The sequence below is a fragment of the Marmota monax genome, unplaced genomic scaffold (genome assembly GCF_021218885.2).
Source record: "Marmota monax isolate L192 unplaced genomic scaffold, Marmota_monax_Labrador192_F-V1.1 WCK01_AAM20220418_F8-fsc00121, whole genome shotgun sequence".
NCBI lineage: Eukaryota > Metazoa > Chordata > Mammalia > Rodentia > Sciuridae > Marmota > Marmota monax.
In genome coordinates this window covers 2,048,161-2,332,325 of record NW_026693351.1, presented here as the reverse complement: position 1 = coordinate 2,332,325, position 284,165 = coordinate 2,048,161, and the positions used below count along the sequence as shown (strand labels likewise).

Here is a 284,165-nt window from a genome sequence, read left to right as displayed (position 1 = left end):
AAAAAGGGATGAACAGATAATATCACAGGAGCTCCAGGAGATATCTTTTTTTGAGAGAGAGAGAATTTTTTAATATTTATTTTTTAGTTTTCGGTGGACACAACATCTTTGTTTGCACGTGGTGCTGAGGATCGAACCCGGGTCGCATGCATGCCAGGTGAGCGCGCTACCGCTTGAGCCACATCCCCAGCCCCAGGAGATATCTTAAGGATTCTGAAGAACTGAGTTATCCTTGGGTTGCTCACCTGATTTCTCTCTGTAAAAGAATAGAGCCTTGTGTGTTGAAACCACTTTTTTCCAGGGCACCATTACACACAGCTAAATACAATTCCTAGTGATAGCAGTACAGTGATTAGTCAGGACTGTGTCCATACAAGGTAAGTGTGACAAAATCCTCATGTATAGGACCTGGAATTATTAACAGAAACTACTGAATGTGCACATATCTGAGAATCTCCAAAATCTGATGCTCCAGGAATAGGAAAAGGGGGGAAAAAGGAACAAGAGACAAATATAAGGGATTCTTTTTGAGTAAGAAAGATATCTTAAATTCGGGTTATGAGTGAGTACATATTTTGTTATATTAGTCTCTGTCCTTCTGGTTTTTAGTTTTGGTTTGGTTTGGTTTGGGGTATTTTGGGTACCAGGGATTGAACTAAAGAGTGCTTAACCACTGAGCCACATCCCCAGCCCTTTTTATTTTTTACTTTGAAGCAGGGTCTCACTAAGTTGCTTAGAGCCTCAGCCTAAGTTGCTGAGGCTGGCTTTGAACTCGCGATCCTCCTGTCTCAGCCTCCCAAGCCACTGGGATTATAGGTGTGTACCACTGTACCCAGCTTGTTTTTAGTCTTTTTAAAAACAGTGGAAGTGAGAAGAAGAAAATCACCATAGCGTACTCCTCCAAGTCAAGTGGGAATAAGGAAGAATCCCTGCAAAACTCCCCCCACTGATGAGGGAAGTGGTTGGGCCCAGCCCACTGTATAAATGGGATGATTGGTCCCAACCCTTGCCATCCTCCCTGGAATGAGTCACACATCTGTGTCCTTCACTAGGCCACTCTGCAAACCTCCAGAAGAATGAGTGCTCATCTCCCCCCAGTCACTGCTGGGTCTGGTCATGTGACTCGTTTTGACCAATGAATGTGATCAGACATGATACCAGCAAAATTTTCAACTGTGCCTGTTTAGTTTGGCTGACCCTCTTATACTTCTGCCGTCTGCCATGAGAAGAATGTACCTGAGGTGCACCTGTTGCCAGATAGATGGGAGTCAAGAAGAACACAGCTGAACCTAACCCCAGCCTAGAGTCAAGTCCAACTGATCCCAGACAAGCCTGGCACAGCCACCAGCAGCGAAAGACCTGTGAGCTATAAAGAGGTATATCAGGGATGGGGATGTGGCTCAAGCGGTAGTGCGCTTGCCTGGCATGCGTGCCGCCCGGGTTCGATCCTCAGCACCACATACAAACAAAGATGTTGTGTCCGCCAAATACTAAAAAATAAATACTAAAATTCTCTCTCTCTCTACCTCTATCTCTCTCACTCTCTCTTTTTTTTTTTTTTTTTTTTTTTTGTGGTGCTGGGGATTGAACCCAGGGCCTTGTGCATGTGAGGCAAGCACTCTACCAACTGAGCTATATCCCCAGCCCCTCACTCTCTCTTTAAAAAAAAAAAAAAAGAGGTATATCAGTATTGTCAACTGATTGCCATCTGCAGCATGACTGCAGCAAATGCCTGGCTTATCTATCTGTCTGGCATTCCTTCTCCTACATTACTGATAACAGTTCCTCTTTCTTTAGGGAAACTGCCAAAAGATGATCCTGGCACGCTGCCCATCACAGTACCTCATTCCAGAAGTGTGCATACCACAGTAGCAGGGAAGAGGAAGAAATCACCAAAGGGTACTTAAAAAAAAAAAAAAGATCTGGGGGTGCAGAATTATGATCTCACCGAAGATGTTCACACCCTCCTCCCCAGAACCCGTGAATGAGTAAGATGGCATGGCAAAGAGAAAGTTAGGATTGGAGACAGACTGTTTGGTGATCTTTAGATAGGGAGGCTGTCGGGATTGTCCAGATGGGCCCCTGTAATCTCAAGGGTGCGTAGGTGTGGAAAAGGCAAGAAAAACAGTCTGTGCCTGGTCAGAGTGGTGAGACAGAGGAACAACTCTGGTGACCATCACTGGCTTTGAAGATAGAAGGGTCTGGAAGCCAAGCCATATGGAAGCATCTAGGAACTAGAAAAGTCAAGGAAACAGATTCTCCCCTAGGCCCTCCAAAAGGAAGACAGTTCTACAACACCCGGCCTTCAGCCTAGTGAGATCCATGTTACTCTCCCAACTCCAGAAGGGTAAGACCAAAAAAAAAAAAAATTGTGTTGTTTTAAGCTACTATATTGTAGTAATTTGTTGCAGCCACAATAGCAAACTAGTATAGGAGTATAGAATCCTTCCATGAAGGACCACACATACTTCTGTTTTTATCTCCTTGGCCAGAATTTAACCACAAAGCCATGCCTAGCTACAAGAGACACTGGCACATTGCCAATCCAAACAAAATTAGGATTTCATTACTAGGGTGTCAATCTATTTTTTGTTGCTAATTGCCAAACCACAATTTGGGAAAGTTAAAAAGAATTTTATTTTGACTTATGATATTATTTTCTCCAACCCTAGCCCCCCCACCCTTTTTTTTAGTTTTGGGACAGATTCTCACTAAGTTGCTGAGGTTGGCTTCAAACTTGCAATCCTCCTGCCTCAGTCTGCAGATAGCTGGAATTATACACATCTGCCACTGTGCCTAGCTAGACTCATATACCTTGTTCAAGGTTGAGGACCTGCAACTGGTGATAACTTTCTTATTGACAGTCTGGATATGAGGCACATGGTGAGAGAGTAGGAGCGTGTGAGAGATCTAACCAAAGAGGCTTTTATAGCAGACCCATTCCAGAGATGAACTCTTTAATCCATCAATCCATTAATCACATGAATGGCAGAGCCCTAATCATATCATTTGTATGTGTGTGTTGGGGGTGGGTAGTAACTGGAGATTGAACCCAAGGGTGCTTTACCACTGAGCTATGCTGGGAGCCATTAGCCAAGTAGGTATGACAATTTCCTTGCCAGCGTACCCCATGTTGCTGACATGTTGCAGTGACATTGAATGTAGGTGACCTTGCTCAAGGACCAAGGCAGATTAGGGTGTTCCCGGTTTTAAGATAATCGTGTTTAGGGCGTTCCCAGTTTAGGTTCCAGGTTTAAGGTTTAAGATTATTCCTGCTGGGAATAGGGCGTATCCTGCTGCCTGAGTTCCCCTTGAGTTCTCAGACAGTATATTTTGGAGATAGAAGCCCAGTGGGAGTGAATTTGGGAAGAGAACGTGGATTTGGGCAGAGAACGTGGATTTGGGCAGAGAACGTGGATTTCCCCAGAATAAAGAGTTGCTGTTTGAATCTACAAGCTGTGTGGTGGCTCGTGATTGTGTGCCCAGCCAGACTGCGGCATTTGTGCCCAGCCAGACTGCGGCAGAGCTATATTCCTAGTCTTTTTTATTTTTCATTTTGAGACAGGGCCTCACTAAGTTGCATAGGCTGACCTCAAAGTTGCAATCCTCCTGCCTCAGCCTCCTGAGTTGCTGGGATTATAGGCGTACACCGGTGCACCCAGCCCTAATAACATCTTATTTTCCCTTTCTTAATGTCTCCTAATGGGGATTAAATTTCAACATGGGTTTCCGAGGGAACAAACCATATTCAGGCTCAGGGGAAGAAGAATGAATTTGGGGTATACACATGGCAACCTGGGCACAGAATCCTGTTCCTGGGGCCACAATGATTTTCCTGAGGTAGACATATGACCCAACAGACTAGCTCTTACTTGAGATTTTACTTGTATATTAGGAAATGTGTGTGTGTGTGTGTGTGTGTGTGTTGCTGGGGATTGAACCCTGGGCCTTGTGCATACAAGGCAAGCACTCCACCTACTGAGCTATATCCCCAGCACTTATACATTAAAAGAAAAATATTTCCTAAGGAATTACTAGTGGGACTGATAGAAGCCTGGTTGTAGCAACTGTCTATGTTTTCTACCAGGGCAGAATGAATTCTACAACAAAGAGAAGAAGAGCTAAGAGATGGAGATTGTTCTCATTATTTACTCCTGTGTAACAAATCGCCCCCAAATTAATGCCTTAAAATAACAACAGTAATTTTATTGTCCACATGGTTCTGAGGTTGACTCAGCTCGGATGGGAGGTCTTGTTCAGAATGATCATGTGGCCACAAGATGATGGCCAAGGCTGCAGTCTGCTCAAAACTTCCTTACATGTGTCTAGTGGTTGATGCTGGCTGTGGCCAAGACTCTTATTCTTGGCTGTCTATGTGACTTGAGCTTCCTCACAGCATGGTGGCTGAGTTCCCAGGGTGAGTGACCCAGGAGATCCAGGCAGACTCTGCATCACCTTTTTTGATCTAGCCTTGCAAGTCACATAGGATCACTTTCACCATGGTGCTAAGTCCCCCAAATTCAAGGAGAAGGAACACAGACCCCTTAGTTCTTGGTGGGAGGAATGTTGAAGTCTCCTTGAAGGAGAGGCTTGTAGAATGGGAGATTCTGTTGCAGTCATTTTAAGAAAATATAAGCTGCCAGAGATTGTTATATGTTATATGAGGCTGTGATCAAGCTGTTCTTGCCAGATAGCTAAAGCAATGCATCTCCTTTTGCTTGTGTTAGTAGGAGGCAGGTTTCTATCACAGCCTGACTCCAATATTATGAGGCACAGCTAATGGGACTGTTCTAAGGATTAGGTGAGTGATAATGTTTGTAAAGTCTTTCATCACAGAGGTCAAAAGTGGGCTCTATAACTGGTAGTTCCCTTCCCCCATTCCCTCTCTTCCAGTGACCCTTCATTTTCCCATTTGGATGGTGGAAATTTGCCACCAATACCATCTATGTTGCAAGAAAGCAGCGGCAGCAACTTTTGCTGCTATGAGTGGTTCACAACCCTGCCTTGAAATTATACTCTCAGAAAGTTTTGTAATGCCTTTGCTCCAGCCTGATGCAGACAGAGCTCTGCTCTGGAGCAAGCATCTTGGTTCCTTCTACCCAACCACTGTATGATTCTAAATTGGGACTTGTGTGGTCATCATAGTATAAGCAAATTGTTTTACAAACTCTTAAGAATTTGTAAAGAAGACTTACAATAGTTTCATTAAAGACATTCCATCCTCAGTCTTGCAAACCCAGAAATCCTAAAAGAGGATAAAATAAAACAAGGACAGTTGTATTGGGGGTGCACAATAGATTTACAAATTAGAAAATAGACTTCTTTAAACAACAGGAAGGACCCCACCAAAGTTCAGCAGAACTAGGACTTCTGTAACACTAGGAGAATTATTTGGGGTAAGTACATAAGTACTGAGGTAAATTCAGTAAAACTGACACAAACTAATGTGGTCAAAAATTTGTAACATTAGAATGTCCAGGTCAAGAAGCAATCTAACTGGCCAATCTAGTCTTTCTCAAACTTTGCAATGTATTATTAGATTCTGGAAAATTTTTTTCTCTGGCAGATTCGGTTCCTGACATGATGACTTTGTGGCAATCCCCAGTCAGAAAAATCTCTAAGACTTAGGAAAGGAGTTCTGCACATTTTGACCATTCTATAATCATTTTAATTTTTATGATATCAATCTCCAGCATAAATCTCCTTTGCAGCACATTTTAAAAAGCTGCATTTAAAAGAAAGTTTTCCTAATATGAAAAATAATGTGTGTACACTGCAGAAAACTTAGGGAATACTGAAAACTGTGAAAAAGAAAACAAATAATCTCTCATATTTTCTTAGCATATAGTGAAAATCGCCTTGTATATAAATTTCTGTAACTTTATTTTTCTTCCCTAAAAGCTCATCATGAAAAATGTCTCCATGGTAGACACTTGCCTAGCATGTGTGAGGCCCTGCCTGGGTTCTGTCTTCAGCAACACACATATACACACACACACACACACAGAGAGAAAGTCTGCATAATATTTGCATCACTTTGTTAAACTACAAGTTAATTAATACCCTGAAAATTATATCCCATTCTTTCTATTATAATAACCTATTAAACATCTTTATATGGAGATGTTTGAAAACATCTTAATTGCTTGAACTTAGAGTAGATATATCCTTGGACATAATTGATTAATTCAAAATGACCTTTAAAACATATTATTAAATTACAGTATTCCATAAAAGCCTCAATAGTAATATTTAAAAGTGCCCTGTCATTGCTTATTAGCCCTAAATAATATCATTTAAAAATTTGTTTTGTTTTTACAACTTAACAAATGAAAAAGAATATCTTGCTTTCAGGCTCCCTTGGAAGTGAAGGTTTGATGGTTACCTTCTCCATGGTCACTCTCTTTCTCTCTGGGCCACCCTACATCATTTTTATCCTCCTTCCTATTGGGCTCTGTGTTGCTCTTCCTGGGGACTTCTCTCTTTTTCAATTCCGGCTCTGCTTTCCCAAGTCTAATTGCCAGGGAGCAGCAGGCCAGATGTTTTCCATTCACCAAGGGACTGTACGGTGTGTTAGTTAACTGGTTAACCTGAACCCCCTGGGGTCATCAGAAGGGTTGAGCGGGCATCTCTGTGGGGCAGAGTGGCACCACTTCTCAGCAGGGCAGCTGGATGCTGAGAAGTCAGGGGAGCCGCAAACCAACCTTTTCTGGCCTCAAGTACAGTGAGTACTTGAGGAAGCAAACCTCCTTAAAAATGCACGTGACCAGGACTAAAATGCTTAAAAACAAACTCGGAGATCTTGTGTGGGCAGAGATGGTGAGTCATCAAGATATGGTATTCAGGGCCCTGAAGGGAGGAAACCACTCTCTAAAGGAGAGATCCGTGGGGCAGACAGACACACACAGAGGGGGCTGGGGAACTGCAGAATCTGGGGAATTGAGCAGCAGTAATCTGTTCCAGATGGGCGTTGGTAGTGCACGCCTGTAATCACAGCTATGCAGGAAGATTGCAAGTTCCAGGTCAGCCTCAGCAACTTAGTGAGGACCTAAGCAACTTCCTGAGACCCTGTCTCAAAATGAAAAATAAAAGGGACTGGAAATGTGGCTCAGTGGTTATGTGCCCCTGGGGTCAATCCCTGATACACAAAAATAAAAATAAAATAAAATAAAATCTGGCCTGGGTCAGAGCAGAGAACAGTCTCTTAGCCATATTTAACTTTAAAGAAACTTTTATTTATTTTTTATTTATATCTTTATTTATTTATTTATGACCATTTTATTATGAAACTTTTCAAATACATAAGAAAGTAAAGAAAAAAATGTATAGCCAATACCTATGTGTCTACTACAGAGATTTTATCATAGACTTTTCTTTTGTTCTCCCATACTAGGGGTTGAACCCAGAGGCACTGGGTCACTGAGCTACATCCCCAGCCCTTTTTATTTTTTATTTTGAGAAAGTTGCCAAGGCTGGCCTTGAACATAGGATCCTCCTGGGATTATAGGCCTGAGCCACTGCACCCAGCTTACCATAATGTTTTACTCTGGTTACTTTATAATCAATCCAATTGTCTATTTTTTCTCTCTCTCCAGCAATCTGAATTATTTTTTGCTATATTTCAAAGTAAGCTACAGACTTCACTATACATCCCCCTAATATTAAAACATGTACATTATTAACTAGAGTTCAATATTTGCTTACAGGTCTATCATTTCTTTGGGGTCAAATTTATATACCACTGTTATGATTTGAATCTGAAATATCCCTCAAAGTCTCATGGATTGAAAACTGCCGCAGTCTGGCTGGGCACAAATCACGAGCCACTGAAGCAGGAACAAACTTTATTTTTAAACTGCAGGAAAACACTTCACACAGCTCCCGGGGAATCCTCCCGAACGCGCCAGGAGGCTTGTCCAGGAACCCCCAGCCGGAAATATCTCTCCCAGAAATCCCTCCTCCTGCACTTCCCCAACCAATGGGAACTCTCGGGGAATCCCCGGAAATCCCCATGAGAACTCCAAAATAGTGCGAGAACTCAAAAGTTGCGGCAGAGGCGGATAGTAATGCCTCGCCTGTCAATCAATACTGTTGGCAAAATGCCAGGGGCCATACAGACTCGGCCGTGGCTCTCAGCATCTCCCCCTTTTTGTTTAATTAAACAACAAGCAATGTGGCTTAGGGACCGTGCCTGTTAGGCAGTCCAATTCAACATATGGTCCTTACCCGTCATCGGATGAACTGACCTCTAGGCGTCAGCCTCCTGTCTTAGGTTGGTACCACCGCAATTGGATCATACCCGTCACTGACTACCGGTCCAGCATACAGCCATACTTGTGGATAGGCCTTTGCACCAGTGGGGGGGTGAGGTTCTTTGCCTCACCTCTGTTGGCCCCCAAATTTTAGACCATCACTAGTAGAAGGGAGGAGGATGCAAAATGCCATGACACTAAGCCAATTGAGGGCTCCTTTGAAAAATTGTACCACCGGTGACACCATCAACAAAAATACTCCAGCACTACCACAATTCGCTGTACCAACAGATAGTTCACAATGCATACAAATGATACATAGTCCAGGCAAGGTCTGCAAGCAATTCAAAGCAGAGGAATCTGTCAATATGTCCATTTCCTCCCAAAGTAAATCAACTCCTTAATTGAGCATTACTTGTTGAGTTATTATTCATTGATGCATCAGTTTTTACAGTTTGTTGTGATAACTATCGAAGAAGCTGTAGTTTGGTTTTATCTTTGTCTTCACCGGCACTGGGATGAAGATAGGAATTCTGGCAATGATGCTAAGAAAAAAATTATGTAACATTCCAACAGGCACTAAGAAAACAATTTTTTGAACAATTTACATTATCCTGAACAGAATTATTAAATATAATGAGAAGGAAAGGTGAAAGTAAACAAACAGATCTGTTAACCTCCTTATTTGTTCACATATTAAAACAATTTTCAACAGCTGTTTACCCAATCTAAATTAAACCATTAAAATCACGTGAATAAAAAAATTCGGATCCATTTATTCATGAGCGCTCCTCATATATGATATATGGACATACACACATACAGACATACAACACAAAACAGAAGTGTGCACACATAACATACAACACATAAGACAATAGTAAAGGCCTTGTAGCTTTACCTAGGTGAAATCTCCATTGCAATGCTTAAAAACTCCACAGTCAAAAAATAAAACTGATCAGAAAAACATTAACCTAGGTCTGTATGAGCTCAAAAATAAAATAGAACTTTATGATGTGGGAAAAGGCAAATAATAAAATAAATATTGAAAAAAGCATCCTGGTTAATCACCGTCGCAGATGTAAGAATAGCCAAACTGGAGTTCTGGATATCAGCTGTTATGGATTTGAGTCAAATCATCTTCCTTTTGGCCTGTAGAAATTATTTTAGTTAATCTCTCTGGAATCCAAATCGGCTGCTGTTCTCCCTGTGGAAAAACACAAACAGAACCCCGACTCCAGACAATCACTGGGTCAGGACCTTTCCATTGTCCTGTTAGAATATCCTTCCAAAGTACCTTAGGCTTATGTACATTTTTTGGACACATATGCCTTTCCGCAGCACTAAGCCCTGAGGAATCCAAATTTAAAAAGTTTAGAGTAAAAAGGGTTATTTTAAGTTTATCTTTGGGTGACATATACCCCTTTCCAATTCCCTCTTTTTGCTTTAGTAAGTACATTTTAATAGTTTGATGAGCTCTTTCAACTATGCCTTGTCCCTGTGGATTGTATGGAATTCCTGTTATATGAGTAATGCCAAATGATGAGCAAAATTGTTTAAAAGAGGTAGAAATATAACCAGGACCATTATCTGTTTTTAACTGTTTTGGAACGCCCACAGTGGCAAAATTTTGTAAGCAATGAGCTATAACATCTTTAGTTTTTTCTCCGGAATGAAGGGAGCCCATCAAAAATCCGGAAGAAGTATCAACTGTAACATGCAAATATTTTAATTTTCCAAATTGTGGCAAGTGTGTGACGTCCATCTGCCAAATATGGTTAGGTATCAGTCCTCTAGGATTGACTCCAAGATTAACTTGTGGTAAAAAGGTCACACAATTTTGACATTGTTTTATTATTTGTCTAGCTTGTTCCTTAGTTATTTTAAAACGCTTTTGTAAAGTATTAGCATTGACATGGAACCTTTTATGAAAATGTGTAGCTTCTTCTAGTGTAGAGAAAATATGTATGTCGTGTGTAGTTTTATCTGCTAAATCGTTGCCCAAACTAAGGGCTCCAGGCAATCCTGTATGTGCTCTGATATGTCCTATAAAGAATGGATCTTTTCTGTCCCAGATTAGACTTTGTATAGCAGAAAACAAAGAGAAAACAGTAGAGGAAGGGGAAATCCTGCCAGCATCTTCAAGGGATACTATAGCATTAACTACATACTGACTATCAGAGAATAAATTAAATACAGAATCTTTAAACATCACAAAAGCTTGTAAAACTGCATTAAGCTCTACCTTTTGAGCTGATTGTTTGGGTACTAAAAATGTAAAAGTTTGATCAGGGGTAACTACTGCTGCTGTACCATTATTTGACCCATCAGTGAATACATTTGGAGCATTCATGATAGGGGTTTTTCTTGTCATTTTTGGAAAAACTACAGGATGCGAAGACCAAAAAGACAACAAAGGATTAGATGGTAAGTGATTATCAAATGAAACATTAGATTTACACATGATTATTGCCCAAGTATTTAACTCATTAGCTAACTCATCAATTTGATCCATAGTATATGGAGTAATAATTTTATTGGGAGAAATTCCAAACACTCCCTTTGCTGCTTTTATTCCTTTGAGTATTAATTGTCCTACAGCCTCAGGATACCTAGTAAGAATAGTGTTAGGAGAATAAGATAAATGTATCCACAATAATGGACCTTCTTGCCAAAATACTCCTGTAGGAATATTTTTTGTTGGTATTACAATAAATAATAAAGGCAAAGTTATATCAATTCTATCCAAATGCATATTTTCCATATATGTTTCAATAATTTTTAATGCCTTTCTTGCTTCAGGCGTTAACATGCGGGGTGAATTTGGATCTGATGGACCTTTTAGGATATCAAATAAAGGTCCCAACTCTCCTGTTGGTATGCCTAGATAAGGCCTTATCCAATTTATGTCTCCTAATAACTTTTGAAAGTCGTTAAGTGATTTGAGTTGATCTACTCGTATTTGAATTTTTGGTGGACGGACCATGGTTGAGGATAATAGAACTCCTAAATAATTAATTGGAAAATTTAATTGTACTTTATCTATTGCTATCTCTAGATTATAATTTTTTAATAAATTTGTAAGTGTGGCATAACATTCTAGCAATGTGTTTTTATCTTTGTGTGCTAACAATACATCATCCATATAGTGAAATATTTGTAGTTTAGGATTTTGATTTCTAAGTGGCTGGATTGCTTTGTTAACATAAATTTGACACATAGTTGGGCTGTTAGCCATCCCTTGAGGGAGTACTTTCCATTCATATCTCTGATCAGGACCTTCATGATTCAGTGCAGGGATAGTAAATGCAAAATGTGGACTATCCTCAGGATGAATTGGAATTGAAAAAAAACAATCTTTAATATCTATAGCTAAAACGTACCAGGTTTTTGGCAAAGCAGACAATTGAGGAATCCCTGATTGAGCAGGTCCCATAATAACCATCTCATTATTAATGGCTCTTAAATCTTGCAATAATCTCCATTTACCAGATTTCTTTTTAATGACAAAAATGGGAGTATTGTAAGGAGATACGGAAGGTTGTATATGTCCCTCCGCTAATTGTTGTTTGACCAGGTCATGGGCTGCTTGTATCTTTTCTTTAGTCAGGGGCCACTGAGGAACCCATACTGGTCTATCTGATTTCCAAGTAATTTTTATTGCCTCAGTGACCCCTTCTGAAAACCCAGTCCATGTCTATTTATTCCCTGATCTATCTGAATTGGTGCTGCTATGCCTTGTTCTCCTAATCTTTTTTCTTTCCTGAAACCTTGTCTAGCCCTAATAGTGGGCGCATTTGGATTGATGTTATTTGTTAATGTCAAACCTAATTGATCTAGGACATCTCGTCCCCATAAATTTATAGGAAGATGATCCAATACATATGGCTGTATAGTTCCTTCACATCCTTCAGGATCCTTCCAATCTAATACCATTGCACTTCTATGGGGATTAGTCACCACTCCTAGGCCTCGAAGCGTTTGAGTGGCTTGTTGTAACGGCCAATGTTTTGGCCATTCTTGACGAGATATGATGCTAAGTTCTGCACCTGTATCCAGTAGTCCATTAAATTCATGTCCTTGAATATTTAGTTTTAGCATGGGACGAGAATCTAAATTTAAAGACAGCATAGCCCAATCTACACCTGTGGAGCCTAATCCCCTGGAACCTCTTTCTATAGTACTACTGGAAAATTTATCATGTAGGCTGGGTATTATTAATAACTGTGCTATTCTATCTCCTGGTGAAATTACTGATATACCCTTTGGAGAGCTAGCTATAATTTTTATTTCACCTTCATAATCGGGATCAATTACCCCGGGACTTATCATAAGTCCTTTTAGCGTAGAAGAACTGCGTCCTAACAATAAGCCTACTGTTCCTTGGGGAAGAGGTCCTTTTACTCCTGTGGGAATGATTTGAACTCCCATCTCTGGAGTTAGTACTGCTCTGGCGGAGGCGCAGATGTCCAACCCTGCGCTTCCTCTGGTTCGTCTGATGAGAGATCTGATGGATAATGTGTCCTGGGCACTACCCTGATGGTGTTGCTGGGTTCCTCCATGGTGTTTCTGGGTTCCTCCAGTGTCCCGTACATTTGTGGTCGTGGGCCCCGGAGCATTGGGCCCCCCTGTCTGTTTTTTGGCAATGGAGCTCGATGCCTTTCTCCACGATATCGTGGGTAAACACTTGGTCCTTGTCTGTTTTTTGATAACAGAATACCCTCTATGGTGGTTTGAGAACGGCATTCATTAGCCCAATGTTTCCCTCTACGGCATCGTGGGCAAATACCCGGTATTCTATTCGTTTGATATCTAGCTTTGTTAAACCCTCCTCCTATGGGGCAACTCCTTTTAAAATGTCCTGTTTGATCACAATTATAGCATGTTTTTGGCCTGGCATCTAAAGCCTGTTGTACTGCTGCTAAGACTTGCCCTTGTTCATTAATGTCTCTACATAATTTAATATATGTGTTTAAATCTTCATGTCTCCATGGTCTAATGACCTCTCTGCAACAACAATTTGCTTGGTCATAAGCCAGTTGTTTTATAAATGGCATTGCCTGTTCTGTATCCCCAAAAATTCTGGAAGCTGCTTGAATAAGCCTATCTACAAATTCAGCGTAAGGTTCATTAGTTCCTTGTATTACCTTAGATAATTGACCTTGTAAACCTCCATGCCCCTGTAAAGTTTTCCATGCCCTAACCGCATCTACAGTAATTTGTGCGTATACGCCAGGATCATATTCAATTTGTTGCCGTTGACCCTCATAAGGTCCTTTTCCTAACAACATATCTAGATTTCTTTGAGGGTAACCGGCTGCTGCATTTCGTCTAGCTGTCTCCCTGCAAAATTCCTCATTGGCAACCTTCCATAACAAATATTGTCCTCCATTTAGCACAGATTTACACATACTAGCCCAATCTGCTGGCGTCATGTCCAAGTTGGTAATGGATTCGACCATGCTTACAGTGAACGGTGCTTGAGGACCATAGGTTGTTACAGCCTCCTTTAACTGCTTCACTGTTTTGAAATCTAAAGCACGGTGAATTCACTGCCCTCCTGCCTGCTCAAGTACAGGGCATGCTAATCTTTGAGGTCCTGTCTCAGGATCCCATCTATCAACTACAGGGTTTGAGGGCCACTCAGCTATCTCCATAGGGGGAGCTGTTGGTTGAATTACGCCCTCTGGTGATAGAACGGTGTTAGTAGCAGCCTCCTGTTGTAGCTTTTTCCCTAATAGCTGTTTCTCCTCTAAGCTTTCTTCCTTTAAATTTTCTTCCTCTGTCTGACTAGCTTGAGAGACCTTCTCTTTTGCTTGATCTAAAATGTCTTTCTCCATGGTCTGAACCTCTAACAATTTACTTAACACTCTTTCAGTTTGTTTTTTACTAATTTCTAATCTGTTATAAAGATAACGCAACCCAGTAAGATAACACAAAACAAAACCGAAACAGAATGAAACAAAAACAGAACAAAAAATCGTTGTATCAATTTTCCTATTTTCTTGACATGTGCATTTGTGGTCTATTTCTATCTCTTCCTCAGGGGCGAACAACTTCAAACCTTGAGCCAACCATTTTTCCCAATCTGCCTGAGAAAATTCTAGGGATAGGCAGCTTGAAACAAACACAAAACAAATCAAACAAGAACACATTGTTTTTTAAAATGGTCGCCCATTCTCTCGCCTTCCCTTAGGGGCAAGCAATTTCACTTACCCCGAACCTTCAGACGTTCCCCGAACGGGCCGCCAAATGCTGCAGTCTGGCTGGGCACAAATCACGAGCCACTGAAGCAGGAACAAACTTTATTTTTAAACTGCAGGAAAACACTTCACACAGCTCCCGGGGAATCCTCCCAAACGCGCCAGGAGGCTTGTCCAGGAACCCCCAGCCGGAAATATCTCTCCCGGAAATCCCTCCTCCTGCACTTCCCCAACCAATGGGAACTCTCGGGGAATCCCCGGAAATCCCCATGAGAACTCCAAAATAGTGCGAGAACTCAAAAGTTGCGGCAGAGGCGGATAGTAATGCCTCGCCTGTCAATCAATACTGTTGGCAAAATGCCAGGGGCCATACAGACTCGGCCGTGGCTCTCAGCAGAAAACTTGTTTACCAGCCTGTGGCACTACTAGGGGTGGGGACCTTCAGAAGGTGGGGCTTGGTGGGAGGAAGTTAGGTCCCTGGGATGCTCTTGAAGAAGATGTTGGAACCCAAGCCCCTTTTTCTCTCTCTCTGCATCCAGGCCACCATGAAATGAGCTCTTTGTCCCATCCTGTGCTCCCTGCCATGATGTACTGCTTCTCAGCAGGCCCAGAGGCAACCAGACTGAGCAACCATGGACCGGAGCCTCTGAAACCACAAGCTAGAATAAACCTTTCCTTCTTGTGTTTATCCCAGGTATTTTGTCCCAGAGAAAGAAAGCTAACACAACAACAAAAGGCACAAACCCTAAATGGACAATCTCATGAATTTAAAAAAAAATACATATGCTTGTACGACACAGATCCCTATCAAAAGTGGAACATTGCTATCAATCCAGAAAGTTCCTTCATGACCCTCCCCAGTCAGTATCTGTCTTTATGATCCCAGAGGCAAACGCTACTCTGATTTTTATACCAGGTGTTAGTTTTGTCTGTTCTGCAACTTCCCATGGAAATTACACATGTGTGTGGCTTTTTTCACTGCATTTAAGGATACTTTATTAGGAAGAAACTGGCAAACTACAGGGCCTGCTAGGAACCCTGTTTTCATTTAGGGACAAGGGGAAAACTTTTCTCATTGAATAGAATTTAAAATGGTTGTGGGAAATGCCTTGGCTATTTCCTGGCTCATATATACAGCCAGCACCATCCCAAAGTCAAAACCAAAGACATTACAAGAACAAAAACTACAGACCAGTATCTCTCATGAGCCTAGATGCAAAAATCCTCAACAAAATATTAGCAAACTGAATACTATAGTATATAAAAGAATTACACACCATGACCAAGTGGAATTTGTGCCAAGTATGCAAGCCTGGGGCAACACTGAAAAATCAATTGCTATAATCTATTATATCAACTAGCTTAAAAAGAAAAATCACACAATACAGGGAAAAAAAGCATTTGTTAAAACCCACATCCATTTATAATAAAAAAAAATTCTCATTCAACTAAGAATAAAATGGAACTTCTATGACTTGATAAAGAATAGCTACACAGATACACAGTTAACATCATATGTAATGGTGAGAAACTCAAAGTTTCACTAAGGAAACAAGGAACAAGGTTCTTATCACTGCTTTCAACACTGTACTATAATTCCTAGCTAATGCAATAAGACAAGAAAAGGAAACTAAAAGAATACACATTGAGAAGAAAGAAATAAAACTATCTTTGTTCATAGATGATATGATTGTCTATGTAGAAAATCTTGGAAAATCATCAACAACAACAAAACGTCCTAGAATTCATAAGCAATTATAGAAGGTTGTAGAATATAAAATTTCAATACAAAAGCCCATTACTTCTCATATAAAAAGTGGAATTTGAACAAGCAAAATTTGAAGTTAAAAATGCAATACATTGGGCTGGGGATGTGGCTCAAGCGGTAGCGCGCTCGCCTGTCATGCGTGCGGCCCGGGTTCGATCCTCAGCACCACATACAAAGATGTTGTGTCCGCCGAAAACTAAAAAAATAAATAAATATTAAAAAATTCTCTCTTTCTCTCTCTCTCTCTCTCTCTCTCTCTCTCTCTCTAAAAAAAAAAAATACTAACAAAGGTTTTAAAAAAAAAAAAAAGCAATACATTTACATCAAACCGTCCCCCCCAACAAATCAATTTTTTAGGTACAAATTAACAAGATATGTACATGATCTACAAAACTACAAAATTTTGATGAATGAAATCAAAGAAGAACTAAATGAATGGAGGAGGCTACATGTTCATGGATAAGAAGACTCATATTGTCAAAATAAGAGTTTGTACTCAACCTGACTTATAGGTTGGGTCAGTAAGTCCCAAACCAAACCCCAGCAAGCAATGTTATAGACACTGACAAACTGATTGTAAAGTTCATATGGCCAGACAAAAGATCCAGAATAACCAACACGTTCTTTAAAAAGAACAAAGTCAGGGGACTAACATTACCTGATGTCCCAACCGGCAGGACACATCAACATGGGCAGCAAACCTAGGTGGGGAGGAATGAAGGGACAAGAGACACGAGAGATGACAGCAAGACAGGAGTTCTGATCAAGCTGCAAATTTTTATTATTCACACAGGGGTATTTATATGCTGGGGATAGGGAAGCTCTCTAATCAGCAATTGCTGGATGTGGGTGGTAAAACTGCCAGCTGCAAGATGTCTGATGATCCTGATAATTGCAGAATGTTCCAGGGAGATAGGTAGCTGCAGGATGTCTCCCAGGCAGGATGTCTCCCAGGGGGCTGTCAGGCTATTCTTTGAAGGAGAATTTCCTTCTAGCCCCTGACAACCTGACATCAACAATTAGTATACAATAATTAAGACAGTGTAGTATTAGGAAAAAAAGTGGACAAATAGAAGATTGCAGCAGAATAGACAGCCCAGAAATAGATCCACATAGATAAAGCCAACTGATCTTTGACAAAGGAGCCAAAGCATATTGGAGACAGAAGAGTCTTTTCAACAAATGGTGCTGGAACAACTGAACATCCACATGCAAACCAATGAATCTATAGACAGAACTTATATCTTTCACAAAAATGAATTCAAAATGAATTATAGATCCAAGTGGAACCTGCAGAACTACAAAACTCCTAGAAGATAACACAGGAGGAAACCTTGATGAACTTGGACACGGCAATGACTTTTTTTTTTTTAATTAGGTATATGACAGTAGAATGCATTTTGATTCGTTGTACACAATTGCAGCACAACTTTTCATTTCTCTGGTTGTATATGATGTAGCATCATATGTGCAGTCATACCTAGGGTCATGATTTCCATCTCATCCCACCATCTTTCCTGCCCCCATGCTCCTCCCCACCTCTCCCTCCCCTTTGCCCAAAGTTCCTCCATTTTTCTCATGCCCCCCCACAATGTGGCAATGATTCATGTACATTAAAGGCATGCTCTATAAAATACAGAATTGGTAAACTGAACTTCATTAGAATTTAAAACTTTTGGGGCTGGGGTTGTGGCTCAGGGGCAGAGTGCTTGCCTAGCATGCTTGAGGGACTGAGTTTGATCCGCAGCACCACATAAATGTAAAATAAAGATATTGTATCCACTTAAAACTAAAAACTAAATATTTTTTTAAAAGAATTCAAAACTTCTGCTCTGCAAAAGATAGTATCAAAGCTGGGTGTGGTGGTGCAGGTCTATAATCCTAACAACTCTGGAGGCTGAGGCAGGAGGATTCCAAGTTCAAGGTCAGCTTCAGCAACTTAGCAAGGCTCTGTGTCAAAGTTGAAAATATAAGAAAGGACTGAAGGGGCTGGGGATGTGGCTCAAGTGGTAGCGCGCTAGCCTGGCATGCGTACGGCCCGGGTTCGAGCCTCAGCACCATATACAAAGATGTTGTGTCTGCCAAGAACTAAAAAAAAAAAAAAAAAAAAAAAAATAAGAAAGGACTGAGTTACTAATATGGCATTATGTAAAAATGTGGATGTGTAACCGATGTGATTCTGCAATCTGTATTTGGGGTAAAAATGGGAGTTCATAACCCACTTGAATCTAATGTATGAAATATGATATGTCAAGAGTTTTGTAATGTTTTGAACAACCAATTAAAAAAAAAAAAAAAGAAAAAGAAAGGACTGAGGACGTAGCTCTGTGGCTTGCCTTGGCACTGTCTTTTGCAAATGTTTTCTCCCGTTCTGTGGATTGTCTTCTCATTCTCTTGACACTCTCTCCTACCCCAAGCCCTTCTCCTACCCTAATACCCAGTAGGTGTATTCTATACTCAGGTGTATTCTACCACTGAGCTACATCTCAGTTCTTTTTATTTTTTTATTTTTATTTTGAGCAAGGTCTCACTAAGTTATTCAGGTTGGCCTTGAACTTGTGATCCTCCTGCCTCAGCCTCCCGAGTAGCTGGGATTACAGGCTTTTGCCACCTGGAGTAAAACTGTCTTTACTCACAGATAAGATTGTAGAAAAACTGATATTTGAGTTTAACATTATCAGAGGATACAAGGTCAATATTTAAGGGCTGAGATATAGCTCAGTGGTAGAGCACTTGCCCTAGTATGCACAAATCCCTGGGTCTGATCCCCCGCACTGAATAAAAGAATGAATTCTACTTCTATATACTGGAGATAAGCAACTTAAAATTGAAACATAAACAAAGATTTTCCCAGGAAAGCTGCTCAGGGCAGATGGAGACTCATCTAGAGGTGTTCCACTTTGCTCTGCAACAGAAGGACTTGGAACATGGTGTGCTCTGGACTTTACAAAGGGGATACTGGGTCTCTGAGCTCCAAAGTGGCAGAACATCCTGATCTAGGAGGCACAAGGGCAAAGACTGGCCTCTTCCAGACAATTTCTCCTTATCTCAGGACATTGCAGTTTCATCATGTTGTACAGAAGTGCAAGCAAGAGGAGGAACACTAGGTCAGTTAAGGCCATTTGGGGACCTCCCCTGGAACTCCAATGGTCATCACAAGAGAATGGAAAAATAAATCGTGATGTCTTCATACATGGAGGTACCATTCAGCAGTAAGATGGAACTACTGACACAGATGAACATTCAAAGTGAAAGCAACCAGATACAAGAATGCCTACTTCATATTTCACCTGCATAAAACTCTAGAAAAGCCGAATTTTGTGGTGATTTTTAATTGAGTCAACATTGGGCCAAGATGAAGATGGGAAAAGGTGGGAAAGGACCACAAGGAATTCTTTGGGGTGTTAAAAAGGTTCTATCTTGATTATGGTGTTCTCTTATGGTTACATCAATTCGCCAAGACTCATCAAATGTACATTTAAAGTGGATTTGTTTTCCCCTGGGTTCAATCTCCAGCACCCCCTGCCCCCGCCACACACACATACAAAGCAGTTTGTTTATGGTATTAAATTATACCTCAGAAAAGTTGTTTTTTGAGCAAAAAAACAAAACAAGAAATGACTATTAGAGGCAAAACAAAGCTGACCTTTAATCACATCTTACATATTAAGCCTGTTGAACATTTTTTCACATTTTATTGGTACATTATAATTATACATAATGGGATTCATTGTTACATATTTGTATATATACACAACATAACAATATAATTTGGCCAGTATCTGAGGATGTGGGGGAAAAGTTTCACTCATACATTGCTGATAGGACTGCAAATTAGTGCAACCACTATGGAAAGCAGTATGGAGATTTCTCAGAAAATCTGGAATGGAACCACCATTTGACCTAGTTATCCCACTCTTCATCATATACCCAAAGGACTTAAAATCAGCATACTACAGTGACACAGCCACATCAATGTTTATAGCAGCTCAATTTATAACAGCTAAGCTATGGAACCAAATTAGGTGCCCTTTAAAAATGAATGGATAAAGAATATCCAATAATATATATTATTATTCATATATATATACGAATAATAATATAACATAATAATAGAATATTATTCAGCCATAAAGAAGAATAAAATTATGCATTTGCCAGTAAATGGATGGAACGGAGAATATCATGCTAAGTGAAATAAGCCAGTCCCCCAAAATCAAAGGGCAAATGTTCTCTGTTATGTGGGCCTAACTCACAACAAGGGAAGGTAGGGATGGGAAGAAGATAGAAGTTCATTGGATTATACAAGGGAATGAAGGGAAGGGAGGGGGATGGAATGGGAAAGACAGTAGAATGAATCAGACATAACTTTCCTGTGTTCATATATGAATGCACGACCAGTGTACAACCACAAGAATGGGAAGTTATACTCCATGTATGAATAATATGTCAAAATGCACTCCACTGGCATGTACAACTAAAAAGAACAAATAAAAAAATAATTTGGCTGATATCATTCTCCAGTATTTACCCTTTCCCTCTCATCCCCCCTCCCCCTATGACCCTTGGTCTTTTGAGTTTGACTTATTTCACAATTCAATGTTCACCGGTTCCATCCATCGTCCTACAAATGACATAATTTCATTCTTCTTTATGACTGAATAAAACTCCTTTGTATATTTATCACATTTTTTATCCGTTCATCCACTGATGAACACTTAGGCTGGTTCCATAGTTTGGCTCTTGTGAATTGCGCTGCTATCAACATGGGTGTGCTTGTATCTCTATAGTATGAAGACTTGCATTCTTTAGGATAAGCATTGAGGAATGGTGTAGCTAGGTCATATGGTAATTGCATTCCTAGTCTTTTGTGAGACCTTTTTGATTTCCATAGTGGTTTTACTAATTTGCAGTTTATTTGTCTCTATATCCCCTCCTCATCGAACATTTTGGACATACTTCCTTACTAGCTAAATAAGAAGGGCTGTCATATATAGGATAACTATACTAGAATAAAGTATGAGAGAGTTGTCTTGAGGCAATATATGATAATGCAATTAGTGTCCCAACAATGAAGATAAAACTAAGCCTTTAAAGCTGGTTATCATCCTGGAAATCAAAGAATTTGAGACGGAAGTTGGGTTGAGTAGAATTTATGTAGGCAGCATTGGACATGAAGAAACCTAAAGCTGCAGATGTGACAGGGGTCATGAAATTTCTGCAGATGGAGATGGCTCCGCTCTGACGAAGAGACCTGACTACCCAGCAGCCCAGAGAGGGAACATGGCAGATCTACCCACCTGCTTAGGAAAGATGGACTGAGTCAGGCTGGAGACCACAGAAGGAGCCTGCATCAAGGTCGTCAGAGGGACATGCAGAGAGGTGGTGCAAATGCTCCCTAGTGAGTGGGCCCAGGTCTGGAGAAAGTTGGGCCTTGGGGCCTGTGAGCCAAGTGAGCCCTGGGGCACAATGCTTAAAGCACAGGATTTGCTTCCACCCCATATGCTCAAATCTGGCCTCTGCTATGGCTCCTTAGCCTCTCTGAGACTCCAGGGTTGTTATGGGGATCGAATGATTTCAAATGTGTTCAGATATATAAAGTGCCTGGCACCCACTGTCTGCTCAATAAGTTGGGTGATTCATCATGTGGCGGGAACTAAGACTTGATGCACAAATTGCAGAATATGAGGACAAAGAAGTCCCCACCTATAGAGGACATATCAGACCCCAACTCTGAGTTCCTGAGATATCCAACATACAGCTCTCTCGATGGACTAACCACATGCATATAAGAGATCTGTTTATGTGTCTTTGTCCCTGCATGCACGCACACACACACGCACACACACACACACACACACACACACCCCTGCTTGCTGAACAGGGACTTGCACTATACCTGGCACACAACAAGCCTGCATTGAAAGGATGAACCTTTATAAGAAGCACTGGAGCTCCCTCTGGAGGTCAAATAAACAACTACAACTGAGCCAGCCATCCAGGCTGCGGTCCCATAAGGTTAGTCAAGTCCAGTGACTTGGGACTATGAAGTCTCCTTTGAAGGCTGAAAGCAGATTCCTACCAAATCCTGAACTTTCTAGGGAAAGCTTAGTCCTAGAATCCACTGCTTGCCTCTTGCCACCTGCATGATGTGACCTGCCAGGAATCTGCTTCTGATTTACCTCTAGGTATACCTGCCTCCAGGGCTGGGGTACCCTTGTATGACCAGCTGGTGACTCTCTGCTCTACCCCACTCATCCACGTGGACACGAGTCTATTGCAGACCTCTCAGTGCTTGTCAGCACAGCTGCCTGCTCCCTCCCAGTCTCTTGAAGGACATGGGACCTTGAGGTCCTTGAAGACAGGTGTGTGTTCTCCAGTTCTGTATCCTCAGACCTCAGCCATGTAAATCCTCAATAGATATTTGTTGATGGTGGATGGACTGATGTCAAATTTCTACCTCCTTCTGGCCTTCCTCAGCTCCAACCCCCTTCAAAGTACAAGCTATACCCCCATCCCACAAGGGCTCCTCAACTTCAAATGGGGTTTCATCCTGATAAACCCACTCTAAATGGAACATATCATGTCAAAAATGCATTGAGTACACCTAACTTCCAAACATCATGGCTTAGGAACACAGCATGCTGTGGAGTGCCGGTTATGTACAGTCGTGATTGCATGGCTGGCTGGGAGCGCGGCTCCCTGTGATGCCCAGAGTCCCCATCACTGTCAATCATTGCTACAATTAAGATAATGCTATTTGCTGTAACAGCTAAGTCAAAAATCTCAGCGGCTTGACTGAGAGATGTGGCTCAGTGATAGACTGCTTGCCTAGCATGCGAGGTTGGCCTCTGTCCCCAACACCAGAAAAAAAAAAAAAAAAAAATCCCAGTTGTTCTGTTATGGGCCAGACTATATAGGTAATGGCCAAACAGACTCCATCTTACCCTGAGACTTCATGTAGTATAAGAAATGCTTCTCCCCTGGGAATACCCTGCCTCTGTACCCATCAGCAGTTGCTTAGCATAGCATGTTTGGCAACACAAAATGGCAATTCTTATACAATGTAAATTTATTCTCTTTTTGGTTCCCATTTTTCTTGGACAGTGTACCCTGTCAGAGAATGATTGTCTAGACATTAGTAACCACTCTTTAATGGATAAGGTCTCAAATAGGTTCATTTTGACCCACTTCCCCTTCTGCTGATGATCTCATATTTGTTTATGGTTTTGAATCATAGCAACAGCTACCTAGGATCATTATGGTTTTGGATTATAATGTGTACTATAACCCTTGGAGGGGGTCGAAGAGTGTGGACTTGCAGTCTGCCTCTTGGCCCCCAGCTGGTAGATCCAGACTGCCAGACAGTGAATAAAGTTTCCATCTCCTGCTTTAAGATCTACTCGGTGATTTATTGCAATCTCAACATAACATTTTGGAGGCCCCATTGAGATGATCACTAGGGTTGAGGCTATGGCTCTTGGGTGCCTAGAAATCCTGGACCCTCTGAAGCAGAGAGAGGCACTCTCCCTCTCTATTTGTGGGAGTGCTCTGCTTTTCGAGGGTCTGGACCTCCTGTGGTGACTGATTTGAGCCTGCACACAAAAGCTCTGGTGTGGCTCACATCTGTAATTCCAGAGGCTTTGAAGGAGGACAGAACTGCATGTGTTGGGAGCTACCTCTCTGGTTCCTCCACTTTGACTTGATTGTAATTCCTTAGAGGTTCTGAGCATCTGGATGTAAATCTTTTGAAGTGCATCAGGGGTTCTCCTTGGGGGTGTATCAAGCACTAGATTGTGAATCTTTCAAAGTATATCAAGTACTTGATTGTAATTGCCCAAATGTCTATCAAGTGACCGGGGACCTGACAAGGCCCAGGTCAAGGACCAGTGAACTCCCATAAGTAGACCATGATGGAGGCCTGGAGACTGGGATCCAGTAGAGGAATGAGAGAGAGTCTGTCTTGTGTTTTTGTCTTGCCTTATTTGTTGTTATTGATTGTCCCCTATTTGTTTGTTGGTGTTGATTTCTACCTCGGTTTGTTTCTAACATTTTTTTCAACTGTTGGACCTAGTGAGACCCGTCAGTGTCTGGCCAACCCACCACCTTCAATATCCAGTCACACTTAGTGCTTTGTTAAATTCTTGCCTTTCACCTTCCTTTTATTTCTGCCTATTGTTTTATTTGTTAGCCTTGTCATGGGAAACCTAATCAATCCTGGCCTGATTACCTACCTGGAAAACAAATGGTTACAATTTTTTTCCTCTCTTTGTTTTTAATTTTAATAGTTTTAATTTTTTTAACTTTATTTTATTTATTTACAATTTTTTTAACTTTATTTATTTTATTGATTTACATGATGTAGAGTTACACCATTTGTGCATTCATACCCATACATAGGGGTAATAATGTCCATATCATTCTACCATCATGCTTTTTTAATTAATTTATTTATTTTAATTAGATATATATGACAGTAGAATGCATTTTTTGACCCATTTTACTCAATTGCAGCACAACTTTTCATTTCTATGGTTGTACACGATGTAGCGTCACACCATATGTGCAGTCATACATGTACCTAGAGTAATGATGTCCATCTCATTCCACCATTTTTCCTGCCCCGATACACCTTCCCTCCCCTCCCTCTCCTTTGCCCAATGAAAGATTTGGGGATTTAGATTCAGCTCTGTTATTAACATGTATAAGTCTTTCTTTCTTTCTTTCTTTTTTAGACAGGGTCTCACTAAGTTTTTGAGGCTAATCTTCAACTTCTGATCCTCCTTCCTCAGCATCCCAAGTGGCTGGGATTACAGGTGTGCCACCAAGCCTGGTAGTAGACTATTTTAATAGCAGAAAGGCTTTTGTAAGTAGACAGAACGCTTGCCAGGCTTAAACATTTGATCACCAATTACAACTTAATGCAATAAATATTCTAAATGATGTAATTAAAAGTAGAGTTTTATCATGACATTATTTGAAGCTTAAAATATTCTAGTCGAGGAGTCAGAAAACTATAATTCATTGTCTGCTTTCAGAAATAAAGTTTTATTGGCACATAGAAACACCCTCGCTTACTACTATCTGTGACTGCTTTGGTGCCGCAACAGCAGACTTGAGTAGTTGCAACAGAAACCATATGTCCTGCAGAGGCAAAACTATTGACTACATGGCCCTTTAAGAAAAAGACTAGGGATGTAACTCAGGGTTATAGAGCACTTGCCTAATACACATCAGACCCTATGTTCAACCCCCAGCACCACACACACACACACACACACACACACACACACCACTTGGACAGAAACAAAATATCCAAAAATGTAGCAAAACTAACTTCAGTGCTACATTTACATTTACAGTAGTTTCCCCATATCTGTGGTTTCTCCTTCAATGGTTTCAGTTACCTGGTATCAACTTCAGTCTGAAATATTAAATGGAAAATTTCTAGAAATAAATAATTCATAAGTTTTAAATTGTATACTATTCCAAATAGTGTGGTGAAATCTCATGCCACCTCACTCTGTCCTGTCTGGGATGTGACTCTCTCCCTTGTCCAGAGTATCCACACTGTATACACAGCCCACCCGTTAATCACTTAGTAACATCTTAGTTATCAGAACGACTATCTTGCTATCACAGTGTTTGTGTTTGAGCAGTTCTATTTTGCTTAACAATGACCCCAAAGCCCAAAGAGTAGATGATGGAGATTCAGATATGCCAAAGAAAAGCCACAAAGTGCTTTTTTTTAAGTGAAGAGGTAAAAAATACAATAAGATATTTTGAGAGTGCATTTACATAACTTTCATTACAGTTTATGGTTATAATGATTCTATTTCATTATTAGTTATTTTTGTTGTCAATTTCTTATTGTCTAATTTATAAATTAAATCTCATCATAGTGTGTGTAAAAAAAAAAAACAGTATATAGGGTTTGGTACTATTGATACTATTGATTTCAGTCATCAATTGGGCATCATGGGGATTACCCCATGAAATGGGAGGACTGCTATAAACCTATTTTTGTTTGTTTGTTAGTAGTTTGTGTTTTTTATTTGTTTGGTTGGTTTTTTTGCAGTGCTGGGAATTGAACCCAGGGCTTTGTGCATGCTAGGCAAGTGTTCCGCCATTGACCTACAATCCAGCCTAGGGTTAGTATTTCTTTACGAGGCTGGGGATGTAGCTCGGTGGTAGAGCCCTTACCTGCCTAAAGTGCAAAAGACTCTGGTTCAATTCCTAGCACTGAAAAATAAGTAAATAAATGTTTTCCTCGTGGAATTCATCTTATAGCCCCTATCCTTGTGCTTGTTTTTTAACCTTTTTAGGATAGGTAATGCTTATTTTATTACCTTAAAGGGATAAAGAAGAAAGACCCTGAAAACTGAGAAAGAGAGAAAAAGGAGAAGGAAGAGGAAAGATAAGAAGGGGAAACACGTTTGCTTTCTCAGGATTCATTTTGATTAATTACGACAACTAGAGATTTCAAACCCAGAGATTAAAGACAGAAGTCTAGGCAAGTAGCTCTGTGCCTTTGGAGACTCACCTGATCCCAGTGTCCTTCTGCATTCTCTTGGGCCTCTTTCCATGCTGTGACTTTGGTCCCTCCCTGCTTTCCTGCTCATCTCTCACTTGCTCACACTTTCGTGTTCATCCTTTCACACTTAGAAATGGAGACAGGCACATGCCTGTAATCCCAGAGGTTCAGGAGGCTGAGGCAGGAGGATCACAAGTTCAAAGCCAGCCTCAGCAATGGCAAAGTACTATGCAATTCAGTAAGACCCTGTCTCTAAATAAAACAAAAATAGGGCTGGGGATGTGGCTCAGTTGTCGAGTGCCCCCGAGTTCAATCCCCAGTATCCCCGCCCCCTGCCAAAAACATAGAAAAAAGAAAGAAATGGAGACTGTGTTGTATGCAGCTCTATAAACAGACATGGCCTAAGAAGCACTGTCCTTACTGAAAATAGTTAATTAAAAGGCTATTTTGTGATTTTATATAAACTTTTCCTTTCTAGATATCATAGTCTCATGTCCTTTAAGATTAAACCTGTTCTCAACCGCTGTAATTATGATTCAACTTCCATGGACAAATCATGATAAATCATTGCCAATTGTTACAGTTGGGTCAATTAACACCACACTTCTGAAACCTTCCACAGTTTGAGGCCAATAGCAGGATATTCTGGGCTCATCCTGATCTTTCCCACTTCCAGGACATGGACAGCATATCAGGACCACGGGCCTCATTCCTCTTGCTGTAGAATTATATCAGAGTCCAAAACCTAAGCACTTAGAATTATGCAAAATACTTCCACTGAGATATTCTGAAATGAAAGCCCTGGAAAAGAGATATCTTTTGAATGTGTCATTGCTCATCTTTCAAACTGATTTTTTTAAATCCCAGAAATGCAATAATCTTGAAAATTTGATTGAATGGAGACAGAAACGTTATCTAATTCTGAAAATCTCATTACTTATCAAAAGCAAAGCTTAGGACAGGCCAAAATTACACCTTTAATATAGGTTGAGTATAAAGAAGATACAGAATCTGTCTGCTACGGTTTAAAGATGGTTTGTTCCCTCTGTAACTCATGTTGAAATTCAGTCCCAAATATGAGACATGAAGAGGCGGGACCAGGTAGGACCTTTGGGTAGGACCAGGTAGGGCTCTGCCAGCATGAATGCATTAATTGGCTCATGTAATTAGTGGATTAATGGGATATCTCCAGAGTGGGTCTTTTGCTATAAAGCCAGTTTGGCTAGGTCTGCCATTGGATCCCTGAGTCTCTGAATGTGATGTCCTGTGTTGCCCCAGGACTCTGCCAGCATCACCAGATGCAGTCCCCCCACCTGGGGCCAGAGCCATAAACAAAAATAACTCTCTTTCCTTTATAATTTACCTAGTCTGTGGTATGGTGGTATTATTATTATTATTATTATTATTACCACCAGGGATTGAACTCAGGGGCACTCGATCACTGAGTCCCCTAGCAATATTTTTGTTTTATTTAGAGACAGGGTCTCACTGAGTTGCTTAGCATCTCCCTTTTGCTGAGGCTGGCTTTGAACTCCTGATCTCAGCCTCCTGAGCCACTGGGATTACAAATGTGCACCACCTTGCCTGGTTGTGGTATGGTATTATTAATAACAGAGAAAGGACCGGGAGACTCACCTAAAGGGAAGGGTGTTTGCACTCCATGGAACAAAGGAGATCGGTGAAGAGGTTTGGGGGAGGGGAGTTAGCTGGGGAGGAAGAGAAGGGCAGGAGGTGAGTCCCATGTGTTTTCTCTTCCTTCCTCCTGGACCTAATATGGAGGAGAGAGACTAAATCCAATTAGAACAAAATACTCAGGTGATTTGGGTGTGGGGTTAGGGGTTAGGGTGGGTATCGAGAGGGGGCAAAATTGCTACATCTGCAGTTGAGGGGAGAAATAAACAATGTCCACGCACTTCTGCCCCTTTCAATGCTTTATTCACTCAAATTACTCAATACAATTTCACTTTATAGGTTCTTGATCAAGAAAATGACAATCCTAAATGCTAGACACTGCAATAGACATAATCAATTCACAGCAAACAATTCTAGATTAATTCTAAGCACTGAAAACACACTTAATCACGACAGGCTAATGACAGATATTTCCTCTGCAGGCTAAGTTCAAAAGTCTCAAGCCTTAGGCTTTAAGTCCAGCAGATGCACACTCACTCAGACCACAGTGATCAGGTCTGGAACCAAGGCAGGCTTTTCCTGGGGTGGAGTGGAGGACCGGTTGAGAAGAGGGTCCTAGGGAGAAGTTGCGGCTCTTACCAAGGTCCAGACGAGGCGGTAGAGTTGAGAGTGGTGGGGATCACGCAGAGGCTCAGGAATGAGGACAAGTGATGGGGTGTCAGGTCCTCATCAGGCTCTCCAGGTCGAGTGCATCGTTTTCAGCTGCCTGAATCCCTGTTCTTTTGCTCTATTATTTATACTAAATTTGGTGTTTTTTTTTTTTTTTTTTTTGACCCGCCTTTCAATCCTTATCAGCTACCACCAGATTTCTCAGTGACATTATTTACCCTGGGGTCAGAAACATCTGGTCTGGTGGTCTCCACCCTGATCTTCTGCCTTTCTATCTTATCAGACAAGGACAGCCTACCAGGGGCTTCACTCTGTTTATCAGGGTGAGGGGAAATGTCTTGTCTGAGGCCCCACTGGAGGGCTCTATGGGTGTGCCTGGTGAGAGTGCAAGTTTCAAACCGGAGTTTTTAAAATGGAGTTGCTTAGGCTCAGGCCTAAGGCCATGGTAACACTGGGTCAAACATATAACTCTTCCGTTGGGAAGACTTGAGGGCCCCTGCCAAGGAGAAGAGGGTGCCAGTACGAGGAGGGCCATAATCCAGAGATGCCCACGACCCAAATACACCCAGGGATCTCCAGGCCACTCACATCAGCAAGGGATGGATCCAATGAGGACCCCAACCGCTAACCTCCCTTCTGAGAGGAGAGGGAGTGCTGAAGCGGAATTTCAATTCCCAGAGACTAAGTCTTTGGCTCTGTCAGCCCAGAAGAGGCTGCTCCGCAGGTCACCACCTCCCACCACTCACACCCTCCCTGGGCGCACCGGAAAGACCAGCTGGAGGAGCCAGGCGAGGCGGCTCCGGCTCTTGGCCTCTAGAGGGCGCGCGGTCGCCAGGACAAAGTGTTGGTCCGGCTTTCTCCCAGCCTGGGAAACCAGCGTAAGTGTCCCCCCCACTCTGCAGCGGGCTTCCCCTGCTTGAAAGCCTTTCACAGCTCCACCAGGGAGCCTTTGTCTCAAACTTTACTTTTGCATGTTCTAGGGTTGCAGTGCTCCAGGGTTTTTCCTTTTCCAAGTATAAATTCTAAGATTTGAATATAGATTCGAAATGCATTGGCCACCTCCACCCCAGCCCACCCTAGCTGTTTTCATCTCCTTACACGTGCACGCACACATACGCACACGTCTTTTTCGAGAATGGTTTTTGGAATATCTGTCCTCTGCGTGGCCATTCTCTGGAACAACCTGGGTCGGATCTCACCCAGTAGGAGCTGACATCTCCTCAGAGTCCCTCACCTGTGAACTGCTCCCCAAGGATGGGAGCTGAGCTGGCCTCCCAGATCCCCCTAGTAAGCCTCTACCTTCTGGATTTTCCCCTTCCTTTCACCCAGCCCCTCCTCTGAAATGCTCAGGATTTAATGCTGTCTAGGAATATTTGCTTTCCAAAAGGAGAATGGAAAAGAAGGCAATGTTTACCCCCAGAGCTGCAAGGGGTGAATGCTCAGGTGCCTGCTTAGGCATCACATTGACAGGGAAGCTGCACAGGCCACACCACCTTCCCAAGGCTGTTCCCTCTGGACCCAGCACTCACAATTAAACAGCTCACCATGAGAAGGAATACCAACCGGAGGAGCATTTGGAAGCAAGTCACCAAGATTATTCCAAACTGTTACATGGAGTAGTCTTATGGGGTTTTGTTTGTTTAGTTGGTGTTTTAGCTTTCTCCCTGCTGTGACTAGAGGACCCCACAAGAATAATTGTAGAGGAGGAAAAGTTTATTTGGGGGCTCATGATTTCAGAGGTCTCAGTACATAGAAGGTTGGCTCTATTCCTTGGGGCTCCCGGTAAGGCAGAACATCACCTCGAAAGAATGTGGCAGAGAAAGTGGCTCAGGACTTCACATGGAAGTAGAGAGACTCCACTCCCCAGAGACAAAATACATACCCCAAAGACACGACTACCCTCCTCCATCAGCCACACCCTACCAGTCAGTTAATCCTGTCAGGAGATTAATTCACTAATTGGGTTAAGGCTCTCAAAACCAATCATTTCACCTCTGAACCTTCTTGCATTGTCTCCCATGTGAGCTTTTGGGGGACACCTCACATCGAAACTACAACAGTTAGTTTTTCCTTTTTGATACTGGGGATTGAACCTGAGGATGGTCTACCACCGAGCTGCATCTCTGGTCATATATATGTGTGTGTATAAATATATTGACATATTTTTTATATATTTCATTTCCCTGTGTTCAGATTCATTTCCCTGTGTTCATCTGGGTGGGTGATCAGAGGCTGCTACAGCTGTGGTTCAAATGGGACCAGGTGTGGCTCCCTGTAGGCAGCAGACCCTGGCAGCATCCATGAGATGCTTGTTTTGCAGGTTTGCAGAATGTGAGAGTTGTGGGGACACGGAGGCTTCCACCCAGGTTTCCATTGAAAGTCTGAGAGGCCAGCAGTGTATGGCAGGATCAGAGTCCCAGAAAACATTCCCAGAGAGAGCAATGCATGAAGCTGTGAGCGGGGCCAAAGCTGCAGTAGAGACAACAAGAAGTGAGAGATGCCAGAAATGTGAATCCTTCTGGGTTTTGGTCTTGCTTTGTTCCTCTCTCTCCTTTATATACCCCCATTCTTTCCTTTTAGAATGGGGATGTTTGCCCTGTTTTATCTGTCCCACCATTATACGTTAGAGGTTTGTAACTCTTTTAACTTTTTTTTCTTTCTTTCTTTTTGGTACAGGGGACTGAACCCAGAGGCACTCAACCACTGAGCTACATCCCAGGCCTTTTTTATTTTTGTTTTGAGACAGGATCTAAGTTGCTGAGCTTGGCCATCCTCCTGCCTCCCAAGTTGCTGAGATTATAGGTGTGCCCTACTGTGTCCCGCAAATTAACTCATTTTTTTAAAAAGTGATCAGATCATTAGAAAAATTTGGATTCTATTGGGATGATTGATGATTTTAAGGAATCACTATTTATTTGGGAGAGCATGTTAATGATGTCAGATTATGTTTTTTAAAAAGAATTATTATATTTTATAGATATATACAGAAGTATTTATGGGTGAAATATGATATATTTGCTTAAAGATCATCCAATGGTTGGGTTGTAGGTGGTGGCATACAGATAAAAGAAGATGGATCATGACTTCATGCTTATTGAAGTGAGTGATGGGTAACATGGGGTTTATCTCTGCTTTTGTGTAGAAATTTTAATAATGAGCATGTCAAATAGAATTCACAGCCAAATAAAGACATAGGCATATTTAAATAATCAGTGATCCTATTTACAGGAGGAGCTGTCTCTAAATCCCTGTAGGAAGCTCCTATAGGAAGCCAGGAAGCATCTATATCTTCACACCCTTAATAGTCAGAACTCCATAAGTGACCCAGTCATTCCCTGACTGTGTTACACAGAACACAGATGATCCCTGAGCTTCATGGAGGCCACATTCTGGGACTGTCATCCTAGTTACTAACAGTGAGCATTTAGTAAATGTAATTTAGTAAATTTAGTCCACATCTTAGACTCTAGTCTACTGCCCGCCTGTCCTGTGCTTATTAATGCTCTCTTGGCTACAATAGATGAGGACATCAAGCATGCTTGGAGGATAGGGCCACCAGCCATCTGAATTTCTCAGGACTCACCTTGTGTTGGCACTGAAGTTACTTCATCTGGGCTACCTCTCCATCCTGGGCAAACCTGAGCCCACACCTGAGGGCCTTCTGTCTGTCGGCACAGATTCTTTCTCCCATGAATCCGTGGCTTTTCCAAGTTGGTGAGCAGAATAGTCTCAATTTTAAGTGCTTTTCCGATTAATTTGCCTTGGTAATAGCAGATTTAAAAATCAGTGAAGAGGGTGTTGGGGTTGTGACTGAGTGGTAGAGTGCCTGCCTAGCAATGGGAGAGACACTGGGCTCGATTCTCAGCACCACATATAAATAAATAAAGGTCTATCAACAACTAAAAATATATTTTTAAAAATTAATGAAGAAATTAATATTGATGAATACTGAGAAAATAATGATGACTCTTAGTTTGATAGCCTATTTTTCCACATGGGACTTATCCATATATTCATATCAGCCAGATTTCCTACTAGTTCTTCCTTCCTCTTTGACAGAAGGGCATTGAGTGCATCCGTGGTTCATGGTGCTTGTCATCATAAACATCATGGTTCCTCAGGGGGTTCCTTCCTGGTAATCCCTGGCAGGCACGCCTTTCTTCATGGAGGCCACACTGGATTTCTGCCCATCTGCTACCCCTCCCAGATAACTGGTATTCCCTCAGTTATAGAAGAGGCTCTGAAGCTCTGCTTTCTAGGCTTTTTGATCCCCACATGGAAGGAGAGAAAATCAGCCTTCATTTGAGTGCATAACCCAACTGATCCATCAGTACTGGCTGACTGGAGAACTGTGTTGAGAAGGATTCTAAAGCCACCTCCAAGACTTGGCAAGAGAGCTCTGGCTAGTGATGCTTACCCTAGAGAAGATTGTAGAATTGTGCACACATGCTATATACCTTACTAACCCAAGCTTAGAAATCACCCCTTATTTTGTAGATAATAATTACTAATATTTATTGAGCACTTACTATATTTCAACCACTATAGCAAGTGCTTTGCATGTATTATCACATTTAATTTTCACAACGACTCTGATTTAGGGATTATTATTATCACTTCACAGAAGAGAAAAACCAGGATGAAAGAGGGTGGCAGATGCCACAGGTCACACAGAGACTTTCCAAGAGAACATCAGTCTCCATGTTCTTGGTCCAGATTTCTATAACAGAACATTGGTATAAAGTGCACAAAGTGTGGCCCCTGAGCCAGCAGACTCAGTATCACCTGGTCACTTCACAGAAGGCAATTTCTCCAGCCCTATCTCAGGCCCATCTCAGGCAGACCCCATGATTCTGATTTAAAGTCAAGTTTGAGAACCTCTATCCTATACCCTACTGCCTCTGTCTGGCCCCGTCCTGCAAGTTACCACCCAGTGGGAAGAAACCAGGTGAACTGGGAGCTCAGATTCCTCAGTTGCAAGGGGAGAAGAGGGCAGCACCAAAGGCTGTCACCACATCTTGGACTCTAGGCAGCACCCACAGTGTAGGGCCAAAGGTTACTGGTTTATGAGCCCTCCTGTTAACACTCCACTCTCTACAGGGCCTCAGGGGAATTTCTGCTCAGTACTTGAAATGTAGAGTCAAACAGAAACTAAGCCCCAAGACATTTGCATATGTTCCAGGTATCATTGGAGTTTTCCATTGTTCATTCTTTGACTTAAGGAGCATCTTCTGAATACCACTGTGTGCCACTCATTGAAAATGCAAAGTTAACAATGAAATCCGGCTGCTTTAGGACAAGTAGGTCAATGGAAGCTTCTCCCATTCTCCTAAGGCCTCACCCCCTCAGCGCCTCAGGAGGAGCCAACCTCCAGTCACAAGTGTCAAGGCCAGCCCAGTAAGGAGTCCCTGGGCCCCTGCTCCAGGAGGCCTGGCTTGGCACAGTTGTGCCAGTTGTTGGACATGAGGGGCATGAGAAGGAGGGACATGTACCTCACAGTGCAGGGGTAGGGCTAGCCTCAGAGGAGGCCACCCAGGTGAGACTCAGAGTTTCAAAGTCCCATAGAATGTTCCTGGCGATCCAGGCTGTAGATGCTGCAGTGTGTCCCCAGGGGGAGGGAGTGAGGTGGACCCACACTTACTAAATCATTTCAAGGATGTGACTCAGTTTCCACCCCCTGCAGAGCCTCACAGTATTAGACCCCTTTTTCTGGTGAGGACATAGGAAGGCTGAGAGAGTTTTATCCAATGCAGCTGAGACTCAGATTCCAGTCTACCTGATGCCACCACCTCACTGTGTGCACAGCTCTCAGCTGCCCCTGCAAGAGGTGGACACCATGCTTTTGTTCCATGACATTCCCAGGAGTTGCTTCTGCACCAGGAGATTGGCATGGGAATGCATATTTTGTCCCTAAGCAGCAGTGTTGGTTCCCTTGGGTCTCTTCCCCTGGAGTCTCCACTTCCTTGTCTGCAACCTGGGAGGGTAACAAAGCTCAGCTGTGTGTCTTCTCCGTCGGCACACTCTTAGCTTCTCACCCCATCTGTCCTTACACCTATAACCTCCAGCCTTGAAGACAGGATCTGTGACATATGCTATGGGCCCAGAGAAATGAAAATGCAGGGCTCCTGGTATGAGAGCTATCATTTTGAGAGAGTGGCAGCAGAACATTAAAGCAAGCATGGACCCCCTCCCCTGCCCCCCTGCATCGGTCACATGCCCAGGAAGCCGGCCCAGGCTGGATGGAATCTGACAGAATTTGACAGCCCTGGTGAAAAGCCAGGGCCTTGTGCTAAGTACATGGCCTACCACTAAGCTACATATCACCTGCCCTGAGCTCCTGATCATTCAAAACCTCTCCATATCTATCTCTCTCTTAGATACACCACCCCCCATAAAAGCAAAACAAACAAACAAACAAACAAAAAACCCTCAACTATTTCTGCACTCTGGAGCCCAGGCCACAATGGAAGGTTCCATTCTAGCCCTTCACAGAATGTTAGGAAAAAGAAAAAGGTTCACAGCAGATTACAATGAGGAGAAACTCAGTGGCGTATCATTGTTCAACATCTACAGTCTTAAAAACTATTGTGTTTGGGGGTTTTCCTCAAGAATTTTCCCTTGGCATCCCCCCAAATCAGTCTCTCAAAAGAGCATTTTCCCACCATTCCTAGGATGCAGAAATGGCACAGGCTTTAAAATTGGCACTCTGGCTTTTTGTTTCCTTTTTCAGTCCTGGGGATCAAACCCAGGGCCTCATGCACGCTAGGCGAGGGCTCTACCCCTGAGCTACACCCCCAGCCCCAAATCTGCCCATTTAAATGGCCTTGCTGCATTTGGGACTCTTAGTTGTAGTGGAAATGATAACCAAACCATTGTCCTTTGTTTCCCATTAGGGACATATGGGATGTCCTGCTTCCATCGGTTCCAGGGTCACAGCAACCAGGAGCTGTGTGGGGCATGGGGCGGAGCCAGGTGGGCTCCTGCCACAGGAAAGGCTGCACGTGGATGGGTAAACTGCAGCTTGGCCTGATGTCCTTCCAGTCTAAAAACACAGGACCAGGATACCTGGATAAAATGAAATCTTCCAACTCTGCTTGAGAGAGAGTGGGAGTTTAGCAGTAGGGTTGGGGTGGACCCAAGGACATACGTAAGAGTGGACGAAGAGCATGAAGTCAACGAATGTGAATGCACACTGCAAGCGGACCCAGGGCATCCCCAGTTACAGGCTGCACATGTACAGTTATGTCTGCGTGATAGGGTGGGAAACTCCAGGGGGCCCCAGCTTGTCTTTGGGGGCTTTTCCTCCACTTAAGTTTCAACAAACTGGTCAGCCTGCTGGGACTGGACCTAGGAGCATACATGGTGCTCTTGGGCTTTCCCTCGGGGTCCTGGGTGCAAAGGTTTGTTCCCTCCTGCTGCAGAGGGATGCGCTTGGGGGAGGGCCATGGCCACACACAGCCCAGCTGATGGCCTCACCTAGGGGACCCCGGAGGATGCAGGGACTTTCACGGTATGTATATAACTCCAGGACGGTCCTGTATAGGGTAGCACCATCCTCAGACCTATCACTGGTACGACCCTGGGCCATATGTCAATGTCACAGATGGGATTCTGAGATTGTGGCTCCATTGGGATTAGGTGACCTGGCAGTGGGAAAAGGACAAGCTTCCCGTCCCCACCCCCAAGAATGGGGCAGTGCTACCAGAAGAGGAGGAGACATGATAATATGAGGGCACTTAAAATCGCACATGGCTTTAAAGTGTGTACTTGTGGGAGGCGGCCCCGGTGCCAGGCTTTGGCACCACTGATTCTATGATTGTAATCTCAGGCAGAGGCCAGCAGAGGGCGCTGCGGGGTTTGTTTCTGAGGCCAAAGGTACTTACAGCTGAGACCATTCATCCTGTAGGATTGGGTCTTTAGGGAGAGAGGAGTGGCCAATGCTTCCTCCCTGCCAGCACCACCCAACCCTGCCAGCCTGCCCAGGGTCGTGGGTGGACATGCCAAGAGCCCTGGATCACTCCAGGCCCAGTGGGGTTTTCCCCAGACAGCTGCCCTTCCGGGTCCTCTGCTCATCATCAAAGCAGCTGGGCATTCTGGAAAGTCTCTAGGAAACATCAACACAAACAGTCTTGGGGAGCACCTAGGGGGTGAACCCAGATGTGGGTGTCAGGCAGAGTGCTGGTCCTGCACAGGCCTGGGTCGAACTCCCTGACAGCCGAGACTGAGCATTGTGTGTCTGGGGCAGTTGCTTGGCCTCCCCATGCTTCTGCTGTCTCTCTCAAAAATGAAGATAGAGTAGCACCTGCCTACAAAGGCTGATGTGAGGAAGGAATGGAATTATACGTTCTAGCATGCTTGGCACAGTATCTAGTATATAATAAATGTTCAACAAATATTTTTATATTATTATGAGTCCTAACAAACCCCACACATTAAAACCTTATTTATCTGGTCGCACATAAATCTATCTTCCAAATTTTTGCAGGTGACCCTTTTGGGCACCCACACTCCGTAAGTAATAGAGTGAAAACTTTTTAAGTGTCCGTGGGCTCCCTGCTTTCCAAAGCAAGTGTGAGCCAGCCTTTCCTGTAGACATGAAGTCGCAGGAGCATCATTCAGGGCACTAAGTTAATGAATAATAACTTCAGTGGCTCAAATTTGACTGTGGAGAAACTTCAGGAGGGCTTATTTCTTTGTTCTTACTTGTGCTGGATGAATGCAAAATTGCCAAGAATGTGGCATGTAGATAAGCAAGGATAACTTCTCTCTCAAGATATATGTGTCAACAATGGAGTCACATGGGTCTCCAGCATGCACACACACACGGGCAGCCTCTGGCTGGCCCTTTTACCTACAGAAAGAGTCACCCCCAACCCTCTATTTCTGAGTCCACATTACTGTGCAGGCAATTGTAAACAAACAAAAGAACTAATAAAACTCTAAGATCAAGAATCCAGAAGAGGAGACAAGGGTAGAGGAAAAAAAAAAAAAAAAGCAGAAAATTTTAGAAGTAGAGGTTTTCAATCACAACTGTACATTAAAATCACTGGAGGAGTATGTTAGTCAGTTGGTTAGTTTGTGAATTAAACTGACCAAAGACAGTGTTACTGTAACAAAATGTCTGAGATAATAAACTTAAAAAGAAGAAAGGTTTATTTTGGCTTAGTTTTGGAGATTTCAGTCTATGGTCAGTCGGCCTGTTGCTTTTGGGTCTGTGACAAGTTAGAATATTATGGAAAGGAACACATAGTGGAGAAAGCTATTCATTTCATAGCAACCAGGATATAAAAAAGAAAGGAAGAGAAGGGTCAGGGTCCCAATATCCCCCCTTCAAGGGCATGCTCTGAATGACCTAACTTCCTTGCATTAGATCCTACCTCCTAAAGATCCATCACTTCCCAATAATGCCATGGACTGGGGACCAAGTCTTTGATGCACAGACCTTTTCATAGTAAGGAGCTTTAAAAAACAATCCCATGCCCTACCCCACAGAGATGTAGAGTTCATGAGGGAAGGGTTTTGCTTTCTAAGTTTCCCAGGTAATTTTTTTTTTTTTTTTTCGATTTTTACTATACTAGGGATGGAACCCAAGGGCACTCTACACTGAGCTACACTCCCATCCCTTTTTATTTTTTATTTTGAGGCAGGGTTTCACTAAGCTGCCCAGGCTGTCCTTGAATTTGCAAGCCTCCCTCCTCCAGAGGAGGCTTCCTGAGGAGCGGTGGTTAAGGAAAGTGCCATTGTGACATCTCCCCAGGATATGCTAATGTGCAATTGGAGCTGAGAGCCCTGGATTAGGGTTTGGCCTCTGACTATACTTTAGAGGGTTTTGTTTTGTTTTGTTTTACTTATTTATATTGCCAGATAGTTAATAGCAGCAGATCTCTACTGCTCAGACTAACTACTTTCTTCAAGTTAAAAGTTCAATGCCTGGAGAGGAGTAAATTGGACACTTACAGCTTAATGGTAATTAGTTCCTCCCACCAGTTGACTTCTAGGTCAATGAAGGAAGGAAAGTTAGAGAACAATGGGGTGGGTTCTGGTTGGGTTTCCCCAGCCACAAGTCAAGGGTCTAAGGCAGTGGTTGTCAACTGACTATCCCCAACCATTAAATCTCAGCCTCTGCAGCGGAACACAAGCCATGATATTTTTTAAAGCTTTCTAGGAAATTCCATGGCATAGTCAAGGCTTGGGACCACTGATCAAGGAAAAAAAAAACACTAAGAAACAGAACATTGGTACAGGAAAGAAGATAAGAAGATACTATTACTGGAGAGGAAAAACTTTTCTTCCCCGTCTTAGGTTGAGTGCTTAGGGGTTTGTGAATTAAACTGACCACAGACAGGTGAACAAGAGAAATGGCAGATTTTAATCACATACGTATTGGAATTCACACACACACAAAAAAAAACAAACAAAAAACAAAAACAAAAACTTAAGTAGATGGTTAAAATTTGGGGTTTATATACCATTTTACTAGGAGAAGGGGACAGAAAAGACCCACACGGGAAATTAAATGACTTTTTTGGAAAGAGGAATGGTAGATGGGGATGATGACAGTCTTCTAACAGCCTCTGTTTAGATGTGGTGCCAGCTTCTGGTCTTTGAGGATAAGAGTCCTTCTTCCCTTGTTGCTTTCAGAGAGGAAAAACTAATGACAATTGAGTTTGAAGAGTGGTAAAGTGTGTCACCCTAATATAAGCTACTTTGGCATAGGCACTATTTTGAGCTGAAAGCAATGGAGGAACAAGCAGGTGCAAGAAAAACCCTCTGCCCACCCCCACGCCCCACATGCTTAACAGCAGGACACGTATTAGTAAAGGGGTCCCACCTCTCTTCTCTAGCAAGGGAGATGGAGTTGAATGACCAGAGGCAATTCTAGATGCTTATTAGCCTGGAGATGCACCAGAGGGGTTTGTTATGTATAACAAACCTTGATAACCAGCCTTTTCCTCTTTCTCTCTCCCCTTCTCCCTCTGCTTTCTGGTCTCTATGAAGGCAGCAGCTTTGCTCCACTGTAGACTTCCATGATGATATGCTACCTCATCTCAGACCCCAAGGCAACAGGACCAAGGGACCAGGGACAAAAACCTCTGAAACCATGAGCCAAAATAAATTGTGGCTCCTTACAAGTTGATTTTCTCAGGTCTTTCTTCACAGCAATGGAAAGCAGACTAACCCCAGGCCTACTTGCCCTGACTCCCCAACAGAGCAAGAGGCTGTTTGCCCTGAGCACCCTGGTATATTAGGCTCCCTCGAACCTCACATGGAGCTCCTATCATTTACTCTCAGTACAGAAGGCTAGTGACAGAGACTGGGGAGAGGGGACAAGGTAAGACAGGGGCATTGCTTACCCAGCGTTCAGGTGGTGTGCACCCTCCGGTCCACTCACACCCTTCTAAGGTGTATAAACGTGTTCCACCTCTTCTTGTGTGTGTGTATTTTAATTGATCCAGGGCTGGGGTGTAGCTCACTGGGAGAGTGCTTGCTGAGCATGCACAAGGACTTGGGTTCAACCCCAGCATGGCAATCAATCAATCAATAGACCTAACAATTCCTGTGACTTATGCATCCCATTTTTTGTTGTGGAGTTTTGTTCTGTGGTGCTGACATGGAACCCAGGGTCTTGCATATGCTAAACATATGCCCTGTCACTGAGCTACAGCCCCAGCCCCAGCCATCCTAATTTGATCTGTGGGCCATTTTTTTTCTCTCAGTGACCTCTGGATCAACCTACCCAGTAGTGTACTTCCAAGTTTCCATAGCATAAAGATATTTCTCCACATGACAGAACATGAACAAAGATATTCATCAGTGTGGCTGGGGTGAGGGGCTGGGGACACTCAAGTGACCTAGTTGTTCATCACTAAGATGAACAAATAAAATGCAATGAATGAAGACAAGGTCAGCAGTGAGAAGCAACAGACTAGATCAAGGGCTTGCAAATGTTTCTTACTGTGACCCACAATATGGAGAGGAGATATTTTTTTACAATGCACCCCAAGGCTGATTCGATCTGTCTTTGAAAACATTATGAAAAATTATTTACTTATGTTTGAGGTACTCTGATATTTTCTATTTATTATATATATATACTTTTGTTTATTTTTATTTTTATTTATTTTTTTTTTTAAAGAGAGAGAGAGAATTTTAATGTTTTATTTTTTAGTTTTCGGCAGACACAACATCTTTGTTTGTATGCGGTGCTGAGGATCGAACCCAGGCCGCACGCATGCCAGGCGGGCTTGCTACCGCTTGAGCTACATCCCCAGCCCTTCTGTTTATTTTTAAATGGCACATAATAATTGTAGATATTTATGGGATACAGTGGAATATTTCAGTACTTGTATCCAATATGTAATGATCAGATTAGGATAACTGGCATATATCCGTTACCCCAAACATTTACAGCGTTTTTGGAGGTGGGTTATTATTTATTTTTATGAATGATGTCTCTGCCTTACCACACTGGTTTCACTAGTGGACCTAACTGGTCATTTAAAGCACTGAATTATGTCTATGTATATATTAATAGGTGCTTTAGTCAGCTTTTTCACCCATGTGACGAAAGGACCCAACCAGCACAATTGCAGAGGAGGAAAAGTTTATTTGAGGGCTCAGGGTTTCAGAGGTCTCAATCCATGGACAGCTAGCTCCATTCCTTGGGGCTCAAGGTAAGGCTAAACATCATGGCGGGAGAGTGGCTCAAATGTACATCAGGAAGCAGAGACAAAGACTCCACTTGCCAGATACAAATATATACTTCATAGCTGCTCCCATGCTCCCAGTGAGCCACTTCCTCCAGCCACACCCCTCCTGCCTCCACATACCACTCAGTTAAGCCCATCAGGGATTAATGCACTGATTAGGTTAAGGCTATGACCCAATCACTTCTCCTCCAAACCTTCTTGCATTGTCTCACACCTGAGCTTTTGGGGGACACCTCATATCCAAACCATAACAATAGGAATTGTCTGAAATCACACTGTTGGGAGAGAAACCTGGGAAACAGAACAAGAACTATAGAACAGTGTCACTTAGGAAAACAAAAACCACACACACACACACACACACACAGAGATATACACACAGATAAAGGTATACAGCATATTAAAGAACTATCAGGTGGAATTAAAAAGGAAAATAAATTCCAGAAGGATCTTGAATGCAAGGATCATGTCAATGCACCATGATCCGAGAAGAAGGATTAATCAACTTTGAATTAGCATCAAACCCAACAAAAACATGGGGACAATCTGTTCCTTTTTTGAGGGATCAGGCATACATCTAGAAAATATTAGGAGCTGCAGAATGGTGCACTTAAAATTCTTTACATGTATCAATAAAATCATGTCAGAGACAAAGTATTTTCTAGTGCAGGGGTGGGTGTACATCTCAGTGGTACAGTAGGTGCCTAGCATGTGTGAGGCCCTGGGTTCAAACCCCAGTTACACCCCCCCCACCACCACACACACACACACACTAAGGAAGAAAAGTACCTCCTAGCACCAAGATGGAAGAGAGGAGGAAGGGTCGCCTCACCATGGAGGCAGAAAAGGAAGTCATTGGCTTAGAAACTTGCAAGGAAGAGTGCCAGAGAGGCAGGGCTGGCCAGTGTGCCTCAGGGGAGGGGGCTTGGGCTTGGGGTTATCGGGCCAAGGAAGGCCAACCCCTTGGTGCCTACTACCTCAGAATCCATGCTTCTTGCAAATGACCCCCCACCCAGCCCTTGGTCACAGTTTTTTTTGGGTCAAGTTTGGCCCCTAACCCCACAGTAAGCAGGTCTCAGGCTCCTGGTTACCTTTACACCCAGCACCTGACTCTCCTGGGCTAAGGAGATTCTCCCAGGAATCTGAACCCGGAAGTGGACAGTGCTTCTGCCAGTGTGGGCGAGGGCTGCCCCAGCAAGGCCAGGGGGCGGGGCCTGAGCAGAAGAGGCTGGGGAGGCCAGCAGGCCAGGGCTACAAGGAACCGAAACCAAGGCTGCCCGGGAAAGCCGGTGGTGGAAGGGTGGAGAGAGGCAGCTGCAGGGCCGCCTCAGCAGCACCACACAGGGCTGTGCTCACAAAGGACACTCCTAGGGGACTGGACAGACAACCCAGAGGAGCAGACACAGCCAGGGGCAAGACTGGTGGGGCCCCTGAGGCCTGGCAGTCCAAAGGGCAGCCTACAGAGCTGTGGCCATTGTTACTTGGCAGAAAAATGACCCTCGGGGTTCCAAACGGTTGTTTTTTAAGAGAAAATGAAAATTCAGAGCTTAAGGTTCAACCCCAGTTTTTCAGTTGATTTTTTTTTTTTTCCCTGCTTTTAATAAAATTCACCATGTGTCAGGATATGGTGACAGGCTCTACAGTCCCTGTTACTTGGGAGGCTGAGGCAGGAGGATCACTTGAGCCCAGGGTGGGCAGGGGACCGTAGCTCAGTGGTAAAGTGCCCCTGATTTCAATCCCAGACCTGCCAGGAAAAAAAAAGAAAGTAAGTAATATAACATCCTGAACAACACTGTGAGACCCCAGGGTTTTAAAAAAAATAACTATAGACAAATAAAGACTACCACCACAATAGCTTTAAAAGAAGGATTAGGGGAAGTTAACACACAATAAGGGGAGAAGGGAAAGAATAGAAATTCAGTATATTAGCCAAAGGCGAATGAAGGGAAGGGAAGGGGGAAAGACAGTGGAATGAATCTGACATAACTTTCCTACGTGTATATGAATATACCACACTGAATCTCAACAGCATGTACATCCAGAAGCCTGGAGCCCTAATTAGAATTAGATATAGTCCATGTTTGTAAAATTATATCAAAATGGATTCTACTGTAATGTTTACTAAAACGGACCAATTAAAAAAAAAAAAAAAAGAATTAGGAGTGGGTGTGGCTCAGTGGTAGAGTGCTTGCCTAGCATGCACGGAGGCCCTGGGTTCCATCCCCAGCACCATAAAGAAATAAAATAAAATAAGAATAAATTACTTTGGCCTAACAGACTGGCAATTTAAGAAGAGGGGAATCTGACTTCACATAATACAATAAACAAATTCTAAATGTGGGCAAGGGGCTCAGTGGTAAAGCTACACGCTCGACATGTGTGAGGCCCCGGCTTGCATCTCCAACACCACAAAAATAAATAGGTAAGTGAAATAAAAATAAAAGGGCAGGGAGTGTAGCTCAGTAGTAGATCCCCAGTACCAGAAAACAAAAACACCACCAAAAAAAAAAAAAAAAATCACACCTAAGGGGACTGAGGCTGTAGCTCAGTGGCACAGTGCTTTCCTAGTATGTGTGAGGTACTGGGTTTGATCCTTAGCATCACATAAAAATAAACAATTAAAATAAAAGCACTGTGTCCATACAGAACTACAAAAAAAAAAAAAACCTAAAATCTGAAGTCAGTAGGTAACCAGCAGGAAGACTCCCAGGCTACTGGCTATGGCTAGAGGCCTGGAGTTTGCCTCCCACCCTCCAGGCAGGCCAGCTTTCCCCATGGAATTCCCTGGAAAGCCCAGTCCCCCTTGTCCTCCCTGCTGAACCCTCTGACCCAGACTGCTTTCCTTGTAAACATCAAATCTGACAAATTGAGTGGCGCAGCATTTCCTGGACTCCCTCAGAGCTTAGGCAAAGCCTCATCTAAACTATTTAACTCCCCCGCCATCACCCCATCACCGTGTGCTCGCCAACCAACTCCTGGAGCCTAATATTGCATCCTGGGCTCCTCCATCCATGCGGGGTTCCCTGAGGGAAGAACATGGACACATTCCTGGAAGTGAAGAGCTGGCAGTTCTCTATGCAATGACCCTGGGTGCATCTGTTTACTGTCCCCAGGAGACAGACTTCTCAGAGTTTGCTGACAAGTCCAGTGTCCAAGTTTGCAAAGAAAAAAGTGATAGAAGTCTTTTTCCAGGGGGTGCAAAGTCCGCCTAGAAACCTCCCAGGTACCTCGAGGACTCCCATCTTAAAGGAGGACTAGTGAAAGTGGGGGCCCCACAGAAAGATCCCCCTTAAAGTTCCCATCTACACCACTCTTCATTACCTTATTATTATTATTATTATTATTATTATTATTATTATTATTATTTGTGTGTTGCTATGGATTGAATCCAGGGGTGCTCTAACACTGACCTTCATATTCAACCCCTTTTATTTTATTTTTTATAACATTATTTATTTATTTATTTATATGTGATACTGAGGATCAAACCAGTGATTCATGTGTTTTTTTATTGAGATAGAGTCTCACTAAGTTGCTCAGGATATCCTCAAATTGCTATCTTCTTGCCTCAGCCTCCCAAGCTGCTGGGATTATAATACCCGGCTCCATCACCTCTTTTTTGGAGTCATCTTCCAAAACAACAACAACAATAATAACAGACAGTAGGGGGAAATTTCAATATGTAAAAATGCTTTGGAAAGATGTCTACTGTCTGGCTGGCTCCAGTGGTGGGTTCTCCAGCCTCAGCCTCCCTCATGGAAGCTGGGCATCAGGAGTGGGGCTGGCTGGCTGAGGCAGGCCCTTCCCTCAGACACAGGGTCCATGTCATACCTGTGACCCTGCTGAAGGAAAGCAAAGGGCAAGGCAGGGCAGGGCCTCCTGGGGACCCACCCGTAGCCCCCAGCTGTGCTAGTAGAATGCAGTAAACAAGGTCTCTGTCGCAATCTGGTGCCTGCAGGGAGGTGGAAGAGGACCTCAGGAATGCAGGTCTGGGGCTCAAGGTGGAGGAGAAAAGAGCAGGAGGCAAGGAAGCATCCTGTGGGGAGGAGGCTGGGAAAAGAGGAAACCAGGTGGGTGAAGGCAGGGGGTGGGGAGAAAGAAATAGCTGGCGTGTGGGGGGGGGGGGGCACAGCAGGTGCACTGCTCTCTCTCCAGGGCCAAACACAAAGGGACAGTCAGAGAGATCAGGAGAACAAGGGGTGGGAAGATTAGCCATCCTGGCACCAAACAGCTCAGCTCTAAAACTGCCCAGGGAACTGCTCCTGGTAGGCTCCCCTTATCACCTCTGGCCCTCTGAAGTGTGTCTGTCTCACTCTGACCTGAGACCAGGACCCCTTGTCCCATGGCACCCTCCCAACTCCTCAAAGGAGAAAGCTTCAGTGCCCAGATATCCTCCCAGACTAAAGTCCTATACAGGTGAGATAACCTCTCCTATCTAAGGTTCCCTGGGTTCAGAGAGCACCAGACTTGGGGCACCCTGGACAGTCAGAGCCACAAGTTATTGTGACCTATGTGTGCCGGACAGGACAGTCTGCAGGCACCTTTTACATGATGTGTCCGGGGATCCTCACAACACCAAGAGGAATATTTCCCCCAGTGGATGGAACACTGAGGCTTGTACGGGGAAGGATTTGCCCAGAGTGCATTTGACAACCAGCTCATCAGTGAGCAAGCCTTACTAGCCAGCCCCTATTGTACAGACCAGCCCACAACAATGAAAAAGAGACAAAGTCCCAGCTTTGGCGGAGCTCAGAGTATATATTTATTAAGAGAAAGAGAAAATCCAGGAAATAGTAGAAAAGTTTAATTAGTGATCAAGAACATACAAAGGTGAGCCGGGTGCAGTGGCACACGCCTATAATCCCAGTGCCTTGGGAGGCTGAGGCAGCAGGATCATGAGTTCAAGGCCAACCTCAGCAACTGCAAGACACTAAGCAACTCAGCAAGGCCCGGTCTTTAAATAAAAGACAAAATAGGCTGGGGATGTGAGTCAGTGGTTCAAGTGCCCCTGAGCTCAATCCCAGGAGAAGAAGAAGAAGAAGAAGAAGGAGGAGGAGGAGGAGGAGGAGGAGGAGGAGGAGGAGGAGGAGAATATACAAAGGTGTATAACAGTGATCCACTTTATGCTTTGAATGTAGCCCTTGCTGCTCTGCCCCTGCAACTTGTTTTTAAAATGGACATGTTTCTTCCTCTTCCTCTCTCCCTGCTCCTCCCTAATTTCTACCCCTCCTGAATCTCAGAGGAAACAGGATTAGCTTTCTTAGGTAATTACTCATTTTAGGCAGACTTATCTGTCCTTGAGCACACACCCACCACAGGAACAAGTCATCCAGACTTTGGGGATGGCACCAGAGGATCTCAGAAATGACTATCTCCCAAATTAACAAGCGCATTACAACTCCAACAGAGAACACTTGGAATGTAGCCTTTGAGTCAGCTCTCTAAAAGCCGCCCCCCCCCCCCCCCGCCGTTTCAGCGCATCCTCATTATTGGATTGGCATTGGGGACCCAAGAGCAGCCCCCTCTCCAGCTCTCTTGGGCAGGCCTGGCTCTCCATGGAACTCCACTTCCAGCTGAGGATGCGAGGTGGCTGGAGAACTTATTGAGAGCCAGCTGCTAGAGAGTTTGGAGATAGGAATAGAAGACCTATTCCCATGAGTGAAGGGAGGGACTGAGGGATCATCTCAGTAGCTGCCAAAGCTCTTTTTTGCTTCAGAGATCTCCTGCCTTCTCTCCCTGAATGGTACAGGTTGCTCCACCATGGTCCACTTTGAGAAAAAGGAAACTGAACTCAGAAAAGTCATGACATCCTTGGCCATTTGATAAGTCCCCAGTGTGCATGCCAAGACCCTTGAATCCACAGATCTGGTTCCTCTTTTGGGGAACATCTGGTTCCTCTTTGTGAGGACATCTGTGGCGCCACTGGTGCAGAGAACCTAGGGATATTTACTCCCTTTGTGATCTGTTCTAGGTTCTCATCTATTTGTTGGCCTTGGGTTTGGGAATGCCCTCTAGTTATGTGACTCTGTTTTTGTATTGTTTGTATCTGTTACTGCCTGTGCTCTTTAAGACACGGCCAATACTGCACTGATCCTATAGGTAGTCTCTGGGGAAAGATCTTGTCTGGTCAATTTATTTATTTTTATTTATTTATTTATTTATTTTTTATTGTTGGCTGTTCAAAACATTACATAGTTCTTGATATATCATATTTCACAATTTGATTCAAGTGGGTTATGAGCTCCCATTTTTACCCCATATACAGATTGCAGAATCACATCAGTTACACATCCATTGATTTACATATTGCCATACTAGTGTCTGTTGTATTCTGCTGTCTTTCCTATCCTCTACTATCCCCCTTCCCCTCCCCTCCCCTCCCCTCCCCTCTTCTCTCTCTGCTCCCTCTACTGACATTCGTTTGTCCCCCTTATATTATTTTTCCCCTTCCCCTCACTTCCTCTTGTATGTGCTTTTGTATAACTCTGAGGGTCTCCTTCCATTTCCATGCATTTTCCCTTCTCTCTCCCTTTCCCTCCCACCTCTCATCCCTGTTTAATGTTAATCTTCTTCTCATGGTCTTTGTCCCTACTCTGTTCTTAGTTACTCTCCTTATATCAAAGAAGACATTTGGCATTTGTTTTTTTAGGGATTGGCTAGCTTCACTTAGCATAATCTGCTCTAATGCCATCCATTTCCCTGTAAATTCTATGATTTTGTCATTTTTTAATGCAGAGTAATACTCCATTGTGTATAAATGCCACATTTTTTTTATCCATTCATCCATTGAAGGGCATCTAGGTTGGTTCCACAGTCTAGCTATTGTGAATTGTGCTGCTATGAACATCGATGTAGCAGTGTCCCTGTAGCATGCTCTTGTCTGGTCAATTTAAAGGTTTCTGCCTGTTGGCCATGGTTTGGGGGCTCCTCCCTGATTGTTTCTCTCTGGTTTTTTTTTTTTTTTTTTTTGTATAACTTTGCAGTTGGACTTGGTCTGTCGAAGGTAAATTAAGTAGAAGAATTTTGTATGGGCAGGTCTGTCTGTTTTAAAAGTTCCTGGTTTCAGTGCTCCTCTCTGGTGCTTTTTTTTTTTTTTTTTTTTTAATCTCTTACTGGCTCTTTGAGACATGGGTCCTGCTGCAGTGATCTTACTGGTAGTCTCTTGAGCAGAGAGAACTTGGCTGAATGGGCCATCTCTAGATATAAAAGAAATCAGACATGTGGATTCAAGGGTCTTGGAAGGCACACTGGGGGACTTATCAAATGTCCAAGGATGTTTCCACTTTACTGAGTTCAGCTTCCTTTTTCTCAAAGTGGACCATGGTGGAGCAACCTGTACCATTCAGGGAGAGAGGCAGGAGTTCTTTGAAGCAAAAAAAAAAAAAAAAAAAAAAAAAAGCTTTGGCAGCTGCTGGGATAGTCCCTCAGTCCCTCCCTTTACTCATGGATATATAGCTCTTCTAGTTGGACCCGAGGCAAACTCACCTGGTTTACTATAAGGCAATCTGGACTTTGAATGGTTTTCCTGGATTATTATGCAATCTTGACATTGAAGTTGGTCTCTTAGGAGTAAGGCATATGAAAGAGACTCTGCATGTACAGGCATTTATGCAATGGCATGATAAGGGGTCTGAACAGTGAGGAACTAAGTTGAAGGTGCCAACCTCTGGTGTGCAAGGGTAGCAGGACACTAGAAGAAAAGGGTAAAAATGATTTCAAGCTTTTAAACCCAGTGCTGGACTCCTGGTGCTATTTCTCAGCCTGGCCCCAGGCAGCCACGGATCCCTCTGTGGATCAAGAATACTAGCCCTAAGCAGGAAAAAAAAAAAAAAAACAAATCCCAGAAAAGAACCTGGCTTCTGCCCTGCCTTCCAGCCCCTTTTGCTCTCAGGGGTGGAGAGGTTGGGGGATGGGGGATGGAGAGTGTTGGCCACAAAGGCAGTAGGTTCCAGAACTATCAGTTTATAACCTGGGGAGAGGAATAGTCTTTCCTTTTCAGATCAGACAGGACACCCCATTTGGCCAGGGGATATTCATCACTGGGGCAAAGCAATTCTTGCTACAAGAGTATCCCATCAAACTAAATGCCTGGGGAGACTGGCAGAATAAATAGCTGCACCCAGAAAAGAAAAAGACAGAAACTAAGGTCACCTGTGTTTTGTAAACAGCCTCTGCAAAGGAACTTTCAAGGAAGCCTAAAGAAAAGGATGGGAAGGACCTCCTCCATTGCATATCAATATGCCTAGTATAAGAAAAAGGCCCAAAAGGAGCCTTGGGTACAATTGACAGCGGGGAACTCACTGAAAGTTAATGGCATTGTGATAGTCATAATGGAGACAGGCCAGGCTCAGAAATATCCTGTGTTCCAACCCCTTGAATGCAACCTGGGAGATAAAAGATTCAGGCAGTTTTGTATCTGCTGGATTGTCTAACCCTCTCCTGTGATGAAATTTGTTGTGTAAATTAAATGCACAGATAACATTCATAAATTCACATTCTGAAATAGTCCTTAAGAAAGGGTCCAAAACTAGAAAGATAAAAGAAAGTTATAGATATGGAAATATATTTTAGTAATGAAAATTAGAAGGTAAAAGAAATGTTTCTGGATGAGAAAGTATTTTTTTTTCTTTTTTGGTTTGGTAAAGTAATATTCTTGTTTTAAAATCCAAATGAAAGAGAGGACAAAATTAAGGATGGAAACAAGTTGTGAATATCTAAGTAAGTTGCCAAAGATTTGCAGAAAGTAAATCTCAAAAAGTTTGTTTGTGGTTAAATTTGCTACAACTAGCACAGTCCTTCAAAATTATTTAAACTTTAATGTTCTGATATGAAGCGAAGTCTGAAATATTGATCTGCTCTTATCTATCAAGATAATTTTCTTGTATTTGTTAGGTTTTATTACTTAGAGAAACCAAGTCTTAAAGGAATTAGGGTTTATACGTGTTTTAAAGTCTTTTAAATGGTTACTTTGTAACTGGTTAGATAAACAATTGTTATTGTAGGTTATAACAATATAGTTGACACTCTAAATATATGTGACTAGATATAAGTATACATCTGAATGATGAACTATATTTATCTGAGCCTCATCCAAGTATTATGTAAGTTTATAAAATGAAAGTTTATCTACCTTTGCTGGCAAGATAATCAATAATTGTTCTCCTTTTTTACATTGTATCTGGTATAGAAGGACAACGCTGTCATTTGAAGACCTGTCTATATTAGTTTGCTTTGATTAAGTCTTTTTCTGCTCATTAACACTATTTCATAAATGTATAAGAGATTTAAGACTATCCTTTGATTTTTGCTAGTACTGCTAACCCATGTAGACCTGTGATTATTGTGACCTTACACTATGGGTTCTAAATTGTACTTTAAAAGTTAATTTACTTTAAAAGTTAATTTACCAAGTTGATGTTCTTCAAACTAAAATTATCTGTAGCAATAATCTCAGATTTGTATAGAAATAACAAATTTGGTTGGTATTTAGTTATGTCATTTGATGGTTTATAGCTGGATAAACCATCATTAACAAGTTATAGATAAGTTTGTATCTTCACAACTGGAATATGAATTTAAATGTATTTTTGGAAGATAATAAGGAGAGCCTTTAACTGTTTAAAGGTAACATTGTAAAACATGGAAGCATTTTTGCTACTTTTTCCACAAAAAGAAAGTTAAAAGCTCTTTTAGCCTTTATTTGATACATGATTCAGATATAACATTGTATTGTGTTACTTGTCAAGAGTGCCCCCCCCTTACCCGAGATAAGGCTCTGCCCCTCACCTTACTCCATGTTAGAATGGCTCCAAAATAGGCTAGACGTGAGCTCATTTAAAGTTGTGTTCAAAAGATGGATTTTTGTTGTAAAGATTACTGTGTCCTCAAAATAAATAGGGGATATAATATATAACTAAGTAAAGGCTTAAGATTATAAAAATCATTGATTCATAGCTTGGTTCACAGCTATTATACAAACTGAATATTTTTTTGCTCTGTTAATTTTATTTTGTATTTTCCTTATAAACTTTGTAACTGTTGCCTGTTAGTGTTTAGCAACGGTACTGCTTCTAATAAAGCAACCTGGGTTAATTTGAGATAATAAGCCATATATCCTAGGACACATAGGATATAACGCTTACAGTACTAATACTGACCCTAATTAAATGAAAGGGATAACACTAAAATTATAGATACTTAAGTTATCTGTTATTCCCACTTTAAGACTGGTGCAGTGGCCAGCCAAATGTTTAAAGCCAAAAAACTTGGAGATCAAAGTCAGGGAAGTAAAAGGACCAAGGAAAAAGCAGTCAACATTTTGGCCCTTGCCCTCTAAGGTCAGCCAGGACCCTGAGAACAATGGGGCCCTGCAATTCTAGTGAGTCACCCTATCTGGTGAGTCTCCCCTATCATGAAGAATAAGAGGACCCTAGAGAACAGGAAGCCAACCATTGCACATTCTGCAAAGAGGAGGGCCACTGGAGAGGGAAATGTCCCTTATCCTTCCAAGAGAAGCCCCATGTGGTCAACCAGACTCTGACCCAACCAGATGACACCACTGGTAAAGCTAAAGCAGCCAAGAGACTTTGCCCCAAGAATGATCTCTGAGGAATCTCAGCTGACTATTAGTGTAGATAGGAACAAGATCAGTTTCGACCAACTTGGTCTTAAGCACCTGGCAGGAGAGCATAGCCTAAGCACAGTCCTATGTGGACATTTTAAAGGAAAGACAATTTTTTTTAATATTTATTTTTTTAGGTGTAGATGGACACAACACAATGCCTTTGTTTTTATGTGGTGCTGAGTATCAAACCCAGGTCCCACCCATGCTAGGTGAGTGCTCTACCGCTGAGCCACAATCCCAGCCCTGACATTTTTTTTTTTTTTTAATGCAACTTGAGATGTACACTTGTGTCAGCCCTACCAAAAGAAAGTAAAGCTGGAGGGTTCTTGTGTGGGAGTGCCTATAATAATGATCATGAAGTACTCGAGAGTCACAAGTTTGTCTTGAGTTAATTTGAGACAGATCTCATAGACCTACAAATCTTTCTAACCTCCTACATTGATAAACTTGATCTGTTTAGAGACTGGCTGAAATACTAATTGCTTTTGTGCTAATTGTTAAAAAAAAAAAAAAAAAAAAAAAGTAATGCTTTGCTGTCTTATTTATTGTTGTTGTATCATGATCCCTGCCCGATTTATGCCTTGTCCAGTCACCTGCCACTTGCCACTGTGGACCTCTGGACTGCTCTGATGTTGAATACCCTCAACTGTCCACACCCCACTTATATAGAACAAGGACTTTGGGTTACTTCCCCCAACATTGCCTTCTTTCAGCAGGAAGCAGATTGGAGATATTATCACCATTTTTCCATAGAAATGGAATGTAAAAATTGATAGTGGGGAAATGTAACAGTACCCCACTTAGGCTTTGAATGTAAACCTTGCTACTCTTCCACTGCAACTTATTTTTTTCTAAATGGACATGTGCTTTCTTTTTCTCTCTCCCTGCTCCTACCTAATCTCTAATCTCAGGGGGAAACAGGATTACTTTTCTTTTCCATCTGGGCAGGTTTATCAATCCTTGAGTACACACCCACCATAGGAACAAGTAATCCAGACTTTGGGGATGGTACCGGAAGATCTCAGAAATGACTCTCTCCCAAACTAACAAGTAGATTACAACTCCAACAGAGAACACTTGGAATGTACATAGTAATTGAGTCAGCTCTTTAAAAGCCCCCCCCGTTCCTACTGATGGGCAGAATCACAGCCCCTGAGAAAGGTGTCCTCTGTGTTTCTCCTTTGCTAGCAAAACAATAAATATTTTACCTTTTTCTTAAAAAACATTTCTTCATTATTGGATTGGCACTGGGGACAAGGACCCAGCTTTCAGCAACAGGTGGGCTGGGTGAGGGTGTAGTTCTGTGGTAGACTGTTTGCCCAGTATGTGCAAGGCACTGGGCTCAATCCTAGCATCACAAAAGTAATAGAGAGTGACAACTGTATCTGTGTGTGTGTGTGGGAGGGTGGGGTGCTGGGGCACCACTCTGGCTGGAGAAGTCAAGGAGGACCCTAAAGGGCCCTACAGACACCCAGGGAAAGCCTGGTACACAGAAGCTCTGAGACTGGCCAGAGAGTCTTTCCATGGCCTGAGCAAGCAGGCACAGCTGGAGACCAGTGGTGGGGATCTATGGACAGAGATGGGGAGGAGTCTGGGCAGAGGCCAGGTCCCTCCCTCCTCTTGGGTCTTGGGAAAGGGAGGAAGAGAAGACACTTGAAGGAATGGTGTTGGTGAGAGTAGACACCGTCACACAGGTACCAGGGTTAGAGACTATGGGGTCTGCAGTGGGCTGAAGCTGAACAGCTGAAGGGGCACAGAGCAGGATGGAGTAAAAGAGGACTGTGAGGAAGAGGGAGTTGGAAGATGTGGGGCCTGGACCGAAGTGGCCAGAAAGGGAGCAGAAATGGAGGCAGATTTTTACACTCAAACCCAAGCCCTCTATCATTGACAGAGATTTGGGCTTTTTCCTTTTTTGACCCTCATTGGCCAGGATGGTGGTGAGTCCATAGCAACTGATTAATCAATTCATCCCCTTGTTCAGCAAATATTTATTAACCACTTGTTGTATGTCTGGTTCTGTTGTAAGCACCATAGATATATCAGTGAACGTGGTAAAGTCCTTGGCCTCTTGGAGCTGTTAAATAAAAATTATAGTTGGGCTGGGGTTGTGGCTCAGCAGTAGAGCACTTGCCTAGCATGTGCAGGGCCCTGGGTTCGATCCTTAGCACTACATAAAAGTAAATAAATAAAGGTATTGTGTTCAATTAAAAACTAAAAAACAAATATTTAAAAAAATAAAAATTATAGAGCTGGGCATAGTGGCATATGCCTGTAGTCCCAGCTTTTGGAGGCTGTGGGGAGAGAATTTCTTGAGGCCATGAGTTGGATATCAGTCCAGGGAACATAGCAAGATCCCATCTCAAAAATAAATTAATTAGGAGCTGGAGTTGTGGCTCAGTGGTAGAGCACTTGCCTAGCACATGTGAAGCACTGGGTTTGATCCTCAACACCATATAAAAAATAAATAAATAAAATAAAGGTATTATGTTCACCTACAACAAAAATAATTTTTTAAAATCAATTAATTAATTAGGTAATTAATTGAAATTTACAGAGGGTCCCAATTTAGACTGAGCTCCTGTACTGGGCCCCAACAGACCAGGCTAAAAATCAAAATGGAGTCACTAATGCTAAAGTTCTGTCTCTCAGCCAAAACTGAGCCGTTTATCTGACTTTCCTAGAAATAGGATTGAGAGAAATGACAGTCAAATTTCCCAAAAAGGCCGATTTCAGTTGTTATCATAATGAAGTTCCCTCTATATAAAATGTAAGCTGATGTTAACCGACTACTTATTTTTCTATTGTTCCCTGTCTCTGTCCCCACCTGACAGGGAAAGAGCTTTGGACTAACAAATCTGCTTTTGGATTTTTGTTTTTGCTTTCTTCAAGCTGTCTTCTGTCTCTAAAACCAACCAACCTCCTCTGCCCAGTTCACTGGAATGCATGTTCCATTTTATGGAATGAAGTGTTGCCCAATTTTAGAATGGAAAATAAAGCCAACTGTTGTACATTTGTTCTCTTATAGAGCTTATGCTATGGAGGCATGGGGGTATGGAGGCCATAAAGGGGAAGGGAAGAGAAGGGAGGGAGCTGTTGCTTTGGTCTTTGGGGTTTTTCTGTCTGTTGTGGTACTGGCGATTGAACCTAGGATGCTTTACCACTGGGCTACACTCCCAACCCTTTTCAAAAATTTTTTTGAGATAGGGTGTCACTATATTGTTGAGACTGACCTTGGACCTGTGATCCTCCTTCTACAGACTCCCAGTAGCTGGGATTACAAGGGTGAGCCACTGCACCTGCCCAGGAGGTCATTTTAAAAGAGATGATCAAGATAGGTTTCCCTGAGAAGATGATATCTGAGCTCAGAACTTGGGAGATGAGTCTTAGAGTGAATATCTTATTTTCCTTTTTCTTCTAATGCTGCGGATTGAACCCAGGGCCTATGCATGCTAGGCAAGTGCTCTGCCACTGAGCTCCATACACCTCCAGTCCAGATGTGACTATCTTGAGGAAGAACTTTTTAGGCAGAAGGAGCATGTACAAAGGCCCCAAAGTAAGAGACTGCTTATTGACTGACCAATAGATCTAACACTTCTTGATCCACTGAGCAGAATGTATCCCTGCTCTTATCTTGGGAATTCCAAGGAACCTGCCTGGGTCCTTTTCAGACAAAGGTGATCAGAAGGTTGGGTGGAGTCATTTCCTGCCTTTCTGTCACTTCTCCTTCCCCAACCTTGGTCAGATAGGAGTCAGAGTAGGGTGCTTTGAATTTGTCACACAGTGTGGAGAAAAGGCAGAGAAAGTCAAAAAGTAGGCAGGTTCAATGCTGTCCCAGAGCCCACCATTCACACATTTGTTTTCTGGCTTTAACACTTGGGGACTCACCCTGTCATCCCACTCCAACCTGCCCCTGCCATGGACTGGCCCCCATCACACTGAGGCTCCTGCCTGTTGGACATTCCTGTGATGAGTTACATGCTTCTCTGTCTCACCAAGGAGTAGGGAGTCTGTGGATGCTGCCTCTCCTAGCTCCGCTGCAAGTACAAGGGTCTTCAGAGCTCAGTACAAACTCAGTCCCTAGCCTTCTTATGGACATAAAGTGATGTGCACTGAGTAGTTACTTCCTCCTTATTATTCCTAAGTCATTTCTGCTTCTCCAACCATCTTGCTGACAAGACAAGTTGCTCCACATTCTACTGATTCAAGATTTTTCTTACTAACAAAGCATAACATCAACTTGTCCCCAAACATGCTCGACCACACAAAAATCTTAGAAGGAATCCTTGGAGGTGAGGAGGGTGCAGATTGCCCAACCTGACAGCTTTTTCAAATTTTCATTCCAGGCACTGTCTTCCCAATCAGGTGAAGTACTGCAACCTGGAGATCTCTCTCACAGAGCATTCTAGGGTGTTTTAGTCAGCTTTTTCACTGCTGCGACTGAAAGACCCAACCAGAACAACTATAGAGGAGGAAAGGTTTATTTAGAGGCTCACAGTTTCAGAGGTCTCAGTCTGTAAGTGGTTGGCTCCATTCTTCAGGGCTCAAGTTGAAACAGGACATCATGGTGCAAGAGTGTGTCAGAGGGAAGCAGCTCACATGATGATGAGAAGCAGAGAAAATCCACTCTCCAGATACAAAATATATACCCCATAGTCACGCCCCCTATGACCCACTTCCTCCAGCCACATCCCACCTGCCTTGAGTTACCACTCAGTTAATTCCATCACTGATTAGGTTAATGATATAACCCAATCACTTCTTCTCCAAACCTTCTTGCACCATCTCACAAGTGCGCTTTAAAGGGGGACAACTCATATGCAAACCATAACAGGGTTTCATGAAGGTCCTCCTTTCCCACATGAGTCCTTCCTACAGAGCCCAGAGCTTTAGAGGTAGGAGCACCTGGATTCTGGGACCCTTGACTAGGGAGAAAGTAGGCAGGGGCCATGGAAAGAAGGCACCAGATCAGAGAAGGGCTGCTCTGCTTTGCCTTAGCTCTGTGGATCTCAAAGTCTGGCCCCCAAATCAGTAGCAACAGTGTTACCAGGAGTCTCACCCAGACTCAGGGTCAGAAACTCTGAGGGGCCCAGCAATCTGTTTAAACAAGCTCAGGGGGTGATTGCTGATGCAAAATGGTGATAAGAACACAGCTCTGAACTGGGAAGGCCATGGGCATCGCTCTCATGTGGCTGGACTCCATGGTTCTGTCTGTCAATCCCCAGGATTGGGTTACTTAATTTCACCAGTTCTCCGGGGCAGTGATATAATCAGATGAACATCTAAGTGAGAGATGCTCAACTGTAACTTCCCCCTTTCTCACATGGCTCTTTGGGGTGGGGCGTCGGGCAGATAGTGCAGTCACTTTAAATGTTTCTGGCTAAAGTCACTGAGGAACAGTCTGCCTGCCTGAATAATCCAGAAAATTTAACGTACTTCATTTGCTTGGGAGATCTTACTTTACCTTGAGCAGGAACCCCTCCCCCCCCCCATCACCACCTCATGCTTCCCTACAACTGCAGAAGGGGTGGGGGTGCCACTTGGAATTTGCTGCCCTGGGGGTGGGAATGTTTCTGCATATCTGCTTCCTCCTCCCCCTTCCTCTCCTCCTTTCCTTTTAAAATTTTCCAATGCAGGAGGTAGAACCCACGGCCTCACACCATGCTAGGCCAGTCTATCACTGGGTCACACCCCCATCGACAATCAGAATCACCCCAGAAGGTTCCACTCCATTCACACCAAGGCCTTGCAAAAGCCCACCCTATCTTATATTATCTTACTTATTAACCAAGGTTCCGTGAAGGCGGCCACCGCCCCCTGACTCTTCCCTCTAAATTCTACTTCCTTCCCTAGAAGCTGGATTGGGCCAGCTGGGGCCAGAACAAATTCCTCGGATCTTTCCGTTGCTGCCATCGAGGAAACTGCGCCCCAGGGGAAACCATTCTCCCAAGGTCGGGGGCGAAGGAGTGCCTCTGGGCTCTGAAGTCAGACGGCTGAGTCAGCCTCTCCCAGGTGCCCGAACCTCCTTCTAGGAACTCCGGGGATCGCCACCCTAGAGTCCAGGGTCCTCTCCTCCGCTCCCCGGGGGCTCCTCCGGGCCTCCCCAGCTGACTCAGCGTAACCTGAGCGGCTCAGGGAGGCGGAGCCCGCCCTGTTAATTACGACAGGCCCCGCCCCGCCCCCTGCCCCGCCTCGCCTCGCGCGGATAGAGCTCCGCTCCGCTGAGGCAGCAGGAGCCCAGCGGCTGGAAGGAGCGAAGTGACTGCGCGCGGCTGGAAGGAGCGAAGTGACTGCGCGCGGCTGGCTGCGCATCATGACTGCCATCGTCGTGCAGGTACCCGGAGCACCGCAAGCGGGGGGTGCTGCCCGCCGCGTGGGGGTGGGGGGAGGAAGGGAGTTTGCACCCACCGCGAGTTCCAGCCCGGCTCCGGGCACCCCCTGTTGCAGACCTAACAGGTCCCCAGGAGAGTCCCCGGGAAGCTTACCTGGGGCGTCTATCCCGCAACGGTGCTCTTGTGGAGCGGGCTCACCAGGCCTCTGCTCGCGGTCCTGCGGGTACCCGAGGCTCCCAAACTGGTCTAGGGAGGATTTTCCGCTTCTTTTCGGGGTCACCAGCGATCTGTCGGTTAGGTTCACCAGAGGGCTCTCTCCTTCTTAAAAAACGAGGCGAGGAGAATGGACAGAATCGAGTTGCAGAGTGGAGCTTGCCTTATGTAAGGGAGGGTAAGTTTCTTGGGAAGTTAGAACTTTCTGGAGCTAGAAAGACGGCCTTGGTCCCGCAGTGGGTGCTGGTGGCGAGGTGAACTCACTGGGGACCAGACACCTCCGAGAAAAGGCTCCAGCGAAGGGACGGGTCTACTTCTGAAGATTTGATTTCTCCGTGGAGTGGTGCAAGATGTTTATGTTGGCTGAGAACCTACATATTCCTACCCCCTCCAAAGGGAATTCTGCGAGCGGCGCCCTATAAAGCGAGCTTCCTTACATCCAACCCTGATGGTTAGAGCCCAATTAATTTACATGCTGAGATCCTCATAACACCGTTAATGTTACTCTTCCGTTTATTTAATTTATTTATTTAGAGTTGGAGGTCTCTCTATGTTGCCCAGGCGGATCTGGAACTTGTAGACTCAAGGGGTCCTGTCTTAGTACCTCCCCCTCCAATAGCTGGTTTGCAGGTGTGGTCCCAGGGGGCATTTGGCCCTCCTCGTTTTGTAGATGGGATAACCAAGGCTCAGAAGTAAATTGCCCAGAGTGGCTGGCCAGTTGACAGGATCAACATTCAAACTCAGGGCTTCCCGCTTCCAAATACTATTCCACCTCTCTGTCTTTCTCCAACAGGAGACTAATAACCCACAGGTCACCGCATAACCCCTGCTTCTGGAGTAGGGCAGGGAATCCACTGCTGTCAATTCCTCCTCTTGGTTTTGGTAAATGCCCTGAATTATCTCCAGTGATAGGCTTTGGGAGGAAGGGGACAGCTGGTGAGAAGGGTGGGACCAGGTGTGGTCTCTCCCCTCAAGGAGTTTATCATCCAGCTGAGGAGAGACACTTGTAAACAAGGAATCATACCGGGAAGTGAGAGCTAAATTGGGAGGTACACAAGCTTTGGGCAGGGTTAGTTGGCAGAGGAGGAGGAGGACTTTTTGTGGGGCTGAAGAGGGAAGAAAGACTGAGCCAGGTGAGGAAACAGAGCTAGTATGGAGAAGGAGGAGGAGGGAGATGTGGGGAGGAGGGGCAGGCAGGGCATGCAGTCTAGCCAAGGGGCCCTACTCTGAGCTGGGGGAGGCCACAGGCTCCCAGAGGGAAAGGAGTTCTAGGCTGACCTGGTAGTTGTCCCTGACACTTAGAGCACTTACTTGGCCCATAACGTATCTCCACAACCACTCTATGAGGTAGGAACTATTACCTTTGTTTATAGGTGAGAAAGAGAGAAAAAGAAAGGGGTTTTAAGTAACCTAGCTTAAAAATCAAGGCCTGGTCATACAGGCCCGGGGAACAGAGTGGGTGGCATGCTAGGGCTGAAAGGAATAGAGGCAGACTGACACATTAGCAGGTGTGCAAGAAATTTCAGGTTGTTGTTGTTGGTGGTGGTGGTGATGGCCTGAGTCAGGCCTGGGCACAGTGGGTGTTGAGGGGCAGCAGATATAGGAGTCGTGTTAGGGTGTGGGTAATATGTGGAAAGAGTCCAAGGTGTCTTTTGGAGGTGCTATTGGTTGAGGGAGGCCGGTAAGGCCTTGGGTTATAGAGGAGGGCATTGTACTCAGTCAAGAAGTCTTTATTCTACAGGTCACTAGAAATTATTCAAGGTCACAGATGAAAAAGGGAAACATGTTTTGTTTTGTTTTTAAGCAGAAGTCAAAAGCCCTGAGATTTAAGTGATTGCTGGAAGGCACAGAGCTGGGGCTGGCAGGTAGGGGGTAGGACTCTACTGCCCTCTTCCCCACTTTACTACCCCTCCATTGAGCTGCTGCTGCCAGCTTGCCCTTCAGGAAAGGATTTCAGGGCCTGGATCCTTGAAAACTGGCAGAGGTGACAGCAACACAGGGGTGAGGTGCCAAGTGTTTTGGAACAAAGACTCCAGTGTGCATTATTGTTAGGAATATTATGAATCACTCCCCAAAATGCAGAGCTGCCCATTTGCCATGCATCTTTATATACATGATCTCATTTTATCCTTGGGAGCCCCCACCCCAGGGATGCAGGGACTTGCACATGCCGTGCAAGTGTTCCACCACTGAGCTACAGCCCCAGCCCCATCCTTGGGATTTTTTTTCTTTTTTTTTTTAAAGAGAGAGAGAACTTTTTAATATTTATTTTTTAGTTTTTGGCGGACACAACATCTTTATGCGGTGCTGAGGATCAAGCCCAGCATCCTGTGCTTGCTAGGCGAGCGCGCTACCGCTTGAGCCACATCCCCAGCCCCATCCTTGGGATTTTAAATGGTCAGAGTTTAAATGAAGCCCTGCTTTGAGGCAGGAGGAAGGAAAGATGAAATGAGATCAGTTGTCCTCTCTCCAGATCCCAGTGTGATGACTTAGGGCCTGGAGATTAAAGTCCAGTCTAGGCCCAGGACAGGTGGGGCTGAGGAGGAGACAGGACGTGCCTGTTTTCCAGACCCATGTCTAGGGTCAAAGGCTTCTGGATCCTGTGGTCATATGACTTGTTCTGTGCATCCAGGGCTCTCCCATCCTCTGACTATATTAATCTTTAGGAATTTTGTAGTCTTGCCAAGTGGCTTCACAGCCACTGCTGACCTGCAGGTGTCACCAACTTCATTTAATAGATAAGAAAACAAGAGCCAGTGGAGGTTAAGAAACTGTCCAAGTACAAATGCCTCTACTGGTTTGTGGTATAGACATAAAGGCACAAATTTCAAAGTTTTCTTTGGTAAATTGTTTCTTACCAGTAGATCTTCTTTTATTCCCTAATAAAGTTCAGTGCAGATTCCTTGACTCTCAGTGTCTCAAGCAGATAGTTAAAGTGAGGAAGGGGACCCAGCACCCTGCTTCAGTGCCTGAAGCCCCTCAAGGCAGCCAGGGGACATGGATTGATAACCACAGTGCACATTCCTGCCTGGGTGCTCTCTGCAGCACCTTGGGATCTCAGTGGAGGTGCTGGTCCTAGTTCTGGTGTGGTCTTTTGAGTATCCTTCTGTACTTAAATCTTCTTCCTAACCAGTAATACCAAGGCTTCAGCATGAAGGCCCAAGTCAGTATCTATTGCTGAATGTATTCTACCTCCTGCCCACTGTACAACTGTCTGAGCAACTATAATTTGCATTATTGTGATGTGAGTGAGTGATGCTGGGCAAGTCACCTGCCTTCTGCGTGTAGCTTTCTATAGTACCATCCTCCCAGGTGTAAGAAGAAATAGGATGCTACTTAGGCAGAAGGGCTGAACGCACACTGCATCCCTATTCGTGTCACTGGAGTGGAAATGAGAGTTGCCTCCTGTGTCTGAATCACATTAACAGACAGCTTGGGAGGGTTTTGGCCAGTCTCCCAGGAGCAAGGCTTTGCATTATATACTACACAGAAAGGTTGGCCCGCACTTGCCGTACTTACCTCTACTTACCTCATGGTATTGGCCTAGGTCTCATTGCACATGGCATAAGGCACACCCATTGTCCCCTTTCTCCATTCTCCTGGTTTTCTAACTGTGACCATCATGTGTGAGCTATCTGTTTTGCTTACCTCCCAAACTGGGGTGTAGCCTGCTTCTAATATACACTATAAAGGGGGTGATTTACTGTGACTGGGCAGGTGAATCTTTTTAAAGGTGCTTTGGATAGAAGTGACAGTGGTTGCATACCCGACTCTTTATCCCACGGCTCTTCCTCAAGTACCTACTGAATACAGAGGTCAAACACTGTGTCAGGTACTGGGCACATGGCAGTATCTTGATGTAGGGACCCTGCCCTCCTGGAGGTCACAGTGTCCAATTGAGACAGACAGTAATGTGTAACTACAAACCACCATGGGAATGGGGAAGAAAACAAACAGGGTGCCTGGCAGAGAATGCCAGGAAACTTGGGGTTGGGTGGGGTGAAAGTCCTCCCTGGGGAGGTGACTTTAAATAGATCTGCAGCTCTATGGAGAAACAGTCATCCTGGAGGTGCAAGGGAGCTGCAGGGAGCCTGTTGGGCAGAAGGGGCAGGAGTTCCGAGATAAGAAAGTTCTAGGCATGGAAATAGCACTGCCATGGTGCCTGTGCAAGGCGGTAAGGGAGAGTCAACTGGGAAATGGAGTCAGAGAGGGAGGCAGGTACGTCTTGCAAGGCTGGGTGGCTATGCTAAGGAGTTTTACTCTCTGTAATAGTTCTGTCTTTTGCCTTGTGGGTCAGTGGTTGGGAGTGGTGGCTCTGGTGGCAACTCAGGACTATGAGACACCTCACTGGACACCTAGCTCACTTGCCAGGAGGCTGAGGAGGTGAGGCATGCACTTTTCCAAGGCCGAGACCAGCAGACAAGAGCTGCAGTGGCCACCCCATGCCTAAAAGCTGCTAGAACAGACGCTGGCCCCCTCTGGGTAGAGTACAGGCTGAGCAAGGTTAAAGGGCAAGGTGCAAACATCTCTTGCAGTAGTCAGGATAGCAAGATAATAACATGCAGGCTGGACCAAACATCGAAAGTGCAGAACCTGGTGGGTAGGGGGCGGCGTGGAATAAAACTGGATGGATAGTGGGGGGAGAAACCGTCCTACATAATTATGTGCTAATGTCTCTAAGCTTCTCATAACCCTGTAGCCATGAAAAGCAGGGCTCTTGTTTTGTGTAAAGATTGGAGCAGACTGCATGCTCAAGGTCCTAGGAGCCAGGCAAGACAGGTTTTTGGAGTTCAGATCCCAGTAGGGATTGCCAGCCATTTTGGATTCATTGTAGAGATGGTGAAAGTCGGGAAGGGACCCATCTGTGCCTAGTGAGGCTGGACAGGCAATGCTTACAGGTGTAGAATGGAGGACAGGCTAAAAGGGGTCCGTGCTGTGGAAGCTGAGTCGGGAAAATTCCAGGCTTTCCATGAGACCAGAGGAGAAAACAGGTGCTGTGGGAAGTGGGTAGCCTGGGTATTCCCTGGAGAATTTAGAGAGGGTGTAGCATGGGGTGTCACTGACTTGCTGCTTCTTGTGTTGTATTCCAGGCCCAGAGGCCGTTGGGCCAAAGGAGGCCCCACCGGTCCTTCTTCGAGACCTTCATCCGGACTCTCATCATCACCTGTACCGCTCTGGCTGTGGTCCTCTCTTCGGTCTCCATCTGTGATGGGTACTGGCTTCTGGCTGAGGACCGCCTCTTTGGACTGTGGCGGTTCTGCACCATTACCAACCAGAGCGAGCCACACTGCCTCCGAGACCTGAGTCAGGCCCACGTGCCTGGGCTGGCTGTGGGCATGGGCCTGGCTCGCTGCGCAAGCGCCATGGCTGTGGTAGCTGCCATCTTTGGCCTTGAGCTCCTCATGGTGTCCCAGGTGTGTGAGGACGTCCATTCGCGGTGCAAGTGGACTTTTGGTTCCTTCCTTCTCCTGGCCTCTTTCATCCTGTCCTCTGGGGGGCTCCTGAGTTTTGTGATCCTCCTCAGGAATCAGGTCACGTTCATCGGCTTCACCCTGATGTTTTGGTGTGAATTCACTGCCTCGTTCCTCTTCTTCCTGAACGCCATCAGCGGCCTTCACATTAACAGCATCACCCAGACCGGAACCAACCAAAGAAATTCTAGCACCCGCTCCAGGGATCTTGGATTCCACAAGAAGGTGATCAAGGTGGAACTTTTCTGACTTGTGACCTCTGGTGGAGATGGGGTGGGACAATGATCTTGAAACTGCTGCCTCTTTTGCAACTGGTTGCGAGGGTCAGAGGCTGGGAGCCTGCCTCAGTGCCATCAGACGCACAGGTTTTGTCAAGTTATTCAGATATTGATTTTAAAAGAAGAATATTTTAAAACTCATTTCATGGGTTTTCTTCCTTGGACTGGAGTAGATTTTGAAGCAACTCCGGAAATGGTGTCCAGGCTAACTGCTCAGCCAAGTGGGGTTTACACCTATTTTATTGACTCTATGCTAGGGTATTGGCTGTGGGGGCCTGGGACTCTTGGTTGCTAAGAATGTGATATTCTTCCAGCAAAGGGACCAATTAGTGCCTAGGACTCTTTCACCAGCACAGTGGGTCGTCATGTGTGTCTTCCCTTATAATGTCTTGCAAATAATGGGTTTTCAAACCATTTGACTTGATTTCTCTCCTACTCTTTTGGGGACCACACAAGCCTTGGATGACCCCAGCTTCTAGCAATTAGCTATTCCTTCTAGGGGCCCTTCCTGTTAGAATCCTTTTCCTTAAGCGAGCCCTCCCGCAAGGCCCAGCTGACGGGGAGCACACTGTTTTTCCCAAGGCCTGTGTGTGTGCTCTTATGCACACTTGCACTTCTACAGCCTTGGGGTACCATTTTTGAACATGAATACATTTCAAAGAGCACGTATCTGGGCCTGCTGGGCTCCACCGGGGGTGAAGGGAACAGCCAGACCTTGGGTAATGATTAACAACCATCCTGGGGATGAGGAGAAGAGAAGGGGTCAAGAAGCAATGGAGATTTCCATCCTTGGTAGAAGGAAAATCTGTCTGTACTTTTTTCACCACGGTGAAAAAAAATCCTTTCCAGTTCCTTTTTCTGCCCTGAAAAAGTGGACTATTGGATCATTTAATTCTAGGCTGATTTCTTCCCCCTCCCACCTAGTGAAATCTGGTTGCTACCGATTGCATGGGTTTTTGGCATCTTCCTGGGCTGGTCATGTATCCTACCTCCCTGTGGTGATTTTTTTTTTGAGCCAGTGTCTCACTATGTTGCCAAGGCTGGTCTTGAACTTATGGGCTCAAGTGATCCTCCTGCCTCGGCCTTCCCAAGTAGCTGGGACTTTGGAGGAGCACCATTAGCCTGACCCTTCTATGTTTTTTTGTTTGTTTGTTTTTTCAAATCTGTATTCCAAGATGCACAGAGTCAGAGGCTATAGATACTAAGTTTGAACTATCAAGATGCAGGGAGTCCATGGCGATCACCTGAGAGGATTTTCGTGGTGCTAAGATGGAACCCAGGGCCTTGTGCATGCTAGACAAGTGCTCTAACATGGAGAGATACCCAGCCCCTTCTGAGGGTGTTGGTTTTTCAGAGAGCAGAGCTTGTCAATCACACAGGCTGGATCTTATCCTGGAAAGTGGGACCCTGCAGTGGTCTGTAAGGTGCAAAGAGGTGACTTGCTTGTCTTCAGGGAGAGGACAGGAGAGCCACCCAAAGCCAGGACTAGAGCTGGTTGCCCCTCAGCAAGATGCTTTTTTCTTTATACTAAGTAGTTTCCACTTCCCTCCAGAATGCTTCCTGTGAGGTTTTGTTTTGTAAAAGGATTCCAGTATATTGTCTTCTTTCATCCTTATGTGGGCAGACAGTACAGATATATTCACAGGAAACTAGAGCCAGAATGAAGGGTAAGACAACCACCCCAGGAGCTTAGTGGGGCTGGGAGAAAGACCCTGCCCAACCCTGCCTGGGAGTGGGCAGAGTTTAGACACAGCCTTGAGCATGCACATTTGAAGTAAAGGGCCTTGGGCCAAACTGCCACCTCCTTGCTGAGTAGCTTGAGCAGGGCCCAGGGCTTTGGTAAACCTGTTTATCATCTATAGTGGGATCATGCTGATCTTGCTACTGCACCTCCCCCCCCTACCCACATGAATCCATACTGGTAAGCCTCACACCATGTCAGGGTACTAAAAGGGTCAAGGGTCCTGAGGCTTCCCTGTGACTTTATCAGATTAATTATCTATTGTCTAAAGGCGGTGGTGAGAGCTACTAGCCAGGTTAGTTGCAAAGGGAGATGGACAGAATCTGCCTTGGGCCAAGGACCTAGACTGTCCTTTCTTTCTGAGCCTCTAAGCTTGTCCCTGAAAATGCCCTCTTCCTGCAGCAGGTGGCCAGGGAACGAGCCAGGGCATATTCCCTTCTCTTTGTTGGCAGGGCAAAAAGACTGACAAATAGAGCAAACCTTTTCCCAGGTACCATTTATTTCCCCGCCCCCTTTCTTGGGCCCCTGAACTGCTCTTCCCAGAAGAGCAACACAGACCAAGTCCTAGGCCTTCATCCTGTCTCACGGTGCCCTTGTCACTTCAGTTCTGAGGCATCCCAGGCCTGGAGGAGGGACATTTACAGCCACAAGGAGAGCACAGGATGTCTGCTGGGGAGACAGGTCTGTTCCAAGGCAGTGTTCAGCCTCCCAGGACCTGCTTTAACCTCTGTCCACGGTCGGCATTGTTCCGTCCTCTCAGATGATGCTGGCCCTGCAGATGCCCCGGCTCTGCTCTGAAGGGCTGCCCTTGGTGCCATGAGTGGGGCCACTGGTGCCATTGCTGAAGGACAAACTGAGGGCCACAGGGCGCAACGGGAAGCCTTGGAGATTCCACTGCCGCCACTTCTTCTGAACTTCTAGCTGTACCTGCCAGAGACCAGCCGTCAGCCGAGGAGGGAGGGGCAGCTGGTGCCTCGAGCCTGGCTCACTCCCAAGGGTCTCCACACAGTGGTGCCACTTGTGCCCCACTGGTCCTACTGTCTCTCACCTGCCAGCCAGTTAGACTACCTGCCAGCCCTGTGTCCCATAGGTACTGAGGGCTCCCTCTATCTTGGGCACTTGGACCTGCCTCTTGATGACACTATGTCCCAAAGAAAGAACTTGCGGTTTGTTTCCCAAACTGCAGAACTCAAACATTCAGAACCCCACTGACACAACTGTCTGCTTAATCTCATGAAGCCACCCGGCTCTGAATTTACCTGGGAGCCGGGAACTGCTCCACAGACACTCCCCTCCTAATCCCTGACTGGAGCAGTCCGACCTTTGAGGCCAGGCTTGATGCTTAACTTTTGGAAAACATCAGAGGTCATTTCCATTCAAGTCTGGTGAACCTGAACAGGCTGTGTTTGGGTGCCAGATCCTATTCAACCCATGTTGATTTCATGGCTTTTGTGTGTCTGGGGCCTCTTGTCCTGACCCAAATGCTCTGCAAGGCCAGAGTCCTCCCCGGGGAGTCCATACCCATTTTGAGGCCTTGGAGGATTGGAAGGCTGAGGCCGGAGAGGGACAGTGACCCAGATCAGCCATGGAACAAGCAGCTGAGCAGACCAGAGCCTGGTCTCACTGGGTGCCTAACTATACTCCCCCAAGTTTTTAAAACTTACCCGATAAGAATCTTCTGGAGTGTTTGTTAAGGAACACTTTGTCTCAGGACCCAACCTGGACCCACAGAATCCATTTTTGCTGAACCAGAATTTGGGGGCAGGGCCTGGGAAGTATTTTAACATGCCCAGCAGGTAAATCGGCTGCTCTTAGCAAGACTAGACTCCTAAAACACTGGTCAAGCCCCTTGGCCATGCGGACCACATGCCCACCCTCCACAAATAGCCCTTTCTTCCCCCTTTGGATCTAGGTAGCTCCTGCCCTGGAATCCAGTGGCAGCCCAAGAAGACTCACCTCTCCGTTGAGGAAGCAGTAGAGGATGGCCACCACCAGCCCCTGCCAGAGAGCAGGCGTTAGTACAGGGCCTCAGCATCTGCCTGGGGCAGCGGGGCCTGGACAGTTCCTCTGACCTCCAGTCTGAGTCCTGTGATCCCCAACTCCAGGCTCACTTCCCCATCTCCCTTGATTTAGTGGTATCACCTCTTTTGGGCCCACACAGTGTGCCTGCCTGGGCCTGCACCATCCAGCACAGACTGTGAATGCCTTTCATCCTGTTGTCCCTGACATCTAGTGCCTCAAACACACTCAGTGACTGTAATTTAGGGGATTAACTTGAACCCAGCCAGCAGGGACCAGGAAGCTCACCTGAATCAAGTGAACCATCTAAGAGCAGCAGGATGTATGCTGCTACCCCACTGTGAAGGGGCAGGGCCAGTCCAGTGGGAGACCCTGGGCCTAGAGTGGTCTCATTTCTGAGCTAAGCTAGGAATTTGGAGACACTGAGACTTGGAGGACTAATTCATGTTGAAGAACAAATATGTGTTTGGAATAAACCACGTACAGGCCCAGGCCAGCCAACAGCAGGACTTGGCCTCTTGCCTAGGAGACAGGTGGGTGCATCTCCTTAGTCAGCGTTTCATGTTCCCTGGCCTGGGAGGTCTGGGCCTATCTGGACCCTCCTGCCCTGGAAGGAGCTGGATTTGGAGCTGGATTTTCCTGATGGTGTCCTTGGAGCTCTGCCAGAGTAGGGGCTCCAGTCTGGGGTGCCTGAGTCAAGTCAAAGAGGCCTGCAGATCCATAAGTGGGGAGAGTACACCTTGGTCAGCCTGCCTTTCCTTAGAGGACTTGCCATACTGCCCCGACTAGTGCTCTTCCTCGTCCCTCATGAGAAGCCTAGGCGCTCATCTTCAGTCCTCTTCCCACGCAGGCTTGCCCTTAGCTACTTACCACATGGGAAATGACCCCAAAAGTGATGACACAGCTCCTCTGTGATGGGCTTGGTATACATATGACTCCTCAGTCATATACATATGTATATAGGCTTTTGTGTGTGTGTGTGTGCTGGGGATTGAATCCACATGCATGCTAAGTGTATGTTCTACCACTGAGCTACATGCGCAGTCCTGAGATAATGGCATTTTAATGAGTCAGTGACAAAACTACATGGGTTTGCTTTAGAATGTCAGGCATCAATGACTGCTGCAGTGACAGCAAGACTGGAACTGTGTGTGCTTGGCCCAGAGCTGCTGCCCACCTCATGGAATGGCAGGAATGCTTACTCAGGGCTTCTAAATTTGGGGGCACATTAGCAAGACCCTGTCTCGGATGTAGCTCATGGTAGAGTATCCTGGGGTTCAATCCCTAGTCCCCCAAAAAACAAGATTGCCAGACACTGGAACTGGCTGAAGCACACTGTTAGAGGACGGAAAGGCATGTGAAGGCAGGCTGTGTAATTTTAACATGCCCGGCAGGTAAATCGGCTGTGATGGGCTTGGTATATATGGACCTGGATTTGCAGCACAGCTTGCCCTGAGTAACTGTGGAATTCTGGGTTCTTCGGTGCTTCATTCAATCTTCACTAAACCCTGGGTGGGGGGTATGAGGACCGCCACTTTACGGGTGAGGGGTCTTCCAGCAAGAACTGTGCGTGCGTGGCCCAGAGCTGGTGGTCTAGCTGAAGCTGCTGCCCATCTCATAGACCCAGGTCACCCAGACCTCACCTGCCCTGGGTCCAAAGATACCTTTTCACTGTTAAAGGGAGGGCAGGAGTTCTGGGTGAAGAAAAGTTAGATGCACTCAACTGTAGATAGAGCAGGCCTCACACATGGCCAGCAAGTTTACTAAATTTTAGTTATTATGCAGTCATTAACAATGAAGATTAGCCAAATTTTAATGACATGAAGAAGTGGTCTTTTCCTTTTTTTTTTTTGGCAGTACTGGAGATAGAGCTCAGGGTCTAGCTATATCCACAGCCCTTTTTCTTCTTCATTTTAACTTTTCTTTGTTTTCCAAATTATCTATAATAAGCAAGTATTATTTATACAATCAGAAAGAGGTAATGCATTTAGTTTTAATAAGTCTGTGAGAGGGATAATGGTGTTGGGTTGTGTGTGTTCTTTAAACCCTTGTCTTTCAGAGCTCCCCTGTCAGGAGCCATCCATGAAGTGTGCATGGACCAAACTGGCATCATAGCCAATGAATAGGAAAAGCTGGTATCCGGGCACTTGCAGCAGCAATCTAGCTGGTAAGACCATATGAGTTCCTATTCAGATCTGCTGGGCTCCACACAGCTCCGAAGATGGGGTGACCTGCTGCAGCCACATAGCCACACAGTCTCTCAGAGAGAGGTGTGGCCTATCAACCTGTTGACTGTAAGACACCTAAGCAAGGCTCCACCCCTGAAACCTTATCCTTGCCTTATCCTTGATGTACCCGCTTAAATAAAGGAGCCATTTTCTAGCTGTTCTATTCCAGTTCCTAATCAGGACTGGAAGAATCTTTCAGGTGCTCTGCTTTTAAAACTAATTCTGACTTTGTCTTTTATTTCTTCACTAATTACTTCAGACTATATTTTTCTCAGGTGGCTTATCCCCTCCTGAGCAGGAAAAATTACCCTATGAGGTGCTAGCCACCTCACAATACTCCCCTGGGTTCAATTCCCAGTACCACAGAAAAAGAAAATGATGTCTTGGATTTACTTAAAAAGATAAGGGCACAGCCAGGCACGGTGATGCACACTTGTAATGCCAGTAACTCGAGGGGCTGAGGGAGGAGGACCCCAAGAATGAGGCCAGCCTGGGCAGCTTGGCAAGATCTCATCTCAAAAGAAAAAAAAGATGGGGGGTTATCTGTAAAAATAGACATGAAGTAAAAAAGGCCATGAATAGATATTGCTGAGCTGCAGGACTCAATCTGTTCTCTTCACTTTTATATATGAAAGAAATTTTCACATATGCATACATATATGTATTTTGTTTACCTACCTGCATACATATAAGGCTGTATACACTATACTTACAAATATACAATTTTTTTTTTCTTTTTTGGTGGTGCTGGGAATTGAACCCAGGGCCTTGTGCATGCTAGGCCAGCACTCTACCAACTGAGCCATATCCCAGCCCTATACAATTTTAATAATCCTTTTCTTCATAAGAATTTCTGTGGGAACATCAGGAAAGTGCTTTTGGATTTCTCTTGGACATTTTCCCATAGAGAAGCTGAATGGCTTTTGCTTAGGTAGTCTATAGCCCCAACTCTGAGGGACAGGAAGTCCCCATCAGTGTGGTAAAGCAGATCTGGTCTTCCAGCTTTCCACATGGTCACTACCACTTTCATGAGCCAGGTCAAGTCCTTCTACACAAGCGGCTCTTATGTCAGTCAGCTGCTGAATTGGGGCCCAGGAGCCAGCAGGGGTGAAAACTCCCAGGAGGAAGAGAACCGTGGGTCATATACACCAGAAGCTTGGTCCTCTGCAGATCTGGGACATTGGCAGGGGCCCTAGGCAGAGTTGCTGCTCAGAGGAGGCAGAAGGGACACGCTGGGGTAGGGTCTGAAGGCACAGGGAAGGCAATGATGTGCTCCCAATTGTGTGTCCTCCCTGGAACCTATGAGTGGTAAGGGACCACTGTTCTTCTCAAAAGTGACATCACCTTGTTTTTTTTTAAGGAAATTTCTGAGTAAATAAATAAATATCATTGTAAAGTTTGGGATTTGCATTAAGACTCCCTTCTACCTGAACCTGTTTCCTTTTCTAACTTCACAACATCATATAGAATTCCTAGGTAGGTGATTTTCCCTCCCTCCCTCCCTTCCCCTCCCCCCCCTCTCTCTCTCCCTCCCTCCCTCTCTTCATTTTCTTTTCTTTTTTTTCTTGCCAGATTTTGTTTTTAATAAGTTGCACATGCACATTGCTTTTAAAAGTCAAATAATTCTTATTTTGTAAAAAATCAAAAGTCTCCTAACACCCCTGCCCCCATTTCCTGTTGCTCCAAGGCAACTTGAACTCTCTTAACTGATTCTAAATAAATATGCTGATGCTGCTACTTGTGGATTTCTCAGTTTGGGGATTTTCTATGTTCTTCCCAGTATGGAAACTGTTGTCTTTCAAACGCACTCCCACCGGGCTCATCCTCCTGTAGGGTGTCTGCCTTAATGAGACTGCAGATGGTATGGAGAGTTGAACTCTCCATACCTGATACTCCATACCAGACACCTGAGTGCTGGGTGGCTTTTCCTTTTTGTGGTCCCTGCAGTCAGTCTCTGTCTCTCTTAGTTTCATCTCCCACCCTCATTTGACTGGTGGGGACTTTGAGTCCCACTCAGGGTCACAAAGCACAGGCAGTCCTATGGGTCTCCACCAAATGAGGTCTCTTCCCAGGTCTCCACTGACCATCAGCACTGGCTGACTTGCTGTCACGGACCCCTCTGCTTCTCTCAGAGGAAATAGAAAACTTGCCCTTTTCACCAGCAGCCACAGACCCCAAAGCTCACCTGGAATGAGCCAAGGGCCAATTCAAAAAACAGCTGGACCTCCATGGCATCCTCGGGGGAGAAGGCGAAGACGATGTAGTGGATACCGAAGAGGGGAATCAGCAGGAGGGTGGACTTGGCCAGGCGCCTGGGGACACAGGGACACACTGTCACTCCTGTGCTGCCTCCCTCCGGCCCCCCTCCTGTCAGCAAGGGCATATCTCATCTAGTGCCCATTTGCATAAAGCTTGGCCCCAGTGTCCCCAAACTATTTTGTTTTTCTGCATTTTTTTTTCATTTGTTTTTGTTTGGTTGTGTCGTGCTGTGGATCAAACCTCGCATGCCAGGCAAGCGTTCTCCCACTGAGCCAGGCCCCCAGCTCCTGTTTTCATCATTTTGGAAAATTCCTAACTCCCACGCACCCCGCACTCAGACACAACACTCGCCAACACGTGATCTACCCCAGGACTTTCTGATCATGGGTCTCATCAGTAAATACATAAACAGCCCCTCAAATAACTTTTGTTTATAAATTATATATGTGTGTTACAGTCACTCTGTGTCTAACTTAAGCTGAGCACACCCAGCTTTGTTTTCTTAGGTAATAAATACCTATGAGGAGAAGTTCTTGTGTTTTCTTCCAAGATCAGTGTCGCCAACTTTAGCAAATAAAAATACAAGATACCCAGTCGAATTTGAATTTCATATACACAATGGAAAAGTTAGAGGGAATAAGTCCTTAAAAAAAAACAAACTATTTGTTGTTTATCCAAAATGCAAATGTGACTGGGCATCCTGTATTTTATCTGGTAACTTTACCCTGACCTCCAGCTCTACCTGACTTCAGAGCCTGTCGCTCCAGGGATGTTGTGGGGAGTCTGACAGGATCCTGGCTACTGAGAGACTCTCAGAACTCAACAGTCATGGAGAAAGACTCCATTAAATGCTAACTTGTCCTTACCATATCATATCTTGGAGGCTGCTGCCTCCTCACTCATATGTTGAAGCTAAAACTACCAGGATGCAATCGTATTTTGGCACAGGGTCTTTAAAGAGGTGATTAAGTTAAAAGGAGGCCATTAGGATTGACCACTGTACAATTCAACTGTGTCCTTATGAGAAAAGGAAGTTTGGGCCACAGAGTTGGATGCCTGTGCACAGAGAGGAGACCACGTGAGGACACAGGGCAAAGGTGACCATCTACAAGCCACAGAGAGACACCTCAGAAGACATTTAGCCTTGATCTTGGACTTCCAGGCTCCAGAACTGTGGGAAAGTACATTTCTGTTGTTTAAGCCCCTAGTTTGTGGTTATTTTCTTATGGCAGCCCTGGCAGACTAACACATCTTCTTTAACATCTTAAAAGGTTTTAAGTATTTTTGATATACCTGAAAAATGTGATGAGAGCTAAGGTTATTCTCTCCTGAACAACATGCACAGCTACACAGATTGTCTGAATCTGGGTCCCTCGCCTGGCCTTAAGGGTCACATCTCTGCTTCCAGACTTCCTGGCTGAGATTTCTTGATTTTCCCACACCACAGTGTCTGAGGCTTCATAATCAGGCCCAATCCCCACCATTTCACTGGAACTCAGTCTATCACTTTTCTTTCTTTTTCTGGAAACAGTTGAGTAAACAGTAGGTACTCTGTAAATGCTTGCTGACAGTCAGAACATGCCTGGGTCTTTGCTTTCCACTTACTTATATTGGTTCACTTCGTTTCCTCCTGTTTCTTGAGTCCTAAGTTTTCTCATCAGGATTCTTAAAATGTTTATAAATAAGATGAAATTGATCTGCAAAACACAAGGCAGAAGGTGGGCTGAAGGTGTCTGGCTTTCCCAGATACTTCTCCTGGCCCTGTCCCCTAGTCCTGAGGGTGGAGAAGACACTGCAGACAACACTGGGATGGCCCACCCTGCTGTTCACTCCTACCCCCCAGAATCCTTTCTAGAGGCAAAGGCTGGAGGAAACACCCCCTTCCACCCCAGCCTGCAGGGCTCTAGACTTGCTCAGCCTCTGGGCAGATCATGCATATTCTCAGTGCTTTGGAATCCCCCTGGGGTATTGAAAAAGGCAGGTGGCAGGCTGGGCCTGAGAGTCTGCATTTCTAATAAGCTCCCAGGGAGTGTCAAAGCTAACTTTCTTTCTCTCCATCTTCCTTTCTCCCTCCCTCCCTCCCTTCTTTCCTTCCTTCCTTCCTCCCTTCCTTCCTTCCTTCCTGTGTATGGTACTTGGAATTAAACCCAGGCATGCTCTAAATTCAGTTCTGAGAATTTAGGGTACATCCCCAAAGGTTATGGTTCAATAAGTCTGGTGTGGATCCAAGAATTTGCATTTTTAACAAGCTCCCAGCTAGAGCTGCAGTTGCTGGTCTAGAACCACACTTTAAAAACGGCTGTTTCACAGCCTCTGGTCAGTTTGCAGCTCAATCACCACCTCCAGGAAGCTACCCTTGATTGCCACTCATTCCTTATTATTGTATGTTACTTTGCCAGAGCACTTAAAATATCTTAAAAGGGATCTAAGAATGGAGCTCAGTGGCAGTGCCATTGCTAAGCATGCTTGAGGCCCTGGGTAGAATAAAAGGCCAAATGCTTGCATCTGTTAAGCCTTCTACCAACTTGACCATAACTTCCTGAAGGGCAGGAATGGAGTTTGGACTTTCTTTCTCTGTGTGTGTGTGGGGGGGAGGGTGGGGGGGGTACTTGGGATTGAACCCAGGGGTGCTCTACCACTGAGCTACATCCTCAACCCTTTTTGATTTTTTATTTTGAGAAAGGGTCTGGCTAAATTGCAGAGGCTGCCTTGGCCTTCAGATTCTCTGGGATTATAGGCATGGGTCCTAGAGTCTCTTCATTTCTTTGGCGCCCTCTCTTCCCACCCTTGTGGCCCATGCTGGGAGGTTATTTGCTCATGTGGAAGCTCCTCTCCTTCCCTCCTCCCCCACCTACTCCAGCCCCATTTTACAGAAGGACAGTGAATCACCCAGCCCCTCACCCTCATTGTCCTCAGGAATTGCCAAGGGCTGGGAAAACACTTGCCACAAAACATAGGATTAGAGGCAACTAGGACTCATAGCCCAGCACTATTCCTTGGGGAACACTGGCATCTAGAGGAATCCCAGCCTCCAAGTCCTCTACCCCCATGGGCCAGTCACTGTTTCCATCAGTCCCACTGGGCCCCAGCTCAGGGGAAGACAGCCACTCACCAGGATGGACAGAATCACAGGCCCTCGAATGACCCACCAGATGGAAGCATTGGCATTGATGTCCCAACACCTATGGGACGGACGGAGGGAGGGAGGGACAAGGAGCACTGTCAGGAGGGGGAAGATGGACTAACCAGCCAATGCCGTTCCCCAGGCAACCTCGGACATAAAAGCCTCAGGTTTGTGGCCCGAGCCCTGCAGCTGTGTGCCCAGCACTGTTAGAACCTGCCCCTCTCCTGTAGCTATGAACACTGCTGGCGCACAGGGAGCAGCCACCTATCTCCATGGAATCTGCTGGAACCTAAGAGACCGGGGACCCCAGGATCCCAAAGTAGCTTGTCAGAATTCACTGGGGCTCACAGTGGCACACTCAGCTGTCAAAAGGGGCCAGGCAGAGAGCATTGGTGAGTGAGGTGGCATGGGTGACTGGCTTGGGACCTCAGGATCCCAGGACATCAGGCATGAGGGGAACCTGATCATCCAGAGATGCGCCTAGTCCAAGGCAACTGGAACCCGGTTTAATTGGTTGGGTTTTTTGTTTTTGTTTTTTTCCACAAAGGAAATGAGAAGTGCTAATAGAACTTTCCATTTTTTTCTAGAGAGGTGGAAATTTTTTTCCCACAAAGAAAATGAGAAATTCTAATAGAACTTTTCATTTGTTCTAGAAAGGTGGGAGGTTTTTTTTTTGTTTTTTTTTTTTTAAAGCAGGAGGCCACCTACTTCATTGCCCAGGGGGCCTCCAAACCCTGGGCTCAATCAAGCAATGCTGACATGCTGACTCCCTCTCCTGAGTTGCTGAAACTGCAGGTGTGCAACCTGTAATCAGCCAGATTTCTCATTATTTGGGGCAGAGTTTGAACTATAAGACACATACAAGCCTCTTCCACCAGCCCACTTCTTGACCTGGTGGCATCCTACCTACCATGCTGCCTCAAAATCATTTCCCCGTGCTCACCCTCAGGTGGGCCCCCTGGGCTTATTCCGCCTGCACTTCACTCCTTTATAGATCAAGACCAGAGCTCTGGTTTGTCCAGGTCACTGCCACACCCTGGAGGTGAGAATGGTGCTACCCTCAGGGCTCTTAAACATGCAGGGGAGGGAGGTGTCCTCCACTGAGCAGCAGCTGCCTGGAGTACAGCAGTCTGGCCCCTGATCTAAGCATAGAGCTGACCCTGCAGGCACAAAGACAGGGCGGCCAGGAGACTGCAGGTGTGGCCCATCTGGAAACACACCTGGAGAGTGAGAAGCACAGCTCCAGAGACCTCGCCTGTGGCCTCTCATCTGAAAACAGCAGGCCTTTCCTAGATAGCTCCTAGATAGCTCCAAGGGCTGGACCCCTGGGCAGAATCATGGAGCCTGTGGAGACAGTTGGTGGGTCCCCGCTCCTGAACTGGAATTGATTTGTATTAAAATATTAGTTTGTTAGAAGCTCAACCGTGCTGTTTGAAGAAAGGGACAATGTCAAGTATACCTCTCAGCATCCACAGGAGATGAGTTCCAGGATGCTCCACGGTACTGAAACCCACAGATGCTCAAGTCCCTTTAATAAGATCATATAGTATTTGCATATAATTCTACACATATTTTCCTGTACACTTTATATGACTTAGAATACCTAATACAATGTAAATAGCTATCCTACTATATTGCTTAGGGAATAATGACAAGGACTAAAAGTCTGTACATCTTCAGTGCAGACAAATTTTTCATTTTTCAATTCAAGTTTGGCTGAATTGGTGGGGGGCGGAATTCTGTCTACAAATTCTTGGTAACTCTCCTTCCAACCGCTTACCCGATGTCTTCCAGAAAGTGCCTGGTGATAGCCCACGAAGCAACGAAAACAGCTGGAGAACCTGAGGGTTAAAAACAAATTGGGAAGGGGGAAGAGAGGACTCAGACTTCAACAGAGGAACAGATCGACTCTAGCCCAGGTGCTGAGCCAGTGCCAAGATTTGGTTCCCACAGAAACCCCTTTGCCATCCTGTGTCTCTGTGTAGCCACATGTTTCAAAGGTGCTGGAATGTTCTGGGAGTGGAGGCAGGATTGGATGGATCCTGAAAGCTGCTTGGGGTTAGGAGTATCCTGGGAGCCTAGGCCAGACTCCAGAGGACCTCTGCAGAGGAGAGAGGGGGCTGGACCCCTGGGCAGAATCATGGAGCCTGTGGAGACAGTTGGTGGGTCCCCCCTCCCAAACTGGAATTGATTTTTATTAAAATATTGGTTTGTAAGAAGCTCAATCATCTAACTGGCAAGGTAAACCATCACTGCCATATTTACACAAAAATACACAGACAAGAGAAAATTTTCATGAATTTAAAAGATATAGGGAACATTTCCTGACTTCTGTTTAAAGACAGCAAACTGAGCTTATATATTTATTTCTCTTTTCCCCAAAGCCCCTCCAAAATGACAGCAAAGAGACAGAAATGGGTCCGGGGTTATAGCTCAGTGACAGAGTCCTTGCCTAGTGTGTGGGGGCCCTGGCTTCTATCCTCAATGCCACAGAAATAAAAAAGAAAAAAAAAGTGGCATAATAAGAAGCACAAAGACTAGGAAGGAAGGGTGGAGTGGACAAGAGGTGTCACTACATTTAGGAACAGAGAAAGCTGATTGAGGAATGACAACTGGGTCCCAGCCCCCTCGCCTCACCACACCCAAAACGTAAAAGGACTCTTTCCTGGAGAACAGCCCCAGAAAAAAGGGGCCTAAAATCAACAGTGCTGGGGACCCTTCAGCACAGTGGCCACTTCAGCCCAGTCTCCCAGCCCCTCTCCAGCGCCTCTGGTCAGTTCCAAAGTGACTCAGCCAAAGTCAAGTCACCCACCTCTGATTACATAAAAGACTAGAAACAAAACAACCAGAGAAAAGGAACTCAGAGAAACAGACCATGCCAGGAGCAGAAGGAGCTTGAACAAATGACTCTTGGGAATATCATCAGAGGGACAGGAAAGACGGTGCCTACAAGATACAGACAGGATCCTGCAAACCAGGAGCAATCAGAGGGTAAGACAGAGGGCTTTGAAACTAAACACAGGGTGACCAAGTACAACATTCAAAAGATGGGTTGGGAGATAAAGACTAGGAATCTCCCAGAGAGCACAGCAAAAAGACAATGGAATGCAAAGTAGGAAATTAGAAAATTAGAGGTTGTTTCCAGGCCATGCACCATCTGACTAAAAGGAGTTTCAGAAAAGAGAAAAAAATGAAGGAAAGAAATGATTCATCAGATAATCCAGGATCATCTTCAAGAAATGAGGACGGAGAGTTTGCAGATGAAAGGGCCACCACATGCCAGCAAAATGAATGAAAGGAGACCTGCACTGGAGCACATCCCCCACCCGACATTGCAAACTACAGAGAGAAAATCCCCTATTTATTTATTTGTTTGTTTGTTTGCTTATTTATTTTTTGCAGTGCTGGGGATGGAACCCGGGGCCTTGTGCATGCCAGGTAAGTGCTTCACCACTGAGCTACACCCCAGCCCTTGCATTTTATACATAGGAAGGTAAATAAAAAATCTCAAGAATGGCACGGCACCCCCCATAAAACCAGAGGTCAAAACACAAAGTCTTCAAAACTTGAGAGGAAAATGATTTTTTGACCTGATATTTTATGTCCAGCAAAATGACAAATTAGTTGTGAAAGTAGAATAAAGACATTTTCAGATGTGCGATGCAAAAAATAAAAAATATAAATAAATAAATAAATAAATAAATAAAATGTTTCCTCCAGATCCTGTTCGTCAGACAGATACTGGAGGATGTGCTCCAACACAATGAGGGAGGAAATAAAAGAGAAGGAGACAAGAAATAAAGGAAATAGGATTTGTGACAGAAGGTGAAGAGAATTCTCTGCATGAAGATTAAGACAGCTGAGCAAGTCTAGGAAACCACCAGACCCAGTCAAGCAGGAGGGGAAAAAAGCTCTAGAAAAAACAGTAGCAGATATATTGGGTTAAATAGCGCTGTACCCCCCAATCCAGGTCTAACTAGAACCTTGGAAGGTGCCCGTATTTGGAGTTAGGGTCGTAGTTAATGTAATTAGCTAAGATGAAGTCCTGTTGAATTGGGTGGGCCCCTACTCCAATTCAATTGGCACACTTAGAAGGCCAGAAGACATGCTGGAAGGAAATGTAGAGGAAGAAGACCACAGACAGACAGACAGGCAGAAATGGGGGTGATGTGGCTATAAGCCAAGGAATGCCAAGGCCTTCCAGCTACCACCAGGAACAGGAGAGAGGCATGGACCAGATTGTCCCTCACAGTCAACCCTGCAAACCCCTTGATTTCAGACTTCTGATCTCCAGGACTGTGAAAGAGTAAATTTATGTTGTGCTGAGCCACCAACTTGGTGGCAATGTGTTAGGCAGCCATAGGAAATTAATACAGCAGGAACAAATGGAAAGAAACATAAAAGTTGTTGGAATTGAAGTGGAATCACCAGGTCAACCCTAACAAAAATAAATAAAGTTGGGAGGTTAGAAATAAAAGGTTCTTGCTCATAATTGCCTGATAGTGTCACAAAAGACTCTACCAGGACCGCAAGTTTGCACAGCGACTACAAGAAGTAATTCTACAAGGACATTTGCCCAGGGACTGTTCACCTTGGAGGGAGCCACTCTTGTTATTAGTCATCGTGGCCAAAGATTATATCTCATATAATCCTCCCTCTTTTTTAAAAAAAAAAACAAAAAAACAAAAAACGCCTCCTGGTTTCAACTCTTTGAACAAAGTCACAGTTTACTGTGGCACACATATTCCCATTGCCAACGCCATTCCCCAAGAAATGTCATTGTTTTTTATTTCTCTGATTTTCTCAAAATTTAGGTTGACAAAACATATAGGCACTGAGATTTCCTGTTAACATTTGATGATTTGGAAAATAGTACTGGAGGGTTTTTCAGAGAATTCAGGAGAATCAATGAAAGTGATATAATAAAATATTGATAAGCAAATTTAAAAAACTCAACTCCAGGAAAAATAAAATGCTAAATAAATCGGAAGGATAATTGTTGTGTACTGAAAGGGTAAAGTTTCTAAGCTGCAAAGCCTGAGTTAAAATGTAAAGGACCAGGCATTGTAAACCTGCTTCAAACTGCAAAGCATGGGTTAAATTCCCGAGGCAGTTAAGACAATGCCCTACTGGCCATTTAGTTGATTTATGGCCTAAGATCCTGTGCAGTCCAGCACGTACACACCTCAGGGCCTAAACCAATCAGTTTAAATGTAACCCCCTCCTTAAGAATGACCTATCACTCCAGCCAGCCCTGTTCCCGCCAATGTATGTACTAATCAAGTCTAAGAATTGTTGTTTAACTTTCCTGCGGTGTATGGTGATTTGTTAAAGGAGACTGTGATGTATGTAAAGTCCCCGCCCTCCCCCAAAAAAGTGTACTTAAGCATTGTTCAACCCCGGCTCTGGGCTCTGGGCTGCTTTCCCTTCTCGAGTGGGCACGGAGCCCCAGCATGCTGGAATCTCAATAAACACCCCCTGCTTATTGCATAAAGTCAGTCTCTTGGTGGTCTCTTCCTCCGGTGTTAGCTGGGCCCTTACAGTACCACTTGGCTCAGTAGTAAACAATATTTACGTAGATATGATCAAGTAGTAGGCAATATTAATTCACTAAACAATTCTGGGCTTGTGGTGAGACAGACAGTCCTGGCAGGCAGGGTGTGGCCAAGCAGGCTGCTGCCCTCAAGGCAGCTGGGAAACAGAGTGAGAGGAAGGGACTAGAGACAAGAGATAGTCCCCAAGGGCATGCTCCCAAGGACACACTCCTTCCAAGTACCCAGGTCCCACCTCCTACAGTTTGCACCATCTCCTGATAGTTCATTCAGCTATGAACCCATCAGTGGATTAATCCAGTGATGAGCCCTGATGATCCAGCATTTCCTAAAAGCCCTGAACTCTGCCGTACTGGGGACCAAGCCTTCAACCCATGAGGTTGCAGGGTTTGCAGGGGTCATTCCCTTACACCTGGGAACTTGATAGACATGCACAGAACTGGGTCCCACCCTACACCCACTGACTCAGAAACTTTAGGGCCCAGCAAGCCGGGTTGGACATGTGCCACCCCGCAGTGACTGAGGCAGAATCATCAGACCTACCACATGTTCAGGTTCATGGACCAAGTGGGAGCTTGGTTCATCTCCTAGAAAAGCTGAGCTATCATTCTTTTGGGGGCATAGCGTGATAGTTCAGACACTTTGAAAAACTAAAACCTTGAATAAGTATTAAAAACTTTAAATGGGTTCACTTCTTTTGACTCAGTAATCCAAATGCTGGGATTTTGTATTATAGAGGGAAAAAAGCTTTGCCCATAAAGTATTCATCACTGTGCTATTTCTAATAGTGAAGCTGGGTGCAGTGGTGCTGGGCTCCCTCCTGCTTGGGAGGCTGAGGAGAGGGTCACTGAGCCCATGAGTTCAGGAGCAGCCTGGACAACATAGGGAGACCCTGTCTCAAAAAAAAAAAAAAAAAAAAAAAAAAAAAAAAAAAATATATATATATATATATATATATATATATACACACACACACACACACACACATAGTGAATACTTAGAAAAATGTGAAATGTCCAAATAATAGATATTTGGTCAAATGTATTTACAATGGTAATTTAAAATGTGGATGATTTGAAATAATTCAGAACATGCTTGTGTGTTCATGGGAAAGAAGCAAGACTCAAAATTCTTCATAAGAAATGACCACAACTACATGAGAAAAAAAATTGCTAGTAGAATAAAGGCTGGAAGAAAATTCCAGAAAATGTTTGTATATGGGACTAGGATAAGTTTCCATATTTAAAAAGGATTTTTTTTTTCTTCTAATTTTATGGCAGCATGTACTCATTTAATTAACTTATCCCTGGGGAAGCCAGTACAAATTGAGGAGGGGGCCACTATTTTTGCATTTGAAAGTCTCCTCACACATTGAAATAATATTGCTCAACAGTAAGCCATACTTACATAGATATAATAATGTAAATATGATTTAACTGAATATTATGAATACCCACAATGGAAGAATGAGAGTAGTGGATAAAAAATTTTATATCCTTATCTTTCATCATAAGGAGGTAACCAATAATACTTCAAATCAAGAAAGAATAGCAGAGTCTTTAGAAACATGAGAGTAATTATTAGGAGGGACAGCTAAAAGAGCTGAATCCCTTCACCATCTCTTTGGGGCCTCACAGGCAGACAGGCCAGGAGAGAAGGGATCATTGTTTGTTTATGTGCTGTGTAGTCCCCAGCACCCAGCACAGGGTTTAGCATATAATAGATGCTTAATAAATACTTGAGCAAGAAAGAAATGTTCTCATTATTTCATGTAAGCCTCTTAAAAACCCCATGATAGAGATATCATCACAATGCTTCTGTTTTCCCATGCTAGGGATCAAACCCAGTGCCTCATATGCTAGGCAAGCATTCTATCACTGAACTAAGTCCCTAGCATTCACAGTGCAGTTTTGTCCCCTACTATACTACAAATTTACCATGGGCCATGGAATTGGTAAATTTTTTTGGTAACTTCTATCTTGGGGATAATTTTTTTCCATGTTTTTATAATCTCCAAACACAAAGAAGTGCTCAAAGATGTTGAGTAAATTTTGACCCTGGTATTATAGAGGAAAAACTCTCCATGTCCACACAGCTAATCCTGGCAGATCTGGACTTCAAAGTTCAAAGAGCTGAGCTCCAAATTAGGTGCTTTTTGTCAGAGTTAGCTGCATAAGACAAGTCCCTGGTCCCCAGGCCTCTGGGACTGCTGTCGGAGACAGACATCTGTACAGCCCTACAGCCCCTGCTGGCTGAGGGTCATGCGCTCATCAGGCTGCCAAGGTTTAGAAGCAGTGTACTCTGCCAGCTCAGGTGGCCTCCCTGCTGGTCTGATGGGGAGACCAGGCCCTTGCACATAAGGATTTAGACAAGCAGAAAAGGCACAGGAGGGCATTCCTGGCAGGAATCCTTCTTAATTAAAAGGAACAGGAAGAAACTGAATGAATCTAATGGCTGGGACACATACTGTCTTTGTAGGCCTGGGAATCATCACAGGAACCTGGCTCTCTGACTAGAACCCAGTGGGTAACTAACACATGTCTTTATCGAATGATGGAAGGATGGATAGATGGGTGGGTGGATAGGTAAATGGATGGAAGTTTGTTAATGATAAAGTAAAAATTAAAAGGCTTTGGATATTAACAAGCCTTGGTTTGGATCCTGGGTCTGCTCTTGTGTATGGTGTGAATTGAGCATAGTATGTTCCATCTCTGAGCTGAGGTCTCTGAGAAGCTTTTGGGGTGTTATGATGATTAAGTGATGCATATATGCCTGACCAGAAATGGAGTTCCTTGACCAGAAAGGCAAGGAGGAAGAGATGTAATGGGGGCCTGCAGGTGGCTATCTTGCTATCATTTCCCCTTTTATAAAATAAATGGTGAACTTCCTTCGGGAAGCCACGTGGTTTGAGCAGTTTATGCCAATCAGCATATTCCAGTCCTTCAGCCTCTATGATTGGGTCAAGGATGTGCATGTGATTGAAGAGGTCCAATCCAAGTGAATCTTAGAATATTTGTTGGGACTGCTGGGACAGTCTTTCTCATTGGAGCTGGGTTATAAAAAGCCTGTAGCCCAAAAGCTATAGGCAATTACTCTGGGAGTTGCAGGTGAAGGATAAATCTGATGTTCTAAGAGACAGAAAGAATCACTGTTAAACTGCTAGATTCATCCTGGTCTAAAGTTGACGATCCCCAGCCTTTTTAGTTGCATAAGCCAATTAATTTCTTTTATGTTTAAAGTCTACCTGAGCCAGACTTGACACTAGCAGTCAAAATCATCGTGATTCAGAAAGGAAGCAAGAAAGATGACATATAAATGGAAGATGAGGCCACAAGTATTGGGTGGAACCACATTGTAAAAGGACTCAGATGCCAGAAATTGGTGCCCAATTTTAGCTATTATTTCCCACTCAACAGATAAACTAGAAAGAGCCAAACATCAAGCAACTTGCAGAAGATTACATAAATTAGTTTAATGTGGAGCTGGATCAAGAAAAGAAATCCTTTCTACTTAGGGCCCTTTCCTGAGTGCTGCACAGACACCACACTGTGGAGAAACATACCCCATCCAAGGGCTATGAAACCCTGCAGGCACTTCCTTTCCGAGAAGAAGGAGATGACGAGGAGTGTGTGGAGGTAGAGGCCTTCCACCAGCAACCAGGCGTAGTTGGCCATGATGCAGTACTGGAAGAAGATCATAACCAGCTTACAGCCCACCTGGACAGAGAAAGGCAGGTGAGTCCAGGTCAGGTGGCCATGGCTTCCCTCTGGTGATCAACCCAAAAGGAAAAAGCTCCGGGTTATAGGAAGCAGGAGCCAGGCCACAGTGAGCCTCAAGTTTCGGAGCCAACTCCTGTGGCCTTCCTGTCAGAAGACCAAGCCCACAGCATTCTCTAGAGAGTAGAAGTCCACAGGCCCACATGGGTTTTGTCAAGATGGTCAATGAGCCATCCATAGGGAAGCAGTAACTGGGTTCAAATTCTGGAACTGGCTGCCAGACTTTATAAGGAAGAGTCTCCTTCAGTGGGAAAACTGCCCCATATTGCTCAACCCCTCTCATTTTTCTGATGAGGAAACTAGTTTAGAGAGGGAAGGAACTTCTGAGCCAAGGGTAACAAAACTCATTCCAAGCTCACTTTTCATGGAAATAATGAAGAAGGGGTGTGCCAACCACTGTTAGGAGGCATCATTGATGATGATTAAAATGGCCCTGACTTATTCATTATACCTGGACTAGAAAATTCCAAATCCTGGCAGGGATGCCATAGTGTAGGGTTCTCCTGATGGAGTGACTTCTTTAACATTAAGAGGCAGCCCGAGACCTAGCGTAATCCCAGCATCTTGGGAGGCTGAGGCAGAAAGATCATGAGTTCAAAGCCAACCTCAGCAAAAGCAAGACTCTGTCTCTTAAAAAAACACAAAATAGGACTGGGGATGTGGCTCAGTGGTGGAGTACCCCTGAGTTCAACCCGGTTACCCACACAGCCCCCCCCCCCCAAAAGGCAGGCATAGCTGTACCCTAGGGGGCCCAGCCATGTTACCCTGTGGGTATCACAATAGGTGACGTCATCTGAGGAGAAGAGCACAGCGTCTTTGATGAAGTTGGACAGGGCACGCAGGATGAAGGACACGAAGAGGTGCATGTGGATGTAGTTGCGGGTGCAGTGGAGCCTCCTGGAGGGACAAATTGCAAGGCTATAGGGGCCAAAGCCAGGAGGGGCTGGAACTCAGCCAGGCCCTTCCTGACCCCAGCTCCTTCCAGTTCTCACCCGTCTCTGTGAACAGAACTGAATGAGAACCTGGGACCCCCAGGTGTCCAGTGTATTGTCTCATAACTGTAGTTGTTTTTTTGTTTTGTTTTGTTTTGTTTTAAGCGAAGGTTGTAGGGGCAATGTACTTTCTGCCCTGACCTAACATTTTCTCCATCTCCCAGAATTGCTTCCTCTGCTGTAGGAACCAAAAATGTGGTTACTTATTCCCCTTCAGCTACAAAACTCAGTATTTCTCAAAGACAGCCCATTCTAGCTCTTGCGGAAGAAGACTCCGCCCTCCTCACGTTTGAGTCAGATTCGACCAATCAGCGCTCCATCCCTGACTGTACTGATTGGTTCGGAGGTTGAACACGTGATCCAAGCTGAGCCTATGAGAACTCCCTTCCCAGGACTTTTGCTAGAACTGATGGGGAAGACGTTCACTTTGCCCTTGGCTTTACTGAGCTGATAGCACTTGCCTCCTCTAGTGGTTATCTTTATCATTTCTGAAGAAAGGCTGCCAGAGAATGAGGAAAGTCCAGAGCAGAGAAATGGAGGAAGACTTAGTTTTGCTGATGTCTCTGAGCATCTGCCTTACATCCAGCCATGCCTAAAGCATGTGCCCCTGAACTTGTCAATTATGTGGGTCAGGTCACCTTTGTTTTCTTCAGTTGTTTTGAGGCAGATTTCTGTCTTTTGCAACCAGGAGTCAAACTAGACACCTATAAAGTGTCTCTTATAGCATTGGGAGAATATTAGAAATAACAGTTGTTAAAAAAAAAAAAATCTGGCCACATTATCAGTAATGCTTAGCAAGTGTTGAATGAGTAAAGGAATGCAGTGGTCACAGGAACTTTATGTTTTGCCACAGGTGAGCTTTATATGGAGAGGCGACAAGCCAGCCCACCCACACCTTCCTCTTTCTGACCTGAGCAAGTAAGACCCAAAGTTGGCTGGAAGATGGAAAACCGGCAGCATGTTCTTACCGGAAAGCACAGAGGATGCTGAGAGCTACAAGGAGCATCACCAGGGAGGAGCTGTAGCCCACGGTGTACATGACCTTCAGCTTCAGCAGGTAGGCATGCTGCAGAGAGAGCCACGTATCAGCCAACCACCCACCTGCTGGCCCTTATGTGCCCCAGTGCCTCTTCTTCAGGCAGCTTGAGCCCAACTGTCCTGAGTGCTATTCCATTTGTGCCCCAAGGATGTCACATCACAAACTGGTAAGATCATAACAGTTTGACTTTAGAAAAATTTGGAGTATCCTCTAATGCCTATTCAAACTTGTACACTGTGTACAGAGCCCTTACCAACACTCTGAACTCAAGTCTTCTCTTGAATATGTAAGAATAAGGTGCTCACTGCCTTTTCAGGAAGTCATCTGGAGCATAACAGTATAAAATGTTAGATTTTTTTTCTTATATGAAGCTAAAATTGGCTTTAATATTGCAGCTGTGAGTGCTTTTTCTTCCTTTGGAGCCATTTAAATTAAATTCACCTTGAACATTAGATGTATTATATAGAAGAGTTAGGAAGATACAGAGAAGTCTGTCATTTTCCAACAAAGCAGTTCTGCACATCTGTCCTTCACTTATCTTCTCGGCATTTATTCTGTGTTCTTAATCTCCTTCCACAATTCTTCATTATTTAGATCAATGAGTATGCTCTAGTTTGTCAGTCTCCTTAGATAAGATACCCAGAACTACGTAGCTTGAAAGCTCCAGATATATTCTCCAACAAGGAAGAAGCAGAATGGGACCACCACCTCCCTGATCCGCACACTGTGCTCCTCTTAATGCAGTCAATCGGGCATTCACTTGTTCAGTAGCCACTTCACACTGTTGGCTCATCTTTGATACCAATGTCCATAGACTGAAATGTGGGGCAAAAAGTTAAAATTTGACATAGAGAAATTGAAGACCTGCACTTAAGTTCTGAAAAATAAATTGTACAATGGTTTTTAAAAGAATCAAGTAAATGGAATTTAAAATGATAATTTTTTAGCAATCAAATTAACAAATACTTAAAAGCAATAACATTCTATTCAGATGAAAGTATAGTGGGAGTAAAACCTGCTTCCATCTCTCTGAAAGGTGATGTTAAGAATTCTATCAAGAGCCTTTGAAACATACATTTCCTTTGGTCTTCCTTCTACTCCAAGAATTAATTCTATGAAAATACAGCTACTGTTCATATCTGCCAGTTTTGCATTCACAGATTCTACCAACCACGACTGAAATTTTTTTTAAAATTGCTTCTATACTAAGTAGTAGTACAAATATTTTCTCTTGTTATTATTCCTTGTTATTATAATGTAGCATAACAACTACTTACACAGCATTTACACTGCATTAGGAATTACATATAATTTAGAGATGATTTAAGTGTACTGGAGAGGGCTGGAACTCAATGGTAAAAGTGCTTGCCTAGCATGTGCAAGGCCCCGGGTTTGATTCCCAGCAACACACACACACACACACACACACACACAGGTTTAAAGTATATGGAAGGGTGTTCTTGGGTTTATGTACAAATACTACACTATTTTATATATAAGGACTTGAGCATACTGGGATATAGGTGTCTCTGGGGGTCCAGGACCCAATTTTCTGAGAATACTGCAAGATAATATAGTCAGAAAAAACAAAAGCTTATTTATATATAAAAATATTTCTTTCAGAACTATTGATTGATGGAAAAGAAACATACAACAACAGAAGAATAGTTAACTCAATTATTTTAAACTAAAATGACTTGAATATTATACGACTGTTAAAATGCTGGTTTCCAAAGTTTTCAAAGAAGTTGGGACATGTCGATGTATTGTGACAGGAAAAGGCAGATACATATTTTACATGGGCAGTATGATCCTAGCTATAAACATAAAAAATGTTAGGCTGAATTATATGAAATTTTCTTTTTATGTAGATCAAAATAATTGGATATTAGCTATTCCATAGGGTTCAATCTCATGTATGTCTAGAAACATGATTTTAAGGAGATATGTTGGATGTTAATAAGTGGTTAACTTTGAATCTTAGGTTTGGGAATAGAGCTATTTTATTTTGTATTTTATCTGTATTTTAAATTTTTCTGTACTGGGTCAATGCTATTTATAGCCAAAATAAAAGGTAATTCATTTTTAAATTAATTTGTTTATTTGGTACTGGGAATTAAACCTCACCACTGAGCCACATCCCCAGTCCTTTTTATTTTTTATTGCAACATAGTCTCACTAAGTTGTTTAGGGCCTGGCTAACTTTCTGAGGCTGACCTTGAACTTACAATTTCCCTGTTACTGCCATCTGAGTTGCCTGTATCCACCTAATTAATTTCTTAAGAAATCACAAGAATTGGATTGGGGAAACCTGGCTGATAGCTATTCATAGGAAAAGGCCCACGCTTGGGGCTGGGGATATAGCTCAATTGGTAGAGTGCTTGCTTTGCGTGCACAAGGCCCTGGATTCAGTTTCCAACAAAACACACACACACACACACACACACACACACACCACACACATACACACACAGAGACACACACAATAATAATAATAATAACAACAACAATAATGGCCCAATCTCTATGGAGTCACACAGGGTACCATAGAGAAAGAACATAGGCTTCAGAGCCAGGAGACAAGTGGCCTAAGCCCAGGACTGTTACTCACCAGCTGTGTGACCTAGGAGAAATTAATCAACTTCCCTAAGCCTCAGATTCTTCATCTGCCAAATGAGGTTAATCATATCTATGTTGTAGGCTTATTGGAAGAATGATGAGGTAAATAAGGTTATCAGGATATAGTATCCAGACAATGTCTGGCATTTAGAAGACTCTCAGTATATGGTAATTTTTCCCCACTCCACTCTATCATCTACCCTTCAAAATGAGTCAGCGGCATGAAATGGTAGGAAGTCTGAGGTATGAGGTAGCTGCTAAAAAAATTAGGCCTATTCTCAGTTACATTGATGGAGTGTTGAGAGCAGCTGGTTGCGCTGGAATGCTTGGAGTGTCATGTCCAGGTCGGGGATGTTATTTTAAGAGGCACATTAATAAACTGGAGCATTTCCGAAGGTATGAAAACATTTGGGTAAGTTATACCCACAGGGAGGAAAAAACAACTTAGGGGAGAAAATATCAGAATGATTGATGTGTAGAAGGCAAGATTTCACATGTAGTCTCCAGAGGGAAGAAGTTACCAGAAAATAAGTAGCTTTTGACTCAGAGTAATCATACATTTTTTGACAACAAGAAGTGACCTTGGATAGGATGGTTGCTAAAATGACACTGAACTTCCCTCCTGACCTAAGTGCTCTCCCAGCAGCCAGGAGTCACCTCTCATGGATGAAGCAAAGAGCCCTGATAGGCAGTGAGGTGCCTTAGATCAGTGTTTCCTAGAATTTGGGACCCATGAAATGTCAAACTGGGGACAACATGTCAATCAGGAATCTTGCTGCATACAGGATAAGCTCTGCAGCTGAGCACATAAGCCTCACTCCCAGGGATGCTTGGACCAGCCCGTGGGAGCCTAAGGAGGCTCAGGGTGACCCCTGAGAGTATTGAGGCAGAATATTCTGCACTGTCCTACGGCTGCAGTCATGGCCTGCCGGGTGATCTCTAGCCCAGCTCTCATGCCTTCCTTGATCTGCCAGGTCTCAGCCAGAAACAACCCAGCTCCCTGGAGTCCTAATGTGACCCTTGGCTCCTTGGCTCTTAACATCTGCAATTAAGCACAGATGCAGAAGACCTGGAGTTCAGAAACCCCCTGCTGCCTCTTTGGGGTCCAGTTGCCTGTCTCTTTGCTGTGCAGCCTGCCTGGGCCACCTTCTTGCTGTACCTTCTAGATCAGCTTCAGCAAAAGTTACGTATAAAGAGACAGAGAGTAAATATTTTAGGCTTTTGGTGCCATACAGTCGCTTTTGCAACCTCTCAACTCTGTCCTTGCAAAAGTAGACTTGTGCAAATGGGCTTGGCCTGTTCCCATCAAACTGAATTAGCAAAAGCACTGGCAGTCCCTGCTTGAGGCAGGCAAGACATGCCTTGTCTCTCTGTCAATCCGGGTCCACTGTGGGCTTTGTCAATAAATAATGGTGTGTGCCAAGGAAGAATGTTGCAAGAAGACCAAGTAAGCTGTGTCTTCACCATCAATAGACAAAAGAAAAAGACATTTTAACAATAATAATTAGAAAAAAAGGATACTTCAAATCTCAGAGTAAAGCTCAAAGTCCATGCATTGAGGATCATATCTGGAAACCCTTCCTGTCTTAGGGTTTTTGTTTGTTTGTTTGTTTGTTTTGGTCTCTTTTCATTTTGGCTTCTTGTTTTGGAGACAGGGTCTCACTAAATGGATGAGGCTGGCCTCAAACTTGAGATCCTCCTGAGGCCTGCTGGGTCACTGGAATTATATGCATGTGCCACCAGGCTCTGTTTTTTTGTTTTGTTTTTTTTTTTTTAATTTTAATTGTTACTATTTTTTGTAGCATGAGCTGAAGTCAACCTAGGTCTCCTTTCCACCATTCTTGAATAATTAACTTTCTGAGTTGAGTCCATAATTGTGCATTTGCCTCTGTGAAGTTTCAGCCCCTTGGTTTGGGATTTTATAGTTTCAACTCTGCCATACACATTGTGGTAAAGGCTCCAGGTTCTATTCTTTCCAGTTGACTAGTCTAAGCCAACAGTAACTGTTGTGTTACTTGATAGATATAAATCACAAAAACTGCTGGGCATGGTGGCACATGCCTATAATCCTAGAGACTTGGGAGGCTGAGGCAGGAGGATCACGAGTTCAAAGCCAGCCTCAGCAACAGGGAAGTCCTAAGCAATTCAGTGAGATCCTGTCTCTAAATAAAATACAAAATAGGGCAGGGGATGTAGCTCAGTGGTCGAGTGACCCTGAGTTCAATCCCCATTATTCCCCCGCCCCTGCAAAAGAAATCATAAACATAAAACAAATCACAAAAACTATAGTTCCATGGGATTTTTAGTAATTCTTATGGGTGTAAAGGAATCCTAAGGCCAAAAAGTTTGGGAAATTCCACCTACATCAATTATGCATCCCTCTACTAAAGATTGATTCAGAGTGGTGTGGGTCTAACCCATTTTGGACCAATGAGATGTGAATACAGGCTCCTGGGTGTGTGTGTGGGGGTGTGGGGGGTGTTTGCAGGGTGTGGCGTGGGGAAGTCTTTCAATTCTTCAGAAGGAACCCTAGGAAGTTCCATTTTCTGGGCCAGAAGGAATGGCAGAATCTCTGGCTATGACTGCTGATGGCAACAAGAGTTTTAAGAGACGTTGTTAGGATGGAAGGGAGAGAGATCAAAATAACCTGGCCCTGGGCAACTTTGTGGTGCTTCTTCGTCAAAGAATCCCAGAGCCCATTCTCTGCCTTCCCTGATATGTGAGCTTCACTTTCTTAATAAATCAGTTGGGAATTTGATATCTGTTTCCCAAAGCATCCTTTGACCCTCCATCCTGCCACCCATTGTGAGAATGTTCCTTCTTAGTTTGATGACTTTACAAACTTGATACACATAACCCTCCTTTCTACACATGAATAAATGACAGAAATAGTCCTTTGCAGAAGAACCCACTGCCCAGCGCTCCATGATACTGTGTGCCCATGAGTCACTCCACACTCCTATTGTTTCCAATTGGATAAGCCCCAGAGGGGAAGAAACTCCATCCTCCACCCACTCCTGCAAGTAGAACTAGATGGATTGACTGGAGACGGGAATCTGAGGAAGAAGTCAGAAGCCAGTGTGGTCTGCTGCCCAACTTCCTCCTTTCCCCATGAGCTTGCAGGGCTATTTTGAGGCTGAAATGTAATTATACGTCAAGCAGCTGGCACATGATAGACATTCAGAACAACAAGCTTTTTTTTTTTTTGTAGGGTGGAGGAATGCTGGGGACCCAGATTCTCACGCTTAACCTCAAGCATAACAAACATTTATCTGGCACCATGAAGCCTCTAGACACCGTGATAGCCTGGGAATAAATAAGACTTTCTAATTTGTCACTGCAGGACCCCCAGATCCAGACCCAGGCCTGGACCTAGGAGGTGCCCAGTAAATGTTTGTGTGAATGGATGTCCACTTTTCAGTGAGAGAGATGGAGAGAGAGGGCACATGCTGACCATTTTACCATAGCATGGTAGGTAACAGAGGCCAGCGCAGAGCACAGAAGGGGGTCTTCTTTGTTGTGGGTGAGGGAGACTTTCCAGAATGGGCTACAGTGGGTGGAACCAAGTGGAATCTTGAAGAATGTGAAAGAATCAGGAAAAGAGAGAAGGGAAGTGCTGTCCAAGCAAGGGGTCCCAGTGGCAAAGGCCAAGTCGGGGGCAAGAGGGCTCAGGATATGTGAGCTTTGAGGGTCTGGGCTGTCCTGGGAGGGGAGCTGAGCCTGGGATGGACCCTGACCGTGACCATCTGAGGAAGTCTCAGAGGGTACCCAAAGAAGTTCAGCTCATAGGAGTTTCCTCTCAGTCTAAAACTGCTCTGCACCAGATCCAATAGATTCCCTTGAGAGCCAACACTTATTGAGCACTTACTATGGGGCCAGGCAGGCATCTTGCACATCCTTGTACTGACTCATTTAGTTCTCTTGACAAGCCTGTACAGTCGAACTATCACTAGCCAGATTTCCCAGATGAAGAAACTGGGACATAGAGTGATTATTTCCTCCCCAGAGACACCAAGTTCAAGGTCAGGATTCGGACTCACCATCCTGGCTCTGAGCATTCAGCCACCACGTGGCTTCTCTTTTGGTTTTATAAATAAACCACCCCAGTCTCATGGTGGTATATGGCAACATTCACAGTAACTAGGGTCTTCCTGACCTTCACCTCTAGGTTGATAGACTGAGGTCTGGAAGCTCAGCTGAGCAGGGGAGTGGTAGGGGGATTGAGAGTGGCCCCAGGTCCTGACCTCTGGCCCACACTGGTATCCCCTGTCTCCTCTCAGGCCTCCCCACCTCCCAGGACCCCCTTGGGGTGGAGGTTGACTGGCTTACCCGCCTCTCATTGGAAGAGTCGTTCACATTAACCCCACAGGCCAGGTCAGGCCTGGGGAAGGTTTCTGACCAGCCGTCTGGTGTGCAGTTTCGGAACAGGGAACCTGTGGGTGCCAAGTGTCCAGCAGGTAAGCAGTGGGTACTGGCAATGTTATTTTTATACTGAATTCTATAGTGACATGTAAATGCTACAACCATTTTATAGCTGGGGAACCTGAGGCACATGGGGTTTCAATAATTGCAATGATTACATCCTAGTAAATGGGGAAAGGGGCCTGGAACTCTGGGGCTAGTGCTAGTGCCCTTATTGACTCCTGCTCCCTTCTTGACTCCTGCTTTGCCTGACCCCAGGTCCTGCCGACACATATCAGGAAGGTCCCCTAGAATATCTGGGGAGGTGGCAAAGACCTGGCCACTCCAACAATGACCTTAACTCAGTCTACTGTTGTTACAAACCTTGCTCCAAGAAAGTTCCATTTCATATCTCACTTCATGCCCTGCTCACCGGGCCATTTGAAAGCCACCAGAGTGCCACTGAGATACACCTTTCCAGACAGCCACCTCTCACCAGAAGGCTGGAGTTATTAGTCCTTTAGCCAACACAACAAGGCTACCTGTGGAGACAACTGAAGTTCTGTTTGCCCCATGCACCCAGGCAAGGCTGCAGGCTGACCCCTCTCACCAGGTAGTCCATGGTTTCTGGGCTGCCCTGAGCTGGGCCCAGGGCCCTTGTGCACCAGACTCTGGCTGGCTAGAGAGAAAGGCATATGAATGGAGTTGAAGGACCTGCATGGAGCTCTTCCCATAATGGAAGGGAGATGCCAGCTAGAAGGCCCCAGGAGGAGGTGCCCACCTTGGACTGAGGTCCAGCTGCCTTCTATACTCTGGGCTACCAAGATCTGGATCCCCTGCTCTGGCGAGTGGGAGACATCATGAGGTGAGGACAATGATCACTAGGTACTAAGGGGAGAACCCTGTCCAGGGGCCCCTTAACAACACTGGCTGGGCCTGGGATAGTCCTCTTCCATGAGGCTGGGCCACCACTCACAGACTTTGGGACCAAACAGCTTCCACTGAGCTAGAGACATATGGCTGGGCTTTCTAGAACCAGTCACTGTGCTGTGTACTTTCTGTATGGATTCTGATCCGATCCTTACAGACCCCAGGAAGGCAAGAGTTATCTATTTTGCAGAACATAAAATCAAGGCCATGGTGCCCAGATGGGGTGAACCTTATCACTATGCTGCCTTCCTGTCTGGCCCTTTCTTTCAGGTCCCAGTTGTGGCTTCTAGCCCCAGGAGATTCTGTCCTTTGGGCTCCAGACATGCCCAGCCTATGAAGGGTCAGGGAGGCCTGGAGCCTAGGTCTCTATAGGCAGCCAGACTTGAGTTTGAAACCCAGGGCTGCTGTGTGACCTTACCTGCTCACTTCTCTGTGCCAGGTAGGAATAATCACCCTCTGTGCAAAAGCAAGCAGGACCAACACTGGCACATGGAGCAAGGCTAGGCTGTTGCCAGCACAGAGCAGGCCTTGCAGCCCCACTTCCTCTCCTTTCAGCCTTTCCAAATAAGGCAGGAGTGGACAGGCCACGGGGACTTGGAACTCAGGGGAGGCAATGGGAAAGAATGGTGGTCCAATTTGGCATGGTTCAATGGCAACAAACACCCAGACCTCAGATCCAAAGGTAGCACCTGCCTCAGGCTGACTGTGGACTCAGCCCGCTGCACCTGGCCTGGTGTTTAGGGCCCTCTCCTCGCTGACCCAGCAGGATTCCCAAGAGATCTGCATGTGACCCAGGCCAGGGCCAAGAATTGCTGACAAGGTAAAGTCCCCTGCTGATAGAGCCACCTGCAAGGCTGCAAACATAGCATTGGGACTCCCTGGGGCCCCCATAATCCCATGTACTCCCCCCCCCCATTTAATTCCTAACAACTATGGGGTCCTTAGCCAGGTACAAGCCAGCGTACACCTCAGGGCACCCCTGAAAACATATTCACATGCATTAGGGGAAGAATCAGTCCAATGCTGTCATCCAAGCCTCCCGGCCCCTAATGAGTTTGGGGACTGCTGCTGCCTCCCACTAAGCAGGAAGGAAAGAAAGGCCAGGCCTGACTCCACCCAGAATGCGTTTTTGAATAAGCAGTGCTGGAAGAAGGCGCCCTCTGAAATGCATCCTAGAGGGAACATTTAGGCCTGGCATGAGAACTCTCTGGGGCAGAAGGCAGCTGTAGTTTCTCCAGTCACAAGGACACCCATCCTGTCAGGCCCATGTGGTGGGTACCCTGGGAAGAGTAAATTTATGAAATAATTCTGCTATTTATTTTTCTTTGTTCAAAAAGAAGGGTCCAGAACACCACCTTGTCATCACTGGGCTCTCCCACAGGGGTCGGAATTGGGGTTGGGGACACCACTAGGGGGAGATTTTCTTCCTGATAAGGAAGCAGGAGTCCAATCAAAGGCAAAGGCAGACCTCTTGGGGAGGGAAGGTTCTGGGTGACTAGCTGAAGGTCCTGATCTGTGTGTGTGTGGACCAGCTGACACCCCAAAGCCCGAGGCAGGACTGAGTGGGACGGTCCTCCCCACCACGCCACGGCTGGAACCAAGCTCCCAGTAGTCAGGACCTCAGTGTGGATCTGCAGCCCACAGCGGCACCATGTGGTGGCAAGGTGAAACTGCAGCTGTGTTAGGCATTCCCTATGCCTAACTCCATCCTTAAAGCAGCTTCCATCCTTAAAGCATGCAGACAGGGAATTGAGTCCCTGGGGGAGTCCCCAATGTGTGGTGAGTGATTCGAGGGCAGGGAGCCTCAAAAGGGGTCAAGGGAATTCTAGTTAACGAGGAGGGAGTAACTGGGGAGTGATGTAATAGGGCTGGCACCTCTCCTTCCCAGTTGCAGTGGCACTGGTTTTGCCTGGCCCCTCTGCAGAAGGACAGGAGGGAGGGGAACAGGAGGTGGAGGCACTGTGGCTCTGGGAGGGCTGAGGAGGAGAAGAGCTTTAAATCTTTTCAACAGGAGAAAATCCCAATCAGCCATCGATGGAGCATTGTCTGGAAGTCAGAGACCAGGAGGGTCTGGTCCTGATCTTGCAACTGACCATCATAGTTTTCTAGGCCAACCATGGCTGTGTTGGTGTCCTGCTTCCTGATCTTCACAGACCCTAGGACAGACATGGAAGGGTCATGCCAGAAGTAGACTGTTGGTGAGTTTGCAGGGGAAGGGGGAGGGGCCAGGGGGGAAATTTGTGGAGGGGAGAACAAGAAGGAGTGATAGAAGGTAGAAAAGAGAAAAAGATATTCAAAATTTATTTCCAAGTCCAGCGTTATAGGCAGGCATTATTTATTGCTCCCACTTTGGAGATATGGAAATTGAGGCTCGATGACAATGAGCCATTTGGGCCATGCAGCTGACTGGCACAGGGCTGGACTGCACGACACACGTCTCCTTCGGTTAGGTGTTGCCATATAACTGAGTTTGGGCGAAGAGAATGCAGGCAGAGTGGTGTCTCTCTCAGGCCAGGCCTTCAAACTCCCTAGGTGACCCTCTGGGTCCTTTCTCCTGGCCAGCCACCCTGGAGTTGCATGTGGAAGCCTTGGTGGTAAGGTGTAAGATCTAGCATCGCCATCGGGAGGAGAGTCGCCTGCTAATCAGGGACATCTGTTTGTGATGTAATATGGACAAACATTGTATGAAGGCTTTAAGATTTGGGGGATTTGTCTGATCAGCAGCTCTTGTTACTAAATCAGGGATGGAAGAGTGGGGTTCAAGCCACGGGTCCCCTTCCATATCCGTATCGTAGGGTTTTCAGTGGGGCAGAGGGACAGTGAGCCTCAGCAGCATGTTTCCGAAATCTGTGTGTGTGTGTGTGTGTGTCCCCACTTGCATGCGTACTTGAGTACTTCCGTGCTAGAGAATTACAATGAGAAGAATCTACACTCATCTCTGGGGCTCCACAGTCTATCTCTGCTAAGTTTGGATCTGGACCATTCCCTAAAGGCCTGTATACTAAAGACTTAATTTTCAGCTTGATGCTATGGGGAAGGGGTGGAGCCTTTAGGAGTTGGGGCCTAACAGCTGGAAGTTAGGTCATTGGGTGTGCCCTTGAAGGGAGGGTTGGTATGCAAGTCTCTTCCTTTCTCTCTTTGCTTACCAGCTGCCATGAGGTGAGCAATTTTTCCTCTACCACATGCTCTCAGTCATGATGTTCTGCCTTACTAGAGTAACAGGCTGACCAAAACATGGACCGAAATCTCCAAAACTGTGATACACAACAAACCTTTCTTCCTTCAAGTGGATTTTCTCAGGTGTTCATCACAGCGATGAAGAGCTGTCGAACATAGTCTCTCTGAACATTCTCTCCTTCCTGACTTTGGAAGTTTGGTGGGTTTTGGTGTTAAATGACCTGTTCTTTGGTTTGTCCTTGTTAAGGACCTTGTCAGGTGACTTTTCTTGCTCTGCGCGGATGAAGGAGAAGGGCAAGACCTCAATGATGAGGTAAGGAGTCAAAGGCAAGGACCCTGTCCTCCTCCCAGGATCACACAAACCATGAGAGGACAGACCAACCATGATTTCAAGGTCAGAGCACCAGAAGTCAGAAGTCAAGTTTGCGTCGTAAGTTTCTCCATCTGTTGCTGTGAACTTTAAGGCAAACTGACAAACCTCTCTTAGACACTGTTAATATTGTCATTGCTCTTTACTTGGGTCAAATGATTTACTGGGTGTAGAGAAAAGGAACATGGCTTGCAGGGGTTTTGTAATCATTGCCCATGTACATAAAATGCCTGGTACAGGGTCCACCTTAAACCAAAGTTAGTCAATTAAGGAAATCCTGGTACCCTGTAGCTGTCCTCGGGAAAAGGTCTCCAGGAGGGCAGGGCTCCCAGGGAAGCCCTGGCTTACCCACAGGGCCTGGCAGAATGGGCAGAGGACGGGAGCACTCTGGAAGGCCACACATTTGGGAAACCTGGCATTGCCAGAGTGGGGTCCTTGACCTGGGGGCCTGGAGCAAGGGCGCTACTGGTTAGGGGGACACAACATGGAAGAATAGAGGGGATCCCTAAATGAGAGGCATGGGGCAGAGAAGCCAGCCCAGCATTCTTGATCACCTTCCCCTGGATGTTTTTTCCCACCCACTTCCTTGGGACTCTGAGAATTGAGCCCACCCTGACCCCCAAACAAGTCTTCCAGTCCCCAACAAGCACCCCATGATTTCACCACTGCTTGTCCCCCGAGAAGGCTTCAGGTCTCCTGCCTCCCAGCTGAGGCCACCCCACACACAGCCTTCCAGCCAGGGCCCTGGGCTGAGTGGTCACCGTTTCTGCTCGTGAGCATCTGGAGGAACCTGGGGCACTCCACTTCCACGGTGTGTCCTGATGCAGAGGAGGGCCAGCAGCTCATGTTGTCCCACAGCCCCTCACAGCCTGTGGAGAAGAGTCAAGGTATCAGACTGGGATGGGGTATGGGCCAGGGGCTGCCCCCCTTCCACCCTGTCACCATCCCTGTCCCCCTGGCCTGCCTGGAATCCTCATTAGACTCCTATGAAAAGTTCTCATTAGGTACTGGCTCCTTGTGTCAGGAACCAGTGGTGTCTAATAAATGCACCTTTTCACCTTCACAGCCTGGGACTCTGCCATGTGCATGGTAAGTGCTCGGGGCTGAAGACACAAGGAAGGAAGATGTTACAGTGTCTCAGATAGGCCTTACCTAAGTGGGTCTGGATTTCTCTGCAACAGAAGATGGCCTCAGCTTGGGTTAAATGACTCTGCAGCAATGGGCCTCTCTCCTGGCTGCACAGGACAACCACTGGAGGAGCCTCAAAAATATACCTAACCAGGCCCCACCTCCAGGATTCCAATAGAGTTGGTCTGGGTGGGGCCCAGGCATGGTATCATGTTAAAGCTACCCGGGTACTTCTGATATGATAAGGTCGAGAACACTTGTTCCTTGATTCTCAAACTTCATCTTGCATCAGAATGACCTGGAGGGCTTGTTAAAATACAGAATGCTCAGTGGGCAAGGGTGGTCCTGAGGATGTGCATTTCTAACAAGTTCCCAGTTGATGCTAATGTTCCTGGGCTGGGACCAACTTTGAGAAGCACTACCTTGAAGCTACGCAAGAGTCACCAGTATGCTTGAGGGTGTTTGAGGATGTTGCTTTCTACCTCACTGTGTTCCCTTTAGGGGGCCCATTCTTGAAGGAAGACCTGGTCTCAATACAGTGAAAAGCTGAATTTCTTATAAACTTACTATTCTTAGAGACACTGAATCTTGAAGTGGATTTCCTCTTTCATTTGGCTGCTAGGGGGTTTACATCCAGATCTGTAGTCACTTCTGGTAACTGAGAGACTTTGAAATGAGTCAAAAAGAAGACAGAACTAGAGGCCTTGTTTAAGCACAACCTTCTGGGTTATCTGATTCTATGGGTTATCTGATTTTATTGTCTTTGGACTATTTTGCAAATCTATATGTTATAGGTAATTGATAACGGTGCAAATGATTCTCATTCATAGACACACATGACTATGTCTGGCTGAAATACAATTTATTTCACTCTTCCTTGTATTCAGCCCAGTTTGCACCCACTTATAAATTCATTTTACCATTCTGCCTTATATGTGAGGTACTTTGAATTCTCCTATGAACAGGCTGACCAACCAGAGTTCATATCTTACTGATTCCCTCACTAGTCAAATAAAATGCCGGGCAGGTATTCATTTAATATGTGAGTTATGTCTATACTCTTCTAAGAATTATCATTTCACATAATCATCTATTAATTCTCCTGAAGTTAATGCCAAAGTGAGAAGTTACTCCTTGTATAAGCTTTGGTGACCCATACCATGTGTGAGGCTATCACTGGGGCAGGTTCAGGGGGGTCTGGAAGCAGGCTAGGTGGACAGCCGTGAGGGGAACAGCAGTCACTCCTCGTCCCACTTGGGGAGCGTAGTGCAGACCAAAGCCATTCAGAAAGACCCAGGTGGACCTGAGTCCCAATCCCAGCCACCCACACGTGCTATCCTGGCCCCTCCCTTCCTCTCTTCTGGGGGAACAAATGTGTCTCTCCTGAGCTTGTCAGGAGGATGAGTTCAAAGGTCACGTGTGGAGCCCTCTACACAGAGTAGAGGGTGAAAGCAGCCACTGCCTCATGTCTTCCCCAGGCCCACTCCTTTCCCCCCCTGGCATCTGGAGGGAGGCCAGGCCGGGCCTTCTGAACTGCAGCCTGAGCTCTGGGGAATGGGAGAGGCATACAGTGTGTGTGTGTCTTGGGATTAACTAGAGGGCAAATTCCCAGCTTTTCAAAAGAGCAACGGTCTATTTCAGGCATAAATCCAACCAGATTCAAAGTACCAGAAACCTCTTCTGTGACACCTTCATCCCTTTTAAGTGAAGTCTCCCTGCTGACCCACCCCACTGCAGAGGTTCTGACCCTCGGGGCCCATCAGAATCAGCTGGGAGGGTTGGGAATGTGGCTCAGTGGTAGAGCACTTGCCTGGCACGCTGGGTTCAATCCTCATAAGCACCACATAAAAATAAATAGATAAATAAAATAAAGGTATTGTGTTCATCTATAAGTAAATAAGATATTTTTAAAAATATGGTAAATTAGGAGCTGGGGTTAGGGCTCAGTGGTAGAGTGCTCACCTAGTATGTGTGAGGTACTGGGTTCGATCCTCAGCACCACATAAATGTAAAATAAAGATATTATGTCCAACTACAACTAAAAAATAAATATAGTAAAAAATATGGTAAATTAGGGGTTGGGGCTCAGTGGTAGAACACTTGCCTAGCACACACGAGGCACAGGGTTCCATCCTCAGCACCACATAAATAAAATAAAGGTATCGTGTCCACCTACAACTAAAAAAAAAAAAAAAAAAAAAAGGTAAATTTTTTAAAAAAGAGAAGAAAAAGGATCAGGTGGGAGCCCATCCCATGCATTCATTTCTGGGTCTCACCTGGAGAGATCCTAATGTGGCCATCCACAGGCCACACCCAGAAATCTGCATCTCCAGAGCTTCCCAGAGTGGCTGCACGGTGTGGCCTTCAGACCTTGCTTGGAGAGTCCACAATGCATTACCCTCCTCCCCAGAGCCAAGGACCCAGACCTACCCCTGGCTCCCAGGAGAGTAAGAGAGACAGCCATGAACCCACCTCCTGAGGAGGTCACAGGAGGTCACCTCCAGTCTGCAGCAACTGGGTTCAGTGGCCTCCCCTGCCACATACAGGCAGAAACCTGTATGCCTGCCCACTGCTGGAGCCCCCATACCCGCATGGGCCTAGCACAGTGAAGGAACTCAACACCAGTGGCTAATGAACAAATAAATAGACCAGTGCCAGATCCTGGACTCCCTCAATGTCCCTCTTGCCTTGACGTCCACTTGAATTAATTCCATGTCCAGTCCTGTGCTTCCGCTCCTCTGCCTGCCAGCTCTGGTTTGGCTGTTAATCAGAGGGGCTGGAGGCTCCTGTTAATCACAGGAGCATGGTCCCCAGAACTCAGCCGACTCTGGATGACTGTAGGCTTCCCAGATGCCTTTTTACAACCCACATTTTACACATGAAGAAGACTGAGGGGGAGTGACTTCCCAGAGTCACACAACCAGGACATGCAGGGGCTGTGTCTCTCTGCCTGTTCTGCTGCTTGGTGCCACCTCCCAGCCTTCACCCACCTGATCTGTCTCCAGGTGGCACTGACTAACCCAGCCAGGCTCAGGGAGCTGGAGAGAGGTGCCAAGGGGCAGGCGAGGTCAGGAGGGGCTGGGCTCGCAGAGGGGAGAACAGACTGACAGGGAGGTGGGAAGCTAAGGCAGGTGCCCTGGCCATGGCAGCAGCCCCCAGAGGGAGGAAGAAGGTGGGCGAACCCACAAGGGAGCCGGGACCTGAGTCAGGATCCTGGAAGGGGGTTTTAGAGGCAGGAATGGTGGGGGACAAGGGCAGGCTATAACTCAGGGCAAGGATGGTAGGGATGTGGAGGAGGGAGACCCCGAGATATAGAGGGGGGTTTGGATGGGGCCCCCACAAGCCTGTGAAAGATCTATGGGGCCAAGAAGCAGGTGTCTGTCCTGCAAGGAACCCAGGAAATGAAAAGCCCTGGGATACTCCTGAATCTTTGCCCTGGATCTCACAGTAAGCCCAGCAAGAGGAGGGCCCCGAGTGTCTATTTTGGACCTTCCCCACAGCACCCAGGTGGGTCACCCAGCTGCCAGCTGTGGATGCTGCTCTCGGGCAGGAGCATGGTCCCCAGAACTCAGCCGACTCTGGGTGACTGTAGGCTTCCCAGATGCCTTTGGGCTGGTGATCCTGGCAGGGTCCTTTCCAAATGACGTACTTCCTCTCTGCACTCTGAGCATCTGGAGTCCCAGGAGGCTAAGGGATCCCTTTGTCCTTTCTTCAGGCAGAAATCTCCCAGTGGCCACAGGACGCTGTTGACAGTACAACCTCCCTGCCTGCTGGGGTGGCTTTTCCTGCACTGGAAGCAGGTGGGCACTTCCAGAGCATGGATCAATGCAGAAGCCTATTATGTCACTTGGGAAAGGAGGGACTCAGAGCTGGCTGGAGCCACCCAGCTGGCCACCAGGATGCTGGCAGACGCCTTCAGTCCATGCAACTGATAACCATGCCCAGCGGGCCAGCCAGAGGCACAGAGTGCCAGGATGTCTGAGAGCCTTCCTGAGCTGGGTCACGTCAGGCAGGGCCCACAGGGACACCCAGCCTGGTGCTGGCAGAGGGCAGGGCAGGAGTGCCCTGTGCAAGGGGAACCGACTCCTCCCAGGAAGTGGGGACCCTACAGGCTGGCTCACTGCTGTGCCCTCCAAGTCAGCCATGTGTAGAGAAAAGACACTGGGGCTAGAGCAGGGCAGGGCCATGCCAGACCTTGTTCCAGACACATCAGAAGCTGAATGTCACAGTAGTTCAGGGTCAGGTCGGGTCACCAGTAGAGAGAAAGAATAAGAGGGAAAGTGACAGGTGCAGAGTGACTGAGCCGGTACTGGCAGAAGTAGGATCCCACCCAACCTTCGCGTCTCCCCATCCCAGTGAGGACTGAGGACACACCCCCTGATGCCAGGTTGCCCTTTGGTGGCAATAGACCTGGCTGCCAACCCCACATGGCACTGCTGGTTTTCTGAGCACCCACGACATGGTCCCACTCTCTCCCAGCCTCTGCGCAGACTCTCCCAGCATGCAAAGCACACATCCCCCATAGGTGACCTGGGCTTTTGGATGGTACGTGGTTGAATATTTTTTATTTTAACAGTTACAACATTTTCAAAAGAGAATTTAATGTGTTAGAAACATAATAAAGCTAGCATATCGCATCTGATTTTATAACTGTTTATTGTTTAGAGTATAACTAAAGTTTTTTAAAATCCATTTTTAAAGGGGAAAATATTAAGGAAGTCAAAGTACAAGTGACACGTGGCTGCTTCTGGCAGGGACCCCCTTGCACGGCTCCCAGGATGTGAGCGGCGTGTCTCAGACCCCACTCCCAGATGTCCCCTTCCCCAGGATGGGCAGGAATGGGAGGAAAGGAGGGTACTCCATGCCCAGTGGTGGACATCCTGTCCTGGACTTGGCCTTCCCTGGGGAGCTTCCGGCAGGAAAGGGATACAACTCAGGAGTGGGGTTGTTGTCGGATCCTGGGCAGCTTTAGATCCAGAGCAGCAAAACTCACCACCTGAGAGGGAAAGGGGGATCTCAATGGGAAAAGGGATTGTGTACAAGTGCTAAACCCTGAGGGAGGGGTCACTGCCTCGAGAAAGCCCAGGCTGCAGCTAACGGAGCTTAGCCGCTGTCCCTACTGCTGCCTGGCTGCAGGAGATGGGATGGAACACCCCAGAAGCTTAAGTAGAGATGCAGGGGTAAGCAATGCCAGGTCACAAACACCCTGGGCAGGGGGTCTGGGTGGGTTCCACAGCCCGAGAGGACAGCATGGGGGTCCTGGGTCAGAACAGGTGTCACAGCGAAACAGAATGGGCTCAGGACCCAAGCCTACCTTGGACTTGGTCATGCCGCTGACCTCCATAAGCCTCAGTTTTGTCATCTATAAAATGGCTCAGCAACATTCCCTAGGATTTTTGTGAGAACTGAATGATTCGTGTATGTAATAGAATATTATCTGATCTCTTAAACTCTGTTCTTGTTTATTCTCCCGACACATTTTCTCCCTCTTTCCTCCTCTGATAACTGGTTCAAAGTCTCAGAGGAGGGTAGGAAACTCATTTTTCTGGAGGTTTTCAAGCATCCCTGGGGGAATGAAAGGCATTCAGGTGTGGTCTCAATGCTTGGGAGAAAACAGAAAAGGAGCAATACTTCCCCAGACCATGGAGAAACGGAGGGGTAGTGATGAGCAGGAGTATGGAAGTTTCCAGAAAGAGGCCCAGTTAGCCCCAAGAGGTGGGTTGAATGACCTAGAGCAGCCTGACTATGGGGACATGTCTGGATAAGATCACAGCCTTGCAGAGCAAGTGCCCCCATCAGGCACAGAAGAGCCACATGGCAGGGGACGAGATGTCCGATGCCATCCATGTGGAGCAGAGCCTAAGAAAAGGGGCTCCCCTGAACGCAGTGCTGCTAGGTGACTGACGTCCCCAGAAAGCCGGAGAAAAGACCCAGAAAATAACAAAGCTTAAATCTCTGTCGCTCCAGGAGCAGAGTCAGAATTAAAGTCACAGAGAAGAAAACTGTTCTCTTTCCACCCAATGGAGTTCATAGGGTCCTTTATATTTATGAAGGCCCTGGTGCTGCTTGAGGCCTGAGGCAGACAAAACCACCAGCTTCCTGTGTCCTGCCCATGGAGACAGAGAGGTGGCCCCAGAGGCATGTCTGGGGAAGGGCAGGGTGATCTTAGAGGGCAGGATGGTGCCTTGGGGACCTCTAGGTGGCCCCACTGGGCCTGGTGCCCGGCACAGAGAGCCCTCAGCCAGCTCTGAGTCTGCCCTGTGTTCACCCACAGCAGAGCCTCTGCCCTCCGGCCTTGACTTATTAATATGTGGGCTCAGATGGCCTGACAATAACCTGAGACTATTCCTGGAGCAATGTGACAGGCTGCAGTGGCAGGGCCATTCTGGATTGGACCACCAGGACAGCAGGTCCTGTGTCCTTCCACGTCCCCTCCATGCCCTAGATGCTCACTTGACCTGCTATTGGAGATCACCAGGGAACCCAGGGCTCCTCCTGGCCCTGCACCCAGAGCCCCCCGAAGCTTCTGCTTGTCGCCATTGGCCCCCCACTGCCTGGGGACTGGCAGAGCCATGTCTCAGGCGCTTCCTGCCCAGCTACCTCCATTCATCCTTGCTCCCCCTCAAGACCCCACAGTGGTTCAGGGAGAGTCATGCGCACCAACCTGTTTCTTGGCTTCATGGCGCCTCCCTCTGCCTTTCTTGTCCCCACTTGGGCCCTGTCCCAGGTCATTCAGCGGGCAGCCTGGGGAGGTTTCCCTGGTTTTGCCATTGACCTGACCTATAGACTTAGGTCCAGAGGCGTGTTGCTCTCCTCTGTGGCAGCTGAACCACATGCAAGCTGTGTGGTCAGGATGGGGTGGGGACTGAAATCCCAGGAGCAGAAGCATTCAAAACCACATCAAAGGGACAGAGCTAAAGACCAGGGAGGTTTATCTTTAAACCCAGGAGCATAAGCCATTCAGTGAGATGAGTTCTCTGGGGAACAGTGAGTTCCCCATCACTAGAAGTATTCAAGCAGAGAGGGCCATGGGATTCCTGAACTGGGAAGAGCATCAGGCACTGAAGGGAGACTGCACCAGATGACATAAAGGACCTTGGAATCCTGGGGCTACCCTAATCTTCTAAGCACCAAGAGCCAGGCTCTTCCCTTCCCCAAACTACAAACTATAGTTCCTGAGGCCCTTCCCGCTCACCCTGAGAACTCTTCCTCACCTGGCCTAAAGAGCTTCATCTCATGCCACTCAACACAGTCAGAATTGATTGGCATTAACAATCTCTCTCTCTCTCCCTCTCTCCCTACCACCTTCTCTCTCTCTCTCTCTCTCTCTCTCCTTCCTTCCTTCCTTCCTTCCTTTCTTCCTTCCTCCCAATGCTATGGATGGAACCCAGGACCCAGGGCCTCCTGCATATAAAGCAAGGGCTCTACCACTGAGCTACGCCCCCACTTGCTTTTCCCTAATGAAAAAGCCTTCTCAGAGCTGGAGGTAAGTACATCAGTTATTCATATCAGCTATGCTGCTTGTGATCAGAGTGGATTACCAACCAGAAAGTACTCAGGACGTAAAGTCAGAAGATTTCAGTTGAGAGTCCTGTTTCAGCTCTGTATCATCCTGCGCTTCTTAGGACCTTAATTCTCACCCGTGAAATGGGGATAATAATTCTTATTGCACTTTTTTGTGTGTGGGAAGGTTGGTTAGTTTTGGTTTTGCAATACTGGAATCACACCTGAGGCCTCATGCATGCTAGGGAAGTATACTGAGCTGCATTCTCAGTCCTTTTTAATTTTTTATTTATTTGCTTTTTTTTTTTTTTTTTTTTTTTTGAGACAGGTTCTTGCTAAGTTTTTTAGGGCCTTGCTAAGTTTCTGAGGCTGGCCTTAAACTTAAGATCCTCCTGCCTCAGCCTTCCAACTCACAAGGATTTCAGGTGTGTGCCACCATGCCTGTCTTCCTTTTTAAATTTTTATATGATTTTATTTATTTGTTTAGTGGTACTAGGGATAAACCCAAGGATGCTCCACCACTGAGCTATATCCCCAGCTCTTTTATTTATTTATTTATTTTATTTTGAGACAGGGTCTTGCTAAGTTGCAAAGAGGTCCTCATATTTGAAATCTTCCTGCCTCAGTCTCCTGAGTAGCTGGAATGACAGGTGTGTAAAGCACTCGACTGCACTGTTGTTTTAAAAACTAAAAAATTTAAATTGTCTAAAATGTTATATAAAATATACAAATAAGTTAACTTATTTCTGAAAAATGAGCCAAGATCAGTTGTGCTGAGGAATGGTCAGGTGGAGGTGAGCTGTGGGCAGAGCAGACCATGGCTCAGGGCAAGGAAGGGGTTGGCTGCCAAGGTGCATCAGGATCTGGGGACACCCTGGAGGAGGTTGGGAATGTTTGTTAGAAAAACTACATTTTTGCCCTGAATCTCACAGTGGGAAGTACTGATTCACACCATGGATGAACGTTGAAAATGTTTTGCTTGGTGAAAGAAGACAGACGAACACAAAAAGGCACATATTGGATGGTTCTTTTTGTTCGAAATGTCCAGAGTTGGCAACTCCCCAGAGACAGAGAGAAGATGGGTAATTTCCAGCAGCTGGAGAGATGGAAGGATGGGGAATGATTTCCTGTCGGGTGAGGGGTTTTATCTGGGGGCCATGAAAATGTCTTGAAACTAGATAGAGGTGGACATTGTATGACATGTGAATGTCCCAAATGCCATGGAATTCTTTACTTTAAAAGTGGTTAATTACATGTTATGTGACTTTCACCTCAATACAGAAAGAAAAAGAAAAAAAGAGCCTATTCTGGGGAATAGGTGACCAGCTGGGGAAAGAACGGTGCTACCATGTCCCTATTTGAGGGCATGTATACCAAGGCCCGGAGAGGGGGCAAGAGCACTGCTGGAGGTCACATGGAGCTTATGTGACAGAGCAGGACACATGCCCAAGTCTGTCTAAATTTGGGACCTATATATTTGTTGCCACCCCACCTTCCTTCTGGAACATTCTTCCCCTGGGGAGAGCCACATCCCTTCTACCAGCCACATCTGAGGGGGGGTATTGGTTTCCACAAACAAAGGGGTAAATATCTCAGCAGGGCAAACTGGGCAGGCATCAGTGTGACCCTGAAACCCTGCCACAAAATGCCAGGAGGGCTTTGGCCACCCCACCCGGAATAGCTCAAGAGTTAATTTTTTATTTGTGATAAGCAACTGGGCTCCGTGACAGCTCCCTGAGTGACATTTCCTGTGGCTTGTCTGGCTTTCAAACATTAACCTCCACCCCAGGGAGAACCCCAGCAGCTTATCCATTAACTCTGTGCCCCCATCGTGGAGCCCCGCCGCCCAGCCCAGACACCAGGCCAGAGCCATGGGGGGCACAGGACCTCCAACTGAGCTCCTGGGGGACCTGCTGCGGTCACAGGCCTGGGTGAGGGCGTGGGTGGATTTACATCTGGGTACCTGTCCCTCAGCTCCTCCAGAATCTTCCAGGGGACTCAAGGGACACAGGCCTGATTCTGATGCGGATCCCCCCAGCACCTCTACCCTTTGTCAGTTCTCCTCTCTTATTCCAGTCTTGTAGGGAGTTTTACTCTTGGCCACCATATCTGTCCATCATACCCTTCCAGGTAGATCCCTGGGCCTTGCTTTCTCAACTCCTTGGCAGGGGAGGCCTGAAGACCTTTCCAGCCACAGGATCCATGGACAGCCTCTACTTCTGGGGGTTTTAAACCATGTTTCAAAGCACCAGACCCCTTCTCCTCCGTGACAACGGCAGAAATTCAATAAGAAAAACAGTGTCAGGAGCTATTTGTGGAGAGGAAGCCCGGCCTGCCACCCTCCCACTCACTCCTCAGGGAATTGTGAGGCAGAACTCTGGAGGAAGTCTCCGCAGAGCTTTCTCAAACCTGGAAGCACAATCAGGACCACATGATGAGCCTGAGGCAGAAGGATGACCAGTCCTACTCATGGGTGTGCTGACAGCTTCCCGTACCTGCACCATGAACTTGGGAGTTCACAGGGGAGTGCCATCCATAGGCAGGGCTGAGTGTGCAGGTGGGTAGAGGGTCTAAGTGGACCCCAATCCACCATAGCCTAGTTCAGCCTGATCGCACACCATCAGAAGAACTCCCTGCTATGAAAAGATGCCTGCTTTTGTATATTAATTCACTTATTTCCAACAAGAGTGTCATGAAGGCAGTAGATGATTACCTCCACTGAAAACTGGGTAGGTTGAGGAGTGAAGGAGCCAAGCCTTTTCCTCGAGATCACCAGCGAGGAAGCAGCAGGGCTGAGATTCCTGCCCTCTCCACCTGCTCCCAGCTGGCACTCAGCACCCGCACTCATCTCACCAGGCCTGACCAGCCTTCTCTTGCTGTCACAAGAGTGAGTCTGCTCCTTGCATGGTGGGAGTCGAGGAGCAGGATGTCAGGGCACCCAGAAGGTGAGCCGGAGGCCAGACAATTGAGTCACCTGGTCCGAAGCTGGGCAGGTGGAGCAGGCTCAGTGTTCCTCATGGAAGGATAGAGGAGTCCCACGTCAGGTCCTGAAGAGCACCCCTCCAAGGGTGATCAGGGTTGGACTGCTCATGCCAGCCAATTCGTGACAGTCAGGCAAACAGGGGACAGTTACAGCCTCTGTACGGGACCTTGGCTACCCTGAAGGTACTACCTCGGTTCCCACTCTCCTCCTGGGGCTGCCTCTCTTGTTTCTCCTTTCTCCCTGCTCTCACTTAAGTGTGTGCACTCAGTAAGTCAGTCAACAAACGCACACACAGTACTTGATCTGTGCAGGTGCTGCATCAAGCTGGAGGAGAGGAAAACAACACATGTCCACCTTGGGCCAGGGCCGCACCCCAGGCTGGCCTTGTTGGGCCTTGCTTTCTGTCGCACCAGACACAGTATCTGGGATGGTGGGAGGACCCAGGGTATCAGGACACTCTCAAGAGTACCTCCTGGAGTGTCCAAGACCAGGATATGGCTGCTTGGAGCCAGGACAGGCAAGGGAAGGCTCAAACTGAGGGTCTCCCTCTCTGTCTCTGTCCCTCACGTGGTGGGTGAGTGAATCGATATAAGCACGTTTGCAACACCCACAGCACTTGGCTTCTGCCGCCCATGTTTCTTCCCACCTCTGGCTGCTCCTGGCACTAAGTGCTGGAGTGCTTGAGGCTCCTCCCCAGGCCCCCTCCTCTTCCCTTCCATGATCCGTCATTGTGAAGCCTCAGCTGCACTCGCCCTCGGTGCCTAAGTTCAACCCAGGCCTGGATCTCTGTCTTCAGTCTCAACTGAGCTTCGAAAACTGAATCTGCTCCCCCAGATACCTGACCTTGCTTCATCTTCCTCCAGATGCTCAAGGTAAACACCTGGAGGACATCCTGGACTCACTCTTCCTCCCCTCCCTCCCCCCTGATCCAAGTCATCGCCACGTCCCATCAACGTTCCCCACCAAAGGACTCTGGCACGTACCCACTCCTCTCCACCAAGGCCACCCCTGCAGAGCAGACCCTCTCCCGCCACACGTCCTTGGTCTAAATCTTCTCTGCATCTGCAGATATCACTGTCCGCTGATGTCGGAAGCCGTGTGTGAATTATGGGTTTGTTGGAGCCATCATAGGGCAGGGAGGCTACTTTTCTGGGAACTCCTGGGTGAAATTCCCCCATTGGAGAAAGCCCAGGTCCTGCTGGTGCCCTGACCTAGCTCACAGCCCCAGGATCACACACAGCCACCCCGAGAGGGGCATAACCTGCCAAGCCCCAGACAACTTGTATTCCCCATGAAGCCTGCCACACTAAAACATTTGTTGTAGTCCCCCCTAAATAAAGGAGTTGGGCTTTTCCCCTATTTCAGTTCCAGTTCCTATCAGGGCTTGAAGACCCACCAGATACTCCACTTTGAAAACTATTTTCTGTCTATTGTCTTCTGTTCCTTATTGATTATTTTCAGACTTTTTCCCAGCTGGTTCACACCTCCAAGCAGGAATCTGCTTTACTGGGGTGCTGGTAACCCCGGCACACTGATGGCCCCTGCGCTTCCTGGTCTGAGGGCTTTCTCCAGTGGCTGGAGTCCACTAGTCCCCCAAGCACAGGAGACTGGAAGTGCCAGGGAATTAATGCTGCTTCGTCGCCTCTGAGTGCTGGGGAATCGGTGGCTAGTTACTCCAGCACCTTGGCCACTGAGAAGTGTGTGTCCCACCTGGCTCCTTATGTGCCCCAGTGGGATTATACTCCAGGTGTCCCCAGTGACAGTGTAGTGTTCACCCAGTTCCTTCCCCGCTGGGTCTCAGGTCCCACATCCTACTGATCACCTGCTGCTGGGAACCCAAACAGAGACACCCTATTATAGTCCAGTGACCAGCAAATCTTACCCAGGGCAACAGCTTCCTAGTGGGTCTCTCTGAACCTACTCCCGTCCTTCCCCAGGCTGCGGCAAGTGGGGATCTTCTCATAACCCTGAGCGTCACACCACTTGCCTCTGACTCTGCAGGGCTTTCCATGGCTCTAGCAGTCAGGATGAGAATCCTCCTGGGTGCCAGCGCCCTGCTGCTCCCTTGCATCCCTGTCCCTGGTAATGATTAGGCATGTTCCGATCTCAGCTCAAACATCATTCCTTCTGGAAAGCCCTCGTAGAGTCCCAGACCAGGTCAGGACCCTGGGCTCTCCATGCAGGTGGAGTGGCACCCAGGCCTGATCTCATCGCCATTTTACAAGGGTTTGTGATGAACGGATCCACAGTCCCCCAACCACTGCCCTTTGCTATTCTTCTCTTCTTTCTCACTAGCAGAACCTGGTTTTGTTCAAGGTGGCCACATGCATAGCTAAACCTCTGGGTCTCCAGCCATTGTTGCAGCCAGGGGTGGCTGTGCGGTCCGGTTCTGCCAGCAACAAAGTGCAAGCAGAACCCCCCCCCCGAAAGTTTCAGGAAAGCCAGGCTCCTTGGTGTATCCCCACCCCAACTCCCGGGTGCTCTTTCCTTCCAGAAACACAGCAACTTTGCTTTCCTCCCCGGAGGTACAGCAGCCCTTGTATGACCATGAGGACGAGAGCCACACGTTAAGCCAAACAACAGAGGAATCTGGAAGATATGATATCTTGGAACTTTGTACTACCTCTGAAGTTTTTATAATTTGCAACAAAGAAATCCCTATTTGGTGAAGTCAAAGTATCCAACTTCTTTTGCAAAATGCATTCCTAAGCGATGAGACTGAGTTCCAGTTCCTCATCATTTATCCTTTGTTCTCCCCATTCCCATCTCATACCATTAAGTGCTAAGTAAATAGTTTTTGAATGATCAAACCCAGGACCCCGCACATGCTTGGCAAACACTCTACCACTGAGCTGCAGCCCCAGCCTAAATGAATGTTCTTAATTTCACACCGATCTCTTAAAATAGATGTGGAAGTTGAGGCCCAGAGACATATTAAGCAACTTAGGAGCCCATGGTCTAATTTAAAAGCTGGGGTTGGTTGGTCTCTTTTTTTCTTTTTAGATTGAGGTAAAATCACATAACATGAATTTAACTATTAAGTATTTAGAGTGTGCCAGTGACATTCAGTACCTCATAATACAACATGTAGCCATCTCCTCTATGTAGTTCTAAAATATCTTGACCACCCCTAAAGGAAACCCCGCACCCATCAAGCAATTTTTCCCCACGGCCCCTCCTCTCAGCCCATCAACTATGAATCTAATTCTGTCTCTATGGATTTACCTAATATAGACATTTCAAATAAATGAAATCATATGATGTGTGACCTTTTGTATTTGGCTTATTTCAGTTAATACCGTGTTTTTATGAATCATCTGTGTTCTAGCATGTGTTAGTACTTCATTTCTCCCCCCACCCCACCCCGCCTTAGTTCTAGGGATGGAACCCAGGGCCTCACACATGCTAAGCAACTCCTCTACCACCAAGCTACAACCCAGCCCCTCTCATTCTTTTTTAAGGCTGAATAATATTCCATTACATGGATGGATCATATTTTGTTTATCCATTCACCCCTTGATGGACATTTGGGTTGTTTCCATCTCTTGGCTATTAAGAATAATGCTGCTATGAACATTGGGATACAGATGGTTTTTTAAGTACCTGCAATAGACTCTTTTCTTAATGCTACATCCTTCAATGATAGAGAGTAAAGAAGAGAAGTTTAGGAAGGGTATAGAAATACAGTTAACACCTAAATATAAAACTCATAATATTTAAAGAGTTGATTAATAATAATTAATATTTAAATTACCAATATTTACAAAACATTTGTATTTTGCAAATTCTATCTCATTTATCATTATAATATTGAAGTAGATATTATCACCTCCATTCTATAAATCAAGAAACTGAGGCTGAGAGTGTTAAATAATTTTTACATAGTCACACAGCAGTGAATGCTTGGAAGCATGGTACCCCAAGGGTTTCTGACCCCATACTGCCTTTCCTCACTCATCAACCTGGCAGTGAAGGTGACCACGTGGACAGGAGGCAAACAGCCTTACAAAGTGATTCCCACCAAGCCCTTCCCTTGAGGAAGATGCTAGGAAAGCACCGGCTGCCCCCACATACCCCAGAAAGGAAAAGTGGATGCTGGTTTCTGTAGACTGCTCGCCAGCCCCCCAGCCCCAGTTGACTAAGTGAACAAAGCCAACCCAGTCCCCCACATCCCATCCTGGCCCAGAGGATGCACCCCCCAACCTGGTGGGTCAGGGCATGAGCTGAGCAGATGTCGTACCTGGTCCTGGAAGCTCTGGGCTGACGTCTTCTCGCCTGTCCTTGGAGAGCTCCTGCAGGCACTGGTCCTGTTCCTCCTGCAGCAGCCGAAGCACGTCACACAGTTGGGGCAGGGCTCCAATCTATGAGTCCAAACCAAGGGTGCTCATCATCACTACTAGTCAATCCCACCACCCAAGGACTTAGTGTGAGCAAGAAAGCCTCTAGAAGGAAAACTCAAGCCCACGGTGGTTAGGGGCTCTGACAGGGGTTGTACACCCAGGGCTCTGGATTTCAGCAAACAGCTTTCCAGGTGGTCAACGACAATATCTTAATCTCTCTCGTCATCCCTACTCTCGTGTTTCACAGATGGAAGTTTCAACATGAAGGAGCAGGGGAAGAAGTCCCTGGAGATAAAGCTAAACTTGAAAATGGCCCAAATAAACAAAAGTCTGGGCCAAGAAGAAAAGCCAAGGTAGTGCTATATCCAAAGGCAAACATAAATGCTGTTCCAATTAACTCCTATTTGGGGTCCTGAACATCTACTTACCCCTTCACTAATGCAGTCAGAAAGGCCCTGCAGCTGTTAGCAACTCCTCCTCCTCCACTCCCTGACACCAAGTGTTCTGGGTTGATGGTCCCCACGAAGCACACACATCACCTCTCCTGGCCCAGAGCCAGCCACATCCAGCTGCCACAGAGACACTGGGCCCATCAGCTCTGACACCATATCATGCTCCTTCAGCCCTGCATTTCCATTTTGTCTGACACAATACAGCACATAACATTTCCCTCCATAGTGTTAAGGGTCAAACCCAGGGCCCTAGGTGTGCTAGGCAAGTGCTCTACCACTGAGCCACATCTCCACCCCCTAGTGACTTAACTGGCTGTATTTAGACTCTTACCCTGAAACAAACTCAGCTTCACCTGGTAGCCACACATGAGATTGGTTCTAGGATCAGTCCCCACTTGCCTCAGGAAATCAAACCCCAAGGAAGCTCAAGTCCCTTACATAAAACGACATGGTATTTGCATAGAGTCTACACACATCCTCCCACGTACTTTAAATCCTCTCTGGATTACTTAGAATACCTCATACAATGCAAGTGCTTGGTGGGTAGTCGTTAAGCTGTAGTTCAGAGAATGATGACCAGAAAAAGAGTATGTACCTGATTACTACAGACTCTTCTTTAAAAAATGTATTTTCAATCCGTGGATATGGAACCCATAGCTGTGAAGGGCTGACTGTGGGTTACCTAAGAATATAGCAATTGTGTGGCAGTAAGTGGCACCCAGCCCCACACTCTGGGTCCTTGCGCTCTTCATCTTGGGGTCTCACCCAGTCTTAGCTGAAGCCCGTCTTTTTCAGTGCTCTCTGGCTTTTCAGAGGAGGTGATGGGAGGGTTTGCGTAGAAAAACCTACACAAGATTGGCAGGCCCCGTCTTTCAGCTCATGAGAACTGTTGAGAATCACCCTGAGACTGAAATCATTCTTAAAGGTGAGAAAGGGTTGGATGGCCAGGACAGGTACAAGCTTTTAGTGAATGTAAGGAATTCCATGTATTAAGTGTCAAGAAATGCTCATATTCTTTGGTCAACTAACTATTTCCAGGAGTCCAACCCATATATGGGTAAAGCATTCTGTAGACAAATTATAGCAGTTTTATATCTGATAGGAAACAGACAGGTTCTGCTTACAGGAAAATGGGTCAGATATACTATCCCCATGACTTCCAGTAAGTAAGTACAAATAAAACCCTGGACACCATCTTTAAAAGAAGATGACTCTGAAAGGTGCAGAGAGGAAGATGGAGGGCCAGAGGACTCAGGGCCTAAGGAAGGACAAGCTGCTGTTTTCCACCTCCTGCATCACAGTCCGGGAGCTGCAGAAGTTTGGCAATGAAGCACCACCAGAGGCCCACAAAAACCCCAACAGAAGGCTTCTCTCTGCGGCCAAGAACCAAGGAAGGGGCTCCAAACAAGGTCAAAAAGCTCTGGAATAATGACTTCTCACTCCTGCAAAACACCAAAGAAGGCATCCCCTACCCGCCCTGGAAAGGCCAGGAGGGGAGTCCGGACGTCCACCCCAGCCCTGGTGATGTGGATATCATGGGGTCAGCAAACCCTGGCTGGGAGTGGGGGGATGTCCAAGAGGCCAAGGGGAGAGCTGGAACTCCCATCCTGCTACGTCGTAACAAAGTTGCCCCCAGTCCATGATGTCAGTGGACGGATGGCACCCAACCCAGAAGCAATGAGGTTCCCCCCAATCCCTCCCCAATAGTGTCAGAGAAGGCCCAGTGGAGAGTCAGGGTTTTCACCAGCACCCTGCGTTGATCAGGCCCCTCTAGTGCGGTGCTCCTGAAGACCATGTGGAAAACGGATAAACCCACCCCACCCCATAACCAACAGCAGCCCTCAGGTGTCAGATGAGGCACAGTGAGGGAGCCGAGCTCTATTTCTACCTGGCAGCAAGAAGGCAGTGCTTGCCCACCTTCACCTGGACAGAAAGAGGCAAATAAGAGAGAAACTTTAAATAAGAACTACAGTCTCATAATACGAAAATGTCCAGCTTCCAACCAGAGATTATTTGTCATACTGAGAACCAAGAAGATCTCCAAATAAATGGAAAAAGATTACAAACACCAACTGTGAGAGGACAGAGCTCTGAGAATGACCCAATGAAGATTTTTAGAGTAGCCATCACCAAAATGCTTCAATGAGCTATTAGGAGCACACTTGAAAGGAATGTAAGAATACAAACCGAGAAGGGAAGAAGGAAGGAAGACGGAAGAAGGAAAAAAGTATCAGCAAAATAAAAACAAAACCCAGGAAAACTAGAAAAGAATCAAGTAGGAATTTTAGAATTAAAAAAATAATCAAATTTAAAAATTCAGTAGAAGGAGCAGAACAGTGGTCATGGCGGTGGCATAGAGAAGAGAGGAGAGAATCAGTGACTAGAAGATAGAACAGTGGACGTCACCCAGCTAAACAACAGAGGAAAATAAACTGAATATGAAAATAATCAGATCCCTAGGAACCTGGGATGGGGGACTATGAAGAATATGTAATGTTCATTTTTTTTTTTTTTTTTTTTTTAGGAATATAAGAATGGCAAAACACATACACTTACATGTTCAACAAGCTGAATAAACCCCAAAGAAATTAAATCTAAAGAAATTCAAACTAAGGCATGCTGTGATTTTTGAAAAGTAAAGATTATAATAATAATAATAATACAAAACAAACAAACAAAAACCAACAAATCTGGAAAACAGCTAAAGAAAAACTACACCATCCGCAGGGGAAAAGCAATTAGAATGAACACTGATTTTCCATGGGGAACCATAGAGTCGGAAAACAGTGACTCAATATTTTTCAGGAACTTTTAGAAGAAAAGAACTGTTAAGCCTGCATCTATATTCAGTAAAAAAAAAATACCCCAGTAATGGAGAGAAGATTAAGACACGCTTAGATAAGAAAAGCTGAAAGAATTTGTTGCCAGCAGATCTACTTTGAAAGAATGGCAGAAGGAAATTCTCTACACAGAAGGGAGAAGCTAAGAGAAAGAAACTTGGTTCATCAGCGAGGAAGAAAGAGACCAGTAAGCAAAAGTGTGGGCAAGTGCTTTCCTTCTCTTCAGTTTTATAAATAGGAAATGGTCCAAGCAAAGATTAAAACACTATTGTTATTGTTCCAAATGCAGGTAGAGAAAATAAATTTAAAACTAGTATGCTATAAACAGGAGATGGTGAAGGGACGTAAATAGAGGAAAATAGTCTATACTTCACTTGAACCAGTAAAAGGGTAATGCCAGTAGACTGTGAGAATGCATGTGTATACAAAGTAATCCTTAGAGCAATCAATAAAACAACTATGTGAAGAGCTACATACAAACACACGATAGATGGATCAAAATAGAATTTTAAAAATTGTTCTAACCACCCACAGGAAGATAAAAAAAAACAAAGAAATGAAAAACTTAAATAAAAAAATAAAATGGCATACTTAAGGCTTCACCCATCAAAAAATAACACCAAGTATAAGTGGCCTAAATATACCAATTAAGAGAGATATTGGTATATTGGATTTTAAAAATATAATTAAACTATATATTGGCTATAAGAAAATCACTTTAAATAAAATGATATATAGGCAGATTAAAAGGATATAATAAGATAAGTGATGCAAACATTGATCAAAGAAAGTAAGAGTGAATGTACTAATATTAGATAAAGTGGAGTGAAGAGAAAATACAAGGACCAGAGATGGAGAGGGATTCTGAATAATGATAAAAAAAGACAATCTATCCAAAACACATGGCAATCCTAAGTGTGTATGCACCAAACACCCAAACTGTGAAATATGCAAAGCAAAAACTCATAGAATCAGAAGGAGAAATAGACAAATCTGTAGTTTTACGTTGGAGCCTACATATCCTTCTCTCAACAATTGATAGGACAACTAGGAAATCAACAAGGATATAGAAAATACTGTCCATCAACACAACATAATCAACATTTACGGGATAACTTGGATCCACATTGTGTTCGTCCGCTTGCCATCACTGCAACAAAAAGATGGTAGAAATCAACTTCTAAAGAGAGAAGGTTTGTTGACTCAGTTTTGGAGGTTTCAGTCCCTAAACACTTGGCCTTGTTGCTGAGGGCCTGTGGAGGTACCTCATGGTCAAAGTGCAGGATAGAGCACCCCATCCACCTCATGACTGGAAATGAAAGAGAGAGGGGAAGAGGAAGGGTCTGGGGTCCCACTGTCCCCTTCCAGGGCACGCCTCCAGTGACTGCAAGACCTCCCACGAGGCTCCACTTCTTCAAGTTTCTTCTACCTCCCCATGGCGCAAGCTGAAGACTAAATTTTTAACACATGGGCTTTGGGGAAACATTCCAGATCTAAATGAGAGCACACTTAGAATGAAATAACTGCTTAGATGTGGATCTAACAAACATAGAGCTTGTATCCTGAAAACTACATGATGATGATGAAAGAACTCAAAGATTTGAAAGAAGAGTGGAGGCATACAGATGCTCCTCCACTTACGAGGGGTTTACAGTCCCAATAAATTGACAATATTGTAAGTCAAAGTGCATTTAATGCTTCTAATCTGCCGAGTATCTAGCTCAGCTCCACAGTACACCGCAGAGGGCTGGTGGCTTCCCCGGGATCACTGTGAGCTGCAGCTCGCTCCACTGCCCAGCCCCACCAAACAGGATCCTACTCGCATTCACTAGTCTGGGAAAAGATCCAAATTTCAAAAAGCAAAGTACAGCTTCTGATGCACGCTTATCCCTTCAAGGGTGTGAAACCCCTTTATCACTTTCACACCCATGTAAAGGGCGCCCAACCATCCTAAATTGAGGACCATCCATAATCCCAGAAATGGAATAGCTGGATCATATGGTAAGACTATATTTAATTTTCTTAGAAATCACTGAGCTCTCTTTCACAGCAGCTGCCCCATTTTACATTCCCACCTGCCGTGTACCAGGATTCCAATGTCCCATACACTTACAGACACGCGTGACTTTTCCGCTGCTGTTGTGGTTTTATAAAGGCCATTTGAGTGCCAGTGAAGTGGATGGTCCCACTGTTCTTTTCTTTTACCCATGACCCTTAACTCAAATGCAATAAACCGAGATTATTTTGTGTGGTGGTATGCAAACTAAAGAAAGGTTTGGTGCCCCCCAGTGTCTATGTGACATGAACGGCATTCTGCTGAAAGGACTGAGCCCATGGCTTCCAAGTGATGACAAGAGAGAAGGAAGATGTCCCTCGGGGTTGTTGGGAGTGGCTGGGAAAAGATGGTGCTCAGTGGAAGAGCTACCTGGACAATGTCTGGTGACAGAAAGTGAAATGAGCTCTCTTATCATAAATTAACCTTGAGATAGGGGAGGAGAGACTGGAATTTAGTAGATCCATGCATATTTATAAATGCATTTTAATATACTTATTAAAAGTGTTAAGTATCATTGTACTTGAACTGCACAAAAAGATAAATGAAATGAAAGAATCTCTGAACTTTATATAATAAAAATTTTCCTCCAAACAACAGCTATTAATTTTTAAAAGATCCCTTTAAAATTTAACAGTTAAGAGAAAAAAAAACCCACAAATATTGCATTTGGGTAAGTACATGTGTTTTGTTTTGTTTTTCTTTTAATTGTACTAGTACCAGAGTTTAAATGAAAAAAAAATAGCATTTCTTTACCCTAATCTTTACCTGTTCTTCAGAGACAATGATTTTCTGCTCCTTTTAGATATTTTTTCATTTTTATCTCCATATTTTAACATTATGCTCTCTTGGTTTACTGAGACACCCAAACTTCCAAATATGGAAGATAAAGATTTAGATGTTTTAAAATATTCCACATATATTAATCTCCTCTTAGATTACCTATAATTCTCTTCATTTAATTTTTGGCAAAACAAATGTCCTGTATTTATAATGGCTTTTCTTGACTATGAAATACTGTTTGCTTCTGGGTCAAGTCACATAAAATGATTATGTGTCTCTTGTACATTTTGTTTTTCCTGAGGTCAGTAATTACTGTGATTTTTCATTTGATTACCTTTCTACATACCTATAGCTAATTTTCCCAAGTGGTCTTACAGCTCTGTCAACAATCCTATCTATTTTTTTCTCTGGAGACTGCTCTCCCAGTGTCCTCCATCCTCCTGCTCCACCTTCCTGCTCCACCTGTGGCCCACTACCTGGCTGTGGTTTGGGGTGTTCCCTTCCCTCTTCTCCTGCTTGGAGTCCTGTTTTCTTAGATTGCATGCCATTTACCTTGGTTTGCTCTCTTATTTTGCAGAAGCACTGAATTTTCTAATAGCTTCTTAAGAAAGTTCATTTATTTATTTAGCTGGGGATGGAACTCAGGGCCTCATGCTTGCTAGGCAAGCATTCCACCACTGAGTTACAGTCCCAGTCCTGCAAGAAAAATTTTTAATTATCTTTGCTGAAGTGGAAAGTTTGATTGATTATCATACTAATAATTTGCATAGAGAATTCTAGTTTGAGATAATTTTCTCCACATTTTTTTTTTTTCAGGATTGAGGACTGAACCTGGGGTCTTGCCCATGCTAGGTAAGCATTATACCACTGAGCAAAATCCCTAACCTCTCCTCCCTAATTTTAAAGGGAGGTAATACTGTATTTGGTATAGTATTCAACTCTTCCTGTGCCATTGAGTAAGAGTCAGATGTAATTCCAAATTGTTTGTATATGACTTTTTTGTTTTTTCCTTTAGAATTATTTAAGATTTTTCTTTGTTTCTCATTGTTGTAAAATGTAATGGAGAAATTGTTTTCTTTTTGTTGGTTGGTTGGATATGCTGTGAAAGCTCATATTCTTCATTTTTTTTAATTTAAAAAATTACATTATTTATTTTGTTATTTCACCCCTTCACCTTCTCTGTTACTCCGGAATTCATTAAATAAATATTGAACTATCTGTTTCACTCCTTTAATCTTTTCACCTCTCTATTTTATAATCTCCTCTTTGTAATCTTTCTGGGAGATTTCCTTGACATTATCTGTGGAGTTTTTAAGTGAATGTTTTATTTTTATGCATTTCATTTCCAAGAAACCTCTCTCATCCCATTATTCCTTTCCCATAGTATCCTTTTCGTTTTATGGCTTTAGAATCCTTTAAAAAAAAATACTGTCTTAGTCTGTTTTCTGTTGCTGTAACAGAGTAACACAGACTGGGAAGTTTATAAAGAGATTTATTGGATTCACAATTTTAGCGGCTGGGAAGTCCAACAGCATGGCACTGGCATTAGGCAAGGGCATAACATGACAGAAAGGCAAGGCACCACATGCAAGAGAGAAAGCATGCAAGCCAGGGTCCTCTCTTACTCTTCTTTTTTTGGCAGCGGGGAGGATACTGGGGATTGAACTCAGGGTCCCTTGACCCCTGAGCCACATCCCCAGCCCTACTTTGTATTTTATTTAGAGACAGGGTCTCACTGAGTTGCTTAACGCCTCACTGTTGCTGGGTCAAGCCTCCTGATTCAGCCTCCCCAACCACTGGGATTACAGGCTTATAAAGCCACTGATTCCCTGGTGGTGGCCCCACCCTCATGACTTCGTCTAACTGTAATGGCCTCCCAAACATCTCCTCTCCAGATACCATCAACATATGAATTTGGGGAGTAAGTTGCCAACTCGTGAGATTTGAAGGGACAAATTCAAGTCACAGCAACCATCATCTCTCCTCTCTGGAGGGTCTGTTTTCTCTGTGTTCCCTTCTTGTATTTGTTTGCTTCCACCATAATGAGATATCACCTCACTCCTTGGAACCCTTCCTTGACGTCATATTTAGGTTTTAGGCACTGACAGTTCTTGGAATTGCTGGCCTTGGACAGGTTGTTGACTGGTGACCTTCCCTGTGACTCAGTCAGGCTGATGGGGGTCACTGCCAAGATCCGTGGTGTCTCCCTCCCTGAGGTCTTTCCAGGGTGCTCTAGGCCCACTCCACAGCTTCTCTTCCGCCCAGCACTTAGGGGGCTGTTTCTCCCATACTGCTTCCTTTTGTAATCACTTTCCATTTTGCAAAGATCTCTTGAGATCTCTGCTTTGCTGTTTTCTTTTGTTCTCTTTGACTTGTGGGTTTAAGCCTTTTTTGTGGTCAGTCTGCCACATTGTCAACTCGATACCCTAAGTATGTGTTTGAAAAGTCCCCACAAATTTAATAAGAGATTGTCAAAGAAAAATCCCTAAATGATGTTTTTCTTTATTATTTTATTAGAAGAACAAAGACATACAGAATGTATTCTTTCTTAAAGAATTTAAGTCTTAGCCACCCTTACATTCTTATATTGATAAGAGTCATGTCAAAGTTTGACTTTTTAGATATCTGAACCACAAATGTTTTGGTTTTTACTTTTGTCTTTCCTGGAATTTTAAGTTTTCCTTTTCTTTTTTTTTTTTTTAGTTGTTGTTGGACCTTTATTTTACTTCTTTGTTTGTGGTGCTGAGAATCAAACCCACTGCCCCAGGCATGCTAGGCAAGTGCGTTACCACTGAGCCACAACCCCAGCCCTTAAGTTTTCCTTTTCTTGATCCACAAAATTCATAGACCTTCACCTCATCATTATATCTCCTAGTTGTACTTCTAGATTCTGTATAATATTGTCAACTATCTTCTCTGGGACTTTCTTCAAGGAACACTTTGGTTTTTTGAACTAAATCCTCCCAAAGGTGTTGCAGAATTGTGAACTAATATCCATATGTTGCCATCCTCAGTGAATTCTACTTCTTAAAAAAATCTTATATTTTAGATTGAGTTTTGAATTTGCTAGGGTATAACCTATGGTAATTTTTTAAAAGAAATGGTATGTAAGTTTATGAGTATTTCCATAGCCAGTTGTGACTCTGTGGATAATATCACCCTTTGTCTCACTCAACACCTAGTCCAGGTTGAGCCTTCTAGAGTCCAAGTTCACATTTGCTGCTTGATATGCTGTAATTAACCTTCACCATTCCTTTTGTATTAGTCAGCTTTGTGTCACTGCAACCAAAATACATGACAAAAACAACTTAGAGGGGGAAAAGTTTATTTTGGCTCATGGTTTCAGAGATTCAGTAGGTGGTCATCCAACTCCATTGCTCTGGGCCCAAGGAAAGCAGAACATCATGGAGGAAGGTCATGGTGGAGGAAAGCTATTTATCTCATGGCAACCAGAAAGCAGAGAGAGAGGGAGGGGGGGCGGGGCAGGAGCCAAGGGGACAAGATATAATCCCCAAGGTCACAACCATAGTAACCTACTTCTTTCAGCCATACCCACCTGCCCAGAGTTACCACCCAGTTAGTTCATTCAATTATTAATCCACTAAACGGATTAATTCACTTATTAGATATAGTTCTCATAATCTAATCATTTCATCTCTGAATATTCCTGCATTAACACAGGAACTTTTGGGGGACACCTCATGTTCAAACCACAACACCTTTCTTTAAGTATTTTTCCAGATGGTAGTCATACTTTGAGATGCCCATTCAGCCTGTGAGCCAACAGCTCCTCACTGGGAAGAACCCTTCATCTCTATGTTGGATCAATTGAGAAAAAAAAAATAAACAATGCAATAGAGAACAATCTGCCTTCTTCCTTTGGAAACTTAGTATTGCTACCTGGATGGTGAACAATTCTTCCATTCCTGAAGCATGTAAACTTGGACATTATAGGACAGCCGTATTCTGTCCTCTAGAAATCAGTTGAATAATCCACTCTGCAGAGAGAGGGGATAACAAAGCAGACCTCAATGTGAGAGGGAAAAATGTCAAGAGAGTTCTGTCAGCTATTGTAGAGTTTAATTTTGGACTCCTAAATCTGAAAAGATAAAATGTGGGAGGAGACATAATAAAAACCTATTAAATTCTGAAGAAAGTGAAAGGACTCAATATCATTTTTGCTTTTCACACTTCGTATATAATTACTTGCCTGCCAACTTGAGACTAGAAAGAAATCGTTTGGCAGGGAGAAACTATATTATTATTTATATTAATATATTGATATTAATAATATTATTAATAATATATTAATAATATACTAATAATATATCAATATTATTATTTTACACGATGAAAAATAAGGGAAGAGTACTCAGTATCATAAAACCAGTTTGAAACCCAGAGTGTCAGTAAACATTCATTTGATACCTACTACATGTCCATCGGTCTGTTCATCACTGGGGACACAAAGGTAAATGGATGTGGTATCTGCCCTTGAAGCACTGAAAAGTATCTAATGACTTCAAACTGGCCTTTGGGTATATGAAAAAGTCCTCAACATCATTCATCACCAGGGAAATAAAAATCAAAACCATAATGAGATATCACCTCACTCCTGTTAGGATACTTACTATCAAAAAGATCAAAAGATAACAAGTGATAGGAAGGATGTGGAGAAAAGAGAACCCTCCCACACCATTGGTGGAAATGTAAATTGGTGCAGCCATTATCAAAATGAGATATAGGTTCCTAAAATTTTTTTAAAGTAGGATTATAATATGACCTGGTATCTCCACTGCTGGGTATATACTCAAAGAAAACAAAATCAGCACCTCATACCAATATCTGTATCCGCCACGTTCACTGCAGCTCTCTTCACAATAGACAAGATAGAATCACCTCTAAGTGGCCATCAGCATACAAATAGATAAAGAAAATGTGATATGAGTACCATGGAATATTATTCAGTTTTTTAAAAAGAAGGAAATCCTGCCACTAGCGATACACAAATAAACCTAAAGGACATCATGCTAAATAAAACAAGCCAGTCCCAGGAAGGAAAATACAATATGTGGAATCCAAAAAAGTTGGGCACGTAGAAGCAGAGAGTAGAATGGTGGTTGCCAGTAATGGGCAGTGGGGAAGAGAAGCGATGCCAGGAACTGCTCTCCACACCCTGCCCAGAACCCTCCTGGGAAAGGCCAAGTGAGGACAGTCTGCAAGCCAGGAGGAGGCCCCTCACCAGAAACCAAACCCTGGAGGACCCCATTCTCAGACTCCAGCTTCCAGGACTGTGAGAAAGTCAGTGTCCGCTGTTCAAGTTGCTCAGCCTGTGGCATTTTGTTCTAACAGCCCAGCTGACTAAGATAAACGGGAAGGAAGGGAACCGAGAGTGTAATTTAGACAAATCCATCAGGGCAAGATGTTGGTCAGAGGAAGTTTGTCCAGGGAGCCTCACCTCTCAGGAAACGAGAAATGCTTCTGCTGGAATGAAAGGGCAGGTAGGGAGGCCCGGAATTTGAAAAGACAGGTGGCTATCAGGGAGCACCTCTGAGAGCCAGGGGTGAGGAAAGTGAGGCAGGACATGGAGGACTCTAGAATCAGGAGACCTTTTGAATCCTGGCAGCACAATGGGCTGGGCTGCAGGACAGGATTAAGCAGGGATGCCCTTCCCCTTAGCATCCATCAGACATGGACTGTGGAGGCTGGGTGGGCCCAGGGTGGTCTGATTTTCTCAAGTCTGCACCAAGCACAGCAGCCTTCTGCAGAATGTAAGAGGGTACATAGGATCTGAGTGTTGTGGGTTTTACCTTGGGCTGTGGGTTGTCCCAGGGCCTGAGTGGGGTCAGCAGTGAGAGTCTTGGCCTTTAGTGGACAGGGAAGCAGGGGCCACTGGAGGAATCAAATGGTGGCAGAGCTCTAATCCTAGAGAGTAAATCTGGGCTTTCAAGGAGGGTGTCAGAACAGTGGCTGAGCCTTCCCTGGGCATGGCAAGAAATTGGGGGTAAGGATGGGTAAGGACAATGGAGCAGGATGGAGGGAGGAGAGCTCTGTGGGAACCCCAAAAGGTGATGCCACAGCTGAGAGAGGACTCCTCTGGATATTTGAGGAATTGGTGCCTCTTCCTAGTCATTTGATTTTGTGAACCCCTAAGCATATCTCTGGTCCCCCTTAATAAGTATATAATCTGGTGATTGTTTTAGGTTTCATAAGGAGTTGAGATGAAATGAAAATTCACATCACTTAGATGCTTGGGAGAGGATTTTAGGATGGCCCCTTGGGCACTAGAAACCCAGAGTGAGACTGTACAGGAGCAGCTGGTTGAGGTCCTCAGATGTGTGGCAGAGATCTCATGCCACCCTGTCCAGCCAGGTAACCTTGAGCAAGTACCTTCACCTATCTCCAAGTCTCAGTGTCACATTAGGGATAACGACCACTGATGTGAGAATTAAATCAGATAGTCCCTGAAGGGACTTAGCAGAGTCTGGTGTGAAATTGCAGCTCAATAAGGAAGCCTTCATCACCATCACCACCACCATTCTCATCATCACCACTATTCATTTATGTTAGTGGTATATCAACATTTTTATTTTGAAATTCACAAGCACTTCTTGAGAAAATTAGGAAGTGATTTTCATGTATACACAAAAAAATTCTCCAGCAACCTTCCTCTGAAGAGTCATCAATAACATGCTCCCCAGGTAACTCTCGTGAGCCTGCCACAGGTATGGTCAGCCACTAGACCCAGATGTACCACAGACAGGGGCAGGGGCCACCATGTGCCAGAGGCTTCTATGTGTCAGACCACTACTTGGAGTTTTTATGTTTTCTGAGCCATTGACTAGGGAGGAATGAGGATAGGAGAGGGAATGATGGGAAGGGAGGTCAGAAAAGATCAAGGAGCCCGTTGCTTGCAGAAATCTTTTTGTCTGTCTTAGAAATAGGTTTTTGTCACATACACCTGTTTCTGTCCTTTGACTCATATCCCTGTCACCAATCCCATTTCCCTGAATGCAATATGCAATGAGCTTCTATTGTGAGCCTGAATAATGTTATTTCCCCTGGAATGTGACAGCCTTTAAGGAAATGGACCTCATACAGGGGCACTTTTGTCTTCCCTACCCCCAGAGAATAGTTGCCAATGTCTGCAGACATTTTCTGTTGTCACAACTTTGGAGAGATATTCCTGGTTTCTAGTGGCTAGATGCCAGGAATGCTACTAGATGTGGTACAATACACAGGACAGCCCCACAATACAGAATTATCTGGCCCTAAATATCCATAGAATGTGTTATGGTGTAGATCTTAAATGTCCCACAAAGGCCTATCTGTTGATGGCTTGGTCTCCAGCCTGTGGCACTACTGGGAGATGGTGGGGCCTTAGTTGGAAGAAGTTAGGCTATTAGGGACTTGTCCTTCAAGAGACTATTGGGACCATGGCCCCTTCCTGCCTCTCCCTTTTCTTCTTGTCCACCATGAGGTGAATGTGATCCTATGCCATGTGCTCTTGCCAAGTGTGTACTGTGCCCACACAGGCACAAAGCAACAGAGCCAAGCAACCATGGATTGAAACCTCCAAAACCATGAGCCAAAATAAACCTTCCCTCCTGTGAGCTGTTTTGTCCCAGTGATGGAAAGCTGAGTAACACAGTCCAAGTTAAGAAACCTGCTTCAAGGCAAAAGCAGCCCCACCCACTCCACTGAACTCATTAAGGTTATCTAGTTGGCAGTTTGCTTGGTGCCATGGATTAGAAAGTCTTACCCTAAGTGACTCTTTCCATGGCTTGACACATTTATGTACAATTTGGCAAGCCATGATCACTTTCAAGATTGTTTCACTCCTTGTCGCTCTATGAAGTGGCCACAGTTTAAGACATTCTCCTGTGGGCACCATCAACATTCATTCATTCATTCAACACATACACATTGAGCTCCTTCTTACAGTGGGACAGGCTGCTGGGTTAAAAGACTAACAAGAGGAAGTCTCAGTGCTCAAGTTCCAGCTGTGTGCATGAGGAGATGAGAGAGGACCAGATGTTTTAGTAAATAATTACGGTAATGTTCTAGGTGAAAGTTCTCACAAGATTTACCATAGTGGGTATAGGAGAGAGAGAGAGAGAGAGAGAGAGAGAGAGAGAGAGAGAGAGAGAGAGAGAGATTGATTCTCACTGCTTCTTAAAGCTGCCTCAGAAAACTTCCCCCTTTGGCCATTAACATTTTTTGATTTTCACTTGCAGGAGACCCTTCCACATCTCCCTGAATGGAGAGGCGGGATATGTGTGTGTGTTGGAGGAAGGGGTAGGAATAAGCAATTTAGTCTCAGCGCCTACTCTTTAGGAAGATGCGTCTGATCTTCCTCAAGGGGGAGTCCCAAGTGAATAAAAAGTTGTTTTTAATATCCTTGAATTTCAAAATCAAATGTCTGACCACCCAGAGTCAAACAGAAGGAAAACAAGATTTCAACAGCTGGGAAATACTCCAGCCGAAGTAGGTCGATCCCACTCTAATTTATTAAAGTGTTGTGCCAAGAAGTATGAAATACAACGTCAGGTCTGAATAAACCCAGAGAAGAACTGGAGGACCACAATATATACACAGGAAACTCTCTCTTAAGAATAATATGACACAGTACGTGGGTCTATGAAAATGACATCCAAATACAAGTAAGTGTCATGGACAGAGTCCCAGCAGGTTGGGAATCAAAAGATCTGGGTTCTAGTCCCGACTCTGTTACTAACTTGCTGCCTTGGGCAGTTCCCTTTTCTCTGTCAGTCTCAGTTTTCTCATCTATAAAATGAGGGAATTGAACCACAGAATAAGGACCCATGTTTCCAAAGTACACTGAAGGTTTGAACGAAGCAAAGATGTTCATTTTTCCCCTCTGTTTGATGCTGAGATGACCTGGGAGGTCCCCTTGGGGTTAAAATTTAAGCTGAACCTCAGTTCTGCAGCCCAGGTACCAGTTAGGACAACCTAGATTCCCAAGAAAGAAGCTACTGCCTCTCTCATTCCTAACTAAATAACACACCTCCAAGCTATATTTGGTTTTGAATTGTTCCCATTGTCCCGGATAGCATTTCCCCAAATTGGGAGTCCACATTAAAAGAGTGGGTGCTGTTGCTCTTGCGCCTTCCAATGCCAGTACTGCCACTGAATACAAGAGGCTCCAAGGTTACCTGGGAGTTGAGAGTGAGCCCCAAATTGCACTTTTGAATTGCAGCTGCTGGAATGCTACACAGATGTCAGAAAGATGAGCATCTCCCGAGTGTCAGCATGCCCATCAATGTCTGGAGTAGAGAGGTTCCTTATAATCAAAAAGGAGCATACTACAGGAAGGCAAAGTTGTCCAAAGCTAGGAAGGACTTGCCCAGGACAGTCACTGAGACTCAGAATTTGGTCCCTAATTGCTTTTCCTAGGCACATTTCTTGGAACACAGGTCTTGTGAGCCAATTTAGAATGTTAGTGGGAGGGGAGGGTTGTGGAATCTGCCACCCGGGGCCCCTTCCCAATTCCTTCCATCCTGAGAATCTGGATGCAACATCTCACTCACAAATCCCAGTAGCAGAAGACCAGGATTCCCATGAGTTTCTATGGGAAAAGGAAAACAAACCACACACCATGGCGCCTTCTCTTTTTGTTCCAGCCTCCTCTCTGAACCCGGTTTGTGGGGACCAACTAGCTGCTCCCAGGAGCCAGGAGACAGTCAGACATTAGGAAGCCAAATCCCAGAGGAGCGGGGGATGGGGAGCTGCAAACCGTCCCACAGCTTTTTGGGACTGTCCCATCTGTAGTTGGGCCTGTGTGAAAATGTCAAGGCTTTGGGACAGGAGAATGTGGGTTCCAATTCTCTGACATGAGGCAATATTTTTTTTTTCCTCTCTGAGCCTCGGATTTCTTATCTGTAAAACGAGGGTGATAATAATCTGGAAAGGCGATTAGGAGGTTTCATTGAAATACTGGAGGCAAAGCATCCAGCACACTAGGCATTGCCAGGGGTGCCGTCAGAATTTCCGTCCAGGAGGGATTCTGCTGGAGGAAGGGTTGAAGTGTCTGGCCAGGGAATTTACCTTAGAGCCACCTTCTCCTATCGCACAGGCTGTTTGACTCTTTGGGGGAAGGGGGCCTCCCATAGAAATTATTGCTGGAGTGAGGGTGGGTTCCCACTCTTCAGCGGAAGATCTGCTGGTTTTCCTGCACTACCATCAAGGCTGAACCAGAGAAGCGGGAGGCTGCCAAGCTGGTGTGTGTGTGGTGGGGGACCCCTGCCCGAGGGCAGCACGGTACTCACCGTGTGCACGACGCAGGCGAGCATCAGCACCAGCAGTAGCAGCGGCGGCGACCCCAGGCTGGGGCGCATGGTGGTGATTGATGACCTGCAGGCGGGCGCCCCGACGGCCGCGGGCCTGTGAGCTCTGCCAGCTGGGGAACTCAACACCTCGTGCAGGGTTCCGGACCTTGGGCAGACCCCTCACCCCGAGAAGACATAGCTGGGCTACCGGGTCCGCGACGGATCTTAGGACTGCGGCTCCTCGGATAAGGTGGCCGCGCTGAGCCGCCTAGCCCACTGATAAGGACACCGCACTGCCTGCTCGCTTCCACCCAGCCCTCACTGGCTGGGGCCGGCGCAAAGGCTGGCAGGGGAGGAGGCAGAGGGAGGGCTCGGGGCCTGGAGCCTCCGACCGACCGCAGGCTCGGCCCAGCCTTGATGGCTGCAGCCCTCCCCCTCAAGTCCAGAATAAACAATCTCTCCTACAAACTCAAGCCACAAGCTTGCTGGGCTCGTGGGCAACTCAAGCCACCTCTCTGAGCCTCAGTGTTCTTATTCCTAACATGGTATGGAGTAATACCCAGACTTGTTTCCAAGTAGGGGTCAGTGCATGCCTATTGCACTTATTCCCGTAGAACAGCTACCTGTTCCCATTTTCACTTTGTTTTTCTTCATTATTAAGGTTATACTCAGCCTGAGACCGTGGTGCAAGCCTGTAATGCCAGTGACTAGGGAGGCTGAGGTAGGAGAATCACAAGGTCAAGGCCAGCTTTGAGACCCTGAGCAATTTAGCCAGACTCTGTCTTAAAATAAAAAATGTAAAAAGGGCTGGGGATGTATCTCACTGGTAAAGTGCGGTGGAGTTCAATACACAGTATCTCAGGTAGGTGTTATACTTGCTCATTCCAGAAAGTTTCACACACACCCCCACCACCCCTTGAGGTCCATCACAAGAAGAAATCTTTGATGATCAGGTGAAACCCAGGAGGACCTTCTGGTACCCCTAGGCATTCTGGGATGATAAACTGCCTTGGAGGCATTGCATTTCCTGAGTCTCTTGGGGTTTATTGGAGTATTAGTCAGATACTCTCAGTAAGCCTGCTGGACCTGAGAGAGCCTCAGCTTGGCTGTCCTGGAGGTTGGCTTTTTTTTTTTTTTAATTCTAATTAGGTATATGACAGCAGAATGCATTTTGATCCATTGTACACAATTGCAGCACAACTTTTCATTTCTCTGGTTGTGCAGGATGTACCATATGTGCAGTTGTACATGTACCTAGGGTAATGATGTCCATCTCATTCCACGATCTTTCCTGCCCCCATGCCCCCTACGATGCCCCCTCTTTGCCCAATCACAGGTTCCCCATTTTTCCCATGCCTCCCCCCCACCCCATTAAGGATGAGCATCCACTTATCAGAGAGACATTCAGCCTTTGGTTTTGGGGGGATTGGCTTACTCTTTTGATTCCATCAGTACAAGGTCCCTTGAATAGCTCCTTCTTATAGACACACAATTTTCTTTTCTTTCTTTCTCACACCCTCACACCCTGCCCTCCCATACTGGGGTTTGAACTCAGTGTCTTGCAAATGCTGGGCCAGTGCTCTACCAATGAGCTTCACCCCCAGTCATATCCAATTTTCTTTCTCTGCACTGGTGCCCACACCCTTACTCTTGCCTTTCCTCCTTCCTTAACCTTTCTCCCCTGCACTTTATGAGCTCATTGGATTCCACCATATCTCGAGGTGATATACCCTTTGGACAGAGGAGGGCATTGAGGATGGAGGAGGATCTACTACATGACTAGGTCTTTTTTAGCTCAGAAGCTTAAATGGGTAAGCCCTCTGCTCCAAGTGCTAAGCAGCTGTTAAAGCTACAATGTGCTCCAGTCCTTAGCCACCTGCCCTTCCAGAAGACACTATTATTGTTAAGGTGAGGTTGGTAGATACCAGCAGAAATAAAGGGGGAGCTGTTCAGCAATGTGCTTAATAGAATAACCTGAAGTGTACATGCAACCACCAACTCTCGGATGTTTTTCTACACAAATATTCACCCAGTGAAATAAAAGTGTGAGGATGTTTATGAAAAGTACCATCACAGCAGGAGAAAACTGGAGATAGTGTTTGTGGAAGAGGAACCCTGAGTTCTGTCCTGGATATTTTATTTCCTTTGGAGAGCAATCATTGATATAATCCTCCTGACCTCTTTTTACCTTTTCATTAACACGTACCCATGCACACAGGTATGCATGCACCCACGCATACACGGAGGTGAGGCCAGATCTACATGACTGCTGCATTTGGGATAAGGAAAAACTGGCAAGAGTTCTGCTCTCTCCCTTCTCATATCTTTGACAGCTCACCTTCCTACAAAGAGCCTGTAACTGGATTACCCAAGCTGAGACTAATTGGTAGTCAAGGCTCTGCCCTGTCCTTTTTCCCTAGTTGTTGGTCTAGTACTCTCAGTGGAGAATGGCTTGTCTATCTAATTCTTGGATCTAGTGTTAGAAACCCTGCTTGGCCACAAATATAAACTACATCCTCCAAGATTAACTTGATTACTAAATAAGGGTGATATTTTGTGCTAGGTGTAAAGTATGCACAAGGTCCCGTATTCCATTCTGAGCACTTCAAAAATGGAAAAAAAATAAGGGGGGGGGTGGAGATCTTTAGCCCCATCTGTCTTGCTTTTATTTCTGAATTGGTTCAAGATACAGACTGAAAAAAATATTATTTTCTAGGCTCCTTGTACCCCAATCCCCTAAGTGGGCATCAGAAAATGCATGAGCTATAGACTTACCAGTCTTACTATATAGAATTTGGTGTTGCTTGACTGTTTTCTGTAACAACTCTAGTTATCAATTTTTCAATTGAAAGAAATAAAAAGGAAATAACACCAAAATGTAATCTTTGCTCTACATCAGAGCCCTATGATGTCTCATGAAAGAGGAAAACAACATTTGTTCTGGACAATTCAATAAACGTTTGGCCTGTGGCAAGCCATTCATTGTAAAGCAGGAAGCTCCAGCTCTCAGAGAGATGAGAAAGGGTTTAAAGCATTCTGTGAAATGCTTGTACACTCCACGGATATAACCAGTGGCTTTGTAAAATCTGCCTGAGAAAACAATTTCATGATAGGGATGGAAGGGAAGGAGTGGGAACATAATAATATATTTACCAACTGTCATGTGCTAAGGAGTCTGGAAATTTGGGGAGGTGTTATCATATTTGGTCCTCTAAGACTATAGCAGGGTGGGAACTGGAGCATCAGTGAAGGTGAGCACTAACCTCGATTAGCATAGCTAGCAAAGGGAGAAGCTGGATTTGAACCTAGACTGAGACCCAGTCTGTGTCCCATGCATTACCCTGAGGTTCCCCTCATTCCTGAAGATGATTTCCTGATCCATGGAGCTTCCAAAGTGCTTTTGCATCAATCTTCTCATTTCTTTGTAACTGCTGGTAGGACCAGCAGTCAGGGGCCTGGCAGGAGAGGGAGAAACCATTGTTCAAATGAGTTAATGAAAGTACCATGCACAGAGAGTAGAGAGGAACCAACAAGGGTCAGTGAGACACCAAGGATCAGTCACAGTCTCCCTGAAGAGTGACAGAGACTCTGTCCTTAAGCAAACTTTAGCTAGGCTCCCGAGTCATCTTCTCACCTGGGCCTCAGCCATAGCTCCTTCCTGTCATCATTCTCCCCGGACTGGTCTTAGCAAGAATCCTACTAAGTTAATTAATAAGAACTCCCATCCTACTCCTACCTGGTCACCATAACTGATGGTAATTCCTAATCTCCCACCTTTGAGACGTAAGTTCTTGTCCTACCTTCAGCAGAATGTTATTTCGCAGGTTTAGCAAGAATTTACTCACCAGCCATGACATCTCCTCTTAGACATTTTCTATCAACTGACAGCCCCCCTCACTGCCCTGCTCCTTGGCTGTAAATCCAGTTATTCTATTGTATTTTTACAATATTTACAATACAAAATATTGTATTTTTACAATAATTGCAATAGGGATGTGAGTCCCCCCGCCCCACATCTATTGCAACAATCCTGACCATTCTAGCAAGCGTCAGAATAAATTTTTTCTTTAACAATGGGCAAAAAGCAAAAGCAGTGTTCCCAGAAGCTAACAAGAGCTATTTTGGGGAGTGGAGTCACCCATAAGAGCTTAACAATAGATGAATGAAGGCACTGTCAAAAAGGTGTCCTGGCAAGGGGATCAGGTGATAGGATAAATACCTTCTTTTTTCCAGGGCATGCTTTTGCGATTGTCTTGACAATTTTTTTTTTCCTAATTTTGTAGTGCTGGGTATTGAACCCAGGACCTTCCAAACGCTAGGCAAGCACTCTGCCTCTCATTTATACCCCCAGTCATTTTTTTTCCCTTGATAAATACAGAAGCCTGCCCAGGTTCAAGGCAATAGACTCTGTTAGTCAACTTTCCATTATTATAATAAATACACAGGATAATCAATGTATTATGAGAAAAGGTTTATTTTGACTCATAGTTCAGGAGTTTTCCAGTCCATGATCAGTTGGTCTCAGTGCCTTGGGCCTGTGGCAAAGCAGCACACCATGGTGGGAGCACAAGGAGAAGCCAAACTGCTTACATTATGTACCAGGTAGCAAAGAGAAAGAGTTCAGGGTCCTACAATCCCTTCAAGGACACACCTGCAATGGCATAAAGACCTTCACTAGGCCCCACCTCTAAAGGCTCCACCACCTCCCAACAGCAATAAACATTTGTTGGAGAACTAATGTTTATTTGGTGAGTATTTGCTGATCACTTGTTCTGTTCCAGGTGCTGGGTGAGGATGACAGAAGCTTGTGGAAGTTGCCTTTTGTAACCTCAGCCCCATGCACAAAGCCAAGGTGCTGTGTGTACCACCCAGGATGCCCAGGAGGCCCAGAAAGATGACTGAGGCTGCTACTTAAGACTCAAATCACCACACATTGAACAACCTTTTGCTTGGCTGACATAAGCAACTGCAGAATATATGGTGCATGATATTGCAAATTGTGGTAGATTCTAGAGAGCATAAAGTAAAGGACTAGACAGCCGAATTAATGCATAGCTTGAGTCCTGTCAGTCACCATGTTTGTAATCAAATGCATCTGAAAATCAACAATTTTAAAAAGGTCAAGCATGTAGGCATGTATTGGTTTTTCTTGTCCACCTCTGTTCCTTCTTCTGGTACAAGAACCTACACTGTCCCACATCAGGCCACGTCATTTGTGTGAGGATTCAACCAAGAAGAGCCCGAGAGTGAACACATGACCCAGACCTGGGCAAGGAGAGTCACCATCACCTCTAACTAGCCACAGTGATTGGTTCAGGGATGGACATATGACTTGACCTGGGCCAACAGGAGTGATACCAACAGAACCTATATGTAGGCATTACAATCAAGCTAACAGCAAAATGGCAGTCTTGTGCCACAGGATGAAGATCCTGGCTGAGAAAGAAGCCAGCTTGGACTAGAAAGAACCAAGAGACAGAGAGATGCAAAATTCTTACACCAGCATCGTGGCACCTGAATGCAACTATAACTGAGGTCTTAAAGAAGCCTCTTTCAATCTCCATACACCCTCCTCCCCTCATTTGAATCTATTTCCAACTCTGAACTAGCTCTGACTTGTACTTGGGGACAGCTTGCGGGAAGAAGTAATATTTGAGCTGAAATGGCTGGTTTTGGGGTGTGGAAGCAACGAGGACACTGGAGAGGGGGTGGGGGCAGGGATTGAGTGTCTGAGAAAGAACTGCCCCTGGGTGTCTAAGGTTTTCACCAAATGACCACACAAGTATGGATAATGTGCTATGGCCCTTCGGGTATGGAATAAGCCCAGCAAACAGCCCTGTCCTTCCCTGAATGTCAGTTTTACTAGGAGCTGAACTAATGTATTATTGATGAGCCATAAATAATGGGGCAAGAGTGATTTCCTATTCAGTCCTGAAGTACAAAGGTATAACACTGACATTTTAATGAGGTTTTTAATGGTCCAGGCTCACTGTTTACACTCTGGAAATGTAGACTGGCTTTCTCAGGAAAGCATTTTTTTCTTTACTTTTCATATTTTCCTCCTTCATTTGTCAGCATCCTTTTGAATATTTATATGAAATGTTATAGTTAAAGCAAATCAAATAAAAGAGAGCAAATAAAACCATTTCTGAAAGACGATGTTGCTAATGCTTCCAAGACCTTATCTTCATTGCATGGGGCAAAGGAAGGTCAGGTGCAGCCCAAGCTTCCAAACGCTCCTTCCATTTCTGCCTGGCAAGGCATTGGCATAAAGAAAAGAATGTTGTCAACAGAAAAATCTGAGTTCGAATGCTGACTTGATCATCAGTTAACCATGCGACCTTGGGAAAGTTACTCGAACCCTCTAAGCCTCAATTTCTTCACCTATGTAATGGGGGAAATAATATGCAACTTCCAACATTGCCATGAGGCTGAAATAATTCAGAGCATTTATATTGCCGGCCAAGAGCCTTGTTCAGGGTCCCAGATAACAGCTTTAATATCCACTGCCAGATGATGCCTTCGGATGATTATGCTTCCAAGCTTTCAGGTCTTTCAACTGGAGCCCCAGATATCAGGGAGCCTTCCCTGGTGTATTGTCTGAATTCCCCTATCCTTGAGAAACCACAAGATAGAAAAACTTTTTATAGTTGTCTCAAGTCACTGAATTTGGAAGTAATTCGTTATGGAGCAAGAAATAAGAAGTGCAACAGCTGGGCATGGTGGCACAATCCTGTAATCCCAGCAATCTGGGAAGCTAAGGCAGGAGGATCACAAGTTTGAGGCCAGCCTCAGCAACTTATGGAGGCCCTAAGCAACTTAGTGAGATCCTGTCTCAAAAATTTTAATAATGGGGACTGCAATGTGGCTCAGTAGTAAAAAGCCCCCCCAGGTTCAATCACCAGTACCAAAATAAGAAAAAAGAAAGAAATACAACATAATTTTTTAAATTCTGCAAGACAAAAATCATTATCAGTGCAGTCAAATGACAAACTGGGAAGGAATTGGGAAAAATTATCACAGAACAAAAGTCTAACATCCCTAATATGTAAAGAGCTCCAAAAATTCAGTAAGAAAAAGACGAAGAATTCAATGGGAAATGGGTAAAGGATATGGATTCACAGAAGGGGAAATACAAAAAAAATATTCCCTAAACATAAAGGCATGCTCACCTTATTCATTTGAGAAATGTGAAAAATAGCACCAAAATTTAAGTATCATTTTTAATCTATCAGATCAGCAAAAATATAAAAGTTTATTATAATTCATTGGTGAGGCTATAAGGAAACAAAGTGTCATGCGTTACAGGTAGGCGTAGAAATTAATGCAATTCATTGAAGGTAACTTGGCAATAATTATCAATACTACCCAATTCACAAAACTTTTGATCAAAGCACTTATACTTTGGGGACTTTTCCTACAGACATATTTACACGTTTATGAATAGACATAAGCACAATTTTGTAGAAATGATGTACATACTTGTATAAATAACAACCCTGGTTTTAATAACAGCATAAGATTAGAAATTAAATATCTAACAATAGAGACTGGGTACATAAATTATTGAATGTTATGCGGACATAAAAAAGAATAAAGAGGTACTTTACATACAAATATGGAATGATCACCCAGACAAATTTTTTCAGTGCAAAAAGGAGGGTTAGAAGAATAAGCTCTTGGGCTTTTAAACAGAGGATCAAGGTCTTACAAATACAATTGTTCACACATATATAAAACATAACCCTAAAAGATTAATATAAATCTGGTAACACAAATTACTTCTGGGAAAAGAAACTTGATAGCTAAAGGACAGATGAAGAAGGAAGATTTCTTACGTTTCGAATTTTGAATCATATGACTAACTTACCCTATTTAAAATATATATATATATACATATATATATATGTATATATACACACACACACACATATATATATACATATATGTATATATACACACACATATTTATATATACGTGTATACATGTATATTTTAAATTTAACATTTAGAAAGCACTGGACATAACTTGATGACTTCATTCTATAAATATCTGTGAGGCCCTGGCATATAGCAAGCAGCGTGCAAGGTGATAAGTACATAGTACTCAGCTGGCCATAACCATCCTTCGTTGACCTTACAGTCCAGGAAGATAGAGGTCAAAGAGGGCAACCAAACAGTTATAGCCTCAGCATACATTCCCAAAATTCTTATGTTGACACCATGGCCCAAAATTATTGGGAATATTACTTAAGAGGGGCAAAGCTCTCATACATGGGATTAGTACCCTAATAAAACAGGTCCAGGGAATTTTCTACCCATTTCCACCATTTGAGGACCCATAAGAAATCACACTGTCTGTGATCCAGGAAGTGGGCCCTATCAGATAAGGAAGGTGCTAGTGCATTGTGACCTCTGACCTCCCAGCCAAAACTTCTCTGGCTTTATAAGCCACCCAATTTAAGGTGTTTTGTTATAGTGACCCAAACGGACTATGGCAGCTATTCAGGGAGAGAGCACAATACTATGAGAGAGGTAACAGATGGGACCTAACTTAGAGAGCAAGCCAGGGAAAGCCCTCTGGGGAAGGGCTCCTTTGGCCAACCAGGAATTAGCAAGTTTCTGATTATTTATTGCTGCAGCCTGAACTACCATCCCCAAATATCAAGGTTGCATACTGTTTCTTTGTATCTCACAAATGTTGGGGTCTGCAATTCAGATGGGACTCTTCAGCCCAGTGAAAGCACTCATAGACCCACCCAGACCCAAGAGGAGGGTCAGGGATCTCACTCCTCCATGGGAGCAGCATCAAAGAATCTGCCACCCGTCTACCCACCCCAGCAGGCAAAAGAGATGTTGGGGACACAGTAGGATGAGAAGGTGGATGGAGGGGCTGGCAGCCAGGTCCCACTGAGTCCTCCAAGTGCACTAAGGACTTTGAATTTTATTTTCTATACAATTTTCGTATACTACCAAGTCCAGCTGAGGAGTCGTGAGCACAGAAATTAACAACCTCCCCTGTTCTACTGAAGCGGATAGCTTATACCTTCCTTGCCTGTGTCACACTCATGCTGGGATACCTGCACGTTCTGCTTATTGTAAATGCTAAGTGGAATACGTACATCAACGTATTGAGTAACTGAAGATCTGAGACAGCTATATTTGAAGAGAAACCTTAAATTATGTGATTCTCAAACTTTCATGCACCTACGAATTGCCTGGGGGAATCTTATTAAAATGAAGTTTCTGAATCAGTGGGTCTGGGAGAGCTGGAAAGTCTGCCTTCCTAACAAGCTCCTGTGCCAAAGTGTACACTTTTAGTGGTGAGTGTTCAGAAATGTCACAGGTTTTCAGTTGCAAGGAAGAAATAATGAAATACAGGTACAAACAACCATAGGTGAAATGATGCCATCCGAGCCCACGATCTTCCTCCTATCTTCTTGCTATTTTGTCCTTGTTACCACTTTCATCCTAATGCTAATGCATCTCATAGCCTTTGATGGCTGCTGAAGTTCCATGAATTATTTCCAGACACTACAAAGTCCAGAAAGAGAAAGATACTGTATCTATGTGTGTCTTCTTTGCAGGGAGAAAGCCTTCCCCAGAGATCTACCAGAAGTCTCTCAGAAGACTGCCTATGTCTTTGTAGTCAGAATTGGGTTACATATTCAGCCCTAAATCAATCATGGGCAAGGAGAGCAAGAGGATTGGAAATTCCACATTGATCTAGATTAATCTACAGCTAGAACTGGCAAACAAGGGAGAAAACCTGAACAAAGTTGGGGTTCTACTAGAAAGTAGCAGAAGGCAACCAATGGTATCCTCATAGTGTGATATATAATTTGGTTAATTGCTTATATAGAGACCTATGTATAATCTATACAACATAAGGATTTTTTTTCTCAAAAAAATGTTAAGTACAAATTTCAAAATGCTACCCAACACCCTTTAAAATGCAGATGGAAACAAACATGATCTTGATTTCAGCTGGTGTGAAAAGGTCTCGAACAATGGCAAACGTGGTACCTGTTCTCTTGAAATCTACAACTTTTTTGGGATAACAAAACAGAAATTACTAAAGCAACCTATTAGATAAGATAAACAAATGAAGTTTTTCACTCCATTGGCCAACCCTTACTGAGGAATTGCTATAGACAAATAACTGTGTTGAAGGATTTGGGAGATGAAAGTAGAGTGCCATCCCACTAAGATCCAGCAGTTTAAGACACATATGCAAATAATGATGGGCACAGCCTATAACAATATAAGCACTAGTAAGATGGTGGAAGGAAACCTCCACCTCTGTTCTGGAGTGTTAGAAGGAAGGTAGAGGGAGAATCGTATCTAGTGGTACCCATGAGAGATGGGGAGGTTTTTCATAAGCAGTAATGGTTGTGCTAAGGGAGGAGTTGGAGAATGAAAAGATGGAAGAGAAGAACATTCCCAGTTGGGAGGGAATATACATGTAGCATAAACGACCATAAAGGAAAGCGGTCAGTCCTATTGTATGCTCATTAAAATCTCTTAACAGCATAAAGCCATAAATAATATCAAGTAAATACCAAGTCATACATGGAAAGAGCAAGACAAAACAGACCCTGAGAAGGGAGAAGGCTGAGCCATCTGTGTAAGGAAAATGTCCATGGATGACCAGGGTGGAAAGGACAGGGAAGGTGAGCAGGAGGCAAGACAGGTTCATGCTTAAAACTCCTAAATATCAGTTTCAAGAACAGAAACAGTGTCTACCATGAAGAAATTACAACAAACAAGGAGATGGAGGAGGAATATATCAATTAAAAGATACCTAAAAGACTTATCAATCTATTCTAATGTGTGGATTTTACTGTATTTGAATTCCTATTCAAACTAGCACTTGTTAGGAAAAATAATTATGACATTTATAGGCAATGGAATGCAGTACTAGGACTTGAAGATTAAGAAATCGTTGCAAATTTTAAGGTTCTGCTATTGTGGTATTTTTGTTGTTGTTTTGAGAATCCTTATCTTTTAGATGCACATCCTGAAATATCTGTGGATGAAATGATGTCTGAAATTTTCTTCAAAATAATAGAGTGAAGGAAAGGTACTGATAAAATAAGGTTGGCCATGATTTGATGGTGGTTGCAGTTGGGTGCTGAGGTTCATTATACTATTCTGCCCTGCCGCTGTATATGTGTGAAATTTACCATAATAGAAAATATAAATCAAACTGCAAAAAAAGTAGGGCAGCAGGGATCAAGGCCAGTGGGGAAGCTCCGCCCATTGAGCTGGAGGCCCCGCCCCCGCCCGTCCTCCGCTGCAGCAATCTGCTCTTGCAGGTTTCCAGTTTCTGGTGTCTCCCGACTTTCTCATTTCTCGTGGAGAATCCATTAGCTCTCCCCCTTCCCAAATCATAAATCTCTCTCTAGATTCTGCCCCGATCCCGGCGGACGGCTCCGCGCCCCGCGAAGTTCCCCGTGGCCTCCGGCCCTGGAGCCGCGGCAGCCCGGCTCCCCCACGTCGCGGCGGAGTTTGGTCGCGTCCGCCGCCCCGCCCCGCCCCGCCCTGGGGAGCGCGTCCGCGTCGTCCTGGCAACACTGCGAGCAGGTGCCGGCGCCGGCCGAATCCCGCCCGGGAACCACCTCTTAGGTGAGTGGCCTCGGACCTGAGGCTGTGAGTGACCCGGGGTCCGCCGAGCTGCGAAGGAAGCCTGAGTCCCGGGCAGGTGTCCAGCCCTGTCCATCGGCCAGGGTTGTAGGAGAGGTCAGGACCCGAGGGCTAAATGAGGATGGGTGGCGCGTGGGGGCGGGGGGATGGAGTGAAAGGTCCCTGAGCGAGGAAGTGCTTGGCCTGACTGCTGGAGGAGGAGATAAGGCCGTGGGGGCGCGACCCTAGAGACAGCTCCATGCCCCATGCGGTGGGCAAGCTGGCATGAAAACTACTCCTGTACCTGCCTGAGGTAGAGGTGGTGCTGAGCCCCGAGCAGCCTCCCACGATCATGCTAGGGAAAGGGAGTGCAATGGGAGGGGAAAGCAGAAACTTCTATGGGAAAGTGGTTATTAAGCACGTCCTTCAGAATATGCACGTATTTTACTTGACATTATAGACTCTAGACTCTAAAGTTACCGGCCTTCTGGGGTTGGGGGGAACCCACAAAGATACACACAGGATTTTACAACCAATTTCAAGGGCTTCACAAAGCAACCCCCTAACCCCAAGTTTAGAAGCTAAGTTGTGGAAGACAAAGTGCGATTTGTAAAGTGCTGTTACAAGACAATAAATTATTGGGTTTTTTTTGTTTTTGTTTTTGTTTTTGCACTGATAAATTTATTATGATTTAAATTTAGTTTGGGTTAAAGAATTTGAGGAACATAACCATTATAAGGCAATAAAGTATTTATGTCAAATGAGCAATATAAGCAGTAATTGCTTAAAAAAATGTTAAAGAGTTTTGGGATCAATGTGGATTTCTTGAAGAAAGTAGAATTTCAAATGAGCATGTTAAGGGAAGGCAAGTATGACAAAATGTGCAACCTAAACTGAGACCCACAGAGGAATGTCCCCAGGTCTCTACACCTGGCAGACTATAGCCTTCACCATCTCCTCATTGCCCCCTGTTAACAGAGGGGCCCTGGAAGGTGACTCATAAATGCCACACCTGCAAATAGATGATCCAAATGTTGAAGAAATTCATGGTCACATGCCTCTGAGAAGCTGATTTGGTGAAATTTCAGAAACAAGAAAACTATTTAACTATCCGACATTTTCCAGGTTTATTTGACTATGAAGGCCTTTACTTTCCCCTTCACATATCCAAGAAGCATCTCAGGAGAACATTTTGGGAAAAAGCTCTTGAGGTTCACAGAAGGGTTTGGAACCCGGGCACTATTATTGGGTTATGATGGGTGATGTTCATAATGGAAGATTAATGGGACAGCTCGTGTGGGAATGGAGTGGTCAGCATACACTAGAGACAGGGAGGGCCTGAACCACAGTAAACCATGCAATGATAAGAGGTACAATTGTCAAGAACTGAGAAAAAAAAATGTGCATGGTTTCTCAAGGATGATTATACTCGTGCTGTTTTCTCCTCAGGAAATGACTTTTGGCTCTAGAAGGAAGAATCCATTTCTCACCCAAAAATGGCAGTGGTGAAAGCCCCCAGACAAGAGCAGAAGAATGCAGAAGAACCCTTTAACAACATATCACCCCTGCTTCTGAAGAGTCTAGTGGAGGAGCCCAAGAAAAGAGCAGAAGTACCCAATCACCTACTTGAATCAAGTAAGCAGTTAGAATACAGATTTGCTTTCCAACTCACATCTTCTCAGGGGAGTCAAAGTCCAGACAGCATAATGGAATTATTGGTGATGATTTACCTATATTGTTTTATAGGCTCAGAATAGTTTTTACTACTAAGAACAGTAGTTCTATTCAGATCTAGTTGTTTCACCTGTAAATTTTTGGGATGTCAGACACCAACTTCTGTTATTTCCACATCCTCCAATGTCTCTGCTGCCTGTCCCTGCTGCCTGTTTCTCACCCTCAGCAGTCTCAGGACTATTACAGCACTTTCCTCCTGGCCACACTCTCCTCCTATCACTTTCTGTTTTAGAATCCTGGCTGACTCTTGTCTCTATCCTGTTTGAACACTTTCAACAGTTCCCACTGCACACAGAATAAAGTCACAATACCTTCGCTTGGCATTTGGCCCCCTTTACTGTCTGATCTGAACTTGACCCCCCACTGCCATTTCCCTGCTGGGCCCAAGCTCCAGTTCCTACCAGGCTATCCCACTTCTTCAGAGGAGGGGCATTTTTTACCTTCTTGCCTCTTCTCACGCACAGTCTGGAAAGCCTAAAAAAATCTTAGAGTTGTTATACAAAAGGGTAATCATTTTACCTGCATTATTTTCATTTAATCTACGCACAACAACCTCATGGGTACATTCGATTTCCATTTTACTGTTGGAGAAACTGAGACTCAGAGATCCCATGATTTCCTAAACTGGCACAACCCATAAGCTGAGAGCTGGTAGAGCCCCGGGTCCAGCTCTCCACCATCATGCTTGGTTGCCCGCCCCCATCCTCCAACCCCCGTCTTAAATGTTAGTAATGTAATATTTTGGTTTTACTCTTTTGTCACTGTAGAATGCATGTGTCAATTGCAAATTGATATACCTTCACCATTTCTGGGCATAAAAATGCTAGTTTCACATCTACTTTGTGGCCCTAAAACAAAAATCTTTCAGCATTAAAAATATATGTATTGAATAATGGTAATTTGAATATTTGAGAAATGACCAAATAATAACCTGCAGAGATCACCAGTCCCCTGACACACCATCCTCACCCTGTTCCAGCCCTTCAATTTGGCCTCAATATTGACAAGTCACCTGGTAAGAAGAAAACCAAGGTCTCACACCCACTTCAGATGTACCCAGATCCACAATGGGCAAAGGATGGGATGCAGGTGTCTGTGGCTCACAGGATTTGCATGTGGCCAAAGTAAAAAAAAAAAAAAAAAAAGGTTGTCTTTTGTGAGAAATAAGATGGTGCGTGCATTCTGAGGGAAGCAGGTGAGTGGTTGGAATTAGACCTGGGCTTGATTTTTGACTACCAGTCAGGGGTAAATTGCTTAATCTTGTTGAGTCTCAGCTTCCTCCTCTGCAAAGTGGAAATAATACCTCACAGGGTGGGAAAGAATGTTATAAGCAAATGTATGCAGTACACTGCCTGACACAAAGCACCCAGGCGTGGAAAGAATCATGCACTGGGGTCTCAGCCCCTTTTCCACATGCCTGCATTCCAGCATAAATAGAAAGTAAAGTTCTATAGAGCTGGATGTTTTCAGGAGCTCAGCTGTTTTAACTTTGTTCTCAAAACTTAAAGAGGAAAAAAGATCTTCACATTACAATAAAAGCAATTCAAGACTACTACCTGGAGCTTCATTATTATTCAACGTCATGTTATAATGCTGTCCAGAGGAAATCAAGTTATAAAAGTTAAATACACAGTAATAAAATCAAATCCTTGGTGTTTGGATACTTTGAACTAGATATTCATCATTTAGTAAGTAATCTCAGTATCAACACAGACAGGGTACATAGGCTTTACCAGTTGGTGTTTTATGAGAAAGATATATTCAACATCTGTGAAGAGCAAATTATTTTAATAGGTAATAAGTGCAATGTGAATTTGTTGTGACAGGAGCATCTCCCAAGTAATGCTTGAGTACAGAGAGGAAAAGCCACCCAGTTTCTTCAGAAAAGACAGTTAGTCTTGTTGATAGCTGAATCCAGTGTCTAAAACTTTCATATGCTGAAAATGCCCTAAATTAAAGAGAGCCCCTGTTTAATAGGATCTTGTTTAACTTAATATTTCCTTTGAAGTCTCATAATGTTCTTACCTTGTTTTTACAGAGGTTTATGCCAAGCTTCTAGATAATAAAATCATCCAGGCCAGACCCGGTATAGTGCATTTTGGAGGCTATCAAATAGAAAAACAGCACCAACAGATTCTGGTAGGTACTTTTTAAGAGGGATAATTAACCATAATAAATAGTAAAATGACATGAGTGTTCTGCACTTATATTTCTCATTTACCTGAAGAGCAGCATAATTCACTGAAGTGCCTGGCCAGAAGTATAGTTTCATGATGGAAAAAATGTTAAAGTTGCATCAATTTCCACTCTGCCAAAGGCTCCTCCAGCACTCTTTCCAAATGTATGTCCCTGCTCAGCCACTCTTAGGGCAGACACTGAGCTTCTTCTTTACAGTATTGCATTTAGTCCTCAGCTCTGTGAAGGTTGTGTTATAGCTCTCATCATATAGATGAGGAAACTGAGATTGCAAAGTTTAAATTATTTGTTCAAGCACAGAGCTACTGAGTGATGGGAGCAGGACTTGACTCCTAGGCTGCTTTCCTCCAAACCACTCTGGTTCCAGTTCCAGGAGAGGGGTCTGCCTTTCCCAGGAGGTCCCAGGATCCATTTAACCTTGTGCCTACCTAAGTCATTCTGGCCAGAGAAGATTTGTTGATATCTAGGAAGGCAGAGGCAGCTCCGCTGTACAGGTTCCACAAGAGACAGAGACTGGACTGCAAAGTAGCCAGAGCCCACAGTGATGGACATTAACTAGAGAGCCACATGGAAGCTCAGTCTTTCTGGGTCCCCTTCATTGACTTGGATGTTGACCAGAGTGGGCTTTGTGTGACTTCAGAGTCCTACCTGTACTAGCCAATGTGAAATGTATTTAAATCGGCATTCCAACCTTAGTGTCCTCACCACTATCCCCTAAAGTCACAATGGACATAACATCCCAGAACTGCTCCACACTGAGTCCTAGATCTGACCCAAAAGGCCTCTGAGATGTGATGGGGTGGGGGCAAATGTATGTTCTCTTCCTGTGGACATTCTGAGACCCTGCCTCTACATGTGATATTCTCCGTCTGGCCCTGGCCCCAGCTACCACATAACTTTACTTTTAGATGTAATGTGTTCTTAGAAGTCACGCCATAAAGTAGATCATTTTTAAAAAGAGTTCGATTATTGTGTTAGATTGTTCAGAGTGAGGTTGAATCACTGCAGGAAACTGACAAATGGTAAAGCTGTCAGGAAGTAAAATTAGAGTTCTATCAGGCAGTCCTCAGTGAAGAGGGGAGAATGCAATTTCTGTGAATCCTTAATCAACGAAGTGGGTAGAGAGAGAACAGGTTTGGAAAGGAACCTGTTAGGGGACAAGTATTTCCTCTTAGGAAGAGGACTAGGATTTAAATATGATCAGGAACTCCACCCAGCAACCTCCAAGGAGACCTTTCTTAGAACATGGTATCAAAGACCAAAGTTGATTATTGATTTTGGGGACTACTTTTCCTTGTTGAAGTTTGCTATTCTAGGTTATTGTAGGGCAGTACTGAGATAATTATTATTCAGAATTACTGTTCAATGGGGCTGGAGTTACGTACGAGGCCCTGGGTTTGATCCTCAGCACCACATATAAATAAATAAATAAATAATTTTTTAAAAAAATTATTGTTCATTAACTAAATCATGCCAAAAGCTAAAATAGGATGCTAATACTTGCTCCTTATTATTCTCTCTCTCTCTCTCTCTCTCTCTTTTTTTTGGTGGCAGCACGGTGACAGCGGGGTACCAGGGTTGAACTCAGGGTCACTGAGCCACATCCCCAGCCCTATTTTGCATTGTATTTAGAGACAGAATCTCACTGAGTTGCTTAGTGCCTTGCTTTTGCTGAGGCTGGCTTTGAACTCATGATCCTCCTGCCTCAGCCTCCTGAGCCCCTGGGATTACAGGCATGCACCTCCGTGCCTAGCTACTATTATTTTTTTTTATAGCTTCATTGAAATAAAATTCACATGCTGAAAATTTACCCATTTACAGTATATGTAAATGTATATGGGGTACAGATTCATATATATACCTATGTATATATATGAATCTGTACCTCATCCCTTTCTAAGACTGGATAATATTCCATTGTTTGGATAGACCATATTTTGATTATCCATTCATCAGTGATGAGCATTCAGGTTGTTTCCACTCGAGGGCTCTTTGTGTAAATGTTTTTGTGTGAAAGTTTCAGTTTTCATGAACATATACCTGTCAGTGGTATTGTTGGAATCTATGGTACATAAACTTTAGATAGCTTCCATAACAAATTACCACAAATTTAGGGTATGTAAAAATGGAAATTTATTCTCTCTCAGTTCTGGAAGCTGGAGTCTAACCTTAAGGTGTCAGGAAGGCTGCACTCCCTCCCCAGCCTTGGGAGAGACTCTTTCAGGTTCCGGTAGCTCCGGATTTTCCTTGAATTGTGCCTACAATCCTCCAGTCTCGGTCTCCATCCTCACGTGGCCTTTTCCTCTGCTTCCCTGTGTCCTCTTCTTCTTGGAAAAAGTTACTTGTCATTGAATTTAGTGCCCACTCAGGTAATCCAGGATGATCCTGTCTAAGATCCTTAACTTTACATCTGTAAAGACCTTTTTTCCTATAATGTCCCATTCACAGTCTCCAGGGATTATAATCTGGGTATATCTTTTTGAGGACACTATTTTCCCATTTTCTTTACAACTTTCTAATGACTAATAATGTTGAGTGCCTCTTTATGAGCTTACTGGCCATTTGTACCTTCCTTAGAGACATACCTATTCAAATCTTTTGTCCATTTTATAATTGTTTATTTTTTATCATTGGGTTTTAAGAGTTCTTTATTCTAGATAAAAATTATTTATCAGATATTTGACTTGCTATTATTTTATCCCATTCTATGGGTTGTTTTCTAACTCTCTTGATGATGTCTTTTGTAGCACAAGTTTTTAATTTGGATGAAGTCCAATCTATCTGATTTTTCTCTTGTTACTTCTGCTTTTGGTGTCACATCTAAGGACTCATTGACAAATCCAAGGTCATAAGGCTTTACACCTGTTTTCCTCTAAGAGTTTTATAGGTTTAGCTCTTAAATTTAGGTATGTAGTTCACTCTAATTTTTGTGTATTATATGGGGTAGGGATTCAACTTCAATCTTTTTCATGTTCTAGTATTTTTTGTTAAAAAAAAGAATACTTTCCCCCATTGAGTGGACTTAACACTTTTTTTTTAAAGAGAGAGAGAGAGAGAGAGAGAGAGAGAATTTTAATATTTATTTTTTAGTTTTCAGCGGACACAACATCTTTGTTTGTATGTGGTGCTGAGGATCGAACCCGAGCCGCACACATGCCAGGCGAGCGCACTACCGCTTGAGCCACATCCCCAGCCCGACTTAACACTTTTGTTGAAAAATCAATTGACTATTGAAAATCAACTGGACTCTCTGTTCCACTCTGCCAATCTGTATACCTTATGATAATGGTGTTAAAACACTTGATAATAGAGTTCATAGTAAGTTTTGAAACCAGGAAGTATCAATGCTCCTGTTCTTTTTTAAGATCATTTTAAGTATTCTGAGTTCCGCAATCTCATATTAATGTTGGGACCACCTTGTCAATTTCTGGAGAAAAAAAAGCATTGCTCAGATTTTGATATGAGTCACATTGAATCAATTTGGGGAATATTGCAATCTTAATGTGAAATCACAATTCTTTCTTATGATAGGTGTTTCATAACTTTTGTCACTAGCTTTAGGATATTTTCCACCTTTATGCATGATGTAGGGCAGAAGGACTCACCTTCCATAATATAGAATCACATAAGGGCCTATTTGCTAAGATTCCCCTGGTTTTAAGAAATACTGATATTCTTTACTGGATGACATTATTAGAGTTAATAATTACCTGGTAATTTAAAAAGTTATTATGCCAAAATATTACCAATAACACGATTCTTTTGAGTAATAACATTTTAAAACTGCCTTTGTGTGTGCACGAATGTGCATGCTTAGAATAATGTCAATGATTCTAATAATGTCACTAAATTTAAAATTGTTTTGCCCTCTTCATAATTTTAATCATATTAATTATATACTTTTCTATTCATTTCTCTGATTGATCTTTTTTGTTTCTCTGATTGATCTTTTTTGTCTATTACTCTATCTCCGATGAAAAATATTATTATGTTTTTAATAGAGTTGAAAATTTTCTTATGTTTAATTCTACACGTAATAAGAGCATCTATTATATGCTAAGCAAAGTGTTGAAGCATTATAGGGAAGGTTAAGGTGCACAAAATCAAGGTTTCCAAGTAGTTGAAGATATTAAGAAAACAACCAACAACTTGAACATGATACTAGACAAGCAAGGTGGTATAGGAAGCAAAAAGAAAATCCTCTGTGGCTATAAGGCACCACCTCACCCAATCAGGAGGGTCTAAAAGGCTTGGGAAGGAGATGCTGTGTGTGACAGCTAAGAAGAAAAATGGGAGTGGGGAGAAGACCTTCAGGGCATGGAGAAAGACATGGCAAAAAGCTTAGGGTGAGCTGTGGTGTGGCATATTTGGAGGCCAGTATGCAATCTGGTTTACCTGGGTTATAGGACTTGTGGAGGGAAGTAATGATGGAGAAGGTAGGGAGTGTGGATACAGATGAAAATAGAAATAAAGAGCATGAGTATAATTTTTATAGCAAAGGAGGTTAAGTGTTTTTGAGCAGAAAAATGTTGCACGTGAGAAAATGGAAGTCCATTCCATGGAATATTAGAGATGGATGTGGTTCTCAACCCATTCTTTCATTATTATCCCCTAAGGAAACATTAATGAGAGAAATGAAATATCAAGGAATAAGGTTTTGTAAGGTAGGGTTGAGCTTCAGAACGTTCGAAGACACTGCAATATTTACTTCCCAAGAATCAGACTTTTCTTCTCTTGAGGGTGATCTTACTCCCACTGAGCATGCCTGGGAACCCAGAGAGTATGATTTAATTGTTGAAAAAGGTGATATCTCAACTCTGCTCCACTCTGCTGAACAGAGGCCATGTCCCTCTTCTATATTGCTACTTCCCCTGTACCCAGCACAGTGCCTGCCACAGAAAGCAATAAACACTTACGAAGGAATGATATTGAACTCATTTTCTTGAAAGAGATTTATTACTTCTAGGGGTGCTGGGTTCATTGTCTCTGCTCAGCAAATAATTGAAGAACAGGACACAGAGATAGAAAAGCAGCAGGTTTGTTGCAAAAGCGACAGAAACAAACTTTTCCAAAGACAAGGGGCCCCAGAGCTGGAAATCCAGTTGGGGAGTTTTGGCCTATTCTTTTTATGGAATTTCCTCCTCCGTTTATCTCCTCCCTGTCCATGCGCTCCTCACTGTTATTGATTGGTCCCCCTGTCATGTGTCTGTTTTAATTTTTCTATTGGATCCCCTGCTTAGGAGCCCAAGTATAGAAGTGTCAGTCTGATTTGGTCCCCGGCTTATCCACAAGCACTTTTGTCAGCCAGGAAGTTGACCTCGTGAGAAGACCCTCTCCACACTCCTTTGCTCTGGCCCCGCCCTCAACCTCCCCACTGGCCATCTCACCTGGCTGCCTGAGCCCTGCTACATCTCCCTCAGATTGACTTGGCAAAGGCTCACTAATTCCAAGCAAATCCAGTGTAAAGTCTAAATAATCATACTACATCTATCAGACATTAAAACAAACAGAAATAGATAATAGATACAAGTGCAAAATGATCTCATCATAATAACATTCTGGGAGATATTGGGACTGCCACCAGCAAAGTCAAGAGGAAGCCTAAGGCAATTACCTCAGGAGTCTTGCCCAGCAAGGGGGAAAATTCAACTCTGCTTTTATCTTGGTTTTCTAAAGGAAACTATGCAAATTGCCCTAGAATAGGATGATTGAATGTGTGTTTATCACCACAATGAATTGTTTATTAATGTTTGATTTCCATGCAGACCTGGTTAAAGGATTTGAAACATTTTCACTTGCTTTCATATTAAAACGAATGCTTCAGTTTACTTTGAAATTTGAAATAATGGTCCCCAGTTTTCTTAAAACCATGACTTTTTTTTATTCCTTTTCCTCTCTATGGAGAGATTTTTGCCTGGAAAATTATATATATGAAGTAAATAATCCATCAATTTTCCTAGGAGACTACTAGTATTTCTGTTGACAACCACAAAAAAAATGGTTAGCTTAAATAAATGAACCGTTCTTTCTAGAGTAATATTAGGTTTCAATTTCCTATTACAGAGTCTTTAGAGACCCTCCAGCAGGATCTTGCTTCTCAAAATTAGGGCCATGAATCCCAATGTCTTCCCCTCATTTTACGGGGATGGGAAGTATGGGATCCTTTCTAGAGCATTAATTTTACTATCACAGTTTAGAGAAGTACAATACAAAGCAGCATGCATTTTAAGATAAAACACCTTAAGGAACTTACAGGGCTGCTTAAAATTGGCCCCAGATCCTTGGGGTAAAGAATTAACCTTCTCTGAGAAGCCTTGCCACAGGGGATGTGTCTATCAAATGACCCTAACTTAGAGACTGAGAGGTAGTGTTTGGAAACATACTACCAGAGGTGCCTAGGGTTGGAGGTTAGCCTTCACCCACCCCAGGGCAAGACTTTCCTGGAGGGCAGATTCACTGCCCTGGGAGGAACAGACTCACCCATGGGAGGCGGAAGGGAGTGAGGACAGCGCTGAGCCCCTCTGGGCTGAAGAAGGGTCCCTTGCCCTTCCACCACTGCAGGCTTCCATCTACCAGGGAAACCACGGACCCAGCCCTTCAGTCTCAACTGATTTCTGTTTTACTTTGCATCTCCAGAAGAAGCTGAGGTCTTTCTTCCTTTTCCTGAACTCCTCTCACCTAAATATCTAACTTCTGAGTTTGTTGTTTCTTTCTCTATTGATTCAAGTGGATAATTCCAGATCAAGAATCACTCAAAGGTGAATATGGTAAAGTGTAGTCCAATAATGTGTCTTTTACCATTATGGATAGGATCTATATTATTTTATTTTTGAGAAAATCATCCAGTGTTTTCTTACTGCTATTTTTAAAAACTTGCTTAATAATACAGATATCATCATCTCAGACTCCTAATGTCCCACCATCATGTTCAAAGGGGTAGTGGGTGTATTTGGATTTGCTCTGCCACACTCAGGCTGGAGGAAGGGTCAGGCGTTTTTATTTTTCTAAATCCAAATCTGGGTCATCCCTTGCCCATCAGTGCTGGCTTATCCGCAGTCTTGGGGAGCTCTGTTCCTGTCCTTCTTGGGACCATTCAGGAATACTGGAGTAACTGAGCCAGCCCAGCAGCCTCGAAGACAGATCTCTGTCCTTTACCTTTGATGTCACTTGTTGCAAATTGACCTAACCTAGTAAGGTTACTTGTAATTGTTGGGTAGATATTGGTAGTGACACTGAGGGGAGGTAGGGCCATAGGTCACAGCAGCCTGGCTACCTGGTAGTCTGCTGCAGTGAAAACAAGCACAGGTGCAGCATCCCTAATCTGAAGATCCAAAATCTGAAATGCTCTACAGTGCGAGACTTTCTGAGCACTGACATGACACCACGAAAGGAAAATTCTATGCCATGAAACTTTGCTTCCTGCATAAAATTATTTAAAATGTTGTCTAAAATTCCAACAGTAATTAATGCTGGAGAGGTATGGATAAAAAGGAACATTTTTACACTTTTGGTGTTGTAAATTAGTACAATGACTGCAGAAATCTGTATGGAGATTCCTTAAAAGTCTAGGCATGGAACCACCATATGACCCAGCTATGCCACTCCTCTGTTTTTATTCTAAAGAATTAAGGTCATCTTACTACAGTGGTATATGTATGCCTGTGTTTATAGCAGCACAATTCATGGTAGCCAAACTATAGGTGTCCATCAGTGGATGAATGGATAAAAAAAATATGGTATATATACACAAGTTTTATTCAGCCGTGGAAAAGAATGAAATTATGGCATTTGCAGGACAGTGGATGGAACTTGAGAACGTTGTGTTAAATGAAATATGCCAAACTCAAATGTCATATGTTTCCTCTTGTATGTGGAAGGGGGGCGGATAAAAAGGTGTAGGGAGATCTCATTAAAATTGAAGAAAGGTCAATAGAGTACAGGAAGGGAACCAGAGTATAGGAGAGGAAAATGTGAAATATTGGGGAATTATCTTGGCCAAATTATATTACTATTTTGTGCACATACAAATATGGCACAACAAATCTCACCATTATATACAACTATAATGCACCAATAAACAACTGGGAAAAAAAAGAACTTGGAAAAAAGTTCCATACTCTTTTCTCTTTCTCTTAAAAACCCTGATAATATGACAGATGAAAAATAGTATCTCATTGTTCTAATTTGTGTATTTCTCTAACTTTTCATCTCCCCTATAAATGGCACCAAATTATTGTTGTTTGCTTTCAATTGTTTGCTTATAAAAGTAGATCTATATAATAGATATATTTTTATATATTTATATGATAGATCTAGCTAATTGATGCAGTACTACTATTGAGCGCCTGAACTGTGTTTTGTTAGAATTGATATGCTCTAGAGGCTGGGGTTCTGGCTCAGTGGTAGAGCGCTTGCCTCTCATGTAGAAAGCACTGGGTTCAATCCTCAGCACCACATAAAAAAAATAAAATAAAGCTATTGTGTCTATGTACAACTAAAAATATATTTTTTAAAAAAAGAATTGATATGCTGTAAGTATTAAATAGTCACTGGGTTTAAAAAACTTAGTACAAACTAAAGAATATAAAATATTAATAATTTTACATCGATTATATGCTGAAATGGTAATAATAAGGAGGTATTGAGTTGTTAAATGTTATTAAAATAAAGTCTAGGCATGGACTATTAAAATTAAAAAACATGAGGGCTGGGGTTGTGGCTTAGCAGTAGAGTGCTTGCCTGGCACATGTGAGACCCTGGGTTCTATCCTCAGCACCACGTAAAAATAAATAAGTGAAATAAAGGTACTGTGTCCAACTACAACTAAAAACTAAATCTTAAAAAAACTTTAAAAACATGTACTGTACAAAAATTATCTTTGGGCTAAATGTATAAGGTATACACTTAGACATAAATGAATTTTGGGTTTAGACATAAGCTCCGTTCCCCGGATACCTTATTATGTACATGCTTATGTTCCAAGATTCAAAAGAATCTGAAATCTAAGATACTTTTAGTCCCAAGCATTTTGGATAAGGGACACTCAAAGGGACACTCATCCTGTAGGAGAAGAAATTCTGCCATGTGCGTAAACACTTACTAACAAACAGGCTTGAAAGATCATGGTACTTCTAATCTCAGGAAGTCCCAGCTGCAGCTCCTGCAGTGGATACTGCAGTGGATACTGCAACTGGCTGACAGAGTTTTTCCGGGGTTGTTTTGTCCCCCCCCCCCCCCCCCCCCCCCCCACAGGCAAGTGCTCCACCACTGAGCCCAGCCCCTCAGGGTCTTTCTTTGTTTTTGCTTTTGTTTCTTTGTTTGTTTTGCAAAATGCAAAATACAGGATTAAGGGAGTCCTAGGCCTTCAGATGTTCCTTCTAAAGGGTGTCTGGCTTCTGGGCTCTCCAGATTCTTACATTCCTTTTGTTGGAGAGTGGAAATGCCAGGATAATATTTCTAGTTAATCTGCATGTTCTCAGCATCCCTCTGCTAATGCAGAAGCCCCTCCAGCACCCACTTTGGTGAGCATCACTGAAGCTCTGTAGTCACTGCATCTGGAGTGGGGACTCTGGGTCGGGATCTCTCTGCACTCACTGAGCGCTCACAGAGTGCACACTGCTCATTTTTTTGAAGGCTACCTACACCCACTCCCCACCCCCACCTCCAATCCTGGGGACACAAACCAGTCCATATATTCTTGCAGAATGACTTCTAAGTAAAAGGTGATAGAGCCACTTCTGCCCCCAGTTCTCCCTGGACTCCCAGCTCCTGGCCTTCACAGTTTTTCCCCATGACCAGCTTGAGACCAAAGGCCTTTGTCAACTTGACCAGGTCCATGGCACCTCTCCTTCCCTGGTGGGTCCTGCCACCCAAGCTCTGAGTGTGATGGGCCTAGCACCCCTGTCCTCCCAGTCTCTCTTGGAAGGGCTGCTCTTGTGTATTCGCCCCTGGGAGCCCAACCTTCACCAAGACTGTTCCCTCTGCGGGGCCTCTTGCAACTCAAGAGAGGATTGGGATACTTTAATTTTTAGGCACTTAGCATGTTTTAAAAAGAGAAAATATAACAAAACAGGGTCAAAATTGTGGCACTTGAAGGATATTCCCATATAACAAGTAACCATCTGTTACACCATTGTAGTCTTGTCAGGAAATAATGTCTGATTTAGGGCTTTGATGAACATAAGGCCTCAGGCAACAGGCTTGAGAGTCCAGGGCCCCAGTGACAGGCCAAACCTCTGACCTAGACTTTGACCCCAGAGTCAGTGGTATAATGAGGAAGCCTGTGGGAGTTGGCGGCCAGCTTCTCTGCTCAGGTGACCTCTCAGGACCAGACTGAGTTCAGCAGAAAACTGTCTAGGATAAAGGGGGTGTGTAAAGGACAGTACATCTCAGGGGCAGCAGGCCTATTTTATTATTAAATGGTGTATGATATATTTCAAGTCTATTTATTTGTTTTGGTACCAGGGATTGAACCCAAGGACCCTTAACCACTGGGTCACATCTCCCATCCTTTATTTTTTATTTTTTAATTTTTTGTTATAGATGGACAGAATACTTTTAAATTTTTTAAATTTTAATTTATCATATATGACAACAGAATGCATTACAATTCATATTACACATATAGAGTACAACTTTTCATATCTCTAATTGTACAAAAAGTAGAGTCACATCCTTCGTATCTTCATACGTGTACTTAGGATAATGATGACCATCGCATTCCACCATGTTTCCTACCCCTATGTCCTTTCCCTTCCCCTCCCTCTCCTTTCCCCCTTTGCCCTCTCTAAAGTTCATTTAATCGTCCCGTGCCAGCATATTATGGATCAGCATCCTTAAATCAGAGAAATGATTCGGCATTTGGTTTTTTGGGGATTGGCTAACTTCACTTAGCATTATCTTCTCCAACGCCATCCATTTACCTGCAAATGCCATGATTTTATTCTCTTTTATTGCTGAATAATATTCCATTGTGTATATATACATTTTCTTTAATAATTCATCTACTGAAGGGCATCTAGGTTGGTTCCACAGTTTAGCTATTTAGAATTGTGCTGCTATAAACAGTGATGTGTCTGTGTCCCTGTAGGATGCTGTTTTTAAGTTCTTTTAGTATAGACCAAGGAGAGGGATAGCTGGGTCAAATGGTGGTTCCATTCCCAGTTTTCCAAGGATTCTCTATACTGCTTTTCATGTTGGCTGCACCAATTTGCAGTCCCACGAGCAATGTATGAGTGTACCTTTTTCCCCACATCCTCGCCAACACTTATTGTTGTTTGTATTCTTAATAGCTGCCATTCTGACTGGAGTGAGAGGAAGTCTTATTTCTCTAATTGCTAGAGATATTGAACATTTTTTCCTATATTTGTGGATTGATTGTATATCTTCTTCTGAGAAGTGTCTGTTCAGTTCCTTGGCCCATTATCGATTGGGTTATTTGTTTCATTGGTGTTAAGATTTTTAGTTCTTTATGTATTCTAGAGATTATTGCTCTATCAGATGTGTGTGTGGTAAGAATTTGTTACCAATTAGTAGGCTTTCCATTCACCACACTGATTATTTCTTTTGCTGAGAAGAAGCTTTTTAGTTTGAAACCATCCCATTTATTGATTCTTGATATTAATTCTTAAGCTATAGGAGTCTTATTTTTTTTTAACATCAGAAACTATAGGAGTCTTATTAAGGAAGTTGGGGCCTAATCTGACATGGTGGAGATTAGGGCCTACTTTTTCTTCTATTAGACACAGGGTCTCTGATTTTATTCCTAAGTCCTTGATTCATTTTGAGTTGAGTTTTGTGCATGGTGAGAGATAGGGGTTTAATTTTATTTTGTTGCCTATGGATTTCCAGTTTTCCCAGCAACCATTTGTTGAAGAGGCTATCTTTTCTCCATTGTACATTTTGGTGCCAATGTCTAATACAAGATAACTGAAATTATGTGGGTTAGTCTCTGTGTCCTCTATTCTGTACCATTTGTCTACCAGTCTGTTTTGGTGCCAATACCATGCTGTTTTTGTTACTATTACTCTGTAGTATAGTTTAAGGTCTGGTATAGTGATGCCACCTGCTTCACTCTTCTTGCTGAGGATTGCTTTAGCTATTCTGGGTCTCTTAGTTTTCCAGATGAATTTCATCACTGCTTTTTCTATTTCTATGAAGAACGTCATTGGGATTTTGATTGGAATTGCATTAAATCTGTACAGTGCTTTTGGTAGTATGGCCATTTTGACAATATTACTTCTGCCTATCAAAGAACAAGATAGATATTTCCATCTTCTAAGGTCTTCTTTAATTTCTTTGTTTAGTATTCTGTAAAAAGTTTTCATTGTAGAAGTCTTTCACCTCTTTCATTAAGTTGGTTCCCAAGTATTTTATTTATTTATTTATTTTGATGCTATTATAAATAGGATAGTTTTCCTCATTTCCCTTTCAGAGGATTTTTCACTGATAAACAGAAATGCCTTTGACTTATGGATGTTGGTTTTGTATCCTTCTACTTTGCTGAATTCATTTACTACTTCTAGAAGTTTTGTGGTGGAGTTTTTTTTTTTTTGGGGGGTGGGTCTTCTAGGTATAGAATCATATCATCAGCAAATAGTACTAATTTGAGTTCTTCTTTAACTATCTGTATCCCTTTAATTTCTTTTGTCTAATTGCTCTGGTCAGTGTTTTAAGAACTATGTAAAATAGAAGTGGTGAAAGAGGGCATCCCTGTCTTGTTCCAGTTTTTAGAGGGAATGCTTTCGATTTTTCTCCATTTAGAATGGTGTTGGCCTGGGGCTTAGTTAGCATAGATAGCTTTTATGATATTGAGATATGTTCCTATTATCCCTAGTTTTTCTAGTGTTTTGAACATGAAGTGGTGCTGTATTTCACTGAATGTTTTTTTCTGCGTCTGTTGAGATGATCATAAGGTTCTTATTTTTAAGTCTATCGATGTGATGAATTACATTTATTGATTTCCATATGTTGAACCAACCTTGCCTCCCTGGAATGAACCCCACATGATCATGGTGTACCATCTTTTTGATATGTTTTTGTATGCAATTTGCAAGAATTTTATTGAGAATTTTTGCATATATATTCATTAAAGGTATTGGCCTGATGTTTTCTTTTTTTGATGTGTCTTTGCCTGGTTTTGGAATCAGGGTGATAATGGCCTCATAGAATGAATTTGAAAGTGCTCCTTATTTTTTTGTTTCTTGAAATAAATTGAAGAGTATTGGTACTAGTTCTTCTTTAAAGGTCTTATAGAAGTCAGCTGTGTATCTGTCCAGTCCTGGGCTTTTCTTGGTTGATAGGCTTCTGATGGTTTCTTCTATTTTGTTGCTTGAAATTGATCTGTTTAAATTGTGTATATAATCCTGATTCAATTTGGGCAAATCATATGATTCTAGAAATTTGTCGATGCCTTTGATATTTTCTATTTTATTGGAATACAAGTTTTCAAATAATTTCTAATTAGCTTCTGTATTTCTGTAGTGTCTGTTGTCATATTTCCTTTTTCATCACGTATGTTAGTAATTTGAGTTTTCTCTCTCCTTAGCATGGCTAAAAGGTCAATTTTATTTAATTTTTCAAAGAACCAACTTTTTCTTTTGTCAATTTTTTCAATTGTTTATTTTGTTTAAATTTTATTGATTTCAGCTCTGATTTTAATTATTTCCTATCTTCTGCTTTTGGTGTAGATTTGATTTGATTTTTCTAGGGCTTTGAGATGTAATGTTAAGTCATTCATTTGTTGACTTTTTCTTCTTTTAAGGAATGAACTCCATGCAATGAACTTTCCTCTTAGAACTGCCTTCATAGTGTCCCAGAGATTTTAATATGTTGTATCTGTGTTCTTATTCACCTCTAAGAATTTTTTTAATCTCCTCCCTGATGTCTTCTGCAATCCATTATTCATTCAGTAGCATATTATTTAGTCTCCAGATGTTGGAATGGATTTTATTTCTTATTTCTAAGATCCTTATTCATTGATTTCAAATTTAATTCCATTATGATCTGATAGAATTCAGGATAGTATCTCTACTTTTTTGAATTTGCTAAGAGTTGCTTGGTGGCATAATATATGGCCTACTTTAGAGAAGGATCAATGTGCTGCGGAGAAGAAAGTGTATTCACTCGTTGAAGGATGAAATATTCTCTATATGTCATCCAAAATTATCCTGTTGTGGTCTATTTGACTCTTGAACTTAAGAATGAGTTTGTTTGATGAACGTAGATGCTCCATTGTTTGGGGCGTACATATTTATAATTGTTAAGTCTTGTTTGTGTGTGGCTCCCTTGTGCAGTATGAAATGTCCTTCTTTATCCTTTTTGATTGACTTTAGCTTGAAGTCTACTTTATTTGATGAGGATGGAAACTCCTGCTTGCTTCCACAGTCCATGTGAGTGGTATGATTTTTCCCAACTCTTCACCTTCAGTCTGTGAATGTCTTTTTCTTTGAGATGAGTCTCTTGGAGGCAGCATATTGTTGAGTCTATTTTTTTGATCCAATCTACTAGTCTATGTCTTTTGATTGGTGAGTTTAGGCCATTAGCATTCAGGGTTATTATTGAGAAATGATTTCCAGCCATTTTTGTTTATTTTTGGTATTTAATGTGACTTGGTTTCTCTTCTGATTAGATTTTCCTTTAGTGTAATCCCTCTCTCTGCTGATTTTCATCATTGTTTTTCATTTCCTCTTTGTGGAATATTTTGCCAAGGATGTTCTGTAGTGCAGGCTTTCTAGTTGTAAATTCTTTTAACTTTTGTTTATCATAGAAGGTTTTTATTTCATCATCAAATCTAAAGCTTAAATTTGCTGGATATAAGATTCTTGGTTGACTTCCAAGAATCTTTTAGAGCTTGGTATGTGTTGTTCCAGGATCTCCTGGCTTTGAGGTTCTGGGTTGAAAAGTCTGCTGAGATATGAATTGGTCTCCCCCTATATGTGATCTCATTCCTCTCTCTTGCAGCTTTTAAGATTCTATCCTTATTCTGTAAGCTAGGCATTTTCATTATAATGTGCCTTGGTGTAGATCTATTGTAATTTTGTACATTTGGTGTCCTGTAAGCCTCTTGTATTTGGTTTTCCAATTCATTCTTCATGCCTGGGAAATTTTCTTGTGTTATCTCCTTGAAGAGATTGTGCATTCCTTTGGTTTGAATCTCTGTGTCTTCCTCTATCCCAGTAACTCTCAGATTTGGTCTTTTGATGCTGTCCCATAATTCTTGGATATTCTATCCATAGTTTTCACTATCTTCACTGTGTGGTCAACTTATTTTCCAGATTGTATACTTTGTCTTCTGATGTTCTGTCTTCCAAGTGATCTAGTCTGTTGCTTATGCCTTCTATTGAGTTTTTTATTTGGTTTATTGTTTCCTTCATTTCAAGGATTTCTGACTGATTTTTTTTTCAGAGTCTCTGTTTCTTGAAGTAATCTTTTGCTACCTGTATTTGCTCTCTTATCTCTTTGTTGGAATGATCAACTTTTACCTGTATTTGTTCATTGAAGTCATTCTTTAATTCACAGATCATTTTAATTATGAACCTTCTGAGCTCCTTCTCTGACATTCCATCAACTTCGCTGTCCATGGGTTCTGTTATTGTAGTATCCTGGTTTCTCTGGGGCACTCTCCTCCCTTGTTTTTTCATGCTGCCTATGTGTCTTCCTTTCTTGCAGCCTGGATCTGAGATATTACAGTTTCTACCCTGTATTCTTGTAGTACCCATGCAGATTGTCTGTACCTCACCTTGATGTTGGGCTTCCAGATCCTGCTGGCGTCCCTTAATGTATGCTACTCAACGAAAAGTAGTGGGAGCAATAGCCAAGGTAACTCAAGATAATGGTGGAGGTGCCCCCAAGATGGATGCAATGTCTTACAGAGATGGGGCCTTACACTGTCTTTGGGATGCCTGCTCTGAGATGCAGCAGCTTCTAGGCCCTGTCTGTTGTCAAAAGGTAGGGATTACTGTGTCGGGTTGGCTATGGTGATGTCTGCAGTGTCTCAAGGTGGAAGTGGGTTAGGCTTAGGCTCCCAGGTGGCAAACTCAGACCTACCTTGGGCCTGGGTCCCACATATGTTGGTGTGGGAGGATCTGGATCCTGCCTGAGCTCCCAAAATAGTCTGCTGGTTGGAAGAGGCCGTCCAGAGAGTAGCTGCCGGTGGATGGATGGACTTGGGCCTACTGTGAGCCTAAGTCCCACTCAGGTCGGTAGGACCTTTTTTATTCATTTATTTTTACATGGTCCTGTTGAGGATCAAACCCAGTGCCTCACACATACTAGGCAAGCACTCTGCCACCGAGCCACAACCCCAGTACCTGCAGGATCTCACTGAATTCTGAGGTTGGCTTTGAATTTGCAATCCTCCTGCCTCAGCCCCCCAGCCACTGGGATTATAGGGCTGTACCACCATGCCCAGCTAAGTCTTTTTAAAAGTTAAAAAAATAGGGGGCTAGGGTTGTGGCTCAGTGGTAGAGCACTTGCCTTGCAGGTGTGAGGCACTGAATTCAATCCTCAGCAGCACATAAAAATAAATAAGAGTGGGGCTGGGGTGGTGGCTCAGTGGTAGAGTGCTCCCCTAGCATGCATGAGGCACTGGGTTTGATCCTCGGCACCACATAAAAACAAACTAATGTATCCACATTAAAAAAAAAAAAACAATGATACATAAGTAAATAAATGTTTTAAAAAATAAATAAATAAATAAGAGTATTCTGCCTATCTACGACTAAAAAATATTTTAAAAACTATAAACCCTGAAATTCCCTTAAACAAGATGAGACATCACTAATCATAGAGATGAATTTGCAATAAATGAAACACTGTCCTAACTGCGTCTTTTTCTCACCAGCACCTGGTCAATATTTCTGATGAAGACACAAATGTTCATATTTTACCTCCACAAACCAAATTCTTCCAGATCAGCTATGTGAAAAAGGTAGGCATCGCGGGATCACCTGTCCTCACAGGGTCACCTGCCCTCGCCACGCTCTTCTCTTCTGGGTTGTGGTTTCGTGTGTCTCCACCCTGTTTGGGTGGGAGCATAGCATGTTGTCACCACAGTGCTGCTGTCTGTGAGCCTGGTGTTTGTCCCAACAAGAGCCTACCTGCTTTCCAGGAACACCGTCTTGTCCCTGGCTTGTCCCTCATGGTCACCATTACCTTTTCTCCTGATGAGTGGCGATACTATTATGACTGCATCCGCATTCACTGTAAGGTAAGTTTCTTAAAATTGCGTTTTTGTTGGGGTGGGGAGGGGTCAGCATTTCTATCCTCGGGGGAGGAAGAAAGAAATGCAATGACCGGTCAGAGCTTTCTCAGCCTGGGCTGGGCAGTCCGACTGGCCAGGAAGGAGTGGCCCAGTGATGGACACCCAAGGTGGCAGGGTGTTAGGCTGCTACGAACCTGGGTAGGTTCAGGAGACACTGTGTGCTGCCATGTCCTGTATAGAAACCTCTTTTATTGTGTGGGACTGGGAGGTGGTGGAGACTTGAACACTCCCCTTAAAGTGCTCTGCTGAAAAATCAACACACACCCAAGTTGTGATCATAAAAACAGGGGCAGCCTTCAGGGCCTGTGGGGAGGTGGAGCCTGGTGGCCTGACCCCCAGTGGGTGCACGGTTTGGTTTGTTCGTATGAATCTGTTCTAGGCCTCCTCATTCACCCTTCGGTCTCCAGCCAGAGCCAGCTGCACATGTTGTCCCTTCTTTTAAAACTGCCACCTCCACCCACCCTTTCTCCATACTGCAGAGAATCTAGGAGCTTGAGAAGCCTCAAAGTTAAGAGCATTCTTTATGTTTCAAAAGTAAATTGGAGGGACCAGGGTTGCAGCTCAGTGGTAGAGCACTTGCCTAGCATGTGTGAGGCACTGGGTTCAATCCTTGGCACCACATGAAAATAAACAAATACAATAAAGGTATTGTGTCCATCTACCACTAACAAAAATATTTTAAAAATCTTTAAGAAAAAGTAAACTGGAAGAGTAGTGTTGAGTTTCTTTTTTGTTTTTCCTTTTTAAGCAACACTCTTATTATTTACTAGCTGTACCAAAAGGTGACTTGACTTTGGTTTTCCTTGATGAAGAAAGAATAAAAAATTGCCAACTTAATTTTTATAAATCGATGGCATTACCTCACTGGCTCACGTCATATCGGAGATGATTTCCCATGGGGGAGAGAAAGAACCTTAGGTCCAAGACACCGCAAATATTTTAGATCAAGAAACACATTTCCTTACGATTGTGACAAACCATTGTTGTTCTATGGAGTTTCCATTAAAAAAAAAGCATAAAAATGAAACCAGAATATTGTTTTCAGAAAGAATATTCTGTACTCAGTAGAAGAAAAATTCCTAGAATGGGCATTGTACAGAGTACGAGGGTACATTTCCAGCCAGATATAATAGTGCTCATAATAACACCTCATATTTATGCAGTACTTCTAAGTTTTAAGATTTTCATCCACTTTAATTCTTAAAAACACCTTTTAGAAAGGCATGATTGTCTCCATTTTACACAGGAAGAAACAGATCCAGAGAGAATAAAGGTCTTGCTCAAGGTCAAACATTATGCAGAACTGGAAGCAAGTTTCTGGGCTCTCTTGCCAGTAAATTTTTTTTTTTTTTTTTTTTTTACTATTCTGTGATGTTTAGATCAGAGATTCTGTGCTGGTTTCTCTTTCCCTCAGGTCATCAGTGATGATCTTTTGAGCTTGTGATCTTTTGAGCTAGAAGCAGACAGGTTATCATCATTACATCTATGTGGGACATGATTAGCTTTCTTGGTAATAATGAACATCATTTCAATGAATTTCCTACACTTTTTTATGGCTAAAATACCCTCAATATTTGTAATGTTGCACTTATACACTGAAGTTTCTTAAGAATTTTTTTAGATGATAAAAAATAAAATAGAAAATAAAGCATCTTCAAGTTTGTCTTTAAAGGTTACAGTTTTCAGAATGTCAAACTTGACTTTCTTCTCATTAATTTTAGGGGGATGACACTTTGCTTGTCCCTATCCATGCCTATCCTGTCATGAACACACTGGACTTTCCCAAGTTTATAAATCTATCAAATGTTCTCCTTGGTAAAAGGTGAGTTACAAAAAGGAACCAGAAAAAGGTCATAGGATTGAAAAGTTAAGAGATACTTACACAAAGGAAAACTTAGACTTGTGTCCTTCTAGTGGAAGTTCATCTTTCTACCTGAATTAGACTGGGCTTTTATCTGCAAAAAGCAAAAACAAACAAACAAATAAACAAACAGACAGACAAAAAGTCAAATTATTGTAACAAAGAAAGGGAATGCATTGGGTTATTTTATTGAAAGGTGCAGGGGAGGTCTTCAGGCATGGCTGGAGGTAGGGGCTTTAAATTCCTTGTGGGAACCTTTTTCTCCCCATGTCCTGGTTCTGCTGTCCTCTGCTTCCTTCTCAACAGGTCCTCACTCATAGGGGAAAGACAGCTACTGATCCTTGCCTGGCAACAGGAGAGATTGAGGGGCTAGAGGAATTGGGGTTGTCAAGCAGAAACTCAGGATTGCGTCTTATTGGACCAACTTGGATCATATGCTCATCTGTTAACCAGACTGCTTTTAGATGAAGGGAGGGCAGACAACAGTCATTCACTGCAGGAGCCAGATCTCAGATTTTCTCCTTCTTGTTGGAAAAAATGGTTAATGATTCCATTTTTTGAAATTTAATTATATCTTATTTTTTTTTTTTTTTGGTAAATACTTATTAAATGCCTATTACCAGCCCTTGTGCTCTAAGGATATAAAGAAGTTGGATATTGAGCTACTGGATATTGATATATAATGGTCATGCCAGTTGCTAAAATATCAAAATGCTTCTAATAATACTAGTTGGTTACTATCTGTACCAAAAGGTGACTTATCTTTGGTTTTCCTTGTTGAAGACAGAATAAAAGTTTACCAACTTAATTTTTATAAATCGATGGCATACCTCACTGGCTCACGTCCTCATATTGGAGATGATTTCCCATGGGGGAGAGAAAGAATCTTAGGGCCAAGACACCGCAAATATTGTAGATCAAGAAACAATTTAGATCAAGAAAAAATTTCCTTAAGATTGTTGGGAAATAATGCTGTCCTGCGTCCCATCTCTTCACCCAGCTGGCAGCTTCTCCCCTGCCCGCTACCTCCCGGGGATTCAGCTACTAAGGAGTTCACACCCAGCAACTTGGGGGCGGGGGAGGCACCTGCAGCCCTGGGCTCCATGGGTCCACTCTGACCAATGGCTGCCTGTGAGGTGCTGATTGGGTGATATTTGAACATCATCCATGGTCCTGCAGGTGTCTGAGTCCACCGGGAGTGGGACCCGTCCTCAGATGATGACACCATTCCAAGTGCTGTGTGTGGTAGAGACACACGCAGGGAGCTGTGTGGGCCAGAGAGGGAGCGCTCGGCTCTGACTGGGGAGATGCAGAAAGTTCTCAGTGGCACAAGAAGAGACATCTAGGTTATCCTCGGATATCTGGGTTATCCGAGGATGGCACTCCAAGCAGGAAGAGAGCATCTATGAAGCCATGGTGCAGCAGGGTATGGACTGCATCTTGTCAGTGATGAGGGGTCCTGAAGGGTTAGGACTCATCCTGTGGTTGGTCACAGGCCCAGAGGTGGCCAAAGTCTGTGGGCTTCAGCAGGCCTGGGGGACAGGAGCAGAGACAAGTGAGCCGCAGGCGTCGTGGAACAGGGGTGCTAAGCACTGAAGGCCTGGGGCCTCCATTAGTGTGAGGAGCAACAGGAATCCTTGGAGTGGCGGTGGAAACCAATGCACATGAGCTGTAGAGTTCTTCTTTTTAGTACCATCTGTAGTACTGAGCGGAACTCCAGAATTTAGCTCCTGTGTGACTCTCTTCTCTTCTCCTACCTTGCACCTTCCTGGTGAGTTTCTGACTCAGTTTCTCTGTTTACTTTTGTTTTAAAATAAATCCTTAAAATTTGTTAAGTGAATAATACATACAAAAGAGGATGATAATCTGTACACTTTAAAGAATAAAAATAACGAATACTTATTATTAGGCATAAAACATGGCCAGTAGCTGTGTAGTCACTATTTTGAATCTTGTGATTCAAAATTTTGTTCCCTGAAATTTACTTTAACAGTTTTGACACATATGCCCCCAATAATGCATTCTGTAGTTTTGCCCATTTTTGATCTTTCTATAGATGGAATTGTGCTACACATAAGTTCTTTGGTAACTTGCTGTTTTCATCCATTGTGTTTTGGTGGCTTAGCTACATAAATGCACCTAGCTGTAGTTCACTGTGGTGCCGGATTCCCTACCACATTTTTCATCCACTCTTCTGCTTATGGATTATGGGTTGTTCTCACTATTGTTTTTTTCTGTGTTGGACACTGATCTTGTACATTTTTGCACATGGCTCATGGGGCACATGTTCTGGAGTTTCTTCTCCAGGTCACATACCTAGAAATGGAATTGCAGGTCACAGCACAGGTTCATTGTTGGTATGCAATGCCACCATTTTCCAAAATGGTTACATGCATTGACACACCGACTCAGTGCACGGGAATCCTCATGTCTCCTACCTAATTACTCTGTTAGTTAGATTTTTGTCACAAGATGAAATACCTAAGAAAAGAACTTAAAGGAGGAAAGCTTTATTTGGGCTCAGTTTCAGAGGATTCAGTCCGTGGTTGGTCAGCTCCATTGCTTTGGGCCTAGCTGAAGGACATCATGGTGGAAGGGTGTGGCAGAGGAGGCTGCCCAGCTCATGACAGCCAGGAAGCAGAGAGGGCAAGAGTGAAGAAGGGACTGGGACATGAAACGCCCTCCAGGGCATACTGACCTACTTCCTTAAAATAGGTCCCACTTCCTACACTTTCTACCACCTCTCAGTAAGGCCATCAGCTACAACCCATCAACAGATCAGTCTGCTCATGAGGTCAGAGCTCTCTTGATCCAGTCGCTTCCCAGTAGCTGCCCTCTGAGCATTGCTGCATTGGACCAAGCCTTTAATACATGAGCCTTTGGGGTGGGGGGACATTCCTGATCCAAACCATAACAGTTGCCAACCGTGGGTATGAGCAGGCTGTCACAGCCTTGGTGACATACTTTCCTGGCCCCATAGTCTTCCATTCTCTATTTATTTTCCAAAAAACATTCTGGAAGGACTCTATGCCAGCACCTCCATCCCTCTCGGCAGCCCTTCCTGACTCCCCACCTCCTTTTCAGGTTAAGCTCCTCTCTAGGGATCCCAAGAACCTAAAAAGGTGGATCTCTCCTCACAGGACCCATGTGAGACCAAATAGCTATTTCCTTTAAGTGAACAAATACAGCAATTTTTTATTAAAATTAAAGTTTCAGGAAACAACTAACTTCCTAGTCTATTAATAATTCTTTCTTCCTTTTCTTCCTCTCCAAAAACTACTTTTTTGTTTGAGTCATAAGCCAGGCTTATGAGCTGGAAAAAATAGTTTATTAAATTGTTAAAAATAATATGACTTAGAATGCAGGCATCATCAGTCTCAGGCTCTTAAAATAAAACTGCCCACTTCCTTGGGTCCTTCCTCCAGCTGTTTCGTGTGTAATATTCTTCATTTATAATTGGAATGAAAATTTCAGCTAAACAGTTTATTTGACTAAGCTATTGTTTATAATGGTGTAATATTTTTAAAAAAATCTTTCAAAAGATAAAAACACTACATTTTTCCTCCAGACATTCTGGCAGAAGGCAGCTAAACACAGACTTTACACCCTTTACTTAGTGACTCTTCGCCAAATTTTAACTACTCAAACCCTTCCATGCTACGTTCCATCCAAAATGTGTGGGAACAGGATGGGGATTATTTTAAACAACTTTCACTTAAAATATTACCTATTGATTCTTGAGGGTTGAAGGTATTGTTTGGGTAGATCTTTATTTGGCATTCATTTTATTCATTCTTTCATCAAATGCTTGACATGTGTCAGGCACAGTGTTAGGTACTGTCTTCATTCATTTTCTCTTACTATAACAGAATACCTGAGACTGGGTGAGTTATAAAGAATGGAAGTTTACTCTGACTCAGACAAAGAGAGGCTGCAAAGTCCAAAACATGGTACCAGTATCTGCTCAGCCCATTCTGAAATTATTTGTAGTGACAGTTGGTCAGTAGTAAATGGGCAAGAGGCTGTATGTGGGCCAGACAAAACAGAAGGGGTCCCCTTGCTTTATAACAGCTCACTCTCATGGGAACTAGCCCAGTGGGGCAAAACCAAGAACTTGACTTGGTGAGAATTAACCCAGTCCCACAAGAAAGACATTAATCTCTCTTAACAATCTATTCCCTTCTTGAGGCCACACTCCCAGTACTGCCACAATCAACTTTCAGCATGAGTTTTGGAGGGGACAAACCATATTCCAACCACAGCAGGTAGCAAGGACGCAGAGAAAATTAAGACCTGGACCGTGTTTAAATGGGCAGTTCCCATGTCTGACTTAGTGTCTTCTGAGAAAGGTGCTTAGCCGGCCTGCGTGGGGTAAAGTGGGGGCAGGGCGTTGGGGGCACTCAGACAAGATTTCCAGGAGGAAAACAGGTCTGAGCCGACCTTTGCTGGATAACAAGACTGAAGCCAGCCAAGGGGGGGGAGCGGAGGAGTGAAGCACAGCTGCTTCAGGCAGAGCAGTGACACGGGTTACGGGTTACAGCAGAGGTGTGAAATGGCACAGCACGCCTGGGCTCATCCAGAACATTCTATGATGAGGCACATGTGGCCAGATCCACGGCATGGAGGTAGGGAAAGGTGGAAGGAGAAGGCCTCCTAGGCTTTTCTGGGAAATGCAGATTTAACCCAGAGGCCATCACTGAAAGGTTTAAGCAGAGAATTAGCACAGGCATATCTGCATTTTAGAGACCTCTCTCTGGAGACCTTGTGCAGAGAACTGGAGGGACAAGAGCAGGACTGGTGTGGCCAGCCAGAAGAGGATCCTGAGAGGCCCTGAGGGTTGTATTTTCCAGGGTCACACAGCCATGGTGAAGCAGAGGCTGAACTGGAATCCAGCTGTTTCAGAGCTGTAGGGGTCTGTGCTGTGGACATGACACCACATTACCTTGCCTGCTTTTCTGTTTGTTATTAATGACCCAGTCTGTGGTTTTCTGTGATGGCAGCACAAAAGACTAGGACACACTTATCTTTTTAAAAAAATGTTTCATTGTCGGGTGTGGTAGTGCATGCCTATAGTCCAAGTGACTCAGGAGGCTAAGGCAGGGCAATCACTAATTTAAGGACACCCTCAGCAACTTAGCAAGACCTTCAGCAACTCCCTGAGACCCTGTCTCAAAATAGAACATTAAAAAGTGGCTTGGGATGTAGCCCAGTGGCAAAGTACCTCTAGATTCAATCTCCAGTACCAAAAAAAAAAAAAAAAGGTTTTATTGAGATATAATTCACATATCATATAACTTACTAATTTAAAATATATGATTCAATGGTCTTTAGTATATGCAGCTGTTACTACAAATAATTTTAGAACATTTTTATAATCCTCAAAGGAAATCTCATAACCAAGTCCCAACCTCATCCCTCAAACTTCCCAGTCCTAGGCAAGCTCTAATTTGTTTTCTGTCTGTATGAGTTTGCCTGTTCTGGACATTTTATATAAGGGGAGTTATATTATGAGGTCTTTTGTGACTTACTTCTTCTATTTAGCATAATGTTTGTTTCAAGGATTTCTCAACTTGTAGTTCATCCAACCTGGATCAGTCCTTCTTTTCCTTTTTTTATTTCTAAATAATATTCCATTTCATAGACACGCCACATTTTACTTACCCATACATCAGCAAATGGATACTCAGGTTCTTTCCCCTTTGGGACTATTATAAATACTTCTGCTATGAATATATGTGTATGTACTTTTATATGGATATGTTTTTCATATAGTTTTCTCTTGGGTATGGACCTCGCAATAGATCATATGATAACTCTATCTTTAACATTTTGAGGAAATACCAGACTGCCTTCCAATGCAACCATTTCTATAGCCAAAGAAGAAATACTCGACATTATAAAGAAGCACAGAATTGGTGTAGAACACAAATTCAGGAAAAGGTGGATTCAGAAGAGTATGTTTCCCTCTGCACATAGAATTGATTTGGACAAAATCATCAGAGGTTACAGAATTTGTGCATCATACCACTAATTTTGCTGTCCTACTTTGAAGCTGCTGGCAGAGCCTCTGTGGGGAAGGATGGCACGTGGGTCCATTTTCTATGAGGTCCTGAGTGGACTAGTTTACATTCATCAACTGTGATTTCTGTGGTTGGATCTGATGGCTGTACATTTTTCTTACTGAGATAAAATGTCAGGTGGACACTTGCCAACTACCTATAAACAACTTGGTGGCTTCAGATCTGGTAAAATGTACTTTGACAGCCTCTATAAATAACAAAACGTTCCATTCCACTTTCTGTCCAGCAGCTCTGAGTCAAACGCCGCGTGGTGGGGGGCAGAGGACTTGCAGTTCTTGCAATGGCTTTGTAAGTGGGTAAGCCTCACCATGGAGGCCCGGGGAATGTGCTAACCCCTCAGTACCTTAGAGTGTATCGTAGGTGAAACACAATCTCACCTTTCCTATAGGTAGAGCATGCTTATGTGAGATATGGAAAGGTTATATCACTCCATTACCACAGTTCTGGAAAGATTTGTGTTCACCCATCTTGCTCTCTATTTTCTGCGACTGTATTTCTCAGTACTAAATAACTAGCTGGAATCTTCAGCAAACACAGTCAGGTGACCAGTTGTTCTCCCATCAGCTGAGCTCCCCTGCACCCAGGTGACTTTGGTAACCAGCTGCTTAGTGTGATATAGATAAGTGTACCAGAAAGCCACCCAGGGAGGGGATGGGCAGTCCAGGAGAGGACCTACTCTGAACCTGGTCCGTGGGCCCCCACAGTAAGCAGACCACGCACCATCTCAGGGCAGCAGTGGCTGCTTAGGCCGCAGGGCCATATTAACAACACTCACAGAGAAGGTCTCTGGCTACTCAATTCCAAAGCCAGGGTATTTTAATTCCTGGAACTTTTAGATCATACACTTAGAAATTTACCAAAAGATGTTTTCTTTGAGCAGTGAACCTTGTGGCTCATTTTAGAAAGCATGGAAATAACCAAGGTCAGAATACGATGCTGGAATTCCACCGAGTTCTCTCCCTGCCCCTGATTGTAAACATATGGGCCACGTGGAAGTGTGCACTCTTCAGTCGCACCAAGAGGGAAGAGTGATGAGAGGGTGTGCAGACGCCAGCACAAGATGACAGCCCAGCCCCGTCTTATGAGCCTTCATGGGAGGGGACTGAGAATCAGCTGTAACTACAGTACAATGAAGGCCTCAGGAGAAGACTACAACATTGCTCTGCAGGGAGAGTTTTTCAAAGCCTCTCTATTTGAGGAGAAGTAATTGACATTTTTCATCTGGTCAAGGGAAGCGTGCGTTTTGCTCTTTTCCTTGTGTTCCAAACTCAAGTTGATTGAAAGAGCAGCAGCATTTTATGAAAGCATGTTGACCAGGGTGACTGGGCTTCACTTCAGCCCCTCCCTGGGTCTGTGGGACAGTCAGGAGCTTGTCTTCCCAAAGTGGTACTTAGAACCATCACTGCCACTGAACATCAGCCTGAGTTTTCTCTATATGAAAAACTGTCCCACACTTTGTAGTTAACATTTCTTTGATTTAATATCCTTTTGCTGACCAAGTGCTTTAGTCTGGGTTTTCTAGATGATCAGAACAACAGGAGATACACACACACACACACACACACACACACAATTATGAAAAAGGGACTTGTCAGATTGGCTTATGCAGCCAGAAACTAGATAGGCTCACGATGGCACCTCAATCTAGGACGACAGGCCTGGAAACTCCCTGGGCAGTCACTAGTCAGAGTTCTCTTTGGAAGAGTGAAGGAGCTGGAGTCTGATGTCCTCCAGCCATCACAGCAGCAATCAAGAACCCTTTGGAGAAGAATGGCGGTGTGAGCTTGTGTCTGCAACTGCTTCCTTGTTCTTGCAACATTTTTGTTCTATCCAAACCTCCAACCACTTGGACTGTGCTTCCTCACTCAGGGAGGGTCTCTGTTTCAGTTCGCTGTCCCACAGGCCAATCATTCCTAGACACAGCCTCACTGAGACACCCAGAAGCCTCTTCATCTTTGGTATCTCAATCCAGTCAACTTCACAATTCAGATTCACCATTACACCAAACATCCATCCAGCCAGGCATCTCCACCTTGTCTCTTTTTGTGAATTTTATCAGGAAAAGGAGATTATCCAATTTCTAAACTCTAGGGATTTATATTGATGATAATGAAAGGGCATAAATGCTTCCCCCTTTCATTTAGCAAAAGTGGGCTCCAACTTGAGATAGTCAACAGAGCGAGTTCCGTGGGAGATCTGGGTTAGTTTTTGTTCTGTCTTCCTCACAAAACTCTAGACTTTGGACTTGGAGAAAGCAATGGGAAGGCTGAAAACCTAAAGTGGGAAAAGCCATTCTTGACCTCGTGAAAGCCTGGCATGAGCACGGTAATGTTCTACTTTTCTCCCTTGAACTTTGTACAAAGTGTTCAGTTGATCTGATTCATGATTGGCATCAGGAGAAAATTAATGTATGTGTTGGGAGTTAAAGGTGGGGCATGCTTGTTTAGGGTCTTCTAGATAGAAATTTCTGGAATGATTCATTGCATTCAGCTGCATGTGCATATTGTGGAATATATGAAAACACCTAGCTAATAGCATGTTTGTTCTAAGCAGTAAGAAATTCTAAATTATTGTTAGGAAAAATATTCATGGATGAATTCCCAATTCTAATACTTAAGGCTCTAAGGTAAGGAATTTCAATATCTATCTTGCAAGATCCTGGGAAGAGCAAAGGCAAAAATTGTGGATGGTTTCTGGTCCTGGAGAGACACCCCTAAATTGAGAATGTTCTCTGGGGTCTCCTCTACCTTGCTTGGTTTACACAGCTCTTGAATCCCACTTCTAATGCCACACAGCAGCCACATGTGGCCGCCGCTGCTATTGCAGCGTGACAAGCTTGTGGTACCTCTACACACATGCACCGGTACATGCACACACACACACACACGCAGGTGCACACACAGGTGCACACTCAGATGGTCAATGTGCTTTTTTTTTTTTTTTTTTTGTACTGGGGATTGAACTTAGGGGCCATCAACCACTGAGCCACATCCCTAGCCCTTTCTGTTTTTTATTGTGAGACAGGGTTTCACTGAGTTGCTTAGGCCCTTGCTAAGTGGCTGAGGCTGGCTTTGAACTTGCAATCCTCCTGCCTCTGTGAGTTGCTAGGATTACAGGCGTGTGCCACTACACCTGGCTTCAGTGTACTTTCTAGAAGATGATCACCTAATGCTTGGCAAAATAGTCAGCATAGAGTAACTAACACCAGTCCACAGAATTGTGACTATAACTTCTTAAATAGCTGTTTTCCATTAAATATGTCCTTAGTTTCTCACCCCAAATTCTTGGATATTGCAATCTCAAAACCAAAAGTATTTGAATTTAAGTTGATTTGCTTTACAAAATTCACTTCTTATTTCACCAAAAAGTGAGCTTTTTGTTTTTATCGTTGCTGGTGGGGATGCCAAAAGGCTGGGTGTCCTGCTGGCTGCGTCAGGCCAAACCGTATTCAGGCCATGTAGCTGGGAGGAAGTGCTGTTTGAATCCAGTCAGTGTGTGGTTTCTTCTACCCCCTATTCTAAAAGAATATGAGGCTCTTGGTAGCTTTTATGTGTCCTCTTATCTTCCCCCAATAAATGCTGTATTTTTCTCAACAAACAAAAGCAGTCGGGCTGCAGGAGGTTTTTCTCTCTTCACATCAATTTAGCTGCTTGCCCTGGAATCAGTTCCATTCTGCTGCCAGCTCGTCCTGTTCTCTGGGCTCCAGTCACAGGCCCTGTTCGCCCCTCCAGGGAGCCAACCCTGAATTTCACTCCTTACCCCCACTAGTTCATCTGCCACCCTGGGGAAGTGTAAGGAGCTATTTCCTCTCAAGATTATTGTTTTTATTAGTCCTTTCATGCTAATATTTAATTCTAAGGGAATTTTATACTGTATGATCCCAGGGATATGAGGTACCTAGAGTCAGCAAACTCAGAGAGACAAAAAGCAAATGGTAGCTGCCAGGGGCTGGGGGCGGGGTGGGGGGTCAAGGATAGGGAGATACTGGTCAGTGGGGACAGGGTTTCAGTTTTGCAAGATGAAAAGAGTTCTGTGTACGGGTGGGGGTGATGATTACACTCCAGTTGCCGCAGTCTGGCTGGGCACAAATCACGAGCCACTCAAGCAGGAACAAACTTTATTTTTGAAACTGCCATCAATGCCCCGTATGCTCCCGGGAAGATTGCCGACGGACCCACGCAGTGTTCTCCCGGACCCCAACAGGAAGTCCCTCCTCCGGAATTCCCTCCTACCGCACTTCCCCAACCAATGGGAACTCTCCAGGAGTCCCATAGCAGGCCAAGGTGGACAGCAGGAGTCCAATATCCATATGAATGCAGATCTTAACATAATCATATCATCTCAATGGCTTGCTGGCATCACCTTTCAACCAAAAATGCCATGCATCATATTACTTGGCTGTGGCTCTTAGCATCCAGTGTGGATGGACTTAATGACACTGAACTACACACTTAAAATTATTTCAGTGGTAGTACATTTTATTACAATTTTTTTTTAAAGAGAGAGAGAGAGAATTTTTAAATATTTATTTATTTTTTTTTTAGTTTTCAGTGGACACAACATCTTTTATTTTTATGTGGTGCTGAGGATCGAACCCAGTGCCCCGCGCATGCCAGGCGAGCGCATTACCACTTGAGCCACATCCCCAGCCCTGTTACAACTTTTAAAGGGTGTTTTCTGTTTTGTTTTTGGTGCTGTGGCTGGAACCCTTGGCCTCACACATGCTAAGCACCTTCTGAGCTACACCTCCTACCCTAAAAGAGGGCTTTTCAAATATGAACTGCCTCCATATTATCTCTCCCGTATACCTTTTTCTGAAGTTAGTTCCTTTCCAGCCCTGGGAGAAATGCTTTCACTTCTTTTATCAAGGATGGAGAGGTGGAAAGGTAACAGAATACAACAGTCACTAATAGGGCATTATGTAAAAATGTGGATGTGTAACTGATGTGATTCTGCAATTTGTATTTGGGGTAAAAATGGGAGTTCATAACCCACGTGAATCAAATGTATGAAAGATGATATGTCATGAGCTTTGTAATGTTTTGAACAACCAATAAAAAAAAAAAGGATGGAGAGGTGACCTCATTGCATTCTGGTTCCCTCATGTTTTCACTAGGGTCCTGCTTTTCCTAAACTATTGGGCACAGGGTGAGACTGGGGATACCTTTACCTACAGGAAGGACCAAGAAAGGGTGGAGAAAGAACTAAACCATTATGGAGGTAGCTGAAGGCCAGCCTCCCAGACACTTCCATTCCCTCACCTCTGATGTTGTCCTAAACTTAGTCTAAGATGCAGGTGGTGTTTATTCTGTAGTGTAAAAAAATAATTAAAGGCCTAATACTTGAGCATATCTCCATATAAATTTGTTTTAGTCTTTGTGTGACTGTATCATTGAGGATCATGGTTTGCGGCCCAAATCCCAGGGACATTAATTGGGTCTTCAAAAAAAAAGATAAGCAACTTTTGAAAGTTCAAAAGAACCTAAAGTATCTGAGATAAAAGAGCATTTTTTGAAATTTGAAATGTAACTTGCCCTCAGTTCTTTGTATCTTTTTAAATCGTTGCCTGTTTGGAGGTTGGGAGTTTGACTTCTCAGACAACTAACAATGTGTCTCATATTCATCTGTTTTGTTGGATATATTCTCAGCAGTTAAGAGCTCAGCAATTTGTATCTTAAGCGTAAGTGAAAATAACTGGCCAGTTCCCAGAGTTCCTTCTTTCTCCCTGTATGCATGCCAATTTGAGAGGAGATTGGTAACATTTAGGAAAAATTCTTGGAATTTGTCATTGCTGAAGCTGCTATTAGAAATTACCAGAGACTGGGCAGCTTAAACACCAGACATTTCTCACAGTTCCAGGAGTCTAAGATGGTCGTACCAACATGGGCAGGTTCTGGTGAGGACCCTTGTCCAATTTTCCTCGAAGGGCAGGGTAGGGTGGTGGTGGTGGAAAGCTCTAGCCCCTTCTTCCTCTTAAAAGGACTCTAATCCCATTGGGGGCAATTCTCTCTCATGACCTTATCGAATTACCTCACAAAAGCCCCAGCTCAGTCATGGAAGTCGGCGCGTTCGCCTGTGTATAGTCTAGTCTATTAGAAGAGGCCTTTCTTAACAATTGCTCATGAAAGGAGATGACTTCTGCAAAGCTTAGTAACAAAAACAACACAGAGGAATCAATTTCAGGGAACATCAATAGAGAAGGGAATGGTTCCAAACAACGTGATGTCATTAGCTGTCCCTTAACATTAGAGGGGTCATGCAGTACAGCAGTTAAGAGCTCAGCATCTGGAGTAAGTTCCACTTCACCATTTACTTAATGTGTGACCTTGGACTTCCCCAGAGTTCAGTGCATGTATCCATAAGATGGGGATAACAGTGTGGCTTTCCACAGATGGTTAAGAGGTACAGAGATGTAGGTACAATGGCTGGTGTACCCCAAGGGCTGGTACAAGGGGAAAAAAAAGACTTCAAAATCCAGATTAAGACAGTAACCAGAATGGAATAAAATAGTCATTCTCTGAAGGATAAATGATGTGGGAAAGAGAGAATGTCGTTGGCTTCCATTTTTTCTATGTAATAAACCACCCCAAAAGTAGTGCTTAAAAGAACATCAATCATTGATTTTGGTATGGATCTTCAACTTGGGCCTGGTTTAACAGGGAAGGCTCCCTCTGCTACCCGAAAAGTCAGCAGCTCTTCTGGAGGCTGAAAGATACACTGCCAAGATGTCCACACAGCTGCTGGCTGTTATCTGGGAGCTCAGATGGTGACCTGAGGGCCAGGAGCCTTGGTTCTCACCTTGTAGGTCTCTCAGAGGCCACTTGAGCTGCCTTCCTTGGGGATCAGAGTGGGAATCCCAAGAGAAGAGGAGGGTACCAGTTTCTTAGGCCTTGACCTTAAGAAACAGGTACAGCTAGGTTCAGTGACTCACACCTGTAATCCCGGTGACTTGTGGAGGCTGAGCCAGAAGGATCATGAGCTTAAGGCCAGTCTCAGCAACTTAGCGAGACTCTGTCTTAAATTTAAAAGGGCTGAGTGTAACTTGGTGGCAGAGAACCCCAGGGTTAAATCCCAGCACTGTGAACGGAAAGAAGGAAGGATGAAGGAAGGACAGGAGGAAGGGAGGGAGGGGAAGGAGGGAGGGAAGGAAAGAAGGGCACCGCGTCATTTCCAGGGTGCTCTCTTGGTTAAGTAGCAATGGAGCCCAGAGTCAAAGGAAGGAGGCTTGGACTCTACCTCTCAGTGAGAGAATGTCAAAGTTTGTAAACTTGTTGAAAACTGTCACAGTGTGGAACCCCACAACTTGCCCAGACTCTGGGTTGTTTCAGTAGCCTTTGGTATATTCGGAAGGAAAAAGATGATACACAGACACATCACCTCGGTCCACTTCCTTTGCTCTGTGAATGATTTCCTCATCAATGAGCAGTTGAAAAAGGAAAAGTCCTACTAAGTTGACTTAACCCCAAAATGACATCACTGGGCATCTTAGCTACAGGCTTCCCTTGGCAAGGGTCTCATCAGGTGCTTTGCTATGGTCTGTGTTATTTCTCACCTTTTATCTGTATCCCTGTGTCAAGGATTCCCTTTACCTTGATGGCCTTTCCTTCAAAACCTACACATAGTAACTAATGGTGAACGTATTTCAGCTCCTGAGTCCAGCCATCTTGGAAATGGCTAGCATTTATGGTGCTTTTTGTCCCTAACCCTTCCTTCTCCAGAAAAGGAGCCAAATGCTAGGATGGTAAGGTGGCCTGTTCACGGCACTCTCCAGAAAGCGAGAGTTTCGAAATGGGAAGTATAGTTGACTTTATGTTATTTGTTATGTTATGACTTTATGTTGAACTTATTGAAGTTCACAGAGCGTTCATTCTCTCAGAAAGTCAGAAGGACAAGAAAGAAATTGGAATTGATTTTATTGCATTTACTTTGTGTAAGGCACATTTGCGCTGTCTTCTTGTAGGCATACACTTTGCACATGATCATAATTTAAAAGTTTAGTATTTAAAAGGTTTGAGCTGGATTTTTTTCAAAGATAAGGGATAATTCTTTAAAAGTAGTCAATGAGCTTTATACCCAGCCCTAATATAATTGATAAAATATTTAAGTAAAGAAGTAACAGGGATAAAAGTTGTGGTTACGTCCGAAAGCACTGACTTGCACTTGCTTTCACATTTTAATTCCTATAAGTTACAGAAGAACTCTAATGTAAGTTCCTATTTGCTTCTGAGGAACGCTATGTATATTAGTGTTTATTGAAGATCATTTTTAATAGTATGTGATGAGGAGAATTCACTTTAGTATTTTTTATTTCCACCCAGTTCCTAGTGAGATTCTGTTTCTTCATATATGAGAAACTTCGAAATAAACTAAATTCTGTGTTACCTAAACCTCCTGTTGATCTAAATTCATCTAGACTGCCCTTTATTTATGGTGAGGGGCCATCCTCACTAATCTGACATCCGTGATAGGAACATCAGCGATGAGAGCAACACCCAGCGATCCCATTGAAATTTGGAATTAGGATGCTTTGCCCCACTAGGTCTCCTTCTGAACCATGGCACTGGGAATTCTGTGCCCTTAAGGAGTTGTTTATTTTTCCAGACTGGTTAATGCATCAGAAACTTGGCTTCATGTAATCATCATGAAACCAAAAACCTTGACACTTTTTTCTATAGGAATTATCAGAGTTGTGAAGTTAATTGAAAACAGTATTTGTGACCAGTGGGAAAAGTCCCAAAAGGGTTTTTTGATTTGTTTTAGTTCAGAGAAATGCAACCATGTAGCTTTTAGCAGAAAATTTCTGAACATCAACTGCTCCTGACAGAGCCTTGGGGATGCCACCTGCACGCAGCTCTGCGGGTCCCCATCCTCGTCTTTGAAATATGATATTAATGTACCCCAAGAGAAAGATTCAATAAAGTTCAGTAATGAATAAAATACTCTCTATTTTATTGGTGTTATTTATTTATTTGTTCTATTTTATGGCTTTGAGGATGGAACCCAGGGCCTCACCATACCAGGCAAGCACTCAGTCACTGATCAACATCCCCAGCCCAATACTTCCTTTTACATTTGAAATATTTCACAGATTTTTAAAAGGCAATGAATTTCAAAGCCAAAGAAAAATGCTTTGGGCATAGTTTTTAAAACCACATTTGCAATCCCCAAATTTCAGAAAGGGGTGATTTCACTTTGCTCCAACAAATATTTGCTGGGTGCTGTGTGGGATTCTGGGAAAGTGCTCAGGTTACTGTAGAGACCCGAGTGGAGTCAGACTCTGCCTTCACAGGACGCAGTCTCCAGGGAAGACAGGTCCGGGCAGGTGAGGAAGCAAGCTGTAATCGTGAAGCCCATGGGCAGATAAGGTCGGGCGGTTACCTACCAAGAAGGCAGGTGCCAGCTGGCCCACCAACATTGCTTGGACTGTATTGCAACAGTGGTCTCCCAGGAGCACAAAGGGGAGAAGTGAGGGGATGGCCAGGGGGCAGGAGGCCACCATCTGACAGGTGACAAGGTAGGGACCAGCCGTGAGGCAGGAATGTCATGAAGAGCCCTGAGGCCCAGTAGGTATGGGGCAGAGAGAGATGAACAGAGTTGAGGATACAGAAGCCCAGTGGTGGCTGGAGGAAAAGGGAATAGGTGAAAGAAAAACGGGGATTAGAAAGAAAGGACTTCACTGCCTGCTGCTAAAAGGGGACCAGATAATCTGCCCCAAGGGCTGCGTGGACACCAAGTGGCCATGGGAGAGCTCGGTTTCCCCTCACACATCCTGCAAACTCCAGCCGACTTGGGCTTGCCCTGTGGAAGGGGCACAGAATGTGAAACACAGGGATCTCTAAGAAAGGCCACCTCTGCCACAGCTCCTGTGGTGCTGTAAGTGACAGGCCCAAGCTTGCTTGGGAATCTCGTGTCTTGGGGTGACAGAGCACTCCTGGGCGCACACACCCTCTCCGGGCCCTCTCAAGGCTGCTGGACTGATGACCAAATAGAGCCTGTTCAGGGTTCATTCAAGCGCAGCCCAAAGCATGGCTTCTTCAGCACTATAGGGTTCAGCCCTGCAAAGGCCCAGGGCCTCCCTGGCTTTCTGTTAGTCCTGTCTGTTCCCGAAGTTCCCTGAACCTAGTTACTTGGTAGAAACTTCCTCTTCCCCACCACCGAGTCTCTAGGGAAAACCCAACAGCACCCCAGGCAGCAAAGACAGTGGTCTTGGGAGTCTGAATGCCAAGGATGAGGACCTGCCTCACATGCCACTAACAGCCATGCTGCTTTGTCTGGAACTCTTGGTCTGTCTTGTGCCTCAGTTTCCTCTTGGAAGAGGGGATAATCTCATGGCAGTCCATGTGGGTGATGCCCAGGACCGCTCCTGGCGCACAGACGTGCTAGATCAGTGTTGGCTGTTGCCATTGTTGGTGTTTATCATGCAACTTCAGTCTCTATTCCTGGCTACCAAAAGAGCTAGAAAATAATGTTCAATATTCTTTCTTTCCCCCACACCCGCCTCTTTTTTTTTTTTGCAGCAAAACCTATGTTATCCCTTTACAGTGCAGCTGCCCTGTAGATTTCGAGTTCCACATCACTTTGACTCAGTCTCATCGAGCCTTTTCTATTGAGCCAACATCAGGTAAGGACAGTCAGGATTTCAAGCTTCTAATTTCCTTAGAATTTTCAGATCCAAGTCAGGACTGGGAAAGTAGGACTCCAAGAAAAACAGAATATACCACATTTGAATATTTAATCATATTTTTTAACGTGTAACAAATTTTATACATCTAACATAAAGTAAATTTAATTTGGACACTTGAGAATAAGGACACTTTGGGATAATTTGTATCATTCAGATAATTTGTAATAATGTCCAAGTGAGTTTCTTCTAAGTTCAAAACTTGAAATCAGAAATTAATCGAGTCTAATTCTACTTTTAGCTCTTGGTTCTTCACTGGGTTTTTATTCACCTTTAAATTCATTTTTAAATAAATTGACAATATTGTGGGGTGTGGTGGTGCATGTCTGTAATCCCAACAACTGGGGAGAATAGGCAGTAGGATTGCAAGTTCAAATTTAATGAGACCCTGTCTCAAAATTTAAAAAAAAAAATTTGTTTAAAGGACTGGGATTGTAGCTTAGTGGTTAAGCAACCCTGGGTTCAATCCCTGTTACCTAAATAAATAAATAAGTGGCAATATTATTCCTTCCCAAGATTTCAGAATCTTAATAAAGGGTCTAATGCATTTGTCTCATGTGTGATATGAACTATCTGTCTTTATGTTCCCCAAAGGACATAAATCCCTACCCTTTGAAAGTGGCATCTCTTACATTTGAAAGTAAGATTTTACCAGAAATGATTTCTGCTTCCCAGTTTCTGTCTCTTTTGATATTTAGGTTTGGGATTTAAGTATTTGTTCACAGTGGTGTTCTATAAGTGCCAAAATAGTTCATTTTTTTAAGTCTATATATTCACTGTTCATACCTCTTTCATCATTACAAGTGCTTATTTTGTCTAATATGTAAGTGTTTAAGGCAGAAATTTTGTATTAATTCTAAATCATGACATGCATATAGATTCTTTTTATTTCACATTTTTCCCCCTGTACTGGGCGTTAAACCCAAACCTCACACAATGTTGATTATTTTCTATAGAACTAGGAATCATTTTGAAATTTTTAAATATACTTACATTGCAAAAAACAGGACCTGATTTTCTGAAGTACCATACTTAATAGTGAGAAAGTGAGAACAATTAGGGATAGCTAATATGTTAGATGCAAATGAGCTCCCTAACTTCTGAAGAGCGTAGGTAATTAATTTTTAACCACATCCTTAAGAAAGAAGGAAAAGCTGGACCAGCAGGTAACCACTCTGTGCACAGATCCTAAGAAGCTCTGTCACATTGGTAGCAAAGCTCTGTCACTCAGCCCTCAAAATATCCTTGCTGGTGGCCATGGTGACACACAGCGTGACTTGCTTAGTTTCATAATTGCTCTGATGTACTAATTGTCAGCCACATGTCAGGCACTGGGCAAGCACATCACATTCATTGTGTGGCTTCATCCTACAGTCCTTCTTACAACTGAGGACAGTCATCACCTCCCTACAGCTAAGGACAGTGAGACTCAGGGAGGCCAGATGACTTGCCCAGGGTGACAGGGTCTGTCTGATTCCAGACTCGAACTCTTGACAATTACACTAAGTTGGAAGAGTCATGACACCAAGATGCCTTGAATTGGAAGAGGAAGACAAATAGAATCATGTCATGAAGAGTTTAGGGAAATTCTATTTTGCAAAAGAAATGTTGAATAAATTAACAATCGATCTCAATCAAGCCTGTATCTTCCTCTTGCCTTCAGGGCCCCTGCGAATCTCCTGTGTGCTGTGTGTGTTGTTAGCAGCCAGAGGTTATGTGCTTGACAGAAAATGATTGTTGGCTTGGCTGAATTTCCCCAGCATCGTCTACCCAGACCCCTCCTTCTCAGCTTCCCACTCTTCCCACAGGCAGAGCCCCTGACTGCCCCGGGCTTGCTCCTAATGTCTGTATTTGGGATATTTGATGCATAGGGATGAAGAGGAAACTTGTAGGTTCCAAAAATCTTTAGTTACCACCCATTTCTAGTTCCAATAAAAAAGCTTGCCAGAGGAAGAAGGAAATTAAAGTTTAAAAGCAGTACTGGGGATTATTAGCTGCCCAAGTGTCTGTAGCCTGTGACACTTCATCCCCTGAACCTGAGCAGGAGTTGATTCTTCCAGGGAAATTCAGACATGAATGTGTACCCCAAAGCTGCAGGGCTTATCTTTTACCTCCTCACAGTTAATCTCTAGGACTAACTTTTTTTTTTTACATTGATGGACCTTTATTTTATTCATAATATGTGGTGCTGAGAATCGAACCCAGTACCTCACGCATGTTAGGAAGTGCTGTACCACTGAACCCCAGCCCCAGCCCCAGCTAAGCTTAACTTTTAAAATGGGGCATTCTAGAGTCAGCCCTGGCCTTGCACTTTTTTTATTTTGTTTTTGTTTGTTTGTTTGGTACAGGGAATTGAACCCAGAGGGTTAAGTTGAGCCACATCCCCGGCCTTTTTTTTAATATATTTTATTTAGAGACAGGGCCTCACTGAGTTGCTGAGGCTTGCTTTGAACTCATGATCCTCCTGCCTCAGCCTCCGATTATAGGCATGCTCTGTGGCACACCGGCTGGCCTTGTACTTTTGTGATAAAAAGGAAAGATCTGAGCTTTGAGAAACTCACCTGGTGGCTTGACCTCGGGAAGCAATTGCCTAGCTTAAGTATAAAATTTGCAAAGAAATATTTCCTCTTTCTGATGTTTTAATGATTTTTTTAAATTTTCAGTCCTGGAGATTAAATTCAGGGGCACTTTACAAAACTAATATACATCCCCAATCCTTTTTACTTTTTATTTTGAGATAGGTTCTCACTAAGTTACTGAAGTTAACCTTGAACTTGAGATCCTCCTGCCTTGGCCTCCCAAATTGCTGGGATTACAGGTGTATACTATCACACCTGGCCTTTTTAATGATAATTTAACCTACAATAAATTATTACTCGTTTTACATCGTATAAACGCTGTGAAGGAGATGTTTACAGAATGTACACTACATACCAAGCATTATCTCACACACTGTATTTTAACAGATGAGAAAACAGCCTCAGATAAGGTGTCCAAGCCAATCACAGAGCTAAACAAGGGGGTGAAGCAGGTTCTAAGTGGCCTCTGGGACTATCTTCTTGCCCCCATACCTCAGGCAGTAAAGGTGGTCTATGGTTCACAGAACCGAGAGCCAGAAAGTAGCTTCCCACTCCCAAAGACCTCCCTCTGTAATCCAGTGAATCAAAGGCATTGCTGTCAACACCTGTTCATGGATGATTTTTAAATGACGTAGCTATTCATTTCCCAAATGAGGCTTAGAGAGATGAAGTAGTTTATGCCAAATCTCATAGTTAATGGGACTGTAAATCCTACAACGTTAAAACCAATTCTTAATAACCCTTCCTAACACTTCTAGTGTGTGGGTTGGAAGACCCTGTGACAATTCAGGAAGAATAATCTGTACTCAGATGTTCCGAGAGAAAACTTCTTAAAATTTTTAAAATTTTTACAATATTGATGATGTCACTTATGTGTGAAATCTCAAAAAGTTGACCTCATAGAAGTAGAGTGTAGAACAGTGGTTAATAGAGACTGGAGGAGAAAGGAGGATGGTCAACCGGAGCAGAGTCACAGGTAAGGGGATACATTCTGGTGTCCTGTTGCACCTTAGGGGAACTATGGTCAACCATAATGTATTGTGTACTTCAAAATAGCTACAAGAGAGGATTTTGAAATGATAATTGTTTGAGGTGAGGGATCCTCTGATTACCTGCATGTATCAAAACATTCCATTTGTATGATTATTATGTGTCAATTAAAAATAAAATGAAACCTTAAAATTATAACATGGTAAAGACATATAAGAAAGAAGAGATTTTTACAAATTATCCCCTTATTTGGCCTTACTGTCCTAAAAAAAATGATGTGTTTTTGTTTTTCTGTCTCCTTTTAATAACTGCCCATATTTATGCATGTGTTCTATATAATTGTAATCTAGGTAAAGACACAGTGGTATTGCCTGGTGGTGAATTCATTTATCACTGTGGCATTTTTCAGGGTTAGTACATTTTCATCCTGATATTCATGGTATCAATCAGTTAGGGTTTTCTTGGACTTTAGTTTATTTCCGGGTTTTGTCCTCACCTCCCTGTCTCTGACCACTGTCCTCCCAACATTATCCTTGGTTATGTTGAGGGTAGCAATCTTTAATCAACCCCAGGTGAGATTGGACTGGATGGATAAACTAGTGGTTTGGCATTTTAAAATGAAGTCACATTTTGGGGTCATTTTTCTCACTCTCAAAACATGATATTTTTCTCCTTTATCCCACCATTAGTTTTTGCCGAGCAGGAAGCTGTGATTACTTGGCACACCTTTTACAGCTTTTAACATTTGACAGTCAGCTGCCACCGTGTTCTGGTAACAGAGCTGGTGTTCCTGCTAATGGAAAAAGTGGTTGACTTTGGTTGCCTAGACTACATCTCCGTAGTGTGCTTTGTGTTTTAGGTCCAGGCTGGGAGCACTTAAAAATAAATCAGCCTGGGCAAGGCAAACATTAATTCCTGATCCAGAGCTTCTTCTTTTTTTTTTTTTTTTTTTTTTGGTTAATCAATGAGCTAGAGCAGAAGCAACATTTAACAGAATGTTCTTGGTTTAAAGCCTCCGTGAATTGTGAGTCACCTGTAGTCTCTGACCGAATGGCTGGTCAAGGTGCTGAAGTTCCACACATCATGAAGAACCAGGGATTCTGCTCTGCTAGTCTTCAACTGGCTGACAGACCCCAGTTAGTCTACGGGATCATTCTGCTCTGTCCAGGGCTCAAGGGTCATTAGTGGGTGTTGTTTAACAAATTTGCCATCAGTGCTTGAGGAATTGACCAATCCCTGTTTCTGAAGCCCTTTTACCTATTTTTGATTTCTTGCAAGGGACTAAGGAAGACAAAAGGGAATGGAGGCTGGTGTCCACCTTTGGGGCTCATGCATTTATGCTGGGAGTAAAAAGTCTGCAAGGTAACAGGTCCAGCAGTACAGGAGTTCCATGGGGTGCAGACGGAGGCTTAGGGTAGTGAAGCTTGGTGGCTGGAGAGGCAGGAGGGGCTTCCTGGGACGTGTAGGTGGAGGGAGGCTTTCGAGTTTGCTTCATTCACTCATTCAGCAAGAATTTCTTGAGTACCTCGCAGGTGCCTGCTTTCCTAAAATTGACATGCTAGTCTGGGGGAAGACAGACTAGCAACGAGATGATTCTGGGAAGTAGGAGAAACAGCTCAACACTCAGTAGAAAGCTGGTACAGAGACCCCACGGCAGCAGAAGCCACAGTTGGGGGATTGGAGCCAAGGTCCCGTCCCCTCGGCTCTGCTCCACATCTCCTCACCAGGGCCTTTCTGTCCCACACCCCACTTTATCGATTTTTGTTGTTGGTGATGATATTTGTGACTTGACTTTGTACTTTACATCCATTTCTTTTTGTTTACTGTCCCCAACTAGAAGGTAAACGCCACAAGACTTGGGACTTCGTTTTGTTTATTGCTGCATTCGAGTCCCTGAGACAATAGCAGGCACACAGTGTGTATTCTCACTCATGCAGCCTGAATGGCTGCATGAATGGCCCACAGAGAGAAGGGAGAGAGTGGTACAAGATCCAGAGGAGGGTGAGGGCAGAGGAGGTCGAAAGCCTGGCGAGCCTCTGCAGGGATAATGGAAAGACCAGAAGGTCTCATCTAGGAAGCAAACCAAGGAGCCCTCAGTGGAGGTCAGAGAGCATTAGCCCTCACTGCACGAGTCCTTGGGTCTTCCCTTCTGTTTTCCTTCCCACATTGTTGAAATTTGCTGTTTCAAGCCCCCTTGGTACCAGAGATAGGAAGGAAGAATAGGCATTGATTTTGGAAGGAATAGCAGTCCATTCTCAAGATCTGAAGGGAGAGGGCTGGGGGCATGGCTCAGCGGTAGAGTGCTTGCCTAGCATTTGCAAGGTCCTAGTTTTGATCCCCAACATCACCAAAAAATAAAAAAAAAAAGATCTGAAAGGAGAGAATCAAATTACACACAAACCTAAGGAGCTGCGTTGTCTGAACACAAACTTTTATGTGTGTTCTTAGCTTTTCCTTGTTACTTGCAACATTAACTTTGACTTCTGGTAAATTTCCCTGAAGATTAGATTTCTGGGAATTCGTGTTTGAATAACTAATGCAGATTGATATGTATATATTTACATAACTGACAGAATCAAATAATAATTATAAAGGATTAATGTAGCAATTGGTAAATAAGATCCATGTAAACACACAGAAGTTGGATTCATGGGTGTTTAATGAAAAGATTATACAAAGATTATAGAAATACTCGTGCTTATCCCGGGAAGAATGTGTTCGTGCATGCGTCCACCTCTTTGCGCTTGATTATCAACACATCTTCTCCTTCCTTTGCTCTCAGGAATAATTCCAGCTAATGGCAAGATGGATGTGACTATTACCTTCACACCCTCTGAGTACGGGACTGCACAGATAAAGATGCAGTTGTGGATTTCGCAGTTCAACTCCCAGCCTTACGAATGTGTCTTCACCGGAACGTGCTATCCCAACATGGCCTTACCGTAGGGCTGCTTTGGAATGTTTTTGTTTATTCTTAACACTTTTCCAAAATTCCAAGTCCTTCTTCCTTTTATTCTGTCTTTTTTTTTTCATTGTATCAGGACACCATCAAAAACTTATGTTAGGGGCTGGGGTGTAGTTTAGGGGTAGAGCGCTTGCCTCGCAGGCACAGAGCCCTGAGTTCAAGCCCCAGCACCACAAAAATAAATGAATGAACAAAAACTTATTTTAAATGATGGGCCTACATAAAATACACCTTAAAACATAATGTTGATGCATAGAATATCTCTACTGGTAGCAGAGTTGCTTCTGCTGAGAGGAAAAGAAATGACTGAGAAATTGTAATGCAAAAAAAAATATTAACGTAATGCACTCCTCTATTGTGATGTATGTAAGAAATAATTAAAAGAGAGAGAGAGAGAGAGAGAGAGAGAGAGAGAGAGAGAGAGAGAGAGAGAGAGAGAAAAGGGGACTTGTGAGGAATGCTTCTTCGGTTTCTGTTGTTTGCTATTTGAGTTTTTGATATGCCAAGAACTCACTGCACCCCCAGCCCAGGTATGCTCTTAAATACAGGAGAGCATTGTCTGACGAGGCACTATCCAAATGTAGGCATATACACTATTTCTGAATAATTCTGCTTTGCTTGCCCAGCCAGGGTTTACTGTCTTTTTTAGTGCACTGCTTATGTTTTCAAGGAGTGTGACTCAAGCCCTGTATGTCTTTCCAAACTGCAAATAGTACTGTAACATAAATTCCACCACAACGAGAAAAAAGTTATGACAGTAGTGTTCTCTAAAATCTTTCTAGATTGCTTCCTTTGTTTCAGTATGGGATGTGATGATTGAGTCACCCATGTCCTCAGTTTGGCACTGTCAAATTCAGTTTATAACTGTGGTACATCATGTTCTTAGACTCTTTCATTTCCATCACCAACGCTAGCAATTAGGGTTCTTTAGGAAATGATTTTCTTGACACCCCCAAAAGGTTCCCAGTATTTACAGCATGGATGATGTTAAAGCTATGTGGAGATGAGGATACTGAGCCATGGCTCACTCTCCAGCTAAGCCCTGATCCTTGCACATGGGAGTGTGTCAGTCAACGTGTATCTCACCAACGGACAGGTGCTCCCATGCTGTGGTCCTTAAGGATACTCTTGCCTAGGGGGCTGTTGAATTTGAGATGGCTAGCACCATTTCATATAATGCCACCAGACCTATTCAGTAGGTGCACATTGACTATGAGCATGTTAATGTATTCTCACCTAATTCCTGAAATGTCATTGGAAACTAAGTGTTCATCCTGGAAAACAAGGGTACACACATTTTACTTAAAGAAATAGCATTTCTGACTATAATATCACACAATAAATCATCCAAATAGATTCTGCAGGTTACTGTCTGCATTGGCTCTACCTGTATGTCAAAAGGCCGTTTTTAGTTACAGGAAAGATCCCAAACATGAGTCTGAATCTCTTTTTTTGACAGTCTTGCTACCAATAATGGGAATAATCTTCCTTTTACCAAGAAGACAAATCAAAGTACAATTTTCCTTATACCTTTATTTTATTTTTATGTGATGCTAAGGACGAACCCAGTACCCTGCATGTGCTAGGCAAGCACTCTAAAGCTGAGCCACAACCCCAGCCCCTCAAAGTATGATTTTTAAAATGTAATCAATTTAGCTGTTGAAAACCAACAGCCTAGAAATGAATTACACTAGACCATAAGAGCATTTTTCAGCATGTCATGTTTTTCCACTCATTATCTTCCTTAAGAATGCAAAAAAAAAAAAAAACCATTCATGGGCTATTCTGATATATATGATTATGTGCTAAGATGCTGACATTGCATTTAATTTAATTTAATAGACCACTGTTTGGGTACACAGATTTATTTTCAGTTTAGATATAATGATGGACTTCAAGTCATGATATTATCAAAAGGAATATAAAAATATTATTGAGTTATTGGCTTGTATACTAATTTAATATCTGTTTTCAACTATAGATTGGAAGAGTTTAAAAGATTAAATACTCTTTCTAAGAAAGTCAGCATTCCTGCAGAAAAAACAATGCCACATATAAATTTCCATCGACTACCAGCAAAGACAAGGCCTCCAAAACTGAAGGTAAAGGGGGCGTCCTCCCCCATGTGATGGAGGGAGAGTGATAGAGAAGCCAGAGACTAATTTTCCTGCCCATTCGGTCTCTCAGGAAATTAAGTACCAGAACCTGAAATTTCCAGTAGATCTATCAAATCCATTTGCTGTGGCAACTGTTTTAAATCAAGAACCAGGAAAAATGAAGATTAAAGAATTAAGAGAAGGTAACCAGTTGATCCACCATAAATCAGCCCCCGGGCCAAATAGGAAAGAATTATTTCATGTCACATTTATTATTTATGAACAACAAAACTCAGATCCCTGTTATGCTTCATCATTAGAAATTGTTTTTGCTCCCGGCAAATGATTCTGATTTGATTACTGATCTAATCATTGTCTGCTCCTGCCTTCAGTTCTGGATCAAGGCACTGGGATTTCAAAAACAAGACAGATGAAGGAGGCACTCTTTGAACAGAAAGTCAGACAGATCGCTAAAGAAGAGATGGAAAATCACCTGAAGTGGTAAATATCAAGCAGTTATTTTTTTATATCAAAGCAGTAGCATGATTGTTTTTAGGGGATGGCCTTTTATACATGAGATATCATGAAATCATTTTTATGCCCTTTGGAGAATTTGATTAGTCTTTCCCCTCCACTGGTCTTTCTCTTTCAGAATGAGTTTCCATTAGGAGAAATTAATGCTACCAAACCATGATGGTTCCTAAGCGTGGTCACAGCACAAAACCAGACTGAATTGTGGGAGAGGCCAGGACCTTCTCCCTGCCAGCCACTGCTACCAGCAACACCACCACATGCACACTCCGAGACAAATCTGGGGTGGCTTGGGCACCCCAAACCTCACCCCATCTCCACTTCCCTGACCATGAGCCCCTGTGCCCTGTGCTGTGTACCCCAGAGACCTGAACAGTCCAGCAGTTCTGGGGATCGGGGAGGGGTCCCTTATGAGACTCAGGCTGAGTATTCTTGTTCTTCTGTGATCAAAATGAATTTTTAAAACCAGATCATACCTGGCATGTCCATGTGCACATGTCCAGATCCTGCTCAAGTAAATTTGTTTTGTTGTTTTTCAATTTTGGTGGGGACGGGGGAGACCTGGTTTTGCCATATTGCCCAGGCTGGCCCTGAACTCCTGGGGCTAAAGGGATTCTTCAGCCTTAGCCTTTTCAAGTAATAGCTTGAACTACAGGTGTGCGCCATCTCACCTGGTTCGAAAGAAAACTTTAGAAACTCTTGAATTGAGCCATAAAAGAGTCTCCTGGAAAGTGTACTTGACAGGCTGCCTAATCCACATCCTACCTCCACACTTCCCACACAGAACGGCACTGACCTAGAAGACTTCCAAAGCTGTGCACCATGCTGAGGCCCGATTTTCCCTCTCCAAGTAACTGAAGATTTTGTTTTTAAAAATGTTTTCCCTATTATGAAGAGTAAATACACTGTCACTGTAGGAAATCTGGGAAAATGTCTTTTTAAAACTGTGATAAATAAAGAAGCCAAACAGAGTGGTACACACCTGTAATCCCACCAACTGGGGAGGCTGAGGCAGGAGGATTCTGAGCTCAAAGCCAGCCTCAGCAACTTAGTGAGGTCCTAAGCAATTCAGTGAGACCCTGTCTCTAAATTAAAAAAAAAAAAAAATACAAAGGGCTGGGGATGTGGCTCAGTGATTAAATACCCCTGAGTTCAATCCCCAGTCAAAAAAAAAAAAAAAAAACTATAAAGAAGGAAAAAATCATTAATGCTACCACTCAGCAGTGACACCACCCCCCCATTAATGCCATGTTTTTTTCTTGCTTCTTGCTGCTTTTGAAATCCCATTGTAAATCACCTCTAAATGCTGTGCAGGGCTGGGGATGTGGCTCAAGCGGTAGCACGCTCGCCTGGCATGCGTGCGGCCCGGGTTCCATCCTCAGCACCACATACAAACAAAGATGTTGTGTCCGCCGAAAACTAAAAAGTAAATATTAAAAATAAATAAATAAATGCTGTGCAGTTCACTTAATGTTATTTTCCCAACATTTCATGTTGAAAGATTTTTACCTGCAAATAACCAATGACAATCTTGACCGTGGTTCATGAATTGTTAGCATTGTGCCACATTTGCCCTCTGTACACACAGCACGCCTGCTAACATGCACACACAACTACAGGGGCTTTTTTTTGCTGGGCCATTTGGAGGTAAGTTGCAGACACTGGAAAGCTTCACCCCCAATACATTAGCATGTGACTCCCAAGAATAAGGATAGTCTCTGACATCACCATAGTCACGTCCGAGAAACTTAACACCCGTGGAATAGCAGGGTCAAGTAATCTATAGGCAAATTTACCCAGATGTTCTAATAATGGCCTCTATACTTGGGGTATTTTCGTTTTGGAGAGAGGGCATCCAGGGTAGCATCAAAGATCATACAATTTATATTTCATCTTTGTGACTCTTTAGTTTCTTTTAATCTAAAACTGTTCTCCAGACACAGACACACACACTCGCTCACACACTCATGAACACACATATCACTTTTAAAATCATAGCTACTTTTTATTTTGGAGATATTCTAGGTTCCATGCTGGACGTATTACATACTAGATTTTTTTTATTCTGATAAATTTACATAATATAAAATTCTTCATTAAATTGTATAGTGCAGAGATTTTCAATATATTCACAATGTTGTGCAACCTTCCTCACTACTTAATTCCACAACTTTCTTATCACTCCAAAAAAGAAACCTCAAACCCCTTAGCAGTCACTGCTCATTCCCTACTCCCCAGGGCCCCTGGCAACCACTCATGTACTTTTTATGGGGGGAGTACTAGGGATTGAACTCAGGGGCACTCGACCACTGAGCCACCATCCCCAGCCCTATTTTGTATTTTATTTAGAGACAGGGTCTCACTGAGTTGCTTAGCACCTCACTTTTTGCTGAGGCTGGCTTTGAACTTGTGATCCTCCTGCCTCAGCCTCCCGAGCCACTGGTATTACAGGTGTGTGCCACTGTGCTTGGCTAGTCATGTCTAGGAATTGCCTATTCTGGATGCTTCATATAAGTGAAATCATATAATCCATGGTCTTTTGTGACTGGCTCCTGTAACTGAACACATTTTTAAGGTCTATCCATATCATAGCTTGTACTAGTACTTCATTCCTATTTATGATTGCATATCCTTTGCATTATAATAAATACATTATAATGAATATACATTCTATTAATCACATAACTGTGTGGATATACATTTTGTTTATCTACTTACCAGTTAATGAACATTTCAGTGATTTCTACTTTTTTGGCTATTATGAGTAACGCTGCTATGAGCATGTAGGTATATGTGAGTTTTTCGTGTGAACCTCTCTTTTCAATTCTCTTGGTTATATACCTAGCAGTGGAATTGCATGTCCATGGGAACTCTTCTTGAGGAGCCACCAAACTGTTTTCCGGAGCAGCTACACCATTTTCCATTCTCACCAGCAACCTACGAGGGCTCCAGTTGGTCCCCAGCCCCAGCAATGCTTAATGTTTTCCGCTATTTTTTGAATCATTGTTATTATCTTAGTCATGGCAGTGGGCAGGCAGTGGGCAGGCAGTGGGGTACTATGTGACCTTGATTTGCATTCCCCTAGTGCCTAATGCTGTTGCGCATCCAGACACATTTTAACATGTGTCACTAGAAGATAAGTGTCATTTCACTGGCCATGCTGTCCATCTTAGAGATGTGGCCGAGCCGCTACAGCCTCTCTCCTGCAGCGTGCTTCCAACAGCACCTCAGCATCCCTCTGAGTTGTGGGACACAGCACAGACAGGCATCCCTCCTAAAGCTGATGGCATTTTCTGGTGGCTTCTGGAAGTTGGCTTTTTTCTCCACAGGCAGGTGCACCATGGTAAAGATCATATGTCTTTTAAACTTAGAAAAGAGCTTGCTGAGGAGCGACAAAGAGCCAGCGCCAAATACGAGGTCAGAATTACTGCTCATTTGAAATCATTTGTCTCACTAAATATTTTGAATTCCTTTTATATGCAAGATGCCAGATCAGGAGAAAGAAAATGTGGATTGAGTTGGGAGGGGAGGAGGCTGGTGACAAGTAAATTGTTAACTATAAACCAAGGGTGGCTATAAATGCTACAAGAGACCTATACTGAGGGTCCTAGAGGATTCAGAAGCCAGAAAAGAGAGAACACATCTCTTTGGAAAGACACAGTACAATTAGGATAGAGGACTCGGGCAGTTAGATGGGGGGAATGGCTCACATTCAGTCTATACTTCTGGGTATACATGAACCTGCTCTGTGATCTAACGAACATGAAGATGAGACCCAGAGATGGTGCTTGGGAGCCACGTCTGAGCCAGACTCAAGTGACGGTACCAAGTCAGAGACTGTCAGAAGGACTGAGCAGAGAGGGTGGGGCAGGATTAAGGGGAATGGGATAGCAAGGCAGAAACAGAACTGTGGGCTATGCAACACCCACGGCCTTACTGTGGCATGGAGATAGTTATTACTTGGAGGACAGGAACAGAGAACACTGGGGACAAATCCATAGTGGTTGAAACCCAGGACATACATGGGCAAGAGTAGGTAGAACTCAGCTAGTGCTCCATGTTTGAGGGGTTTGGACTTAACCAGTGGGACTTGCAGAATCATCACACAGTGTATGAGTTTGCTCAGGCTGCTGTAACAAAGTACCACAGGCTGAGTGGCTTAAACTACAGACGGCTGGTCTAGAGATCAGGATGTTGAGAGGGTTGGTTTCTTCTTTTTTTTTTTTTTTTCTTAAATTGGTTCTTTTTTTGTTATACAGGACAACATACTATGACATGGTTATGAAAGTGTGGAATATTATTTGTTCTAATTCAATCCCCAATATTTCCCCTTCCCCTTCCTCTCCCACCTCCTGTTCCTCAACTCTACTGATCTTTCTGCTATTTACTTAGTTTATTTTTCATTAGTTTCTTGTGGATGTACGTGATGGTGAGATTCACTGTGGCATATTCATAGATGTACATAGGAAAGTGAGGTCAGATTCACTCCACGGTCTCTCCCTATCCCATCCCTCCTCCCTTCCTTTCATTCCCCTTTGTCTACTCCTCTGATCTGTCTTCTTTTCTTTTTTTTTAATCCCCCCTTATTTTGGATTAGCTTTTGGATTGGTTCTCTCTCTCGGCTCATGGACACCCATCTTCTTGCTGTGTCCTCACGTGGACATCCCTCAGTGTGTGTCTGTGTTCTAGTCTCTTCTGCTTATAAGGACACAAGTCATGTTGGATTAGGACCCACTCTAATGACCTCATTTACCTGATCACTTCTTTGCGGTTCAGATACAGTCGCATGCTGGGGTACAGGAGACCAGGCTGTTGATGCATGGATTGTGGAAGACCCACTTCACTTCATCACAGAACCTGAGCTCAGCTGTGTGAGCTCCCGGGAAGCTAGCCGGCCTCTAAGTAGCCAGGGGAAATCGTGTCTTGCCAGATATCTCGTTCATCTTCCTAGATATGGAGTCCAGACCAGATGTTTATTTTTCAAGGAAAAACAAAAGAGAATAAAATTACTACATTGATAAATCTTCACATTTAGGAAAGATATGTATTGAGATTGCCACTTAAATGCAGTTGCTTGTGTGGTTCAGATTCTTTGCAAGCTATTTAAAAAACACAATATCGAGTAGTTCCTGTCAACCCCACCGTGGAATGCTATTTTCTACCTTTGTTAAAGATGCAGGTGACACAGACATGCCACAACAGGTCAACATGAGCACTTAAACCGCAATTGCCCGTGTGTCTAGGAGAGGAGCAGCCAGGTCCTTAGAGTCAGTCACCAGGACAGGCAGGAGGATGAAGTGTGGAGACCAAGTGTTGCAGGGACCCTGTGTTGTATGCTCAAGGGATTTCGTCTGGTAGCTGAGTGCTGGCAGGTGACCCCAGAGCAAGGAACGCTGGGAGGTCTGAGCTTAGGGCAGAAGGCTGAGAAAAAGAGATGGTGGCAGGCAGAAGGGAGTCGACATCAAGCTGATGGCACAAAGCCTCAAGGATGACGAGCTTATGCTCGGGGAGACCACAGACAACGTTACATTCTGAAATGTTCACAATAAATAAATAGAATCTCAACAAGATTGAGAAATAACAACCTTTACACCGATCCCTCCTTAAAATTGACTATTTTATTTTATTTTTAGTGATGGGAGGCATCTGAGTCTGTCCCCACAAACTCTAGATTTTGAACTTGAGGTCCACAGTCTCAAACTCAACTTCCTGTTACGTGCAAATCAGAGACAGCTCCCCACCCTGGTGGCAATAGCACTCCTATTTTAATTTTGAATAAAGTGTTAATGTGACGGATAAATTTCTTCCAATTAAGCCTTTAAAATAACCATGAACTGTGTACCTAAGAGCCAATATGGTTTGCCAGGTTACCCAACCAACAAATAATAGAACCCACCGAGAATCAAAAATGAACACGACGCACGGTGTGCACAGTGCCCTTTCCACAGAGGCAGGGTGTACAGACCCTGTCCAGCTTGGCCAGCCCACCCCTGGAGTCACCTGTGGCTCCTGGGATTAGGAAAGAGAGTCCAGAGGCCATAGGGGAAGCAGGCAGGTGGGGGAGGAGAGCAGCCTGGGGACCCCACTCCAGGGAAAGGACTAGTCCCCGACCAGCCCAGAAATACTCACCAGCCTCCACCACCCAGAAGTGGGGAATCACTGTGTGCCTTTGTTAAAACCTGGCACTTGGATAATCAATTCAGAGGAGCTTTAAACCTGAGACATTTCTTTTTAATGAAATCTATACTATACATTCTCCAATAGTTTCATAGTTAAAATCTTTCCTGTGAATTTTAAGTGCCTTAGAAATGATTTCCAGAGACATTACCCCTAATTTTACATATATGTATGTGTGTATGTATGTGTATATATATATGCACACACAAAAATATATACACACGTATATGTATATAGATATATATGTATATTTTTTAAGGTCTTAGGTCTGTACTTCTATAAAAGCTCACTGTATCTAAACAGTAACTGGGATTATAATGGACATTTTAACCTACAGATATCTCCCCCACACCCAGACAGAATTCCATAAGTGGGTTCCACAAGTGGGTTCCACCAGTTGCCCAATGGGTGTCTATGAGTTTTAAAGAGAAATAAAGTTTTATGCATTGTCTTCAATTTTGCTATTTCTTGTGATTAAAAAAAAAAACAGAGCGATAGAGGAGATCCTATTCTGAATGAGGAATTTCAGCGACTCAACACAGAAGTCAACCATAAGCGGCTGATTCGAGAACTAGAAGAGGTGAGTGATTTTTCCTTTCTTTGGAATCTCATTATTGGCACTTCTTTAAATGCTTATTTTTTGAAAACCTTCGGAAATTTTATGGAAATTCCTTTACCAAGAGGGAGCTAATAGTTTCTCAGACGCTTCCATTTTTAGAGTGCTTTTTAACCATCCATTTGCAAGTAAAGCATTGAGACCTGCGATGCGTGTGTCCCTCAAATCTGACGGTGTCCTCGCCTCCTCCTCCCCCCGCACCTTGACTTTTCCTTTCTCCTTGTTTCCCCTTGCTCTCCAGGTGGCTCTGCAGGTGCTCAGGTGGGTCCCTAACCTCTGTTCCCTGTGTCCCCCTCCTTGGTGAGAAGATGGCAAGACCAGAAGTGGAAGCTTGGAGTTGTGGTTTCTCTCTGGGACAGATAGGGGACCCAGGACAAGCCCCTGAGCTACGATGCCTTAGTGCCCTCAGGTGTTAAAGGGGGACAGCAGCCCTGCCACCTGACTCCGTCACGTGACAGTTTCCAGTTAAGACTCCATCTTCAGCAGGGAAACCAGCTCTCCCTGACCACCCATCTCTCTATGTCCTCACCGTCTTCACTGGGGTCGCCACATCTGGATAACTTTGACCTCTTTTTTTCTCCCCATCATTGAATCTAGCCAGAGTCTTGCCAGGAGCTCTTCCACAAGGCCACCCAAGTCCAACCTCCAGGGCTCACTTTGACTGATCCGGTGGCTGTTGTCCTACACCTGTCCCCACCCCCACCCACCCCCATGCGCTCCTCTGCAGCCCACTGCACAGGCCAGGGTCATGCTGATCCACTGCTAAAGACTGCTTTCATCTTGCCATCCCCTACCCCCCACACACACACACACACAAGAACCTGCAGCTCTGGTGTCCCTGTGACTCCGGGCACCCTGCCCTCTTTGTTCACTCCCTGGCCTGTGCACACTGCGCCCAGGACATGCAGGCACGGTGTTGGCGCTGGGCACACAGGGCTGAGCAGAGCGTCCTCCTTCCCATCCAGGGACCTCATGGTCTACTCTTCATGTGGATGCAGGGCCAGCCCCTGCCCACAGGACTGATTTCTGTATAACTTTCTTCTTTTTCCTCACTCACACATGTCTGCTTGGGTTGCCCTAACTAGACTCCCAGATTCTTACAATCCAAACCTTGTCTTCCTCTTTTGACCCCCAATTCCACAACTTCTCTGTAATGTTACGTCTACTGCAAGTGCTTAACAAATGCTCATTAAATGAAAGAACAAATAAATGATAACTTAGGATCAAACTCTAAAACATTTTTATTAAATGCTTGGGTCAGGAGTTAGAATTTAAATGTAAAATGAGCCTATGCTTTATATTTACAGGATATCCCAGAATATAAGCCTCGTTTTGATCCACTCGATAATAATAATTGGTTTACCAGGTTCAGGGCACAAAAACGATTTCAACAAGCAGCACGCAAGGTGAGTCCTAGAACAAGATTGGAATTTTTATTTGTTTAGTCATCAGCACAAAGTAATCAAACAAGGGGCTTTTATATTTTCTTTTGGTACTAGGGATTGAACTCAGGAGCACTCAACCACTGAGCCACATCCCCAGCCCTATTTTGTATTTTACTTACAGACAAGGTCTCACCGAGTTACTTAGCACCTCGCTTTTGCTGAGGCTGGCTTTGAACCCACTATCCTCCTGCTTCAGCCTCCTAAGCCGCTGGGATTACGGGCATGCACCACTGTGCCCGGCAAACAATGGGCTTTTTAAAATAATAATGTAATTGAAATGCAATTCACATACTATAAAAATCACCTTTGCAACATATCTACCTGAGTTGGTTTTTAGTATATTCAGAATCCGGAAGCCATCATCACTGTCTGATTTCCTAGAAAGGAATTCAGTACCCATTACCAGTCGCTCCCCATTCTCTCCTTCCTCCAGCCCCTAGCAACCACCAATCTACTCTCCATTCTTATGGATTTGCCATTTCTGGACATTTTTACTTATTTGGAATCATATAATATGTACCTTTTGAATCTGGTTTCTTTCACTTAACCTGTTTTCAAGTTCACTGGTGTTGCAGCTGGTATCAGTATTGCATTCCTTTTCATGGCTGTATAATATTCCAGTTTTTGGATAGGCCACATTTTACCTATTCATCCATTGACAGGCATCCAGTTGTTTTCACCTTTGGGGTACTGCCAACAATGCTGCTATAAATATTTGTGCAGAAGTTAGTGGACACACGTTTTCAATTCTCTTGGTTATACATATCTAGGAGTGGAATCGCTGGGTCAATACACGTAAAACAATGGGGTTTTGGTCCTATTCAGAGAGAACAACTGAAAATTCCAGTAGGATCTTGTCTCTGACATCAGGCTATGGCTTCCCCTTCAAAGGTGTCATCTCCTTACTGTGGATTAACCCTCATTCACGCTGATCTTCCCCCCAGCATAGCTCTGGCCTCTAGTGGTTTCCTGCCGGAGGGTATAATGAAGACTTCTGACCCCCAATGCCAATAAAGGGCGTAGGGTGGCCCACTGATCTGACTGCAGCCGGCCCTCTGCAGTCCCCCACTGTCTTTCTCCTTGTCACCATCCTCATCTTCTTCCAGAGACACCGTGCTTATCCCCAGCTAGGAACCCATGTTTCTATGCCTCCCCGTCTGCACTCCTCAGGTGCACACCGGTCTCTTGGGCCAGCCCAGGTCTACCTGATCTTTATAAGCTTCGACACTTAAAGCTCTCATTGCTGCTCTTTGCTTCCTATGCTCCCTGGAGAGTCTTGTCCCTGCCCTTGAAGCATGGCTTCCCCATGGGACAGACTCACACCTCAAGCAAGGGAGAGCAGCGATTAAAAATTGGTGTGTAAGTTGACTTTCTGTTGCTGTGATAAAACACCTGAGATAATCAACTTATAAAGAGGAAAGGTTTATTTTGGCTTAGAATTTCAGAGATTTTAGTCCACGGCGGATTGATTCAATGGAGGTCTTTGGGCCTGTATTGAGGCAGAACATCATGGCAGAGCTGCTGATCTTGGGACAACTGGGAGAAAAGAAGGGGCCAGAGTCCCAATATCCCCCTGAATGCTACACCCCCATCACCTACTTCCTTACACGAGGCCCCACCTCCTAACAGTTCCACCACCTCCCACAGTGCCCCAGGCTGAGGCCATTAGCATATAGGCCTTGGGGTGGGGGTCATTCAAAACCCAAACCACACACCCAGGCTCTGGGGCTTGGTTGCCTGCACTTAATTCTTGGTGCTACTTTGTGAGCTTTCTGATCTTGGATAAGCGACATGACCTCTGTGTCTCAGTTTCCTCATCTGAACTCTGAGGATGACACTAAGACCTGTCCCGTGGGGTTACTGTGAAGACGAAATGAGTGAACACGTCTAAGGGGCTCCTGAAGTTCCCACTGCGGGCCGTCCTTCAGGCAGGACTCAGCCTGGACTGGTCATGCTCCCTGCATTGGCGACCTTCTCACCAGCCTCTGAAGCCCCAAAGAACCTGAGTCCCTGCTGTTCCTGTTCTGTGTATGCACAGAGGTGGCCACAGGAGGCTCAGGGAAGGGGAGAAAGTGGTAAAAAGAGGCAGCAGGAGGCTGCGCTCACGGGGAGGAAGGCACAGCTGTTGACAGTGCCACACACCAGCAAGAGGCTGGTGCCCCCTGAACCTCAGCCCCTCTGCAGGGAGCCCCGCAGCTGGAGTGTTTGCAGTGCTGGCTCGCTCTCAGGTCCCTGAGCCAGGGTGCCCTCCAGTCGAGTGACTTCTTACCCTCTCCTTAGTGCTGGCCCCAGCCCAACTCCTCTCACCTGGACCAGCACAGGTCTCCCCAACACAGCCAGAGGCAGAGCTTCAAAGCTTAGAGATGACCACAGCCCTCCCCAGCTCAGGCCTTCCAAGAGCTCCCGTCCCTGTTAGCACACAGTGCACATTTTTTAAAATCAAGACTCCAAGAGCACACTGGAATCTTCTCTGTCCTCTAAGCTCAGCTCCTGCATCAGGATCTTCAGACTGACCGGTTCCTTCGCTCAGAAGTCTCTCCAGGATCTTCCCATCACCGTCTTGTTCTCGAACCTCAAGGCTTCCGTCAAGCCTCTCTTCTCCAGAGGAGCCTTCTCGCTCTCCTTGCATCAGTGGCCAGGCCTTCGCCTGCGGCCCCTTCAGTCATGGCCTCTCCCGACCACCCTCCTTCTTCACGTGGTGTTCATTGTGCGTGTTCAGTTAGGGCTTTACTGTCATCCACACACACCCCTCCAGAACGGCAGCCCCATGCAGGGCACAACACGGCTCTGCTCCTCCCCGTCTCTGCAGGGACTTGCACAGAGCCAGGCACAAAGCAGCCACTTTCTATTTGGTAAATGAAAGAGTTCTTGAGAAAAGAGAAAGGAGTGCTTCTGGTGGAATGAATGACCCCTTCTGCCACCCCTCCATGCATGGGGGACACTCCCCTGCAGCAGCACCACTCTGGATGCAAAGCTTGGTGGTGTAGACATGGCATGTAGGTGCAGGTAGACCACTGTCCATGTCCCCAACCCTGTGGCTACAGAATCGCCTATGTAAGTTTGTCCTCTGCTTCTGCAAACACCACTGTGGTAGCATTGCTCCTCAGATACATCCAGAAGAAAGAATGTAGACTCAGGACTCATAAACGGGGTGGGACAAGACCAGATGACAACCTGATACCTTTCTTAGTTTCCAGGCTCGTTCTTATTCACTAGGCCATGAAGTCCCTGTGGCCTCAGTCCGGGGAAGCTTGCCACTCTCCCTGTAAATTGTGCCCTTAATTGTGATTGGGAAAAGTGAATGACATTGACTATCAGATATGGTATTATCAATTAATAATCTGAGATTTCTTTCCAATTCAAGATCATGTTTGAGCGGCGGTTACTCAATATGCTAGTTGCTTTTCGTGAAATGGACAGAGAAAGTATAATGAAAAGGCTCACGCAGGCAAGACAGTCAATAGCACAAGGTAAGGTATGGTGTGAAGGATAGCAATGCTGAGACCAAGACCCCTGGGAGCTCAAGACTGCTTTATCATGAAATTAGCTATGGCAAAAATATATTTTTTCATAAATCACATGTATTAGTTTCATATTGCTGCTGTTAACAAACCATCACAAGTGTAATGGCTTCAAACAACACAGATCTATTATGTTATAGTTCTGCAGACATCTAAAATCCAGTTGTCAAAAGCTGGTTCCTTCTGGAGGCTTCATGGAGAATCCACTTCCTTGCCTCTTCTAGACTCTGGAGTCTGCCTCTGTCCCCTGGCAGGTGGTCCCTTCCTCATGTCCCTCTAATGTCTTGATTCAGTTGTCACATTTCCTCCAGCCATGCCCCACCTGCCTACAGTCACCATCCAGGCAGCACATTGAAACTGGAATGGACTGATCAGGTCACAGTTCTCATAATCTAATTATTTTGCTTCTGAATATTCCTGCATTCACAGGAGCTTTGATGGGGACACCTCACATCCAAACCATAACAGCTCATACGCAGGTTCACAGGCGGGCCCTGCCCCTCCTAGGCCTTCCTCCCTTCCTGGCCAGAGCCCCACATACTCCAGCCTCTCCACCAAGATAGTTGTATATTTACTTTCCCAAATCATTTTGTAGCATTTTATCTATTCTTTTCTACTTCCTACATTATTTTATTTCTGATATTGAAGTTTCTAATAAACTCTTTTTTAATGAAGAAAAAATGGAATTTACCCAGAAATCATGTATGGACATCTATAAAAATGTTTTTCTTTAATCTTTTTCTTTGTTGAATTCATCAGAAATATTTTAATCAAGTATTAAGAGTTTTTTGCTGGGCACGGTAGCACAAACCTGTAATCCTAGCAGCTCGGGAGGCCAAGGCAGGAGGATCTTGAGTTCAAATCCAGCCTCAGCAAAAGTGAAGCTGTTAAGCAACTCAGTGAGACCCTGTCTCTAAATAAAATACAAAATAGGACTGGAGATGTGGCTCAGTGGTTGAGTGCCCCTGAGTTCAATTCCTGGTACGAAACAAAAACAAAAACAAAAGTTTTGGGGGGCAGACCTGAAAGTAGAACAGTGATTTCTCAGGATTGGGAATGTGTGGGGAGGAGAGAGAGAAAAAGGGAAGGTCAGGTTTCATAAGTGCATGCTATATGCATAGATAAAAATATCACACACGTGGAGCTGGGGATGTGGCTCAAGCGGTAGCGCGCTCGCCTGGCATGCGCGGGGCACTGGGTTCCATCCTCAGCACCACATAAGAATAAAGATGTTGTGTCCACCGAAAACTGAAAAATAAATATTAAAAAATTCTGTATCTCTCTCTTCTCTCTCTTTTAAAAAAAAAACACACTGAACCCCATTAGCATATATAATTAATGTTTATTCATAAAATATTTTTAAAGGATTATAGTTTTTTGAAGCAAAAAATAAATAAAAATTTTAAAAATTAAAGAAGGGGTTTCAGTAAAGAATAGAGGGGAACTAACAATGGAAATAGATATTATGTATGCGTACATAGAAGCATAAATATCCTTTTTGAAATAGTATGTGGTAAATATGCAACTAAAAATGCTAGTTTCACTCAAAAAAAAATACCTTAAGGATAGTAAAGTACTGTTTTGATTTCCCCCTAGACAAGCATTCCAGAAACCTTCTTCCACGATCCACTCAGGATGATCACAGTTGCCGGTTCAAGGTGTCACCCAACAACGTGCTGCCCTTTGCCTTTCCATCCTACAGCCCTCCTCAGGGTGACAAGGAGCTGGTGGGTACCATTAGGCTGTTGGGTGGGGGCAGGCATGATCTCATGGTGGTAGGGCAGATTATTGTAAAGCCCAGCCTTACCCCCTTTGTCTCCTCAGAAGGCCTCCAGGGGAGACCTGTGCCCAGGAAATTATGACCAGTGGGACACTGGAGGCCATCTAGCTACCTGCCCTGACTGGAACTCCTGGTACACCTGATACACCCGGGATGCCTGTGCAGAGCTCCCTGGTAACCCAGGCTGGAACCCGGCATGGACACTGATTCCAGCTGCCCTGGAATCAGGCCTAAGAGCAGATGGGCAGATAAGGACAGAGAGGACCACCTGGCCCGGGGAGGCAGGCTCTGCTCAGCTGGACCTTCTGACGCACAATAAATAAGAGGCTAAGAGAACAGCAGCCCCTAGTCTGGGCCCAACCTAGTCAAGAAGATTCTTGTCCCAGAATCTGTCAAGCTAACACATCAGACTCAGAATTTCACCTCTCTCTGTCCCTCCTCTTGTAGGGTGTGACAGCCCATTCTCCTCCCTTTACAGGCACAATAATGCATTATAATGAAAATAATCATTAATTAACTCTTAAATTGCACCTAAGTGTTTCAGGTGTGACTTCATTTGATCTTCAATGAATCTATGTGGTGGGTTTATTCATTTCACAGATGGGGAAATGGAGGCACAAGATCACATAACCAGCCATAAAATGTCGCTCAGATTCACAGCAACAGAGCATGTGCTGAGACCCTTATTGCAAGTGCTTGTGCAGAATGATCTTTTTAATTTTAAAGAATAAACCCGACATTCGTATCCCCAAATATTTCAGGTTAATTTCCCCAAGAATTACTGGGTGCAATTTAGAAATTCCATGTTTTCTGAGTTTGATAATTAAATGATTTAACAGATTCTGCTGCTTAATTCATTAAAAACGAATCTGTGATGTTCCCACCCTAATAATTATCTGACGCTCAATGACTAATGGAGCAAAAGAGTGCTGGGGTGAAGAGAAGTCATCATGGTGCCATGGAGCCCACCTCATTTTTTTGAATAGGTCACAGCTTGCATATTTCTTTTGTTATTTAGTTAGTGCTGCTAGGACTTCTCTGCTGTTCAGGATTGATTAAAAAAAAATGGAGGGGGCCGGGGTTGTGGCTCAGCGGTAGAGCGCTCGACTCGCACATGCGAGACCCTGGGTTCGATCCTCAGCACCACATAAAAAATAAACAAGTGAAATAAAGGTGTTGGGTCCAACTACAACTAAAAAGTAAATACTTTAAAAAATGGAGGGCTCAGCATTTCTATCTATACAAGAATTTATTCATTTATTCCACAAATACAGGATTTTATCGATTCTTTTTTTAGTTATAGATGGACATAATAGCTTTATCTTATTTATTAATTTTTTTTTAATGTGGTACTGAGGATTGAACCCAGTGTCTCACATGTGCCAGGCAAGCGCCCTACCACTGAGCCACAGTCCCAGCCCCTCATCAATTCTTTTTTGTACTTGAAGCATCTTTGAAATTGGGAAATGTCACATTAACATTGCATCATATTAATTGAATGGTGGTGCCTCAGCCTAGGTAAAGGATGGTATTTGTGGAATTCCTGTAGTCTGCCAGGCCCTGTTCCAGGTTCTCTGTGCACATGAGCAGGCAGGAAGTACTCTGGGAACCAGCCTCTGTGAAAGGCCAGCACAGGGAACAGGACTGGACGGAGAAGTAGGGCTGCCATCGATTTTAGCAAAGGCCTCAGCTAAGGCTGTGAGGAACTCTGGAACTGGCCTAGGGTGAGAGGACCTTGACCCTGCCTCCAATGACAGGTTGCCAGGGAAGGTGCTGTCACCCAGAATCAAGGCAAAACATGAGGAGAGCTGACCCTGACTCTTAGCAGGACTCTAACAGCTGGGGCTCGAGGGGATCCGTCGCAGCCTCCATGACATTCCATGAGGAGAAGAAGACTGACATACTCTAAGATACATAAAGAGGGGATGGCAGGGCCACCCTGTGTCCCAGAGATCAAGTGGCAACTGTGGTCCTGAGAAAGGCTGCTTTGAGAGTAGATCTCTTCATTTAACATTTCAAACTGTGATGGAAATAGAAGCCTACCTGCTTTTGCTTGGAGTTGATTTTCCTTTCTTCCCCCATTATTTTCCCATTTTAGGCTCCTGACGGCCTTGGACTAGTCCCAATCAAGCCTTCAGATGTTCAAATCAAGCACAGCTATTCCTTCTTCAACTTGCAGGTCAGATCTGTCACATAATTATTTCAGTGTTTTATGTGGAGTGAACAAAGTATTCTTGAACTGTATTATTTTATTAGTTTTGGTCTATTTTAGATTATACTGAGTATTTTTCTGCTCTTATTTAATAGAATGTTGGAGATTCTTTTTCCCTAATGTGGCTACAGAAACCAGGGTCTTTATTCTGTGGGGTTATACCCTCCCCTGTGAATTCCCTCAGCTACATCTATTAGAAACTTCAAGACAAAACACAGGATGCAGCTGCCGCGGTGGCCCATACCTGGAATCCCAGAGATTCAGGAGGCTGAGGCAGGAGAATTGAAAATTCAAGGTCAGCCTCAGCAAGACCCTGTCTCAAAATTTAAAGGGGAGGGGAGCACTGGGGATGTAGCTCAGTGGTAGAGCACCCCTGAGTTTAATCCCTAGTGTCCCCCACAAAATAAAAAAAGAACCACAAGATGAACTGGACACAAATTAGGCAGCTTTTCTTGAGGCATATGACCACTTGTGTTTTTGAAAATGAAGATATTTTGATGTGTTTCTGTAGTTAAGTCCTGAGGTATGAGAAAGTAACCGTGGACACAGATGTGAGCTAGAACAGGGCCCTGACACCTCTCCAGTGCTGGTCTGAACTGACAGTTGTCATAATGGATGGCTACAGGGAGGCCTGGTTCACCCTCACCACGGACAGCTGCGGTTGAGAAGCAGATCCTACCAAATGGTTCTTTTAAGGATATTCACTCAGTTGTCTTCTTTCACCCTCAGGTTCCTCAACTGTACAAAATTAAGGGATATCAGCCATTCTCAGTCCACATGTCTTCAACAAGTTACAGACCCCAAAAGCTCGCTCGACCCCTGAAGCAAGGAGCTGAGGTAACCTGTCCCCACCTCCAAGAATTCCTCCCACTTTTCCTTCTTGTCTTAGCAGCAAGACTAACTGGCCATTCTTGTTCCTCGTGTGTTTAGGATGAAGTTACCACCATCGTTATCCTTCCAAAACAGGACTCCACACCTCAGGTCTCTGGAAAGTCCTCAATCTTGACTATGAAACCACCTGAGGCCTTATCCATGTCCCCAGAATATGATCCGCTCTATATTTTTGTAAGTAACCATTGGCAAAAGGCTTGTTTCCTGTATTCCTTTATTTTAGCAATTACTCTATAAGAAAACAGAGGGAATAATTGGAAGTATATATTTTTTTCTCTTTGGAATATCAAGTGTTAAACAATATCTGAGCTTATTTATCATTATTTATCATTTGGAGAATATCAGAGTGTCTGTCTCTTAACAAGTCCAGCATTTATTTTTATGACAATAGCTTACTGATCTTTTCTGCTTCTGTATGATATATATATATATATATATATATATATATATATATATATATATATACCAAAGAAGAAACCAAAAGAGAAACTAGAAAGTATTTTTAACTGAATTAAAATGAAAACAAACAAAAAGTTGTGGGAAATTTATAGTAATATATACTACATTAGGAAAGAAGAAAGTTCTCGAATTTATGTCCTAAGCTGCCCCTTCAAGAAGTTAGGAAAAGAAGAACAGGAGGAACCCCAACTAAGCAGAAAAAAAAATAATAAAGATCAGATTGAAAAATCATGAAATAGAAAAATATTTCTTTGAAAAGATAAATAAGATGCATAAATCACTAATATAGCTGACCAGGAAAAAAGAAAAAAAAACCACAAATAGCAATATTAGGAATGAGGTGACATCACTACAGATCCTATAGATAGTAAAAATATATGTTGGGGCTGGGGTTATGTCAGCGGTAGAGCGCTCGCCTTGCACGTGCAAGGCCCTGGATTCGATCCTCAGCACCACATATAAATAAATAAAATGTTATTGTGTTCAACTACAACTACAAAAAATAAATATTTAAAAAATATATATATGTTAATATTATGAAAAACTTCATTCCAGTAAATTCAAAGAATAAATCAAATGTGCAAATTTATTTAGAAGCACAAGCTGTGAAGTCTTCAAGAGGATATAAATAGTCCAAATAGCTCTGTATATACTAAAAAACTGAATTTGTGGCTAAAAACCTTTCCCACAAAGAAAACTCCAGGACCAGATGCCTTCAGGAGAATTCTGCTAGATGTTTAAAGAAGAAATTATACCAAACTGATACACTCCTCCAGGAAACAGAAGAGGAGCAATTACTTCTGGACTCATTCTAGAAACCACTATCACTCTGACACCAAAGCTAGTCACAGACGTTACAGAAAGAGAAAAGGACAAACCAATATCTTTCATGAACAGACATCAAAAGTTTGTGACAAAAATGATATGGTCATCTCAATAAATACAGAAAAACGATATATCAATTCCTGATAAAAAATCTCAGTAAGGGATAAAGGGAACTTTCTCAACCTGATAAAGAACATTTGCTAAAACACCAAGAGCTAACATCAAACCAAATAGTAAATGACTAAATGTCTTCCCCCTAAGATCAGGAATAAGATAAAGGTGTCTACTCTCAACAAATTCTGTTTAAGAACTGTGCCAATGTAACCAGGCAAGAAAAAGAAATAAAAGGCACCCAGATTTGGAAGGAAGATGTAAAACTCTTTTTATGCATAAACAAAATTACTGGCTATTAGAAAATACAATGTAATTCATCAAAAGAAAAAAATCTACTAAAACCAAGAAGCAAATATAGCAATATTGTAGAATGTAGGATCACCATATGAAGATCAAGTATGTTTCTATGCATTAACAATAAACTATATAAAATTAAAATTTTAAATTTATAATACTAAAAAATAGCATCAAAAATATAAAACATTTCAGGTTAAATCTGACAAAAATATATTAAGACTGATATGCTGAATATTGTAAAACATTGCTAAGGGAATCAAAGGAAACCTAAATAAATGGAGACACATGCCATGTTGGTAGATGAGAAAATTTAATATTGTTAAGATATCAATTCTTTCTAAACAAATCTGAAAATGCAACACAATCCCAAGCAACAAAAATCCTATTTTTTTAAATAAATTAACAGGCTTACTCTAAAATTTAAGTGGAAATTCAGATATATTTGGAATGATTTTGGAAAAATAAAGCTGAAGAATTTATACTACATGAATTCAAAGTTTACTGTAAGCTACAATAGACAGAATAATATTAGCTTAAAAATAAGCAAATATATCAATGGAAGAGAATAGAGAATCCAGGTATATATTCATTTATACATATTTGACCAACTGATTTTTGACAAAGGTCAAAGACAACTCATTGAAGAAAAATAATCTTCTTAATAAACAGCATGAGAATATTCAGTTATCTATTTAACAAAATAAAATAAAGATAAGACAACTTCACTTATAAATTTATAAAATAAACACAAAATGGATCCTAGACATAAATTTGAAACCTAAAATTATCTTCTAGAAGACACATAAGAGAAAATCTTTGCGATTAACTAAAAACACCAGAACCAAAATCCATATATTTTAAAAATATGGATTAACTGAATTTTGTCAATATTAAGAACTTTTCCTTCCTAAAGACACTATTAGAAAGTGAAAATATAGGGCTGGGTTTGTGGCTCAGCAGTAGAGCGCTCACCTAGCACAGCAGGACCTGGGTTCGATTCTCAGCACCACATAAAAATAAAGGCATTGAGTTGTGTCCTCCTACACCTAAAAAATAAATATTTTTTAAAAAGAGTTAAAAAAAAAAAAAAGAAAGTGAAAATATAGGGCTGTGGCTGGGGCTCAGTGGTAGAGCTCTTTCCTTGCACCTGTGAGGCACTGGGTTCAATCCTTAGCACCATGTAAAAATAAATAAATAAAATGAAGGTAAAAATAAAAAGTGAAAATATAAATCCCAAACTATAAATCACAAACTTGGGGGACTCCAAGATGGCCGTGAATAGAGTGCATCACACCCCGTGTACCGCCACTGCGCAGGTGAATAATGAGTTAGAACGACAAAAAACTATCTTGTTAGGAAGTTACAGCAAAATGGGGGTGCACCGAAACCTAGAGGAAGGATTTCCAGCACCGAGGTCCGGTAATTCAGTCTCAAACACGAGCCAACTGTGCGACCGGAGATCTGGGCTGACTGAACCGCACGGCCCACCCCACGGCTACAGACGGCGGGGCGCCGCCGAGAAGCGACCAGCAAGCAGGGAGAAACGTTGCTGCGGATTCTGTGGAATCCTGCCGGCTGAGCCCTCACTGAGCCCCAGGCTAAGTTCGGGATTTCAGACAGGGAAGGAAGCGGTACAGTTCTATCCCCCACAACAGAAACTCCACCAAGGAAACCAGCGGCCACCATCTTGGAGAGCTGAAGTAACCACCGCCACTCTCCGACAGATTGCAACAATAAAACAGGTGTGTGTTACTCAGCTCAGCTCCCATACAGCAGGGAATTCGCATAAAATCTCTCCTAGGCTTTCCGGGGGAGGGATTATCAGAGCAAGCCTACATAAAGACGTGAGGAAAACTAGAGACACCTGACCTTCAACTCCCCCTCCCATCAGTGGCGAAAGCGAAACCTGTATTGGCAGCACTGGGGGAGGGGCAAGCGGAAAAAATCAAAACAATAGAGTGCCGGGGTTCCCAATAGCCACCCTCCATACCCAACAAACGGCAGGCCCAGAGTACAGTTTGAACTGCCGAGAGGCATCACTCAGGGGAAATCTGGTCTAGCAGGAGAAACCAGGACTAGCAGGAGAAACCAGGGGACTAGAGGCCAGGCCCTCGTGACTGGGCGGCTGGAGACCGCCTGCCCGCCGGTGACAGCCTGCCCGCTGCCCGCGTGACTGGGCGGCTGGAGACCGCCCGCCCACCAGCGACAGCCGGCCCATTGCCCCTTCGACCGGGTGGCTGGAGACTGCACACCCGCCGGCGAGCGGGAGCTGAAACCAACCAGAGACAGTCCAGTCCCACCCCCCCATTCGGACACCCCGGCAAGGAGCCTGGGGCCCGCCATAGCAGAGAGGTGACGTCACTGGAGCTCGGCCTTCGGAATTCCTTCCCAGCGGAATCCACTTAAGCAGGCATAGTCCACCAACACAAAGGAGAGACAACAGAGATATACAAAACCAAAACAAATCTATAGAAGAGAGCAGAAACACAGCAATCAAATAGAGCTGGAAAGTAACGTGAACATCATGAAAAACAAGGGAAAAAAGGAGTACAAACAATGCAGGACAACTTAAATCTACAGGAGGACCTAGAAGCATCAGAAACATGGATAGGGAAAGAGCTCAAGGCATACCTAACTGAGATGGAAAGGAATATTAAAGAAGACATGAGACAGCAAGTCCAAGCAATAAAAGTATATTTTGAAAATGAATTAAACAAATTCAAATGGCAAAGAACGAGCTTTACCAGGAGATAGAGATCTTAAAAAAAATCAAACAGTAATCCTAGAAATGCAGGAAACTATAAACCAAATTAAAAACTCAAACGAGAATATTACAAATAGACTAGATCAAGTAGAAGTCAGAATATCAGATAATGAAGACAAAGTTTATCAACATGAAAAGAATATAGTCAACACAGAAAAGATGCTTAAATCCCACGAGCAATCTATTCAAGAGATATGGGATGTCATAAAAAAACTAAATTTGAGAGTCATCGGGTTAGAAGAAGGCATAGAGATTCAAACCAAAGGAATGGACAACATATTAAATGAAATAATTCTAGAAAACTTCCCAGAGATGAAAGATGGAATGGATTGCCAAATCCTGGAAGCCTACAGGACCCCAAACATTCAAAACTATAATAGACCAACTCCAAGACATATAATTATGAAGATAGCCAACATACAGAACAAGGAGAGAATATTAAAAGCTACGAGAGAAAGGAGGCAGATTACATTCAGGGGTAAACCAATTAGGTTAACAACTGAATTTTCATCACAGACTTTGAAAGCGAGAAGATCCTGGAACAATGTATTTCAAACGCTGAAAAATAATGGATTCCAAACAAGAATACTGTATCCAGCAAAATTAAGCTTCAGATTTGACAATGAAATTAAAATCTTTCATGATAAACAAAAGCTAAAAGAATTCGCAGCCAGAAAACCAGCACTGCAAAGCATTTTGAGCAAAATACTACAAGAAGAGGAATTGAAAAATAGTGCCCAAAACTAACAGAGGGAGGTATCTCAGTAAAGGGGGAGGAAAATAACCAAAAAGTAAAAATTAGCCAAACTAAAATAAATAAATAAATAAACGTGACTGGAAGTACAAATCATATTTCAATTGTAACCTTAAATGTTAATGGCCTAAACTCACCAATCAAGAGACATAGGCTAGTAACCTGGATCAAAAAAACAAATCCAACAATATGCTGCCTTCAGGAGACTCATATGATAGGAAAAGACATACACAGGCTGAAGGTAAAAGGTTGGGAAAAATCATACCACTCACATGACCCTCGGAAGCAAGCAGGAGTAGCCATATTCATATCGAATAAAATCAACTTCAAACCTAAGTTAATCAAAAGGGATAAAGAAGGACACTATATACTGTTAAAAGGAACCATCCACCAACAAGACATAACAATTATCAATTTGTATGCACCAAACAATGGAGCTGCAATGTTCATAAAACAAACTCTCCTCAAGTTCAAGAGTCAAATAGACTACAACACAATAATTATGGGTGACTTCAACACACCGCTCTCGCCATTAGACAGATCCTCTAGACAAAAGCTGAATAAAGAAACTATAGAACTCAATAGCACAATCAATAACCTAGACTTAACCGACATATATAGAATATATCAACCATCATCAAGTGGATACACGTTCTTCTCAGCAGCACATGGATCCTACTCAAAGATAGACCATATATTATGCCATAGGGCAACTCTTAGTAAATATAAAGGTGTGGAGATAATACCATGCATTTTATCTGATCATACTGGAATGAAACTGGAAATCCATGATAAAAGAAGGAAGGAAAAATCCTACATCACATGGAAAATGAACAATATGTTACTGAATGATCAATGGGTTACAGAAGACATAAAGGAGGAGATAAAAAAATTTCTTAGAGACAAATGACAATACAGACACAACATACCGGAATCTATGGGACACAATGAAAGCAGTTTTAAGAGGGAAATTCATTTCTTGGAGTTCTTTCCTCAAAAAAAGAAAAAACCAACAAATAAATGAACTCACACTACACCTCAAAAAACCTAGAAAAGGAAGAGCAAAACAACAGCAAATATAGTAGAAGACAAGAAATAATTAAAATTAGAGCAGAAATCAATGAAATTGAAACAAAAAAAAAACATTGAAAAAATTGATAAAACTAAAAGTTGGTTCTTTGAAAAAATAAATAAGATCAACAGGCCCTTAGCCATGCTAACAAAGAGAAGAAGAGAGAGAACTCAAATTACTAACATACGGGATGAAAAAGGCAATATCACAACAGACACTACAGAAATACAGAAGATAATTAGAAAGTATTTTGAAACCCTATATTCCAATAAAATAGAAGATAGTGAAAATATCGATAAATTTCTTAAGTCATACGATCTGCCCAGATTGAGTCAGGAAGACACACACAATTTAAACAGACCAATAACAAAGGAAGAAATAGAAGAAGCCATCAAAAGACTACCAACCAAAAAAAGCCCTGGACCGGATGGGTATACAGCAGAGTTTTACAAAACCTTCAAAGAAGAACTAATACCAATACTTTTCAAGCTATTTCAAGAAATAGAAAAAGAAGGAGCTCTTCCAAATTCATTCTATGAGGCCAACATCACCCTGATCCCGAAACCAGACAAAGACACTTTAAAGAAAGAAAACTGCAGACCAATATCTCTAATGAACTTGGATGCAAAAATTCTCAATAAAATCCTGGCGAATTGAATACAAAAGCATATCAAAAAAATTGTGCACCATGATCAAGTAGAATTCATCCCTGGGATGCAAGGATGGTTCAATATCCGGAAATCAATAAATGCTATTCACCACATCAATAGACTTAAAGACAAGAACCATATGATCATCTCGATAGATGCAGAAAAAGCATTCGACAAAGTACAGCATCCCTTTATGTTCAAAACACTAGAAAAACTAGGGATAACAGGAACTTACCTCAACATTGTAAAAGCTATATATGCTAAACCTCAGGCTAGCATCATCCTAAATGGAGAAAAACTGAAGGCATTCCCTCTAAAATCTGGAACAAGACAGGGATGCCCTCTATCACCACTTCTATTCAATTTAGTTCTTGAAATACTAGCCAGAGCAATTAGACAGACAAAAGAAATTAAAGGCATAAAAATAGGAAAAGAAAAACTTAAATTATCACTATTTGCATATGACATGATAATATATTTAACAGACCCAAAAGGGTCTACAAAGAAACTGCTAGAGTTAATAAATGAATTCAGCAAAGTGGCAGGATATAAAATCAACACGCATAAATCAAAGGCATTCCTGTATATCAGCAACAAAACTTCTGAAATGGAAATGAGGAAAACCACTCCATTCACAATATCCTCAAAGAAAATAAGATACTTGGGAATCAACCTAACAAAAGAGATGAAAGATTTATACAATGAAAACTACAGAACCTTAAAGAGAGAGATAGAAGAAGATCTTAGAAGATGGAAAAATGTACCCTGTTCATGGATAGGCAGAACTAAAATCATCAAAATGGCGATATTACCCAAAGTTCTCTACAGGTTTAATGCGATGCCAATCAAAATCCCAACGGCATTTCTTGTAGAAATAGATAAAGCAATCATGAAATTCATATGGAAAAACAAAAGACCCAGAATAGCAAAAACAATTCTAAGCAGGAAGTGTGAATCAGGCGGTATAGCGATACCAGAGTTCAAACTGTACTACAGAGCAATAGTAACAAAAACAGCATGGTACTGGTACCAAAACAGGCGGGTGGACCAATGGTACAGAATAGAGGACACAGAAACCAATCCACAAAATTACAACTTTCTTATATTTGATAAAGGGGCTAAAAGCATGCAATGGAGGAAGGATAGCATCTTCAACAAATGTTGCTGGGAAAATTGGAAATCCATATGCAACAAAATGAAACTGAATCCCTTTCTCTCGCCATGCACAAAAGTTAACTCAAAATGGATCAAGGAGCTAGATATCAAATCAGAGACACTGTGTCTGATAGAAGAAAAAGTTGGCTACGATCTACATACTGTGGGGTCGGGCTCCAAATTCCTCAATAGGATGCCCATAGCCCAAGAGTTAATAACAAGAATAAACAAATGGGACTTACTTAAACTAAAAAGTTTTTTCTCAGCAAGAGAAACAATAAGAGGTAAATAGAGAGCCTACATCCTGGGAACAAATTTTTACCCCTCACACTTCAGATAGAGCCCTAATATCCAGAATATACAAAGAACTCAAAAAATTAAACAATAAGATAACAAATAACCCAATCAACAAATGGGCCAAGGACCTGAACAGACACTTCACAGAGGAGGACATACAGTCAATCAACAAGTACATGAAAAAATGCTCACCATCTCTAGCAGTCAGAGAAATGCAAATCAAAACCACCCTAAGATACCATCTCACTCCAGTAAGATTGGCAGCCATTATGAAGTCAAACAACAACAAGTGCTGGCGAGGATGTGGGGAAAAGGGTACACTTGTACATTGCTGGTGGGACTGCAAATTGGTGAGGCCAATTTGGAAAGCAGTATGGAGATTCCTGGGAAAGCTGGGAATGGATCCACCATTTGACCCAGCTATCGCCCTTCTCGGACTATTCCCTGAGGATCTTAAAAGAGCGTACTATAGGGATACTGCCACATCAATGATCATAGCGGCACAATTCACAATAGCTAGACTGTGGAACCAACCTAGATGCCCTTCAATAGATGAATGCATAAAAAAATGTGGCATCTATACACAATGGAGTATTATGCAGCACGAAAAAATGACAAAATCATAGAATTTGCAGGGAAATGGATGGCATTAGAGCAGATTATGCTAAGGGAAGCTAGCCAATCCTTAAAAAACAAATGCCAAATGTCTTCTTTGATATAAAGAGAGCAACTAAGAACAGAACAGGGAGGAAGAGCATGAGGAAAAGATTAACATTAAACAAAGACGAGTGGGGGGAGAGAAAGGGAGAGAGAAGGGAAAGCATATGGAAATGGTAGGAGACCCTCAATGTTACACAAAATTACATATAAGAGGTTGTGAGGAGAAAGGGGCGGGGAAACAAGGGAGAGAATTGAACAACAGCAGATGAGGTAGAGAGGGAAGATGGGAGGGGAGGGGAGGGGGGATAGTAGGGGATAGGAAAGGTAGCAGAATACAACAGTCACTAATATGGCATTATGTAAAAATGTGAGTGTGTAACCGATGTGATTCTGCAATTTGTATTTGGGGTAAAAATGGGAGTTCATAACCCAATTGAGTCAAATGTATGAAAGATGATATGTCATGAGCTCTGTAATGTTTTGAACAACCAATAAAAAAAATTAAAAGAAAATCACAAACTTGGAGAAATCACATATGTGATAAAGGACTTATATCCAGGATATATTAGGAACTCTCAAAATTCGCAAAGAAAATAACCAACAGAACAAAAAGATGACCTGTGAAATGGCAAAAATATCTGATAAATAGTTACTCTCCAAAATATATAAGGAACTTCAAAAACTCAGTAGAAACTAATTCAATTTTAAAATGGGTTAAAGACTTGAATTAACACTTCTTCAGAAAAGACTTAAAGATGGCCAACAGGTGTATGAAAAAATACTCAGTGTCACTAATCATTAGGAAAATAGATCAAAGCCACAATGAGAGATCAGTTCCCTCTTGTCAGGAAGGCGCTTTCCAAAACAACAGGAGAGAAGTGTTGGAGAAGATGGAGAAAATGGAGCCCTTCCACACTGTTTGTAGGAATTCAAAATTGGTGTACCACTGTGGAAAACAAAATGTGGTTCCTTCAAAAAAATTAAATCTAGAACTGCCGAATGATCCAGAAACCTACTTCTGAATATTTGTCCAAAAGAGTTGAAATTAGGATATCAAACAGATATTAACAGTCCTATGTTCACTATTATTCACAGTAATCAAGGTAAATGTCCACCTACAGATGAATGGATAAGGAAAGTACCATAAAACTATGCAGTGGAATGCCAATTCAGCATTTAAAAAGGAGGGAATTCTGCAAGATGCACCAAGAGACCTGGAGGACATGCTACTAAGGGAAATGAGCCAGTCACAGAAAGGCAAAGCCTGCATAATTCTACTTATATGAGGAATCTAAAATATAGATGGTCCCCAATTTATGATGGTTCAGTAATGATTTTTTACTTTAAGTTGGTGCAACAGTGATATGTATTCAGAAGAAACTGCACTTTGAATTTTGAATTGTGATTTTTTTCTCCAGTCTAGCAATATGTGGTATATTTGTGACATTGGGCAGTGGCAGTGAGTCACTGTTCCCAGTCATCCCTGAGATCAGAAGGGGAAACAATGCACTCTAACATACTGTGTTGCTAAGCCAGGCTGTTCAGTAGGTTAGGTACAATACAGTATTTTTTACTTACCATACTTATCCTTGGGCTTACAATGGGTTTATCAGGATGTAATCTCATAGTAAATCAAGGAACATCTGTAGTCAGACTGAGAATTAAAGAGTAGAATGTTTGTCAGATATGAAGGGGAGAGGAAATGGAAAGTTACAAATTAACAGGCATCAAGTTTTAGTCAAGGAAGATTATTAAAGTCTAGCAATCTGCTGTACAATGTCATACTTACAGTCAACAATAATGAATGTTTAAAAATTTGTTGAGAGGAGATCTTGAGCTACGTACTCTCACCAAATAAAATAAAACATCTTTAAAAGAACTCTCAGAACTCAATAATAAGAAAACAAACACTCCAAGTTTAAAATGGGTCAAAGAATTGAACAGACATTTCACCAAAAAAAGATTTACAAATTATGCACTTAAAAAGATGCACAAGATAATGGATCATTAGCCAAGTGCAAATTAAACCTGCAATGAGATACCTCTGTTATAATATCATCTAAAATTAAAAAGACTGCAGGTGGGAGTTTAAAGGGTACAACTGTAGTAGAAACAGTTTGACAGTTTCTTACAAAGTTAGTAAACATGCAGGGACCATATGATCCAGCCATTCTACTCCTGAGTATTTATCCAAGATAAATGGAGGCATGAGACTTATGCAAGAATATTCATGGCAGCTTCATATGTTGCCAAAAGTATGTACATGGGGAAGGGGGTTGTCTATCAGCAGGTTAGTGAATAAACAAATTGTGGTATAAACGTACAATGGAATACATTTCAGTAATGGAAAAAAATGAACTCTTCTTGATAATGTAAAAACATATATGATTCTCAAAATGATCATGCTTGTAAAAGAAATCAGATAAAAAGAGCACATACTGCATTGTTCCATTTATAATAAAGTCCAGAACATCTAAAGTAATTCATAGAAACAGAGAGCAGATTACTGGCTACCTGATGATGGATTAGGTGAACAGGTATAAAGGGACAAGATGTGGGGATGAAGAGATGACAAAAGGCATGAGGTACATCTGGGAGGGTGGAAATGTTTATTATTTGTATGGTGGAATGGGGTTTTGAAGGCGTAATTTATGTCAGAACACACCAAATTGTATATTGAAATATGTGTGATTTATTATATGGAAATTATACATCAATACAGCAGCAAAAGAAAGTATTAGAACCCCCCCCCAAAAAAAAAGAAAGAAAAGAGAAAGAAATACTGGTAACAGCCAGTAAAAGCATTATAGTAAAGACTTGTGATGCACATAGGCAAGGAGCCTAGAGGAGGCTCTGGTAAAGAGGTATCTAGGAAAGGGAGACTCCACACTCAACTGGTGCAGTTAAGAGAATGGAAACACCCACAGATTTTATAAAGGCATATTATTCAAGAAAAACAAAAGGCAATTATAAACTCCAGGCAGGAAAAAAAAAACAACTAAAAATCCATATGTTTCAAATAGGAAACCAAATTAAAATTTCATGTGATTTTTTAAGAGTTGATGGAAATTTTTAAAATAGAATCTATTTACCCTTGATACTAGAACTCTTCTCCATCAGTGAACCACAGGCCATGATATTGATATTGAACTGTTTTTTGTTTTTGTGGTACTGGAGGTCAAACCCAGGGACCTTGCACATGCTAGGAAAAAGCTCTTAACTCTAGCAAGATATTAAACCTTTACACACACACACACACACACACACACACACACACACACAAAAATACTATAATCTGAGCCTCTACTTGGCCTTGCAGAGAAAAGGTACAGGAAAGCATAGGAATGATAATGTGTTCATTTTTAGTGGCAACACTCACATGAAAATAGGGGTAAATACTCAAGAAATAGGGGTAAACTGGGAGTATAGGTCATTGGAAGAGCACCTGGCTAGCATACGGGAGGCCTAGGGTTTGATCCCCAGCCAGAACTGCAGAAAAAGTACCAAAGCATGTCATGTCAAGTCACAAAGGTAAGTTACTAAAAGAGCAATGTGCTGCTGGGCTGGGGATGTGGCTCAAGCAGTAGCGCGCTCACCTGGCATGCGCAGGGCACTGGGTTTGATCCTCAGCACCACATAAAAGTAAAATAAAGATGTTGTGTCCACCGAAAACTAAAAAAAAATAAATAAATATTAAAAAATTCTCTCTCTCTCTCTTAAAAAAAAAAGAGCAATGTGCTGTTTAAAATTGGAAAGAAGCTTTTATGAGGCATTCATATACATGCACCAAATCCTTACCTTGTCTAACAGTGATTCAGTAAATATCATCTGAGTTTGTTAATCAAGAAATGGGAAAAAGAAAACTAGAGAGGGAAGATGGCGGCGAGGGGAGTGCATTACCCCCGTGTGCTGCTTCACTGTGTGGGAGTATGACAAGTCAGGACGGCTAAAGGATATCTTGTTAGGAATTTCCAGCAATAGTGGGGTGCGCCGGAACCTGGAGGAAGGATTTCCATCGCATGAGGATCGGCTACGGGGACTCAAACGCGAGAGGTTTGTCGCACGGAGGGTAACACTGCTTATTCAGCAAATCGCCCCGCGGCTAGAGTCTGCAACGCGCGCTGGGATAGAGACGCAGGGTTACAGCGCTGCAGCTTCTGCCAGACGCGCAAGCACCGCACTCAGGGCTGAATTCTGGGTTCGAGACGGGGGAAGGAAGCGGTCCATCTCGGTTCTCCACACCGGTCAGACCACAGAGGAGGCCAGCAGCCACCATGTTGGTAAACTGACGTCACCACACCTGTTTTTGACTGACCGCAGCTCATTCAGCCATAGAACAGGTAATTTCAGGCTGCAATTCGCCTGCGGCTTGCAGACAGATTGCTAGGGTTCAGCGCCTGGGGGCTTCTTAAAATCTGATCTTATCGGAGTGAACACGGAGCGCGGGGCGGCCGAGTTCCGGCTCCCGGAACCGTCCCGGAACCGCCCTGGCTCCGGGCTGCGGAGCCTGCGGAGGCTGCTTCTTGGACCCTGCTACTATCAGAGCAAACACCAAGCACCAAGAAGCCGAATTCCAGCTCCCGGAACTGAGCCCGCGGGGACTGCTTCTTGGAGCTTACACTTATAGGAGCTTACACCGAGCACGGAGCGGCCGAGTTCCGGCTCCCGGAACTTCCCTGGACCGGGGCTAGGAGCCCGCGGAAACTGTGTCTCGGTCCGGGTCCTGCTGAGGGCAGGTCAGGACTCACCCACTGCTGGGGTTGCCCGGCAAGGGGAACGAAATGCTGCCATTCGCATAGGATACCAACATGGCAGAGATCTGATGTCAGCAGAAAGCGGTGGAGGAGAGATCTTCATCAATACCAGCGGTGACATAAGCAGTTGGTCTCCTGGTAAGGGGGGTGAGGCTCAGTCACCCGAGTCTCCTCAATTTGTCCTCGAGCCAGAGGGAAGGAGCCGGGCCGCCGCCAGCCCCCGGAGCAGGCCCAGCGGCTCGCCAGCGTGGTGACCGCGTGACCCCAATTGGAGAGGGGGCGGAGCGGAGCCGCCACCCACACCCGCCAGGTGGGCAGACCCACGACCCAGTAGTACATGGGCGTGGTAGGAGGGGCAGGGCAGAGCCGCCCTTCGCGCTTGCAAGGTAAACAGACCTGTGACAGCCTGGCGGGTCAGGCCCAGTGGCCTGCCAGTGTGGTACACACGTCACCCCAACTCGAGTAGGGGCAGAGCAGATCCTTATCCCACGCCCGGATCAGGCCCTGCCGGTGTGGTGGTCACGTGACCCCAATTGGAGTGGGGGTGGAGCGGAACCGCCACCCGTGCCCGCAGGGTGAGCAGACCAGTGATCAACCTGCAGATCAGGCCCAGGGGTCCGCAGGCGTGGTAGGAGGGGCAGGGCAGATCCGCCGCCCGCGCCTTCAAGGTAGGCAGACCTACAACAGACCGGCGGATCAGGCCCAGGAGCCTGCCGGCGGGGTACAAACACCACCCTAATTGGAGTAGTGACAGAGCAGAGTCGCCTCCCTTGCCAGGAACAGACCCAGCATCCTGCAGGCGGGGTAGTCACGACACCCCAATTGGAGTAGGGGCAAAGCAGAGCCTCCACCCGTGCCCGAAAGGTGGGAAGATCTGCGACCGACCAGCGGGACAAGCCCAGTGGCCTGCTGGTACGACAGACACGTCACCCCAATTGGAGTAGGGGCAGAACAGAGCCGCCACCAGCTCCCAGAACAGGCCCAGTGACCTGCCGGCGTGGTAGCCACGACACCCCAATTGGAATAAGGAGAGAGCAGAGCCGCCGCCCGCACCTGCAGGAAAGATACGCAAGCAGTATGAAAAGACAAGGAAAGAAAGGACCACAAGCAATGCAGGTCAACGCAACTTTAGAAGAGGTAACAGCTGCAGCAGATGGAATGTCAGATAAAGAATTCAGGATATACATGCTTCAGATGATCTGGAGTATCAAGGAAGACATTAAACAGCAAAATCAGACAATGAAAGATCACTTCGACAACGAATTACGCAAACAAATCCAGGAAGCAAAGGATCAACTATACAGGGAGATAGAGGTTATAAAAAACAAGCAATCAGAAATCCTAGAAATGCAGGAAGCAATAAACCAACTTAAAAACTCAATGGAGAATACTACCAACAGAGTAGAACACTTAGAAGATAGAACATCAGACAATGAAGACAAAGTATTTCAACTGGAAAAGAACATAGACAGCTCAGCAAGACTGTTAAGAAACCATGAGCAGAACATCCAAGAAATATGGGATAACATTAAGAGACCAAACTTAAGAGTCATTGGGATACAGGAAGGTACAGAGCTCCAAACCAAAGGAATGAGCAGTCTATTCAATGAAATAATACAAGAAAACTTCCCAGACTTGAAGAATGAGACAGAATCCCAAATCCTAGAAGCCTACAGGACGCCGAATGTGCAAAATCATAAGAGATCCACACCTAGACACATTATAATGAAGATGCCCAACATACAGAATAAGGAGAGAATTTTAAAAGCTACAAGAGAAAGGAAGCAGATTACATTTAGGGGCAAGCCAATCAGGATAACAGCTGATCTTTCAACACAGACTCTGAAAGCTAGAAGATCCTGGAATAACATATTTCAAACACTGAAAGATAATGGGTTCCAACCAAGAATTGTGTATCCAGCGAAATTAAGCTTCAGGATGGAGAATGAAATTAAAACCTTCCACGATAAACAAAAGTTTAAAGAATTCGCAGCTAGAAAACCATCTCTTCAAAACATCCTAGCCAAAGTATTACAGGAAGAGGAAATGGAAAATAACAATGAAAACCAACAGTGGGAGGTAGGACAGTAAAGGGGGGGGGAAACAATCAAAGAGGAAAACAAACAATGTTTAGTAACAGAAATAAACAAATATGGCTGGAAGAACAACCCATATCTCAATAATAACCCTAAATGTTAATGGCTTAAACTCACCAATTAAGAGACACAGGCTAGTAGAATGGATCACAAAACAAGACCCAACAATATGCTGCCTACAGGAGACGCATTTGATAGGAAAAGACATACATAGGCTGAAGGTGAAAGGTTGGGAAAAATCATATCACTCATATGGACTTCGGAAACAAGCAGGCGTGTCCATACTCATATCAAATAAAATAGATTTCAAGCCAAAGTTAATCAAAAGAGATAAAGAGGGACACTACATACTGCTTAAGGGAACCATACACCAACAAGACATAACAATCATAAATATTTATGCCCCAAACAATGGTGCAGCTATGTTCGTCAAACAAACTCTTCTCAAGTTCAAGAGTCTAATAGACCACCACACCATAATCATGGGAGACTTCAACACACCTCTCTCGCCACTGGACAGATCTTCCAAACAAAAGTTGAATAAGGAAACTATAGAACTCAATAACACTATTAATAACCTAGACCTAATTGACATATATAGAGTATACCACCCAACATCAAGCAGTTACACTTTTTTCTCAGCAGCACATGGATCCTTCTCAAAAATAGATCATATATTATGTCACAGGGCAACTCTTAGACAATATAAAGGAGTAGAGATATTACCATGCATCTTATCTGATCATAATGGAATGAAACTGAAAATCAACGATAAAAGAAGGAAGGAAAAAGCATACATCAATTGGAGAATGAACAATAGGTTACTGAATGATCAATGGGTTATAGAAGACATCAAGGAGGAAATTAAAAAATTCTTAGAGATAAATGAAAACACAGACACAACATATCGGAATCTATGGGACACATTGAAAGCAGTTCTAAGAGGAAAATTCATTGCTTGGAGTTCATTCCTTAAAAAAAGAAAAAACCAACAAATAAATGATCTCATACTTCATCTCAAAATCCTTGAAAAAGAAGAGCAAAACAACAGCAAAAGAAGTAGAAGGCAAGAAATAATTAAAATCAGAGCTGAAATTAATGAAATCGAAACAAAAGAAACAATTGAAAAAATTGACAAAACTAAAAGTTGGTTCTTTGAAAAAATAAACAAAATCGACAGACCCTTAGCGATGCTAGTGAAGAGAAGAAGAGAGAGAACTCAAATTACTAGCATACGGGATGAAAAAGGCAATATCACAACAGACACTTCAGAAATACAGAAGATAATCAAAAACTATTTTGAATCCTTATACTCCAATAAATTAGAAGATAGTGAAGGCATAGATAAATTTCTTAAGTCATATGATCTGCCCAGATTGAGTCAGGAGGATATAGAAAACCTAAACAGACCAATATCAATTGAGGAGATAGAAGAAACCATAAAAGACTACCAACTAAGAAAAGCCCAGGTCCCGATGGGTATACAGCAGAATTTTACAAAACCTTTAAAGAAGAACTAATACCAATACTTTTCAAGCTACTTCAGGAAATAGAAAAGGAGGGAGAACTTCCAAATTCATTCTATGAGGCCAACATCACCCTGATACCTAAACCAGACAAAGACACTTCAAAGAAAGAAAACTACAGACCAATATCTCTAATGAACCTAGATGCAAAAATCCTCAATAAAATTCTGGCGAATCGGATACAAAAACATATAAAAAAAATTGTACACCATGATCAAGTAGGATTCATCCCTGGGATGCAAGGCTGGTTCAATATACGGAAATCAATAAATGTTATTCACCACATCAATAGACTTAAAAATAAGAACCATATGATCATCTCGATAGATGCGGAAAAAGCATTTGACAAAGTACAGCATCCCTTTATGTTCAAAACTCTAGAAAAACTAGGGATAACAGGAACATACCTCAATATTGTAAAAGCAATCTATGCTAAGCCTCAGGCTAGCATTATTCTGAATGGAGAAAAACTGAAGGCATTCCCTCTAAAATCTGGAACAAGACAGGGATGCCCTCTCTCTCCACTTCTCTTCAACATAGTTCTCGAAACACTGGCCAGAGCAATTAGACAGACGAAAGAAATTAAAGGCATAAAAATAGGAAAAGAAGAAATTAAATTATCACTATTTGCAGATGATATGATTCTATATCTAGCAGACCCAAAAGGCTCTACAAAGAAACTATTAGAGCTAATAAATGAATTCAGCAAAGTGGCAGGATTTAAAATCAACACGCATAAATCAAAGGCATTCCTGTATATCAGCGACAAATCCTCTGAAATGGAAATGAGGACAACCACTCCATTCAAAATATCTTCAAAAAAAATAAAATACTTGGGAATCAACCTAACAAAAGAGGTGAAAGACTTATACAATGAAAACTACAGAACCCTAAAGAGAGAAATAGAAGAAGATCTTAGAAGATGGAAAAATATACCCTGTTCATGGATAGGCAGAACTAACATCATCAAAATGGCGATATTACCAAAAGTTCTCTATAGGTTTAATGCAATGCCAATCAAAATCCCAATGGCATTTCTTGTAGAAATAGAGAAAGCAATCATGAAATTCATATGGAAAAATAAAAGACCCAGAATAGCAAAAACAATGCTAAGCAAGAAGTGTGAATCAGGCGGTATAGCGATACCAGACTTCAAACTATACTACAGAGCAATAGTAACAAAAACAGCATGGTACTGGTACCAAAACAGGCGTGTGGACCAATGGTACAGAATAGAGGACACAGAAACCAATCCACAAAACTACAACTATCTTATATTTGATAAAGGGGCTAAAAGCATGCAATGGAGGAAGGATAGCATCTTCAACAAATGGTGCTGGGAAAACTGGAAATCCATATGCAACAAAATGAAACTGAATCCCTTTCTCTCGCCATGCACAAAAGTGAATTCAAAATGGATCAAGGAACTTGATATCAAATCAGAGACGCGCCGTCTGATAGAAGAAAAAGTTGGCTACGATCTACAGTCGGTGGGGTCGGGCTCCAAATTCCTCAATAGGACACCCATAGCACAAAAGTTAATAACTAGAATCAACAAATGGGACTTACTCAAACTAAGAAGTTTTTTCTCAGCAAAAGAAACAATAAGAGAGGTAAATAGGGAGCCTACATCCTGGGAACAAATCTTTACTCCTCACACTTCAGATAGAGCCCTAATATCCAGAGTATACAAAGAACTCAAAAAATTAGACAATAAGAGAACAAACAACCCAATCAACAAATGGGCCAAGGACCTGAACAGACACTTCACAGAGGAGGACATACAGTCAATCAACAAGTACATGAAAAAATGCTCAACATCTCTAGCTGTCAGAGAAATGCAAATCAAAACCACCCTAAGATACCATCTCACTCCAGTAAGATTGGCAGCCATTAGGAAGTCAAACAACAACAAGTGCTGGCGAGGATGTGGGGAAAAGGGTACACTTGTACATTGCTGGTGGGACTGCAGATTGGTGCAGCCAATTTGGAAAGCAGTATGGAGATTTCTTGGAAAGCTGGGAATGGAGCCACCATTTGACCCAGCTATTCCCCTTCTTGGTCTATTCCCTAAAGACCTAAAAAGAGCATGCTACAGGGACACTGCTACATCGATGTTCATAGCAGCACAGTTCACAATAGCAAGACTGTGGAACCAACCTAGATGCCCTTCAATAGACGAATGGATAAAAAAAATGTGGCATTTATACACAATGGAGTATTACTCTGCATTAAAAAATGACAAAATCATAGAATTTACAGGGAAATGGATGGCATTAGAGCAGATTATGCTAAATGAAGCTAGCCAATCCCTAAAAAACAAATGCCAAATGTCTTCTTTGATATAAGGAAAGTAACTAAGAACAGAGTAGGGACGAAGAACAGGAGAAGAAGATTAACATTTAACAGGGATGAGAGGTGGGAGGGAAAGGGAGAGAGAAGGTAAATTGCACGGTAATGGAAGGAGACCCTCAGGGTTATACAGTGGAGGGGGTAGAGAGAGAGGAGGGGAGGGGAGGGGAGAGGTGGGGAGGGGGGAGGGTGGATGATGGGAAAGGCAGCGGAGCACAACAGACACTAGTATGGCAATTTGTAAATCAATGGATGTGTAACTGATGTGAATCTGCAATCTGTGTATGGGGTGAAGGTGGGAGTTCATAACCCACTAGAATCAAAGTGTGGAATATGATATGTCAAGAAATTTGTAATGTTTTGAACAACCCACAATAAAAAATTAAAATAAAAAAAAAAAAAAAAAAAAGAAATGGAAGAGTAATAGGCTGTGGTTGTAGCTCCATGGTCGAGCGTTTGCCTATAATGTGTGAGGCACTGGGTTCCATCCTCAGCACCACATAAAATAAATAAAGGCATTGTGTCCATATACAACTAAGAAAATTTTTTAAAAAAGAAATGGAAGAATAAGTATAATGTTTAGAGTGAAAGTTGTGACCATGAGAGGCACAAAACCCAGAAATAAAGAAGTAGCCTCTGGGGTGGGGGCTTAAGGACAGGAAGGGACCCAGGAATCCACAGCTTATGGTTGCAAATCCTTGCAGCCTGGTGAGACGCTACCATATGCACACATAACCTTGAGGACAATTAAAATCATCACGGGATGACTGCTCAGATCACCTAACTCCAGTAACCAAGGCCATCCAGGGGAATCTGAAATTTGATGACTCTTGGAGACAGTGCTGTTGCCATTTGCAAGAAGACCACATTCATCACACTTGGCCCAAGACAGACTAAGAGTTCTGGCCACGTACAGCTTCTCATGCCCTCCATTAACCACAGCAGAGACACCCTTGAAGGCCCAGAGGTAATTTCCCCTCTGGTGTTGTGCCCCTTTGCACACTTACGTTTGTATCCTAAATTTTGCCTCAACTTCAGGTGCTCACAGAGGCGTGTGCTTATTTCCACATTATGTGGGCATTGCAGGCACCCTCTGTGGGCTTCCCCACCTCCCGCCTCCCTGACCTTTGCAACCAGACATTTAGCAGAGAGCCCTCTCTGCATCTTGCCTCCAGGCTGCAGGCCAGCCTCTCTGCATCCACAGCCCACAGTTTTTGCAGTGTTGTTCCCTCACCAGCACACTACACCTGGGCCTTCCCCTGCCTTGCATCTGGGAATTAGAGTGCCTCCCAGTCTAGCTACATGCCATTTAAGTTGTGGAGGGACATCCGGTTCTTGACACTGAGATCAAATTTCCATACATCAAGTGGAATCATGGGTTGGGTTTGGTTTTGTTTTGGGGGGTTATTCCTTGTTTGTTTTGTGATGGAACCCAGGGCCTCGCACACACTGGGCAAGTGCTCTACGACTGAGCTCCCCGCTCTGCCCTGTATTTTTTTCATTGTTAAAAAAATATCATACAAATAAAATGAACAAAATCTCAGTAGTTCTTAAACATCTGAGATGAAGCAACTGTGAGGGGGAAGCTATGTTGTTGTTTGGAACAAGGACAGAGGATCTACTGCTCAAGCTCTGGAAAGAACATTGAAAGGCTCTGTATTTTAGTATTTTGATAGAATTGCTCTGTGCATCCATTAGGTCTGCTTAAAAAAAAAAAGTAGCAAAACAAAACAAGTGGGCTGGGGTTGTGGCTCAGTGGTAGAGCACGTGCCTCTCATGTGTGAGGCACTGGGTTCAATCCTCAACACCACATAAAAAATAAATTAATTAACAAACAAACAAAGTTATTTAAAAAAAATAATAATAAGATTCTCCCTTAAAACCAGATACTGTATCCCAATGAAGCCTTCCTGAATCAAAAATACTACCAAAAACAATGTTAAATATTGACATTTCCTGGTAGATCAAATGTCACCCTCTTCTTTGTCTTCTCTTTAAAGTTATTTCTAAGAGGCTATTTTTGTTTTCAGAACAAGAAGCTTTTTTTTTACTTTTTAAAACCACTTTGCTTATTTAATAATTCCCCCTAATTCATCATAGTTCGAAACAAATACTTTAAGCCATTTTAAGCTGTGATTTCAATTAGACTTGTTTCCATGTGAGGTTGGTAAGTCCCAGTGGTATGCAGTGAAGCTCTTAAACCAGAGAAGTGGCATTTATGGATGGTGTGATATTTTAAAATGCCGCCAACTTGAAGGCACGTGCTCTCCCACTTCTGCTCTCCAGCCGAGCTGACCTGGGACCGGGAGTGTTAGTGCTAGCAGGAGCCTCCAAGAGCATGGGCAGACGCCTGTCCTGTGCCTGGCTTGGGAACAGATAAACAAAAGCTCTTTTTCTCTCTCCTGCAGAATCCCAACCCAGGATTATTTGCCGTCAAGCGCCCTCTGACCTATGCAGAGACGCTGATAGATTACCACCTCTGCCCCCACCCCAAGTACATGTTCACCAACGAGTGCCACAAGGGGTCCAGCATTCCTCTCACCCAAAAGCAGTTTCTCCATCACACGGTAAGGCCATCCCCCAGCTCCCTGGCAGAGCTGGCCTTGGGCTGTGGGGAGGGGCAGGGCACAAGGATGGAGGGACACCACTGAAATTAGAAAAAATTAGGCTCAGAGCCACAGCTGCAGAGCAAGAATGGTAACGACGGCCCTCATCGGCCAGCCCTAAAGGGACACGGGCGGAGACTCGGCCCCACTCTGGTCCCGTCCATACTCACTTCTTGGGTTACCTGCTTCCCCCTTTTTTCAACATCCTCACGTTTCCCCCTTAAAGGCCATGCATGTTCACTCACTTGAATTTCAGCCTTGTGAAATGGTCACATGGTTGGCATAAGCCCATGGTCTGACCTCTTCTTGCTTTTGCCCCTACAAGTGTAGAAACATCAGGACAGACAAGGCACAGTAAAGAAGGGGCTCCAAAGAGTTCCTTCTACCGCAGTGACCAACCTGACCTGAATATCCAGAGACACCTCTTCGTAATTACCCTCAGGCCCCTCAAACTCAACAAATCCCTAACTTGGGTCATTATCTCTGACTTCCACCCACCACACTCTGAAGTGCCTAGCCCTCACTTGCATGTGTGGGGTGGGGGAATAGAGGGGAGTAATCAGGGATTGAACCCATGCAGCTTTACCCCTGAGCTACGTCCCAGTCCTTTTTCATTTTTTATTTTGAGATAGGGTCTCACTAGGTTGCCAAGGCTGGCCTCCAAATTATGATCCTCCTGCCTCAGCCTTCCAAGTGTCTGGGATTATAGGAGAACACCATCATGCCCATTTCCCACTTGCCTTTTTGTTCTATGGAATGTGCACAGAATTCAGGGGGTCCTTAATCCCTCCCTCTTGCTCATTCCCCTATCCAACCAGCCTGCCTCTTACATGACCTGCCACTCTCCCCCTAGCTTCCCCTATGGCTCACCACTGCTGTGGTCAGGCCTCCATAAAAATCTTTTGATACAGATCTGATCATGTCAGTTCCTGCGTGAACACGAGGGTTCTATTACCTGTGTGAGCAGTTCCACACTCATTAGCTAGGCCCACGAGGCCCATGGTGACCACCGGCCTCTCCTGGTGTGCCTTGCCCCCTCCCCATCCCATGCCTTGCACTCAGCTGAGCTGATGGTCTCCTGACAGCACTTGGCACTTCACCAACACATTTGCACACACAGTTTCCCTGTTTGTCTTACCATCTGGAAAACGACCCATCCTCTTTGAATGGGGCATTAGTATTGCATCCATAATCCTCAAAGGCAATCGTAAGGCCACATCTGCCCCCCATCGCAAGGACATGTTGCTTGTATGGCTAAGGAAGCAGGAGCAGGTGCACTTCTGTGTTGCCCCTTTCGCTTTTACAGTCACAAAAGCAATTGTCTTTTTTGCTTCGGCAAAATTCAGTCATGTTTAACAAAATGATAAATTTGCAGCTAAAATTTTTCAGACTGAAAATAGCTGAATGAAATGAAGTCCTTCTAGACTCCACCCCCCAACCAGTTCCCTACCATGCTCTACCCCTGAGCCAACTTTCATTGCAGGACATTATTCCTGGAATCATGCACTGGAAGAGGTTCCAGTCCCTGACGCTCTCATCCTTGCCCGAAACCTCTAAGATGGAGACCACCCAGAGGTAAGCCACAGCTCATCTGTCTCCTGGGAAGATGTCTGCCACAGACCACAGAGGCTGAGACCCCCAGAAGTTAAATACCAACAATATGTCAAGTCGTACTTTTAAAGCACGAGGGAGGGCTTACTGATCCAAGAGCTATGAACACATGTAACTGATTTTCATATTTTGAAATTATCCGAGACACACTTTTTTAAAAAGTGATGTCCTAGGTGGCCCATTGGCAAGACCAACAATCTAGATAATTCTGCTAAAATACTCATGGTCAATTTTTAAAGTTTTTAACTGGTCAAGATCACCTTCCGCACCCTCCACATCCAATTCTAAAGAATTCACTTCTTGCCCAGCCTGTGCTCATGGGAGTCCCACACTATCCTCAGACAGACACAGCTCAGCTCCATACACAGCCTGGCGCTCGGACACAGTCAGAACTGGTAGGTGAGAATATTGTTGGCCGATGAAAGAAGAAAATCAAGGTAGTCAAATTTCTGCCAATTTGCTTATTTAATATCTCTTCAAAATCCTAAGACATCAAACAAATAGACCGAAACCTTTTCTTTAGACTCCATCTGGTCAGCAGCTCACTCCTGAGCCCTTGAACTTGAGTCTTAGTTCACTGTCCTTCTAAATGTAACTAAATGAATTATTGGTAAGCAAATGTGCCTAGTGTCCCACAATGATCATCAGCTGTCACCTTCTGTTCAAATCTTCTGATTCAGAAGGAGGCCCACCCAAGGTGGCAAAGCCCCAAGAGTATCCAGGAAAGCTAACCCCTGCCATGACCAGAGAGGTGCCACTGACCAAGGTCAACAGAGGCTCTTTATAACCCCCCATCCAGCTCCTACCAGTGCTCCTACCAGTATGTCCAGCTCCTCTGACTCAGAAATATGGAGAGCCCCACAGGACCTCTGGGAGCTGGGGGACCTCACATGTCTTCTGGGTACCTTTCTGAGCCTCGACCTCTTGTCAGAAAGATAAAGAGGAGGCTGAACTTGTGAGGGTCCTTCTCAGGTCCTTCTCAACCTTGACATCCTATTTTTAGTAGGACTAAGAATGCTCACTGCTATGATTTGAACATGGTTTGTCTCCTCCAAAACTCGTGTTGGAGTTTAATCCTTATTGTGAGGTATTAAGAAGCTAGAAACCTCCCCCTAGAGGTGGAGCCTTTGGAAAGCAATTAAGATTAGATAAGGGGCAGGGGAGGTGGCACATGCCTGTAATCCCAGCAGCTTAGGAGGCTGAAGCAGGAGGATGGTGAGTTCAAAGCCAGCCTCAGCAAAAGTGAGGCCCTAAGCAACTCTGTAAGACCCTGTCTCTAAATAAAATAAAATAGGGCTGGGGATGTAGCTCAGTGGTCAAGTGCCCCTGAGTCCAATCTCCAGTATCCCGTCCCCAAAAAAAGATTAGGTAAGGGGTAAGCCTTCATGATTGAATTCTGAGGGTTTTATAAAAAGAGGGACAGAGGTCAGAGGACACAGGCCTGCACTCCCTGTCTCACCATGTGATGCCTGGCCCATCCCTGGACTCTTCCAGCAAGAAGACCACTACCAGATATAGTCCCTCGACCTTGGACCAGAACTGTGAGCCAAATAATCCTTTTTTCTTCATGACTTATCCAGTCTGTGGTATTTTGTTGTTAGCAACAGAAAATGGACAAATGCTCACCCAAAAAAGCAGCTACCCAAGTCCACTGTCCATCCACCTGCCTCTCTCCAGGGATTGGAGAAGATTGTTGGAATCGTTGAACCCCTAGGACTTAATTTGACCTCTTCCTTCATTGCCAGCAGCAGAGTCTCCCTGAGTTACAGCTGATGCAGCTGAACTTCCAGGGGGCTTCTCCATGTGCTATGCTTTGGATTATTCCTCTGGGGCTTCTCCACTATTTGCCTTATTTCACAAGATAAACAAAAAGCCTGGGGCACTGGATTCAGGACAGGAGCCCAAACATGCCACTTCCTTTCCTGTCACACCTCATTCAACCTGTTGCCATCTCAAAATGAATCCAGCATCTTTCTTGTTTATTTTAACATACTTTTAAAAATCTAGATCTTCTAGAATCAGGGGAAACGGTGGCCGTGTAGAAAGAAGGAAAGCCTTGGTGTCAGAGAGACCACCAGCCTCTGTTACTTGTGGGCCAGGTCACTAGCTCTCTGTAGCTGGGTGAGTCACCTCTTCACTGACGCCCTTTATTTCCTCACCTGTGAGGCAGGGACAAGTGAGGAAATTAAAGGCTGGTCTTGTCCTCTCAGAGCTGTTTCAAAGACTGAAATAAAATGATCTTGATGATCCTATGAAGCGATCCAGCATGCTGCCCAGCGCACTTTGGTAACCCTTCTCTTCTACCTTCCAAATTGTCCAATCACTCTGTGGCCACCAGATGGTGCCATCAACACCTCAGCACACACACTTTGCTGGGGGACCAGGACGCATTAAAATGATACACATTGTGGGGCTGGGCGGCACAAGTCTGTCCTCCCAGTAATTTGGGATGCTGAGATAGAAGGTTCTCAAGTTCAAGACCAGCCTCAGCAACTTATTGAGGCCATAAGCAACTTAGTGAGACCCTGTCTCAAAATAAAAATATAAAAAGGGCTGGTGCCCTGGGTTCAGTCCCTAGTACTGAAAAATAATAAATGAATAAATAGGCCCTTGTAGGAGGGAGGGGATGGGTGTAAGTCAGTGGTAGAGCACTTGGCTAGCATGCTAAGGCCCTGGGTTCAATCTGCAGCACAAAATAAAGAAATAAATAAAATTAACCCACACGGTAATCAGTAAGGCAAACAGAGCTCTGTCTGGGATTCTGTCATGAGACTGAATAAGCAAAATGAGGAGTGATGGGAAGGGGACTGCCTGACTCCCACCCACGCTCAGACACACAGGTCCCGAGAATTAAGAGAAAACATCCCTCTTCTTACTAATTTTTTTATTATTATTTCCAAAGCAATGTCCTTGGAAAAAATCCTGAGGCTGTCAGTGTGCAGTGGCCATGGACTTGAGCAAGCATGAATTAAACATGAATTCTACATGAATTAAAGAAAACTCTCCACCATGACTTGTTACTTTCAGCTTCTGTGCCCAAATGCTCTGTTGGGCCAGTTTGTTTTAAAATAAGCTGCAATTGAATAACAGTTCAAAATCAAGAGCAGATTCTATATTTCCTTATCATGGATTCCCACTGGATTTATTTCTAAATGTAGTTTCAAAACAGTAATAGTAATTCCTTTTTTTTTTTTAAGTTCTGTTTTAATCCATTCAGGTGGCTATAACAAAATACCATAGGCTGGGTAGGTTGTAAACAACAGAAATTTATTTCTCACAGTTCTGGAGCCTGGAAAGTCGAGGATCTGGCACTGGCAGACATGATGTCTGGTGAGGGCTTGTTTCCTCATTTGTAGTTGGTGCTTTCTCGCTGTGTGCTCACGGGAACAGAGGAGCAGGGCAGCCCTCCTGGACTTCTCTTCCAAGGGCACTAATCCCATTTATGAGGGGTGCACTCTCACGACCTGACCACCTCCCAGAGTCTCCATCTCAAAATACCGTCGCATGAGGAGTTAGGTTTCAGCAGATGATTTTGGGGAGGACACAAACATTCAGTCTACACTCCATAGACATCTATTAACGAGTTTTCAACTTTGCGGACATTTTTCTTGAATAAATTACCTTCTAGTAGTATGAGGTTTTCCTTGTATCTTTTGACTCTGAGATTTATCTGCATCTTGTTAAATACAGTTGCTTAACATTTGTTTATTCCAAGTCATTTTTGTATCCATATAAATCAGAGCAGCTCATAAATTTCTGTACTTTTTAGTAAATTCAGAGAGAATCTGTCAAGTCTCTGTGGACTTCCTCAAACTCTGAGAAGTGAGCAGCAATCAAAGAATTTTTCTCATCCAGAAGGTCCCAGACTTGCAGATTTTATAGAGCAGTGAAATGTTCAGAAAAATTTTGGGAACTGAGTTAGCATTATCAGAGATTTACTTTGTCAAGTAAGGACACTAGGGTTGGGGATGTGGCTCAAGCGGTAGCGCGCTCCCCTGGCATGCGTGCGGTCCGGGTTCGATCCTCAGCACCACATACAAACAAAGATGTTGTGTCCACCGAAAACTAAAAAATAAATATTAAAATTCTCTCTCTCTCTCTCTCTTTAAAAAAAAAAAAAGTAAGGACACTAAAGTAAAACAATACAAAACAAATGAGAACATCCAACCATTTCAAATGCAAAATAGGGCAGGGGATGTGCCTCAGTGGGCGAGTACCCCTGAGTTCAATCCCTGGAAGCTCCCCACCCCCCCAAAAAAGAACATAATGATTGGAGAATTTACAAATTGGACTCATTTTGTTTCATGAAAATCTCTTGGTTGTTGTCATCACCTTGCCCCAAACCAATCTGGTCTCTGCGAAGTGGTCCAGCTCCCTCTTTTCAGTCCCTCTTCTCAGCAGGACTCCCCTCTGACTACACATGTGTTTAAAAGTTTTGATGGAATTTTCAGTGAGGACCTGGATTCTTTGTCATGAAGTCAGTAAACAGGGTTAATCTCAGGTGGTGGGGCCCAGGGTCTTTTTAGAGGGGAATGAAATTAAAGACAAAAATCTGAGTGATAGTTGTGCACATTGCTATTAGAGTATGCTTGTATCTTGGCCTCGTGTGCAAAGCCAGAGGAGAGGTATACAGACACATACTTTACATACACCCAAGGACACACCTACATACAAATACACATACATACACACATTTTAGAAATCATGAATGCACACCAAACCCTACAATTCCAGTCAATATCCAAGCATTATTACTTGCTTTCCATTTTCTTTCACTGTGAAAACCCTGCCCTGGCACATTTACTCACTCACTCAACTTCACAATATATCCAATAGTTTCAGAACTGACTCATCCATGAACACCTTCATGAACAAGCATAATAAACAGAGCACAGATTCATTGGCAGTTCTTCCCCTACCCTCATCCCACCCAAGACTGGGGGTATGTGGGTGTGGTCACACACTGGAGAAGTCACCTCTTCTTTCCATACTGTATCAGTTCTTTCTTTCTCTTTTCCCTCCCTTCCCCACTCTGCTCCCTCCCTCTCTCTTCCTCTCTCTCACCCTTTTCTTTGTCTTTCTTTCCCTCTGTTGTGATTATGAATTACTTGTTTCAGTTTGCTTTCAGTTTTTTTTTTAATTTTCCTTTCTCGTTGACTTGATTTTATGTTTTCAATAAGTAGAACATCGCCGTGTCTTCCAAACTCAAAACTGCACAAAAAGGCATCCTGGGAAGCGTCCCTCCCTCCCTCCTCCCTCCAGCCCATCCCTGCCCAGGGGAGGGAACCAACTTGGTCCTCTGCCTCCCCTTTCCTGTTTCTCTTTGTGGTGTTAAGCATTCCAAGTGTATGCATTTTTCTTATTTTCTCTTCTCATGTGAACTGTGGCCCTTTAGGTAGGCTCTTCTGCATTCGCTTTCTTCACTCCTAGAAACCACAGCATATCAGTTCACAGATACCTTTCCCACCTTCCCTCTATAAAAACCACAGCACCATAATGTTTTTTCAGCCATTCTCCTTACTTGACAGTCAGGTGCATTTTTTTTTTTTTGGTTTTATGTGATTTATTTAATGTATATTAAGCAACACTTAACTACAGAACCCTAAAGAGAGAAATAGAAGAAGATCTTAGAAGATGGAAAAATATACCCTGTTCATGGATAGGCAGAACTAACATCATCAAAATGGCGATATTACCAAAAGTTCTCTATAGGTTTAATGCAATGCCAATCAAAATCCCAATGGCATTTCTTGTAGAAATAGAGAAAGCAATCATGAAATTCATATGGAAAAATAAAAGACCCAGAACAGGAAAAAAAACTCTAAGCAGGAAGTGTGAATCAGGCGGTATAGCGATACCAGACTTCAAACTATACTACAGAGCAATAGTAACAAAAACAGCATGGTACTGGTACCAAAACAGGCGGGTGGACCAATGGTACAGAATAGAGGACACAGAAACCAATCCACAAAACTACAACTATCTTATATTTGATAAAGGGGCTAAAAGCATGCAATGGAGGAAGGATAGCATCTTCAACAAATGGTGCTGGGAAAACTGGAAATCCATATGCAACAAAATGAAACTGAATCCCTTTCTCTCACCATGCACAAAAGTGAATTCAAAATGGATCAAGGAGCTTGATATCAAATCAGAGACACGCCGTCTGATAGAAGAAAAAGTTGGCTACGATCTACAGTCGGTGGGGTCGGGCTCCAAATTCCTCAATAGGACACCCATGGCACAAGAGTTAATAACTAGATAGTTTTTTAATACTCTAGTTGGACACAGTATCTTTATTTATTTATTTATTTTTACGTGGCCCACATCCTCGTATGTACTAGGCAAGTGCTCTACCGCTGAGCCACAACCCCAGCTCATAAATAACATTTTTTTTTTTTTTTTTGGTGCTGGGGATTGAACCCAGGGCCTTGCGCATACAAGGCAAGCACTCTACCAGCTGAGCTCTATCCCCAGCCCCTGCATTTTTACACAGGGGCAAAACAAGGGTGAGAGTCTGCTCCCAAAGGCATGTGCATTCACAAAGGAGCCTCAGATTCACCCGTTTTCTGCTCCTGCTCCTCTGCCTGACCTTCAGCCCGCAGCTTTTCCCAGGCTGGGAGGAGGTCCCTTTCTTTCCACGTGTGTCCACGTACCACTCTTTGCTCTTTTTCATGACACAGAACTCTTTCAGGCTTCTGGAAATTTCTTCCACCAAAATTGTTGAAAAACGTGTATCCACTCCTGTCCTTCCCCTGTTCTCTTTGCTGTTGTGTGATCCGATTTTATTCCTTCAATATTATTTAAAAGGTTTTTAAGGAAAAATTTGAGACCACCCAAAAAGCAAGTACTCATTCCACCATCTTGAATCAGAAATCTGCTGCCAACATTTAAATAACGACATATTTTCTCCCCCTATCTCAAAATTATTTTAATGTCCTCAATACTCAGGAAATTTTATATAAACCCCTACAGTTATAATGCCAAACAGTACGTGATGGGGTGGTAAGGAAGGTTTGAAATTGGACAGAATGACCAAGGAAGACTATGAAGGTGGGCAAAATGGCAAGAACAAAAAGTAGGTCCTCTACCTACCCTTCCCTGCCCCACCCAGGAAATTCTCTCAATGAGCCTTGCCCACGCCAAGCAGGCGCTCCACCACTGAGCCCTCCCCAGCCCCTCTGTGAGACTGACCTCACACTCCAGGAGACACCTGATGGCAGCCTTCTCCAGGGTGTGACCAGGGCCTCTCAGCTGCCTCTGTCTTTTCCAGAAGCATTGGGGGAGGGGTGCTCCAGAGGGAGGGAGGGCAGAAGAGCAGAAGGCCCACGAGGGGTAAAATTGAGATGCTGTAGGAAATCACATAAAGACCCCCAAACTGCTAATGTGATCATTTATCCTGGGCTGCGTGTGTGTTTTTCTTCTACAGCTATGACTCCTACAATCCGGTTATACTTCCTATCAACACTCCTGCCCCTCTTGAGGACTTACCGGAAGAAGACAGACTGGAAACTATTGAGCGGTACTGATTTTCTTTTTCTTTTTTTCTTTTTCTTTTTTTCTGCATTTAATCTCTAATGTGTTTTCCAAAAAATATGCAAGGTGCTGTGAGGGATTTCAGAAGAGCACACAGCCCTTGAGCTTGCAATTTAAACGAGCAGATGAGGCCAATGTCCAGCCATACCACCACCTAAAAGAGATCCCAACTTGCGCTGGAGGATAGACAGACGAGGTGTAAAACATGCTGGTAGCTGGCTGCTCCATCCGGGAGCACAGGGAAGGGAGAGCAGAGATGGTGCTGATGGGCTGGGGAGGCTGCCGTGGTCCTGCGGTCTCGGTTACTCCGTGAAATACGGGTAGGATTTGGAGAGGCATGAAGAATAAGCCCAGAAGCAAGATGCTTACACTTGATTTTACTGATCAGCAGCCAGCAGCCAGTGAAAATATGCCCTTGAGTCTCCTGATAACAGACCCAAGAATGGGAAATCTGAGCCAAGCAGAGCACGTGTGCTTGTCTCAGAGCAGCTGCTCATCATGAACACCTCAGAGCACACATGTCCCCAGCTGAACCGCTTGCCAGTGCCCCATTTGCAGATGCCTCTAGATTGCAGTCACTGCTTTCTCCTTTTTAAAAAATGCTTAGCTCTTGATACATCACTACATAACTTCAGGGAGAAATGATAAATTTCATATGTTTTAGCAAGTACTTTCTATCAGGCAGGGATAAAATCCATTTAAGTTTTCTAGTTTAATTAACCAACAAAGCATAAAGTTTTAGCCATACTCATCTATATTAGTTCATTTTCTGTTACTATAACAAAATACCCATGGCAAGTTAACTTTATAAAGAAAAGAGGGTTATTTAACTTCCAATTCTAGGAGTTCAAAGGCAAGGCACCAGCTCTCTCTGGTGAGGACCTCATGGAAGATGGCATCACAATGGTGGAAATACATGGGACAGCCTTTCGGGGCTCGGGCTCACTTTCAATAACTCACTTTCATGAGAACTAACTCAAGAGTCCCTGAAGAACTATCTTACTGCCTTCTGAGGGAATACCTCAATAAATTCACAACCTAAAACTGAGACACCTCCTCACATGTCACCACACTGGGGACCAAGCTTCCATCATGAAAGCCATTTGAGTGCAAACCACATCCAAACCTTAGAAACATCTTTATTAAAATTAAATTCTATCACAATCTAGAGCATTTGAGACATTGTATATCATAGCAGTGAAGGTATAGGCTATGGGAGCTGGGGATATAGCTCAGTTGGTAGAGTGCTTGCCTTGCATGCACAAGGCCCTGGGTTCAAACCCCAGCATCACAAAAAGAAAAAAAAAGGAGAAAGGTGTAGGCTGTGGGCTCAAGGCCCCCACTCTGCCACTCACTCTGAGTACACCTTGGGCAGGTGACCTCACCTCGGTGCCTCAGTAGCCTTGTCTTTTTTTTTTTCCTTTTGGTTTTTAATACCCTTGCAGGTGGCAGAAAGGAGCACTTGGATGTGTGGCTGTATCTGTGATGGCAGTATTAGGGTCGGGCGCAAGGAAGACCACTAGCCTTACATGACAAGATCATGACACATTAGGAAGACCCAGGGCCCCAAATCTCCTCCTTTGGTCTCTTATTTCCTGACCTTGTATGACTGAAGATCCACTCTCTGGCTCTGTCCCTATTAAAGCACAGATACCCCTGGGGGCGGGGGGGGGGGGCGGGGAGCCCTGGGGAGTCTCACCTGCACGTCCGCGTAAGTCCCTCAGAGCCTTTTTGAAGTTCAGACTTGAGGAACAGGGGCAGGAGAGATGGCGGAACTAGAGAACACCTAGTCCAGGAGGAGACCAAGGGAAATACGGGGTGAAAAGCTGAAGACACCCGCTGCCACCTTAGGCATTGTGACAAGACGCATGGTCCTGCAGGCTCTCATTCAACTAGAGCAAAGTGTCAGCATGAGGAGTCTGGTCCCTGGTCACTGTCCAGGCTAGTGTCCATCCTGGGCCACATGATGTGCCTGTGTTTGCTGCTCCTGGGTCAGTGACAGGCACATGGGCTCTGCACCAACCCCCCAGGGCCCACTTGTCAAATTCTGGGTCCTACTGGAAGGTGGTAGAGCCTCTGAGAGTTGGGGCTTAGTGGAAAGAAGTTAAGTCACTGGGCATGTGTCCCTGCAGGGGACTTGGGGACTCTGCTCCCTCCTGTCTCTTTTGCCTCCTGGCTGGCATGAAGTGAATAGGCTTCTTCTGCCACACACTCCCCACCAGGATGTCCTGTGCCACCGCAGGCCCCATGGCAGCAGGGCCAAGTGACCCTGGACCAAAACCTCTGAAACTGGGAGCTTCCATAAGCCTCTCTCCTTAGAAGCCGACTCTCTCAGGTGTCTCGATGCAGTGATGGAGGGCTAACACACCGGGATCACTGTGCCTTGAAGTGAGAAAGAGGAAGTGTTTTGAAGTATGACTTCATTCCTTCAATAAGACAGATGTCTTCATTTTTTTGTTTGAAATATATGAATAAATTTGTACTGGGCCTTATATGGATTGCTCATTTCACAAATGAAATCATTTAACACCTGTCACTTTTCAAAATATTATAGAAAGTCATTTATCAATCCATTTTTCTGCTTCTTTGGCATCTGCAAAAGTTCTTAGGTCTAGTCCAGTGGGGCAGAACACTTGTACAAATCAGGCAAAGCAGAGGTCTCACTCACAGAGAGGCAGCAAGAATAAACAGAAACTCAGGATTCAGGGTGAGCCAGCTGTGTTAGTTTTTCATCGCTGTGACCTAAAGACCTAACAAGAGCAACTCAGAGGAGGAAAAATTTATTTTGGGCTCACAGTTTTGGAGATTCAGTCTACGGTTGGACAACGCCATCGCTGTGGGCCAGAGGTGAGAAAGAGCATCAAGGCAGAAGGGTGTGGCCAAGGAAAATGGCCATGCAGCCAGGGAGCAGAGAGAGAGAAAGAAAAGGGTCTGGGAAAAAGATAGACCCTTCGGGGTCACACCACCCTAGTGACCTACTTCCTCCAACTTGTCCTACCTCCCAGGAGTCCATTCAGCTACCTGTGGGTTAGTTCACTGATGAGATCAGAGCACTCACTTCTGGAAAGCCTCACCTCTGAACCTGACTGCATTGGGGACCATGCTTTCAATGTGAGACTGGGTACTGGATTCCACATCCAAACTATAACTTCCACTCCTCAAGGTAGAAAGCGGCCCAGGCTGGAGGTAGCCACATGGACAAATACCCCCACATTGATACATTGCCACTGAGGGACCCTGAGAGTGTGATAGGGAATGCTCACTCCACTCTGCTGTTATGCCTGAGTGTCACATGGATGACTCAAGCATTGCTGAGAATACTGTTCTGAGAGGAACAAGGACACAGCCCAGTTCTGTACATTTCCTCCTGTCTCAAGATGTTGTAGTCTCAGTATTTTCTGTCCAAGAATTGCAAGCAGTGGTGTAGATCATAATCCAGAAGTACATACAGTCCCAAATGTCATTATCCCAAATGTTGAAATCTCAAACAATCAAAATCCCTAAAGTCGACACTCCTGAAAAAAAAAAAAAAAAAAAACAATCCTGAAAGATTAAAATCCCAAATGTTAAAATCCTGAAAGCTGGGGCTGGGGTTGTAGCTCAGCGTCAGAGCGCTTGCCTATCATGTGTGAGGCACTGGGTTCCATCCTTAGGACCACATAAAAATAAACAAATAAAATAAAGGCATGCTGTCCATCAACAAATACAAAAATTTGTTTAAAAAAATCCTGAAAGCTGACATCTTGAAAACCACAATTCCCATGAAAAAGAAGCTATGTAAAAAGGACAGAAAGCCAAATTCTGGAGAAGGGATTGGTCATGCAATAAAGCAACGACAAAAACTTGAGTTTAAAAATGCATCATTGGTCTGCATTGATATTCCTTCTACTGGTGAAATTCCAGAAACTTCTAATAAATTAAAATCACAATTGCCTGGAGAATTCAGTGATGTTACTCACTGGTTCAAAAATAATGATGTACATGGTGGGATAAGAAGGCAAGTTAGACAACAGCGCTGCTGTTTGATTGCTGGTATTATTTCCGCTGAATTTGTCGTCTGTACATGAGTGCATGCAGAATGGATTTCCACGTTGCCAAACAATGGGAAGATTTAATAGGGAATGCTCATGTCAGTATGAATTGAATCACAGAAGAATTTCAAAAAGAGTAGCGTGTAGGAAATGAATGTAAACATATTCTCTGAGGAGAGGCATAACCTAAAGAAAAACAAAGCAGCTATTCACTGCGAGGCAAAGCTTCGAAAGCTGGTTAATGACTGTGAAGGTCAGACAGCTGCCACACACTATCTCTGTGCAACTGCCCATCATCTGGCCCAGTCACACACTTCTTCACATGTCAATTTTCCTTTTTAGTTCTTTTGGGGAGAGGGTTAGTTTCTTTTCTTTTTTAGTTTTTCTCTTTTAACCCCACAATTTTTATTTATTCAGTCATTCATTTATGGTACCAAGGATTGAACCCAGGGCTGCTTAACCACTGAGCCACAACAAAAAGGGTTTTTTTATTTTTTATTTTGAGATAGGGTCTCGCTAAGTTGCTTAGAGCCTTGCTAAGTTGCTGAGGCTGGTTTTGAACTTGTGATCCTCCTGCCTCAGCCTTCTGAGCCTCTGGGATTACAGGTGTGCTCTACCACACCCAGCTGCTCCCACTATTTTAAATTATTAAAATGTTATTTTTTACATTTCCCTATGCTATGTATTTCATCTTCACATCATTTCCAATATGGAGGTATAAATTGTGCAGAGGCTTTCAGGGTCTGATTCATTTCATTTTTTTTTTTTCTTTTTACAATTTGAAACTTTTTTAAAAAAATATTTATTTTCTAGTTTTAGGTGGACACATATCTTTATTTTACATTTTTGTGGTGCTGAGAATTGAACCCAGTGCCTCACACATGCCAGGCCAGCACTCCACCACTGAGCCACAACCCCAGCCCCACAAATTTGAAATTTTTTGACATGAAAGTACATTATTCACAGTGTAGGCTTCATGTGTATGCATTGTGTATGTACTTCCTCCATAATTGGACAACTGCATTTGTGAAAGATAAAATTTCTTGAGAAGTTGGCTCTTTGGGCAACTGCATGTGCAGAGTGACCCATGATGGTTTTGATCAGTCTTATCCAAAAACTTGGGCATTTCAGATGACTGTAGTCCTAAAATTAGGTTAGCACAATTACCAATCACAGTGATGTGCATTTATACATTCCACCTTTTGACCTAGTTCTTACAAACACAATTTTTCTACTTCTGGCTCTTATACCCTTGTAACTGTCATTAGCATCCCTGAGTATTTTTTGCTTGCAAAAATATGTTTATCGGGGCTGGGATTGTGGCTCAGCGGTGGAGCACTCGCCTAGCATGGGCAGGACCTGGGTTCGATCCTCAGCACCACATAAAAATAAAGGCATTGTGTTGTGTCCATCTACACCTAAAAAAATAAATGTTTAAAAAAATATGTTTATCATTATTGCCCATTTTATAATGTAAAGTGGTCTATGAAGTATTTTGTCATATTGTATGTTTTTCAAATAGTATCTTTAAAAGAATATTTAAATTTTTTTGCAAAATTATATTTTTGATATTTTGATCTTTGGGATTTTAGACTTTGAGGATTTTGACCTTTAGGATTTCAACATCTGGGATTATGGCCCAAACCTTGCAAGCAGGACAGGAAAGATCTGGATCATCCAAGGCTGCGGGGGACCTACCTTCCTATAAGCACCCTTTCGATTTTCACTGCTTAGCTTCATTATTCAAAAATGTTTTCAGGGCTGGGATTGTGGCTCAGTGGTAGAGCGCTTGCCTAGCACGTGTGAGGCACTGGGTTCAATCCTCAGCACCAAATAAATAAATAAATAAAGTTATTATGTCAATCTACAACTAAAAATAAAATATTTTTTAAATGTTTTCAGTCTTTTTTTCAGAGATAATTATGTTTTTCCATATTGTATTGGTGCATTATAATAATACATAATAATGGAGTTAATCATTACATATTTGTCCATGCCCCCAGTATAACAATATAATTTGGTCAACCTAGATCTCCATTATTCCCCCTTTCTCTCCCACCCACCTCCCTCTGGTTCTTTCTTCTACTCTACTGCTCTCCCTTCTATTTTCATGAGAAATGGTTTCATTCTTAATAAATTCAAACTCTCATATTCTAAACTATATTACCACTTATGATGAAGCAAAGAAATCCTGATAACTCAAGGGTTGATAACCATTCATCACTGTCGTGGTTAGATTAGGGTCCCGGCCACTGCCAGCCTGTTCTGTGATCACAGGAAATGGTTTGGTACTTGCTAGGCAATAGTGTCCTTCACACAGTATGTACTCAAAAAATAACTACTTGTGGCATACCGTTTCAGTTCAGTTTTATACATAAATAATCAATTAGTGAAATTCTAAATAGCCGAGGCATATTTCCTGTTCTTCTAAGACCTGCCCACATGCTCCAGGCAGTACTTGAGCATCTAAGCCTGGAATCCTGATCTAAAAAGGAAGGTTGAAGTGGCTTCTAAACAAAGCCCCACATGGGGACATTCCTAGAGAGCACCACAGCTAAGGTAGGATGATGGTATGAGCTTGGTTCGGGTTCAGAAGAACAATCCTGACTGTCCAGCCCGCTAGGGAGACATCAGCAGGCTAAAGGACAGGCAGCCTTTCTCCATCCAGCTCTGATGTGCACACTATTGTGATTCAGTTTCCTCATCTTTAAGATGGAAATAATAATAGTACTTCATAGGGGGTTATCAGAATTACAGGAGATAATTGATGCTGTTTTGAGGAGAATAGTAATTAAAATAACTGGCATTTACTGAGCACAAAATCTCTAACAGGCAGTGCTTGGAGAGGAGTCTCATGAATTCCCCATGACGAGGTCTTATTATTATGCCCACCTTAGAGATGAGGAAACTGCTCTGGGAAGATAATGCCTGCCAAGCACAAACATAGTGATTCACGTATAGCAGCTGCTCAGTAAACATTAGCTTTTAGCAATGTGAGCTAGGACTTTTTTTTTTTTTTTTTTTTTCAGTTTTCTAGGGTATTCTCCTTAACAGAAAACTTCCCTGATTACCTGTGCTTCTGTATCACTGCTGGTGAAGGGTGCTGTTCGTAACCCCAAACTTTGAAGTCTTTGTTCATCTTTGAAGCATTTCGCTTTAACTGAATGTGGTGGAAAAGGTTCTTTGTCCATTCATTGCTTTTTTCTTCTGAAGTCACAGAGATGTTGAATCTTGAGGCTAAGTTCCTTGGCCTCCCCAGCAGTTAAGTACTACATTTGATGAGGTCTTTGCCGATGGGATATTGGCAGATGAGGTAAGAAACTTGGACAAAGTGTTTCTCCTCCACACTCTTCCTTCCCACTTTTTCCAGCTGAAATTCAAACGGCAAATAATCCAGCTTTAACCATCAAACCACATAGCTCTAGGCCACAGTTTGGCAAACGATAATTCATGGCCAAATCTGCCTGACACCTGTGCTTATCAAGTTTTACCAAAACAGCCACACCCATTCAGTTACTATTTATGATTCCTTTCGTGTTGCAATAGCAGAGTTAAGTAGTTATAACTGAGACAATGTGACCTGCAAAGTCTTTATAGAAAAAATGTGCCACTCTAGGGAAGGTTCTAGAAGATTAAACTAGATTCCTTGAATTTCTTTCCCCATGGACTATTTAAAATCTACCAAATATATTATGTCTGTGGGTGAAAATGCCACAATGAATCCTGCTTATATATATAATTATAATGCAGTAACTGAAATAATAATAACAACAACAACAGAAGAGAGACCAGTTGAGCAGAGCAAGTGGATCAGGTGGAGAAAAGAAGGGAGGGGAAGGGAAGGTGCTGAGAAAAGAGGCTGATCAAATTATGTCATGGGCATGCAAACATGGCATAATGAATCCCATATAATGCATAATTATAATTCACCAATGAATTTTTTAAAGGAACAAAAAGAAGAAATATATCATTTAATTTTAAAGCAATTGTGAATTTTACAGTTATCCTTTATGATTGATTTCTATTCTAATTCCATTGTGGTCAAAGAAAATAGTCTGAATGATTTCACTCGTTTTGTTTGTTTTTATTTTTATTTTTTTGTTGTTGTTGTTGTTAATGGGCCTTTATTTTTTATTTACTTATTTATATGCAGTACTGATTATTGATCTCAGTGCCTCACACACGCTAGGCAAGCACTCTACCACTGAGCTACAACCCCAGCCCTGAATGAATCAACTCTTTGAAGTTATTTAGGCTTTCTTTATGGTCTAAGATACAGTCCATTCTGGTAAATGGTCCATGTGCACTTGGAAAGAATATGAAACCTGTGACCCCATTTCTAAAAATTGCTTTTTATTCTCTGGTTATAAATAACTCTTCCCTACCATTGTTTGTTGGCAGAAAGCAATTTAGCAGCTTTATGCTTCGCCAAACATAGACTCATCAAAAGTAGATGTTTAGGACTAATGTTGAAAGAACAAGTAATGCCGAACTCCTCCATGAATACAACAGTTCATTCTATTTTATGTTAGGAAGGAAAATCAGTTCCCATAAACATCTTATTGCTTTTCAGCAAGCTCTTTGAACATAATATAGAAGTTACATTGACTCCAAGAATGATTGAAGCGGAATTCCCTCTGTTGGACATTAAGGACGCAAAGAAGAAGTAAGTGGTGGTTCTGGGGCCTTTGATCCAAGAGGTAGTCTGAGATCAAAACTCTCATGTTATCTAACTCTGAATATCTCAAGCTTTGAAAGAAACACATTTCCGTTGTTTCCTATACTTGAATGTCTATTTTATTTTATGCACCATTAGCCTCTTGAATTTGGTGAAGCAAGTGAAACTTTAGAAATTGAATCCAGTGTCATTTGCTTGTCATTTGGCTTCAGAGACACATTTGTTCATTATTAACAGCTGATGGAGTTTCGTTGAATATAAGGGAGTGTGCTCTAGGACAGACCAGACCTGAAGCTGAATCACAGCTCTATCATTTATGACATAGGAGATTTCAAGCCCAGCCACTTATCTTCTCTGGGCCTCAGTTTCCTCATCTGTAACATGCAAAAAAAAAACCACAATCCCTTGCACAGGGCGGTTGTGAGGATCGATTGAGATGCCAAATGTGAAAAACATTCTTTTTTTCACTTCTCTATCAGTGGACCAGGTAAACTAAAATCCTCCTTTTAAACACTGGTTTGGAAAAATATTTTTGTAATTGTAAATAATCACCTCGAATTCATAGGGGTTTATAAGTTTGAAATTCCACATATCCTTTTTTTAAAACTCTCTTATGTTTTAAACATATGTTTAAACATATGTTTCCACATAATCCCAAAACCAGATAATACAAAAAATATAATAACTATAATTCTACCACCCAGAAGTAATAACTTGCATAATTTGATTTATGGACTTCCAAATATATTATATATTAATAATATATTATAATATTAATAATATATTATATATATACAGTTTTAATAAAATTAAATAATATTATATAATTTTTCCTTATGTACTTTTATTTTACAATATATATAAACATATTTATAAATATAGATAGGCAGCATTATATTTCATTGAGTCGATGTACTATAATTTATTTTACTAACTCTACTAATGAATATGAAAACTCTTTTCAATGTTTTGCTGTTGTCAGTAGAGCTGCAACAAATACCCTGGTGTCATAATTCCTTGAAAACTTATCAGACTTTTTTTCTTTCAGATAAATTCCTAGAAACATAAATGCTAGATCAAGGTACATTCTAAGGTTTTAAATATAGATTACTTAGTTGCCATCCATACCTCCTACCAGCAGAGGTCAGGACTGCCTGCATCCAAGAGCCCTGGACAACATGGAATAGGATCTTTTGGGGGAAGGGTGGGGGATTGGTTTGTTTGGGGTTCTGTTGATATGACAGTGGTTTTTGTTTTGTTTTTTATTTTTCATCTTTATCAATGTGATAGATTTTTTTAATTTAAATTTTTTTTCTTTTTTGGGGGGATGGGAGGCTAGTACTAAGGATTGGGCTCAGGGGCACTCAACCACTGAGCCCTATTTTGTATTTCATTTAGAAACAGTGTCTCACTGAGTTGCTTAGAGCCTCGCTATTGCTGAGGCTGGCTTTGAATTTTTGATCCTCCTGCCTTAGCCTCATGAGCCACTGGGATTACAGGCATGCACTACCACCACACCTGGCTTAAATTTTAAATTTAATAAAAAGGCCATCTCTTTAATCTCCAGCACCATAAAAAAAAATGTCCATCTCATTGTTTTAATTTTAATTTCTTTGTTTTAAAGTTTTTTATGCTTATCAACTATTTTTTAATCAATTATTCTTGTTTATGACAAGCTTATTTTGCCCATTTTGCCTGTGTTTCTTTGTAATATTCCCCCACATATTAAGGACAATTACTCTTTCTTACATGAGCTGCAATTTTGTTTCCTTAGTTTGTCTTCTAACTTTATTTAGGGTGTTTTAGAAACTCTGGGTTTTCCAAAAGACATGCTCATATGTCTCAGAGCAGTATTCTCTGGGGTTTCTCTGGCTTGTTTGTGATAGTTTCAGACACCACAACAACCAGCATTTCTCAGAAAATAGATGGGCAGTTTGTAGTAAAAGAAAATTTAAGAAATAAAATTTCTAACAGTGAGCATCTATTTTGGTCAGTTAATTAACTCAATAAAATAATATCATAATATACTACACTGCACACACATACACACACACACACAAGAAAAAAAAAGCTCTTGTACCTGAACAAAGAGAGGCACTTTGCATTTTGTTTCAAGTAGGTGACTAAAGGTTTTTTTTGTTGTTGTTGTTGTTAAATATTTTTTTAATTTTCAATAGACCGCTATTTATTTTTTTTATTTATATGAGGTGCTGAGAATCGAACCCAGTGCCTCACTCATACTAGGCAAAGATTCTACCACTGAGCCACCACCCCAGCCCAACTAAAGGTTTTTAATAAAAAAAAAACTTTTCTTCTATTTCAAAAAGTACCCAATGTAGAATAACTTTGTCCATGGCCTAGGTAATAGTCAATACTTTTATATTGCTCTTTAATGTGGTTTTTCACCCTTTATACTTTAATATCAATTGATTATAAAAATGAGTAAATGAAGTAGGAGTTATTACTTTATTGTTAAACCAAAATACTGTATCATTTTTTCTTTTGTTTTTATTTTGGCTACTTTGCAAAAAAGTAACCCCAAAATAAACTCTGAACATTTTCTTGTTCATCAAATTCGCTTTTAATTTTCATTAAAATATTTATATATGTGCATTTTTACACATTTTCAGTAAACATTCCCAAATGTACTTTGAATTCACCTCTTTTGCAGTTAAAATTATTTATGTGCATGTCAAAATTGTCAACATGGTTGTCATTTTATTGGCTGTATAGTAGTCTAATAGGATGATATCCCATAGACTATTTTCCAAAGATTTTTTGGTCCTGAAGTTCTTTTTAACTCATATCAAGCATTATTCTGTGCTTGATTTTGTCTACTCTATCTTGCCCTATACATCTCCCTCACCTCCTCCAGCCTCAATCAACCAGAGCTTAGACAGATGGGACACAACAAAAAGAACACATAAATGATGTTTAATTTTCCCATCAAAACTGCTCTGCAGGATCAGGGGTGCAGCTCAGTGGCTGAGCACTTGTCTAACATGTACCAGGCCCTAGGTTCAATCCCCAGCACTGAAAAAAAAAAAAAAGCAAAACTAAAACAGAATAAACAATGTGCTGCTTTCATATTTATTTTCATGGAAGAATCACCTGTTCTCCCTTGACGGCTGGAATTACCTGAACAGATGGACATTTTCACTGGAAAATTGTCTTTTTTCCCCTCAAGACCCATTAAGGAGAATCATTGAATACTGTCCCGGAAACTGAGCAAGTGACTTTAGTTGCTGACACATCATTCAACACTGCTAAGATCATCACAATGTTACTCAATCATTAATATCTTTTAAAGGAGTCATGATCTCTACATTTTAGACATGATTCCTTAAAATGGTGCCAAATTCTTTTCTTTAATTGTGTGCATTAGGGAACATTTCAGTTCTCCAGTTTTAGAGATTTCTAGTTCTCCAAAAGTATAAGGCATTTGCCAGAGCATGACACATTGCTCTCTCTAGACAATGTCTCAGAATCATTTAATTTTATATGGGGTACCCCCATTTCCCAGGCAGATCATATAGCTGAGTTCACAATCTTTAGAGGGATACCTGTTCTTTCAACCAATACACTCAGCATGTCCTCCCACGTATCTGAATGGTGGGACACTCCACAACAGCCTTTCCACTGCATGTCCAGCTAAACCTTCACCTGTGGCCCAGCCCCCCCAAGAAGCAAGGCGGCCCCTAGGAAACCTAGATACTCCCCATTTCTCAGCCCTTTGTCTCAGACCCTATGATACCCCTTAACTGACAGCCTCTTTTTATCTCACATTGGGTTCAAGTTCTACCCAACAACCCTTGGCCAAACCCCCATCAACCTCTAGCACACCTTGAGCACCTGAACCACCTCATCAGGTGCATATCCACCTTTCTTCTTTCTTTACTGAGTCACATCCCCAGCCCTTTTTAGCATTTTTTTTTTTTTATTTTGAGACAGGGTCTCACTAAGTTGCTTAGGGCCTCACTGAGGATGGCTTTGAACTTGCAATCCTCCTGCCTCGGCCTCTCAAGCCACTGAAATTAAAAGTGTGGACCACCACACCCGGTCATAACCTACCTTTCTACAGCCGTTATCAGAGTCAGAAACATTATTTCTCTACTTTATTCATTAAGATGAATAAAAAAAAACACTAATGCTGACTGTGGATTTAGAAGATATCATACTAGGATCTCTGAATAATTTTTCATTTTACCTTTATAACAATGCTTGGAAACATAGGAATTACCATCTTGGGGAGGTGGAGACTGGACACCTAGGCAGGTGCCATGCTAGGAAACTGATGCAGCTGAGACTGGAAGCCAAGCCTGAATCACCTGCAAACTGAAGGTTCTCACTGGCTAGTAAATTATCGCCAAATATGACTTAAAATCTTTATGTGTTAAAACAAAAACGTCAACCTTCACTGGCATTGGTAGGTGATTTGCATGTTTTACAAAGTGCCTAACATGCCCTTATTGTGCTTTCTGATATCCAGAGAGGTGAAAGACCAGGCACAAGCAGCAGAGAAGGCAGGAGAAAAGGTCCTTGAGGAGATGAAGAATCTGCAGGCCAAAGCTCTCAATGCATACCTGATTCTAGAATAAAATCACCAGGAGGTCAGTTCCTCTTGTTTGCTCTCTGCAGATCACTGTGGTCCTTTGTGTCCACTTATGGTCTGACCATTTGGGGAAGTTCCTACAGAGAAAAAAAATTGACATGTAGATGTATATATGTTTAAATTATAATTTTTCTTTCTAAAAATAAAATGTTATTAGTATCATGGCAATTTCGAAGCTTCTTGGTGCAAGATTTAGTGCTGGAATGTTGGAACAGAGCCTTCTTGAGCAAGAGGTGAGCCCCGGTGCCAAGGGACCAAGAGCCAGGGGCTGACAACATTTTGAGGGAGTCTTTTGGAGGGGTGGGGGCAGGAGCCAGAGACAGGATAGATTTGGGAAGAAGGCTGCTCTCCCACCTCTGTACAGATTCAGCGTTGCTGACTTTGGCTTCGGGAGCCAGTCCCAGGAGGCATGGACTCTAGTCCCCCAATGGCAAGGGGAGAATGGACCTGGAGGGGTCACTTTGAGATGACTAGAGCTTGCAGACTGGTACGGGAACAATAGGAAAACATCCCTCTGGGGACTCCCTGGGACAAGAGATTGTTGCAAAGGGGCCCAGAATCCCAGCTGACATAGGTTGGTAAGAATAGGACTTTCTTTCCCTTGTGGCACCAAATAAGTAGGCAGGCACTGTGCCCCTGAGCCTGGCCTTTCAATAGTGTTTGTAAACATGACCAGTGAGGCTGGCGATATTTGAGTTGTGTTGTAATAACACATAATTATCCAAATATATTTGAGTGTATGACTTCCACTCATTTTCTTTCTTTATTTGTTTATTTTTATTGATTTTTTAAATAAATGACAGCAGAATGCATTACAATTTTCATTATACATATAGAGCACAATTTTTCATATCTCTGGTTGTATATAAAGTATGTTGACACCAATTTGTGTCTTCATACAAGTACTTTGGATAATGATGTCCATCACATTCCACCATCATTGCTAACCTCCTGCACCCTCCCTCCTGCTCCCAACCCTCTGCCCTATCTAGAGTTAGTATATTCCTCCCATGCTCCCACTCCCTATCCCACTATGAGTCAGTCAACTTATATCAAAGAAAACATTCGGCCTTTGTTTTTTGGGATTGACTAACTTCACTTAGCATTATTTTCTCAATGCCATCCATTTACCTGCAAATGCTAAGGTTTTGCTCTCTTTTGTTGCTGAGTAATATTCCATTGTGTATATATGCCACATTTTTTTAATCCATTCATCTACTGAGGGGCATCTAGGTTGGTTCCACAGTTTAGCTATTGTGAATTGTGCTGCTATAAACATTGATGCGGCTGTGTCCCTGTAGAATGCTGTTTTAAAGTCCTTTGTGGAAAAGGTACACTCATACATTGCTGGTGGGACTTTCCAAACTGGTGCAGCCAATATGGAAAGCAGTATGGAGATTCCTTGGAAAACTGGGGATGGAACCACTATTTGACCCAGCTGTTTCCACTCATTTTTCTATGCATAAGCTATATATATATATATGTGTGTGTATGTGTGTGTATGTAATTATAAATCCACCACACACACAGATAATTGCCTCAGGACTTGCCTGGCCCTTTCAGGAGACCTGGTTGCCATGTCCAGGATCCCTTCGGCCAAGAGCCATTCCCAGGGCAACTCTGTTTTCCAGGTACAGCCTAAGTGCCATAATACCAGGTGGCTGGCAGGGAATGGGGGGGAGTTGAAGTGTTCACTTGAATCTGGTTATCAGAAAAAGTTGTTTTGGGTTTTGTTTTTGCCATACTGGGGATTGAACCCAAGAGCCCCCTGCTACTGAGCCACATTCCAAGCACTTTTTATTTTTTATTTTAAAACAGGGGCTCCTTAAGATGACCAGGCTGGCCTTGAACTTGTGGTCCTCCTGGGATTACAGGCCTGTGCCACTGCACCAGGCTAGTTGTCTTCTTTTTAAAACCACGTGTGTTTGCATCCTGTCTTGCATCAGGTCTTTCTGCACAAAGGAAGAATTGCTGTCTGCAGGGGTAGTGTGGGTAGGATAAATGGCTGGTGGGACAGTCAGGCCCTTAACTGGGCTTCACTGAGGACCACAAGGGCCTTCCCAAAGAACAGGAACAGCCCAGGACCTGGATGCTAAAGGCTTCACAACCCTGTACAAGCCCAATGTGGCTGGATCCACCTGGATTTCGGAAACCCTGCTTAGGGGACCTATTGAAAACTTCTACTGTATATACTGGGTGCCAGATGCCCAGAGCTGCTTTTTTCCTTTTGAATCGCCGCACAGACGTGGGGCTGGCTTCTGGTTGCTGGTGTAAGTGGCAGGAAAAGGTGAGAAGATGAGAACTGGGGCCCTGGCATCACCAGGAGTATGGCCACTCGTCAAGAACTCTGTTGGGACCAGCAGGTGGTGCATGGAGGGGCTAGCAGATTCCATAGTGGGCATATCTGCCCATTGTGCATATCTGAGCATTGAAGTGGCACCCCCTTTCTCCACAGAAAAGTCTTAACTGGGACTCTTCAGAATTCTTCACCATGGCTATTTTTAGGACTGTCAGCAAAAGAGTCTCTGCAAAAGAGTTCAATGTAGATGAACTTCCTATTTTCATGTCGCCCTGTTTTACTTGGCCACTGACCCGGAAGATACCAGTGCTCCAGGTGCTGGACACCCCTTTCCTAGTTTTCCACAAACATATCCAGTATAGTAGTTTGTAGAAATGGGCAAACAAGGCCACTGGCCTTGAGCTGGGCTTCACAGAGATGTCTACATTTTTAAGATAAGAGAAGTTGCCAATTGGTCTCCTGGTAACAGCCGCAGGGGGAGGAAAGAAAGGGGAGAAGAAGCTCTCCTTTTCTCAGATGTTGTCCTTGAAAGGTTAACTTGCCCAGAACAGTGAAAGAAAAGGCTGCTTTTATGTGAACTTCTGCAGACTGTGAACTTCTGAGCCCCTCCCCTTACAGGCTGGGTATAAAGCTCTGAAACTCCCTGAACACGGGGTTCAGGGGATTAATTGATTACAGCAAAAGCTGTGCCCTCTGAACCTGGCTGCAGCCAAATAAAACTGCTTCCTGCTATCTTCAGTGCCTTGCCTTGTTTGTCCCTACAACAGCAAAAGGCTCCAGAGAGCCCTCAAGGCCTGGTGTTCAGCCCTGGCCTATAGTAGTGCAGACTTATGGTGCCAGTTCTTGGTATACCGACTCTTGGCTGAGGACATCTAAGGCCAGGTCAGCCACAAAGGCCCAAACTCCTCTTTTCACTGAAGCTCAGGGGATGGAGACCAGACTCGAACAGGGGAACCCGTTGATAATACTGGATTCCCTCAGCATTTGTCACCCTCCTTACCCAGAACCAGTAGCCACCACTCTCTCCTCTTGCCAAGAGAACACACTTCCTTACAAATACCTCTTCCCACTCCACTCCAGCCAGTCCACACACACACACACAAACACACACACCCTAGTCTCCATCACCTTCAGCTGCCTGGTAATTAGTACCAGGCAAGAGGGCAACTGCATCCCACCTCCAAGCACATTGTAGCCCCCAGAAGTAGCCTGAAATGACCAGATGGCCACCCCATGACCTGACCCCTCAAAACATGGGGAAAAGGCTCCTGTCTTCCACCCATCCTACCAGACCCTGCGGTAGAACATTCACACCCCAACATTCACAAGTGTGCCCCAGAGTTCCAAGTAACTAACTCCTACCACCTACAGCAGAGGAGACCTCCTTATACCAGAATCATGTGACAGGAACTAAGGGACAAAACAGCCCTCACCCTGAGGCTCCATGGGGAAGTCTGCATGTGTTCACTAGACCCAGAGACTCTGAGGAGTCACAGGCCTTTGGCACCACTAGTCACCAAATGCTCCAGGAAACAGCATCAGTCTGCCGGCCAGGTGCTTTACACACAAAGCCAGGAGGCTAGGTAGAGCTCCTACCGTTAACTCATCCATTCTGACATTTTTCTGGGACTTGTTTTTCCATCAGGAAACCTAAACTCCAGGGACAGGATGCCAACTGTAGCATATCAGGCAGCTTTTCATAACAAAGGTTCTTAAGGACTCCTTCCTTGTTGTCATTCATGTTAAGTTCAATTTGGCCAAAAGTTGCCTCCATGATTCAAATCCCTACATTGCAAACAGCTATTATGTAAACAAACAGCAACTGAGGGAAGAGCAAGTTCTTCTAGCAACTAAGTGGATCTCAGCCAATCACAGCTGCCAAACTTCCACCAATCACAGCCAAGCTCCAGCCAATCACTGCAGACAAACTTCAGCCAATCACAGCAGCCAAGTTTCAGCCAATCACAGCCAAGCTTCAGCCAGTAGCTAGCTGCCAACTGATCAGAACCCACCCCACCCCCAGCCCATCCACATCCGGCACATGCCTTTCAGCTTTGGAGGCTGGCTGATTGAACCCCAATCCTGCCCTTACTAATCATGTGGCCCTCTTAATTCCAAACTTCAATTTTCCCACATGCAAAGACCAGCTTCAGTGTTCATTACACATAGGGTTGTGAGGGGTCAAGAGCAAAAGGGAGAAGATGCATGGCATAAAAGAATGATTTAAAATATGAGCTCTTCTTAACTCACAGGGCAGGACCAACGCACTGTTAATTTTCAAAACTCTTTTATTTTGGGAAAATGTTAAACTTAAGGAAAACTTGCAAAAATGGTACAGAGAGCTATTATCTTACCCAGCTTTCTATAATGTTGATAGCTACTATGATGCATTTTCCAAGATCAGGAAATTAAAATCAATAAATTGTTTTTTTTTACTAAAGTCCCTTGTCTGTTCCAGAAATCAAAATCCACATTGCATTTAGTCATTGTGTCTCCTTGGTTTCTCCTAATATGTGACAGTTCCTCGAGCTTTTCCTTTTATTATTATTTTTTATTTTATTATTATTATTTTTTAGTTGTAGATAGTCACAATATCTTTTATTTTATTTATTTATCTTTAAATAAATCGAACCCAGTGCCTCACACGTGCTAGGCAAGTGCTCTACCACTGAGCCACACACCAGCTCCCCTTGATCTTTACCTTGACACTTTAGACAGTTGCTTTGTAGAATGTCCCTCACCATGTGGATTTAGCTAATGGTGATGTTTACCTTGATCTCCTGGTTAAAGTAGTGTCCCTTGGTTATTAGTTAGTTCTCTGTAACTGTGATAAAATGCCTGATAAAACCAACTTATAAGGAGGAAATATTTATTTTGACTCACAGTTTCAGAGGTTAGAGTTGGCTGACCCCATTGCTTTGGGTCTGTGGCAAGGCAGAGCATCATGGTGGGGAATATGGAGGAAAGCAGAGCTGTAACCTCATGGCATCCAAGAAGCAGAAACGAAGAGCAAAGGGCTGGGGGCCCATATCCCCTTCAAGCCTGTCCCCAGTGACCTAACTTTCCTTCTGTGGTAGGGACAGAGGAGGCAAGGCACCCAAGATAGCAGGAAACAGTTTTATTTGGCTGCAGCCAGGCTCAGAGGACACAGCTTTTGCTGTAATCAATCAATCCCCTGAACCCCAAGTTCAGGGAGTTTCAGAGTTTTATACCCAGCATGTAAGGGGAAGGACTCAGAAGTTCACAGTCTGCAGAAGTTCACATAAAAGCAGCTTTTTCTTTCACTGTTTTGGGCAAGTTAACCCTTCAAGGACAACACCTGAGAAGGGGAGAGCTTCTTCTCCCCATTTTTCCTCCCCAGGCCAGTTGTTACCATGGATCCCAGTTGGTGACATACCTTAAAAATGTAGACATCTCTGTGAAGCCCAGCTCAAGGCCAGAGGCCTTGCTTGCACATTTCTACAAACAACTATACTGGATATGTTTGTGAAAAACTAGTAAGGGGGTGTCCAGCACCTGGGTGCTGGTATCTTCTTGGACAGTGGCCAAGTAAAACAGGGTGACAGGAAAATAGGAAGTTTATCTACATTGAACTCTTTTGCAGAGACTCTTTTGCTGACAGTCCTAAAATCAGCCATGGAGAAGATTTCTGGAGAAGCCCAGTTAAGACTTTTCTGTCGAGAAAGGGGGCACCACTTTACTTCCACTAGGCCCCACCTCCTAAATATTCAACCACCTCCCAGCAGTACCTCTGCTAGGGACCGAGGCTCCAGCACATGAGTCTTTAGGGCATTCAAGATCCACACCCTAGCACAGCAATTAATAAAAATCTTGGGCGAGAGACTTTAAGATACACAGATGTCAGTTACTCATGAACTTTTTTTCTCATTCTGTATCCACATACACTCCACTGTTTGAGTCAGCTTTTCTACTGCTGCAACTAAAAGACCCAACCAGAACAATTTCAGGAGGAAAAGTTTATTTGAGGGCTCACTGTGACAGAGGTCTCATTCCACAGACATCAGGCTCCATTCCTCAGGACAGAGGTGACGCAGAACATGGTGGCAAAAGAGTGTGGCAGAGAGAAGAGGCTCCCTTTCTGATCAGAAAGCAGAGAGAGACTCCACTCACCAGATACAAAATATATACCCCAAAGGCATGGCCACCCAATGACCCACCTCCTTCAGCCACACCTACCTGCCTTCAGAATCACTTAGTTAATCCCCATCAGAGGATTAATTCATGGATTGGGTTAAGACTCTCACAACCCAATCATTTCTCTTCTGAACCTACTTGCATTGTCTTACACATGAGTTTTGCGGGACACCTCACATCCAGACCATAACACACACACACACAAAGATATTCACATATGTATGGATATTTAGTCAGCTGTCACTGTGACAGAACACCTGAGAAAATCAACACACACACACACACACACACACACACACACACACGTCTATGTTTATGTATGCATATAGATACTTCCAATCTTAATCCCACACCATGAGGTTCATTTTGGCCTTCCCCCTTCCTTCTTCTACAGTGATAAACTCTGTTCTCATTATCTATAATACATTAACTTACTTCTTAGATCTTAGTGCATTAACTGCTAACCCATCTCCCTGTGAGAAACACATTTACTCATTAAATTACTATTTACGTGTTCTTTTTTTACTTCAGCTTTATAGGGTTCAATTAAAACACACAGTTTTCCAAAGTCTCTTACGTTTCTTTCTTTTTTTTCCTCCACTCCCATCAGTGTGGTTGAGTTATTTATTTGAAATTTAATTAGGTTTACTTGTTACTATTTGGGTTCTATCTTTAGCTCCCCCCACATCCTAGTGACTTGCTTGTTTGGCGGGAAGGAGAGCTGGGTATGGGTAATATTACTATGATTCTAAGAACCAGAACCATACACAGACACACAATCAGGGAAGTGCCATTCTTGCTGCCTCATTCCCACCCTCATCTTAACGTCCTATTTGTACTCACCCCCTGTGAATAGGTTCTGGTTTATCCTTTTCACAGGTAATTTTTAAGTCTCCCAAGGACTGAGACTCATGCTCTCCTTCTGCATTTGGTGAAATACACCAGTCTCTGGCCTTCTCAAAGACCTAGCCTACCAACAATTTCCTAAGCATAGCCCCTCATTCTTACCCCTGGGCCTTTGCACATGTTTTTCCCCAAGACTCCATCATCTTCTCATCTGAGTACATTCCCAGCCCCAGCTTCCCAGCCCTCTGCACCTTGGGCCCTGCACTTATCTCTCCCTAGTCCCTGTCACCACAGAGGTGAGGCCCAGACAATGCTGTCCGGGGAATGGCCGCCACCACATCCATATTTAACACCATTTTGTCCATATTGCTTATTCAGCATCACCCAGCCATCAGTTACTGAGGCCCTGACCGATTTCACCCATCCCGTCCCCCTTTCTCCTGGGTGCCCAGCATTGCATTATTTATGTGGACATTCTGGCTCATGATTTTGAATCTGTTCACATCTTACTAAACATGTACTCCTGTCCATCTAAGTTTCCCCACCGATAAACAAGAGCTAATTTATCTTATTTCTCTCCCTGATCCTCAAGGGCCATCCTAAGGCTGTGGCCCCTCGGAAAGGACTTGTTGACTGTGTTGAGAATCTGGTGCCACCTGGTGGATGCCACGGGAAAGGCTTCTCCTGACTCCCAAATTGTAACCTCAGTCCCTCTGTGAACCAAATCAACTCCCAAATATGAATTGTGTCTGGTGTTCTTTCTTTTCTTAGACCACCTGTAGGTAGAAAAAGGCAAGGAAACCTTAGCTTTATTTTTTTCTGCAATCAATCCCATGTAAGAAGTTCCTTCAGTGAAACTATAGGCCATGTGAAGTATAGAGGTTCTTGTGGGATTAAATATCCAGGGTGCTTAGGGATTGTGGATATAATGAAGAGCTGGCTGAATGAATGAGGATCTCAGGGTTCAATAACTGTCCTTAGAGACTTCCAGCTCCCTTTTTCTTGCACTCATTCAGATTATCACCTTATTCTTTCCTCTAAGGCTCAGGAAATATATTGTCAAAGATCCTCAGGATAATTCACCCCAATTTCTTCTCTGTTAGAAGTAATTATAATTGTAACCTTTTCAAAGATCTTCAGTTTGTGAAGAATTTTCTCAGTGTCCTCTAACGTTCTGAAACACACAGGATAGCTACAGGTTGAGTATCCCTTATCCAAAATACAGGGGACTAGAAGTGTTTTAGATTTCAGGGGTTTTCTGTTGTTTCTTTTGGAATATTTCCATATATATAATGAGATATCTTGGAGATGGTACCCAAGCCTAAACACAAATTCATTTACATTCTGTAAATTTACATTTTTCATAGCTTTTCATAATAGTTTTAGTGCACTTGTGTTCTGACTGAAACCCATCACATGAGATCAGGAGTTTGTTGAATTAAAGAATATAAAATAAATATAGAAACTGTGTATCTTTTACCCACTTAGATTCTCAGGGATAGGTACATTTGTAGAGTGTATCACCTATAGAAAACATAGAACTTGATGGTAACAGGAACTTAGAAAACAGAACCTCAGATGGAAGGATGTCATCTAGCCTCTCCTGGTAAATGTAGATATAGTCTCTGTAAATCTAGTAAGTTCAAGTAGTTTCCCTGACTTTTATCAAGTAGGTGGAAATAACAGCATTGATTCAGAGGTTTGTTGTGAGGTTAAATGAGATCACTGTGAATGAATAAATAAATTGTGGTATATATTCACAATTGAGTTTTGTGCAGCCATAAAGAAGAATGAAATTATGTTGTTTTTAGGAAAATGGGTGGAACTAGTGAGCATCATGTTAAGCAAAATAAGCTATACTGGGGTTATAATACCTAAAGCGTTTTGTCAGCTTTTTTGTCGCTATCACCAAAAGTCATGACAAGAACAATCTTAGAGGAGGAAAAGCTTATTTGGGGCTCACAGTTTCAGAGGCCAACTTCATTCCAGGGGCTTGACCTGAGGCAGTCCATCGAGGGGAAAGGGCATGGCAAAGGAAAGCAGAGCAAGAAAATCCACTCACCAAAGACAAAATAGGTACCCCAAAGCCATGCCCCCTGTGCCCATTTCCTCCAGCCACACCTGCCAGCAGTTACCACCCAGTTCATATCCGTGGATTAATGCACTGATTAGGTCAAAGCTCTCCCAACCCAATCATTTCTAAACTTTCTTTGTCTCATACATGAGGTTTGGGGGAACACCCAATATCTAAACCATAACAATAAGTGTCATATATTTCCTCTCATATCCAGAAGCTAGAGGGAAAAGCACTCAGGGAAAGGATCATGAAAATAGAAGTAAAGGCAGGGAATGGGGTGTGGGGCAAGAGGTAGTACTGGGAAGCCAAATTTATCAAGTTCTATACATGTGTGAATATGCCACAATGAAACCCAGTCTTCTGTGTAATTAATATGTGCTAATAAAAAAAACTTTATGGCAAAACCATAAAAAATTAGATTATGGTGGTAGCGAGATGCACAATAAGAACACATTAACTATTAGCCACTCCTGAGTTCACAGTATTTATTTGTTGAGGGAGTAAAACAGTCCTTACCAACCACTGTTGCCCTCCCCACCTCCATACATCCATCTCTCATTCTCAGTAGCTGAGCTGGGGCCTGGGTATGAAAGAGGACTTTCCAGGTGGTGAGGAGGATGCAACACTGTCCTAAGACTCTCTTCAAGAAGGGCTCCAGGGATGGGTTTGGGTCGTTGTTCAAAGATTGAGGACGGTGGGAGTGTGGACACCCTAGAGGAAGGAAGATGGTCTGATTGGCTCAATTCTTTCTCAGTTCTCTCCCAAGATATGGAGGTGTGGGTCTCAGGTCTCTCTCTTCAGCCCTTGCAGCCTTCCAGATGACATCGTGTTCTCTCCTAGAGGACATCCTGAGAAAGTCCCCTGTCCAGGAGCACCAAGGAAAGGGGCAGCCACTTACTAAAACACAAAGTACATTGGTCCCCTCCCTTTCCTCAGCACAGGGAATCCTATCAGAGCAGAGCAAGCACCTTACCCAAAGAGTGCGGGTCACCATGTAAACGGGGCTTCCTGATAGGCTGAGCTACCCATCATTCTCTTGAGAATCCAAGAGAAGCGGGTAGAAAGAGATCTCAAGTTAGCAACAGGAACAGAAGCTAGATGAAATGGAGAAGTTGGGTAGGGCAACCACAATGGGCCTTGAGCAACCAAAATTAGGAGATCATGAGGAAATGGGCTTATGGTGTTTGGAAAACAGAAAAAGCAGCAGTTGCACCAAAAGACTGGTCAGGATGGAACCTGTGCATGTCCATTCTTGAGCTGCCCCATGCCTGGCCAGCACTGGTAGCAGGGCCAGGACTTCTAGCCATTTCCTTTGTTTCTGGACAAAGCTTAAGGGAGTCTATTGTTTACCTCCAAAAAGCCTGATCAGATCTTGGACATTGGTCAAAGCTTGGATGCAGAAGTCTGAAGAAATATTCTCTAAAAATTTTTCATTTTAGATATTTGCAAGAAGTTTGTTAAAGCTGTGAGAATACATTAGAAGAAGCAAAACGTTGAAGTGATATAGGTGGTAATCAAAGGATGCTGACAGCCCCAAGTAATGAACAACCCTTATACACTCACACACACACACACACACACACACACACACACACACTCCATCCTAGGTTCAGCTGCCAATATATCAACAACTAGAGGTCTACCAAATGTGGGGCTCTTTTGTAAGGACTTCCTCTCCCTGATGGTAGAGGTGGACCTGGCTTAAGGCTGAATCTTGGTACAGGCTTCTTTTGGGTCCCCATTAATACATAAATAAGAGTCTCTATTACCAGGAGCCCCAAGCTGCCACCTTGGGCTCCAGTGGTTCTGTTGAACCCCTCCTCTTGCCCCTACCTTCCAGAAGTCCTTACCTCTGCTGTAGGTTCATACACCCACCTCCAGCCACAAGCCTGACCAGATGCCCACCAGACCCTGTTACTTCCCTTAATCACTCTGGACTTAACTAAACTGTTCACCCACTTTTCTCTGGGTTCTAAGTCTGAAATACTTACCAAGACTAGCCTCATCTTGCCTCCCACTCCTATTTACCTCCACCATCAGGAGCAATCAAATCAGATTAGTAGAGAGGTTAACAGAAAGCATGGTGACTTAGCCTTCACCAGCATGGATTTTCACATGATGACCCACACAGGGGAGGACAGCCCACAAGCACCCATGTGAGGAACTATCTTTGTTTCTCTTTCTGTCCTAGTTACCAGAAGAACAAGCCCTAGGAATAGATCTGTGGGTCAGAGGACAGACCAGCCCTCTCCACTTCTGAGCCATTAGAGCAAAGGGTCTAGTCTCATGGGTGGTGAGGTTCTGGCATGGCAGGGGCAGCTTTGTATGAAATCCAAGGATGAAGTTTTAAAGGATAATAAGACTGAGTCTTAATCAAAATGAGACTGTCTTAGAAACTGGTATTGACTGACAAGCTACAGATTTAGACTGTGCATTATTAGGAAAGGTAAGAATTAATAATAATAATAATATAGTACATAATAATATATAATAATAATAAGCAGGAAATCTGATAGTTTGAAGAGCATGGTTGGTTACAATTAGTGGAAACCCCAGTCATTTATTCCTCCATGAGCAGATAATAATCAAATGAAATACACTGTATTCGTTACCAAAAGCCCCAGCTTCTGATGTCAAAAAGATACCCAGGAATGATAGTCAGTGGAAAAACTAGGATCATGGACAGAAAAGGGAAGTGCAGCACAGCCCAGGCCAGGGATCCAAGATTGGATTTGTTCTCTTCCTGTCAATATATGACAGTAAAATGTGCAATGTACGTGGCATGTTAAAATTGGCAAATTGTATATCGTGGCAATAAGAGAAGATGATATCTCAGAGAATACAAGAAAAAAATGAAAAATATACAATATTTGAGTAGGTTTAAGTACTGAGTTTAGTTGCAGATAATATGGTTCCATGACATTTTAAAATGTATCTTTTCAGCATTGCCCTCTAATGTGGCCCACTGTAATATCACCTACTTACAGTATCAAGTAGAGTGATCTAACATGTGCCCAAAGCACCAAGATTTTGGTCTTAAATACAGTTCCCCAGTAAAAGAAAGCAGGAGTCCTTAGTAAGTATCTGCTTTTATAGCTCAAAGCAAGGATAATTAAGATGAGCCTGGAACAACAAATATTTTTGGCCAGAAAGAATGCCTCCAAAACTATCCAAGGCAATCAATCTTAAGGGAAAAGGGAGCCAGTTTTAAGAGGCTCCCACTGAGCAAATTGTGACAATTTTGGCATTTAAAAAAAAAGCAATATTTCTTTGCAGAACCTATGAGGCATGCTAAAAAGAAAAGAAAAAGAAAGGCATGTACAAGTCTTTAATGATGTTTACAGTGTATTAACTATGTGCATACTATATTCAAGTTTTGGTCCACATCACAATTTCATCAGTGCAAATCAAGCTGCTAAAAAATTCATTGAAATCTTGGTAGGGGGTGAGAAATCTCATCAGCTCTACTCAGGCAACAAAAAAAATTATAGGAAGTCTTACTATAACAACAAAAAAGAGACTTGGAATGTTTAATCACCCCCACAAAGACTCAGCCTAATCAACACCAAGTCATAATGAATGATCCTGGGATCCTCACCTAATCCCTGCCCTAGGCATTATAAGCCCCCTCAACTCATGGCAGTGAAGTGTAAAGTGGTCACTATGATGGGCTGAGAGAACATGTAACCCAGTGGAAAATCTTCTGCCGTATTGATCCATATTATGGTGCTGGCCAGGTTGTCTATAATAAGAATTCTGTGATCATTCCCCTGTTTGATACGTACTTCAGTTTTAAGATGTTTTAAATAATTAAGAGAATCAGTTGTATTTCTTGTCATACTTTTTTATAAGAGTTGCTAAAAGGTTAGGAAGATTTTACTCAATAGATTTGAAAGCTATAAGAGATCTGGGTGGTCTTTATGGAATTTGATTCAGTAGACTGAGTCAAGCACATGGCCCTTCCTAATGTAGATGTGCCTCATCTGATCCATCAAAGGTTTAAATAGAAGAAATGGCAGCGTAAGAAAGAATCTCTCTCTCTCACTTTCCCTCCCTCCTTCCATATCTTAAAATGGGGACAGGGGGCTGGAGACGCATTCAGTGGTTGAGCACTTGTCTGTGCCATCCCCAACACTGTAACCAGCAAAACCTGGCACATCTGTCTCCTGTCTCTGGACTCAGACTTTGATCCAAACCTACCCAATTGGCTCTCCTGCTTCTCCGGGCTTCTGATTAGACTGGAACTATATATCATAGGCTCTCTTGGGTCCTCATCTTGCTGATAGCAGATCTTGAGACTTTTGAGTCTCCATAACTGAATGAATCAGGTCCTTTCTCTTTAAACACACACACACACACACACACACACACACACTCGTTGTATTGTTTCTTTTTCTCTAGAGAACTCTAATGAATGCAGGGTTTCTTGGATTTAAGAAAATCAACTGAACTCAATTTGAAAGTGTGATTTGAAATGTCTACAGAAATCTGATTAATTAAATAGAGAAATTGTGTAATATAAATAAGGAATCTGTGAAGTCAATGAGCTAACTTAAAGTTAATGAAAGAAGAAAAGAAAGTCTTATTTTTATACAAAACTTTCTGGCCTTATTAATAAGATAATATTTTGTAAATCAAGATTTTTAGGCTTAAGAGACATAAGATATTCAAACTTATTAATCTAATCGATTGAATAGTAATTAAAACATTAGTAATACTTATTACTTTCATTCCCCCCAAAACCCTCCGGGGCTGGGGTTGTAGCTCAGTGGTAGAGCGCTTGCCTAGCATGTGCAAGGCACTGGGTTCAATTCTCAGCAGCACATATAAATAAATTAAAGATCCATCAAGAACTAAAAAAAATTTTTTTAAAAACAGAATTTTTTTTTGGAAATTGTCATCTACCATTTCCTAGAAACTTGTTTTGCATTTATTTCCTATCCATCCCCCTAATCTGGTCTCAATCACTCACACCTTTGCAGTCCCCACAAGGTCACTTCCCTGTGAACTTTCGAATGCTTGGTCTATCATCAGAAAATGCCCTCCCCCTTCCCTCCTCGACTTTCCCCTAATCTATCCCTTCCCTTTCCCTTCCCTTCCCTTGGAAATCAGGGTAGAATAAGTGTCCTCTCCTCTTGCCACAGCCATTTTCTCCTTCACAGAGCCCAGCTCCTTTGAAGTGCATGCTATCAGACTTTTCCATACATGGCCCATTCTTGCTGCTATTATGTGCCTAACTCCTGGTCACTTCCTTTCATTCTTGAGGGGTTTTTTTTGTTTTTTTTTTTTTAGCACCTGGGCCACTATATTCTTTACCACTCCCCCTTCAACCATTCTTGCCAACCGCAACTTCCTCAGAGACAATCCACCTGGCCACCTGTTACAGAGCCTGCTGTTCTGATTGCCCCTGGAATTATGGAGTGACGACACAGAGAAGTCATGCCATCACTGTCTCTGGTAATTATCTAGTCCTGGGAGAGGCAGGATTAGCAAGGTCCCCCAAATGTTAAATAGAGGGGGAAACATAATTAACATGCCTCCTCAACTCCTAGCAATCTCTTCTTCCTCCCCACCTCGGCCATCTGCTCTCACAGTCACAGCCTTGACTCTGTCACCACCAACATGCTAGGGATGTAACTCAGTGGTAAAGCACTTATCTAGCATGTATGAAGCCCTGGGTTTAATCCCCAGTACACAGATACACATATACCACCCTCATATCACCTCCTTTTTACACTTCTACCTGGGGTGACCCTGTTCCAACAATCCTTACATTTCACTGGGTCTATGATCTTGCCACATCTTCCTTCTGCAAAGTGCTAAAAAACAGTACTGGGCATGCCACTTTTAAGTGTTAAGTAGATAAACTACCCCTGGGCCCTCACTATGTTCCTTATTAGCTTAAAGTTCAAGGTTCAGGCAATCACTTCTCTGCAAATACATACCCTCACCAACATTGCCGCTTTCTTTCCACTTAGTAATTGACTGGCAAATCCTAGCTCTGATTAAACTCTACTAACCATCACCCATCCCTGTACCTGAGTACCCAAACACTATTGGAGAAAATCACACAACACTAAATAGGCTCACAACGTGTTTTTGACTCAGATCTCAAATGAGCACTCAAGGCTGTACAATAATCATTACATTTTCCTGGTGGCTTCTCCCTCTTCTTAAAGCACAATTTTTCTCTTTTTCCAGGTTGGGATGGAACCCAGGGCCTTGTGCATGCTAGGCAATCTCTCTGCCACTGAGTTACATCCCCAGGCCTCTTTCTCCCTCTTCAAATGAAAATTTTACATCTTTACATCTGCTCTCTTCAAACCTCAGGTCTGTCTGAGAATCTGTCCCCTCAACCCAAGGTCACTGCTCCTCCCTCGTGTCTTGTTGTCTCCCATACTCGGGAAAAGATCAGGCTGAGAGGAAACCACCTCTTCCCTCCTGGAAGAAGGGGCCCAGTGTCCACAGGATAAGCACCCCACCCTGCCCCCTTGACCACCAGCAATTCCCACAGCCTTCCCAATCTCAGGTGCAAGTGTACCTTCCTAAGGAGAAGCATTCATTCCCTCCCTCCTTTGTGGTCCTATCAGAGGAAAGGGACAAGGGCTCTTTGCTCTCATGAATTTGCTTGTCTGCTTTATTGACCAGGGAATGGCTAAGGGCTGTCTGACTTTTATCTGTCTTTTACTCCCATCACTTGGCACAGGATTGGAGTTGAATGAACAAATGAAATAGAATCTGAGAAATCCACAAAAAGGCCACGGAGGCATTGTCAGAGATAGTTGGAGTCCTAGGCACAAGATGAACATGAGGACACGCTCTTAATGAGAAGCCCAGCCTCAAGCAAAACATTCACCTGTCCCCTGGGGCTCTGCTCCTCTTTCCTGAAAAGTAACTTTCCCAGGTGCTTCAGAAGAATGAGTGATAAGTATTCTATCTGATCTGTAGTATGGTTAGCCAACCTACTTTTCTTTATCGGGGATGGAACTCAGAGGCACTTGACCACTGAGCCACATTCCCCAGCCCTGTCTTGTATTTTATATAGAGACAGGGTCTCACTGAGTTGCTTAGCGCCTGGCTTTTGCTGAGGTTGGCTTTGAACTCGAGATCTTCCTGCCTCAGCCTCCTGAGTCGCTGGGATTATAGGCCTGTGCTATGGGGCCCAGCCCAACCTACTTTTTTAACATATGCATTGGTTATTGAAATAAAATTCATATAATACCAAAATATGCTGGGGGTGTAGCTCAGGGGCAGAGCACATGCCTAGCATGAATAGCACATAGTTAGCTATTATGCAAACAATGCTGGGCATTATACAAACATTAACTTATTTTATCCCTCTCAATGACAATAAAAAGTAGGTAGTACTCTCATCCCCATTTTACAGATGAGAATACTAGGCCCAGAGAGGGAATTTGCCAAGTCTCACACGGCTAGTAGGGATGGAGTTGGGATTTAACCATTTTTAATTGGCTTCAGCATCAGGTTTTTCATCATTGCCAGATTTACATCCAGTCTTGAAGCACTTTGTGATAGGGTGCTTTTCTAGGTCAAGATAGAAGGGACAATTCCAGGTCAAATCTTCCTTTTCAAGGACAAGTGACTTGAAATGCTCCTCCCCCTAGATATATAAAATGGCAGTGTCTTAGCAGCTATTTTTCTAGGATTAGGGTGGAACAGGGTCCTTGAGACAGATATTATCTTCACTTTAAAGAGGAGGAAACTGAGGTTCAGAAAGGTGACAAACTTTACAGGTTTTTTTCCCCTGGGCCACAGTGATCCTAAGCACTGATTCTGGGCTGAGAGTCTGGACCAGGTCTGGCTGGCAGTCACAAGGAGTCCAGTGTCTCCCCTAGAGTCATCAGGATCCTCTCTGCCTGGCCAGCCTATGATTCCATAAGAGGCTGCTGGGCCACTTGTGAAACAGGAAATAATGACTTCAGAATGCTCAGGGTTACAGGATCAGCTGTGGGACTCAGGTATGGTCTGCTTGGTAGCCTGATTTGGTTAACCACTACCACTTGTCCTTTGGTGGGAGGGAAACTGAAGAGAGAGTTTGCATTGGTGGTTTGGAGTTACACAGTCCATAAATTGCTAATCTTCCGAAGTCCAACCCCAAAGCTCATAAGCCTCCAGATCTCCTAACATCTTCACCTTTCTGCCCAGGAGGTGAGCACTCTTTCCCTACTTCCCCAGAGGCTGGAATGGAAGTGAAAGCTTGACATATTGGAAGAGAATTGGCTAGCCCCATCGGAGAGAATTTTTATGAAGGCAAAGGAAGCAATGTAAAATACATAGCAATCAGTGTCTGATCGGGGTCCCAACCTTGCTCCAGTGCATACTAAGTGCATATAAACTGGGTGCCCTGTTCAAGTTCTGTGCTCAGTTTCTTCATCTGAAAAGTAGGAATAATCTGTTTTAGGGATCCACAAATTATTTTTCAAAGCCTTTTAAAAATATTTTTAAATGGACACAATCCTTTCATTTTATTTATTTTTTATGGGGTGCTGAGGATCGAATCCAGTGCCTCACATGTGCTAGGCAAGCGCTCTACCTACCACTGAGCCCCAATCCCAGCCCCAAATTATTTCTTTAATGGACCCGATGGCACGTGTTAAATTCTATGAGCCTAATTGTCTCTGTCCTAGCCACTCTGCCCTTCTACCAAGAAAGCAGCCACCGACGCATAAAGGAATGGCGTGGCTTTGTTCCCATAAAACTATTTATAAAATCAGGTGGTGAGCTGGATTTGGCGTATCAGCAAACCGATCCCTGATCTACCTCACATTGCTATTGGGAAGAAGCGACTGACAAGCTGTTTCTCTGCGGACTACACAACGTGGGAGCAGCCGGAAGGCACCGAACGCGGTTAATGAAAATAAAGCTAGGAGCTCGAGAGCGCTTCCGGATGGGAATGCCCGGGGCTGACGGAGCTGACCGTCAGGTAGGCATGGGCCGCAGAGGAGGCTCGCACGCCGTCCAGAGTTCAACCGGATGATCAAAGTACCAGCACCGCTCCTTCGGCAGCCAGCAGATCGCTCCAAAAAGTTCCAGCCGCCTTCTCCAGGAGTCCCTCGCCAAGCCCTTTCAGCTGGTCCTCTCCCTCAGATCCCAGTCACAGAGCCGGACGCCGCAACTGGGTCTCTCAAGTCCCCGCCCCCAAAGCCTGGACCCGCCCTCTGGAGTCTCCGCCCCCAGAGCTCAGACCGGCGAGTGACGCACCCGGCCCCGCCCTCTGGAGTCCCCGCCCCCAGAGTCCGGACCAACAAGCAACTCACCGGGCCCCACCCTCTGAAAACCCCGCCCCCAAAGCCCGGACCGGCGTGCTTTGCGGTCGCCCCTGCCGGGCTCCGCGCACGTGTCGCCGCGTACTGGGCAGCCGCAGAGCAGGTGAGCGCGCCGAGCCAGGCGGAAGGTACCTGGACTCGCGGGCCGAGCTTTCGTCCCTAGCTTCCCTGCCGCAGGGTGTTCGGGGGCCTAGGGTGGAGGCATAGCGGAGCCCCTGTACGAAGGTCCTGGAGCCCCTCCTCTCCCAGCCGCCCGCGGGGGAGGCCCCAGAAGCTGCCTTGGCGTCGGCAGATTAGGTGCGTTAGAGCTTCGTCCAGGATCCTTCCTTTCCTACCCTAAGTTTCCTCTTTGGAAAGAAAGGCCCAAATGAGATGACGTTAGTATGATTTCCTTATTAAAACAGGCTAAGCAGTACCCCGCGTTCTCGTTTGCTGAACGTCATTGCTAATTAAACATTTTTCACAGACAGGAATATAGTAAGTTTCAACCAAAGTTATGTAACTGTGATTATTAGGTGACATGCCCAGATGAAATGATAAGGTGTTTGGAATGTTTCAAAATAAACCAGTCAGGGATGTGGGGTAGGAATATAAATGAAACAATATTGGCTGAGTTGATAATGATTGAGTTTGATATATTATTTTCTCTACCTTTGTTTATGTTTACGATTTAGCATAACAGGTTTTCTAAAATGAGTACATTGCTGTGGTGCCTGACAGCCCATGCTCAAATATTGTGCCTGAATTAACTGTTAGGGCTAATAACAGTACTGGGTGGCCTAACTGGGAGACATTTATTTTCTCACAGTTCTGGAGGCTAGAAGTCCAAGACCAAGGTTTGATCAGGTTTGGTTTAGCCTTGACTTGCAGATGATCTCCCTGTGTCTTTGTGATATTCCCTCTGTACATGTATTTTTCTTTTTCTTTTTTTTTTAATATTTATTTTTTAGTTTTAGGTGGACACAATGTCTTTATTTTTTTATTTTTTATTTTTATGTGGTGTTGAGGATGGAACCCAGCGCCCTGCGCAAGCCAGGCAAGCTCGCTACCGCTTGAGCCACATCCCCAGCCCCTGTACATGTGTTTTTCTAATCTCACTTTTATGAAGACACCAGGCTGATAGGATTAGAGTCCATCACAATCGCATTTTTCCTTTCCTTTGTAATGACCCTATCTTCAAATACAGTCACATTCTGATGTACTAAGAGGCCACAATTCAGTCCATAACCCTACACTTTACTAGCCTGGGATTTGGGCCAGTCTTCTTAACCTGGCCATGCATCAATTCTCACAACTTTAAAAAAGGGGCAATCATAGCATAAGTCTTGGGGTTATGAAGATTCAGTTGTTTGTCCTACAGACAGCTTTTTTTTTTCTAGGTGGACATAATATCTTTATTTTATTTTTATGTAGTGCTAAGAATCGAACCCAGTGCCTCACGCATGCTAGGTGAGTGCGCTACCACTTAAGCCACATCCCCAGCCCATACAGTTAGCTTTTTATCAGAGGGTTCACCTCTAGGGATTCAACCAATCACAGATTTAAATATTTAGGAACAAATTTTTTCATCTGTATTGAGCGTGTATAGACTTACATAATTATTCCCTAAACAATACAGTATAACAACTATATACATGGTATTTGCATTACATTCGGTGTTAAAAGTAATTCGAGATTATTAAAATATGTAAGAGGATGTGCATAGGCTATATGCAAATACTAAGCCATTTTATACAGAGAAGAACATTCAGAAATTTTGGTATCTGGTGGGGTACTGGAACCAGTCCCCTGTGGTTACAAAGGAATAATTCTCTGTGTATATATGTTTAAATATCTCTCAAGTTATTAGTAGTACAAGTATATTTTCCTAATATAGCCAGCCCTCCATATCTGTGGGATCTGCATCCATGAATTCAACTAACAATCAAAAATATATTTTAACTGTATCTGTACTGACCATGCAAACTTTTTTCTTACCATTGTTCTCTAAACAATATAACAGCTATATACATGGCAATTACATTGTGTTAGTTATAAGTAATCTAGAGATGATTTAAAATATTCAGAAGGATGTGCATATGTTATATATAAATATTATATCAACTTATATAAAGAACTTGAGCATCCTTGGATTTTTATATCTGCAGGGTGGGTCAGAGGTCCTAGAATCAAACCTTTATAGATACTGAGGGTCAGCTATATATGTAAAGCTCTTACAACTGTGCCTAGCATAAAGTACCCAATAAATTGAACATATGATTCATTTACAAATTAATGACAATAAGGCTTCACAATGAAATGAATGGTGGGTGGAATGAGGTAGTTGGGTACTTAGTACTGTATATGGCCATAAGAATAAAAATAAGAATTATAGCTGTTTTTACAAGGGATGTCTGCTACTAAGCCAAACACGATTGTTTTATGTATGTTCATTTATTTACTCATTGCAACCACCTTTGAGGTGGGCCACTGTCACACGCCTATTTGGCAAGTGGAGAAATGATTCTTTGAACCCATTTGGTCTGCCTGTAGAGCCAGCCCATGCTTTAAACCTCAATGCAGAATTGCCTCAGTAAAGAAGGATTTTGCTCTTGTTCTCTTTTTCTTAGCCAGGTTGTCAGCAGTGGCAGCACTCATGGCTGGTCCCCTGTGGCGGGTCTCAGCCTTCATACAGAGACACAGGACAGCCCTTTTGGTGGGTTCCTGCACAGGCCTGTTTGGAACTCAAATCTCGTACCACCTCTTCCCGGATCCCGTGGTCCAGTGGCTTTACCAGTACTGGCCCCAGGGCCAACCGGCCCCACTCTCCTCAGAACTACAAAGCCTCTTCCAAGAGGTCCTGCAGGATATGGGCGTCCCTTCTGGCCACTACTACAAGCCCTTCACCACCTTTACCTTCCAGCCTGTGAGTGCCGGCTTCCCAAGACTCCCTGCCGGGGCTGTCATAGGCATCCCTGCCAGCTTCCTTGGTGGCCCAGTAACCAACAGTGATCATCCTGTGGTCATACATGGGCAAAGAGTAGACTGGCAGACCCCAGCAGGCACCCGTCTAAGAGATGCCCTGACCCTCTCCCGTGACGCCCAGAAGTTTGCCTTGGCCAAAGAGGTGGTATACCTGGAGACTAGTGCAGCTGCCCTGCAGGCCCTGCCAGCCCCAGCTTGCCTGGCAGGAACCTGGGCACTGAGTGTGGGTGCCAAGCATGCACTAGGGCTCTATGGAGGCCCCATGAACATACGAGCTGCCTTCAACTTGGTGGCAGCAGTGGCAGGCTTCGTGGCCTATGCCTTCTCCGCAGACTCTCTTACTCATGCCCTGGAAGGTTGGCTGGACCGCCGCACTGCCTCCCTGTCTACAGCCTACGCCCAAGGTGGAGTGGAATTCTATGAGAAGGTTCTGTCAGGCAACCTGGCCCTGCGCAGTCTCTTGGGCAGACGCGGGGAGAAGCTGTATACACCCAGTGGGAACATTGTCCCCAGACACTGGTTCCGCATCAAGCATTTACCCTACACAACCCGCCGGGACTCTGTACTGCAGATATGGAGGGTAGCACCCAACCCAGGCCGCTCCTGAGGTGCTCATGACCAGGACAGTTCCAGTTCATGCAAATACCACTCTGGCATTGTCTGGGGAAATCCCTTGGGACCCCTGGACCCACAGACCACAGTCAGAAAAATTATAGGCTTTGGAGTTAAATATCCTAGATTCTATCTTCTCCTACCACTTATGAACTCAGGGACCTTGGGCAAGTCCCCTTTATGAATCTGAGCCTTGGTTTTCTCAACTATAATGTGGAGAGGATATAAACTACCTCACAGGATTATAGGGATATATGAAGTCATGAATAAGAGGACCTGGCAGAAAGAGTACCATGAATAAACAGGATATCACTCCTCCTTTATCTTTGAATTCCGTTGGTTGTAGGAGTCAGGCCACATCTTCCCAACTAGGTGCTGGTAATAGTCAACCCTTTCCTACAGTGAAGAACCCTCCTCTGTCTGCCCAGTGGTCAAATTCCAGTCTTTCTCCATTGAGGTAGAGGTTAAAAGATTTAAAAGGCTAGGGGCTGAAGTTGTGGCTCAGTGGCAGAATGCTTGCCTCACATGTCTGAGGCACTGGGTTCTCAACACCACATATAAATAAATAAATAAATAAAGGTCCATCAAGAACTAAAAAAATATATTTTTTTAAAAGAAGATTTAAGAGGTTAAAATGTGAATTTGGTGGGGCTTTTAGAGTGGTGTGCCAATAAAGTCCTATGGATGCAAATGGTACACCCAGAGAAGGGAAACCAGGGAAGAGATGGGGCACCAGGAAAGGCACCTGACCAGAAGAGGAAGGGAGGTGTTCCTGGAACACAGCAGAAGCTCTGCCTAAAGATGGAGGAAAGAACAAACCATTGCAAGTCTGAGGCTCTGCTGGGGAGTCCAAAGCAGTCAGCCTCCTGGGGTACAGAGCAGGATCAGGGCTTGGAGAGCAGAGGGGGTTAAGTGGCGCAGCTTTGCTTGGTGAGGACACTGGGGACAACAGAGGGTGGAGGTAGGCAGTGAACCAGGCATGTGTCACAGGATCCATGGGGACTGTATCCTTGTTCCCCATGAACCCTCTGGTGGTACAGAAAGCAGCCCCTCAGCTTTGATCTTTGGACAGGAGACCCCCAACAGGGCAAAGTGAGGAGAGCTGTAACCAAGACTAATTTGGCCATTCATGTCATTTTTACATTGGAAATTATGTTTTTTCTGGAAGAGTTTTGAAGAATTCAGGCATGGTGCCAGTAAAATTCAGGACAAAGGGATTAGGTCACACCCAGGGAAGGCACTTGGTGGTGGTAGACAGTTCCTGGCAGGAGACCTTGTGAAAAGAGTAAGCCAGGGTGGTCATGGTACACCTTCCTGCTAGGATTTCAGTGTGGTCTAGAGCTCAGTGTGTTGTGCCAACCTGCAAGTCCCTCCACCAGACCTGGGCTGGCTGAGAACAGGGGACCCCTGCTCATCTCACAGATCCCTAGCACCTAGGACAACATAAGGCATAGGCTTGATAAGTACAGAGACAGATGAGGTAGAACTAGGTGAATAAGAGTCCACTCCGGCAGATAGCACTTTACAGGGCTCCTTGGGATGTCACCTAGCCATAGCTGCTGCTGTACATCAAGGACCATCATGCCAAGGGGGTCAAATATGGAGTCTGAATTTGATGGACTCCACCTTCTCGCCACTCCCTGCCCCCACCCATCTACTTTTAATGTTGGCATGAGCCCAGGTGACAGCATCAGGCCTTCATGCTGATCTGCCCAAGTGCTATGATTTGTCCCCCAATGGTTGATACGGTAGAAGTTTCCCTGTGCAGCAGTGTTAAGAAGTAGAACCTTTAATAGGTGGGACCTAGTAAGGGATAATTAGGTCACTGGGGGCATTGTCCTCAGTAACGATGAATACTGATCTCTGGAAGTGAACTCTGGTGAGAGCAAGCTGTAGTTTAAAAATAATAATAAAACTGGCCACTCCACCCACACTTCCTGACTGGTTATGGGATCTTTCCTTCTTGAGTGCACTCCCACCATTGTGATGCCATCTGCCATGAGCTCCTCACCAGAGATGAAGAGAAGTTGGTCCCATGTTCTTGGACTTCCACGATATGAGCCAAATAAACCTGTTTTCTTTATAAATTACCGAGTTTCAAGTATTTTGTTACAACAACAGAAGATAAACTAATATAAGAAGGTAGCCCCAGTATGGGGGAGAGTAAACCCCAGAACTGTTCCTTACTCTCTCCTTCCATTCCCAAGTCACAGTCTTTGTCCCCACTCATTGTTCTTCCTAGTCCCCACACATGCTTAATGTGCCACTTACTTCCAAAACCTAGGCTCCCAGAGGCTTCACCGTGTGTGGGTATGTTGTCCTTTCACCCCACAACCACACACACATACTTCTCCAGCCACAGCCAGAATACAAAAAACAGAGTTCCAGAGTCATCCTGATCCTGGCTGGTCCCACTATCTCTGTCCCTTCTGGTGTCCACAGTGCAGGGCCCAACTTGAAGCTGAGCACACATGGAAGCCATTGCAGCACATGAAGCCTAGAAGGGTATATAGTAGAAAACTGGTTCCCAAGCTGGGAATGTAGCTCAGTGGTAGGGAAACTGCCTAGCTGCCTAACATGCAAGAGCCCTGACTTCAGTTCCCAGAATGGCAAAAAAACAGTAAGATTGTAGCCGGAGGGGCTGGGGCTGGGGCTATAGCTCAATGGCAGAGTGCTTGCCTAGCATGCATGAGGCACAGGGTTTGATCCTCAGCACTACATAAAAATAAACAAATAAAATAAAGGCATCCTGGCCATCTACAACTACCAAAAAAAGGAAAAGAAAAGATTGGAGCTGGACTTGGTAGCACACCCCTGTAATCCCAGCAGCTCAGTAGGCTGGGGCAGGAGGATCACAAGTTCAAAGTCAACCTCAGCAAAAGCGGGGCACTAAGCAACTTATTGAGACCCTGTCTCTAAATAAAATACAAAAAGGGCTAGGGATGTGGGTCAGTGGTTAAGTGACCCTGGATCCCATTACCAAAAACTAAAAAATAAAATAAGATTGGTTCCCTTTAATTTAGTGCTTTTAAGTGGTACAAATACTAGGGTGTTCAGGTCTTAAAATTACTTCCCAAAGGCTCGTAATTCCTTGAAACCAGAATCCCTCCCTACCCCTCATCCCACTTCAGGAAACTTTGCTGCCTAATACAGCTCTACTTCATAGCTTTTCAAAGACCCAGTCAGGGCACTTCTTAGGTTGCTATGAATTGGCTCCTTTGGGAAATTACAAAGTTGCTGCCCATGTAATTTCTGAAAGATGGTTGCTTAGAGCAAAGGATCCAGGTGGTCCTATGGGAAGATTCCAGGCTAGGAGAGAGGGCATTTAAGTGGGAGGTGGTCTTTTACACATACTATACTAGTCATATTTTAACTCTAGAATGTCCATTGTTAGGTTGTGGTAAGAATGACATGAGCAGACATTCTTGGTGACATTCATAGTACGCAGCCCCTAGCCATAGAGATCCCTGGTCCTGCTGTTCTTGGCTACGGGCAATCTTGCTGCCTTTGGTTCTAAACAATGCAATGCAGCAACACTGAGGATCCTGTAGTTTGGGTCTGGAATGTTCCCCATAGACCCAAGTATTAAAGACTTTGTCCCCTCTTTGATGCTACTTGATCCCCACCATGGTGGGAGGTAGGGCCTAGAGGGTGTGCCCTCAAAGGGATAGTGGGACCCTGCCTCTTTCCACTTTATCTTTTGTCCCCAGCTACTGAAGTGAGTGGTTTTATTCTACCATACACTTAGGCCCTGATGTGCTGCCTTACCACAGGCCTAAATGCAGCTCAGTAGGCTGGGGCAGGAGGATCACGAGTTCAACGCTCACCTCAGCAAAAGGCAACCAACTGTAGACTGAAACCTCCCAAACTGAGCCCTGTGAGAACTTTTATCTTTATAAGTTTATTATCTTGGGTAGCAGACTAACAGGAAGGATATATCATTGCTATGATTAAGTTCACAAAAGTTTGTAACTTCCATCTTGCAAGCTGATTACTGTCTTGGTTTTCATGTCTTTATGAAACAAGCAGCCATGATGGAGAGATCCAAATGCCAAGAAACAATTGTAGGGTGGCCTTTGACCAATACCCAGCTAAGAATTATGGACCTCATTCCAACAGTCCACAAGGAACTGAGACCTGGCAGCAACCATATGAGCTTGAAAGAGAATCCTGCAGTCCAGCTTTTAGAAGAGACCCTAGCCCTAGTCAACATTGCAGCCTATAAGAGCCCCTGAGGCAGAGAACACAGCTAAGTTGTGCCTGGACCCTGACCCACAAGTACAGCGAGGCAGCAATTGCATGTTGTGGTAAATCATCTTGTTTTTGGCAACTTGTTATACAGCAATAGATAATTATGTTATTAGCGGATAAAATATTTTTAGAAAGCAGTGTGGCAAAACTTGATAAAATCACAAGACTATATCTTTTAGCCCTGTAATGTCAAACCTAGAAATTTATCCTAGGGCAAAAACCCAACAGACATTAAATAGTATATGCCCAAAGATGTACGTAAGAGCTTAGCCATAAATATCTTTTTAAATACATATAATGGAAATGTTGAACAGCAGTGACTTAGAAAATGGTGAATATTGTTCAGACACTGAAAAGGATAATTATAAAACCTATGGTAAGAACATGGGGAAATGTTAATTATAAATAGCAAATCATTTTTTTAAAATGAAATGTTACCTGCATGAAGATTATAATAATGTAAACATTGTAACCTGGGAGGAAATTCACAAAATTAAAAGTGATCCTATTATGGTGGATTTTTTTCCATGCTGGAGATCAAACCCAGGGCCTCATGCATGCTAGGCAAGTGCTTTATCCCTGAGCTACATCCCTCTCTAGCCCTGTTAAGGTGGAATTTTGAATGATTTTATTCACCAAAGTAGGAGGCAGATAAATGTGTATTTATGTGTATATATTTTATATATAACATATATAATGTATAAATATATGTGTGTGTATTTACATTGTGTGTGTATTTACATTGTGTGTGTATGTGTGTGTGTGTGTGTGTGTGTTAAGTGAAGTCCTACTCAGAGGAGCCTGGACCTATGCCCTATTTCTTCATCAAGGTGACAGATTCTGGCATCCCTGCCTTGGCCTGTGTTCTTGGGGTGTGGCCAATTTTCTGTCATTAACTATGGCAGCCATGAAAATGTGCTGCTCAGACCTGCTGCAGGAGGAGATTTGACCGACAGCCCCAGTTGTTGTTTCTCTAGATCTGCCACCATGTTAGCACAGAGACCAGGCCTCCATGGGCTATTTTCAGCCATTTTCAGCCAGTGACTGAGCATGGTGGCAGTACCACTGCAGGTAATCTGTCAGTCTCCTACAGGTAGCTGCCACTCAAGGACTCCTTATTGGCCTGGACAAAACCTTTCTTAGAACTCTCTAAAGTCTGAGGCACTTCCTCCCCACTTGTGGTCTGAAAGATCTCCCTACTTTCCTCTGTGTTTTTGGTGTTAATGGGTTCAAACAGGAGACTGAAACCACATGCTGAAAAGGAAAACCAATCTGAACAGGAAAAGTTCTCTAGAAATAATTATTGTTGCTAGGCGCAGTGGCACAGGACTGTAATACTCAGTGGCTCAGGAGGCTGAGGCAGAAGGTTTGCAAGTTCAAAACCAGCCTCAGCAACTTAGCAAGGCCCTAAGCAACTTAGTGAGACCCTGTCTCAAAATAAAAAACAAAAAGGGCTGGGGATGTGACTTAGTGGTTCAGCTTCTGTGGGTTCAATCCCTGGTACCAGAAAAAAGAAAGAATTGTTCAATAAGGCATGATGAGGGACTAACTAAGAAGTGTTCTCTTGAGAACTCTAAAGAGTTTATGAACAGTAGCTATAAGGAGCAGCTCCTTCTGTCCTGCCAGGGATGAGACCCAGATCTCACTGTGACCACACTCACTGGTGCAAACAAGTTGCCAAGGTATGGCCCCAGCAGAACTTGCTGGAAATTTACCTTCTGAGATAACAGAGAAACCATCCACAGGAGGTGAAGCAGTGTGTTGGAACTTGACATAAAGCCACAGAAAAGATGCTGGGGAGCTGTCTTTAGGGAAGGGGCCTCACCAGAGCTCACTGCTGCAAAGCCCCAGATGGATGCCAGGGCAGGACCCTGACTGGCCAATTAAGCACTAACCGTTCACAGCATGGCTGTAATTATGCTCACTCTTACCTGGAACAGCCAGGAGCATACTCTTTCTGCTCACTGGCTCAGTTTTCCAAGACTTCAAGTCACTATGAGTGTTGAATTTTCCTAAATTCATCTGCATGTGAAAAGACCACAGCCCTTGCCCTATTTCCCAGTAGCATGGACTCCTCACTTTCCAGACCCCTGAGCTGAAGCTCCCTGATCTGGTCCAAATCAGGTCAGAGCTACACTCAGCCGACTGGGAGGCCCCTTCACAGCTTGTGAGCAGCCCTGTGGGCCTGAAATGTGCCTGTCTTTGTCAAATTGCCAAGGCAGGAAAAAACTGGAATCAGGGTCCTAAGAGAATGGGGACCCCAGGGTGCCCTTGGTCAGGATGTGAAGGCCACCTTTAGCCTCAGAGTCAGACCACGTGGATTAAGATCCTGACTCTGCAACTTTATACTCTGAGCTTGTTACTTTCCCTCTCTATGCTTTAGTTTTCCCCATTTGCAAGTTGGAATAGTAACAGTGCCCACCTACTTGCTCCAATGAATTGTTTGCAAAGCACCTGGAACAGTTCCTGGCCCAGAATTAAAGCTTGAGGAAGTTGAGCAAAATTTTTATCTACTAGTCATTCATTGCCCAAGGCACAGTGGTCAGGAAGGGACTGAATCAGAGCCCAGCATGGCTTTTGGAAGCATCTCAGGTGACTGTGGTATGAGTCAGAGTTGGCAGCAGGCCCTGCACAGCCTTCTCAAACCGCAACAGAGTTTTGTCTATGTCTGACTCCACCCCAGCCTGGGACCCCCAAAAGGGCAACAGGCAACACCACCTCCTATTCCTGGAAGCTGACGGGAGTTGGTGTTCGGGAAGTGTTTGCTGAAGACAAGACTGTATTTGCTGTAAGGTCAGCTCAGTGTCCCTTTCTCAGAGAACCTCCCATCAGAGAGGCTGCTGTGGCCAAGCCTCTCAACCTGACTCGTTCCTTCTGGATAAGGCACCGCTAGGGCCCCAGCACCTTTCAACTTTGCTCCTAGCCACTGCTAGAGGCCACCCTGTCATTGCTCCTCAGTGCCTGGTACACTGATTACCCCGCACTGACTCCTGGGGAGCAAAGTCTGTCCAGCATTGAGGTCCACAATCGGGCCCTGCAGAGGAAGCATGTGCAGGCATCCTGGGTAGCAGAGAGCTCAAGGGCGCAGAGCTCACCAGAGCTCACCAGGAATTTGGGCCCCAGCTGCCTGACCCCAGCCTGTGGGGCCTCCTCTCCTAACGCAGGAGAAGCGCAGCTCCCCCCACCTCCAACTTCTACTCCAGGCATCTTGAATCTGGCCCTCAGAGCTCTCCCTGCCAGCCAAAAGCATGTCAGGAGCCATCTGCTGCCTGAGCTGGTGGCAGCTGCTGGGGACATGCTTGCATACATATGAATTGATGTTGTTTTGCCTTGTGATAATATCTTCAGTTGAGCAAGGGGAGATATGCTAAATTATTCAGAGGTTACCTTGACCTGAGGAAGGCAGACCTGACAGCCCAGGGGAAGCAACAGGGAAAGGCTTAGAGACAAGCAGGCCTGGGCCTGAGGAGGAGGAGTTGTATTGTGGCCCCAGGATGCAGTGCCTGTGAGAGCACCAGGCCCACGTCCCTGATGACACCAAAGCTGGGGTGGCCCTCACCAGAGGTGGCAGAGGTGGTCCATTGAGGTGACTCTTCTCCTCAGCCCCACACTGGAACTTTTTCCATGAGACAATACTACAGCTCCCGTGTAAGGGTGGGGACAAGTGCATCGTGTGCTGTCTTCTCCATCAAGGCTGTGGCCTCAGTGGGATGGAGGGATCACAGCAGCCCCCTTTTTTGGAGTGGCAGAGCCTCCTGGAGACTGTGGCAAACCCCGAGTGTCCTGGAATGCTCTTGGGAAGTGCATATGGAACATGTGAGCCACCCAGGAACCTCAAATGGGCATTTCAGTCATAGCTTTGTCACCATATGATACTGGTCCAACATCTCACTTCTAAACCTTCCGGCAAGAGAGGAAGATGGAGAGTACAATGAGATCTCTTTGGGAAAGGAAACTATGAACCACCTGGGGCACTTGTGGGATGCCAATCCCCAGGCTCTTCTGAGACCCAAGAAACTGCTGTTGTCACCAGTTTCTCCCTGAGGAGATTCATGTGAACCCCAAAGTTGAGGTCACTGCTTTTAGATGAGCTGACCCTAAGGTAATGTTCTTTAACTGATCGAGGAGTCAATCCATCAGCTCCTTCCAAGAGAAGAGCCTCACCACACCAGAGGCAGAGTCTCCTGCAGGCACCAGGAGGCCTGCTCACAAGGCCCCTGCCCACAAGCTGGAGCCACAGAAGACACTCGCACCACATCTACAACCACACACACACACACACCCCATACACACACCCCATG

General features: G+C 43.7%; 4 protein-coding genes across 12 annotated transcripts; 3 read left to right on the top strand and 1 right to left on the bottom strand.

The window, feature by feature from the left end:
- Positions 1–58,593: 58,593 nt before the first annotated feature.
- Positions 58,594–65,097, top strand: Tmem37 (transmembrane protein 37). Of its 3 annotated transcripts, none has more exons than XM_046456851.2 (2): positions 58,594–58,723; positions 64,025–65,097. In XM_046456851.2, the coding sequence occupies exons 1-2, from the start codon at positions 58,703–58,705 to the stop codon at positions 64,652–64,654; spliced, it is 651 nt and encodes a 216-aa protein (XP_046312807.1). In that variant the 5' UTR covers positions 58,594–58,702; the 3' UTR covers positions 64,655–65,097. The 3 variants fall into 3 exon arrangements, with proteins under 3 accessions (XP_046312807.1, XP_046312806.1, XP_046312805.1); XM_046456850.2 differs by lacking the exon at positions 58,594–58,723 and adding an exon at positions 63,018–63,108; XM_046456849.2 differs by lacking the exon at positions 58,594–58,723 and adding an exon at positions 63,019–63,152.
- Positions 65,098–66,903: 1,806 nt separating this feature from the next.
- Sctr (secretin receptor) lies at positions 66,904–131,628 on the bottom strand. Its single transcript, XM_046456847.2, has 13 exons — positions 131,282–131,628; positions 114,765–114,885; positions 99,672–99,779; positions 94,362–94,465; positions 87,343–87,440; positions 86,147–86,279; positions 85,169–85,322; positions 77,835–77,895; positions 76,043–76,112; positions 74,536–74,627; positions 72,857–72,983; positions 68,381–68,422; positions 66,904–67,351 (listed from the first exon to the last, which is right to left on the bottom strand). The coding sequence occupies exons 1-13, from the start codon at positions 131,348–131,350 to the stop codon at positions 67,181–67,183; spliced, it is 1,350 nt and encodes a 449-aa protein (XP_046312803.1). The 5' UTR covers positions 131,351–131,628; the 3' UTR covers positions 66,904–67,180.
- An 11,190-nt stretch (positions 131,629–142,818) lies between these two features.
- Positions 142,819–253,541, top strand: Cfap221 (cilia and flagella associated protein 221). Of its 3 annotated transcripts, none has more exons than XM_046456860.2 (24): positions 142,819–142,909; positions 144,356–144,541; positions 146,679–146,779; positions 163,680–163,766; positions 163,947–164,045; positions 165,821–165,921; positions 182,558–182,661; positions 189,073–189,232; positions 191,237–191,357; positions 191,443–191,554; positions 191,744–191,852; positions 195,212–195,299; positions 198,550–198,639; positions 199,983–200,081; positions 203,485–203,590; positions 205,238–205,368; positions 207,520–207,600; positions 208,363–208,470; positions 208,564–208,698; positions 230,708–230,866; positions 232,389–232,480; positions 239,946–240,038; positions 248,657–248,749; positions 253,251–253,541. In XM_046456860.2, the coding sequence occupies exons 2-24, from the start codon at positions 144,403–144,405 to the stop codon at positions 253,357–253,359; spliced, it is 2,517 nt and encodes an 838-aa protein (XP_046312816.1). In that variant the 5' UTR covers positions 142,819–142,909; positions 144,356–144,402; the 3' UTR covers positions 253,360–253,541. The 3 variants fall into 3 exon arrangements, with proteins under 3 accessions (XP_046312816.1, XP_058439256.1, XP_058439257.1); XM_058583273.1 differs by lacking the exon at positions 142,819–142,909 and adding an exon at positions 142,919–143,023; XM_058583274.1 differs by lacking the exons at positions 142,819–142,909; positions 144,356–144,541; positions 146,679–146,779; positions 163,680–163,766; positions 165,821–165,921.
- Positions 253,542–272,011: 18,470 nt separating this feature from the next.
- Positions 272,012–277,703, top strand: Tmem177 (transmembrane protein 177). 5 transcript variants are annotated; one of them, XM_046456881.2, is made up of 2 exons: positions 272,012–272,140; positions 274,647–277,703. In XM_046456881.2, the coding sequence occupies exon 2, from the start codon at positions 274,673–274,675 to the stop codon at positions 275,606–275,608; it is 936 nt and encodes a 311-aa protein (XP_046312837.1). In that variant the 5' UTR covers positions 272,012–272,140; positions 274,647–274,672; the 3' UTR covers positions 275,609–277,703. The 5 variants fall into 5 exon arrangements, with proteins under 5 accessions (XP_046312837.1, XP_046312839.1, XP_046312841.1 ...); XM_046456883.2 differs by having other exon boundaries at positions 272,029–272,140; positions 274,651–277,703; XM_046456885.1 differs by lacking the exon at positions 272,012–272,140 and adding an exon at positions 272,147–272,334 and having other exon boundaries at positions 274,651–277,703.
- The last annotated feature ends 6,462 nt before the right edge of the window (positions 277,704–284,165 follow it).

What these genes read in the sequence shown, in the direction of transcription:
- Sctr (XM_046456847.2), bottom strand. Translation starts at nt 131,350, where the DNA reads ATGCGCCCCAGCCTGGGGTCGCCGCCGCTGCTACTGCTGGTGCTGATG. An exon ending in GATGCTCACGAGCAGAAACG is followed by an intron (nt 94,466 to 99,671) that starts GTGACCACTCAG and finishes TGGCACCCACAG; the next exon opens with GTTCCCTGTTCCGAAACTGC. An exon ending in AGCATCCTCTGTGCTTTCCG is followed by an intron (nt 86,280 to 87,342) that starts GTAAGAACATGC and finishes TTGTCCCTCCAG; the next exon opens with GAGGCTCCACTGCACCCGCA.
- Cfap221 (XM_046456860.2), top strand. Translation starts at nt 144,403, where the DNA reads ATGGCAGTGGTGAAAGCCCCCAGACAAGAGCAGAAGAATGCAGAAGAA. An exon ending in CTCAGGGTGACAAGGAGCTG is followed by an intron (nt 205,369 to 207,519) that starts GTGGGTACCATT and finishes TTCCCATTTTAG; the next exon opens with GCTCCTGACGGCCTTGGACT. An exon ending in ATGATCCGCTCTATATTTTT is followed by an intron (nt 208,699 to 230,707) that starts GTAAGTAACCAT and finishes TCTCTCCTGCAG; the next exon opens with AATCCCAACCCAGGATTATT.
- Tmem37 (XM_046456849.2), top strand. Translation starts at nt 63,090, where the DNA reads ATGGTGCCTGTGCAAGGCGGTAAGGGAGAGTCAACTGGGAAATGGAGT. An exon ending in GGAGTCAGAGAGGGAGGCAG is followed by an intron (nt 63,153 to 64,024) that starts GTACGTCTTGCA and finishes GTTGTATTCCAG; the next exon opens with GCCCAGAGGCCGTTGGGCCA.